The sequence below is a fragment of the Phallusia mammillata genome, chromosome 2 (assembly GCF_965637545.1).
Source record: "Phallusia mammillata chromosome 2, kaPhaMamm4.hap1.1, whole genome shotgun sequence".
NCBI lineage: Eukaryota > Metazoa > Chordata > Ascidiacea > Phlebobranchia > Ascidiidae > Phallusia > Phallusia mammillata.
In genome coordinates this window covers 25542248-25822391 of record NC_137253.1, presented here as the reverse complement: position 1 = coordinate 25822391, position 280144 = coordinate 25542248, and the positions used below count along the sequence as shown (strand labels likewise).

General features: G+C 38.2%; 25 protein-coding genes, 2 long non-coding RNA genes, 1 other non-coding gene and 1 pseudogene across 38 annotated transcripts in view; 16 read left to right on the top strand and 13 right to left on the bottom strand.

Annotated features, from left to right (window-relative positions):
• LOC145212659 (NEDD8 ultimate buster 1-like) overlaps window positions 1–655 on the bottom strand; it is a 4444-nt gene extending 3789 nt beyond the window's left edge. The window contains exon 1 of one of the 3 annotated variants that reach the window (XM_080080865.1): window positions 1–655. This exon is cut by the window's left edge and continues 177 nt beyond it. The gene's annotated coding sequence lies outside the window, so the exon portion shown is untranslated. The other 2 variants (XM_080080866.1, XM_080080868.1) reach the window with 2 other exon arrangements.
• A 2537-nt stretch (window positions 656–3192) lies between these two features.
• On the top strand, window positions 3193–6796 carry LOC145214945 (beta-1,3-glucan-binding protein-like). The gene is made up of 9 exons (XM_080083584.1): window positions 3193–3241; window positions 3351–3574; window positions 4312–4469; window positions 4675–4779; window positions 4856–4914; window positions 5484–5601; window positions 6023–6230; window positions 6337–6476; window positions 6628–6796. The coding sequence occupies exons 1-9, from the start codon at window positions 3202–3204 to the stop codon at window positions 6707–6709; spliced, it is 1134 nt and encodes a 377-aa protein (XP_079939710.1). The 5' UTR covers window positions 3193–3201; the 3' UTR covers window positions 6710–6796.
• A 367-nt stretch (window positions 6797–7163) lies between these two features.
• Window positions 7164–12255, top strand: LOC145215545 (uncharacterized). Its single transcript, XM_080084249.1, has 5 exons — window positions 7164–7499; window positions 8098–8245; window positions 8723–8907; window positions 9332–9424; window positions 10048–12255. The coding sequence occupies exons 1-5, from the start codon at window positions 7327–7329 to the stop codon at window positions 11498–11500; spliced, it is 2052 nt and encodes a 683-aa protein (XP_079940375.1). The 5' UTR covers window positions 7164–7326; the 3' UTR covers window positions 11501–12255.
• A 4045-nt stretch (window positions 12256–16300) lies between these two features.
• On the top strand, window positions 16301–42122 carry LOC145213203 (uncharacterized). The gene is made up of 23 exons (XM_080081433.1): window positions 16301–16382; window positions 16736–16891; window positions 16960–17082; window positions 17222–17374; window positions 18366–19070; window positions 19863–19973; window positions 20327–20482; window positions 20551–20673; window positions 20812–20964; window positions 21806–21895; window positions 22138–22145; window positions 28583–28709; window positions 29368–29550; window positions 30101–30283; window positions 31927–32109; window positions 33127–33315; window positions 34206–34397; window positions 35065–35247; window positions 35359–35541; window positions 36211–36393; window positions 36506–36688; window positions 40482–40658; window positions 41522–42122. The coding sequence occupies exons 1-23, from the start codon at window positions 16301–16303 to the stop codon at window positions 41530–41532; spliced, it is 3837 nt and encodes a 1278-aa protein (XP_079937559.1). The 3' UTR covers window positions 41533–42122.
• Window positions 42123–44656: 2534 nt separating this feature from the next.
• LOC145213932 (uncharacterized) lies at window positions 44657–45934 on the top strand. Its single transcript, XM_080082337.1, has one exon. The coding sequence runs from the start codon at window positions 44732–44734 to the stop codon at window positions 45932–45934; it is 1203 nt and encodes a 400-aa protein (XP_079938463.1). The 5' UTR covers window positions 44657–44731.
• Window positions 45935–52185: 6251 nt separating this feature from the next.
• LOC145214869 (uncharacterized) lies at window positions 52186–56213 on the top strand (annotated as a pseudogene). The gene is made up of 10 exons (XR_013857145.1): window positions 52186–52920; window positions 52984–53106; window positions 53166–53318; window positions 53507–53596; window positions 53666–53782; window positions 53846–54076; window positions 54148–54244; window positions 54417–54557; window positions 54620–54704; window positions 55304–56213. The product of XR_013857145.1 is annotated as an uncharacterized LOC145214869 (transcript).
• Window positions 56214–58764: 2551 nt separating this feature from the next.
• On the top strand, window positions 58765–63318 carry LOC145213910 (uncharacterized). The gene is made up of 12 exons (XM_080082317.1): window positions 58765–58908; window positions 59163–59318; window positions 59387–59509; window positions 59569–59721; window positions 59888–59977; window positions 60477–60620; window positions 60689–60831; window positions 60905–60963; window positions 61343–61448; window positions 61734–61889; window positions 62212–62342; window positions 62486–63318. Exons 1-12 carry the CDS (start codon window positions 58833–58835, stop codon window positions 62562–62564), a joined length of 1416 nt encoding a protein of 471 aa, XP_079938443.1. The 5' UTR covers window positions 58765–58832; the 3' UTR covers window positions 62565–63318.
• Window positions 63319–64471: 1153 nt separating this feature from the next.
• Window positions 64472–68854, top strand: LOC145214870 (uncharacterized). The gene is made up of 11 exons (XM_080083477.1): window positions 64472–64535; window positions 64870–65025; window positions 65148–65276; window positions 65855–66007; window positions 66177–66266; window positions 66794–66910; window positions 67012–67088; window positions 67160–67256; window positions 68143–68239; window positions 68396–68536; window positions 68597–68854. Exons 1-11 carry the CDS (start codon window positions 64490–64492, stop codon window positions 68733–68735), a joined length of 1242 nt encoding a protein of 413 aa, XP_079939603.1. The 5' UTR covers window positions 64472–64489; the 3' UTR covers window positions 68736–68854.
• A 2254-nt stretch (window positions 68855–71108) lies between these two features.
• On the top strand, window positions 71109–72446 carry LOC145214421 (uncharacterized). The gene is made up of 2 exons (XR_013857050.1): window positions 71109–71303; window positions 71974–72446. It is a non-coding gene; the product is annotated as an uncharacterized LOC145214421 (long non-coding RNA).
• A 1265-nt stretch (window positions 72447–73711) lies between these two features.
• On the top strand, window positions 73712–78014 carry LOC145213983 (uncharacterized). The gene is made up of 10 exons (XM_080082403.1): window positions 73712–74067; window positions 74128–74250; window positions 74311–74463; window positions 74616–74705; window positions 75428–75544; window positions 75799–75875; window positions 75930–76026; window positions 76373–76469; window positions 76760–76903; window positions 76963–78014. Exons 1-10 carry the CDS (start codon window positions 73899–73901, stop codon window positions 77096–77098), a joined length of 1203 nt encoding a protein of 400 aa, XP_079938529.1. The 5' UTR covers window positions 73712–73898; the 3' UTR covers window positions 77099–78014.
• A 19401-nt stretch (window positions 78015–97415) lies between these two features.
• LOC145215002 (uncharacterized) lies at window positions 97416–102722 on the bottom strand. 2 transcript variants are annotated; one of them, XR_013857174.1, is made up of 4 exons: window positions 102624–102722; window positions 99755–102125; window positions 99583–99682; window positions 97416–99435 (listed from the first exon to the last, which is right to left on the bottom strand). It is a non-coding gene; the product is annotated as an uncharacterized LOC145215002 (long non-coding RNA). The 2 variants fall into 2 exon arrangements; XR_013857175.1 differs by having other exon boundaries at window positions 99759–102125.
• A 4861-nt stretch (window positions 102723–107583) lies between these two features.
• Window positions 107584–144348, bottom strand: LOC145215544 (neurofibromin-like). 2 transcript variants are annotated; one of them, XM_080084247.1, is made up of 62 exons: window positions 144244–144348; window positions 143628–143768; window positions 143370–143453; window positions 142645–142707; window positions 142449–142567; window positions 141986–142092; window positions 141786–141853; window positions 141339–141461; window positions 140797–140946; window positions 140356–140406; window positions 140013–140192; window positions 139381–139572; window positions 139019–139144; window positions 138406–138540; window positions 137706–137905; window positions 137067–137250; window positions 136375–136481; window positions 135333–135495; window positions 134747–134884; window positions 134412–134491; window positions 133875–134111; window positions 133381–133480; window positions 132833–132972; window positions 132686–132758; window positions 132260–132390; window positions 131673–131789; window positions 131203–131378; window positions 130694–130908; window positions 130238–130321; window positions 129372–129536; window positions 128844–128950; window positions 128352–128553; window positions 127712–127809; window positions 127498–127647; window positions 127121–127201; window positions 126142–126271; window positions 124463–124635; window positions 123575–123730; window positions 122698–122817; window positions 122520–122592; window positions 121749–121904; window positions 120264–120390; window positions 119693–119902; window positions 118673–118782; window positions 116594–116764; window positions 115517–115683; window positions 114728–114906; window positions 114428–114556; window positions 113963–114093; window positions 113503–113679; window positions 113031–113111; window positions 112825–112965; window positions 112582–112708; window positions 112378–112509; window positions 111942–112220; window positions 111404–111483; window positions 110982–111131; window positions 110271–110392; window positions 109970–110115; window positions 109444–109490; window positions 109210–109369; window positions 107584–109003 (listed from the first exon to the last, which is right to left on the bottom strand). In XM_080084247.1, exons 1-62 carry the CDS (start codon window positions 144301–144303, stop codon window positions 108867–108869), a joined length of 8358 nt encoding a protein of 2785 aa, XP_079940373.1. In that variant the 5' UTR covers window positions 144304–144348; the 3' UTR covers window positions 107584–108866. The 2 variants fall into 2 exon arrangements, with proteins under 2 accessions (XP_079940373.1, XP_079940374.1); XM_080084248.1 differs by having other exon boundaries at window positions 138406–138537.
• Window positions 144349–144898: 550 nt separating this feature from the next.
• On the bottom strand, window positions 144899–150549 carry LOC145215236 (uncharacterized). The gene is made up of 13 exons (XM_080083918.1): window positions 150149–150549; window positions 149586–149785; window positions 148967–149425; window positions 148412–148647; window positions 148161–148352; window positions 147914–148012; window positions 146953–147738; window positions 146720–146766; window positions 146362–146506; window positions 146040–146122; window positions 145824–145965; window positions 145634–145686; window positions 144899–145269 (listed from the first exon to the last, which is right to left on the bottom strand). The coding sequence occupies exons 1-13, from the start codon at window positions 150173–150175 to the stop codon at window positions 145123–145125; spliced, it is 2616 nt and encodes an 871-aa protein (XP_079940044.1). The 5' UTR covers window positions 150176–150549; the 3' UTR covers window positions 144899–145122.
• Window positions 150550–151769: 1220 nt separating this feature from the next.
• Window positions 151770–158686, bottom strand: LOC145215240 (uncharacterized). 3 transcript variants are annotated; one of them, XM_080083921.1, is made up of 10 exons: window positions 158360–158686; window positions 157841–158040; window positions 156434–156892; window positions 155768–156003; window positions 155489–155680; window positions 155235–155333; window positions 154277–155053; window positions 154017–154063; window positions 153655–153802; window positions 151770–152552 (listed from the first exon to the last, which is right to left on the bottom strand). In XM_080083921.1, coding segments are annotated over exons 1-10 (2187 nt in total). In that variant the 5' UTR covers window positions 158387–158686; the 3' UTR covers window positions 151770–152550. The 3 variants fall into 3 exon arrangements, with proteins under 3 accessions (XP_079940047.1, XP_079940046.1, XP_079940048.1); XM_080083920.1 differs by having other exon boundaries at window positions 151770–153802; XM_080083922.1 differs by lacking the exons at window positions 151770–152552; window positions 154017–154063 and having other exon boundaries at window positions 153707–153802.
• A 1002-nt stretch (window positions 158687–159688) lies between these two features.
• Window positions 159689–175118, bottom strand: LOC145214398 (inter-alpha-trypsin inhibitor heavy chain H3-like). The gene is made up of 29 exons (XM_080082907.1): window positions 174556–175118; window positions 174207–174339; window positions 172960–173090; window positions 172466–172598; window positions 171957–172051; window positions 171638–171837; window positions 170928–171046; window positions 170555–170659; window positions 170230–170320; window positions 170044–170167; window positions 169788–169970; window positions 168864–169081; window positions 168436–168586; window positions 168156–168303; window positions 167703–167842; window positions 167305–167478; window positions 166694–166831; window positions 166277–166424; window positions 165599–165809; window positions 165208–165337; window positions 164822–164948; window positions 164182–164410; window positions 163506–163588; window positions 163311–163438; window positions 162906–163218; window positions 162304–162447; window positions 162028–162192; window positions 161380–161564; window positions 159689–161142 (listed from the first exon to the last, which is right to left on the bottom strand). Exons 1-29 carry the CDS (start codon window positions 175086–175088, stop codon window positions 160989–160991), a joined length of 4833 nt encoding a protein of 1610 aa, XP_079939033.1. The 5' UTR covers window positions 175089–175118; the 3' UTR covers window positions 159689–160988.
• Window positions 175119–180668: 5550 nt separating this feature from the next.
• On the top strand, window positions 180669–200121 carry LOC145213894 (uncharacterized). Of its 3 annotated transcripts, none has more exons than XM_080082305.1 (30): window positions 180669–180873; window positions 181605–181654; window positions 183700–184026; window positions 184353–184481; window positions 184939–184979; window positions 185394–185532; window positions 186460–186560; window positions 188047–188115; window positions 188682–188814; window positions 189723–189798; window positions 190035–190236; window positions 190912–191059; window positions 191414–191682; window positions 191996–192122; window positions 192536–192696; window positions 193147–193672; window positions 194636–195001; window positions 195274–195310; window positions 195493–195627; window positions 196030–196161; window positions 196409–196515; window positions 196592–196704; window positions 196847–196924; window positions 197070–197138; window positions 197198–197294; window positions 197659–197735; window positions 197812–197914; window positions 198680–198768; window positions 199140–199279; window positions 199633–200121. In XM_080082305.1, the coding sequence occupies exons 1-30, from the start codon at window positions 180749–180751 to the stop codon at window positions 199766–199768; spliced, it is 4302 nt and encodes a 1433-aa protein (XP_079938431.1). In that variant the 5' UTR covers window positions 180669–180748; the 3' UTR covers window positions 199769–200121. The 3 variants fall into 3 exon arrangements, with proteins under 3 accessions (XP_079938431.1, XP_079938432.1, XP_079938429.1); XM_080082306.1 differs by having other exon boundaries at window positions 190032–190236; window positions 194840–195001; XM_080082303.1 differs by having other exon boundaries at window positions 190032–190236.
• Window positions 200122–201392: 1271 nt separating this feature from the next.
• LOC145213895 (tyrosine-protein kinase SYK-like) lies at window positions 201393–203972 on the bottom strand. Its single transcript, XM_080082307.1, has 2 exons — window positions 203772–203972; window positions 201393–203362 (listed from the first exon to the last, which is right to left on the bottom strand). Exon 2 carries the CDS (start codon window positions 203327–203329, stop codon window positions 201500–201502), a length of 1830 nt encoding a protein of 609 aa, XP_079938433.1. The 5' UTR covers window positions 203330–203362; window positions 203772–203972; the 3' UTR covers window positions 201393–201499.
• A 695-nt stretch (window positions 203973–204667) lies between these two features.
• On the top strand, window positions 204668–206412 carry LOC145213202 (uncharacterized). The gene is made up of 5 exons (XM_080081432.1): window positions 204668–204722; window positions 204912–205036; window positions 205367–205453; window positions 205723–205834; window positions 206312–206412. The coding sequence occupies exons 1-5, from the start codon at window positions 204668–204670 to the stop codon at window positions 206410–206412; spliced, it is 480 nt and encodes a 159-aa protein (XP_079937558.1).
• A 5300-nt stretch (window positions 206413–211712) lies between these two features.
• On the bottom strand, window positions 211713–213940 carry LOC145214114 (tyrosine-protein kinase SYK-like). The gene has a single exon (XM_080082580.1). It carries the CDS (start codon window positions 213925–213927, stop codon window positions 212041–212043), a length of 1887 nt encoding a protein of 628 aa, XP_079938706.1. The 5' UTR covers window positions 213928–213940; the 3' UTR covers window positions 211713–212040.
• Window positions 213941–215764: 1824 nt separating this feature from the next.
• Window positions 215765–216983, top strand: LOC145213201 (transmembrane emp24 domain-containing protein 6-like). Its single transcript, XM_080081431.1, has 4 exons — window positions 215765–215876; window positions 216154–216305; window positions 216533–216651; window positions 216865–216983. The coding sequence occupies exons 1-4, from the start codon at window positions 215765–215767 to the stop codon at window positions 216977–216979; spliced, it is 498 nt and encodes a 165-aa protein (XP_079937557.1). The 3' UTR covers window positions 216980–216983.
• Window positions 216984–217403: 420 nt separating this feature from the next.
• LOC145214026 (WD repeat-containing protein 13-like) lies at window positions 217404–221318 on the top strand. 2 transcript variants are annotated; one of them, XM_080082450.1, is made up of 13 exons: window positions 217404–217562; window positions 217636–217688; window positions 217776–217858; window positions 217998–218052; window positions 218149–218237; window positions 218317–218402; window positions 218472–218609; window positions 218673–218911; window positions 219353–219436; window positions 219642–219820; window positions 220191–220309; window positions 220652–220800; window positions 220935–221318. In XM_080082450.1, the coding sequence occupies exons 1-13, from the start codon at window positions 217472–217474 to the stop codon at window positions 220965–220967; spliced, it is 1398 nt and encodes a 465-aa protein (XP_079938576.1). In that variant the 5' UTR covers window positions 217404–217471; the 3' UTR covers window positions 220968–221318. The 2 variants fall into 2 exon arrangements, with proteins under 2 accessions (XP_079938576.1, XP_079938575.1); XM_080082449.1 differs by having other exon boundaries at window positions 217995–218052.
• Window positions 221319–221378: 60 nt separating this feature from the next.
• On the top strand, window positions 221379–224551 carry LOC145214027 (uncharacterized). Its single transcript, XM_080082451.1, has 7 exons — window positions 221379–221638; window positions 221710–221836; window positions 221946–222110; window positions 222180–222360; window positions 222519–222685; window positions 222772–222860; window positions 223341–224551. Exons 1-7 carry the CDS (start codon window positions 221613–221615, stop codon window positions 223786–223788), a joined length of 1203 nt encoding a protein of 400 aa, XP_079938577.1. The 5' UTR covers window positions 221379–221612; the 3' UTR covers window positions 223789–224551.
• LOC145214028 (farnesyl pyrophosphate synthase-like) lies at window positions 223837–225674 on the bottom strand. Its single transcript, XM_080082452.1, has 2 exons — window positions 225594–225674; window positions 223837–225357 (listed from the first exon to the last, which is right to left on the bottom strand). The coding sequence occupies exon 2, from the start codon at window positions 225329–225331 to the stop codon at window positions 224291–224293; it is 1041 nt and encodes a 346-aa protein (XP_079938578.1). The 5' UTR covers window positions 225332–225357; window positions 225594–225674; the 3' UTR covers window positions 223837–224290.
• Window positions 225675–232685: 7011 nt separating this feature from the next.
• Window positions 232686–236492, top strand: LOC145212722 (WAP, Kazal, immunoglobulin, Kunitz and NTR domain-containing protein 1-like). The gene is made up of 5 exons (XM_080080956.1): window positions 232686–232985; window positions 233980–234538; window positions 234786–234985; window positions 235269–235391; window positions 235896–236492. The coding sequence occupies exons 1-5, from the start codon at window positions 232719–232721 to the stop codon at window positions 236490–236492; spliced, it is 1746 nt and encodes a 581-aa protein (XP_079937082.1). The 5' UTR covers window positions 232686–232718.
• On the bottom strand, window positions 235152–240877 carry LOC145212724 (centriolar satellite-associated tubulin polyglutamylase complex regulator 1-like). The gene is made up of 9 exons (XM_080080958.1): window positions 240818–240877; window positions 240582–240637; window positions 240406–240475; window positions 239309–239411; window positions 239116–239246; window positions 238136–238306; window positions 237859–237996; window positions 237548–237724; window positions 235152–237310 (listed from the first exon to the last, which is right to left on the bottom strand). Exons 3-9 carry the CDS (start codon window positions 240455–240457, stop codon window positions 237249–237251), a joined length of 834 nt encoding a protein of 277 aa, XP_079937084.1. The 5' UTR covers window positions 240458–240475; window positions 240582–240637; window positions 240818–240877; the 3' UTR covers window positions 235152–237248.
• A 122-nt stretch (window positions 240878–240999) lies between these two features.
• LOC145212721 (uncharacterized) lies at window positions 241000–250792 on the top strand. The gene is made up of 28 exons (XM_080080955.1): window positions 241000–241174; window positions 241267–241427; window positions 242124–242185; window positions 242245–242341; window positions 242453–242611; window positions 242737–242879; window positions 242944–243032; window positions 243091–243135; window positions 243422–243570; window positions 243637–243695; window positions 243979–244078; window positions 244422–244583; window positions 244813–244943; window positions 245115–245182; window positions 245246–245286; window positions 245747–245822; window positions 246054–246217; window positions 246294–246352; window positions 246535–246634; window positions 247123–247284; window positions 247737–247864; window positions 247929–247996; window positions 248138–248203; window positions 248287–248410; window positions 249144–249255; window positions 249772–249989; window positions 250242–250408; window positions 250656–250792. Exons 1-28 carry the CDS (start codon window positions 241090–241092, stop codon window positions 250667–250669), a joined length of 3009 nt encoding a protein of 1002 aa, XP_079937081.1. The 5' UTR covers window positions 241000–241089; the 3' UTR covers window positions 250670–250792.
• Trnaa-agc (transfer RNA alanine (anticodon AGC)) lies at window positions 244105–244177 on the bottom strand. Its single transcript has one exon. It is a non-coding gene; the product is annotated as a tRNA-Ala (tRNA).
• On the bottom strand, window positions 250736–253383 carry LOC145212723 (phosphoserine aminotransferase-like). The gene is made up of 10 exons (XM_080080957.1): window positions 253021–253383; window positions 252901–252961; window positions 252749–252818; window positions 252491–252641; window positions 252363–252417; window positions 252115–252287; window positions 251874–252043; window positions 251676–251804; window positions 251470–251607; window positions 250736–251245 (listed from the first exon to the last, which is right to left on the bottom strand). The coding sequence occupies exons 1-10, from the start codon at window positions 253165–253167 to the stop codon at window positions 251143–251145; spliced, it is 1197 nt and encodes a 398-aa protein (XP_079937083.1). The 5' UTR covers window positions 253168–253383; the 3' UTR covers window positions 250736–251142.
• Window positions 253384–255244: 1861 nt separating this feature from the next.
• On the bottom strand, window positions 255245–273060 carry LOC145214529 (uncharacterized). Its single transcript, XM_080083077.1, has 23 exons — window positions 269857–273060; window positions 269413–269489; window positions 265980–266027; window positions 265464–265587; window positions 264767–264952; window positions 264197–264342; window positions 263330–263523; window positions 262824–262908; window positions 262673–262733; window positions 262169–262245; window positions 259843–259989; window positions 259398–259578; window positions 258706–258986; window positions 258398–258492; window positions 258145–258322; window positions 257773–257857; window positions 257598–257695; window positions 257352–257471; window positions 256802–256980; window positions 256541–256682; window positions 256305–256457; window positions 256125–256179; window positions 255245–255985 (listed from the first exon to the last, which is right to left on the bottom strand). The coding sequence occupies exons 1-23, from the start codon at window positions 272855–272857 to the stop codon at window positions 255858–255860; spliced, it is 5841 nt and encodes a 1946-aa protein (XP_079939203.1). The 5' UTR covers window positions 272858–273060; the 3' UTR covers window positions 255245–255857.
• Window positions 273061–280144: the final 7084 nt, after the last annotated feature.

Genomic DNA, 280144 nt, shown 5'->3' with positions numbered 1-280144 from the left:
TTGCAGAAACATTAATCAGTACTTACGTGTATGTAAACAACAACTATAGACTTATGATTTCATAAGCAACATCCTAAATATTAATACAACATGGTTTCGAAGTTCTAAATCCTTTTTATCATATTTGCAGTTCTCGTTTTCTGAAATTTTGCAATCAATGACTTTAACTGCCAGAACTAAGTTATGAACTGACCATTTCCTGACCCCTTCTCCCTGTTTCCTGGAAAGCTGTTGTTACTTACATTATTAGCTTTTTGTATCCCGCTGTTGTTCTACATTCCAGTCGAGTTCGAAGCCTTTCTTTTTGTCGATTAAAAATAAAACCTTGCATATTACTTCACTTTACTTCTATTGGAAACAAGAGGGCTTCAAGTCTTGTGATTTGATCAAAATAATTGATACTAATCACCCAATCTAGAAATATCTCTCAGTTTTGCACTATCACTACACCGAAAATCGCATGCGTACGTCCGAAAAAATAGAACATGTTCTATTTGTTCGGATGGCCTTGCGTTAACGTCCGTTTCGGACAAAACGCATGGTTCGGATTCTGTGTATACACGTCGACGGAAGGCGACGGACCGAAATTTACGCGCGTATACGCATGACGGACGAAAACGGACCGAAACGGATCCTGTGTACAGCCACCTTAAGTCATTTTAGGTCACAAACAGTTTCCAGATGTTCACATGTTTTATTGCGTCTGATTTTTACAAACTGAAGAGCTTAAACGCGATTTTGATAGCTAACATTTTCATGTAAAATGTAAAAATTTGCATTCAGCGTGCATTATCACGCTCAAATGTTAGAACCACAAACTTTTTTTTTTAATTTGCCTAATCAAATTCCCGTAAAAGCCCACCAGTTTGTAAAAATCAGAAAATTTAGGATGTTTTTTTTTTTTTTCTTTACCCGCTTTATTTTGGACACAATTAAAACAAGCTTTGAAAGTGTCAAGAACACTACCTTGTACAATATTATTTGCTTTTTGGTTGCATCAAACTTTTAGATAGTGTGGCCTGTCACAGAAAAGCTGAATCGGTTTTGGCAATTCTAAATTCATATCAAAGGTGTTTTATAGCTAATAATACCCAACAAATGGCAAATATTTGTAAAATGTCTGCTGATTAGTCACGACTATTTTGAAACCAAAGCTTTTTGATGTATATGACCAAGCCCATATCACGACACAATTGGTGATTTAAAGCTGTGTAAGCTTATTAAACACTGCTTTGTGCAAGTGTCAGCACAACGTTTGCTCCGATTTTTCCTTAACTTGATGTGGTTTAGGCTATTATATAGCATTTGACACATATTTTACGGACTTTGCTCTTAAGGTAACCTTCATATTTGAAAATCGGTACTTTGCACTTTTGGTTTGAACATGTTTTGTGACATACATTTAAACATAGGACATATAGGCATACAATGTACAAGTTTTTATACTCTGTGGAAAATGCTCGTATCAGCAGACCAGTTAACATATAAAACAAGCCGACACGTTGCTAAAAACACGATTTTCCGACAATCTAACGCGTTTGTTACTTTAAAGCTAAGTAAGTTTAGCTTTTCAAAAGACCTATCGATGCGTCGTGATTTTTTACCAAAATATTAACTTGTTTGTCTTTTATTGGGTTTTTAATAGCCTATGTGAATTGTGTGCAAATCATATTCAGTAGTGCGAAAAGGTAAAAGAACCAACCAGATAGCGAAAATAAATAAAAACACGAATTGCAAAAACAGGTACGAAGAAAACATGGTAGCCTATATTATTTTTGATTCAAGGTACCTGAAGGTATATAGGCCCGGAAGGTAATAAGGCCCACTGCTAATATTTTTTTAAGTGCAAGAAAAAATGCTTCCATTTTGATGCAATTTTAAAATATATGTGTACTTAAAATGATCTACAAAGTTTTGGATCTGCAAGTTATATGTAATTGTTATCATGACCAATCCAAATTAAGAAGTGTTTATTTTCAACTTTTTATTATTTTTTGTTAAAATTGGTAACAAAAATGAAAAGGTTGTGTTGTCGAAATGAAAACTTATTAAGATATATTAGTAATGGGGCCATTTTAGTTTAATTGAAGCATTATCCGATCTGGAAAAAAGAATTACTTCAAATAAATTTTATTACGGTTTTGTTTGTCAGCCATTGCTTGCAATAAGGCCCAACAATTTTTTTGTCATTTTCTCAAGTGTCTTTTATAGTAAAGGCGACTGATATGCACAAAATTTGCTTTTTTGCTTTCTTAGGAAGATAAAAAGTCCGAATAACATGTTTGTGGAAGTAATATTTCATTTAGTATTTTTGGTTATCAAATGTCAAGGGGTCGTTTATTCTTTTTTTAGTACCTTCAGCTTAACAGTTATATGTCTTAGTTAACAGTATATGTGTAATATGAGTTAATAACGTTGCTTGTTTGAACTTTTATTTGAGCAGAGCAAAGTATAAATGAGTCTGATTGGTTTCTAGACTATTTTTAAAAACATGAAAATGTTGGGCTTTATTAACAGCATAGGTTTGTATTGAGGCCCAAGTTTTAATTTTTTTTAAACTGTTATCCTACAAAAACAAAACATGCAAACGTCCTCAAAATCTAATGGATGTTTAATATCAACCTCTGCAACAATCATGCCGAATTTGGCCTGGAACGGTTAAATGGTTTTTCAGTTATACGCAATAGTTTTTAAGGGGCCTTGTTAGCTGCAGGTACCTCAGTTGTTTTTGCAAAGAACGGCATGACATAGCCTATTTACGTTTGCCTATTAACAAAATACTGCCGTCATCAACATTTATTCTGGCACACCTTCGTTTGCACAGTGCAAATATATTGAATGTATGTTGACTTAAACCCCAACTGCTATTTAGAAGTCAAAATATAAATGTTAGCCCTTCTTTAGAGTCACACAGTTTGCGCGCACTCTTTATCAAAAGGTAGATCCCCATTGCTGTCAGACTTGCAATTTTCCGTCGCACCGGTCAAAAACGATCTATTAAGATTTGATATATTTTTTGGTTGGATCGTAGTATCTTATTTACAATTGTTCGAAATTGATTAACAAAAGTTTCATTTCATGATCAGTTTTATAGGCATGTTCTAATCAGATTGGTGTTAGCGGGTTTTGGTTGTTCTAGCACAGGGTATGTAATCTTCCTTTATGATTTAGGTCAATAATTCAAGAAAAATAGAGTTCAAGATGATTGGTTCATTGTTTTTCTTGATGCTGCTTCAATCTGGTAAAATACGTTTATGGTTTATTTAAATATTACCTTGAGGAAACGCCTCTAAAAATTACCTTGATATCCACGTTTGTTAGTGTGTTTGAAAAAGTTTGTCTTTTTTAAGACAAAGCCAAGTTGCTGTGCTCGTCATATCCATGCAGCGACTTTTGTGACAAGAACACGGCTCCATGCAACGGCCTGATATTTGAGGAGACTTGGGAGGACTTTAACTTGGATCGGTGGCAGCACGAGATCACGATGTCTGGAGGTGGAAACTGGGAATTCCAGATGTACACTAATAACAGGAGCAACAGCTATGTTAGAGACAACACCCTGTTTATAAAACCCGTAAGTTTTTGTTGTTGTTACCGCCATTGTTGTACCTTAAGTAATATGGCACGGCTGCTGATATTTTAAAATAAAGGGTTTCTAGTCCTATCCGATTCAAAAATTTACACGCATTCGGTTTGCAAGGTTTGCGACCTGTTCGATCTTTATAACTTTTTTTAATTGTTGTTGCGAATAATTTATATGTGGACTTTAACAGTAGCAACATAGGACTTGGTCTGGATTAAAAATGGGATCCTTTTGTACAAATGCTCATGAAATCAAATACCTATACATTGTTCGAACCCGTGTTATAAAATTGTGCAGAGACTTGCTGTTTGATTAGTTTGGGCAAAGTTGAAATGTGGGATGCCCTCCTACAAATGCAAATAGACTTACTTCATTGTTCGAAACTCCATTACGCGATAACGAATGATGCTAAACGCGCTGCAGTAACGGTGTAGCTGCAGCGCGTTTATCACCTTTCCACCAATTGTGCCTTCCTTTGTCGCGCTTTATAACGTCCCAACGTTGCGCAGCTATTTCCGGCTTGGTAAATATTTTAGACTCAACTCAGCTCAAAAACTCAAATCAGCTCAACTCAATGCAGAAAATATGCTAGTTGGACCTAAGCGTTTCTCAATTTTCATCGGCACTGATATTAAAACAGTTTTAGAATTACTAAATGTAAAGAAAATTGATTTTTAGCATCGCAAAGTTCTTTATAATAATGTAAAATAAAGCAAAGTACATAACAGACTCTTACTGCTGATCACTACGGTGAAGCACATCTCAGCAGTGGGACGGTGGATCTATGGGGTGGAGCACCCGCTGACCAGTGCACTGGAAACAACTTCTATGGCTGCACGCGGACTGGCAGTGCTGACAACTACCTTAACCCAATCAAGTCTGCAAGGTACCATGTCTTTTTTTCATTTTTGTATTTAGTGTCTGAAACAATGCCTGAATGCGCTCTGTCTATAGATCTAGAATATTCCCGCTTATTTGAGTTTTACTATCCGAAATAAATACCAAAAAATATATCACTTATATATCTTTTGATTTCACTTTCTTTTGGGTTGTAAACTTTTTTTTAAGTTTGTAAATTTTCTTCATTTCAGAATTCGGACTGTAAACTCGTTTAATTTCAAATATGGACGAGTCGAGGTTGAAGCCCAGATGCCGAAAGGAGACTGGTTGTGGCCTGCCATTTGGATGCTTCCCAAGTGAGTAAACTTTCTATTAAAGAACAACTACACAATTGTAGGATTCTAAACTTAAACAAATGTTTCACGTTAACAGAGTCAACCGTTATGGACAGTGGCCTGCTTCGGGAGAAATTGACATCATCGAATCACGAGGTATTTAGGGCCCTGCAAGTGTTCTTTTTTCCTAATGAGTGAACATCTCCTGTAATCGTTTGTTTCTTGCAGAGTTGTAAGTCCGCCTAACCATTTTGGGTCGGGTTCGGGCTTGAGTTAAACAAAATAGGTTTGACGTCTAACTCATTTTTTAGCATACGGTCGTCCAATTATTTGGTCAACGACTTTAAAATCTTACTGATTTAATCCTCGGGAAAGACATGTTTTTATATTGAAAGTTGCCACCTACTGAAAACGATTGATTAATTGTGTTTCGCATTATAATGACTGAACGAAAAAACGAGCTGGCGACGCTTGTGAATATTTGGGTACTTGCTCGACTATAGAACCATTTGTGACATAATTCTTGATTGCCTTTATTACCTAAACAAACAAAGAAAAAATACGCAATAAAATCCAAAAAGAACAATTTTGTAGGGATCACATTTTATTCCAGTAATTTGTAAGAGACACCATTTCTAAGTGTGTTTTTTTCAAACCGTTTAGGACTTTGCAAGGACTTTGTCAAACCAATACAAGGACTTTACAAATTTTGACTTACTTTACAGGAAATTTAAATTTGACCGATAGCGAAGGAGTTTCACACGGTAACGATGCAATGGGTTCGACTCTTCACTGGGGTCCGTACTGGCCGTTAAACGGTTACCCTAAAACAACAAAGGAAGTGTAAGTATAAGTTTGCTTAAACTATACCGCATGAAGGCTACTACCATTTAACTTTTTTAACTTTATATCATAACGGCCTCTTTGCATTTTCACGCTGTCCAAAATCTCAGCGAAACAATAACTTCAGTTGATTGTCTCCTTATGTTACATCGACATATGTGGAACAATTTCTTAACAGACCCCAGTTTAAGAACCGCTGCCACATTGCAATTAGTAAATCTTTGACACAAAAATGCACAACGAATAAAGAAAAAAAATAAACGACCGTCTATAGCCTAAGGACCGCGGCCTCCAGTTGAGTAGCCCTGCTATACGTGGAACCAGGCAAAAATTTCTCAAGCGGCAATCAAAATCATTTAATTGTCATAAGGACCATGCATTAAAAAGGTGGCACGATGACTTATTTCGACCTTGTACACAGCCACGGAGATTTTGCGGCTAGTTTCCACAAATACGTGGTGGACTGGAAGGAGGACAGTATCACGTTTTACGTTGATGGAGTTGAAACATTGAAAGTTGACCCTGGAAATGAGGGATTCTGGAATTTCGGGGAATTTGCAAACGACGCTCCGGGAATTGACAACCCATGGAAATACAGTAAAAACAAGATGACGCCATTTGATCAAGAGGTAATTAGGTCCTTTTTTGAGAACAATACAATGTTTGTTTAAATTTTTTAATGGAACTGTAATAAACTGATCGTATTTTCTGTCTTATTTTTACGTGCATTTCTAGTTTTATCTTATCATCAATTTGGCCGTTGGCGGTACGGTGGGTTACTTTAACGACAGTTGGACAAACGCAAACGGTGCAAAACCGTGGAAAAACACGTCACCAACTTCCGCGAAAGACTTCTGGCAGGCAAAAGATTTATGGTAAGAAAACCTTCCTTGACGTAGTTATACGCTTAAACTTTATTTTGTCATTCAATTAGATGTACGGCGAAATAGGCCCAAAGAATTTTTTCTTTAAAGAGTGTGTCAGTTTATATAGTCTACCTCCAAATTTTCAACTTTTTGAACGCAGGTATCCTACCTGGCAAGCTGATGTCAATAATGGAGAAAACGCAGCCTTGCAGATCAAGTCTATCCGCGTTTGGGCAAACTAATTAACATATAGAAGCAGTTATGAATTGATATTTTGGCGTAATCGCTGTGGATATAATTGCTAGTGTCAATAAATTTGTGTAATTGTGTTTTGATGTTGATTTCATGATTTAAACTACCAGCCGTTTATTCGTAATCATGGGTGAGGTTTCAGAAATAAAAATGTAAAAAAGGGCAGCAAATAGTTCATAAAGCATGTATGTGGCGTTGGAACGCTGCTGTGTTTTAAAACCAACCGATATTTGTTGGACGACAGAAAAAGCAGAAAATACACTAAGATGTCTATAGCTCAGCACATGGATGCTGGATGGTGTTGCAAAATAGTTATGCATCAATGCACATCATTAACTAAACCGCAGAACTAGGTGACATTTAGATTTACTGTATTTTTCCTTCTTTGTTAGTGTATAACTTGATGAGTTAAAAAAAAAAGTTGCAGCAACCAGATTTGTGGATGATAGAATTTACCAGTAACCGAGACTGAAAGTTAACTGTCAAAAAGTTGACAAAAAGTTAGGGACTGGAATGTGACAGTTTTTCAACTATTGCACTGTTTACCAATGTTTAGTAAGCATAGTTTAGCTGATATGGTTGTATATTGTACACTAAAAAGTTTGCTATGACATGCATTGGGGACTTTGATGCTGCTCTGGAGCATGCGAAGACGCCATATTCATCCCTTGAGGTTGTAAAAGACACAATACCCATTGCACTTGGATCTGCATACCTTGGAAAAATTAAGAATGCCATTGCTACTGTGTTGAATGCCAACCTGCAGATTCATTCGTCTCAGTAAGTTCATTGATAAAAGGTTTATAGCTGTCTTTAATTGAGCATTAAATAAGAAGGTTTAACTGTTTTTGTTACCATTATACAAATTATATATAGCTATTATTATTGGTGTTGCTGTTGAAAACACTGGTGTGTTGTGCAAGCAGGCAGTTAAATATGTAAGGAAAACTTGACTCCTAAAATACGCAATTTACACAATCTACTAAAACATATGCTTTAAAAATGTTGACAGTTTAGGGTTTTAGGGTTGAACTGAGGGTTTGTAAGGGGGTTTTCCTGTAACTTTATTATTTAATCTCAACAAACCTCTAGGCGAATGTTCGTACATGCTTGGGTGTGGTGCTAAACACTGTATTGTACCACATGTTAACGCTTGAAAGAATATTAGCCCTGAGCCATGATTTAGCCTGAATTGTTTCACATTGAACTGTAACTATAATCCCTCACCCCAAACCCTAAAAGCCCTAACCATCAGCGTTTTTATGCGTTTTATTTGTAAATCGTGTATTTTAGAACAGCCCATAAAAACCTTGTTTACATTGCTCAAACATGTGTGGTAAATACAGCATGTAATTAAGATTAACATTTTTCATTTCAGTTTGGAAGGAATACCAATTGCCTATGATCGCCAAAATGTAAAACTTTTATCTGGAAGTGGAGATATCTTATCAGACCAAGCATGTGTCCATTTCACTGTAAAGACAAGTTACATTGTTTTCAAGCCCAAAATTGGAGAGGTTATTAAGGTAAACTTTGCTTGTCTGAAAATTGTGTGGTATCTTTAATTTCATAAAACTTTATTCACATGGCTTAAACTGCTAAAGAGCAGGTACCAAATTTGTAGTTCTTTGATTAGCGTGTGCTGTCATTGCATTCTGTATAACATTTGTTTTGATGTTCAATAGGTCTCCATGTAAAATGGATGGATATATATTGTTTTTCTTTCTGTTCTGTAGGGTTGGGTAGTTGACTAGTCTAATTAAATCTACTTAATTGACCAGTCAAATATCCAATAAATTCTATACATACTGTTGAAATGCAATTTCAGTTTGTGATTGCTTTACAGGTCCTTATTTCACCACTGTATCTTTCATTTATAAATCACAATTATATATTAAATTTGTCTCATAATTTTCTATCTGTTTTACTACCCTACTTTGTTACATTGTGTTGCTTTTGTTATGCTTGTCTAACTTTCATAAACATTGCGCTTTAAATTGTAGGGTATGGTCAACAAGAAAGGATCTCACATGATTGGATGTTTAGTTCATGAGTTCTTCTACTGTTCTGTTAGTTGTACCAAGCAGCAAAGTGATTTATGCAATTTTGGTGATGATGTGCTCTTCAAAGTAGAAAAACTAGAAGAAGATGGTCATGGCATTTTGTCTGTTATTGGGTCATTTATTCGGTATGGCGATTTTCTTTATAGTTTATACACAGTAAAGCAATATGTTGTAATCAGGGGCGTATCCAGAAATTTTTAAATGGGGGGGTCCAACAATTTTTTTGAGGGGGAAATCCCTAATGACGTCACATGTCGTTCAAAACGACGCGTTATGCGGCAAAGCACTTTTTCCAAAATTGGCGGTTTCTCTACCAATGTAATTGACAGGAAGAACAGGTAATTTTAGCGAAAGCTTTGTAGTTTTCTGATTTCGCCGGTCCAGATCCCCCCCTTGGATACGCCACTGGTTGTAATCAAAAACCACACCTTTTTATGGTACAAATAATGCAGAAATCTAGGTGTATGATGCACAACCAGTTACTTCATAGTGCTTTCACTATAAACTTTTTGTGACATATCGTACATGTAACTTTTATTTATTTTTTAGACTCCTTTCATCTAGTGGTTGTTCTGCTCCAATGGAAACAGACAGTGGTATTGATGAAAGAGAATCTACTTTTAATCCTAAATCCCCAAGAAGGTCTGTGTTTGGCAAATTACTTTTCTTCCGGGGCCCTTTTTTACAAGGAAATGATGTTTCAAAATTGAAATTTTGACAACATTAATTGAAGTAGTTTTTACTGTTTTTAATTTTGAAGTATTTAGTGCTAACAATTTTTAAAGATACTCTTCTGTTCAAGCTGTGGGCAACCTGTCAGGTTTTATGGTCATTTCTGTTTCAATCCCGCCTGTTGCCAATGCAACAACTTCACTAATTCATTTCACTGTAAAAAGTTCTCTAATCATGTACAACTACTTTCACACAAAGAATGATCTTGTGATTGTTATACCACAAAGAAGTATATCAATTTTATTCATTGTGATAGGTCACACTTGTTTTGCGAAGAAAATCGTTATGTATTTCATTCAATATGTCAAAATTAACTTCGTTTTTCACTAATATGCTGTTTTTTGAAAATTAAATTGACTTAGTTAAAATGCAGTTGACTAGTTGAAACTAATTGATCGATCAATCAATATGTTGTCTTGGTGTTACTACAACTATAATCACCAGTATTTAATAAGATCTAACTCGTTTGTTAACTGTACACACACCGTGGCACAAATTTGTCATAAACATCTGCTATTATCTGTATCTTGCAGCGATGAGGAACAAAGAGGGAGATGTTTATCACAACAAGAGTCACAATCTGCTTGGGATTCAATGTTAGCAGTCCCAGAAAGTAAAGAGGAGGTGGATGGACAAAAAGTGAAAAAGAAAGTAAAAAAAGACAAAAAGAAGAAAAAAGAAAAAAAGAAGAAAAAAGAAAAAAAATTAAAATCGACATTAAATACACAGGAGGGCACATCCATCCACATGCCACCAGATGAAATGCTTGCTACAGAAGATGCAGAATCTGCGAACAGTACCACAGATATTTTGAAAAAGAAAAAGAAGAAAAAAGAGTCAAAAACACATAAAAAGCAACAAGAACCACAAATTCCACCACTGGATGCAAAAGACACAAAAACACAATTTGATAAAAAGGATGTGAATGACAAAAAGTCAACAAAAAATAAGGCGAAACATAAAAATGAGAGGAATGCACAAAATAATGATACGGAGCCTAAAGAACTGCACCAAATGTCCACTTCTAAAAACAGTGAGTGTGATTTTCATGTTGCTGAAAGAGGAAAAATAACAAAAAGCAGTGAAAAATCTACAAAACCATTTACACAGCAAATGGAAAGTATTTCATCTCCAAAAGCTTCATCATCACATGTGGATTCTATTATTGAGAGTGTTGTGAGACAAGCAACTGCAACTTCTGATGGTTTTAAGTCAGAAGACAAATCCCAACAGTTCAAGACAATGGAACAACCAAACTCAGAAATAACAAATAAAATAAGTGCTAAGATTGAAGCTTTGCCAGCTGAATTAACTTTACAAAATAAAACTGAAAATAACCCAAAATCTGTCAAGAAAAAGGCCGAACAAAAGAAGCCTGCTCAACCTAAGGTGAAATTTGAACCATTAAGCAGTCCAGTCAAACACTTTTCAACCACTGGTGTGGTGAGCGATACTGGTACATCTTCATCACTGGATCTTGTTATTGACAGTGTTGTTAGGCGATCTGCCATTGAGGGTGCCAAAGCTGAGAAAAACAAGATGTTAAGACCTGCAACTGATAAAAAGTCAGCTAAACAAGAAACAGAAATAAAACCAGAAACCTCTACATCCTTGCTGGAAACGCCAAACTTTGAAGAAAGCATCCCAAGCGATACAGGGTCATTGGACATGTTTCAATCAGAGACTGAAATTGACCACTCTAACCAAATTGTTACATTGCCAGTGTTAAAGCCAAAGAAAGCAAAAAAACGAAAACTGTTTAATGTGAGCAACCAGGCAATGACGAACAATAGCAAAGTGCCAAAAGTTGAACCAGACTTGCCTGCTCCAGTTGGAACAGCAAAAGCAGAAGATATGGCAAAGTACTACCTAGCTCAGATGGGCTTGACTTTAAATCCAGATGGAAGCACAACCAACATTAAAAGCGAGAAACCAAAAAAATCGAAAAAGAAGAAAAAAAGAAAATCAAAAAAGAAAATTGAATAGACTACACAAGCAAATTTGGATTTTAATTGACATTAGTGGCTTGTTAGCATCCTTGCTATTGATGACCTTGTCAAAAGAAACAGAATGTATGATTTCTTTGTTTTTCTTAACAAGAAGAATTATGAGGTGCATATGCCTAAACCACCTAATTGAAATGACCAGAATTGTTGTATGTTATTATTGTTTAAAATTACTGTTATGTGAACATGAACATTGACAGGGGACATCTTGTAAGTTGTAGGTTAACTGGGTTATTGCATAGCTTTCTGAGATTATCATATCTTTTCTAAGGGTGCAAAATGATGTTTGTATTTTTCCCCTCTTGTTGCCAAATGACCCCTCTGGTGTAAATTTACCCTTTTTGTTGAGTTAACATTAGGAATGTAATGACTACCACAAAAAAATCATAAGTTGGTTTAATTCTTTGTCTTTGAATAAGACAAGACGTGTTTTGCCATTATTTGTGTCAAATATGCGTTTTTAAATCTTTCCTTACAAACCTGTTTTGTTTTGTGTAGGGTCAAAACACTGCTATATTACCATAATTCCTCTGTTGCTGCATTTGTTTGTATTATTGGTAATGTGTGTATGCTTTTAAGAAATTGAATTAATACTGCTAGGGTACTACGTTTTTGCTGCACAGTTTTTCTTGGTTGTGCTTTAAACATTTGAAATAACATTTACTTTTTGCAGAACGCCCTTGCAATAAGTGTGTTGCATTACAAATGTTATCAAAATTCAAACGATGACCCTGCCATGAATGTGGAAATGTTCTAACAATGGTATTTTTTCCATTTGTTTATACAATGGTCCAGGGATTTGTACAATTGAAATCCAACAAAACTTTTTGGCTTAGTGGGGCCTGGTTTCTTGCCCATTTTTTAAGTTTTTGGCAAGATGTTGTTAAAAAATATTTTAATGCTAGTATAGCCGGTTTGGTCGGCTTCAGAGCATTTCAAAAGGTCTCGTACATATGTCTGCAAACCCTACAACGCATCATTTTTTATAGCACGCCAAATAATTTGCGAGTTCGTATTCATGTTTTAGGGGACCTAAACCTATTGACTGCCTGTTTTTAGTTTGTTATGATATAATAGTATCAAGACCCCTGCCTTTCATACAAATATTTTTGTTTTCTGTATGAAAGTTTTACACACAAACTTTGTTGACACGCGAAGCTATTATAAGTAAATTAGAACGCGGCGTTAAGAAGGTTGCCGACCCCAGGTTTAGTAGGAAAAGACTTGGAGTCGATACAACAACTCAAAATCCGGTTGAAAAGCGCAGATGTGCTACAACATGCATAATGTGATTTTTTTTCATATAGTCAACAACAAAAGTGTAGATTCTTTCAGTGCTGTGTTGTGACGTTTTCTTAATTACCTTACCACAGCAAAGGGGTAAACAGTTGAGCAATATATAACCATGACCATAACAAACAACTGATGACACATTGTTTGTGTTGGTGTTCTTTACAACAAAGAGTTCAACAGTTACGTATTGTAGACTCATTACAATAGAAAACATTCAATGACAAATTGTTCTTTAAAAGACCCGACGTTAGCGTTTCTATCCCGGGAATCCCGGACAGTTTTAGCAAAAAATTCTATCCCGGAATTTTCTCTTTTTTGATTGCTTTTTTTGTTGCACTCTTCAACCAGAGGTGCGACACCCACCGGGTTTCCGTGAATTAAAGGGTTCCCCGAGGTTTCTTGTAACAATTCAAAAGGAATGATAAATAGTTCTGTTGTGGCGAACAGTTTAAAACCCACGTTAAAGCCTAACTCTCCAGTTTGTTATAATTCGCGTTATAGCTCTCAGGTTGGTAAAAATCTGGCAATTTGAAAAATGCCAAGACGGCCGAGTGGTTATAGCTCCATCGACTTGTGTCACAAGGTTATGGGTTCTAATCCTATCTCTGCAGCTTTGTTTCCTGAGCAAGAAGCTTAAGCGGCATTGCCCCAACCCAGTGGAACCTGATGGGTGAACTAAATTAAACTCACCAACCGCCTAAATCAAAACCTGATTTCAATTTAAAAAAATACTTTTAATTTAAAAAAGATTTAACAAAACAGATCCAATTAACTTGGAATATAACAGATACCTCGACGGCGGCTTCGTGAACGTAGTGCATTTATGCTTTGCCGGCCCACTAAAAATAAAAATGAACAAACAAACAAATGTTATAAATTTAACAAAAATCGAATAAAATCCCGGGATTAAGGTTGTTCTTGTCCCGGAATCCCGGTAAGAATGCTGTTGTTGGAAATCCAGTTTTAGTTGATCGTTTTTAATTGAAACGTTATTTCTATAGAGGGGTCGGCAACCTTTTTTGCACTGCGGACCGGTTTTGAAACTAAAATTTTATCGCGGACCGGTCTTCAAAAAACTACAAATATATAGCTATAAAAACGCTTAAATTAGTTTATCATGCCCGGGATACATGGGCAAAGTGTTTTATAGCATTTAACCTGAAAAATTGTACGGCCCGGTAACGAACTCCTCGCGGACCGGTACCGGGCCGCGGACCGGCGGTTGCCGACCACTGCTATAGAGGATTTAATTGTGCAAGTGCCTATATGGAGGTGGCTGGTGGTACGGAGGATGTGCTAACGCATTCCCAAATCATTATCCCCGAGCCAAAATGGGGAAGTGATTTTTTGACACAATCGGAATGAGTATAAAGTGTGATTGACGAAGTTATTTCAGACTTTTGTTACTTGATTGTTGGAATCTTCCGCAACGAGATGTTCGAAATTTGCGTATTAAATAAACTGATTTTTTATCCCTAAGCAGCTTATGTTTTAACTTAAACTGCAGAAAAGTGAAAACGAAGGAACAGAAACACATCACAGCTGTCTACTTAGAGAGCAGTTTTTGTAAAAACCCTGGCAAAAATATGGTTTTAGGCTTATATGTTTCAAATAGCCAATGCTAAAAATATATCAGGTATACCACATTTGCTGGTCTGTACACATTTTTTTATCAGCTATTGAGGGCTTTGGGGCCACTATCAACATACAAGCGATAATCCTTCCGGCAGTTCGTTGGCGGCAATCGCCTTGATTTATACTATCGTGTTTATCTTTTTCGTTTGCCTCTTACCTTATCCCCCGCCCTCTGTGGTTGGTCTATATTTTCGGGCCAAAAATGAAACAATAAAAGGGACTACATTAATGTTTCAAAATAGGCCATATAGTGTATGTGAAATAACAATATGTGCTAAGTTGTGTATTTACTAAGTTTTTATCGCTCTGTTGTTAACCACGGAGTAAACCTTAAAATGCGTCATATCCTTTTCAATTGTTTATAGCAGGGGTGGGGAATCTGCGGCCCGCGGGCCGCATATGGCCCGCTTGCCTTTTTAATGTGGCCCCCGTCACAATTTTAGTATACAACATAATTTTAGTATACAACATATTTTAGTATAGGTACAGTATACAACATAGTATAAAAAAACAATAAAATTTTTATGTACAAATATGTCCTTGAAATGACTTCGACACTTCTGGTAATCTCCCCATCCACATTATGACGCCAAACTTCTAAAAATTGCTACACATTCAACCACTTGCTTTATTCGTGACGTAACAGTCACTCGATTGCCTCTCCTTGCAGTAATAAATCATTTGCCATGTGGTGTATTTGTTTAAATTGCGTTTAGAGCTGTTAGCGTGGATCCTTATATTGGTATTTTAAATATGTTCTTGGAAAAAAAGACAGATCGATATAATGGAGCTAGGGTATTCAAGAAAGAATGGACAAACTCTTATTTTAGTCGAAATAAGTGATAAACCTGTATTATAATATTATAACACGGAATTTAACAAAATGTTTGGCCCCCCCGAAAATGTTGTGCAATTCGTGCGGCCCGCAGTGCTAAGTAGGTTCCCCACCCCTGGTTTATAGGAACGTTCCTTCAAAACGACACGCAGCAGCGATGACTGATTTTGTTCTGGACCTGAACGTATAGTTGTTGGTGACTATTGAAGAAGGTGCTTCGGTTTCAAAATAGCTTAGAATCGCACGTTTTACGCGTTTGGATCAAAGCAGCTTTGATAAGGAGAATTTGCACAATGTGCAAAAACAAATCCACTTACATTTCAATGCAAAAAATTTGAATCAACAAAGCTTAATAACTGATATAAATTTGTTTCTGTTGTTTTCGGCTTTATGTACAAGTAATTATCGCAATTAAATTAGTAAGCAGTTACGCATTGGACACATATGACAACAGTAAACGCTGGATGACAACTTGTTTATAGCGTCACTCTCTAAATCATCAGCTTAGCAAATTGGTAAACAACATGCATGACAGTTTATTTGTCAGTTTTCAAGTTCCGTGTTTGGAGGTGAATGCTGAAAGATTTTTCGAAGTACAGTAAATTTCGCCGTTCCTCCTGTGCCAACTGAATGTTCCGTATCGTCGTAATAGGCACCCGTCATCAAAGACGATTTTAGTGCTTTTCATGCTTTTCAGATTCTTTTTAGAGGCGAGTTAAAAGTGAGAAAACATCTGTAAACCGCTACACTAGCTTACCTGTTTGCTGTGCGAATCATTATTTAATGATTCGTTAATTAGAATGCCGTGTTGTTAAAATGCACACCGCCGCGTTTATGAATAAGCGACCTCAGTCTCGGAAAACTATAATAGTGTCACATTCCTATGTTCAGCTACTGCTACTTAAGCTTGTTTTTGTAGTAAATATTCTAAACAGAACAATGCAGCAATTCAAAATCTTTTAATTTTGTATTTTAATTTCTATTATAGGCATTGTAATAGACAACAATAAAACGAATATGAATTCACTTCAAGTTATGGGCTTAGTCCTTTCATTCGTGTCTGGCCTTTTTGTGACTTCACCTTCTATGGGACAAGCAGGTAACTTTAGTTGAGAACTAATTAATATCCCCAACTGCAATTTATGGCACGTTTGTTCAAAACTATTGTTGGCGAGTTGGTAAACTATTTTGATTAATCAATGAAATATCTGAATCGATTGACACCAGTCACCTTATCAAGCCGGTAAAAGCTTTCCAAATTTTGGATGTTAAAGTTGCTAAAATATACAGTGCACAAATTGTAAATAGATGATATACGGGCTAAAGAAATTGAACTCGTGATTAACAGTTGACCTCGAGTAACAATTCCAGTTTTACTCATCAAGTTTAAATCAGTTTTTAAACACTTAATTGTCGCCAATTACTTTATATCCTAACTATGTTTATTCTCAGTAACGTGCAAGACTCGGTTTTCGGACTTGAAGCACTCGATCACAAGCGTGGTTTGCCCCGCCAACTGCTGGGAAGAAAATCCGTCGTTGTGTGGAAATGGGGTCTACGCAAGCGGCCCGATATGTCTTGCAGCAATGCACGACCAACGGATTGATAGTGAGTGAAACCAAATGAGTTTCAAAAACAAAATCCGGTTTTAAGACCAGATATTAAAACTGCTTTAGATTCTGGTGGACTTGTTCAGGTCTTTCGCAATCTAGACAAAGGATCTTTGTTGTCCGGACAAGAGAGAAACGGTGTTCGAACTCAAACCTGTTCTACAATTGAATACTCCTACACCTTTTCAAGTGAGTATATGATTTACTATTGTAATGTCAAGTTGAATAACATTTTTTTTAAAATGCAATGCTTGTAAATATGATATTTGGTCGTATGATTCCCAAATTATTGCACTTGGCATTGGTCTGAGTAGTGTAAAATTTTTAGTGACGTGTGCGACAACTGGCGACTGCGAATTACCGATCACCCATGTCTACTGTCCGCCAAAATGCACCGATGCTTCGTACACGTACACGAGTGGTAAATATTTCAGCAACAGCTCTGTCTGCGCTGCAGCGAAAAAGCAAGAAAAAATTCTAGGTGAGTGAAATGATTCGGTATGGCCTTCAAGGGCCTGGCGTACTGTGATGATGTGATAGGTCAGTGAAACTACAGTAAGAAACAGTTGCCACTTGGTAAAGCTGGAACTATTGGAAAATACGTTCTGACCATTAAGCCATATACTCCTGAATTATGCGTATTAGTCATCGCTCGTGCTTAGTTCTACGGTGGCCCAGAAGTGCAAAACACAAAACTCGTGACACACGCAAATCTAGTGACACACCCAACAGTCAGAACACAAAAACCAGGACACACACCAAAGTCAGAACACAAAAACCATGACACACACCAAAGTCAGAACACAAAAACCATGGCACGCACCCCAAAGTCAGAACACAAAAACCGTGACACACACCAAAGTCAGAACACAAAAACCATGACACGCACCCCAAAGTCAGAACACCAAAACCATGACACGCACCCCAAAGTCAGAACACCAAAACCATGACACGCACCCCAAAGTCAGAACACAAAAACCGTGACACGCACCCCAAAGTCAGAACACAAAAACCGTGACACACACCAAAGTCAGAACACAAAAACCATGACACGCACCCCAAAGTCAGAACACAAAAACCATGACACGCACCCCAAAGTCAGAACACAAAAACCGTGACACACACCAAAGTCAGAACACAAAAACCGTGACACACACCAAAGTCAGAACACAAAAACCATGACACGCACCCCAAAGTCAGAACACATGGACCGTGACTCACATCAAAGTCCGAAAGCATGGACGTGCTGTATATGCAATTATGCATCGAAGTCGAAGTACGTGTGGAGGAGTTTTCCGACAAATAGTTTTGAGTATATTTATATTGCTTGGCTCGAAAGAAAAAAGCATTTTATGTGTTCTTCTTTAGCATAATGTATTTTTATTTTATGCACTAACAGCAAGGTAGCAAAATGTTTTGCACATGTGGAATTTCTTTAAAAGATGATTACAAATTTTGCCCTAATTGTTCAGCCCCAGTTGCTACAAGCTCGCAAAATGATGAGTCTTTAATATCTTTTGAAAACTTCTTAAAAAGAAAATCTTGTGAACGCCAGTCTCAGTCCTACAGGGTCCTCAAAAAAGTGAGAAGTTCAAATGATGAAATTGTAAATATTAATATAGGGTTGATGGAAAAGAATGGAGAAAGTGTTTCTATAATTCGGGGCAAAATGTTAGGCCTTCGGGTTGTAAAAAGTGCTGCAGCTGAAAGCATTTTTGAATTAGCAATTAAGAAAAGGATAGACTATGATGCAAGCTTCAGAACCAGTCACAAACATTTTTTAGCCTACCCAGATGGCCGAACAGTAGCTAAAATGCCAGGTAGTGAAGAAGACTTTACCATTTCTAAATACAAAGAGGAAGTGGGAAAACCATACCAAAGGATTTGTTTGTATCTTTGCACAGATAAACGTAGCTTATCAAGTGAGGATATTGGGACAAGCCATAACAAAGATCAGGACATTACTAAATTTATTGAGAAGCCTTTTTGTTCAAATAGTGTTAAAATGGGAAGGTGTCCAGTTTGCAACATAAAGACGCCTCTAACAGAGATTGAACAGCATGTAGATAACTGCCTGAACAAAAAAGTGACACCATTTCAGGAAGCAAGTAGCCATGACTCACCTTCTGGCTCAGAAAATGAGTCAGCTGAGGAAGAACACCCCAAAATAGTTGTTGGTGACTATTGAAGAAGGTGCTTCGGTTTCAAAATAACTTAGAATCGCACGTTTTACGCGTTTGGATCAAAGCAGCTTTGATAAGGAGAATTTGCACAATGTGCAAAAACAAATCCACTTACATTTCAATGCAAAAAATTTGAATCAACAAAGCTTAATAACTGATATAAATTTGTTTCTGTTGTTTTCGGCTTTATGTACAAGTAATTATCGCAATTAAATTAGTAAGCAGTTACGCATTGGACACATATGACAACAGTAAACGCTGGATGACAACTTGTTTATAGCGTCACTCTCTAAATCATCAGCTTAGCAAATTGGTAAACAACATGCATGACAGTTTATTTGTCAGTTTTCAAGTTCCGTGTTTGGAGGTGAATGCTGAAAGATTTTTCGAAGTACAGTAAATTTCGCCGTTCCTCCTGTGCCAACTGAATGTTCCGTATCGTCGTAATAGGCACCCGTCATCAAAGACGATTTTAGTGCTTTTCATGCTTTTCAGATTCTTTTTAGAGGCGAGTTAAAAGTGAGAAAACATCTGTAAACCGCTACACTAGCTTACCTGTTTGCTGTGCGAATCATTATTTAATGATTCGTTAATTAGAATGCCGTGTTGTTAAAATGCACACCGCCGCGTTTATGAATAAGCGACCTCAGTCTCGGAAAACTATAATAGTGTCACATTCCTATGTTCAGCTACTGCTACTTAAGCTTGTTTTTGTAGTAAATATTCTAAACAGAACAATGCAGCAATTCAAAATCTTTTAATTTTGTATTTTAATTTCTATTATAGGCATTGTAATAGACAACAATAAAACGAATATGAATTCACTTCAAGTTATGGGCTTAGTCCTTTCATTCGTGTCTGGCCTTTTTGTGACTTCACCTTCTATGGGACAAGCAGGTAACTTTAGTTGAGAACTAATTAATATCCCCAACTGCAATTTATGGCACGTTTGTTCAAAACTATTGTTGGCGAGTTGGTAAACTATTTTGATTAATCAATGAAATATCTGAATCGATTGACACCAGTCACCTTATCAAGCCGGTAAAAGCTTTCCAAATTTTGGATGTTAAAGTTGCTAAAATATACAGTGCACAAATTGTAAATAGATGATATACGGGCTAAAGAAATTGAACTCGTGATTAACAGTTGACCTCGAGTAACAATTCCAGTTTTACTCATCAAGTTTAAATCAGTTTTTAAACTCTTAATTGTCGCCAATTACTTTATATCCTAACTATGTTTATTCTCAGTAACGTGCAAGACTCGGTTTTCGGACTTGAAGCACTCGATCACAAGCGTGGTTTGCCCCGCCAACTGCTGGGAAGAAAATCCGTCGTTGTGTGGAAATGGGGTCTACGCAAGCGGCCCGATATGTCTTGCAGCAATGCACGACCAACGGATTGATAGTGAGTGAAACCAAATGAGTTTCAAAAACAAAATCCGGTTTTAAGACCAGATATTAAAACTGCTTTAGATTCTGGTGGACTTGTTCAGGTCTTTCGCAATCTAGACAAAGGATCTTTGTTGTCCGGACAAGAGAGAAACGGTGTTCGAACTCAAACCTGTTCTACAATTGAATACTCCTACACCTTTTCAAGTGAGTATATGATTTAATATTGTAATGTCAAGTTGAATAACATTTTTTTTAAATGCAATGCTTGTAAATATGATATTTGGTCGTATGATTCCCAAATTATTGCACTTGGCATTGGTCTGAGTAGTGTAAAATTTTTAGTGACGTGTGCGACAACTGGCGACTGCGAATTACCGATTACCCATGTCTACTGTCCGGCAAAGTGCACCGGTGCTTCTTACACGTACACGAGTGGAAAATATTTCACCAACAGCTCAGTCTGCGCTGCAGCGAAAAAGCAAGGAAAAATTTCTGGTCAGTAAAACTACGTTAAAAACAGTTGCCACTTGATAAAGCTGGAACTATTGGAAAATACGATTCGACCATTAAGCCATATACTCCTGAATTATGCGTATTAGTCATCGCTCGTGCTTAGTTCTGCAATAGGCTACTCTGTTACAATATTTATAATGATACTCCGTTCGTCATCCTAACACGTCAGTCGCACATTTAGCTAACTTTTTGATAGGTGGCGCTAAGAGCGCAAATCCTATTGAAAACGGTATATCTCAACATATGCTGATGGTTGGTGCTATTAGGATTGAGGCTATTATCAATAAGAATTTTAGCTGTTATCATTAAAAATTCAATGAAACTAACTTTAGAAATTTAGTTCTTAATGCAGTTTTTTTCAAAAACTTACTTCCCAACCATACCCTCTTTAGCTGCTAAATAAATTATTCAGCTTATGCGCCACTTAGCGAAACTTAGCTAAATGTGCCATTGACGTGGGTTATAGCGTTAGTAGCTCTACCGAATTGTGTTGCGACTGATAATACATTGTCATGTTACGGCACTGACTAACATATGAATTCATATGACTTAAGTCATTGCGAGCAAGGTAATATAGACAAAGCGTTTTTTTTTATGCATTATGCAAATAGACAAACAAATCAAGGCCGGTATAAAACTCTAGAACAGGTCGTGGTTGGTTTAAAACTTACTGATGACCTGGTTCAGACTTTTCTCAAATTCGACGTAGCTGTGTAGGCCATATTATTTGTTTAATTCTACTGTGTTATGCCAATAACTTTCTTCTTCAAATCTGCTGCCTCAGAAAAAAATACATGCTTTTACGCGTACTTTATTTTAACAGACGCTGGTGGCAAGGTTGTCATCTACGCGATGGAGGCAAAAGCTTACAACGGCACAAACACGACCAACACCGACTGGTTTTCATTCGATGGTAAATATATCACCTAAAGCAGGGGCTGGCAACCTATGGTCTGTATTCGTGGCATGTGTCCGAATAGGTTGTGTGTGGGTAGCCTTAAGCCAGTGGTTCCCAACCGGGGAGGAGCCCCTTCCTATGAAGGAATTTTAAAACTTGAGGAGAAGCATTTACGTGTTTTAAAATAGACATTTTAGCTCTGGGAATAAGACCTGGAAAGTTGATACCCAATTTTAAATAATCTTTGTATCGTTTAGCTTACTATGTAGTCTATTAGGCCTAGAGCGGTGGTTCCCAAACTTTTTCATATTTTTTTCAAAACGGTCCCTTTGTCATTATTTCGAGAGCTCGCGGTCCTTAAGCCTAAATGTGTATTTCATAAAAACGAAAGTTGATTGCAGGATATTAGCCAGTTATGCTAAATTGCGCTTAACAATTATCTAAAGACAGCATGTGACATCACAAACAGGACAAAAACATTACAATTGTGCGCGAACAATTGCATTTTTGATAGTTGTCATTCAATAAAGGCCATTGTTTAGCAATGGAGACAATCGATTTTCAACTCTACTTTGATTTAAACTTATTTAGTGGCACAAACTGACGCCAAATAAGATTATAAAATTACTTCAACCGCTTCGCGGTCCCCCCAAAATTGTCCCCAAAAGGACCGCGGACCCCAGTTTGGGAACCGCTGGCCTAGAGGAAAATAATTTTCTGTCCTATACCACTGTCCTACAACCGCTTGGAATCCCTGTTAATTTACACTCGGCTGTGTTATATTACTCAAACATTTCTCCGAACTAAACTTAATTTAAAGCTTACCATTTTTGGTAATTCGATGTAATGAGAGACCCAAAATTCATTTTCAAAAAACAAAATGTTTGAGAAAAAAGCAGAAAAAATTAACTATGACCACTCGTTTGTCTTGCCGTAAAAATAACTGACTCTCCCAGACAACTGAAAACTGTAGGCGTAGCCTAATTTGTGCATCTTAGTTCTTATTACAGCTTTTGATGTTTGCTCCTTCGTGAACCTATGTGCAAATACCTGTACGTGCGTCAACTTACTCGCTGATTTTGCATGTTTGTGTCCGGAAAAAAACACTGAAAAGTCTTTAGAAACCGGTGAGTTGATTTGAAAGTTGTTTTATTCTGCCAACTAAAATACCCATCCTGGAAAATTTTGATTCTATGGTGTGTGAATTCAAAATGTCCATTTGAACAGGATAATAGGATTCGGTTTATACCACGTTGGTAAACGCCACGAAAAAACATACCGCTGGTTTTGTAAAAATGTTGTGTGCAAGTTAAATTATGCTAACACTAATTAGGCGGCAACTCCGCTGCCTGTCGCTGCGATGGAAGACGTGCAAACATCGTTGGTCGCATATGGCGTTTGCTTTTTATTTAGTTTCTGTTTTCGGGTATGACACAGAAACTAGTCAAACTTTCAGGAAAAAGCCTAAATAAATGAACGCTGTGTAAGCTATTTCACGTTTGCACAAGCTTTGCGAACATTTGCAAACCTATCCCTGTCGAAAAGACCTTAAAAATACAGCTTCTGTTGGTTGAGAAACAATATCATATAACAGGGATACTCAATTAGTTTTGTGAACGGTCCAGATAAAAAAAGGTAAAAATACAAAAGGTCCGGACACATATGTAAATAATGAAAATGCAACATGCCTATTTTGGTTACAGGCAGTGGCGACTCGTGCCTAAAATTTGTGAGGGTGCTGCTCAAAATTTTAGCCTTTATTGAACATATATAAGTTGGCAATATATAGAAAACCTACATTTATAGTTTTCTAGCCATTGTTTTGAGTAGAAAAACAAGTAATCCAAATCTTAATTAGCAACTCAATTGTGACGTAATTTTTGTTCCGCAATAATATACACGAGTGTAAACAGCAGACGATATCATTTGTGTATTTTGTTTACTTGCACAGCGACGGCCAAACACCATAACATGCAGTAATAATGTGGAACAAAAACACACGTGACACAGACTCGAAACTAAGCGGTTGTAAATACCGTAAAACACAACAAGAATATAGAAAAAAAAACAATCAGAAAAAAAGTAATGATTTGAAAAAGGTCAAAGTATTTCAGTTGGACAACATTAAAAAAAATGGTCATGTTTCATTTATGGTCACAGTCAGCTTTTTCAACATATTCTATGACACTTGACAGATTATAATTGTCACACAAAAAACTAGCCATACAGCTGTTTATTGGTATCATAACTGACAAATTTAACAACCACTTTACATTTGTGTCAGAACTTGTTTATTTTAACATCTTTTTTGAATTTTTGTGTACAGACTATTACTTGTCTTTCAGATTCTTAACTGCTATAATTGCTGCTTTATTTGCTGGCAAATAGCTTATAATTGCTTTTTTAAGTGCAAAACTCCTTCAAGCTTTAAAACTTACAACACTCTCACTTAAATTTAAACCATATTATTAAACATTGTGCTTCCTTTTTACAACCAAAATGAATCATAAAGTTATAGTTTGGGCATAATAATTGATAGCTTCTTCCTTGATTCCAAATGACAACTGAGAAACTGTTTTTCTATTTAGTAGTACTAGCACTGCAAGTGCAAGTCTTTGGGAAATAATGGTGTTCCTGACAAAGGTTTGCATCCTTTTCAGTGTTAAAAAGAACTGTTTTGCCTTTGAAGGACTCATGGAAACGGCAAAAAGGATTTTTCATCCTATTAATTTCACTTGTCAAAACATCATCTAGATTATTTTTCAAAGTAATCATGAACATTTTCATTTCAGTAACTAGCTTTTCTTTGTCAACAATAGGATGTGCTTGGTGGCCACTACTATCTTGTCTGTAGAATGTTCATTCTTAAGAAACACTTCCTGTGAAGCAATTTAGCAGCTACTGTTTAGACAAACAGTACATGTCCATTATATCAATACACATGATTGCACTTGGTTGCAAATACTGTCCACATGGTGTGTTAAGAAACCCAAACTTGAAATTGTCCTTACTCAGGTATTTCAAAAATCCTGTTGCTTTGTTCTGCATTTGATATTGCCTGAATTTCAGTAAGGCATTTAACTTCACAGTCACAATTTTTTTTTTCTTTGTTAGCATTAAGAACTAAAACTGACTAAAAGCAGAAAAATGGAAAAGCAGGGAAAGCAAGATATAAACACTAAAAGCAGAAAAGAAAGGAATAGCAAAAAAAGGGAAATTTGTGTTTTCTAAAAGAGGGAAAAAATAATTCCAGAAAAACAGGAAAAGAGTGAAATTTCTTGTTTCATAAGATTTCGAAATACAAAAAGCAGAAAACTGGAAATGTTACTTTATTTGTTTTTTATGCCTTTCTAACGGGCTACTCTAAAATACGTAATCTAGGGCTATTAGGGTCAAGGTGAGGGATTGTAATACAAATAACTTTATTATTTAATTTAGATACCTTTTAAACCTAATTTTCATGAGTACCACTCTAAACACACATGAGAATATTAAGTCTAAACTGGGAATCTAAAACTAAATTATAGTGTTATTTTTATTATAAACCTTTACCCAGACCCTAAACATTTTATAGATTGTGAATTTTGAAAGAGCCCCTTTCTAACTCGTAAAAGCGTTCTACATCGATTGTGTCGAATACTGTAAACAAGAAATGTTTTTTATTTGTTTTTTACCGTCTTTTCTGCATTTTGATACAATCAATATAGAACAGAACGCTATTAGAACACTTCGAATGGTTTTTACGAGCTAGAATGGCAAAAAGACAAGTAAAGAAACACTTCGCGTTTTTTCTGCTTTTCGTATTTTAAAATCCTATGAATCAAGTATTTCACTCATTTCTGTTTTTCTGGAATTATTTTTTCCCTCTTTTAGAAAACACAAATTTCCCTTTTTTTCTGCTTTTCCTTTCTTTTATGCTTTTAGTGTTAATTTCCTGCTTTTCTGCTTTTAGTGTTACCCCTTTTCCTGCATGGCATTGGAGTAGCAGATGTTTTATCCCATATTTTCTTAAAACTTTATAATTCAGCTATTTAATATAAAGGTTAATCGTGACTTTTCAAGGTGTTAGATGACCTGTTTTTCTTTTTCAAGGTGTTAGATACACTTATTTAATTCAGTCATAACTGCAAAAACTGAAACCCACTTACATTCATCTTAAAAAGTCACGACTAACCTTAAAACAACTAAATTATACGATGGCAAAATAATTATTTAACTGTACTCACTACCGAACTTAAGAATATAGTACACGGGTTTGGCTTTGGAGCTCACTGACGCGAAGCAGACAACACAACCAGCGCTACGTCACTGGAGGGGCTGCGCGAGCCACAACCCCCTCTCGCCTATTTTGCCTGGCATGTAGCTTTTCCAAGTGCGCATGCGCACAACTGCAAACGTCATGAATCGTCACGAAACTGGAGCTGCAGCTCCACCATAGATAACATATTAATGCCATAATTTTTTTTAAAAAAGGGGAAAAATGCCGACCAAGGTGGAATTTATACTTATTATATATTGCTAAAGAATAAAAAAATAGAATTTAATGAAAGTTATCTGTAATATTGTGATAGGAATATTAAGTAAAAATATCTAGGGGGTGCTGCAGCTCCGCAGCCCCCTCGCACGAGCCGCCCCTGGTTACAGGTAATAGAAAAATTGTGGTCCACGATCAACAAATTTGTTCAAGCCGAATGTTTCTGTCAACAAAACAAAAGCTGGAATTGGGCACTAAACGTCAATTTACTCCTCGCGAAAGTATTGGCACGAAACGACATACAAAAACAGTTTATCTAGTTTTGCAGGATTACTTCAAACTTCAGTTTATTACGTCATAGATACATTAGTGCGCAAACAATCGCCGTTTCGTTAATAGTGTAGTGAATAAATGGACCAGTTTACAGTTTGTCGTAGTGGCACAAATCTCAGATTTGGAAATACTTTGGGCTCCTTGTCGTTCTCCTAGAATCGCTATGCCCGTCGAGGTCCACATACAACGCCTCAATGGTCCGAATATGGACCGCAGTCGGCCATTTGAGTAGGCCTGTCATATAATGTTCGACTTATTATAAATACGTTCTATAAGGTGGTCGCTATGACTTTTAAGTCTTATCTTTTCCTTCGTGTTAAAACACGAATTAATTGTTTCGCTTGGCTGATTTATGTTTTACTTTAACCGTGACGTATTAACGTCAGATTTTATAAACTGGGTTTGTTGCTTGGTTTTGCAGAAGAGTTATTCGCATAAAATATCTTGGCCGATTTTGGCTGTATGTAATAAATTCTTCAGTGGCTGAATTTAAACCCAAACGTTACTTTTTATCAGGGGTCAACCAAACTTCGGCCCGTGGGCCCGGTCCGGCCCGCGAGGTCATTTCATTTGGCTCGCGACCGTATTTTTTGGTTTGCTTGCGTTTAGTTTATAAAAATTAATTTACTCCCGGCGAAAGTTTTCCTGCAACAACATGTGAAATTAATTTTATCTAGTTTCATAGGATTACAACGAACAAAAAAGATCCTATGACGGTGTGTTACATCATAGACAAGACTACAAGTTTTAATTGTTTGCCAACGATTGTCTTTGATCACTTGTGACGTAATATACAAATACTGCTTTGAAGATGGGGATAACATTGAAAATCAACAGTTGCATCACCACACTTTGAATGGTATTGTAGAAAGATCTCTTGGCGGGACGATAAAAAATCGCCTCGCGGGGGAGTTTTGAAAGACTACGTCAAGGCTTGTAAACTATGCAGCCCTCGCTAATCATCACTAAACTTGTCCGGCCCGCTGTGAAAAAAGTTTGGTGACCCCTGCTCTTTTGATCCCATCATTGATATGTTGTTCTGGTTGTTGGCATCATGGGTGTGGTGTACTTTTTTGACCAAACTCTACAACTTCTTTACCCTTTGACATAACCTAACGATATTCATAAATATAATGAACAACGTCAGAAGCTCAGAACCCGTATCGTCTCACACATAATGACGTCACCATAATGTCATCATAGAATTTTACAGGCCTTCAATAAAAACAGCATTATGCTTTGTACCAAATAAAACTACCAAAAGTTAAAGAATTTTGTTTACTTTGTGTCTTTGTCAGTGTTGCAATCTCCTATATAATCTTAACACATTGCTTTTAATATCTGTTTTATGCTAAACTACTTTTAGCTGTTGTGCTGTACCGAATTTTCAAATGTGAACCCAGTAATTTTACAGAGCTCTCTGTCTCATTAGGAAATATTTTTACAAAAAGCTTTTCAAAATTTCATTTTGCCCACTCCATATGTTTTTTTTGGGTTGATTTTTCTATTACCTGTAACTTTTACTTTAACCGTGACGTATTAACGTCAGATTTTATAAACTGGGTTTGTTGCTTGGTTTTGCAGAAGAGTTATTCGCATAAAATATCTTGGCCGATTTTGGCTGTATGTAATAAATTCTTCAGTGGCTGAATTTAAACCCAAACGTTACTTTTTATCAGGGGTCAACCAAACTTCGGCCCGTGGGCCCGGTCCGGCCCGCGAGGTCATTTCATTTGGCTCGCGACCGTATTTTTTGGTTTGCTTGCGTTTAATTTATAAAAATTAATTTACTCCCGGCGAAAGTTTTCCTGCAACAACATGTGAAATTAATTTTATCTGGTTTCATAGGATTACAACGTACAAAAAAGATCCTATGACGGTGTGTTACATCATAGACAAGACTACAAGTTTTAATTGTTTGCCAACGATTGTCTTTGATCACTTGTGACGTAATATACAAATACTGCTTTGAAGATGGGGATAACATTGAAAATCAACAGTTGCATCACCACACTTTGAATGGTATTGTAGAAAGATCTCTTGGCGGGACGATAAAAAATCGCCTCGCGGGGGAGTTTTGAAAGACTACGTCAAGGCTTGTAAACTATGCAGCCCTCGCTAATCATCACTAAACTTGTCCGGCCCGCTGTGAAAAAAGTTTGGTGACCCCTGCTCTTTTGATCCCATCATTGATATGTTGTTCTGGTTGTTGGCATCATGGGTCTGGTGTACTTTTTTGACCAAACTCTACAACTTCTTTACCCTTTGACATAACCTAACGATATTCATAAATATAATGAACAACGTCAGAAGCTCAGAACCCGTATCGTCTCACACATAATGACGTCACCATAATGTCATCATAGAATTTTACAGGCCTTCAATAAAAACAGCATTATGCTTTGTACCAAATAAAACTACCAAAAGTTAAAGAATTTTGTTTACTTTGTGTCTTTGTCAGTGTCGCAATCTCCTATATAATCTTAACACATTGCTTTTAATATCTGTTTTATGCTAAACTACTTTTAGCTGTTGTGCTGTACCGAATTTTCAAATGTGAACCCAGTAATTTTACAGAGCTCTCTGTCTCATTAGGAAATATTTTTACAAAAAGCTTTTCAAAATTTCATTTTGCCCACTCCATATGTTTTTTTTGGGTTGATTTTGAAATCTTTCTCAGAATGTGATGACCCTCCAACTATTACTGATGGAACTTTCATCCAAGGAACACCACCCTACACACCAACAGATACAATTACATATAGTTGCACTGATTCTGCTACACATACACTTGAGGGACCTCCTACAATTACATGTGGAGCAGATGGAAGATGGACTGCTGGTCCAGCTTGTGTTTTGATAGGTAATTTTGTTTGTAAATGTAGAAGAAACAAGATTGGTTCAGAATGTAGCAATGCAACAACATGTTTAACTCAATCATAATTTGATTTATCGTCACTTTATACTTCTTTTTCCATTCATTTGATTTTCATTTAAAAAAACACTCAATGGAAAATTGTTCAAATAAAATAATTAAACCAATGTTATGAAAGGTACTTTTTGGATTCATCTTTCTATTTTACTCTGGAATTTGTATTATTGACTTTTTTAAAAAATCAGGTTTCTGCAATTCTTCAAATGAAACAAGGCTTCCACAAGTAGAAAAAATGTTGTTTGCTTTGTTAGTGTGACATCTCCTTTCAGACGATAACCTATTGCTTTTACTAATTTTTTTATGCTAAACTAACTTTGTTGTTGTGCTGCACCAAATTTTTAAATGCCATCTGAAACTAATAGTTTTACAGAGCTCTCAATCTCATTAAAAGAATATTTCTAAGATGTGTTTTTTCAAAATTTTTTTTTTCCTAGTTCATGTTTGTTGTTTTTTAATTTGAAATCTGATTCTTTTACAGAGTGTGATGACCCTCCAACTATTGCTGATGGAACTTTCACCCCAGGAACACCACCCTACACACCAACAGATACAATTACATATAGTTGCACCGATCCTGCTACACATACACTTGAGGGACCTAATCCAATTACATGTGGAGCAGATGGAAGATGGACTGCTGGTCCAGCCTGTGTTTTGATAGGTAAATATGTTAGAAATGGAAAAGAAATAAAATTGGTTTAGAATGTAGCGATGCAATAACATGTTTAAATCAATCATGATATTTTGTCCTCAATTTATATTTCTTTTACCATACATTACCGACAACTAATCTGCTGAGAAACTTTTGCTTTCGATTTTTATTTGAAAAAAAAACACACTTAATAAATTATTCCTAAACGAATAACCCCTAAAACAATTGATTAAATAAGTAAATTAGGCCAATATTATGAAAGGCACTTTCTGGATTCATCTTTCCCTTTTACTCCCGATATTAGTATTATTAACATATAGTCAAGTAGGGTGAAAAAAAACAATTTTTTGAAACTTTGTTGCCAAACTTTTATTTTTGGCAACAAAAGGTCAGTTTTTATTCCCACCAAAGCTGATGGGACTACTTTTATAGTTATGTCACAAGTTTTTGATTTTTCCTAAAAAACTAATAAAATATTTGACAAAAACTGTTGTCTTTTTTAACCCGAAAAAGGTACAAAAAAAAACAATGTCGGGGTAAAAACAACAAGTGGACATCAGGACCATTTAAAAAAAAAATTAGGTGACAGTTGGAACTTCAATTTAAATATGTGAACTTAATGAACCATCTTAAAGTCGAAGATAAGACAGAAATTTCAATAATAACTTTGTTACAATGAATAAGCCAAAAAAACACAAGGCACATAAATTTCTTTATTTTCGAAATTTTGCAAACCAAACTTACAGCAGTTAGCAAACTGTTTGTAAACTAATTAAACACTTTTAAATTGGTGCTAAGACTTTCCATGGCTTTGTACCTTTATTGCACTACATTTATTGCCTTTGATTTGGCCTTTTTTTCATTTAGCAGCCTTTTGTTCGTATGCAACTAGCTTTAAATAGAGCTCACCCACTTGCTGACCGGTCATGTAACTTAAAACTTTATTGAACTAAAGTTTAATTTTCTACCCCAAACTGATTGAATTGCCACAAAATGAATTGATAACCTCTTTTTCCTTACTTCGTAGCATTTTTCTTTTGGCCTGGACCCTAATTTGTGCTTTGGGCCATGCAGGTATACTTTTTGGTAAAAACTTCCTCCAAAACTGCGCCCCCAAAGCAATTTCATACAGCTTTGGTTTAAGTACATGTTTTATGGGCTTACTTTTTTATTTTTCAAACTTCTAGGTGACAAATAAAAAATTTTGGGCCCAAAAAAATTTTTGGGTGTAAAAGATACATAGTTTTTTATTACCCCATTCCTATAGAACCGTTTGGGGTAAAAACGAACAACAAGATATCTGAAAAAATATAGAAGCCAGCCAAGGAAGACTTTTTAACATACGAATTTTACTGCTGTTCTTTTAACCTGCAGAACATTGCCTAGAATCAAAATCTGAGAATGGTTTATGGCTTATTGTTTAGGCACAGAATAAATACATCCTATGAAAAAAAAATCATTAAAAATAATTTTTGGTTTAGCTGTGAGGGTATTGTTTTTTTTACCCCAACTTCAGCAAAATGTTTTTTTTTACCCCATTTGACTATATTTTTTATTTACTAAAATAATGCTTTTAACTAAAGCTTTTCAAAATTTCATTTTTCCCACTTTAGGTATGCTCATTGTTTAATTTGAAGTCTGATTATTTACAGAATGTGATGACCCTCCAACTATTGCTGATGGAACTTTCACCCCAGGAACACCACCCTACACACCAACAGATACAATTACATATAGTTGCACTGATCCTGCTACACATGCACTTGAGGGACCTCCTACCATTACTTGTGAAGCAGATGGAAGGTGGACTGCTGGTCCAGCTTGTGTTGCAATAGGTATGCACGGTAAAGACACTTTGCCTAATTTTTTTGAGAGCTTGACAATCATTGGCATCCAGGTTTAATGGTGGCTTTAGTTGGATAGTGTAATAAAGGCAACAGAACATAAAGTACTTGTATTAAATGTCCTTTAGTTGCCAAGATTTGAAACATTGGCCAATTTGACTTTTGATTAAATTTTACCTGACTGTTGATTGGGTCATTGTGGTTTGATTTTTATACAGATGGGTGTAGAACCCCTTCAGTTACCCCTCTAGCCCTCTAAAATTAGTGAGTGTTTGAAACAATGTCAGTATTGGCTGAAAGTTGTATAGCTTGTAGAATGTGTCTTATATAGGTTTCAATTTTTGTGTTTTACCCTGTAGCCCCACCATATATTCCAATCTTGCCCTCCCACTAATTTGAATGTTTGCTTAAGTGTTTTTGCCGGTTTATGTTTGTTTGCTTTTGATATAGCTTCTCGCTAACACATAGCTTTCTTAATAATTCAGTCTAATGTTAGCTAAAACTGAATCATTCAAAAACACAACTTCAAAGCATAAAACATGACCTTTAAGCCTCATTGTGTGCAACAGCATTATTTAAACATAACAGTAACTAAAATTATATACCTGTAATGATTTAATCATTTTTCCACGCCACACAAAGATTAGTAACTAAGGCTTGCAGCAACAGCCAAGGCAGCTCGAACACCCAGAGAACTAGGGTTATAATGCGACATAGCTATCTTGTTGTATTAATACATGTGTTCTTTGGAAGAAAAACTTCTGTTTATAGGAAGGCATGTTTTTTTTCTGCCAATTATTTGAAGATACAAAAAACGTATGGTGCCTTACAGTTTTATTTTGGAGATTTGTCGTCTCATAAAATTATTTATAAGACAACTGCATTAGTAAATGTTGACTAAAACAGTATTGGATAACAGGAAAAGCATTTTAATTTCTTACAAAATGTTGAAAATGCCTACAAATATTGAACAGAAAGTGAAATTTATTTTTAAATGTGTTTTGATAGGATCTGTAGAATGCTATGACCCTCCAACTATTGCTGATGGAACTTTCACCCCAGCACCTCCCTACACACCAACAGATACAATCACATACAGTTGCACTGATTCTGCTACACATACACTTGAGGGGTCTCCTACAATTACATGTGAAGCAGATGGAAGATGGACTTCTGGTCCAGTGTGTGTTGCAATAGGTATGTTGTTACGAAAACAAATATCATGCTTGTTCAGTGTCGGCTAAACTATCCCCTGAATAAAACCCACCAGGTTGACTGAAAATGTAGTCAAAAGTTTAATGTTTTAAAATGTTTTTATTTTTCAGCTGTCCACATTTCAATGTTTTAACCAAAAGTTTTTTCATTTCAATGTTAAAACTTTCATTACAGTAAAGTTTTGCAACTATCAAACCAGTTTTAATCTTTAACCCATATGTTTACCTCTGGTGTTTAATCTCTTAGTTCATTTATTGTGTCACAAACAATTGTAGGTAATAGTGACTCCCTTTTACCATGTTGTTTTCAGGAGTTCAGCTAAATATGCAATAACACACGACATCATTAAGCAGTTATGATAGTTTGTTGTGTAGAACTTGGTCCATAATAACATGGAATTCATGATTAAGAGATTGCGATAAATTTGAATCCCTTCCACTGAAATTTGCTTAAAAAATGTGGCGACTTTAAAAAAGCACAGATTGTTTACTGTAAAATTAAGATGTTTTTTTTGCCCTTTTACAGGGGCAAAAATTTCAGTTTTCTAATGTGCATTAGTGCTTGTTGTTTCATTATCACATAACTGCTTTCGAATACAAAGCTTTCTTTGTTATTCAGTCCAGTTAGGATCACAGAAAAACTATATGATTAAATTCACATATTGACCCATCAGCTTGTCTTTAGCAGAAAAACAATTGCTTTAATTTTAGATTACACCTTTCTAAATTTCAAGATATTCTAAAGTTACAAGAAATAAATTGTTTTGGTAATAAATTATAAATTAATATGCGCACAGGCTTTAACACAATGTAAGATTTACTGATATGTCTAAAAAGTTCTGTATTTTTTTGCACCTTCACTTGTATTGTTAGGATCTGTAGAGTGCTATGATCCTCCAACTATTGCTGATGGAACTTTCACCCCAGGAACACCACCCTACACACCAACAGATACAATCACATACAGTTGCACTGATTCTGCTACACATATGCTTGAGGGACCTAATCCAATCACTTGTGAAGCAGATGGAAGATGGAGTTCTGGACCAGCCTGTGTTTTGATAGGTAAAAATTTAGGAAATATTTCTTCTATTTTTAGAATGGTTTGGCAGCCAATAGTGTGCATGTTGGTTGTTTCACTGACTTGGACATAAATAAAAGAAACTAGATTGATTTTTGATGTAGTATTGTAATAACATTTTTCACTCAATAATAATTGTATTTCTCTTCATTTACCTTTACTTCAAGTTTACATCCCTGGTAATTGCAATCCCAAGAAACACTTGTTTTTGTTTCAAATGAAACACCCAGTTAAATATTCCTGATAGATTTTCCACCTGGAAAATTGTTTAAAGACATATATTGAACCAATATAGTGAAAAGCACTTTCTAGATTCCCTTTTCTGTTTTTCCTGGATTTTATATTAATGACGTAATCAGGCTTCTGCAATTTTTTAACCAAACAAGACTTTCAAAAGTAGAAAGAATGTCGTTTAATTTGTTAGTGTTGCATCTCCTATGAGATCTCAATCTATTGATTTGAATATCTGTTTTATGCTAAACTATCTTTGTTGTTGTGCTGTACTGAGTTTTTAAATGTTAACTGAACTTAATAGTTTTACAGAGCTCTCTGTCTCATTAAGAAAATATTTCTGACAAAAGTTTTCCAAGATTTACCTTTTCCCCAGTTCACGTTTGTTGTTTGTTTGATTTAAAATCTGATTCTTTTTAGAATGTGATGACCCTCCAACTATTGCTGATGGAACATTCACCCCAGGAACGCCACCCTACACACCAACAGATACAATCACATACAGTTGCACTGATGGTACTACACATTCCCTTGAGGGACCTCCTACAATTACATGTGGAGCAGATGGAAGATGGAGTTCTGGACCAGCCTGTGTTTTGATAGGTGAAAATTTTAGAAATATTAAATTTTTAGAAAGACAAAGTTTTTTAAAATTTGCATTTTCCCCAGTTCGCGATTGCTGTTTGTTTATATTGAAATCTCATTCTTTCACAGAATGTGACGACCCTCCAACTATTGCTGATGGAACTTTCACCCCAGGAACACCACCCTACACACCAACAGATACAATCACATACAGTTGCACTGATGGCACTACACATACGCTTGAGGGACCTCCTACAATCACTTGTGAAGCAGATGGAAGATGGAGTTCTGGACAAGCCTGTGTTTTGATAGGTAAAAATTTAGGAAATATTTCTTCTATTTTTAGAATGGTTTGGCAGCCAATAGTATGCATGTTGGTTGTTTCACTTACTTGGACATAAATAAAAGAAACTAGATTGATTTTTGATGTAGTAATGTAATAACATTTTTCACTCAATAATAATTGTATTTCTCTTCATTTACCTTTACTTCAAGTTTACATCCCTGGTAATTGCAATCCCAAGAAACACTTGTTTTTGTTTCAAATGAAACACCCAGTTAAATATTCCTGATAGATTTTCCACCTGGAAAATTGTTTAAAGACATATATTGAACCAATATAGTGAAAAGCACTTTCTAGATTCCCTTTTCTGTTTTTCCCTGGATTTTATATTAATGACGTAATCAGGCTTCTGCAATTTTTTAAACCAAACAAGACTTTCAAAAGTAGAAAGAATGTCGTTTAATTTGTTAGTGTTGCATCTCCTATGAGATCTCAATCTATTGATTTGAATATCTGTTTTATGCTAAACTATCTTTGTTGTTGTGCTGTACTGAGTTTTTAAATGTTAACTGAACTTAATAGTTTTACAGAGCTCTCTGTCTCATTAAGAAAATATTTCTGACAAAAGTTTTCCAAAATTTACCTTTTCCCCAGTTCACGTTTGTTGTTTGTTTGATTTAAAATCTGATTCTTTTTAGAATGTGATGACCCTCCAACTATTGCTGATGGAACATTCACCCCAGGAACGCCACCCTACACACCAACAGATACAATCACATACAGTTGCACTGATGGTACTACACATTCCCTTGAGGGACCTCCTACAATTACATGTGGAGCAGATGGAAGATGGAGTTCTGGACCAGCCTGTGTTTTGATAGGTGAAAATTTTAGAAATATGAAATTTTTAGAAAGACAAAAGTTTTTCAAAATTTGCCTTTTCCCCAGTTTGCGATTGCTGTTTGTTTATATTGAAATCTCATTCTTTCACAGAATGTGATGACCCTCCAACTATTGCTGATGGAACTTTCACCCCAGGAACACCACCTTACACACCAACAGATACAATCACATACAGTTGCACTGATGGCACTACACATACACTTGAGGGACCTCCTACAATCACTTGTGAAGCAGATGGAAGATGGAGTTCTGGGCCAGCCTGCATTTTAAAAGGTTAACATTTTGAAAATGTTAAAGAAACAAGATTGGTTTACAACAGGAGTCACCAACCTGTGACTCGTTGGTCACTTATTTGATTTGTTTATTTGAACAATTTTCCTATGCAGCTCTTTCATCATTCTGATGCACACCAGTTTGTAGAAAACAAAACATTTCAAGCTACATAGGGAGATTAATTTAATTTCACTGCTGATCAAAGTGTTTTACCAGTGTACACAATATGCATTGACAAACCAGCTGATAACAAAAATTTGATTGTCATGAAACAAAAAAAAACGTTGCATTTCAAAATTCAAAACAGCTTTGTGACTCGCAGTATTTTTTTACCAAGCAAAACTGGTCCAAAAGGATCTTTGAATCGTAAAGTTTTGTGCTTCTGGTTTAGAATGTAGCAATGTGACAATATGTGTCACCTAATCATCGTTTTGTTTATCCTTACTTTATTTATTTATTCATATATTACCGACAATTTGCTGAAAAACATTTTCTTTTGATTTAAAAAAACACTTAATCACTCATTCCTGAAAGCCTTTCCTCAAGAAATTGTTAAAATAACCAAATTTAATCAATATTTTAAGCGACACTTTCTGGATTTGTTTTTTCTATTCTACTCTGCATTTCGTATTATTTATGTAATCAGGCTTCTGCAAGTCTTCAAACCAAACAAGACTTGAATGTTATTTACTTTGTTAGTTTGCATCTTCTGTATAATCTTAACCTATTGCCTTAAATATGTGTTTTTTGTTAAACTTATTTTGCTGTTTTGCTGTTCCGAATTTACATAGGTCAACTGAAACCTATAGTTCTTGGCCTCCGCATCCACCCCGATCACGTTTCGAATCAAGATTTTCGCCACTGGCATAATTAGAGACTCAGCAATTGTATGCGCCTTCATGTTTTGGGCAACCAGGAGGAAAACTTCAAATGAAGCTTTTACATTCCCAGAGCTCCTCTGGTACACGGTGCCTGTTTTATCAATGCGTTGCTGTTTAGCTTTTTCGCTGAAAGTAGCTAAGATCTTGGTCCTTTTTTGTAGGATGGTTTGTTTGAAGTTGCCGCTTGAGCAGACTTGGTTTCATGGCACTATTCAAGAGCGTCTTCATGTAAACCACGCACTGTGGGAGAACCTCGTCTCTGTGTTCAATTTCTACGAATCCCTATTTTAGATAACCAGTGTCATGCTTTCGCCTCTACATTTTTTGAAATCAAATTGGCAAAACGTTTGTAACGCACTTTCTACAGTAGACTACAACTCTCAAGCACACTAATTCAACTAAAGGCGCATTATCTCTACGCTTGTTATTGTTACTACGAAATAATTAGAACAAAGACATATTATTTTCAAACAATGCCTACCTTACTGGTGGCACCTTAAATGGGTTAATTGGAGCAAACATAGAAGTGACATGTAACCCGTTGGATTCAGTAACAGACATTTTGTTATCACTTGTGATTTGTGTGCAAAAATACGGAAATTGCAAAATACCAAAAGATGTTCACATACCACCTGGAGTGCCGTCGCATACCACTAGTGGTACGCGTACCACCGGTTGGGAAACACTGACTTAAGGGATCTGATCCAATCACATGTGAAGCATGGAAGATGGACTGCTTGTCCAGCCTGTGTTTATGTTGGTCTAAATTTTAGAAATAATGGTTTTAGAACCAATAGCATTTGTTGTTCCTTTGGTTTGGACATGAAACAAAGAAACAGTATTGATCCTTGGGTGTAGCAATTTTATAACCTGTTTTGCCAAATATGACGCTATTTATCCTTATTTTCCTTTACTTTATTCAATCTTGTTCAAAGACAATTAATATTATAAGAAGTATGAAACATGCTGTTTACTATGGGCCCCTTTTCTAAATGTGATATGTTTTGATTTTAATCAATTTGTTGTTTTTTCCTTTTCTTTTTTTTCACCCTCTTCTGCCGTAAACCTTAGATGGATTGAATGAAAATTTCACAGATGCTAGATGGTGTCATGTAGAAAGGCCATTTGTTTTGTGTGGCTTGATAGCCCCAACATTTACCCCTCTAGACTCCCAGTATAAAACATATTCTATACGTTGCAGAGAAAGTTCCTGTGGTGTCATAGTTATAGAGTAGAAAAGCATTTTTACATTTGCGTAATTTACCTGTATTGCATGGTTGCAGTTGTGGGTATAAGCAATACCAGTTGCTGCTCAAAACGCCTCTAGTGGTCTTTAAATCAATGCCATCAGGAAGATATTAGGACTGCTTGTTATGGGTCGCCTTCCCTGAAGGGGACACATCTTGATTTCACTCTGTTTTTTTCTTTTTTCTGCCGAAGCGTTTCCATGCACTTTTGGCATGAAATCTTTGGTGGATTTGGATGAAACTTTCACAGATGGTAGATACAGCTATGTAGATGTGCCATCCGCTTTGTTTGAGTTAATAACCCCAGTATTTACCCCGCTAGCCCCCAACATCTAAAACGTTTTTGTATGTTGCCGCGAACCACAAACGAAAAAAATCTGTGGAGTAACAGTATGATAAAGGTAGCAGAGAATATGCTACTTGTGTTTGTGCATTACTTTTTTTTTGCACATGCCGGTTAGAGGGGTGTTAACAGCTTTATGACGTCAGATGTGTCAACAAATGTTACTAAAAACACCACTAGTGACCAGAAATTTTAACATTGGTCGATTTGGATAAAAATTTACATATCTGTTGATTGGGTCATTGTAATTTCATATTTTTTACTTTTGGGTGTAAAACCCCATTAGTTGTGCCCCACTAACCCCCTAAAATGGGTGAGTTTTTTTAACAATGTCGGAATTAGATGAAATTTGGACAGCTTGTAGAATTTGTCATTTATAGGTGTCAATTCTTGTGTTTAACCCAGAAGCCCCAATATTACCTCTCTAGCATGTGTGGGCATTATTTACAATTTGCACCCATGAGTTTCTGCCTGCAGAAACAACCAAGGTTATAAAGACAGTAGATAATATGGGACCCATTATAAAATAAGTGTAAGAAATATAGTAATGTTTAAAGTAGGTTATAATGTATATGCAATGGCAATATGTGCTAAGCCACCCTTCTAGTTTAATTTACCATCTATAGGTGTCAGTTGTCATGGTTAGCCCTGTAGCCCCAACATTTACCTCACTAGCTACCTAAAATGGGTGATTGTTTAAACAATGTCAGAATTGAATTAAATTTAGAAAAATTGTTAAATTTGAGGATAAAAGTTGAAGATTTTTTTAACAATGTTTAAACTAATTTAAATTTATTAGGCTTGTGAAATTTACTATTTATAGGTGTTGATTGTTGTGTTTTACTCTATTTTCTGTCTATTTACACTTCCTTTGCTTTAAAGTAGAACATTGAATTGGACAAACTTCAAACAGAGTTTTAATTGAATCAGATTTGTATCTAATAGAATGATATTTTATGCCCAGTACTGGTCACTGTGTTTTAGCTTACAACACCAAACTTTATCGTGGTTATCTTTTTGAAATGGATAATTTTCAACTCTACTTATGGACCAATGAGTTTCTGTTGGCATAAACAATTAGGGTTATAAATCACTGCACCTATTATGGGACCTATTATAAAATGATAGTTTGGCTGTGCAATCAAAACCTTATTTTTAATTTAAAATGTAAAACAAAAGTTTCAAAGAAAAAACACTGGGACAAATTGTAGCTGTGAAGTGAATGTAAGTATTTTAGACGGGCTTATTTGCAGGCTATGCAAAAACATGCTGAACCACAGCTTTAATAAAAACACAAACTTTTTAACTATTGCATTATTTAGAATGTGGTGATCCTCCAACAGTTGCCGATGGAACTTTTACCCCAGCACCTCCCGACACACCAGGTGATACGGTCACATACACTTGCAGCGAAACACATGCACTAAATGGACCAAATCCAATAACATGTCTAAATGATGGAACATGGACTGCTAGTCCAGTTTGTTTTATTTTAGCAGGTATGCAGTAACAAACCTTTTTTGATCATCATATAGGATTAAAAAATGTGAGGTTTTAAATACAAAAGCATATCAAATTGTACTGGTTTACGATTAAGGCATGTTAGTGCAGATCGGGAGGACTCAGCTTGATGCCAAACAGACGTTTCACGTTTCGGTGATTAGAAATGTATTTGCCCACCAATGCCATGTCGTTTTATTAAGTTATCATGGCGTTTTCAGTTTTGGCGATGGTTTCACACCTAAGACCTGCTTCGGTTTCATTTTTGTCAAGCAAAACTTAACCCTTTGGACGCACTATGGAAAGTTTATAGTAAACACACACTTGGATAATATTTCCAATAGAGTTTGATGCATTTTTTGTTTTTCTTTACTACCTAAACATAGAACAAAATGTGTGGACAGCAATAGTCGCCTCAGAGATAGATTATTTTGGAAGTATTTTTTTCCTATATTTCACTTCTACTTTCGGGTGTATACCATTTTACTGATATTAAAAAATTACAGACAAAACGTTTTAAATTTTAGATTGATTTTTTCTACAGTTTCTTTTAGAATCTACATATATTCGCACCAATTATCTATTATTTAATCTCACAATGCACGTCTATGGGTACCCGTTTGTTTTTGCTTAACAAAACAACCATGTTGGTATGCCAAATGATGAAAATTTAAATCAACAAAGCAAATCAACAATACAGGAAAACCACCTTTCCAGTTTTTTACAGAATTTTATTATTTTTGAACACATTAATCTTATACTGATGAAATGAAATAAACTTTATTTCTTTCCAATTTTAAATAAGTATACATCTTAAAAAAATTACTGCCATACCGTTGAGATTTTTTACAAAACTTTTTAGTTCCAGGCTGACGCTTTGCAAGGAAAGTGACCTACTTCGGTCAAAGACGTCGTCGTTTTTCATGGAAACGGTCTATTCAACATTTCCAGTCATCTGTAGTTCAAAAAAGCTTTGAAATATATGCTCAAAACAAATTACATGACATTGTTTTATTAATCATTTATTTAATCCTTTGTACCTTAGTATTTGCTTGTTAAATCTGGGTTATGCTAACTGTTTGTCTCTCGCAAATCTAAGCACATATTCTTTCACTCGTTAAAAAAGCATACCGACTTATTTGCACCATTTAAAAAAACGCTGTGTTTATGTACACTTTACGATAGAAACAACGTGCGGATCGTTGTGTTTTTATTGTGATTTATTTTAAATACGGACCGACCTTAAATACGGATTGGCTGTTATGTGTAACTTATTAGTTAAAACTCAAACCAATGCAGCATGAATAGTTTTCACTAAGTTAAGTTTATTTCGCTTGGCGAAAGAACACATTGCGATTCAATTGCACTGAACAACGAAGTTGTAAGGTAAAGAGGGGCTAAAATCTGTTTTATGGTGGCCTTCTTAAGCTTATTAATTTTGTCTAAAAGAGAATTTTAATTTTGGCGGTAATTTTGAAATGGTATGATCAAAACGATTAAACAAAGTTTTTTTTTTTGAATAAAAATAACTTATTTTTTATTCAATCTCATCAATTATGTAACGTCCAGTGAACGCGCCCCGGCTAGAAGCATGGAACGTGGGGAGAATTAAAACGAACTTCCTGAAGGCCTCCAACAAGCAGTCCACACAGATGGGTGTTTTGCTGATCTTATTGAACACACGCATCAAATGCAGAACAAAGGAGACGATAGGAAACAGTTTCTACATAAAGAATAGTATAAAACACTGCGCTACAAATGTAGAAATAAAGCACAAATCCTACCAACTGTTGTGGTAACCGGAAGAAGTAAAAAGCACGGGTATTCAACTCGGCAACGATTGCTATATGACACACCTAAACATACAATAAGACATGTTAACACAATGCGCCTTTATGGAAGTCCATAATCCATGCCAAATCTTTGTTGGCGACAATACAAGTATGGGGCACGTTTCACATGGGGATAGAACAGGAACAAAAAAACAATGCAACTTTAGCATCTTGGCTAAATGTACAGGACAATTATTACAAAGCAGAATGACAAACTAGGTCATCGCAGTTAAATCAAGACCAATTAATTTTACCCGTTAAGTAATTGACATTTAGGAGAAGTAAACTCATATTTATACACTGGCTCACCAATAACAATGCTTTACCCGATGCACACATTTTCGTATACAACCGACGCAACACCGAGTCCCACGGAACGAAGTAAACCACGTTGCGTTATAACACTGGGCAAAATTTTATTACAATAGGCTATATATACAAAGGCCCAACTTTATCCGACTTATAGTGCAAAACGTACCCTTGGGAAAGATGTCCTATTGTACCAGTTTCCTCCTACTGCTCGTGCGGAAAAATAACTTAACCTGACTGTCTGCGGGCGTAACGTGGTGTTAACTCGTTCTCACCCTTTTCATCAGATTGAAATTGCACAAATGCTTTTAACTCTAGCCCACTTTTTCTCGTTGTTGACCAGAGTAGCTACATTGTCCATTATGTGTAGCCTAGTTTGTGTGGCGTTGTAAAAAAAAACAGAAACGTAACAGTCGGTTTAAATATGCTTTGTTCATACACAACATACCAGTTACCATTAAAGCAGGTGCTTTTAAACCAAGGACGCTCCCAAAAGCGAATTCCGTTCAAGGTCTTTTTATCCGTGTAGCCTATATGGGTCCGGCTCACCCGGAAGCATTCGGCCAAGTTTTCTGACTTGAAGTACTCGATCAAGAGCGTGATTTGCCCCGCCAACCGCTGGGTAGTAAATCTATTGTGTAGATATGGGGTCTACACAATTAAGCGACCCGATATGTCTTGCAACAATGCGCGACCAACGGATTGACAAAACGCTTGAGTTTGAAATTTTTAACTGCGAAAATGCGGGCCGGTTTATATTTGCTTTAAATCAGACTTGGACAATTAGATAATTCTAGTTGTCTAATTGGGCAAATTAGAGCAAAATGGCGGTAATTCTAATTCTAATCTAGTTTGGAAATATCGAGTAAGCTCTAGTTCTAATTCTAATCTAATTTACATTCTTCCAAAAATCGCTAGTTTGTCCAACGACATTTACAAGCATGCGTTTCTTGTCCAATCGCACAGAGACATGTTGCTAACAAAACCCATCCCTTATTGAAACATGTTTTCGTCACACTGGGCATTGTGACGAACAATACCTACCCCATGAGCTGTTGCAACACAATGTAGTCTGGTACCAAATAGAAACACAGTTTGTCTGCCAGTTGCATTATGCATTGAAGTTCAATTGCTTAAATTAGTTGTTATCTTCAGTCATGGAGATTTGCAGTTTAGGGAAAATTGAGTTTTAGCTGTGTTGTTAGTTCTTCTTTTAGAGCAGTGCAGGCCAAACTAGTATAGGTATTCTAGTCTTAAAATCCAAAACTATGTTTTTATTTTTTGCTTAGAGTAGTACTTATTTACAAAAAGGTTTGCACTAAGGTTGAAAATGAACATAGCTCCAGAAGAATCAAGTATCAAAACAAGTGTAGGTGAGAAACAGCTTCCAGCATCGCTTCGCCCATTTTTTGAATTATTAGATCCAGATCCAGAACATCCAATAGCGCAATGTTTGCTATGAGTGAAGAAAAAAAACAAAAAACTCCAAGTATAAGGGTTTCAAAAATTCCTTGTCCAACTGGGAAGCGCATTTGTCCTGTATGCACCCGAAGGAAAACCGAAAGTACCGGGATGCGAAAGCTGAGGAAGCCGCTAAAATAGCAAAGGGTCAACACGATGGCAATTGTTTTTGTCCGTCAAAGTCATAAAGTCAAGCCTCGCAAAAATCTCTAGTAAAAATAACAGACCATTTTCGCAAAGATGCTGCGAAAAAATATTCCAAACATCACCTGAAACAAAGGCAAATAACCCAGCTGTTGCTGAAAAGCATTGCTTGTGATTCATTGCCAATCTCAATTGTTGACGAACCAAGCTTTCGGGGACTTTTAGGCGAACTTAATGAGAGCTATGCGATACCTCATCGGCAAACGATTAAAGATACCCACCTTCCCTTTACAGAAAAGCTAGTCATAAACGGAATCAAAGCTGAAATGAAAAGTTTGACCAGCGTGTATGTCACTGTTGACATTTGGACTAACCGTCAAATGCGTTCTTTTATAGGATTTACTGTACATTTTGTGGACGACGAATTTAATCTTAAGTCTCGACTTCTATGTTGTGAACATTTCGCCGAGAGACACACAGCGGTCAATATAGCTAACAGATATGAAGATGTTGTCATGCGATATCAAATCGATGGCAAAGTTCGACGTGTCATAAGCGACAACGCTAGCTCAATGAAAAAAGCCTTTGACTTTTCGCTAATAGATATAAAGACGACTGAAATGAAAGTTGGAAACGACGAAGACATACAATTCAGCGACAAGGAAGATTTTCAAGACCCAAATGTAGACCTTGATACACTTTTAGCACTGCTGCCAAAGAGGGTATCTTGCTTTGCGCATACTATGCAACTGTGTGTCGTCCACGCACTAGAAAACATAAATACCAAGCTACCCAATGAAGTAGAAGATCATGTCTCTAAGCGAGTTGTGATTCACTCTACGATAACAAAAGTGGCGAAGGTAGCCCGGACACTACGAGCCAGTACAACGGCAAGCGAGTTTTTACACTTGTCTCGTATTCTAGTTGAACAAGTTAACATAAGGCTAAATCCTTATCTTGAACAAGAAGATTTTCGACTCGCTACATTTTTAGATCCAAGATTTAAAGCCGACTGGTTGCAAACCGAAGAAGAAAGAGATTTACTTAAACAACTTTCTGCGCAATTGACGAAGGAACTTCTGAAAAGAAAAGCGGCTATTGATGCCGAGAACCGTGACAGTCCTTTGGATAGTGCTGGATCCGACCACGACCAGACTAGTAGCTCGTCTGAAGAGAAAGAGAACGCTCACCGAGGCTTGTTTTCGTTCATGCGGTCAAGTATGTCCAAGAAAAAGAGAAAATTTGCGGGTCCGACGCAAGAAAAGATTCTGGAAGATGAAGTAGAAAAGTACTTTACCGGGGAATGTGAGAGTTTGGACTGTGATGTATTAGGGTACTGGAAAAACGAACAACGTTTTCCTCATCTTAAGATTGCTGCTCGGGAACTACTTGGAATGACAGCCACATCACCTCCGTCTGAACGTGTTTTCAGCCACGCCGGCGAATTATACCGTGCTAAACGTGCCAATCTTGGTGTTAAAATTTTCGCCATTCTTATGGTTATGAGAATAAATTCCGATTTGATATGAACTGAAGTTGCTTGGTTTAAATCTAATTCTAGTTGGAATTCTAGTTTAGTTTCCAGTTATTAAAATAGTGGTAATTCTAATTCTAATCTAATTTGAAAATAACCGAGATGCTCTAATTTTAATTCTAATCTAATTTAAAAAACCGAAAAAAGATCTAGTTGTCCAGGTCTGCTTTAAATAGCTAATAGACAGACTTACGAAATGCCCAGGCAAGTAGGGTACATAATATTGTCGGTTTGGTTTAAAACATTTCTTCCAATATATGCTACAGTATTACCAAAATGTTTAGTTGTAGGCTAACGATTGGAGTCACCTATTTGTGAATCTGTGTAACAGACGTTAGTACACATATAGGCTATATTTATCTGTTTAATGGCGCACAGGAAAATGTCTTTCGCTTTTGGTAAATAAATGATGTTGTCACGGTTTGCCTGCCTTGCATACACGTGAGAGTTCGGACACCTTGCTTCTTAACTTGTTCTGTTGTATTTAATATCAAGCCACACGCAGTTAAAACACGTGGTGCTTTCAACAACTCAATAATAGAATGAATAGTCCCGTATGTAAACAGCATCACATCACATATCGGCACAATCAGCTATGTGACGTAACAACGGTATGACGTACAACGAAGGGAAAAAGGCAGAACATTAGCCTACATTACTGACACCGTTGAATATGTGACATCACCCCCTCTTTTAGGACAAAATTTCAATTTTCGACAAACACAACAACACAATTCAACGACTTTGTCACATATACGATTAAACATCAGGCAATCTACTCAAAAAGTCAGCACCAACATTGTCGCGCCCTTTTATGCTTTCAAACACAATACGGTAGTTTTGCAAAAACATGGCCCACCGCATCACTCTGGAATTCAAAAATTTGGCAGAGTCAATATACACCAATGGTTGATGGTCGGTTTGTAACTTAAATTCAACACCATATAAGTACAATTCGAACTTGCGAATCGCCCACACAATCGCTAAACACTCGCGTTCAATAGTGGAGTACTTTCGTTCCGGTGCGCTCAATTTGCGACTGGCATAACGAACGGGGAACAACTTATCGCCGTGCTTCTGTAATAGGACGCATCCAATGCCGATGTCTGAAGCATCCGTACGCAAGACAAACTGCTTGTGCATGTCAGGCAGACGCAGAATCGGAGCTTTCGACAAACTCTCTTTGAGTGCTTTAAATGATTCCTCTTGAGCAGCACCCCAGCGAACGTTATTCTTTTCGCCCTTTTTCGTTAGCTCTGTCAATGGCGCTGCAATTGTGGCATAATTCTGAACGAAGTCGCGGTAATATCCGGTTAAGCCCAAGAAGGAACGCACCTCAGTCTTGTTGACTGGTCTCGGTGCTCTCTGTATCTTCACCATGTTATCGTCGCTCATTCCCAGCTCATTGAATTTAACGGAATGTCCCAAGAAACTCACTTCTGTCGAAGCGATCAAACACTTTGAAGGCTTTGCTGTTACCCCCGCATGACGGAACCTTTCCAAAACAGCTCGAAGTGTGGACAAATGCTCACCCCACGTCTTTGTGTGCACTATGACGTCATCAATATAGCTTTCCACCTGTTCCAACCCATGGAGCAATTTCCGCATAGCTCTCACGAATGTTGCGGACAAATTCATCATCCCGAAAGGCATCTTTGCAAACTCGTAGGTGCCCCCATGTGTCACAAACGCAGTCTTATAGACATCAGATGCAGCAACCGGTTCTTGCCAATATCTCTTAGTCAGATCAATAGTAGAGAAATACTTGTCTCCACTTAATTTCCCAAAAATCTCATCTGCAGTGGTCATCGGCTCTGGGTCGAATAACGTGATCTTGTTTAATTTTCTGTAATCGACACAGACCCGATTCGTGCCGTCCTTCTTGCGAACCACAACCACCGGTGAAGCGTACGTCGATTGTGATGGTCGAATGATACCGAGCGAATGCATATCCTCTAAATCACTGTTTAGCTCGTCACGCAACTTGTACGGTACTGGGTACGGCTTCGAACGCACAGGCTGGTTGCTTGTCAAATCTATCCTATGTTCCACCAAGTTTAAATTTCCTGGAACGTCACAAAACACTTCCTCGAACTCCTCAACCAAAGACTTCACTTCTTCTCTCTGGTATTTATCCAGTGATTCACCATATTTCACGTCCCCCACGGTTTCGTTGGCCGAAGTACAAACACACTCGATCAAACTGGATTCGTCCTCCAATCCCGAATCACCAACTTCTCCAACAGCACTCACGACCATGCCTTGGCCAAACTCCTTACTCCTGTCAAAATATTTCTTCAGCAGGTTAGCATGCAGCACCTTTTCTTTGTTTCCGATTTCAAGTTGGTAGTCGTTGACTCCACATTGTTTGAGAACCTTAAATGGCCCCTTCCACTGCATCAGTAATTTGTTACTGTCATTCGGCAACAGAACAATCACCAAGTCACCAGGGGAAAAAGTACGTCGCTTCGCTTTTCTGTCGAAGTACTTCTTATAACGGTTCTGTGACTTTTCCAATTCTTCCTTTACTATCATAAAAGCTTGCTCCATCCATTCACGAAGTTCAAAAACATATCTGTAGCTGGTCAACACATCTTCATCCGTATCTGGATTCGACCACATTTCGCGTAGCACGTGCATTGGTCCCCTTACAGTTCTCCCATACAATAATTCAAATGGGGCGAAGCCGGTTGATTCCTGAGGCACCTCGCGATATGCAAATAGCACAGCATCAATATAACGGTTCCACTGCGTTGGTTTGTCGCTGCACAGTCGTTTTAACATTTTCTTTAGTGTCCCATTAAATTTCTCCGTAAGTCCATTACATTGTGGATGGTAAGGTGTCGTGCTTAAGTGCTTTATTTTCAGCAGGCGCTCTATTTCTTTCATGCAGTCAGACACAAACTGTGTGCCGAGATCACTTAAAATTTCCTCAGGCATACCGATTCGGCTGTAAATGCTGACCAACGCTTCTGCAACAGCTTCAGTTGTAATCGATTTTAAGGGCACTGCCTCTGGGTATCTCGTAGCGTAGTCAACTAGCGTTAATATGTAGCTGTGACCAGATTCACTTGCAGGCTTTATCGGACCAACCAGATCAACCGCAACCGTTTAAAGGGGACGTCAATACCTGGCATGCTTTGTAAAGGCACTTTAGACACTGTACCTTTGCCTACTGTCCTTTGGCACACATTACAGGATCGGCAAAACCTTTTAACATCTTCTCTAAGTCCTGGCCAGAAAAAGTTGCTCATGATTTTGTCAGCAGTTTTGTTGACGCCCAAATGACCACCCATGATTGAGTCGTCAGCAATTTCCAACGTTTTCAATCGCAATTTAGTCGGCACGACCAGCTGTCGAATCCACTTTCCATTCTGCATTTTCGGGTGACTGAAAAATCTATACAATAAAAAGGTCTTCGTCGCTCACAAACTTCCGCTTGACAACAATTCCCGTGCAGCCAGTATCACGTAGGGTGTCAACCACGAATGAGCCTACATATCCTTTTTTCACCGGCAACCTTTTTGCCTCTGGTGTCTGGTCGCACTTATTACTCAATGTGGAACGTTGTCTTTTGATAGATGCCGCCGCTGCTGACTGACCCGAACCTTGAGACTTGGGCAACGTCACTCTTGCCCTGCAATCTTTCGCTAGATGCCCTGTCCGGTTACAGATGAAACATCTACAAACGTTATTTGGCGGCCCCTGCAGGCGACATTCTTTTGCCTGGTGGCCTGTCTTCTTACACTTAAAACACACGCCTTCTCGATTTTCTTCCTTGGCAGGTTTTTTTCTTTCTTCTAAAGTCGCCAAAGTCGCTTCATGTGCATTTAAGAATTGATCAGCAATTGCAGAAAGACCAGTGATGTCTTTGGGAGCATTTTCTTTTAAATGGACAGCCAGACTACTTGGGCAAGACTTTATAAATTGTTCCTTGACGAACAGATCCCGCACTCTATTCCAGGAAGTGCCACACCCTACCATATCAATCCAATTCCCCAGGTAATTCTGCAAGCGTACTATAAATTGCTCAGAGCTCTCTTCTGCTTGAGGGCGTGCTTCGCGAAACTTCAGGCGATACCCTTCTTCTGTTAGGTCGTATCTATTAAGCAAAGCTTGCTTCAACATATCATAATTTTTCGCTGATTTGTCGGACAATCGCGAATATACATCAAGGGCTCGACCAGTCAGCAACGCACTTAATGAAGTTGCCTAGTCGGCCTTATCCCATTTGCTCACAGCAGCAAATCGCTCAAACCGAAGCAGGTAGCTGTCTATTTCATCCTTGCCGTCAACAAACGTCGGCAACTTCGGTGACTTTGCTTGCACAACAGGGTTTGCCACACTCGCAGCAGAAATCTCTGCCAGATGAATCTCCATCTTCTTAAGCTCTAGCTGGTGCGCCCTTTCTGCTGCTTGGGCTTCCAGTTAGTGCGCCCTTTCTGCCGCTTGAGATTCCAGTTGTCTCGCTTTCTCATCTGCTTCGAGCTTTCTTTCCTCAGCTCTTCTAAGCCGCTCATCGCTTTCCAAACTCTGTTGTTCGTTTACGAATTCTTTCAGTTTTTCGCCTTCTAGGCCTAACTGCTGTCCAGCTGCAATTAATCGGTCAATGGAAGACATAGCCTGATATAAGCACTAACAAGTTCTGTTTGAAGTAAAAGATATTCCCGGACGAGCCCCCAGTTGTCACGGTTTGCCTGTCTTGCATACACGTGAGAGTTCGGACACCTTGCTTCTTAACTTGTTCTGTTGTATTTAATATCAAGCCACACGCAGTTAAAACACGTGGTGCTTTCAACAACTCAATAATAGAATGAATAGTCCCGTATGTAAACAGCATCACATCACATATCGGCACAATCAGCTATGTGACGTAACAACGGTATGACGTACAACGAAGGGAAAAAGGCAGAACATTACTGTAAGGCAGAACATTACATTACTGACACCGTTGAATATGTGACAGATGTTATTACCAAAAGAACGTGATTTAGCGTTAATCATGACATCGTGCATTAATCGCGTCTAATTTTTACACCTGACACTTTAATTGCACACTTCCTGTGACTTGCCATGATTTAAAATAGTCCATGATTTAAAATAGTGTCGGTTTAAGCCTAAAGCTAATTTGGTTTCAGTCGCGTAACTGAGTCTTGCATTTACGTTTTCACTTCAAATTCTTAATGCGATGTATTAGTTGCGTCAACAGAGAAGATTGATTCTGAAAACTTGAGTATCCAGTTTGGAATGTAGTGTATTTTAAATATTAATCAATGGAATCAAAAGTAGGCCTACTTTATAAAATATAATTATTACTTAACAGCACTTTGCTGTTTCGCAGAGCCCTGTTCAATGATTTCTGAATTTGAGTGCGCTCTTCGTTCAAAAGTTAGCAGAAAGGCATAGGCTATTATATACAAACGCGCTAAATGGGAAATTTGGTGACAATGTCACATGCCTACATTTGGTTGGATGTTTACAATTACCAGTGTGAAATAAGAGTTTATTGTACTAAAGTGTGTTTTTGTTTTCAACAATTTCACTCTAAAAAATGCGGCGAAATGTTTTGATTTGTTTTACATTACTCCAGAGACAGAAGCAATAGGTGATAGACTCCTGCAGGTGAAGGGCAATGATTTCTCTAAAAGTTAGTACCTTGATGCTGATATTCATGACTAACGTCATGGGGACTTTAATGGGACAGTCAGGTAACATAATGATATTTACCACGTAATGACCTAACTGTACTTTTCTATATTTACATTATATAATCTGTGGTGAGACAAACGTTAACGATCCTTCGTTCTGGTAAATAATTGCTGCTGATCCGACGTACCGCTAAGAGTCCCATCACAAAATTGTTATCATCTTTATAACGTTTCGTATTACATGGCCCTTACAAAGACATGTAAAGCAAAATTTAGCCTACATATTTACAACAAAGGCTTAAACCAGTTTACATTTTACAGTAACGTGCAAAACCCAGTTTTCTGACTTAAATCACTCGATAACGAGTGTGATTTGTCCAACCAACTGTTGGGAAGAAAATCCGGCGTTGTGTGGAAATGGGGTCTACACAAGCGGTCCGATATGTCTAGCTGCAATTGTGGCGAATTTTTAGCACTTTGTTTAACTCCTTTATTTTCACACAACTACGTGCACTTATAATCGCTTTGTTTGAAGCGTTGCCTACTGGGTATCCCGGCACTTAACTCTGTTATTGTTTGTTGTGTCTAATTGGTTTGTTTTGCCAATCATATTTTCACTACATCATATTTCCATGGCATATATCTTGTTTTACCACCTATTACTATTGTTGTGTTTAATCGGTTTGTTTTGCCAATCATATTTTCACTACATCATATTTCCACGGCATATATCTTGTTTTACCACACACTGTATATATCTTGTTTTACTACACACCGTTCACCTATTTGTTTTATATTGTAATAGTTGTCTTTTCTCCGTTTGTATGATCGCCCTTTCCCCGCCACTAATTACGCTTGATGGTTGTATCGTTACCCGGATGTGCCTTTGGTCGTCACGTGATTGTTTCTTCCACGTACGTGGCCGCGTCGCACGTGCGAGTAAAATAATGAAGGTCAGTCTTCCTCTGGGCGCCGTGCGAGTTACACCTGTTGGTTTCTGTTCTGTGTTGTACTGGCGTTTACTGATTATTGAGCGCAGCGTATTGAAGTTGGAAATACGTGTTGTTTTACGCCAGTGTATTTTATCGCTTTTACTTAAACAAGGCGCCCATTAGTGAAACCAGTTTGTGGTCTTTCTTTGGCTTAGTGGTGAGCCGTTATTGCAGGGTTCGGGCCGTTTCCGAATTAGGGAGGCAGTTTTGGTTTTAAAGGTACAGAATTAGGCCTAAGGGGTTGATTGGAATTTAATATCGCCACTTGAAAGATCTCTTAGCCGAATTCCCAAAGCTGCCGAAATAATTCCGTAACACAATGCACGATCAACGGATTGACAGTGAGAGAAACTATATGCATGTTTTTTGTTTGTCTTTTAAAACGAATTAAAACTGCCTTATAGATTCCGGTGGTCTGGTGCAGGTTTTTCGCAATCCGGGGCCAGGCGCTCAGTTGTACGGAGAAAATAGAAATGGCGTTCAAACTCAGACCTGCTCTGCGAGCAAATATTTCTACACCTTTTCAAGTTAGAATATGTTAAACTGACATGGTGTTATTATTATCTTTAAATAAACAATGTGTTAGTGACTTGCAAAACAACTGGCGATTGCGAATTACCGATCACCCATGTCTACTGTCCGGCAAAATGCACCGGTGCTACGTACACTTACACAAGTGGAAAATATTTTACCAACAGCTCTGTCTGCGCTGCTGCGAAAGAGCAAGGAACGATTTCAGGTATGTGAAATGACATCTAGAATTGGTATAATGTTGTGAAGACCGTTTTACACCCCAAAGTAAATATAAATTTGCTCTTGGTAGGTCTGTTTGTTTAGCTTTCTGTATGGCTCAATAACAAATGTTAGTTTTGTTTTTCACTTGCTAAAAGCATCAGTAGATTCTCACATAAAAATTTGTTTTCACAGACGCTGGTGGCAAGGTTGTAATATACGCAATGAAGGCGAAGGCGTACAACGGCACAAATACCAACGACGCCGACTGGTTTTCATTCGATGGTAAAGTTAAGTTTTGTTGATAGATATTAGTGTTACTTCCTCCAAGCCTATAATGTTTTCCTGTTTTAGATTTTGACGTTTGCTCCTACGTGAACCCGTGTACAAATAACGGCACATGCGTCGACTTGCTCGCTGATTATGGCTGCTTGTGTCCGGAAAAGTACACTGGAAGAAACTGTGGGACCGGTAAGTCGATTTTATGCAGTACAGGCTGTCGTAACATTCAGTATAAAATTGATATTTTGACAGAATTGCCTTGTTTTCCCGGAAGTCAAGAATCTGAACTTGCCGAAACACTGGAGAGTCTTTGTTCACAAGGATGGAGTTTTTTTTACCAGTTCACCCCACATTTCTAATTGCTTATATATAAACTGACAGTTGTTTCTTAGACGACTCGCTTCTACGGAAGTGTTAACTTTACAAGATCCTGGGAAGATTACAAAACTGGGTTTGGAAACCCATCTGGGGAGTTTTGGTTAGGTTTGTTTTTGCCTTTTGTCATGTTCATTATGTGTTTTAAATTTATAGAAAGTCTTCATCTGCGTCTGCAGGTTTGGAAAAAATTCACTTGATAACCCAATCAAATTCCTGCCGTGTTCGATTTGATTTGTGGAGTTCCGCACAGAATAAGAAATTTGCTGAATACAAGTAAACGGAAATAATAATTAACGCCCTAATATTTCTGGTTTGTAATTCTTTGCAAATATCATTGCATACATTGAATACTTAACTATAATGATAAAATATCTACAATCTCGAAATGTGTAAGAAAAATGTTAAAAAAATTAAAAGTTTACCTTCTAAAATTTAATCTGTGTAGTTTGTTTTCGGTCGGACCGGAAAGCGACAACTATAGATTGAGCATTTCCGGTTATACGACGTCATCAACTCTTGTTGATCGGATGGATTATCACAACGGGATGCAGTTTTCCACGTACGACAGGGACAACGACGTTGCTACGTAAGAATGCTGTTGTTTGCATTTAAATTTAAGCTAAATTTCTGTTTGTGTATTACTTGCAGTTACAGTTGTGCGGAGACTCAAGGTGGTGTTGGATGGTGGTACAACAGCTGCACTCATGGCAACTTGAATGGATTCCTCGAATAGGTTGGGACATAATTTATGACATGACCGCGGGATTAAGTGTAAAGTGTGATTGAAAAAATCTTTGATATGGCCTGTTAAGTTTTTTTTTTTTTGCCTTACACAACATTTTTTTTCGATTTTAACGTTCTCTTTGAAAACAGTGAATTTGAATGTTATATTTAACGCAATTAAAATACTTTTGGGCTCACATGTTTAGCAGCACAAGAAAAATGAAAAATGCCTTTGTCAGATACAAATGATATTTCACTTTTTCACATGCAAACGCGTATTATTTGTGCGTCTGTTAAGACTTTTTTATACAATTTGTATACCAACTAAATCGCAAAACTGTACTAAAAATCTTAAATTGAAAAGAAATCACTAATAGGCAAAATAGAAAGGATAATTAAATATGTCTTTTTAACACTTGTCTTTAACCTATGTGACATTTTATACAACAGGAGCTTGTGCACATGTTAACCATTTGTTGTTTACTCTCTAGGAAGCAAAAGATTAAAATCCATTACTCTAATTAAATTATGACAGTTTTGACACAAACTATTTTCTTTTTTTCTTTAGCACACCATCACTGTTTCAAGCTTATTTAATTTTTTTTATAGGTTTCCGCTTTAATGGATCAAATCTATTTTGTCTTATTCATGTACTTATAATATTTCATGTTTTTAAGGTTTGTTTCTTTATTTTCACGGTCGTATTTTCATTGATTTCCCACACTCTTTGTTCATATTTAACATTTTTTTAACTTAATAACATACATATTGTTGTTTTAGGCACACTTTATCTATATTTACCAATATATATGTGTGTATTTGCGTTACACCCCACTTTTGGAATGACAAGTTCTCACTTCTACATTTGCTTGCACCTAATCAATTACTGTGCTGTCACTAATGATTTGGACTTCGACGTGTCGCGCGTGATCAGTTGTAATGGCCGACAAGATCATGTGTTTTTTTGGCTGCCGTGCTCCTGGTGAGACTGAAGACAGTTATCGCTTGGGCCTAAAGTTAGCCACCTCGTTACATGTGTTTCTCTAACATTAGCCCAGCTGTACAGTGTTTCACCTTAGTTCCATGTATTTGGTTTTGATGTGGGTTTCCATGAGCGTGTTACAACTTTGAACATAAGTCAAACTGGGGGCAAATGTTGGATAATTTGGTTTGCCACCTATTGGGTTACAAAATAAAAGACTTGTAGAGACGAAATAAACCAAATTGTTATTACACGATTTGAATAGATAAAACTTAAACACTTTTGTTTTCAACCTTCATGTGATTACTGAACTGTAGTTAGACAACCTATAGGTTAACTATAGTTCAATCCTAAAGGCGTTTCTTCCCAAAATGACTCCGGTTTTTGATTTGAAGTTCACCGCACCATAGAACTAACATGTACCCTGTACACATTTCAGTTTATATTTGCTTTATTACTGTAGCGAGCAAATAAACTAGGCTCTCCCAAATATTACTTCTTGTACTAAAAAGGCAAAAGAGCGTTGAAAAAACAACAACAATTGCATTAAAGGGGTGTAAAGTGGGTATATATAAATTATGTATAATATTTTTAATATTATGTCGAATAAACGTGAGGTCCGTGCCGGATTTACGGTCTGCTGGGCTGTAGGCACATTTTATAAGTGGCCCGAAAATCAGGGTTGCCAACTAAAAAAGTAGAATTATCAGTGTTGCCAAATCATTGTCGCAAAGATCGTTGTTGTTAAGTGGCCTGGATTTTTGACTGGCCTGTAGGCACGTGCCTACTTTGCCTAATGGTTAATCCGGTACTGCGTGAGGTGTCGCTCCTGTACTCTGACGTCAGTTGTGTGGCGCGAAAACAACAACTCGCCGCTTTTTGAACGTGACAGTCATTACAGGCAAACCCTCAAAGTATTCTGCATCGATGAGTGTCAGAATTGATTTTCTAAGTAGTGAAGAATTCGTTCTAATTACAGTAAACCAATACAGAGAAGTTCTTACTAAAAAAACACCACAACAGGAAGTTCTTACTGCAGGAAAAGTCCCACAGAACTGTATATTGTTTCACAACTTTTGGATGCAATAGAAAGAATATAAAGTTGAACTATCAATGTTTCTCATATATTAGAGGAGCAAGGTCAAACCATTATACCCAAAGAATCATTTTTTAAGAGTGAAGAAATGCAATTGTATGTGGTGGTTAAATTACTTAAAGGCTGCTGTTGGTTTCATTTCATTTTCAGTGCAAACAAGCTAAACTGAACTAGCACCAGATGCAGTATGTAGTGTTTGTGAAAAGCAAACAACCGCAAAAGATTTGATGCTCTTGTTGCTAATTAATAAAAACCGTTGATTTTTGTGACGTTTTAAATCACTAATCTGAGATAGAATTATTATCGTATGAAATGTGATAAAGTTCTACAGGGAGTTTTGACAAAGCTATGAGATGTACATTACGAATGAAACAGTTAAACCACGCTTAATAAATGTTATTCAGTTTACCTTGGATGCTGTTTAACACAATCCCAGTGGCAATCAGTCAACGGTGCGTCGACTCTTCTGCGCGTTGCGACAATACGTTGGAGCGTGTTCTGCTTGAGGGAGGCAATGCAAATGTTGTGTAAGGAAGCACTTCGCTCGATATTGCAAGGCAACTATTTGACCGCAAGCGTAATTCTTGTGACGAGTTTTAGAATGAACAAAATGTCACCTTTGATGAATTAAGCAGTTAAAATATGCATTACAGATGAAGCAGTCAAGTTTTAAATCACAATATACTTCAGAGAGCTTTGCTTTGGATGTTGTTCAACTCAAACCACATGGCAATCAACCAACGGCGCCTCTGTTTGCAGATTCTGTGAGTTTGGATATGACATCAGAGCCTTACGTGCTTTGGGGATAATTATAGGGTTGTGGAAGGAAGCACTTCGATCGACGTTACAATCAACCGCATCCGGGGCGATGTGCAATCTAAGAGTGCTACTACTTTATCAAAAGGTTAGATCATCGATATATTTTGCGTTCTTGTAAATTTCTTAGAAAAACAATGTTGCTGAATAGCAACTAATATCAGGAAAATGCTTTGAAAACTCAAGGGGCGCCTAAACCAACTCTGACTCGTATTGGTTGTTATTGTGCAATCGTCAGCTTCTTTGTCGATTTTCAGTCACATCATATCAATTTCCACAAGCACAAGTGTTTGTTTTTTAAATTAGGACGCGAACGAAGCCGAATTCTGTCGTGTATATAAATGAGGTCTCCACAAACGGCCAGATATATCATACAGCAATGCACGACCAACGGATTGAAAGTGGGTTGGAGTTTGACGTTTTTGAACTGCCAATGTGCGGACCGATTTATGTTTGCTTCCATGGAAGGCAGATTTACAAAATTCCCAGACAATAGGGTGCATGTTTATGGCGATATCGATTAAAACATATCTTCCAATACACTAGCAACATGTCTAATTATGAATAAACTGTTGATGTCTAATTATGTGTAATAAAATATGAAGAAAAAATCTTTAGATAACTAATACATTTATATGCATTTTGAACTTGTAGCTGCCAATGCTCCCAATTCATGCTTAAAGGTTGGGCTGATTTAACAAATTCGAATTGTATGGCATGGGACGATGTTACTTGGTTGCTGGGCTATCAAAACACGACAACACCACAGGGAGGTGGTTAGCGTTAATCATGACATCGTGCTGTGAATCGCGTTCAATGTTTACATCTGACTCTTATACATCCGCTTTAACTGCGCATTTCCTTGTACATGTCATGCCGCGGTTTCGTATGTTACGGTAAGGCAGTGTACGGTACGGTAAAACACCAAAGCTAAGTTAGGTTCGGTCGCGTAACCGAGTCTCGCTTATGTGGTTTCTGCGACCCCCTTTCGCTTGCTCGAATTTCTGATGCGTTGGATGAGCCGTGTCAGCGAAAAAGATTGATTATAAAACTTGTAAATAGCCAGTTTTGAATGTAGGATGTTTTAAATATCAACTGATAGAAACAAAATATAGTCAATATAACAACCGCGCTAAAGAGAAATTTTAGTACTTAACATATGGCGTTCACACAGCCTTATTCTATGATTTCTGAACTTAAATGTGTTCCTTATTTAGCAGTCACTCCTGTGATAGTAAAAGGCAATGAATTTCCTGAAAGCTAATGTCTTAGTACTGATATTCGTATCTGGGTTAATTCGGACTTTAATGGGACAGTCAGGTAACCTAATGATATTTTTGGTAATTGATGATTTGTTCTATATTTACATTGTTAATAATTCAGTGAAAAAATTAGTGGAAATGGTTCGTCTTCCCGGTAAAACAGTTGCTTCTGGTTCGACGTAGCACAAAGAGTCTCATCGCAAAGCTGTTGTCATCTTGCAATTTCTCGTATTAAAGTCATTCGTGCCTATAAAATGACCTTTACAAAAAATACCCAAAGGTTTTGCTTGGCAATAAACATGTTGTTTACAGTTACGTGCAAGACACTGTTTTCTGACTTAAAGCACTCGATCACGAGCGTGATTTGCCCGGCCAATTGCTGGGAAGAAAATCCGTCGTTGTGTGGAAATGGGGTCTACACAAGCGGTCCGATATGCCTTGCAGCAATGCACGACCAACAGATTGATAGTGAGTGAAACTATATTCTTGTTTTTGTGTCTTTAAAACAAGTTGCGATGTAAAAAAGATTGGTTTAGATTCCGGTGGACTTGTTCAGGTTTTTCGCAATCCGGGCCGAGGGGCTCAATTGTACGGAAAAGAGAGAAATGGCGTTCAAACTCAAACCTGCTCTGCGAGCAAATATTCCTACACCTTTTCAAGTAAGAATGTGTTAAACTGGCATGGTGTTATTATTATCCTAAAATTAACAATGTGTTAGTGACTTGCAAAACAACTGGCGACTGCGAATTACCGATCACCCATGTCTACTGTCCGGCAAAGTGCTCCGGTGCTTCGTATATGTACACGAGTGGAAAATATTTTACCAACAGCTCTGTCTGCGCTGCTGCGAAAAAGCGAGGAACGATTTCAGGTCAGTGGAATAAAAGTTTAATTTGTTGGACATTTTTCACTGCAAAGCAATTAGGAGTGTTCACAAGCTTCTTTCATGTTGGTATTGTCGGTTCTTGTACTTGATACTTGCAAAAAGAGTTCATTAGGAGTATTCAGTTGCTTTCACGAAGTATTTGCTTTCACAGACGCTGGTGGCAAGGTTGTCATCTACGCGATGAAGGCAAAGGCGTACAATGGCACAAATACGACAAACACCGACTGGTTTTCGTTCGAAGGTAAAATATTTTGATACGTTTGTAAAAACCTGCAGACCACAGCAATCCCAAAGATTGTAAAAAAATGTTTTCATGGTGACTCATATTATCCAAGCATCAATTGGTATTTTATTACCAAGACTAGTCAATTGGTTTACCAATGGTTGGAATCAGGGGTAACCTTGATTACATGATGACCAAGTAAATTTACCGTGTAGAGTATTGCCATATGAGCCGAGCGCTTCTTTGACAAAAGTTACATCTATTATTCACACTAGTAAAATTCACAAGCGATTTTAGTTGTTTAGTTGGTTATGTCGCAGTAAAAAAGTTTGCTTTCGATCTATTTTGCAAAACCATATTCTGTTTACAAAGAAAAATGAATGTAATTGCTCACTAGCACTACGTTGAAAAGCCACTCTGTGTGATAAATTTAACTTTACGCTGACCTCAGATTTTATTCAAATGACCCCATTTGGATGGTGAGCCTGAGGTTAGATATCTGTGTTTAATGTTATAGATTTTGATGTTTGCTCCTACGTGAACCCGTGTGAAAATAACGGCACATGCGTCGACTTGCTTGCCGATTATGGCTGCTTGTGTCAGGAAACGTACACTGGAAGGAACTGTGAGACACACATGGTCAAAGATTTGCGTCAAGCAGGTGCAAAGTCGCGTTTAAACAGTTGTATTCTTTAATATATCAGCGCCAATAAAGCATTGTTTTAACAGGTCATTCATTCTCTACGACCTTATCCAGTTTAGCATCAGAAATCTTTCCGCGCTATTTGCAAAACTACTACAAATTTGAATACGACGGTGATGGTTACAGTATAAATGATGGTGGAAATGATATGTACGACATTGGAAATAAAGTACGATAGCATAATCGACATTGATAGTCTTAGACACGAGTAAAATATGGACATATTTTTTTGCTAATTGTAGCTAAACGTGCGGAGAAACCTTGGACCTAATGTGTCAGTCAAGTATAACTCGCAATACAAGTAAGTAGAAACTTATCACAATATATTCACAGTGTATCAGTCCACTCATTTTATCGCGAAGGATTTCATTGGTCGGCGCCCATGGACTCATCTATAATAATGAAACCAATATTTTAGACACGAACCCGATCTGAATAAAATAATCGTTTCAAGCTTTTGACATAGTGATCATTTGTTTCCCGTGGATCATTTAAATACTCTGTACGACTTTACATTTGATTGCAAAATGAAAACTTACAACCCAATTGGTGTAGATACTGTAGAGCATTAATTGGCAGCCGAATCGACATCGTTTTTTTTTAGCCGTAAATCCACAGAATACTCGGTATACAAGGGGTCGCTTGTAGAAACATTGGTGTTTAAATTTTTTCTTGTTTAGCGATCCAGGAGGTCATTTTTCGGTGGTATGCAACGCATCACACCCATTCGTGGTATCCATGTTGGTATTCCATTCTGATGGAAATTCTGAACAATATTTTATCAAGGTATTGAATCAGCATGAAAATATATTTCTCCAACCTGATTTTGCTACTAGCTGCGCAAGTTGAAATGGGCTGTATCCGATTCTATGTTGCATTTTACAAATTGTGCAATTTGCCGGCATTTTTTCGTATACCACATAAAACCTTTGTGGAGTAGCGTGGGTTGTAATTCTACCAACTTAAAAATACTTTTTGTTGCATTACGGTCCTCTTGAAATCACTCACAAATCCCAGGTTGGGAACCTCGGATTTGGGAAATATAAATTAATCTGTTGTATTTTCTATCAGGAAGAAAGTAATTTGGAGTCTGACGGCCAGGGGAGCTACAAATGGAATACAGGATCCTTAACAGTCAATTCCTACAATATACAATATGTTTTGTATCAAGTGTACAATGCCACCGACCCTACCATCATACAGATATATTTTACTGTATCAAGTCCGGTATGAAGTTGTCTACAGTATTGCTTTTCACATGCTTTTAAGGAATTGTTATAACATTGCAAAGGCATTTTTCTTATCGACACGAGAAAATGTGCATCCTACGTTTAAAACACCGCTACCTCATAAAAGTAAACGAGTTTGTCGTTTGACGAGCAATTTCTGAAATTCAATTCTGCTAGATTTGGTGATGTTCTAATTTATCTATTTTTAGATCCGGAAGTTAAATGAAAGGCTAAAAAACTTCGTTCACATAACAGTGGGCCCATATTATAGCCTATACAGCAACCACAAAACTAGCACATACAAACATTTGTCTGTTCAGAAATTTAACTCGTCAGGAGGCAGTTCACTACATTACATTGACTCACAGAACAACACTCATTTAAGCGATAACCAAGTCTACATGGAGGGATCTGCGCATAACGTCCTCTTCATTTACATCCTAACATCCATGTAAGAGGCTCGGTAGAAACTGTGTAACGTAAATAGCTGTTGCATGTTCTGACGTAGCCAGCAGGGGAACTGATGTGTACCCCCTAAAATGTGCAAGTTTTCAAGTATATTGTATCCTGAACAAAAACCCTTTTTTGTTTTAGATTTTCCCCATCAACTTACGTACAACCCAGTGTCATCGAACGCATTTTGAGCGAGATTTTTAAGAACTTTTTGGTATAACAGAACAGAAGAAAAAGTCACTTACATTCGCCCATTGGGATGATGTTGTACATTTATTTTGTGTTTTTGCTTTTTATGAAACGTATTGTCTTCCAACTCGGGATGGAGCATAAATGACAATATGTAAATTGAAAAGATACAGAAAGCTACTTTCTGTCTCTATATCAAGGTTTGAGGGTTATATTTATTTGTGCCTGTATATTAACAGTTCACTGCCTTATTGGAAAAATCGAGACCAAATTACAATAATTGTTTTCGCCAGTAGGGCTCAGTGAAGAGTAATTAAACAACATACGAATCTCGTAGGTGTCCACGATGTTGTTACTGGCTTGGATAATTATAATTTAAACTGCGATCAAACATATCTTAGATATTGGGTAATTGAATTTGCCGTCGCTTGTGATTTCAGCAATGAATAACAATGCTGTGAACTGACCCCTGGCCGAGAAATGCTTTCTGTATGAGATGTGGCTATGTTGTTATTTACTGGGAAGTTAGCTGTTTCTGCTACTTTTCGTGGCTGTATCGGTCGTCTGCAGTAGCGAGTAAGTACATTATTACGATGCTAAAAGCTTGGTGCATAAAGCCAACATGATCAAGATTAGAGCAATATTGTCCTTGTCGTTTATTACGGTTACGCAAAACGCATCAAATCTTGTTTATGTCAATGTTATTTAAATTTATTGTTTACTCAAAACAAGATCAACGATAAAAACATTGGCTTTTATGAACTGATACTTCTTTTTTGCGTTTACTTGGCTCGATAACCTACGTTTTTTCGGTGTTCTTGCTGTTTACATCCGTTCAACATTGGAACTGTGATGATGAAGTGACTATGCAAATAAAATTTGACTTGACTTGATCTTTGCGAACCTGTGTGCTTTAACCCAGTGGTTCTCAACCGCCGGTCCGCGTCAACATTCCCGCTGGTCCGCCAAATGTATTACAACTTTGCACCTCAATTTATTTTTTTTATATCTCAAAGAACCGCGTTTAACACGTATGATATCGAACAGACACCAGCAAACTTCACATGAAATTGAATTTTTCATACTACTTTTGAATTGCGTATCTTTGTCGTAATTGCATTTTGGGTAGATTTTGATAGTCCACCGGTCCGCAAAATTTGTTTAGAAAGTTTACCGGTCCCCAAACTTAAAAGGTTGAGAACCACTGCTTTAACCAATCATTAGTTTGTTTTAGAGACAAGCTTGCTAAAATACACAAAATATCTGCTACAATGACAAGTGTATCGAAATAATCGCAATGTTGTCATCTAGGTGAAATCAACCTTTTAGATTTCCGTAGATTGCCTTTTAAACCGCAGTTGTCCTAATGCCATGATGATTGAAAAAATGCACCTGGGAAAAAGGAGCAACCTCTTTCAGGCATCCATATCGTCATGAGTATGTGACAAAATGTTTGCATAACAGATGTGGCGTGTTATATGGAGGAGTGAATCAGGTTGCATTGAATTGCCGCTGTTAACCACACCGGAGTATAGAGTTTCCGATTGGTGAATGATGGTATTTGGTATAAATGTAAAATATGCAGGTTAGGGGGTGGCATTTCCAGAACTTACTGATTGTGGGAGGACAACCTATTATAACATGAGACAAATTACAAAAATTCTTTGATAAACATGTATTCAAGAGGAAGCAATAACACGAGGATATTTTCAGACGTTGCACGGCATTTAGTGAAAATTGTAGCCTAAGCTCAAGATTTTTCTTTGCAGGGTTTAGGGTTTTACTTTTTTCTTCTTTGTATTACTGTAATGCATCGCGGCAGCTTGCCAAAAACGTTTTGTTTGTTATCAAGGAAAACAAAGTATACTTTTCTGCTCCTGAACAAGATAATTGCTTTTATTTGTGACGATGCATCGTTTATCTTGCTTGAATGTGAACGCGGCTATTGTGTTTCTCATGACGGTTTTCTTCGACATGATCTCCACTGAATACAATCCAGCAAGTAAGACAAAAAAAATCAACCTTAAGCTATGTAAAAATATACAAGCGCGAAAAATTTTCATTCTCCACTCAATTTTGTCTCGTTTTTAAAATACAGAATGATAATTGGTAAACAAGCAAAAGTTTAAAGTTTTTTTTCACCTGTTCGTCTAAGACCGCGACGAAGCTAATCTTTAAAAAGTGACGAAACAAACAACACACAACCTGTAACAAACTCACGTATCACTTTTTGCCACAATCTGAAACAGCTAAAAAAATGATTAATCGCCTGTAAAAATACTTAAAACCTAAACTTGGCAGATACATTTTCTGACTTTTACGTATGTTCTGTACAGTTACGTGCAAGACTCGGTTTTCTGACTTGAAGCACTCGATTACGAGCGTGATTTGTCCTGCTAACTGCTGGGAAGAAAATCCGTCGTTGTGTGGAAATGGGGTCTACACAAGTGGCCCGATATGTCTTGCAGCAATGCACGACCAACAGATTGATAGTGAGTTGGAATTGGAAGTTTAAACATAAAATGTACACCCCATGTTTGCTTACAAACTTATACAGCTACCTAATATGTACAAAGGAAAGATTCATTTAACAGTACAACAATGTTTTTTTCAGATAATGGTGGAGTTGTGACGATTTATCGCAACCCATCAGGGAAGCGACAATCTCGTTACCGTGGAAAAGAGAGCCAAGGCGTGAAGAGTCAAACATGCTCTACAGGACAATACACGTACACGTTTACAAGTGAGAACTGTTTACATATTGATGAAACGTGCTTATTGACAAACTTTGATTGTGAAAAAATGTGGTATGTTTTATTAAATCTAAAAGTCCAGTTTATTGTGATTATTTTTCTGTCTATTGGACATAGCAGTTAGCAGATCGGCTGTTCAAGTTTATGATGTCGAGATTTATACTGTTACACTTTGTGTATGAATACTATGTTTAATTTTGCATTTATTTGCACACAATGAGCCTATTAAAAGACGGCTGTAAATGTACTTGGCCAGCGATATACAATAACAATTTCAGCGTTATTAAGTTATTACTTGTTGAAATAATGTGGTTTATAACATTCCTTTTACCAAACATGTCTACAGTTATAACGATCGGATTTAATGTATCAAATCCATAACCTTATGACACATGTTAAAACCTTATGTTCCGTTGGATACTATTATAATACTGCCGGAGTTCAAAAGGTTGGTATTCCGGCGTAAATTTGTCTCACTACTGTAGAAGTCGGATGGTACAATCTATTTCGGAGAAACGTTTGAGTTTAAAAGGTTAAACCAATTTTGTTTTCAATTTTCACTGCATAGTGACTTGCAAAACAACAGGCGACTGCGAATTACCGATTACCCATGTCTATTGTCCGGCAAAATGCACCGGTGCTTCGTACACGTACACGAGTGGAAAATATTTCACCAACAGCTCTGTCTGCGCTGCAGCGAAAAAGCGAGGAACGATTTCAGGTCAGTGGGAGGACAAGCAAAAGCAAATGGCTACATGCTTGATTGCTTTTTGTAGATTTGTTCGTCGCCCCTGTTATTTAGTACAATACAAATCTAGATTTAGAAATCACTTGCGTAAAACATGTTTCAGGAACAAAAAGGTTCTTTCAAAAAGTGTTGGTTTTCACAGACTCTGGTGGCAAGGTTGTCATCTACGCGATGAAGGCAAAGGCATACAACGGCACAAACACGACCAACACCGACTGGTTTTCGTTCGATGGTACCGATTTGAATTTTTTTAATGGTTATTATTCTTGGTGACTTTAAACTGAGTCCACATAGTAGGCTCTTTCTTAAACAATTGTTGTTGTAAATTTGTTAAAAATGAAGGATTATAGGTTGATATATAGAGAAAGTCCAAAATATTATTACAAAATAACTTCACCCAATAACGCAATGAATAAATCAGTTTTGTGAATACAGTTCTTTACGTTTTGTGAAAAGCTGGATATTATCGTGGTACAAAACTGTGTAAAAACATTTACAACAAATCATTGGCCTATTTTAATCAAGTCTTTCTACACCGAAAACGGTTAGTCAAAATTTAAAGTCAGGTATGTGTAACCTTTATTGCGTGGGGACTAAATACATTTACCCAGATAAGGGTTTCGTACTACACTCACATTCTAAAAAAACAAGTTAAGTGTGAAGCAAAAGAAAAAGATCGTGGCAGTACAACTAGTATTTGATCACTGCCAGTAAAATGAAGCAAGGTTACATACCCGGCTAAATGCTTTACTGTTTTAGATTTCGATGTTTGCTCCTACGTGAACCCGTGTGGAAACAACGGCACATGCGTCGACTTGCTCGCTGATTATGGCTGCTTGTGTCCGAAAAAGTACACCGGAAGGAACTGTGAGACCGGTAAGTCGATTTCTGTTAGTATACCTTACAGTCTGGTCGCGTCGATAGGTCAAAGGGCTGTCGTGACTTTCAGTACAATTGGAAATTATTCTTTTTGACAGAATTGCCTTGTTTCCCGGGAAGTCAAGAATCTGCACTTGCCGAAACACTGGAGAGTCTTTGTTCACAAGGATGGACTGTGAGTTTTTTTACCAGTCCACTTTACATTTCTAAGTAACTCATTTGTATATACTTACGGTTGTGTCTTAGACGGTTCAAACTCGCCTTGACGGAAGTGTTAACTTTACAAAACCCTGGGAAGACTACAAAACTGGGTTTGGAAACCCATCTGGGGAGTTTTGGCTAGGTTTGTTTTTGCCCTTTGTCATGTTCATGATGTGTTTTTAATTGGTAAAAAGTCTTTATCTAGGGCAGTGGTTCTTAATCTTTTTTATTGTTGAGGGCAAAAGGTAGTTTTTCAGATTTGCTGTACTGTAAACGTTTATAATTTTTTTTACAAAGGTAAATTTCGAAAAGTCATTTTTTAGGATTTTAGTTTTTATAGTAATAATATAATCTTTTGTGATTTTCTGAGGTCTGGTGAGGGCCACAAAATAAGTAGTTGTGAGCTGCATGCGGCCCTGAGAACCGCGGTTGAGAAAGATCTTGATCATGGCTCATGGCTTACTAGCAGGGTTGCCATCGACTTGAATCCAAAAATAAGGACAACCGAAAAATTAAATTTTAAAACGAAACGAAACCAACGTTTTTTAACAAATCTTTGCATTGATTCGTCCCCTGACATATAACTTAACATGCAATATTTTTGCCAGAAACAATCTGTTTCAGCAACTCCTTGCTGGTAGTAAACACCTTGCGCATCTCACGACCGCTAACGTCTAGTTTTACGTTTACTAGTAGCACGGTTTTGACTTGTAATTGTTGAAAATAAGACAAAAGAAGGACTCAAGTCAAAAATAAGGACATTTCTTAGAATTAAGGACATTGAACTTTTCTAAGACACTACCGTTCAAAAAAGGAAAAATCTCAGAAATGAGGACGGTATGGCAAACCTGCTTACTAGCCCTGACGCCACTTTACCTAACTTGGAACTCGTGAAGCAGTTTTGACGGAAAGGCTAAGCTTAAGTCACAATTATAGTTTGTGGATAACCACAATAGGATTTTTCTAAGTTTATATGAATTTGGGGCATCTTTAAACTCTCGTTTCAGTGCATAATTCTGCATCTGCAGGTTTGGAAAATATTCACTTGATGACCCAATCAAAATCCTGCCGAGTTCGATTTGATTTGTGGAGCTCCGCACAGAATAAGAAATTTGCCGAATACAAGTAAACGGAAATAATAATTAACGCCCTTATGGTTCTGGTCTGTAGTTTTTGGCAAATATTATTACATACATCAAATACTTGATTACCTATAATGATAAAATATCTACAATCTCGAAATTCGTGAGAAAAATTAAAAGTTTACCTTCTAAAATTTAGTTCGTTTTCGGTTGGACCGGAAAGCGACAACTATAGACTGACCATTTCCGGTTATACGACGTCATCAACTCTTATTGATCGGATGGCTTATCACAACGGGATGCAGTTTTCCACGTACGACAGGGACAACGACCTTCATTAGTAAGAATGCTGTTGTTTGCATTTAAATTTGAGCTAAATTTATGTTTGTGTTATTTGCAGTGATAGTTGTGCAAAGAGTCAAGGTGGTGGTGGATGGTGGTACAACGGCTGCACTCATGCCAACTTGAATCGGATTCCTCGAATAGGTTGGGCCATTTTTTATGAATTGACCGCGGGATTCAGTGTAAAGTGTGATTAAAACAATTTGAGGTGGCCTGTTAAGCCGAGCCCTATTTCCATCGTTTGCCAGGATAACGTTGGTTTTTTTTAACTGTAAAAAGATATCACACATGAATAAAGCATTATGACATCACAGCACATACGATTCACTCACTAGCAATATGTTAAACAAATCTTTGATATTAAACTGTTAAAATTTATTTTTGCTTTCACAATATTTCTTCGATTTTAACGTACTCGTTGAAAACGGTTAAATGTGAATGTTACAATTAACACAATTAAATTGTTTTTGAGGCTTACATGTCTAGCAGTAAAGAAAACACAAATGATATTTGACATTTTTATTTGCGAACGCGTATTATTTGTGCATCTGTTAAAGACTCCATACATAGCACATGCACACAAAACCAATCGCAAAACCGTACTGAAAATCGTAAAATAAAAACAAATCACAGCGTTTCCTCGTTACTCCGGTGGTGGAGACTAATTTTAAAAATCCGACCAAATTAACAAAATAAAAAGGATCATTGAATATGTCTTTTTAACACACTTTAGCTTGTCTTCAACCTGTGTGACATTTTATATGACAAGAACTTGCGCATATTACCCATTTGTTGTTCACAGTCAAGATAGCAAAATATTAAAATCAATTATTCTTTATTTTAAACAATTGATATTTCAATTATTTGCTGTAGGTGAAAGTAAATCAAATTACGACAGTTTTTGTTGAAACTCGTTTTTTGGTGTGTTTATGTTATTGTTTTGTTATAGGTTTCCGCTTTTTATGGAGCAAATTATATTTGTCTTATTGGTGTACGTATCATGTATTATGTTTTCTAACTTTTTTTACGTATTTCCATTGATTTCCAATTATTTAAAACTGTTTCAACTTTTTTTCACGAACCCAGGAACCTCCTGGGGACGAATCCCGATCAGATTGTTTACATGGGTCAGGCGCGCCAGGCCATTCGGCCAAGTTCCTGCCCAAAATTTTTCAACTTTATAATATTTTCTGTGTTACCATCTCACTCTTGGCTCTAGCGGCAATTAAAGCTGTCACTGGAGGGAGGAGTTGACGCCGCTATAATCGTGGATAGGTTGGGTAAGCTTACTTTATTTGGTAACCACCTCGCTATTCACAAAAATCCTGGGCCAAATTCAAGATCACCTGACTAATTTCGGTTGCACTTGTTTCAACCTACACTTGTCCAACTGTACACGATGTTTTACATGAGTTCAATGTATTTGCTTTTGAAGTAGCTGTCCATGATGGTGTTATGAGCTTCAATCATAATTTAAATTCGGATCAAATATATGCCAAATATTGGATAATTTGATTTGCAAGGTAAAAGACTTGTATGGGTTACAAGGTAAAAGACTTGTACAGACGAAATGGACCAAATTGTGATTACACGATTTCAATAGACTTAAAAGTAAACGCTTTTGTTTTCAACTGAAATATGATTACTGAACTGTAGTTAGACAACCTAGTTAAATCCTAAAGGCGTTTCACCCCAAAATCATTCAGGTTTTCTAATTGAGGTTCACTGCACCATAAAGCACTAGCATGCACCCTATACACATTTCAGTTTTTATTTGCTTTATTACTGCAGCGAGCAAATAAACTAGGCTCACCCGAATATTACTTCTTGTATTAAAAAGGCAAAAGAGCGTTAAAAACAACAACAATTGCATTAAGGGGGTGTAAAGTGGGCCGTAAAAAAAAAACAAAAAAACAAAAACAACAACAACTCGCCGCTTTTTTCATTAGACGCAAACGCTCAAGGTATTCTGTATTGATGAGTGTCAGAAGTGATTTTCTCAGTAGTGAAAGATTCGTTCTAATTACAAAAACCACTACAGAAAATTTCTTGCCTTACAAAAACTCTACAGGAAGTTCTTACTGCAGGAAAAGTCCCACAGAACTGTATATTGTTTCACAACTTTTGTATACAGTGGAAAGACTATAAAGTTGTAATATCAATGTTCCTCATATGTTAGAAGAGCAAGGTCAAATCATTACCTGCCCTAAAGATTCAAATCTTAAAGAGAGAAGAAATGCAATTGTGTATGGTTGTGAAATCATTTAATTTTAAAGGTTACTGTAGGTTTCATTTTATCTTCAGTGCAAAAAACTAAACTGAACTAACTAGCACCAGATGCAGCGATGCAGTGTTTGTGGAAAGCAAACAATTGTAAAAGATTTATTGTTGTTCTTACTAATTAATGAAAACTGTTAAATTCGGTTACTTTTTCGACTCAGTAATCTGAGATAGAGTTATTATTGGGTTAAAAGCGACAAAGTTGGACAAAGTTATGGTATGTATTTAAGAATAAAGTAGTTAAACCACACATAGTAAATGTTATTCAGTTTACCTTGGATGCTGCACAACACAAACCTACATTGGCAATCAATCAACGGTGCGACGACTTTTCTGCGCGTTGCGACAAGACGTTGGAGCGTGTTCTGCTTGAGAGAGCCAATGCAAATGTTGTGGAAGGAAGCACTTCGCTCGATGTTTCAAGGCGACTATTTGACCGCAAGCGTAACGTGATGAAGCCATGACATTCCTACGACGTGCAATCTGTAAGTATTACCAGTTTACTAAAAGTTTGGGCCAGTGATTTTCTTTTAAAACAGATGGTGGAGCCGAAAAAAAATCATAGATTGTTAGTTTGTTGCTTGAATACTAAAAAAACTGATTCTGGCTATTCGTTGCTGTTTAGATCAGTGGTCGGCAACCTTTTTAGTACTGGTGAACATTTTTGAAACTAAAATTTTAATGCGGACCGGCCAAAAAAACTAAAAATATTTAGCAATTAAAAAAAAGAAGTTTAATAGTAACTTAGCTTACTTTTAGTCTTATTTAATAGTTTTTGGACACAATAGGTAGATTAGTAACGTTCAAAAATAAAATGTTGTTCCATATGTTGGTATAGCAACGTTACCCCCCTCCCCATTTACTTTTAAACTTAAAAACGACAAGCAATTTATTTGAAAGTCTTTACATGTATATTATAGATAGTAATAAAAATAATCAGTTTTTCTGAAGTTTTCAAAGAAAAGGTGTTTTAACAAGAAACAGAAAAGCTAAAAAAATGTAAATTAAACGGCTTTTAAACATGTTTTGTCATTCACCAAAAAAACACATTCTTGTGACGAGTTTTAGAATGAACAATATTTCACCTTGGATGAATTAAACCAAAATAAGCATTACAGATGCAGCAGTTAAGTTTTAAATGACAATATATTTCAGAGAGCTTTGCTTAGGATGTTGTTCAACTCCACATCGCAATCAACCAACGGCGCCTCTGTTTGCAGATTCTGCGAGTTTGGATATGATGTCAGAGCCTTACGTGCTAAGGCAGTGGTTCTCAAAGTATGGGTCGCGACCCAAACATGAGTCGCGCAGGGTCAAAAAATGGGTCGCGCTATGGTGGTTCAATTCTGTCCAAACGAACTATTACTGCATTAAGTAAACACAAACGAATTTACTTAATGTTGCAGTAGTAAAGTCCCCTCACTCGACCACGTTGCACAGTGAAATGAACTAATCATTGCAACATACTGACAATAGCGTTCTGATTTTTGCTGTTACGCACATGGCGATTGTTACGTCATAGAACGGGAAATAAAAGTTAATCATGCAAAACTGAACGCGGAGATGTACCAGTTAGCGTTTGAGGATGAGTAAGTATTCGTACACAGAAACATTTTTAGATTTGGGGTTCACTTCTATCAATGATCATGGTGCTGCAAAGCCACAATATGTGTTGTGTTATGTAGTATTGTCGAATCGAACTCGTTAAACCTGCAGCCATTTTGAAATGGGCAGACTCATATGCGGCGACAAAGTGGCCTCGAAATTGTTACATTTTTTTATGTTTGAGGCTTGGGTCGTGAGATGTTCATAAAACTCAGATTTGGGTCGCGGTCAAAAAAGTTTGAGAACCACTGTGCTAAGGGGATAATTAAAGGGTTGTGAAAGGAAGCACTTCGCTCGACGTTACAAGGTGACTAATCAACCGAATACGGGGCGATGTGCAATCGATGAGTGCTACTAGTTCATCAAAGAATTAGATCATCGATTTGTTTTTGCAAAATGAGGTCTCCACAAACGGTCCGATATATTATGCAGCAATGCACGACCAACGGATTGAAAGTGGGTTGGAGTTTGACGTTTTTGAACTGCTAATGTGCGGACCAATTTATGTTTGCTTCCAATATTAGGCAGATTTACAAAAAAAACCAGGCAACATGTTTAAGGCGATATCGATTAAAACATATCTTTCAATACAATACCAACATGTCTAAAGAAATATGAACAAGTCTTTCGATAACTAATTCATTTTATATGTACTACTGTGTAATGTAAGTTTGTCACACACCTATTAATTATTTTGACAACAGGGTACTGATCTCGCGTTAATCATGACATCGTGCTGTGAATCGCGTTTAATCTTCACACCTGACCCTTATACATCCGCTTTAACTGCGCATTTCCTTGTGCATGCCATGCCGCCGTTTCGTATGTTATGGTAAGGCAGTGTACGGTACGGTAAAAGACCAAAGCTAAGTTAGGTTCGGTCGCGTATCTGAGTCTCTCGTTTATATGGTTTCTACGATTCCGTTTCGTTTGCCCGAATTTCTAAACCGTTGGATTAGCCACGTCAGCATAAAGATTGATTATGAAACTTGTAAATAGCCAGTTTGGAATGTAGGACGTTTTTAATATCAACCTATGGAAATAAAGTAGTCAATACAACAACAGCACAAAAGAATAATTTTAGTACTTTACAGTCCTTTGCTGTGCACACAGCTTTATTCCATGATTTCTGGATTTAAATGTTTGTTTTGTTTAGCAGTCAACTCTATGATAGTGAAGGGCAATGAATACTCCGAAAGCTAATGTCTTGGTACTGATATTCGTATCCGAGTTTATTGTGACTTTAGTGGGACAGTCAGGTAACCTAATGATGTTTACCAACTGATGACTGGTTCTATATTTACATTGTTTACAGTCAGTGGTGAATAAAATGAGAAGAAATCGTCGCCCCTGGTCTGAAAGACCTCTAAGAATTTCATCTGTTATCGTCTTTATAATTTCTTGAGACAAAGTCATTCGCGCCTGTATTATGAACTTTACAAACATGCAATAAACCTTAAAATAATGTCTTAAGCATGTTGTTTACAGTGACGTGCAAGGCTCAGTTTTCTGATTTGAAGCACTCGATCACGAGCGTGATTTGCCCGGCCAATTGCTGGGAGGAAAATCCGTCGTTGTGTGGAAATGGGGTCTACACAAGCGGCTCGATATGTCTTGCAGCAATGCACGACCAACAGATTGATAGTGAATGAAAGTGTATACTTGTTTTTATTAAACGAATCGCGACGTAAAAATCTGTTTTAGATTCCGGTGGGCTAGTTCAAGTTTTTCGCAATCCGGGTCAAGGAGCTCATTTGTACGGAAAAGAGAGAAATGGCGTTCGAACTCAAACCTGCTCTGCGAACAAATATTCCTACACCTTATCAAGTAAGAATATGTTAAATTGACAGGGCGTTATTATTATCTTAAAAATGAACAATGTGTTAGTGACTTGCAAGACAACTGGCGACTGCGAATTGCCAATAACCCATGTCTACTGCCCTGGTAAATGCACCGGCGCTTCCTACACGTACAAGAGTGGAAAATATTTCACCAACAGCTCTGTCTGCGCTGCTGCGAAAAAGCATGGAACAATTTCAGGTTGGTAAAATCATGGGCTTTATTCTTATTGGTAATCCTCTACGAATGTGTAGATACGAAAAAAAAGTTTTCACATTTTTAGATTTATAATTTATTTACGAAAAAGATTTTAGGAATATTACGTTGCTTTAACAAACAATTTGTTTTTACAGACGCTGGTGGCAAGGTTGTCATCTACGCGATGAAGGCAAAGGCTTACAACGGCACAAACACGACCAACACCGACTGGTTTTCGTTTGATGGTATCGGTTTGGGTCTTTTGTTGATGGTTGTAAGAGTTAATGACTCCAAGCTGAGTTCATCTATTAGGCACTGCTACGAGCAATCGTTGTTGCAAATTTACTGCGAAATTGCAGGACGTTGCTGCAAGGACAGACCAAAACAAACTTTACTCAGTAACGTAACACAAAAATCAGTTTTGTGAATAAAAAGTATTCACATTCTTTCATTAAGAAAAAAGTGTACAAAACATTTTTTACTCCTTGTAAAAATCTGCAGACGACAACAGTGTAAAAGAATTTAAAACCGCTCTACAGGTGACGCGTATGTTCCAAGCATTAATTGGCATGTATTAATTATCTCAAAAAGACTACTTCATCATGGGTAACCTTATTACTTGATGACCAAATAAATTACCCATGATAAAAATTTACCCCGTGAGCCGAACCTTACTCTAAACAAAAGTTTTGTTGTTTGTCAATTACACTCATATTCTCACAAACAGTTTACATTAAAATTGGAAACCGATTTTTGTGGTGTTGTTATGTCGCAAGAAAAAAGTTGACCTTCGGTTGATTTTGCAGGAAAATGTTCTGTTTACAAACAAAAATGATTGTCATTTTACTCTAGCTCTGCACTAAACCGCCATCCTTCGTTTTAAATTTATATCTCCCCGTTGACCACAGATTTCATTGAAATTACACCATTTGGCCGGTGAGCCTTAGGTTGCACTTTTCTGTTTTAGATTTTGATGTTTGCTCCTACGTGAACCCGTGTGGAAATAACGGCACATGCGTCGACTTGCTCGCTGATTATGGCTGCTTGTGTCCGAAAAAGTACACAGGAAGGAACTGTGAGACTGGTAAGTCAGTTTTTGACCCGGGTTTTCGGTTTTTAAAGTAAGGTCCTACACAGTATTCATGAAATATATATATATATAGCTATATAGCTATAGGACGAATGGAAAATGTCGTCGTAGTTTTACAGCTGAAAATGTACTGTACGGTGAATTGATTTGTGATCCACCGATAAGTTTTAGACCATAAGGGCATTTGTATTGGGTAGTCGAACTGCCTCACACCTATTCAGAAAGTAATTTAGTCTATTTTTTGCCAGAATTGCCTTGTTCCCCTGGAAGCCAAGCATCCCCACTTGCCGAAACTCTCAAGAATCTCTGTTCACAAGGATGGACTGTGAGTTATCATCATTCCACTTTGCATTTTCTTAAATTAACGGTTGTATTTTAGACGATTCAAACTCGCTTTGACGGAAGTGTTAGCTTTGTTAGACCGTGGCAAGATTACAAAATTGGGTTTGGAAACCCGTCTGGGGAATTTTGGCTTGGTTTGTTTTGAATTTTGTTGTATGTAATTCAGTTGTATTTAGCCTACTTGTTGAAAAAAAACTCATTTAAAGAAGTGCCACAAACCCAGACCGGTTGGTTTCAACAATAGAGGCGGTAATAGTTTACTAAAATTATCTTCAACCCGCGATTCTATGCTGTAATTCTATGAAACTGGATATTTTTAAATACATCCCAACGCTACCAGCAGTAAAGAGTATGAATTTTAATACATATCTGTTTGCCACAAACACAGCTTTGACAAGAACAAAACAAGAATTTTCTAAATTTCCGTGGAGTTTCGATTTCAGCAACCTCTCGTGTGAACACATGCTTTTGCATACGTAGGTTTGGAAAAAATTTACGCGTTGACCCAATCCAAATATTGTCGAGTTCGATTCGATTTGACAAACCACGGCGAGGAAGAGAAATTTGCCGAATACTGGTGAACAAACACACGTAACGACATATTATGGCATAACGATTTTGTTTTCTAGTTAATGTTAGTAAATATTGTAAACGCAGATACCTAAGATAAATTAAAGCGATAAAATAGCTAGAGTATTAAAATTTACGAAAAAAGTGCTAAAGGTTCAAAACGTACTAGCCAACTATTCAACAGGCGATAAACGCTCAAGTTTGACAAGGAATAATATATTTGCAGAGTAGAAATTTGTGAAGAAATCTTGTCAGAATTTTTAAAGCCTTCGGAATCAGAATTTCAACTTTTTACAGCTATTTCACAATCGGTTCGGAAAGCAACAACTACAGACTGTGCATTTCCGGTTATATGACGTCATCAACTCTTACTGATCTGATGTATTATCACAAAGGGATCCAGTTCTCCACGTATGATAGGTACAACGACCCTTTGACGAGGTAAGAATTCTGTTGTCTGCACATATCAACTACATGTCTTATTTGGATGTAATTTCCAGTATGAATAATGTTACTTACGGTGATGGTGGTGGATGGTGGTACCGCAACAGCTATGTCAACCTGAATCTACAGAATCCCCTGGCCAGTTGGGACACATATTATGACGTGACCGCAATGAGTGTAAAGTGCGATTGACACGGTTTAAATCTTTAATATTTGTCTGATTTCATTACTTTTGTTAGCTTTTAGCTTAACGCAACATTTCATCTTCTAACTAATTTAACAAAAAAAGTTGAAGCCTTAATGAACAAAACAAAACAAAATCATTACGGATGGCATCTCTTGCAAACAAACGCGAATTTAAAATGTCTTGTTTAAATACAAATGCCTTTCCACAATTGTATGTGTAAAGGGATAGTACTTGCGTGTCTGTTGATCAAAAAGCACTGATAAACAAAACTCTTACAAAATCGTACCGAAAAGGTAAAAACGCATTATTGCACACTGCCCAAAACAGCATACAGTAGAACGGGAATTTAATTTGGTTATACATGTATGATATGTGTTTTTTTCGGTTTGCAGCTAAAACTTGCATACTGAGTTAAAAGTGAACTTTTGCTTATTTTTGTTACATTACAATCAATCCAAATATAAAGTAAACTTTATCACATAACAAATTTAGTCTAGTCTAAATTGCCGCTAGAAAGTGTTTTGGCCGGTTGATGCGCTTTTACTCAATAAGTTTATATGTGTAAAAAGTGCTTAAGTAAAAATCTCGAAACAAATTGCACTTGCTGCATTTTTAGTGTGATCCAGATTTGGACAGCTGGCCAACCTTTTAGGCGCAATGTAGAAGAACCTATATTCAGGCTCATATCCGGCTCGTTTGTCATAAAACTTAATCGCAAATGTGACCTGAAAAGCCCGTCTCGATTTACAACTCTCGTGTAAACAACCATTTTGAGAAAAAAACACGTGTGGAATTTATTTTTGGCAATTTTGCCACAGAAATATTAATATTAATTTGACAAAAATATTGGTGAAAATTCGCTTGGTTGACCTTATGTACGTGTTAAACTCTGCTTTGCTTTGTTTCTGTTAATACATTATTATGTGGATTAAAGTCTTTCATGTAAAGAACATAAATTTATTGTTTCATTTTATTGTTGTGTTTATTAATTCTTGGAGTTTGATTAGGTTAGGTTAAGGTTTGATAAAACGCAGCCGAACATGAAGCATGAAACGTGATGTTGACGAAAGGGTAGGAATGGCAGAAAGCATGAAGTGTCAAATAGTAAAACGGGCATTGCGTGCCGAGGACTTTGATTTTTTTTCTTCTGGTTTTCGATTCCGGTTTAAACCGGTTTGGAGGTTCGGTAGGAGGCAGAAACCGGTCAAAACCAGTTTCAAACTGGAATATTCCGGTGAAAACCCACCCAAAACCGGAATTTTTCTTCAATTTTTTAAAGCCCCGAAAATCGAAAAAACGGAAATTTTTCTAAAATCGAGTCAAACCTTTATCTCACCGACTCCGGTTTAAATCGGTCTGGAGGTTCGGTAGGAGGCAGAAACCGGTCAAAACCAGTTTGATACTGGAATATTCCGGTGAAAACCCACCCAAAACCGGATTTTTCTTCAATTTTTTGACCCCCGAAATCGAAAATCGTAAATCGGAAAGGCCTTAGGGTATTTTCCAAAATCGAGTCAAAGTTTTGTCTCTCCGATTCCGGTTTAAACCGGTTTGGAGGTTCGGTAGGAGGCAGAAACCGGTCAAAACCAGTTTGAAACTGGAATATTCCGGTGAAAACCCACCCAAAGCCGAATTTTTCTTCAATTTTTTGACCCCCGAAAATCGATAAAACGGAAAGGCAATAGCCTTAGGGTTTTTTCAAAAATCGAGTCAAAATTTTGTCTCTCCGATTCCGGTTTAAACCGGTTTGGAGGTTCGGTAGGAGGCAGAAACCGGTCGAAACCAGTTTCAAACTGGAATATTCCGGTGAAAACCCACCCAAAACCGGATTTTTCTTCAATTTTTTGACCCCGAAAATCGAAAAAACGGAAAGGCTATAGCCTTAGGGTTTTTTCAAAAATCGAGTCAAAATTTTGTCTCTCCGATTCCGGTTTAAACCGGTTTGGAGGTTCGGTAGGAGGCAGAAACCGGTCGAAACCAGTTTGAAACTTGAATATTCCGGTAAAAACCCACCCAAAACCGGATTTTTCTTCAAATTTTTGCCACCCGAAAATCGAAAAAACGGAAAGGCTAAACCCAGGGTTTTTTCAAAAATCGAGTCAAAATTTTGTCTCTCCGATTCCGGTTTAAACCGGTTTGGAGGTTCGGTAGGAGGCAGAAACCGGTCGAAACCAGTTTGAAACAGGAATATTCCGGTGAAATACCATCCATAACCGGATTTTTCTTCAATTTTTTGACTCCGAAAATCGATTAAACGGAAAGGCTGTAGCCTTAGGGTTTTTTCAAAAATCGAGTCAAAATTTTGTCTCTCCGATTCCGGTTTAAACTGGTTTGGAGGTTCGGTAGGAGGCAGAAACCGGTCGAAACCAGTTTGAAACAGGAATATTCCGGTGAAATACCATCCAAAACCGGATTTTTCTTCAATTTTTTGACTCCGAAAATCGATTAAACGGAAAGGCTGTAGCCTTAGGGTTTTTTCAAAAATCGAGTCAAAATTTTGTCTCTCCCATTCCGGTTTAAACCGGTTTGGAGGTTCGGTAGGAGGCAGAAACCGGTCAAAACCAGTTTAAAACTGGAATATTCCGGTGAAATACCACCCAAAACCGGATTTTTCTTCAATTTTCGAGCCCGGAAATCGATGAAACGGAAAGGCTATAACCTTAGGGTTTTTTCAAAAATCGAGTCAAAATTTTGTCTCTCCGATTCCGGTTTAAACCGGTTTGGAGGTTCGGTAGGAGGCAGAAACCGGTCAAAACCAGTTTGAAACAGGAATATTCTGGTGAAATACCATCCAAAACCGGATTTTTCTTCAATTTTTTGACCCCGAAAATCGATTAAACGGAAAGGCTATAACCTTAGGGTTTTTTCAAAAATCGAGTCAAAATTTTGTCTCTCCGATTCCGGTTTAAACCGGTTTGGAGGTTCGGTAGGAGGCAGAAACCGGTCAAAACCAGTTTAAAACTGGAATATTCCGGTGAAAACCCACCCAAAACCGGATTTTTCTTCAATTTTTTGACCCCGAAAATCGATTAAACGGAAAGGCTGTAGCCTTAGGGTTTTTTCAAAAATCGAGTCAAAATTTTGTCTCTCCCATTCCGGTTTAAACCGGTTTGGAGGTTCGGTAGGATGCAGAAACCGGTCAAAACCAGTTTAAAACTGGAATATTCCGGTGAAAACCCACCCAAAACCGGATTTTTCTTCAATTTTCGAGCCCGGAAATCGATGAAACGGAAAGGCTATAGCCTTAGGGTTTTTTCAAAAATCGAGTCAAAATTTTGTCTCTCCGATTCCGGTTTAAACCGGTTTGGAGGTTCGGTAGGAGGCAGAAACCGGTCGAAACCAGTTTAAAACTGGAATATTCCGGTGAAATACCATCCAAAACCGGATTTTTCTTAAATTTTTTGACCCCCGAAAATCGAAAAAACGGAAAGGCTGTAGCCTTAGGGTTTTTTCTAAAATCGAGTCAAAATTTTGTCTCTCCGATTCCGGTTTAAACCGGTTTGGAGGTTCGGTAGGAGGCAGAAACCGGTCAAAACCAGTTTAAAACTGGAATATTCCGGTGAAATACCACCCAAAACCGGATTTTTCTTCAATAGCCTTAGGGTTTTTCCTAAAATCGAGTCAAAATTTTGTCTCTCCGATTCCGGTTTAAACCGGTTTGGAGGTTCGGTAGGAGGCAGAAACCGGTCAAAACCAGTTTAAAACTGGAATATTCCGGTGAAAGCCCACCCAAAACCGGATTTTTCTTCAATTTTTTGACCCCGAAAATCGAAAAAACGGAAAGGCTATAGCCTTAGGGTTTTTTCAAAAATCGGGTCAAAATTTTGTCTCTCCGATTCCGGTTTAAACCGGTTTGGAGGTTCGGTAGGAGGCAGAAACCGGTCAAAACCAGTTTAAAACTGGAATATTCTGGTGAAATACCATCCACATCCGGATTTTTCTTCAATTTTTTGACCCCGAAAATCGAAAAAACGGAAAGGCTATAACCTTAGGGTTTTTTCAAAAATCGAGTCAAAATTTTGTCTCTCCCATTCCGGTTTAAACCGGTTTGGAGGTTCGGTAGGAGGCAGAAACCGGTCAAAACCAGTTTAAAACTGGAATCTTCCGGTGAAATACCACCCAAAACCGGATTTTTCTTCAATTTTCGAGCCCGGAAATCGCTGAAACGGAAAGGCAATAATAGCCTTAGGGTTTTTTCAAAAATCGAGTCAAAATTTTGTCTCTCCGATTCCGGTTTAAACCGGTTTGGAGGTTCGGTAGGAGGCAGAAACCGGTCAAAACCAGTTTAAAACTGGAATATTCCGGTGAAAACCCACCCAAAACCGGATTTTTCTTCAATTTTTTGACCCCGAAAATCGATTAAACGGAAAGGCTGTAGCCTTAGGGTTTTTTCAAAAATCGAGTCAAAATTTTGTCTCTCCCATTCCGGTTTAAACCGGTTTGGAGGTTCGGTAGGAGGCAGAAACCGGTCAAAACCAGTTTAAAACTGGAATATTCCGGTGAAAACCCACCCAAAACCGGATTTTTCTTCAATTTTCGAGCCCGGAAATCGATGAAACGGAAAGGCTATAGCCATAGGGTTTTTTCAAAAATCGAGTCAAAATTTTGTCTCTCCGATTCCGGTTTAAACCGGTTTGGAGGTTCGGTAGGAGGAAAGGCTATAACCTTAGGGTTTTTTCAAAAATCGAGTCAAAATTTTGTCTCTCCGATTCCGGTTTAAACCGGTTTGGAGGTTCGGTAGGAGGCAGAAACCGGTCAAAACCAGTTTGAAACAGGAATATTCCGGTAAAAACCCACCCAAAACCGGATTTTTCTTCAAATTTTTGCCACCCGAAAATCGAAAAAACGGAAAGGCTATAGCCTTAGGGTTTTTTCTAAAATCGAGTCAAAATTTTGTCTCTCCGATTCCGGTTTAAACCGGTTTGGAGGTTCGGTAGGAGGCAGAAACCGGTCAAAACCAATTTAAAACAGGAATATTCTGGTGAAAGCCCACCCAAAACCGGATTTTTCTTCAATTTTTTGCCACCCGAAAATCGAAAAAACGGAAAGGCTATAGCCTTAGGTTTTTTTCAAAAATCGAGTCAAAATTTTGTCTCTCCGATTCCGGTTTAAACCGGTTTGGAGGTTCGGTAGGAGGCAGAAACCGGTCAAAACCAGTTTAAAACTGGAATATTCCGGTGAAATACCACCCAAAACCGGATTTTTCTTCAATTTTTTGACCCCCGAAAATCGAAAAAACGGAAAGGCTATAGCCTTAGGGTTTTTCCTAAAATCGAGTCAAAATTTTGTCTCTCCGATTCCGGTTTAAACCGGTTTGGAGGTTCGGTAGGAGGCAGAAACCGGTCAAAACCAGTTTAAAACTGGAATATTCCGGTGAAAGCCCACCCAAAACCGGATTTTTCTTCAATTTTTTGACCCCGAAAATCGAAAAAACGGAAAGGCTATAGCCTTAGGGTTTTTTCAAAAATCGGGTCAAAATTTTGTCTCTCCGATTCCGGTTTAAACCGGTTTGGAGGTTCGGTAGGAGGCAGAAACCGGTCAAAACCAGTTTAAAACTGGAATATTCTGGTGAAAGCCCACCCAAAACCGGATTTTTCTTCAATTTTTTGACCCCCGAAAATCGAAAAAACGGAAAGGCTAGGGCCTTAGGGTTTTTTCTAAAATCGAGTCAAAATTTTGTCTCTCCGATTCCGGTTTAAACCGGTTTGGAGGTTCGGTAGGAGGCAGAAACCGGTCAAAACCAGTTTAAAACTGGAATATTCTGGTGAAAGCCCACCCAAAACCGGATTTTTCTTCAATTTTTTGACCCCGAAAATCGAAAAAACGGAAAGGCTATAGCCTTAGGGTTTTTTCAAAAATCGGGTCAAAATTTTGTCTCTCCGATTCCGGTTTAAACCGGTTTGGAGGTTCGGTAGGAGGCAGAAACCGGTCAAAACCAGTTTAAAACTGGAATATTCCGGTGAAATACCACCCAAAACCGGATTTTTCTTCAAATTTTTGACCCCCGAAAATCGAAAAAACGGACAGGCCATAGCCTTGGGTTTTTTTCTAAAATCGAGTCAAAATTTTGTCTCTCCGATTCCGGTTTAAACCGGTTTGGAGGTTCGGTAGGAGGCAGAAACCGGTCAAAACCAGTTTGAAACTGGAATATTCCGGTAAAAACCCACCCAAAACCGGATTTTTCTTCAATTTTTTGACCCCGAAAATCGAAAAAACGGAAAGGCTATAGCCTTAGGGTTTTTTCAAAAATCGGGTCAAAATTTTGTCTCTCCGATTCCGGTTTAAACCGGTTTGGAGGTTCGGTAGGAGGCAGAAACCGGTCAAAACCAGTTTAAAACTGGAATATTCTGGTGAAATACCATCCAAAACCGGATTTTTCTTCAATTTTTTGACCCCGAAAATCGAAAAAACGGAAAGGCTATAACCTTAGGGTTTTTTCAAAAATCGAGTCAAAATTTTGTCTCTCCGATTCCGGTTTAAACCGGTTTGGAGGTTCGGTAGGAGGCAGAAACCGGTCAAAACCAGTTTGAAACTTGAATATTCCGGTGAAAGCCCACCCAAAACCGGAGTTTTCTTCAATTTTTTGACCCCGAAAATCGAAAAACGGTAAGGCTATAGCCTTAGGGTTTTTTCAAAAATCGAGTCAAAATTTTGTCTCTCCGATTCCGGTTTAAACCGGTTTGGAGGTTCGGTAGGAGGCAGAAACCGGTCAAAACCAATTTCAAACTGGAATATTCCGGTGAAAGCCCACCCAAAACCGGATTTTTCTTCAATTTTTTGACCCCGAAAATCGAAAAAACGGTAAGGCTATAGCCTTAGGGTTTTTTCAAAAATCGAGTCAAAATTTTGTCTCTCCGATTCCGGTTTAAACCGGTTTGGAGGTTCGGTAGGAGGCAGAAACCGGTCAAAACCAGTTTCAAACTGGAATATTCCGGTGAAAACCCACCCAAAACCGGATTTTTCTTCAATTTTTTGACCCCGAAAATCGAAAAAACGGAAAGGCTATAGCCTTAGGGTTTTTTCAAAAATCGGGTCAAAATTTTGTCTCTCCGATTCCGGTTTAAACCGGTTTGGAGGTTCGGTAGGAGGCAGAAACCGGTCAAAACCAGTTTAAAACTGGAATATTCTGGTGAAATACCATCCAAAACCGGATTTTTCTTCAATTTTTTGACCCCGAAAATCGAAAAAACGGTAAGGCTATAGCCTTAGGGTTTTTTCAAAAATCGAGTCAAAATTTTGTCTCACCGATTCCGGTTTAAACCGGTTTGGAGGTTCGGTAGGAGGCAGAAACCGGTCAAAACCAGTTTCAAACTGGAATATTCCGGTGAAAACCCACCCAAAACCGGATTTTTCTTCAAATTTTTGACACCCGAAAATCGAAAAAACGGAAAGGCCATAGCCTTGGGTTTTTTTCTAAAATCGAGTCAAAATTTTGTCTCTCCGATTCCGGTTTAAACCGGTTTGGAGGTTCGGTAGGAGGCAGAAACCGGTCAAAACCAGTTTGAAACTGGAATATTCCGGTGAAAACCCACCCAAAACCGGATTTTTCTTCAATTTTTTGACCCCGAAAATCGAAAAAACGGTAAGGCTATAGCCTTAGGGTTTTTTCAAAAATCGAGTCAAAATTTTGTCTCTCCGATTCCGGTTTAAACCGGTTTGGAGGTTCGGTAGGAGGCAGAAACCGGTCAAAACCAGTTTAAAACAGGAATATTCCGGTAAAAACCCACCCAAAACCGGATTTTTCTTCAAATTTTTGCCACCCGAAAATCGAAAAAACGGAAAGGCTATAGCCTTAGGGTTTTTTCAAAAATCGGGTCAAAATTTTGTCTCTCCGATTCCGGTTTAAACCGGTTTGGAGGTTCGGTAGGAGGCAGAAACCGGTCAAAACCAGTTTAAAACTGGAATATTCCGGTGAAATACCACCCAAAACCGGATTTTTCTTCAATTTTTTGACCCCCGAAAATCGAAAAAACGGAAAGGCTATAGCCTTAGGGTTTTTCCTAAAATCGAGTCAAAATTTTGTCTCTCCGATTCCGGTTTAAACCGGTTTGGAGGTTCGGTAGGAGGCAGAAACCGGTCAAAACCAGTTTAAAACTGGAATATTCCGGTGAAAGCCCACCCAAAACCGGATTTTTCTTCAATTTTTTGACCCCGAAAATCGAAAAAACGGAAAGGCTATAGCCTTAGGGTTTTTTCAAAAATCGGGTCAAAATTTTGTCTCTCCGATTCCGGTTTAAACCGGTTTGGAGGTTCGGTAGGAGGCAGAAACCGGTCAAAACCAGTTTAAAACTGGAATATTCTGGTGAAATACCATCCACATCCGGATTTTTCTTCAATTTTTTGACCCCGAAAATCGAAAAAACGGAAAGGCTATAACCTTAGGGTTTTTTCAAAAATCGAGTCAAAATTTTGTCTCTCCGATTCCGGTTTAAACCGGTTTGGAGGTTCGGTAGGAGGCAGAAACCGGTCAAAACCAGTTTCAAACTGGAATATTCCGGTGAAAACCCACCCAAAACCGGATTTTTCTTCAATTTTTTGACCCCGAAAATCGATTAAACGGAAAGGCTGTAGCCTTAGGGTTTTTTCAAAAATCGAGTCAAAATTTTGTCTCTCCCATTCCGGTTTAAACCGGTTTGGAGGTTCGGTAGGAGGCAGAAACCGGTCAAAACCAGTTTAAAACTGGAATATTCCGGTGAAATACCACCCAAAACCGGATTTTTCTTCAATTTTTTGACCCCCGAAAATCGAAAAAACGGAAAGGCTATAACCTTAGGGTTTTTTCAAAAATCGAGTCAAAATTTTGTCTCTCCGATTCCGGTTTAAACCGGTTTGGAGGTTCGGTAGGAGGCAGAAACCGGTCAAAACCAGTTTGAAACTGGAATATTCCGGTGAAATACCACCCAAAACCGGATTTTTCTTCAATTTTTTGACCCCGAAAATCGAAAAAACGGAAAGGCTATAGCCTTAGGGTTTTTTCAAAAATTGAGTCAAAATTTTGTCTCTCCGATTCCGGTTTAAACCGGTTTGGAGGTTCGGTAGGAGGCAGAAACCGGTCAAAACCAGTTTGAAACAGGAATATTCCGGTAAAAACCCACCCAAAACCGGATTTTTCTTCAAATTTTTGCCACCCGAAAATCGAAAAAACGGAAAGGCTATAGCCTTAGGGTTTTTTCAAAAATCGGGTCAAAATGTTGTCTCTCCGATTCCGGTTTAAACCGGTTTGGAGGTTCGGTAGGAGGCAGAAACCGGTCAAAACCAATTTAAAACTGGAATATTCCGGTGAAAGCCCACCCAAAACCGGATTTTTCTTCAATTTTTTGACCCCGAAAATCGAAAAAACGGAAAGGCTAAAGCCTTAGGGTTTTTTCAAAAATCGGGTCAAAATTTTGTCTCTCCGATTCCGGTTTAAACCGGTTTGGAGGTTCGGTAGGAGGCAGAAACCGGTCAAAACCAGTTTAAAACTGGAATATTCCGGTGAAATACCACCCAAAACCGGATTTTTCTTCAATTTTTTGACCCCCGAAAATCGAAAAAACGGAAAGGCTATAACCTTAGGGTTTTTTCAAAAATCGAGTCAAAATTTTGTCTCTCCGATTCCGGTTTAAACCGGTTTGGAGGTTCGGTAGGAGGCAGAAACCGGTCAAAACCAGTTTAAAACTGGAATATTCCGGTGAAATACCACCCAAAACCGGATTTTTCTTCAATATTTTGACCCCGAAAATCGAAAAATCGGAAAGGCTATAGCCTTAGGGTTTTTTCAAAAATCGAGTCAAAATTTTGTCTCTCCGATTCCGGTTTAAACCGGTTTGGAGGTTCGGTAGGAGGCAGAAACCGGTCAAAACCTGTTTGAAACTTGAATATTCCGGTGAAAACCCACCCAAAACCGGATTTTTCTTCAATATTTTGACGCCCGAAAATCGAAAAATCGGAAAGGCTATAGCCTTAGGGTTTTTCCTAAAATCGAGTCAAAATTTTGTCTCTCCGATTCCGGTTTAAACCGGTTTGGAGGTTCGGTAGGAGGCAGAAACCGGTCAAAACCAGTTTCAAACTGGAATATTCCGGTGAAAACCCACCCAAAACCGGATTTTTCTTCAAATTTTTGACCCCGAAAATCGAAAAAACGGTAAGGCTATAGCCTTAGGGTTTTTTCAAAAATCGAGTCAAAATTTTGTCTCTCCGATTCCGGTTTAAACCGGTTTGGAGGTTCGGTAGGAGGCAGAAACCGGTCAAAACCAATTTGAAACTGGAATATTCCGGTGAAAACCCACCCAAAACCGGATTTTTCTTCAATTTTTTGACCCCGAAAATCGAAAAAACGGAAAGGCTATAGCCTTAGGGTTTTTTTCAAAAATCGAGTCAAAATTTTGTCTCTCCGATTCCGGTTTAAACCGGTTTGGAGGTTCGGTAGGAGGCAGAAACCGGTCAAAACCAGTTTAAAACTGGAATATTCCGGTGAAATACCACCCAAAACCGGATTTTTCTTCAATTTTTTGACCCCCGAAAATCGAAAAAACGGAAAGGCTATAGCCTTAGGGTTTTTTCAAAACTCGGGTCAAAATGTTGTCTCTCCGATTCCGGTTTAAACCGGTTTGGAGGTTCGGTAGGAGGCAGAAACCGGTCAAAACCAGTTTAAAACTGGAATATTCTGGTGAAATACCATCCAAAACCGGATTTTTCTTCAATTTTTTGACCCCGAAAATCGAAAAAACGGAAAGGCTATAACCTTAGGGTTTTTCCTAAAATCGAGTCAAAATTTTGTCTCTCCCATTCCGGTTTAAACCGGTTTGGAGGTTCGGTAGGAGGCAGAAACCGGTCAAAACCAGTTTCAAACTGGAATATTCCGGTGAAAACCCACCCAAAACCGGATTTTTCTTCAAATTTTTGACCCCGAAAATCGAAAAAACGGTAAGGCTATAGCCTTAGGGTTTTTTCAAAAATCGAGTCAAAATTTTGTCTCTCCGATTCCGGTTTAAACCGGTTTGGAGGTTCGGTAGGAGGCAGAAACCGGTCAAAACCAATTTGAAACTGGAATATTCCGGTGAAAACCCACCCAAAACCGGATTTTTCTTCAATTTTTTGACCCCGAAAATCGAAAAAACGGAAAGGCTATAGCCTTAGGGTTTTTTTCAAAAATCGAGTCAAAATTTTGTCTCTCCGATTCCGGTTTAAACCGGTTTGGAGGTTCGGTAGGAGGCAGAAACCGGTCAAAACCAGTTTAAAACTGGAATATTCCGGTGAAATACCACCCAAAACCGGATTTTTCTTCAATTTTTTGACCCCCGAAAATCGAAAAAACGGAAAGGCTATAGCCTTAGGGTTTTTTCAAAACTCGGGTCAAAATGTTGTCTCTCCGATTCCGGTTTAAACCGGTTTGGAGGTTCGGTAGGAGGCAGAAACCGGTCAAAACCAGTTTAAAACTGGAATATTCTGGTGAAATACCATCCAAAACCGGATTTTTCTTCAATTTTTTGACCCCGAAAATCGAAAAAACGGAAAGGCTATAACCTTAGGGTTTTTTCAAAAATCGAGTCAAAATTTTGTCTCTCCGATTCCGGTTTAAACCGGTTTGGAGGTTCGGTAGGAGGCAGAAACCGGTCAAAACCAGTTTAAAACTGGAATATTCCGGTGAAAGCCCACCCAAAACCGGATTTTTCTTCAATTTTTTGACCCCGAAAATCGAAAAAACGGAAAGGCTATAGCCTTAGGGTTTTTTCAAAAATCGGGTCAAAATTTTGTCTCTCCGATTCCGGTTTAAACCGGTTTGGAGGTTCGGTAGGAGGCAGAAACCGGTCAAAACCAGTTTAAAACTGGAATATTCCGGTGAAATACCACCCAAAACCGGATTTTTCTTCAATTTTTTGACCCCGAAAATCGAAAAAACGGTAAGGCTATAGCCTTAGGGTTTTTTCAAAAATCGAGTCAAAATTTTGTCTCTCCGATTCCGGTTTAAACCGGTTTGGAGGTTCGGTAGGAGGCAGAAACCGGTCAAAACCAGTTTCAAACTGGAATATTCCGGTGAAATACCACCCAAAACCGGATTTTTCTTCAATTTTTTGACCCCCGAAAATCGAAAAAACGGAAAGGAAATATCCTAAGGGTTTTTTCAAAAATCGAGTCAAAATTTTGTCTCTCCGATTCCGGTTTAAACCGGTTTGGAGGTTCGGTAGGAGGCAGAAACCGGTCAAAACCAGTTTAAAACTAGAATATTCCGGTGAAAGCCCACCCAAAACCGGATTTTTCTTCAATTTTTTGACCCCGAAATTCGAAAAAACGGAAAGGCTATAGCCTTAGGGTTTTTTCCAAAATCGAGTCAAAATTTTGTCTCTCCGATTCCGGTTTAAACCGGTTTGGAGGTTCGGTAGGAGGCAGAAACCGGTCAAAACCAGTTTAAAACTAGAATATTCCGGTGAAAGCCCACCCAAAACCGGATTTTTCTTCAATTTTTTGACCCCGAAATTCGAAAAAACGGAAAGGCTATAGCCTTAGGGTTTTTTCCAAAATCGAGTCAAAATTTTGTCTCTCCGATTCCGGTTTAAACCGGTTTGGAGGTTCGGTAGGAGGCAGAAACCGGTCAAAACCAGTTTAAAACTGGAATATTCCGGTGAAATACCACCCAAAACCGGATTTTTCTTCAATTTTTTGACCCCCGAAAATCGAAAAAACGGAAAGGAAATATCCTAAGGGTTTTTTCAAAAATCGAGTCAAAATTTTGTCTCTCCGATTCCGGTTTAAACCGGTTTGGAGGTTCGGTAGGAGGCAGAAACCGGTCAAAACCAATTTAAAACTGGAATATTCCGGTGAAAGCCCACCCAAAACCGGATTTTTCTTCAATTTTCGAGCCCGAAAATCGAAAAAACGGAAAGGCTATAGCTTTAGGGTTTTTTCAAAAATCGAGTCAAAATTTTGTCTCTCCGATTCCGGTTTAAACCGGTTTGGAGGTTCGGTAGGAGGCAGAAACCGGTCAAAACCAGTTTAAAACTAGAATATTCCGGTGAAAGCCCACCCAAAACCGGATTTTTCTTCAATTTTTTGACCCCGAAATTCGAAAAAACGGAAAGGCTATAGCCTTAGGGTTTTTTCCAAAATCGAGTCAAAATTTTGTCTCTCCGATTCCGGTTTAAACCGGTTTGGAGGTTCGGTAGGAGGCAGAAACCGGTCAAAACCAGTTTAAAACTGGAATATTCCGGTGAAAGCCCACCCAAAACCGGATTTTTCTTCAATTTTTTGACCCCGAAAATCGAAAAAACGGAAAGGCTATAGCCTTAGGGTTTTTTCAAAAATCGGGTCAAAATTTTGTCTCTCCGATTCCGGTTTAAACCGGTTTGGAGGTTCGGTAGGAGGCAGAAACCGGTCAAAACCAGTTTAAAACTGGAATATTCCGGTGAAATACCACCCAAAACCGGATTTTTCTTCAATTTTTTGACCCCGAAAATCGAAAAAACGGAAAGGCTATAGCCTTAGGGTTTTTTCAAAAATCGGGTCAAAATTTTGTCTCTCCGATTCCGGTTTAAACCGGTTTGGAGGTTCGGTAGGAGGCAGAAACCGGTCAAAACCAGTTTAAAACTGGAATATTCCGGTGAAATACCACCCAAAACCGGATTTTTCTTCAATTTTTTGACCCCGAAAATCGAAAAAACGGAAAGGCTATAGCCTTAGGGTTTTTCCTAAAATCGAGTCAAAATTTTGTCTCTCCGATTCCGGTTTAAACCGGTTTGGAGGTTCGGTAGGAGGCAGAAACCGGTCAAAACCAGTTTAAAACTGGAATATTCCGGTGAAATACCACCCAAAACCGGATTTTTCTTCAATTTTTTGACCCCGAAAATCGAAAAAACGGAAAGGCTATAGCCTTAGGGTTTTTCCTAAAATCGAGTCAAAATTTTGTCTCTCCGATTCCGGTTTAAACCGGTTTGGAGGTTCGGTAGGAGGCAGAAACCGGTCAAAACCAGTTTAAAACTGGAATATTCCGGTGAAATACCACCCAAAACCGGATTTTTCTTCAATTTTTTGACCCCGAAAATCGAAAAAACGGAAAGGCTATAGCCTTAGGGTTTTTTCAAAAATCGGGTCAAAATTTTGTCTCTCCGATTCCGGTTTAAACCGGTTTGGAGGTTCGGTAGGAGGCAGAAACCGGTCAAAACCAGTTTCAAACTGGAATATTCTGTTGAAAACCCACCCAAAACCGGATTTTTCTTCAATTTTTTGACCCCCGAAAATCGAAAAATCGGAAAGGCTATAGCCTTAGGGTTTTTTCAAAAATCGAGTCAAAATTTTGTCTCTCCGATTCCGGTTTAAACCGGTTTGGAGGTTCGGTAGGAGGCAGAAACCGGTCAAAACCAGTTTCAAACTGGAATATTCTGTTGAAAACCCACCCAAAACCGGATTTTTCTTCAATTTTTTGACCCCCGAAAATCGAAAAATCGGAAAGGCTATAGCCTTAGGGTTTTTTCAAAAATCGAGTCAAAATTTTGTCTCTCCGATTCCTGTTTAAACCGGTTTGGAGGTTCGGTAGGAGGCAGAAACCGGTCAAAACCAGTTTAAAACTGGAATATTCTGGTGAAATACCATCCAAAACCGGATTTTTCTTCAATTTTTTGACCCCGAAAATCGAAAAAACGGAAAGGCTATAGCCTTAGGGTTTTTTCCAAAATCGAGTCAAAATTTTGTCTCTCCGATTCCGGTTTAAACCGGTTTGGAGGTTCGGTAGGAGGCAGAAACCGGTCAAAACCAATTTAAAACTGGAATATTCCGGTGAAAGCCCACCCAAAACCGGATTTTTCTTCAATTTTTTGACCCCGAAAATCGAAAAAACGGAAAGGCTATAGCCTTAGGGTTTTTTCAAAAATCGGGTCAAAATGTTGTCTCTCCGATTCCGGTTTAAACCGGTTTGGAGGTTCGGTAGGAGGCAGAAACCGGTCAAAACCAGTTTCAAACTGGAATATTCCGGTGAAAACCCACCCAAAACCGGATTTTTCTTCAAATTTTTGACCCCCGAAAATCGAAAAAACGGAAAGGCTATAGCCTTGGGTTTTTTTCTAAAATCGAGTCAAAATTTTGTCTCTCCGATTCCGGTTTAAACCGGTTTGGAGGTTCGGTAGGAGGCAGAAACCGGTCAAAACCAGTTTGAAACTGGAATATTCCGGTGAAATACCACCCAAAACCGGATTTTTCTTCAATTTTTTGACCCCGAAAATCGAAAAAACGGAAAGGCTATAGCCTTAGGGTTTTTTCAAAAATCGAGTCAAAATTTTGTCTCTCCGATTCCGGTTTAAACCGGTTTGGAGGTTCGGTAGGAGGCAGAAACCGGTCAAAACCAGTTTGAAACAGGAATATTCCGGTAAAAACCCACCCAAAACCGGATTTTTCTTCAAATTTTTGCCACCCGAAAATCGAAAAAACGGAAAGGCTATAGCCTTAGGGTTTTTTCAAAAATCGGGTCAAAATGTTGTCTCTCCGATTCCGGTTTAAACCGGTTTGGAGGTTCGGTAGGAGGCAGAAACCGGTCAAAACCAATTTAAAACTGGAATATTCCGGTGAAAGCCCACCCAAAACCGGATTTTTCTTCAATTTTTTGACCCCGAAAATCGAAAAAACGGAAAGGCTAAAGCCTTAGGGTTTTTTCAAAAATCGGGTCAAAATTTTGTCTCTCCGATTCCGGTTTAAACCGGTTTGGAGGTTCGGTAGGAGGCAGAAACCGGTCAAAACCAGTTTAAAACTGGAATATTCCGGTGAAATACCACCCAAAACCGGATTTTTCTTCAATTTTTTGACCCCCGAAAATCGAAAAAACGGAAAGGCTATAACCTTAGGGTTTTTTCAAAAATCGAGTCAAAATTTTGTCTCTCCGATTCCGGTTTAAACCGGTTTGGAGGTTCGGTAGGAGGCAGAAACCGGTCAAAACCAGTTTAAAACTGGAATATTCCGGTGAAATACCACCCAAAACCGGATTTTTCTTCAATATTTTGACCCCGAAAATCGAAAAATCGGAAAGGCTATATGCCTTAGGGTTTTTTCAAAAATCGAGTCAAAATTTTGTCTCTCCGATTCCGGTTTAAACCGGTTTGGAGGTTCGGTAGGAGGCAGAAACCGGTCAAAACCTGTTTGAAACTTGAATATTCCGGTGAAAACCCACCCAAAACCGGATTTTTCTTCAATATTTTGACCCCCGAAAATCGAAAAATCGGAAAGGCTATAGCCTTAGGGTTTTTCCTAAAATCGAGTCAAAATTTTGTCTCTCCGATTCCGGTTTAAACCGGTTTGGAGGTTCGGTAGGAGGCAGAAACCGGTCAAAACCAGTTTCAAACTGGAATATTCCGGTGAAAACCCACCCAAAACCGGATTTTTCTTCAAATTTTTGACCCCGAAAATCGAAAAAACGGTAAGGCTATAGCCTTAGGGTTTTTTCAAAAATCGAGTCAAAATTTTGTCTCTCCGATTCCGGTTTAAACCGGTTTGGAGGTTCGGTAGGAGGCAGAAACCGGTCAAAACCAATTTGAAACTGGAATATTCCGGTGAAAACCCACCCAAAACCGGATTTTTCTTCAATTTTTTGACCCCGAAAATCGAAAAAACGGAAAGGCTATAAGCCTTAGGGTTTTTTTCAAAAATCGAGTCAAAATTTTGTCTCTCCGATTCCGGTTTAAACCGGTTTGGAGGTTCGGTAGGAGGCAGAAACCGGTCAAAACCAGTTTAAAACTGGAATATTCCGGTGAAATACCACCCAAAACCGGATTTTTCTTCAATTTTTTGACCCCCGAAAATCGAAAAAACGGAAAGGCTATAGCCTTAGGGTTTTTTCAAAACTCGGGTCAAAATGTTGTCTCTCCGATTCCGGTTTAAACCGGTTTGGAGGTTCGGTAGGAGGCAGAAACCGGTCAAAACCAGTTTAAAACTGGAATATTCTGGTGAAATACCATCCAAAACCGGATTTTTCTTCAATTTTTTGACCCCGAAAATCGAAAAAACGGAAAGGCTATAACCTTAGGGTTTTTCCTAAAATCGAGTCAAAATTTTGTCTCTCCGATTCCGGTTTAAACCGGTTTGGAGGTTCGGTAGGAGGCAGAAACCGGTCAAAACCAGTTTCAAACTGGAATATTCCGGTGAAAACCCACCCAAAACCGGATTTTTCTTCAAATTTTTGACCCCGAAAATCGAAAAAACGGTAAGGCTATAGCCTTAGGGTTTTTTCAAAAATCGAGTCAAAATTTTGTCTCTCCGATTCCGGTTTAAACCGGTTTGGAGGTTCGGTAGGAGGCAGAAACCGGTCAAAACCAATTTGAAACTGGAATATTCCGGTGAAAACCCACCCAAAACCGGATTTTTCTTCAATTTTTTGACCCCGAAAATCGAAAAAACGGAAAGGCTATAGCCTTAGGGTTTTTTTCAAAAATCGAGTCAAAATTTTGTCTCTCCGATTCCGGTTTAAACCGGTTTGGAGGTTCGGTAGGAGGCAGAAACCGGTCAAAACCAGTTTAAAACTGGAATATTCCGGTGAAATACCACCCAAAACCGGATTTTTCTTCAATTTTTTGACCCCCGAAAATCGAAAAAACGGAAAGGCTATAGCCTTAGGGTTTTTTCAAAACTCGGGTCAAAATGTTGTCTCTCCGATTCCGGTTTAAACCGGTTTGGAGGTTCGGTAGGAGGCAGAAACCGGTCAAAACCAGTTTAAAACTGGAATATTCTGGTGAAATACCATCCAAAACCGGATTTTTCTTCAATTTTTTGACCCCGAAAATCGAAAAAACGGAAAGGCTATAACCTTAGGGTTTTTTCAAAAATCGAGTCAAAATTTTGTCTCTCCGATTCCGGTTTAAACCGGTTTGGAGGTTCGGTAGGAGGCAGAAACCGGTCAAAACCAGTTTAAAACTGGAATATTCCGGTGAAAGCCCACCCAAAACCGGATTTTTCTTCAATTTTTTGACCCCGAAAATCGAAAAAACGGAAAGGCTATAGCCTTAGGGTTTTTTCAAAAATCGGGTCAAAATTTTGTCTCTCCGATTCCGGTTTAAACCGGTTTGGAGGTTCGGTAGGAGGCAGAAACCGGTCAAAACCAGTTTAAAACTGGAATATTCCGGTGAAATACCACCCAAAACCGGATTTTTCTTCAATTTTTTGACCCCGAAAATCGAAAAAACGGTAAGGCTATAGCCTTAGGTTTTTTTCAAAAATCGAGTCAAAATTTTGTCTCTCCGATTCCGGTTTAAACCGGTTTGGAGGTTCGGTAGGAGGCAGAAACCGGTCAAAACCAGTTTAAAACTGGAATATTCCGGTGAAATACCACCCAAAACCGGATTTTTCTTCAATTTTTTGACCCCCGAAAATCGAAAAAACGGAAAGGAAATATCCTAAGGGTTTTTTCAAAAATCGAGTCAAAATTTTGTCTCTCCGATTCCGGTTTAAACCGGTTTGGAGGTTCGGTAGGAGGCAGAAACCGGTCAAAACCAGTTTAAAACTGGAATATTCCGGTGAAATACCACCCAAAACCGGATTTTTCTTCAATTTTTTGACCCCCGAAAATCGAAAAAACGGAAAGGAAATATCCTAAGGGTTTTTTCAAAAATCGAGTCAAAATTTTGTCTCTCCGATTCCGGTTTAAACCGGTTTGGAGGTTCGGTAGGAGGCAGAAACCGGTCAAAACCAGTTTAAAACTAGAATATTCCGGTGAAAGCCCACCCAAAACCGGATTTTTCTTCAATTTTTTGACCCCGAAATTCGAAAAAACGGAAAGGCTATAGCCTTAGGGTTTTTTCCAAAATCGAGTCAAAATTTTGTCTCTCCGATTCCGGTTTAAACCGGTTTGGAGGTTCGGTAGGAGGCAGAAACCGGTCAAAACCAGTTTAAAACTGGAATATTCCGGTGAAATACCACCCAAAACCGGATTTTTCTTCAATTTTTTGACCCCCGAAAATCGAAAAAACGGAAAGGAAATATCCTAAGGGTTTTTTCAAAAATCGAGTCAAAATTTTGTCTCTCCGATTCCGGTTTAAACCGGTTTGGAGGTTCGGTAGGAGGCAGAAACCGGTCAAAACCAATTTAAAACTGGAATATTCCGGTGAAAGCCCACCCAAAACCGGATTTTTCTTCAATTTTCGAGCCCGAAAATCGAAAAAACGGAAAGGCTATAGCTTTAGGGTTTTTTCAAAAATCGAGTCAAAATTTTGTCTCTCCGATTCCGGTTTAAACCGGTTTGGAGGTTCGGTAGGAGGCAGAAACCGGTCAAAACCAGTTTAAAACTAGAATATTCCGGTGAAAGCCCACCCAAAACCGGATTTTTCTTCAATTTTTTGACCCCGAAATTCGAAAAAACGGAAAGGCTATAGCCTTAGGGTTTTTTCCAAAATCGAGTCAAAATTTTGTCTCTCCGATTCCGGTTTAAACCGGTTTGGAGGTTCGGTAGGAGGCAGAAACCGGTCAAAACCAGTTTGAAACTGGAATATTCCGGTGAAAGCCCACCCAAAACCGGATTTTTCTTCAATTTTTTGACCCCCGAAAATCGAAAAAACGGAATTCGCTTGAGGTTTTTTTCAAAAATCGAGTCAAAATATTGTCTCTCCGATTCCGGTTTAAACGTGTTTGGAGGTTCGATAGGACGCAGAAACCGGTCAAAACCATTGAAGCGTCGTCAGCATTTTTTTCGTTTCAATAAGGTTCTAATAATTTGTTAATTATAGCATCAATTTGAAAAGGGCAGATTTCCTACATATACTGAAATGCATTAAAAACCATGGAAGTTTAGCGCCTGAGATAACAATACGTGATTCTGGATTACTTTTATGTTCTTACTTTTCCAATGCAAACAAATACACATTTTGTGAAAGGGAGCAAACGCACTTTCTGTGCCCTATGTTTTCTTCATATGTTGCCAGATGCAACAACTAAACCTATTTACTTTGCCTGCCTAAATGTTCCATTGTTTTTAACAGGATCCCGTGTTTTCTTTCCACCCAACCATGACTCGCCAAGACAAATGACCATTACCTAAACTAAGTTGTCACTTTCATTTAAAAGTTAATTTTATTGCTTATTTTTCACCACACTAGGCGAGTAGCTCAAAAACAGTTATTTCAAAGCTTGGAGTTGCAATCTGGTCCGAAAATAAAGTCTCGATTAGACCTGAAATTTGAGTTTAATACTGCAAAGTTACAACCCTCATATTGCCTAGTGTAAAGTTGCCCATCAAGCCAGTTTTATCAAAACTTTTGACCCGAAGACCAGCCAGAACTGAAAAAAAAGATCTGTCGGATTTATAAATTAGTCATGTTTCCGTCCATTGACATTTATCTACATCTGAACTTTGGTAAGCGGCCTCATTAAACCGAAATGTACCGTGTCGTTTTTTTGTATTCCTGTTCTCGCGATAAAAACCATACAACAAACATTAGACAAAGTTATCATGCGTATTTAGAATAGCAATTTGGCGCAACTAAAATCTCAAATTATTTTTTTCCACAACACTCTGACATTGATCGTAACTAAATCAGAATAAACATGTAATTTAGTAATTCATACACTGGCTATATACACAAACATATTTTTTTGAAATTGAAGTAATATGTTTTTCCCATGATACTGTTTTAATAGAAATTTCAATAGCATTTAGGAACAACAAGCTTTCAAGCAAAACAAAATTAGTATTTAATTACAATCACAAATAAACCGGCGCGCATAAAAAAGAATCGGCAGGATAAATTTAGGTTCAAAATCGTTATAACAGCTTGTATAGATGGGTCACTCGGTTTGCAATTCAAGGCATCATGCAAAACATGGTGAAGTCCGAAAAGTAACGAGCAATAGCAAGTTAAATCAAAACCGTACACGTACCAAAGAATGGATGCCAAAGCATATTACTAATTGTACGGAAAAATATATCTGCATTAAGATGTGTTTTCGTATAATACTATTTGCATGCAAATGTAAAAACAATAAGCTTTCGAGCAGCGAAACAAAACTAATAGTAAATAATTAAACATCACAAACAAACTGGCGAACATATTTTAGAGAACGACTGCATCAATTTCAGTTTAAAATTGTTACGTTGCAATGATCGTTGATAAAAGCTCTTATACAATAAACCAGAATGTGTTAAAAAGCACACCAGCTGGTTAGTTGGTCCACATGTTATGTAATGAAAAGCATCAAGCAAAACATGGTAAAATTAGAACAGTAATGAGCAGTCAAAGCAAATCAAAAACATGCAAGTACTCGAGCATCGATGCACAAGCATGTTAATAATACGAAAACAATGGTCTTGCGTAAAGAAAGCATGAATGTGGGCCAAATGACGTGTAGTGGATTCGGGTAAACAGGAAAGACAAACACGTCTGTCAGAAGAGTTGCATTATTTGCATATTATGTCTGGTAACAAAAGGTTTATTCAAATCTGTAAATTTACGACGTTACCAAGATAATTGACAGCGGATATTAAGAGTGAAATTTCCAAATGATAAAATTATTAATTCGTTGGTTTGCAAACCCAGATATTTTCTGTCCGTAAGGATTGCACAGGGTGTCAAGCGAACCAGAACTGATATATACAGAGAGAAAAACAAACAAAAACATGCTTTACATTTTAGGTGAGGATTGTCCACGCACAAAAACAAACCCTTTAAACCAAACATGAACTGGTTGCAAACTATTGGGGTAGATAAGAGTAAAATTGGATAATGACAAAAAAACATTCAACACATAACATACGAATAAATACCATCATAACTTGAAATGTAGAATGTTACGATAGAATTTCGCATAAAGAAAATCGCATAAAAATGAAACGTTTGTTATTGAGTATTTTGCATGTTTAAAATAGTAATTATTGAAAGCAACATTTCAACATGCATCTGGCGCAGATAAAAAAAACATCTTAAAAACACCGCGACACGTTACATAGGTATAGTTGTTGTTAAAACAAATATGTCCGCATTTAACAAGCTGCTGTGTTAATATTTGAGTTCTTGTGTTAACATGCGAAAGCCTCTTACTGTTCAGTCCAAAAATGTTCAGTTTTGCAACCACAGTTCTGCTATCGGTTGCAACTGTTAACGTGACGTCAGGAATCTACGTCACCGTGATGTAGGAGAAACAGACCTTCGCGTAACGTCTCCTGGGGCCTATGATCAGATGGAACTGTACCATGACGTCATGTTTATGCCGTCACAGTGACGTAAATGGTGAAAACGTGGAGATGAAATGCTCAACCGAAATGATGGTGACGTCACATGGTTTACGTCAGTATGACGTAGGATGTTGCGATGGCAGGAATGAACGACGGTGATCATGTCATGGGTGGGAAAGTCCCGTGATGAAGGTTGCTGTTCGTCGACGACGAGTGCGGCGTGAAAGACTTCTAAAAGTAACAGAATTTGTTTTAAACGATAAACACAAAAACCAAACAACTAGCGTAAGTAAAATACAACCTGAAGAATCTTGCAAAAAACAAACTAAAGGTCCTATATTGATAAGCTAAATATGCAAATTAGTACATTTTGGTTACCTTTTGCCTTCGTACTAAGATGATCGTCGTTGTCGTCGTCAACTTGCTCGACTTATGACGTTATCTTTGACTGTAGCGTCTGCTTTATTATAACGTCATCCTGAGAAAAAAACGTAATTTTTTTTTATCCTTCTTTTAAACGGGCATTTAGGTGAAAAAATATGGTACATACCTACGTTTGATTTTCTGTGCCAGTATTTCTCCATATTATTCTTTAGTTTCATTAGTCAAAATGACTAAGTGCAACCTGTAAAAACAGAATTTTTTTACAAACTAACAAAAGCCCTCGAAAGCTGAAAAACAAAAACAAATTTGGTAAACCCTGCAAAAAACGTTAGTGATTAACAATATTTACACGAATTCAGAAAACTGTTAATACACTTTACTAAGGTATTGGACAAAAATAATCCAATAATCTGCAAACAAAAACCTGGAAGTGTTTGAACATAAAGTGCTGGTTTAACAACCACAAGCAAAACAATAAAAAGTTTCCTAATATCTCTGAAAGAGAAAAAAACCGTTACTGAAACCTGAAAAACAAAACAAGTTATGAGTTCCTATTCCCATAAAGTCATTTTATGTTAAAGGTTTTAAAAAATCCTAAATCCTGAAAAACAAAACAGTAGTAGTTAAGAACAATTTGTTAATCCTGAAAAACAAAACAATTTGTTAATCCTGTGGAAAAATATGAAAACCTGAAAAACAAAACAGAACAAGTTTGAACCTGTAAAAGAAAACAGAAAGTTAATTGAATCACAAGTTTCAAAATACCTCATAAACCCTATATTGTATTCCATGGTTTTGCAAAGGATTGTGTTTTATATTTATTTCCATAATTTGTCAAAACAAAAACAATAAGCTTATTTGATTCCAACCCTGAAAAACAAAAATAAAATTGATGTTTTGAAATAGCAAGAAAAACAACAATGTACTTACAATTTAAGATAAGTCGACGGGGGAAAGGTACAACAGCAAAACCTGACAACTACACTTTTTTCTCGTTCTTACGCTTGATGATGGCGGTTCGCATGGTTGAAGCGAGCGACAGGCGATAAAAAATGCACAACAAAAACATGAAGAACCTGTCGGCTGATGTAAAAAGGCACAACACCCCCCAAGAACTGGTCTGCTTAAAAAGAAATAAGGATAGAAAAAGTGAACTCCGCACACAGTTTTGTTGATGAAAGAGGGAAAACGACAGAAAAATCCAATTGCACTTTTAGTTATTGGTGATCAAAAAATACTAAACTTCAAAATGAATTACAATGGAAACTGTAGAAATATCGTACACTAAGACAAGTTGTTCATCTGCTTCGTTTGATAAGTTTCTGAAAAAACGTTGGAACCGCCATCGTCCCTGCGCGCGCGACGAAAAAGTACACAATGCAAGCTTGCCTTAACTAACTGCCCTGCATACAACCGTCGCAAATTAGCCTAGAAAAATAGAAAGTGAGTCTGTCATGTTTTACAACCACCCAAACGGTCATTGCCCCATAATGACTGGATGGCTGGGTCAAGCAGGAAAACGAAACTGAAATCAGTGGTAATAAGTAGTCCTAAATCCACTCAAAAATGGGTTTGACCAGCAAAAGGGGAAATTTGGGGCTTTTAATCGGCGAATTTTTAAGTTAATGCAAAAACTGTCGCGCGAATAGTGGGAATTGTTACATCACATGCTTGATATCCAAATTCGCGGCTCCCTCTTATTGAAAAGACTATGAAAGGGATGTACAATCATGGATAATAAAAGCTGGTCATAACCCGATACAAAAATCCACAACGTCCCTAATTTTACAGTTAGCATAGGCGCAAAAGTTTGTTTGAAAGGGACGGTGACGGTTTAAGGCGTATAACTCAACAACATCGTGTCACTGCCCCTGACCCTTCGAGTCCCCCCACAAGGACCTAAACATTTTACGCAACGGCAGGGCTGGGAAATGTAACAACAGTTTGCGCCCTATGGGGTGGCTCACGGGACTTTTCGGGCAAAATGCTATGCCGGCCCTCTCCAGCTCACGAGCCTGAGCTGTCATTGGGAGTAGCGGTGTCCCTACTCTGGCCCCGCCTACACCGCGGCCAATGCAATGCGGTGGAGGCCGTACCCAGGCCGTGTTTCTATGCGCACCTTATTTTAGCTAAAGCCATTTAGCAACGCGCCACACCTAGCTAAAATTCGATCTAAACTAAGACCCTATACGTGGCGCGGGAATTCCAAACGTACCCCACCTATGTTATCTAACCTAACCCTAGTTAAGAGTGCTACTCTAGTTCTATCCCTAGCGCCAACTTGCTGACACAGTAACACTCCTACCGACTTGGACCTTTCTTTGACCGAAGAAGACTTCCTTTACGGGTCCTCCTCGGACAAAGAATAGGACACTCAACCCTAGCGCCAGTTAGCCTAAGTTAGGCCTAACAGTTCCGCAATCCCGGTTGACCCACGACAGACTCCTATGTTTACATACTAATTAATATTTGAAGTTGACGAATATTCATGGTGAACGAAAGGTTGACGAGATGATAGAATTAGAGATCTTTCGTTTCTGCAATAAAAGTAACACGTCAAGTACAATGTAGAATGTTACACCAAAATCTAGAAAACAATGGATGCCCAACCCCATAAGCATAAACACACCGTGCAGATTTGACAAAACGGCGCCGATTTCAAAAAAGTGCACCCGGGTTTGTGACGTCACAAGGCCTAAAGCGCGTTGCAACTGCCCAGTAAAGTGAACCGTTCTTTCAGGCGTTTGTAGTTACTAGTTGAGTTAGCTTTTATAACTTAAAAAGTTGTACTTCACAAATAAAGACTTTGTTGCTAATTAACTGAATAATAGACAGTAAATATGAAATATATTTTTTAATTAGGCAAAGCAACCAGTATTTACAATGTATTAACACGTAAGTAAAAATGCGTAACTGTACATGTTGATTTAAATATCCGCATGCTTTACAATATTGTTACAATACCCCTACTTCGGTTTTACAATCCTCCTACTTCGACATTTTTAAGTTATCAAGAACAAGAATAGAACTTTTACCTTGAAGCTTTTTCCACCTCCGCACGCCACGATACCACGAACCGAATGACTTTGCTGGGAATGACTTTGGCACGTTGAAAACGCAAAGATCGCTGATTGTTTATGCCTATTCATGCGTGTGAATTGTCGATGTGGCGCGAAAAAACAACAACATCAGGAAGCATAAATTTGTGGACAATTTGAAATAATGTCAGTGGTTTTGGGTTATATTGAAAGCTGCTTTTTATTTGGTGGTAGTTTAAGTATATCAGCCACAGTTGGCAACAAAAATTAATTTTGCTGCAATAATAAAATTATTACAACTTTAAATTCTGACCCCGAACGTTTTTGCAACTAATTTATGTTAAACACGTGAAGCATCACCTTTGGTCCGATTTGATATTCCAAACAATAAACGTTTAAATGCTTTCTCAACTAAATTCATATTTGTGTATGTTGCTTTCCGGTGAATAACATGAAAATGGAGCCGTGTTGAGTTGAGTTTATTTCGCCGCTAATACAAATCGTAGCAGCACAATTGCGCAAAAATATTCAGCAAGTCGGAAATAGCTGCGCAACGTTGGGACGTTATATAGCGCGACAAAGGTAAGGGCACAATTGGTGGAAAGATGATAAACGCGCTGCAGCTTCACCGCTACTATTAAGTGTTATGTGGCAGGGACTCACATTAGAGCAGGGGTTCTTAACTAGGGGTACACGCACCCTCAAGGGGTGCGAGAACTGTTCCTAGGGAGTGCGGGGATGCTGAATCATTAGGGTTGGTTAGGTCCATTCTATTTAAACAAAAAACGAGGGTGCGAAAATTGGTTGGAGATTTGAAAGGGGTGCAGCAAGGAAAAAAGGTTAAGAACCACTGCATTGGAGGGTGAGGTTGGCGCATCGGGACATCAAGACTGGGGGGCAACGTTGGTGGAACCAGTCAAGTTGAGACGTAAAAGCTAACCACCCGTGTTAGGGAAAGAGGGTGGGGTTCAACAGGAAAAGAAACCACCAAAAGAAACCCTGTTGGATAGTTTCCGGCGCCAATAGAAGGGGTGCAGCACAAACATAGTAACGCTATAACCCGGTAGTTGGACTACATAAACAAGAGGGGAAAAAACAGCACAGAAAAAGCAATTAAATAACAAAAAAACAGATAAAACGGTCAATAGGTTTGTGGGATGTAGGAGTAGGGGGAATACCATCAGCTCAGCTATTTCCATTCCATGACACTTTTATGTTTTACATAACACAACCAAAATTCACAAAAATACAAAACTAATTCACGTTCTGAAAAGCGCAAAGACACAATCTTGCATACCCTACTCTTTCAATAAATGCACCGTAAATAATTAGCAATAACTTTAATCAGTTAAACAGGATTATTTTGACGAATTGCAACAAAGCTGTTATTTTCGAAATCGAATCCCAATCTGTTTTCTCGGGTTTGGGGTTTCGTTAGAATGTAAAAGCTTCTAGTCTATGTTTCAAACTAAAATGTTCTGGTAAAATCCTCCCCAAGAGACCCTTTCTGAAACACTTCGATCAATTTGTAAAAAGCGGTTAACAGAAATACAGCTGTGATCCACCTTGAATGATTTTTATTTACGTCCGCAACGCCACCAACACCTTAAACTAGATAGCTTTGCGATGTAAGGTAGGATTTCGGCGTGTTACGAAACCTAGTTGACTTTGTCAAGCGCATCGGTGTTGGATTTTAGTGTTTGTGTTGTTTCTTTTATTCATTCCCTATTTCTTATTGTTCCCTTGTATTCCTTAAGCGTTTGAAGATTTGGAACAAATTTGAACAGCATTTTTTTCGAGTTTATTGAAGTCACTGTTGAGCCATGTCCAAGTCCAGTCGTCCCAGGAATCAAACCGTCATGTTATCCTTTATGTAATGTTTTTACCATGCGGGGCAGTATATGACAGAATAGGATTCATATTAGAACAAATTAATTAAAAATAGGTTTCAAATTCAAAAACTGTTTTCAGAAAAGAACATTAACGGACTTCACGTACTTTTGAACTAAAGCGTAATGGCAAATTTGTTGCTTATCTTTGTCTACGCCAGTGGTTCTTAACCTTTTTTCCTTGCTGCACCCCTTTCAAATCACCAACTAATTTTCGCACCCCCTTTCAAATCACTAACCAATTTTCGCCCCCCCTTCTGTAATTGCCTAAATAGAATAGACCTAACCAACCTTAATGATTCAGCATCCCCGCACCCCCTAGGAACAGTTCTCGCACCCCTTGGGGGTGCGTGCACCCCAGGTTAAGAACCCCTGGTCTACGCCATCTTGGCACAAAAGAAAATGTTAACTGGTTTAGACCGCTTCGTAAACACAAAGTGCTAGACTAATGACTAGCTGCGTTGAACAAAAAGGGAAAGGTAATTAGACTGCGACCTTTTTTCGTGGACTTTGATGGTAATTTGTGGCTCATTTTAGCAATAACAAAAAAACAAAATTGATCGGAATGTTTCAGAAAAGGTCTCTTTGGGAGGATTTTACCAGAACATTTTAGTTTGAAACACAGACTAGAAACTTTTACATTCTAACGAAACCCCAAAACCAAGAAAACAAATTGGGATTCGATTTCGAAAATAACAGAAGTTGTAGATTTTTCCCTTTTTTTGGCTTTAGGCTAATAATCGAAGAAAAATAGCTTTGTTGCAATTCGTCAAAATAATCCTGTTTAACTGATTAAAACTATTGCTAATTATTTACGCTGCATTTATTCAGAGAGTAGGGTATGCAAGATTGTGTCTTTGCGCTTTTCAGAACGTGAATTAGTTTTGTATTTTTGTGAATTTTGGTTGTGTGCTGTAAAACATACAAAGTGTCATGAATGGAAATAGCTGAGCTGATGGTATTCCCCCTACTCCTATATCCCACAAACCTATTGACCGTTTCATCTGCTTTTATTTATTTTTTATTTAATTGCTTTTTCTGTGCTGTTTTTTCCTCATTTTTCTGTAGTCCAACTACCGTGTTCAATCGTCACTATGTTTGTGCTGCACCCCTTCTATTGGTCCCGGAAACTATCCAACAGGGTTTCTTTTGGTGGTTTCTTTTCCTGTTGAACTCCACCCTCTTTCCCTAACACGGGTGGTTAGCTTTTGGGTCTCAAATTGACTGGTTCCACCAACGTTGCTCCCCAGTCTTGATGTCCCGATGCGCCAACCTCACCCTCCAATGCAGTGGTCTTAAACTTTTTTCCTTGTTGCACCCCTTTCAAATCACCAACCAATTTTCGCACCCTCTAGGTATTTTGTAGAAAGAGAATATACCTAACCAACCTTAATGATTTAGCATCCCCGCATCCCCTAGAAACAGTTCTCGCACCCCTTGGGGGTGCGTGTACCCCCGGTGAAGAATGCCTGCTCTAATGTGAGTCCCTGCCACATAACGCTTAATAGTAACGGTGAAGCTGCAGCGCGTTTATCATCTTTCCACCAATTGTGCCCTTACCTTTGTCGCGCTATATAAAGTCCCAACGTTGCGCAGCTATTTCCGACTTGCTGAATATTTTTGCGCAATTGTGCTGCTACGATTTGTATTACGGCGAAATAAACTCAACTCAACATTCGGCTAAATTTTTACGTTATTTACTTGAAAGCAACAAATACAAATATGAATTCAATTAAGAAAGCATGTAAACGTTTATTGTTTGGAATAGCAAATCGGACGAAAGGTGATGCTTCACGTGTTTGACAAAAAATAGTTGCAAAAACGTTCGGGGCCAGAATTTATCCGGCCCGCGACCAGCTTTTTTGGTTTGTCAAATCGTATTGATAACTTTGTAACTTTCAAAAATTAATCTACACCTCACGAAAGTTTTCCTGTGTGAATATGTAGAATAATATTACACAGTTTTATAGGAACACAACGCCCAGGATTGATCCAAAGCCGGTGTGTTACGTCACAGACAAGAATACAAGCGTCAATTGTGCGCAAACAATTGCCTTCTTTTGTTACTTGTAACGTAATATGCAAGTATTGCTTATGATGTGAGGCGACCTATACAATTTAACAGTCGCATCACCAGGTTTTAAATGGGATTGTAAAAGACCATATCTTGGCGCACCTAGAAATATCGCCTTGCGCTTGCAGCTAAGTTAAAGGAAAGACGGCGCTATTGGGACATGAAAACTACTTGGCCCGCGCGAATCATTTTCAAACTAATCCGGCCCGCAGCGAAAAAAGTTTGGTGACCCCCTGGTTTAAACGAAGTACTCGATTATCAGGAATATTCGATTAAACAGAGCACTCGATTATCCGGAATATTCGAATGTTCGATTTCCGAAATATTCGATTAAACGGAATATATGACTGTCCGGAATATTCAAATAAACGGAATGTTCGATTAAACAAAGTACTCGATTAAACGGAATATTCGAATGTTCGATTTCCGAAATATTTGATTAACCGGAATATTCGATTAAACGGAGTAGTTTACATGACCTAGCGCCGTTTTTTCCAAACTTACCCAATGAGGGGCGCTAAGATTTGGTCTTTATACAATCCCGTTAAAACCTGATGAAGCGACTGTTAAATTGTACAGTTAGTCTTATAATTAAATTATACCATGAACTTGACGTTTAGAAAATCAGGCCTATTGGTTAGTTTATTTGAGCTAACTCTGTATAATATGTTGTAATTTTTTATCTGACTCAAATTAGGAAAAGCAAAAAGCTACCAACTTAGAGTACCACTTAAAAATCGCGTACCACTAGTTGGAAACCACTGGTTTCAGAGCAGGAGAAACTTATGCGATAAGCGTTAACCCACAAATTGGGGTAAAATATTTTATGTGCGTTTGACCAAAATGTGTTCTAAAAAGGAAAGAAATACAATTTAATATGCATTTGACCAGAACTAAGGATGATTCGTTAAATAAGGTAAAATGATTTGTTGTGTGTTTGTTTGAAATTTGGGACCATTGTATCTGAAAGCTTATAAATTGGCAAGAGCGTGAATTCGTGTCGCATTCTAAATCATGTTTCGGCAAGTGTAAAACACCATGAAAATGAGGTGTTGTCACGACAAAACATAAACAAAGAAACAAAACGCCAAAAGGATGTAGATGAAAACAATAACATGCTGGATTTCGCAACCTTTCAAGTTGCTACCTAAATTTGGATCAAGAAGGCAAGTATATTGCGACCCGAAATGTACTGAAACGTATTGCACAGTCGGGCACCTATACTTTATGCAGTATAGTGCAAACGTTCAAATTATATGCTTACCTTAAATTAAGTTCAGAATGATCCCTACAATAAACTAGTAAGTTTTTTGCTCAGCGAACTGGAATGATTGTGAAACATGATCGGGTCAAGCACTAAAACAGGATAAAGTGATGTACCATAATAAAACGATTTGTGTATCATGAAACGAAACAGGATTGTGACCCGCGTGCCGCCTGTTGCACAGCCCTGCACTATCAACTTTATCTTTTAAGCGGGTGTAATTTTACTAAAAGACACGATTATCCAGAAAAGCGGTTTGCCGAGCAAAAGTAAGAAAACATATTTTTCAAGTGGTAAAAATGAGAGGTAAAAACATTTTTAGGAAGAGATTTGGCTGAAACGAATTTTTTAAGAAACGAAAGAGTAGCTCGATGGTACGTACTGCAAACGATAAAATAAGAAGTTCCCCTAAAATGTGACCAACGGCAGTTTGAAACAGAATTTGCCAAAAACGGAACTTGTACCACTTAGGAAACAAAAACCACCAAAACGCAACGTATGCAGCAGCAGAGATAAAATACAATCAAGTAATGCAGTTTTTTTTCTCCGTATAGAATAGGAGTGCTGATTGTAAAGAGATAGGCAAGATAATAGACATACAATAAAAACAAATTTATGTATTGTTCATAAATTGAAAAGGTATGTCACACATTTTAATGTGCAGAACGTCAATGGTGTCTTTAAAATGAAGAGGCAGGGCCTGGCAATATAGGGATACACCAGGGGTGTCCCCAGTGCGATTTGTTGTTTCAAATTATGTTGCGTATGGTCCACCATAGTTTGGATTAAGTATTTAGGCTGTGGCGACTTGCGCATTAACGCCAAAGCTTTCCATGGAACTTTATTTACTGGTAAAAAGAAGTACACATGATGCTGACGCAACAAAATCCCACAATTTCCAATAAAAGTTCGGACGCCCCTGGAGTACACTAACAGGCATTTTTACACAATGTAACACATACTGGCAGCAAGAATGGGCACGTATGAAGTCGACCACGTGGTATCGTAATCCCTTAGCTTGGCAGTTTAATGGTCAACTTTGGCCCCTTGTTACGAAAACTTCCCGGCTTCGGCGTGACACCTAGCGACCGTTCTCCGTCGGGCCCCGATTCCGACATAATGACGTCACCATCCTCATTCTCAAATGATTCTACGCAAACAAAGTCAGTTCCTGTATAGCTTAGAAGAATACTGCAAACAAACCTGATAAAAATGACGTCATAATATTATTTGTGACGTCATTAACATTTTAAAAGTACATTGCAAATAAACTTTACAAGTATTGTGCAAAAAACACACATACAGATGACGTCATATGTTATTGATGACGTCACTGATATTTTTAGTGTTACCAACCATCAGACTCTCGTATGTCGTCCATGGAGGCAGCAGAGAGGGCACTATTGAGAGACTGACGACTTGCAACCGGTGTCAGGTCCGGGACATCACTCAAATGTAGGTTGACGAGGTTGTCGAATAAATTCACAACTACTGATGCGTTTTCGAGACAGGCAACCTGCGCGTGGAGTGCGATAGTTGTCAAAATAGGACCGCAAAAAAAAGTAAAACTGAACCATGAAATGTTTTTACCTGTGCAAACGGACCTGCAAATCTCCAAATTCCTCCGAAGCCAATGTCTGTAAAAAGGGGACATTGAAAATAATTTACCGTAAAGTTAAAATAATGCGAGAAAATAAACCAAAGCAAACGTCTCATCACATAAACAAGCTACAAGCTTAAAACACACTTCTACAAACAAAAGCAAAAGTTCAAACGTAGAAAACAAAGAACCTAAATTCCAAAAAATTTTATTAAATGGCAAGAACCAAACGATTTTAATCAGATACGTCATATCGGATTGACGTCATCAATGTTGGATGGTAAAGCTACTGAAACAATATTTCACAGCAGACTTGCATTTAGTTAAATTTCGATAGGTGGCGCAAAAAGCTGTATTGTTAGTTTAGCATAAGCTAAAATGAGGTAGAGTTGGGAAGCAACTAAACCTTAACTAGTGGCATTTTAGGAGAAATACCGTTTTGAATAGGTAATTATGCTCTTTGCGCCACCTATCGAAATTTAGTCAAAATTTTGCGTAGTGGACAATGCCTGTTACCTTGCAGTAAAGTGATTTGTTTGTGAAGGACATCGTCGCCTCTGACTGAAGCAGCGTTATGTACGATTGTCTGAACATGTGTGAGAATAACCGTGTCTTCACACTGGTTCAAAATATTGTTGATTTTGTGATCCAACAAACTGTGTCTGCACGAGAAAGAATACTCTTGTTTGTCTGTTTTTTGTTGGTGACTTTATTTATACCAACTAAACGAAAAAACTGCTTCACTATTTAGGTGCACGAAACAATTATTGTCGACTCGAAAAGGCTTAAAAATAATATACGAAATATTTCTACTTACACGATAGGAAAAACAGTGGGAAAGATAATGCTCGCTTCAGCCAAATATTCGAACAAAACATGGACATCCGAATTTTTTGCTGAGTGTTTTACTTGGGTGGCGAGCATAGTTATAAGCAGAGCCTGTGAAACATAAAGCAAGTTTAAAATATTCTGAATTACCCAGCTATTCAGCGTTCTTTAACATTTTACGCATAATTGTAATTAAGGCAAAGCTTTTCGGGTTGGGTTCGGGGCTAAGTTAAACTGCATTGATTTGGGCCTGACTTCACACTCAGACTCATTTGGATGGTAATTTCGCCAACTTTCGGGCCTAAATCGTAAAAAAAAGATTCGAGGCTTGTAGGTTTAGGGTTTTACTTTTGGTTTCAAACTCCAGCCACTTCACAACATAAATAATTTTTACAAGTTCAACTAAGTAATAGTTTAACAAGACGTATTCGCTTTTCTCGCAAATTTTTTACAGTGTGGTAAGGAGGCATTCACTATCACCAGTAAAGAACACTTTGAAGAGAAATCAACCACTACAGACGCAGTTTTCCGATGATTCCTGTTCCCTACTGTTCAACATAATCTAAAACCCAGTACATAAGACCCTATGCCAAACAGAATCAACGGGTACACACACTATTTGCGCAGAACATATATTTCACCAAAGGTCAAAAATTGATAACAAACTATTTTCTGTTGTTGTAGTATTTTGCCGTCACACCTGTGCTTTTTGGTCCAACAAGTCTTCGCCAAACAATGCATTAGTGGTCGATTCGGCCGAATGCTTACGTCGCGATGACCTCATAGATGATGAGGTCACATGGGATGCGCTGCTTGCACTGCTGTCCGAGTCCAAAGAGGGTTCGCCGACCTACAAAGGACAAAATGTCGTCTTGCATAAGCGATATCTATACAGCTTAGAAGGGGGAAAAAACCTTAGGGTTTTTTCGAAAATCGGGTCAAAATTTCTGGTTTTCGATTCCTGGTTTAAACCGGTTTGGAGGTTCGGAAGGAGGCTAAAACCGGCCAGGACCGGTTTGAAACTGGAATATTCCGGCAAAAACCCACCGCAAACCGGATTTTTCTTCGATTTTTTTACCCCCAAAAATGTTAAAAAAGGGAAAGGCTAAACCAGAAACCGACCTTTCTCACTTTGGGAGGGGTTGTCCCGCACTCGCGACTGTCCGGACGTTTGTTCATCTTTGTCGTCGATGATTTCCGACCTTAAGTGATTAAAATTTTTGGGATATGTGCTTTGTAAGAAAAAAAATCTACATGCTACATCGAGATTGCAGTTTTTATATGTGGTTTTACGAATCTTTGTTAACCACCCAAACACACAGTAAACCTCAGTCAATCCGGATCCGCTTGGGCCAAAAAATGTCTGAATTAGCCGAAGATCCGGATTAACCGATGTCGAATAGTTCAAGCCGTACCACATTACAAATCATTTGCACCTTAAGTTTTGTCAGAATTTAGGGGAAATCCAAGTTAACTGAGTCCGGTTTACCCGAGGTTTGCTGTATTGTAAGCTTTTTACTTGTTATATTTTCACACGAAAGTTACAGTATGAAAAATGAATGATTAAAAGTAATACATTTAATCATCGTACCTACAACAAGCATCCTAGCAACAGCTTTGTAATACAGAAAAATTTGTTTCAAAATTTATTTTAACTTACTTTTTTGTGGTCTGACATCAGCTGTTACATAAACCCTTTGACCACTGGATGTCGCCACGCTCCCTTCAGGTATCGAATTATGGCGACTCCTAGATGAGTGACTGCCGCTAGATGGCGAGTCGGAGCAGTTCTCGCCTTCTTCTTGGCCGTTGGGTGTCGCCACAGCGCCCCGATGACCGTTGCTTAGCTTCGATGACGTCGTAGAATTGACTGTCGATGACTCAGCTTTTTTGCGGGGCACACAGTGACGTCGTGCTTCGTCACAGACGGGAAGTAATGCTAATGAGAGTGATTGATAAAAGTCATGAGCGTTCTTTTTTTCCGTAACGATTTAATGTATATGAAACAGCTGTCCCAAGTAAATACTATTTTAAATTATGATAAAAGCCCAAGGACTTTTTTGAAACTAACAAACAAATATTCAAAAATGACCCACCTGTTATATATGGCGCGCTTTCTGGATTAACCTCGTATTTATGACTTGACCTGTGACGTGAAATCAACTCAAGCGTAAAATCGAGAATTCGAATGAGACGAGCGATCACAATAGAATCGGAATGCCGGAAACCTGCAAGTCGGCACATAAGCATACAAAACTGTTAAAAACTTGATCAAGCTTACTGGATTTTGCCGAGCATACCTTTTAAAAGGTGGGTGGCAAAGGCAAAGTGGAAATTTGATGCGAAACTTAGCCCCACAGCGACATCAAGCGGTTGGAAATATTGCTCAAACGATGATCGAGATTTCATGAAAACCTTCGAGAGCGGCTGCGTGCATTTGATGCCAAGGTTAAGATGTGACAAGTTAATGTATACTGCATTTGCAACAGTTTATTTAACTTTGCACAAATAAAAAAGCCTAAAGTGACGTCACCAAGGCTCACCTGTGACGTAAGCAATCCGAGTTCGTCGATGTGATGCATGTTCTGTTCGAGTAACGATAGTCCAGCTGCGTATAATCGTTCTTCGTTCATTTGCATGGCACCCAGAGCGACCCAGAAGAATGTGCTTTTCAGTTCGGGGCTCTAAAACACATTTCATTAGAGAAATAGTTTCCCAGCGGGTAAATTGAGTAAGACAACCAACTTACCGCCCCGCTGAGAAGCTGCAGTCTTGTGAGGGCAAGTAGACTTGCTTCAAGCAGTATTGGATCGGCCTGGGACTCCAATGACTATCAAAGCAAAAGTAGGATATAAAAATATTCTACACTTAATTTTTCCTCAAACTTGTTTTGGAAAACCTTGTATGAATGGGTGTAACAAAGCTTTTTTTTAAGCTTGGTGCTCGACCACAATCAAATATATCATACAAAAAGCGTTCAACCTGAAAGGTACAGTTTTAAATTAGGGATGCAACTATCCGGAATTTGCGATAAAGTGGAATCGCCTGGTATCAACCGACAGTGGTGAGTTACAACGTGCTTCCTAAAAAATAGGTGATATGTAGACATTGTCAGGACATATACGGTTGTTACCCATTCCTAACTTGGCAGAACAAAAGGACAATTTAAAGGAGCAATAAATTATGATTGTTTCGAGGTATGACAAAAAGGGGTGGCCCACCTTTCCCATGATAGTCAGAATCTTCTTAATGTGGCGTAGCGATGGTTGTTTGTTGATGCACCCGAAAACAACCAGAGCCCTTGGTTGGAGAGAAGGATTGTATTGAAACGCAAACTTCTGACTCAGGTCACGCCACTCGCTCAGCCAATCACAGTCGGCCACGTCCTTCATGCACGCCTGAGAAAAACAAAAAACAGCGTAATATTTGTTTTAATATTAGGAGAAAGCTTTTTTCATTCCAAAATAGTCAAAGAGTCAGAGGTATTGTAACCGAACATGCTAATCAATTACAACAATTTTTCTTGTCAAAAAGGCACGATTTAAACATTTTTAGTCACTAAAAATTTCGATTAATCGTTCATTTATTTGTCAGGCTTTTTAACGTGAAAAACTCAAATCGTACTTCACTAACGATGGAATTTGGTATTCATTAAAACGGAATATGCGATTAACTGGGTACCTCCATCACTTCAAGCAGAGCATCCGATACAACATCCAAGAAACTCAGGTTGATGACGTCATCGTTTCCACGACAACCGTTGACGCTGGTGGCCGATCCGCGTTTCGGTACAAGTGATAATGACGTTTCTCCTACAAGACACGAAAATACAATAATATGTGAGACCAATGTGATTAAACCCAGAAACAAACTCGTGTTGATCACATAATGACCACGCTCTGATCACGAATCGATCAATAACCGTGCTTTAATCACAAAAAGATCATGTTAAAGCACGTCATGGCGCATTAATCACGTAAAGAACTTGGTCTGGTCACGTGATAACCGCGCTCTGATCACGTGGAACAACATGCATGATCGCGAAGTGATCACGCACTGATCACATGATAACGAACTGTGATCACGGGATGGCCACCTCATGTGAACACATAAAACAAGAATGAACCAAAACGTGTTGTAACAAACCTTTCTTCACGGGTTCTGATTGGAAAGCTGTGTCAGCCGCCGACTTTACATTGGAAATACCGAAGAACTGGTAGAACTTTGGCAAGCAGAATTCGGTGAGACTTAAACGCAGGATCTGACGTGTCTCTTCTGAACACACAACATATATGGATATGAAAGCGAGGCAATCGTTATATTGTCACACAAAGGGATTGTCAAACAAGCAAGAAGTGTGATTTCTTTTTTAGAATTATTTTTAGAATGCCTTTGTGCCCCAGTTTTCATAAAATATTGCCATAAAGTTAGTTTGCGGGTTCTGACCTTTGAACTCTGGTTGATTGCAGGTCAGCAGAGAGTGTATGATGTTTATGACGAGCCCGTGGATGGATGCGCGCAACGACAGAGGTCCGGTGGAGAGCAACAGCGACACCAGGTGGAATAGATTTGGGAGATGCGTGGCGACATCCAAGTTGTTGTTGAACGACAACATCAGTAAAAATCTGAAGTGGGGCAATATGAGCAAAAAAATGGCATAAAAGGTAAAAAACATAAAATCCATTTATGTTTGACAGTGCTGAACATCTGAAAAAGGGTATAAACTATGTTTTTAGTAAATGCTCCTGGCTTTAGTATTGACATAGCAACACTGAGTCGGCACCACCTTAGTTTCCAATCATTTGCCATTTGCAGATCCAGTTCCTTTGTAGTTTATGCCCAGCATTAAACAAATGGAAGTGCTATAATCTTTTTCAAGCGTATATTGTGGAATACGATACCCCCAAACTATTATAAAGGCGATTAAAATATACCGTATTAGGGTATTTTTTATTCTTGTTCAGTGATCGTAAATATAGTGCAAAGATCTTCCAGGTAGTACACAAGTTCGCTAACGTGACAAGAGTTAAAAAAAAAGTTTTTAAAGCTGTCAATATGTCACATTATTGTTGTTCGACTTGTGGCTAGTATTTGAACACCGCTTCAGTTTTTATATGATTTGAGATATTTTGGATAAAATTTAATATGCGAACATAAAGCTTAAGTTTGAAATAAAAGTTTGGAAAACTACTATCGGTAATAAATCTTCGATGTTTTAAATGTTTCAACATTCACCTGGCAAGAATTGCAATCTCGTCCCAGTGCTTGTGTTTTTCCAGCGTGGGAGTTGGACGGAGGGAGGTTTTATCAACGATCGTACACAGTAGGTTAATGAGTTTACTTGATACGATTTTCATGTTGTTCACTGCGAGTGAAACTGCCGTGTCAGCCATCACCTCCGCCTGTCAATGAAACGAAGAGTTAAAAGTACAGACTAGGACAGGGGTCGGCACGCGAGGTGGTTTTTCATGGCACGCAAACCGATTTGCGTGTTTATATTGAAGTGATAATTTAGCCTGTTACACTGCTTGTTTATAGTTTTTATCACGCCATTGTCTTAAAATCCGGCCTTACATGCACAGAACACTCTGTCGTCTCTTTATTATTGATATCTGCTGGCACGAAGTCACTATTATTTAGGAAATAGTTGGCACGCGAGGTCATTAACACATGAAAATAACAAGTAAATTGGCACGCGTCGCCTACAAGGTTGACGACCCTGGACCAGGATCCAGAACATTACAACATCTAGCCCATAGTTTATAATGACTACATTTTTTTTCAAATGTCGGTTACAAAAATGACAGTAAAAGCAAAGCAAAGTGCGTCAGGCCTATTGAAGGTGTTGTACCGAATCAGCCGGTCACTAAGCATTCATTCCCACGTGACAAGGCGTGTGCTAGAAAAAACTAGCCTGGGTGGGATTCGAACCCACGACAGGGCCGTTCCGGGACTTGCGCTCTACTAACTGAGCTACACAGGCAATAAAAAAGTTTATAAATCCTCAATTTTAAGCAGCCTATGAAATTTAAATACTATGAAATTTAAATAAAAAAATATTGTGCGCCATTAAATGTTTGCAAATTCACTTTACTTTCACAATGCACAATATAGGTAAGTTTAAATTTCTTTAAATAACTGGGTAAATTTCTATCAGTTTCTTAAGTAAAACATAGAAAAGCAACCGTTTCGGCAGAAACACGAAAAAACAAACGAAAACAATATGAGTGCACTTCACTGCTTCGCCTTTTTTTCAAGTAAAACCATTCCAATCAGTTTACTCCAGAAATATTTCAGATAGAATTTACTTACTTTGAGGGAACCAAGTCCACCCTGAGAACTTGTTTCAACAAATGATTCCAGTATAAGATCAGTGAGACCCGACATCTTTCCCAGGTTTCCCCAAACCTTGATCTGCACACTCGGATAAAACTCCTTTTCAGCAATCGTCAGTTCGATCAGTTTTTGTATCACCGACTTTACCTACAGAGGAAATTGTAGTAAAAGGGGCAGAGAATGGCCACGTAATAATAAGGTTAAAAACTGAAGTGCCGTTGGATGGCTACACTAGCCAATACAGCCGATCTCTCGTCACCAGCTGCACTGATGAGACCTTATAGGTCGAAACAGTGTGCACTGCACGCAGCTTATCATTTAATGGCTCGATGTTTTTACAAGGGTAAAAATCATTTGTGGAATAAATTGACTATGTCGTTGGATAATTCAATAACATTTATTAGGCAGTCCAGTAATTACAAATACCTTTTTAATGTGCACTTATGAAAGCATGTTACCCTTATCGTTACCATGTTAATGTTGCTGTGGAGCATTGCAGACGAGAATTCGGCACGATAAGAACTAGAATGGTGGCTTTCTGATATACTTCCATTTTATATATTCTATACGATATTTACCAATTTACTATACACATCGTTTGATCTACACATATGATTGTTTTTGTAAACAAAAACTAATGGGTCCCCACACGCGTGTTTGTGCGGATCTACGGTAAACAAATGTTGCGGTGATTTTTAAATTCTTAAGAACAAATTTTTAGAAAGCATTAACCCAACAATGAATAATTTTGTTGTATTTTTTGCACTATTGTTGTCGTATAATTACAAAAACATTAAAAAAGAACGAAACAAATACTTTCAATTTAATCTCTTGCTTTGACCCAGATATTGTCGTCCAATGTCGGGTTTCAAACAGAATTTTTTCTAGAAAGCTGTAACAGTTGTGTTACAGACAATTAAAAAGCGATTTGCTGCAAGTGTATACATAACTTTTCATTTAACTTTGTTTCGCAAAACGAGTTTTTCATTTAATTTTGTTTCGCAAAACGAGTGCCATTGACCTGTAGTAACCTTTAGGGTGCACACACCAAACGACTGTTTGACCTTTTGACACCGTTTTCAATAGCACGCCGTCCTCGGTGTTCAAAAACACCGTTTGACCTAATTTATACATGCCTTGAGTATTTGATTCAAAAAAAACAAAAACGCTACGTTATGGCGAATGAAAGTTCTGAACTGTGTTAGTAATACCTACTAATTGACCTTAAGTAACCCGTGGTCATGCAGCGGCCAACATGACAACGAACATTTAAAAAACTTTTATCTTGCAAAAAAGTCAAGTTTGTTTTTTCATATTTAGTTTGTGTAACAAAGTTTTGCTTGACATTATACGAAACCGAAGCACGCTTGTTAGGTTTAAATCGCGTCATATGTGTGAAACCTTTGCCAAAACTGAAAATGTGAGTGATAACTTAATAAAACGACTTAGCATTGCTGTGCAAAACAGCTCATTTCTAATCACCGAAACGACGTCTCGTAAAACGTCTGTCCGACGTCAAGCTGAGCCCTCCCGCTTTGCCCTATTATTCGTAAACATACTCTCTTGGGACTTCTGCCTACAGTGTCTTTCTTTACCAAACGAGCGTTAGACACATTTACGTTTCGGGGGCCTGTGGGTAAACCGCTGGGTAATTTGGGGTCAAACTTCAGGTGGAGCAAGTTCAGATTAATATCTAACATATGTCCAAATTTCAATAAATTTGAAGCACGCCTTCTTCACTAAACGAGCATTACAAACCAGCTTTAAAAATTTTATGTTTCGGGGGCCTGTGGGTGAACCGCTGGGTAATTTGGGGTCAAACTTCAGGTGGACCAAGTTTGGATTAATATCTAACATATGTCCAAATTTGAATAAATTTGAAGCACTCTTTCTTGACCAAACGAGCGTTACAAACCAGCGTTAGACAGAAAAAAGAAAAAAGAAAAAAGAAAAAAGAAAAAAAGAAAAAAAAAATACGGACAAAAACAATATGTGTCCCCTTCAGGGAAGGGGACCCATAATTAATTTGATATTTTCACTGTTTTCAAGTGTTACCTTGTTTCTTTTGATCTCTGTAGAACATGCAAAAGCTGGAAGATTGAAGAGCCACGGCTCCATGTATTCCAAACACAAGTTCTTTAGTGTGTCGCTCAAACATCGAAAACCTATACAACAGAATATGCACTGCTATCATTTCAGTAACAGAAGTAAAAAGTTAGATTTTTAATGGATCTATTTTCTACACAATAGTTGGTAGGGATGTGCCAAAACTGCAAATGTCTGTTTGGTCGAGCACCGAGCATCTCACTTTAATGCTCGGTGCTCGGCCGAGCACGCTCGGTGCATTATGACGTCACCAAAAAATCCCCTTTCTACGTTTTAGCTCTACAAGGTCTCTTACGTCACCGGCGGGGTTTATTAAGCTGTCATGCCCAAGTACGCGTTTTTCCACTATCTAATACATTTGTTCATAGACACCCTTTAGAACACTAGTTTCGTATGTTAGCAGGGCATGAATATGCAAATTTAACGCTCGGGTCAGTTTGTGCAACTGCTCGGCCGAGCAACGAGCATTAAAAACATCGATGCTCGGTACCGAGTACTCGGGTTCTGACTCGGCTCGGCCCATCCCTAATAATTGGGGTAAAGCGACAATAAAGGTAATAAGTATCATATTTTGCCAACAACATGGTTTGTCTTTCTTTATATTGTTTGTCTGGTTTTTGTGACATGTGACAGGAATGAACAATCCTGTATCTGTGTTTGACCGATCATCTTATGTCACTATTGGGTACACGATCAAAAATGATTGCCTATTATGACGTAACACATGCCTATGACGTAACAACCCTATCTTTCCAAAATAAAAAGTATACTTGATTTTAACTTAAACTTAAAAAAGTAGAACTTCTGTGACAACGATTGTTTTGCTATCAATTGCAAAGTTTTGGTCAAGCAGCATTAAAAACTATATTACTCGGTAGCAAGTACCCGAGCACTGTCTTTGGTACAGCATATCCATTACAATATAAGTACCTCAAGTTTTTGAGCGGTTTCCATTCGTAATGTATGTACCTGTTATGCATTCGTCAAGGAACTCCAGGGTAAGGTGACTTTCGTTCTTAGCGAGGGTCGTACTGATTGTGACGATGAACAGCGTGTTGTTGGCAGGAATACAAAGTCCCTCCGATTCACAAAGACGCCCGCCTAGCTGCAGGTTGAAGGATGTGGTAAGCACACACAACAGGTTGTAGGCGGAGAGACGGACTGTGGGCTCAGGCGAACCTGTGTGAAAATAAAGCTTGTTGAATTTGTTTCAAAGGGTGACTGTGTATTTTTTGTTTATGTAAAGAAAATTTTTAGCCTAGGTTTAGCAATAAAGCAACTGTGATTTCAATAAAATGGCAAAAGTGCAACTAACAACGAGTTAAAGATTTCTAATCAGTTAGCAATGCCTTGAACATTTTTAATTATCGGCATTATTTTTTGGTTTTAATCAAAGTAACGGGAACTTTACAAAAAATCATTGGAGTTTGAGTTTTTTACTTTTTGTAAATAATGAACTTTTTTAAGTTTTGGCAAATTACGAATTCGCATGTAAGATAATCTCTTCAATTTGACAATAGCAAAATAACTTTTTAGGCACCTAAGTTCAGTAAAGCCATATTGAGTAATGTCCCGGGTACATCCTTTGCACCTATCTTATGGTGGTGAGTGGAAATATCCTGCTTTGGTTGAGTCAACTCCCAACGTGCCCGGATGTGACGTAATCCCTGCATCATAACGATAAATGAGGTTAAAACTATTTTCAAATCAAATGACAAATTTTGATATTACAAAAAACAACTACAGTTATTAACGCCAAGCAGTGCCTAAATAAAAGGCATTGAAAAGGTGTTTGGAATTAAATGTTAGCGCATTTTGATTTTGAAACACGCCTTTATTGCTAGGGATGTGCCAAAATTGCAAATGTTCTGTTTGGTCGAGCACCGAGCATCTCACGTTAATGCTCGGTGCTCGGCCGAGCACGCTCGGTGCATTATGACGTCACAAAAAATCCCCTTTCTACTTTTTAGCTCTACAAGGCCTCTTACGTCACCAGCGGTGTATTAAGCTGTTACAGGCCTCAGAAGTAGACGTTTTTCCACAATCTAATACATTTGAAAAATCATTTGTTTTTGTTCATAGACACCCTTTCGAACACTAGTTACTTATGTTAGCAGGGCATGAATATGCAAATTTAATGCTCGGGTCAGTTTGTGCAACTGCTCGGCCGAGCACCGAGCATCAAAAACAGCGATGCTCGGTACCGAGTACTCGGGTTCTGGCTCGGCTCGGCGCATCCCTATTTATTGCTGTTAATTTTGCAACCGAAAAATTGTAAACACCGTACAGATCACAAAATCACTTAATAAGCAGTGGGTAATGAGTGTTTCTTGGCTATTCATGGCTCTGTAGGTAATTTTCGAGTTTGACTGATTCAAGTACAGTATGAAGTGCTTTATTTCCATTGTCTGTTTCAGTTTGTTATTATGTAACAGTACTAAAAACGCTGCCTGCAAATACGAAACTGCCTACTTTCTGAATACTTCTTAAATTAACTGAAAGAAGCCATATTGCAAAGAATATGTTGTCACGCCCAAAGTCATTATCATGATATACCAAGTAGGGGTGTGCCAAAACTGCAAATGTTCTGTTTGGTCGAGCACCGAGCATCTCACGTTAATGCTCGGTGCTCGGCCGAGCACGCTCGGTGCATTATGACGTCACAAAAAATCCCCTTTCTACGTTCTAGCTCTACAAGGTCTCTTACGTCACCAGCGGTGTATTATAAGCTGTACATGCCCATGAAGTATGCGTTTTTCCACCATGTAATACATTTGAAAAATCATTCGTTTTTGTTCATAGATACCCTTTCGAACACTAGTTACGTATGTTAGCAGGGCATGAATATGCAAATTTAATGCTCGGGTCAGTTTGTGCAACTGCTCGGCCGAGCACCGAGCACCAAAAACAGCGATGCTCGGTACCGAGTACTCGGGTTCTGGCTCGGCTTGGCCCATCCCTAATACCAAGTAAATTGGTACGCATCGTAAAAAAGTTGCCAGCCACTAAGTTGGAATAAACGTACATTAGCAATTTTTCTGGCATCTGGGTGGGAGAAAAGCATGACTGCATTGTTCGATGCGACCTTGAGACCGAAAGCACTGCTCTCGTCCATAGACTGGATGGATTCGATCTCATTCGCATAGTAAATGTCGTTCAGTACAATCTCGCCTTCCAGCAACTGTGAAAAACAACATTGCCAATTTTGTTGTTTTATTCGGCTCGAATATCTAGTGAAAGATGTCAATGATGTGACAATAAGTTAGTAGACGTTCTATTTAATCTGCAAATTAATAGGTTAAATATATTAAACCATAAATTTTTCCACAATGCTACGTGAAAAAATAATGCAAAGTTTTGTGACATTCTGTTCAGACTTTGTTAGTTTTTATGTGACATTGTGTGCATTTATTACAGGGGTCGTCTACTTTGGAACCTTAAAGAGTTACATATTATTGAATCATGAACTAGTGTTACTGTCGGAGCCTCCATACAAAAAATGTTATCTTTAGACTTAAATACTTTAAGTTGAACAATTTATTGTTTTTGAATAGTTGTATTTTGTTCGGCAATGGAACCTTTGAGATAGCCACTGAGCTTCCGACCCCACATTTAGGAAAACAGTCCATTAAAAATTGGTATTAAGTCCTCAGGATACGGCTTTTTTCTCGATTAGCCACACAAAATAGCAGAGCAACTTTACAGCGAGTGGCAATTTCGCAAGTACAGTATATCTTGCGCAAATGCAGACTTTTAATCAGCTCATGTTGGCGACTGAATAATGCAAATTAGTTACCTTATATTTCTCCACAGTTGTGAACTGGACAGCTCTGCTTCCAACTTTGATGTCAACTTTTGTGTGACCGGATCTAAACAAAAAAAACTTTTATCGCAATGAAGCTCAATTATAAAAGAATCCTAAAAAATAACTTTAAAAAATCAAGCAAAAAACGATTTTTTAAGTATCAAATAACCTGTACACGTTGTGGTACACGCGAATATCTTCATCAAGACTTTTGGTTGCAGATGGAATTTTCTGATGATCCAGTTCCACGTAACGTTGTAATTCAGCCAAGTTCTCCAAAAAACGAATTCTGGACATAAAGATGTCATATGCAGTAACATATCATGCCCTAGTTTCATCTCAAGCAACATTGCCAGGATGGCGCTTTTTGCACCCAATTGGGCTCTTTTCTAACAACGAATTGCGGGTTGTTTTAATGAGTTGCTGGTTGCGTATTTTGGGCGGGCTGTCGAAAGACCATTTTTTACATGCAGCAATCGATTTTTGAGTAAAATTGCACTTGTTTTTAAATTACTTTGTAGTTGCGCTTTTCGGGCTAGTTTTGACGAGTATGGTTGCGGTTTTAGAGAATTCGACCTATCAACAATACTTTCAAATTTTTTTGTGTGGTGAAAGTAAGGTCCCTAGAAATCTAACGACTACAACCGGCAAAGGGGGCAACAAAGACTGGTAGGTTACAACATGGAAAAGGTATTGGGTATTCCAGAAAATAAATTAATTTTCGAAGCTAGTCTGCCGCAGTATTACAGCAATAAAGTGATCAAAACTCCAAAACACGGTCATAGCAGTGAAACTCATGGACTTGAAACAATACCCTTACATTATCACGTAAAAAATAAAACAATGTCAATGCCACTGGTGAAGTCCTTTTATATGTGTTCTAGACCTTGGGAAACGACTGTGTTTCAGTTGTGAGCTATTTTCTAACTTGTTGCATTATTTTAATCACTTTTTTCAGGTCATTGCATAAAATCTAGTTTGTCAATAGACTTGCATTATGAAATCATTTTCTGATGTGGCCATTTTCTCATGTCGTTACCACTTACCTTTGTCGGTTTTTCACTTTAGCAAATGTCTCCTCATTATATTTAATGTAGTCTCGCACCCAAGTGTTGGGATTGTACACGTAAATAGCGTTGAGGTTCTTGTATATGGCAGGAGTGTACACCGCCAACCATTTGGGAAGGTACTGACCACGAAACCTGAAATAATCCAGTTCAGGTTGTAGAAAAGTTACAACGCAAACTTAATGTACCTCAGGTTTCAAAACAAATCTATACCGCACTATTTATGAGTTTAAAATTTTACAAATCGCAAACAAATATTGCAGCTACTAAACAACAAAAAATACTAATATTTTTGCGTGCAAATGTGCAGTATACACGGTTGAAATATTCTGAATTGGAAAAAAATATTTCTGCTTAAAATAAGAAATTAGTAGATACGTTCGGCAGTTATTTTAATTGGCAGCAAATATTTGAGCAAATTATCACTATTAAATAGAAAATGATCTTAGACATGTTTTTATTTTTACTTTTGTTAAACAGCTAACTATTAGATTTTTGCTTAAATGAATTGAGGTGAATAACATTTCCATCAATTGCACGATTAACCTTAATTTTAACTTGACATAATTAATACTCTGATACTTAAATGTACAATACATTAATGTTTTTGTCCAACATTGTTTGGAATTGGTCTATAAGGTTTAAAACACATGTTGTAATGCTTTTTTCAATTTTTATGTCACAAAAAGGCACTAATATGTACAATTACATTGATTTTGCACATACATCAATGTGTACTGCATAGGAACCGAGTACGGTACCAAAAATATATATTTCAAACCATCAAAAAGCATCAAAAACGGCGATGCTCGGTACCGAGTACTCGGGTTCTGGCTCGGCTCGGCCCATCCCTATTTCAAACCATACCCGTTTTTCGATTCAACATGCGTGAGGTCAATGATGACGTCAAACTTGCGAGCGGAGTAGGGTTTTAGGGCTTGTAGGATGTAAAACATGAGAATGTCTTCACGTATTTCGGACATAACGTAACGTTTCGCTATGTAGTAGAACACAGGGTATCCCATCTTCGAACGACCGAACTGAAAATAAATATTTTTTGGTAAACTTGAACTATATGTGACAATGTGACGAATTCGACAAAACAAAAACGTTGCGAAAAGTATATTTTACGAATATTTCCATAAGTGCATTTCCTGTACTTGTTATAACACAGGATAGCCCATATTCGAACGACTGAACTGGAAATAAATATTTTTATTATTAACACTTGATTTTAAGGATTTGAACTACATGTAGCAACGTGAGCATAGGCGCCGACATTGAATTTTTTCCGGGTATGCCGTATTATATGACGTCACAAAATAACGTCATATAATGCCAAATATATTTTCTGCGGATGCATATGGTAAGAATGCATTAAAGTTGCAGTATATAAGCTTTACATAACGTAATTCCACCGCCAGGCCCTTTTGCTACTGTTGCAATTTAACGACCTATTTGCCGAAATTACGGGTAGGCAAAACAATAAAGATAGAAAGGATTTAGTTCGACTGTCACCTAACATACTTTGCCGTGCGTCGCAAATTAATTTAATGTTTAACATTGTAATAACTATAACAAAAATGCTTAGATTTCACTCAACAAAGCGCACACACTTCTGGCCTAGCAATCACAATGATCCTTTTTGTTCGTTTTAGCGTCGCTTGTTTCGTTTACATTACAACGTGTCGCATATTTAACGCAGTGAGTTGTATGTGACGCATAATTAATTTTAAAGTTCAGTGTACTTTGTTTCAACGATGTTCTGACCTGCCTGAAACTTTCGACAACGTTAATTTTTGTAGCCTATGTACCAACCTTACGTTTATGACGTAACATTGGGTGTTAATTGTGTTTTTTTCGGTTGAAACTAGCCAGTCGTTGTTCTTGTGGTGTAGGCAGTTACAACAAAGGTTGGGCTGTATTTTTATAATTTAGTTCACAAACGGTAAACTTTTTTATCACGTGGTTGTTGACAAAATACCCGGGGCAGCGGCGTTTCTACCATAGGACAGCGCCAGTACTTTTGTTGTGCTATTTACAACTTTTTAATGTTTAAATTCCTATGCTTCTCGAATACGTTTCACAACTGTAATGAATGCGAACAATTTAATGGTTGTGAGACAATAATCTAGATTGAAATCATTTGCGTATGTTACGTATTAGTCGAAATAATTTTACAAAGCAACAACGCATGACTAACGTTGGTCCGATTCTCGGGTATGCGGCATACCCGAGTTTTTCGTCCAGGTATGCCACGCATACCCGACATACCCGTGTTCGACGCCTATGAACGTGAGGCATTCCCAAAATGAAAAAAACGTTATGAAAAGTTTATTTTACATGTATTTCCATAAATACATTTCCTGTACTTATTATAACAGAAGGTTAGCCCATATTCGAACGACCGAACTGGAAATAAATGTTTTTAATAAAACTTATTTATCATGTTCTTAAAGTATATAGGTGACAATGTGACGAATTCGACATATTAAAAAAGCTGAAGATTTTCTACGAGTTTAAATGAAGGTATCATGATAACCGACCTGATAGAAGATATTCAGGCCTTTCACCATCTTGTATTCCTCCGAATCCGCAACTTTTCGTTTTGTCATCAACTCTTCAAACTTGCATGGTGTTATGCTTTGGCCTGTTGTGCGCGTCTCCAATACAGGTCTGCATGCGATTGAGGAAAACAATGAATTACAAAAACAATCTCTATCTTCCAATTGTGATTTTCGCATTTAAAGCTTCTCCTATTTTAGAGTTAGTACTAAATACAGCATTTAGCGCATGATACCGCAAGGTATAACGCGTGATGTGAAAATATAAAACGTAAAAAAGGTAAATAAGACCATATTGTAGTGTTACTTCAATTGAAACCCTCACCCCCGACCCGAATAGCTTAAAGGTCAGCACTTTTAATCGTCCGAAAAGTTATAATTTTTGCAACAACTATCTAAGTGTCCAATAAAGCTGTTTACTGTGTGATACCAGGCGATAATAGGCGGTAAATGCATTTAGTACCACCGCTATTTTAGGTGAGTAGAGGGATATCTGTTGGGGCAATAGGTAGATGTTGGGCTACAGATGTCACTACAGGATGGGGTATTCATTACAGTATACTCTTCTAGAATATAGTTACATCTAATGCAATTCGGTTTTGGCAACAGCATATCGAGTCTTTTCTCACGAAATATGCTTAGAAAGTGATCATGTTTGCAATCCCGTTATAACTAACAAATTTGACGTGTTTTATGGGACCATTGTGTAAGGAACCAACTTCACACAAATGTTTGGTCTGCAGGGACAGGTTTTTTTTTAAGGTTTGGTTTGGGTGACCGCTAAGTAGTTTTAAGAGACCGCAAGTGTTTCATTTAAATACCAAAAAATAGCCATATTTAATTTTGGGAAACCGCTGGAGAAATTTCGGTCCCCCAAAACACCTTAAAAAAACACTGTGCAGGGACATAAGATTAACAAAAAAATGAAAATATAAGCAATATTAAGCAATGTTTTACGTACCTTGTATATTCTGGTGGTCCGAGGTAAGCAAGAAGTGTCACCATTTTGTCGAAAGGACGCCGACCAACCGCTTTAGCATTCCTACAAAACATATTTTATCATAGGCTTTTTACAGGGCTTACAAAAAACTTCAACAAAAGGTGTAAAGGCATATTACAGAAAGTGTGTTATAATTTAGACAAGAAGTTGGACCCGGCTTTTCGAGTCAGGTTCAGGCTTAAGTTTGAGTAAAAGGGTTTAATTCAGGCCGTATTCGCCACATTTGTGTCGCAATTTCACTTTAGTACGACTAACTTTTAGGGCAATACGAAAAACAAAAGGCTTCAGATCAACTTTCAGGGTTGTAATATTGGTTTGCAGCTCTGACACAGACTTACCTGCTTTTTGCGAGATACTGTCCAATCTTTTCCTGATCATTCCACAAGAGGCGATGCAGAGCTTGGACGTTTGTGTCGTTCATGAATGACGTACAATGGCCCACGCTATCCACGCTCGAACACTCAGGAGTGGAGATTTGACGAAAGAAACTGAAAAAACAAACACTCTTGTCTATACATGTGCATCTTATAAAGTGCCTACGGTCTAACTTACTGTTGACAGACGTCAAATCTGGCTCTGACGAATTCGTTGAAATGCTTCATGTGTTCTTCTTTGGTGAAAAGCACGTGATTAGCGATGTTCTGCATCAGCTGTACAAGGTGTGTTTTAGATTGTTAGCAAGTTTTTAATGTACAAACATTGGTAACAGTGCGGAGATACAATAACGACATCGGTGGATACTGCAGCCTATTAAAAGAATAGCGGCTGTCACCTAAACACCATTACCCATATTTGAACGGGTATTGATTCACTATACTTTACAAAAGGCCCAAAACGTACACAAAATTTGCATGACATAAATAATTCTGCAAAAACGAGTCCTGCACTTGCAAAGTTGTTTAAAGGGTGTTTTACTTAACTTCAAAGATGAGCAATTTATAGTGATGCGAATATGTAGCCAAAAAGCGTTAGTTGTTTTTATTTGTTTAAAGAAACATATTCGGCCTAGCACGTTAAGCTCCTAATCAACAGTGAATAAGAAACAAAAGCCAGTTGTGTATATTAACATCTTGGTCCTAAAGTTTTGACCACATGTTTATTCCATAAGTGCAAGAAAAAAAATCCCAAGCAAAAACAACCCTGTATAGACAACTACTATAGGCAGACAACACAGATATGTGAAAACACAAACCTTGCACATAAACTTGAATGCGTGGGCAAGATTGGGTGGAATAGGTTTTTCCGATAAACCACATTCATATGGTGTAGCGATTGCAGGGTTAAGAAAACGAAGGAAGATGGCGCTTGCCACAGCTCCCGTACCGCTCTCGTGAAAACGTTGAGACACGACTTGGTAGAGACAGTGACATACACTCTTCAATTGAGGTGGAAATCTGTGTAGTTGGGACATTTTAGATTCAATGTTTGATGTTTAGTTTGAATTTTTTACATTATATACAAGTAAAACTTTTGTTACTAAAAAAGCAGCAATTTTTAATCTACCCAATTTCCTAAACTGTCAATTGTTAAACCATTTTAAACCTACTGGGCGTTTAGGCAATACGTTTTCTACGTCATATATGCGTGACGTAATGATACGAGCATAAAGTGATAGATGTATGACAATCTTTGTACTTCTGGTAAAATTTGTGGCAACGTTTTTTTGGTTCCTTTAAACACTCACTTGTCTGTTGAAGTCATAATTCTCGAGAAGAATCTCTCAGTAAGACGTTGTAGGTTGTTTCTGCACTGATGGATGTCAACCCCAGGCGGAATTCTCTTCTGGTCGACCTGCAAGGAAATAAAGTGATAAGACACAAACACACAACACCAAATAACAGAAAAATAGGAGACTGGGTAAAAAACAGAAAAAATGGTATGGCTTCATTTAGGAAAACAACTCTTTTATCGTCAACAAATGATATAGCTTAACGTGCTTACAGTTTTGTTTGTTTTTGTTGATAGTCACCCTTTAGAACACTAGTTACATATGTTAGCAAGGCATGAATATGCAAATTTAACGCTCGGGTCAGTTCGTGCAACTACTCGGCCGAGCACCGAGCATCAAAAACAGCGATGCTCGGTACCGAGTACTCGGGTTCTGGCTCGGCTCGGCCCATCCCTAAAATCCTTTATTTATTTTTTCACACTTTTTCTAATACCAAAATGACAACAACACGAAGGATAAACTGATGTTAGAATACGAACATACGTCGAATTGTAGGGCTGAGATTTCGGGCGTAAGACTCCATGCTACCAGCGGTTCGACCAGGTTGTGCAAATAACTTGCCCCGTAAACTTTGAAGCAAAACCTCATGATCTTGCTTGCTAGGGAATTTCCCCGAAACAGAGTCTGCACGCTGTCTGCTTCTTCCACCTGGTGGCGTAAAAGAGTTAGCTTCAGTTTTTTGCTCTGGGATTTTATCGGCCACTTTAATACAGCAAAAGCCCCTTAATTTAAAGCACAGTATAAAGCAGTGATTCTCCATAGCGGCTCTCAGGGTCGCATGCGGCTCCCAACTACTTATTTTGCGGCGCCCACCAAACCTCAGAAAACCACCGAAGGTTGCTATTTTAGGTTTCAAAGTAATAATATTTAGTAATTTTCTCTAAGGTTTCGTTTTTTGCGGCTCCCTACACACTTAAAAAACTACCATTTGGCCCCGACAATAAAAAAATGTGAGAACCACTGATATAAACGGCAAGAGCTTACCAGGGATTTTAGGATAATAAGAGTTCATTGAAAATACTTTTAGTGGAATAAGAGTTCGTTGAAAATACTTTTAGTGGAATAAGAGTTCGTTGAAAATACTAGTAAGTGTTGCAAAAATCGTTGGTGATTTTAATAGGTCATAATCAAACAGGATAAAAAATAAAGTCCAAAACTGGTAACCTAATCGTGACAAACCCACTATAAGCTGCAGCTGTGTCATACAACAAAATTACTTTGGTGGTCGTACAGTGTGTACAATGTACATAAAGAACCGGTATATTGATACATCATGATTTAAAGACCAGAGGGTAGCGGGTCTAACATGATACCTCAAACTACTGGCCGATCCCTACATTGTACATCACCTCTTTGGTAAACATGTTCCACAGGAGTTGATATAAAAGATGTTTTGCGTCGAATAAGGTCACAAAAACCCGAGCCAGCTCATCCTGCAAATAAAATGCGTTAATACTTTTGAAACTTCATTGCTACATTTGTTTTCCACTTAAAATGGGAATTTTTTGACAATCCCCTCAGTACAATAAGCGGGTGTATGTATGAATCCTCAGCCCATTAAAGCTATTTTGTGACGGAGACAACACACCATATAAACTGCATGCAAATTTTTTTTATAGGCTCTTGCTTTTGCTTTTAGACGCCTATGTTTAGTGGTACTTTATTTAAACTATTGCCCCAGCAGATCTTGGTAATAAGAGTTAATGCATCGACCATGCTTATACGTTCCACATTGTCCCACAACTCACACGCCCCCAAAAATCCACAAAAATCAGTTTTAACCTCGGCAGTTCATAATTTCTTACCATATAACTGGTGTGCACTACGTTGGCAAGCGCATTTGCAATGGGAAGTTCCCCGTTATCGCCCATCATTGTGACGAGCTCCACCAAGCGTTCAAAACGTTCAGCCGATACGCTGTCGCCCAGAGTGTCGAAACCAGCTGTGCCTTGCTGCAGAATCTTTATCAAGACTTCGAGGAACGCTGCTCTGGTTTGAATGTCAGGGTGGTAGGCTAAGCCTGTGAAACAAAGTAAATTGGAAATGCATTGCTTAGGTTTGGAATTCATGAGGTATGAAAAAAGTGTACCATAACGTTTGTTCGTTGTTGGCAAAAACATAGCTTCACATATTTTTTTGTCAAAATTCTTTCATGTTGAATTGATGAACATTAAAGTACAAATAGGACATGCAACAAAATGAAATTTTGGATTTTTTAAGTTTTCGAAGGACCAGTAACTTTCAAATAAAATGGGCACATATATTATTTTCAAAAATCACTTATGGTAAGAGGCGTGTATTATTTAGTAATCACCCATCGCATGAACGAGTCCGTATTCAATGTTGGCGCTTAGGAGATTTGACATGGCGACCACGAGCGAGCGTCGCAAAGACGGTGGGTCAGCGATCGTTACGTCATCAGCCATGACGTCAGTGTCGTCGCACTCGTCCGCGCATTCGCCGAGAAGACGCATGAACAAAGTGAAATACCTGAGTACAGCGTTTGACGTTTTTTAGGTTTATGAGATAACAAAAAACAGAAATTTGTGTAGTGTTACAAATAAATACGCAGTAAACCTAATATGGGCCCGATTGGACCAACAATTTTTTTCGGATTGGGCGAAGATCCGAATTTACCGAATCCGGTTTAAAGCGACGTTTACTGTAATGAATGTGTATTTTGACAGTTCTTTCTCACAAAAAATGCTTAAACATTTATTTAAAAAAAACAAGTTGATTAATTGTTTTGGCATTTTTCCGCAAATTTTTTGGTGGCTTACTCACGTAAAAAACAGTTGTGATTTCGCTTTAGGGACATCGCCGCCATCCCCCTCATCAGGATGTAGAGGAAGGCCGTTCAGTAAAGCTCCAATTGCTACAACCGCCGATACGTCCAGTGTTCTGAAATCACACGTCAAAATTTTAAACAAATTGTTCACTAAAAATAGCCCAGACTTATTTTAACTACTTCACTGTTGGTGATTGTAAGTCATGGCAATCTAGTAAATATGAACATAAATTCAATACCAGGATCAGCCCTGACGCGTTTACTCAGACCAGCGATCACGGAACTTTTATTTTTGGAATAAAATTTATGTTCATCTAGATTTTTCTAGGCTCTTTTCATCTAGATTGTTCTAATCTAGAATGCCTAGTGACCGCCTTCAAATAGGCCTGGCGTACTATGATAAATGACAATGCGTTAATTTATGAACGAGACACGATTACCCACAACCTATAGAGCTTAAACCGGATGCTTTAACCACTGACTGGCGACAAATGAAAAAAAATCATGTTAGAGAAAGTACCAAAAAAGTTACGGAAGCTACACTACTGAAACAAAAACTGATTTAAAAAAAAAACTGTCCAACCTCAGCAAATCATTGTCGACGTCGAGAATCTGATTAGATGACGCCATCACCCAGTCAGCAAGATGTTCCACCAACTTGTTGCGAAACTTGATCTCAGACAGGAAAAAGAAATCGCTTTTCCTGTTCATCATCTGCAACAAATCACACAAATGAACCACGAATCACTATCCCCATAAAACATCATATGATCCTAACATACTGTCAGAATGTTCAACGCTTTAAAAACTTTTTTTGCAATATTTAGTGAAAAACATATTTATGAGGAAAAAGAGCGTACTTGCACGTCATAAAGAAGTGACGTCACATCAGTTCGTAACACAAGATGCAGTTAGTTCTACCATCGTCCAAGTCATAATATTGTGCAGTATAAAGTTTAATATGTACACAATGTGTGCGTAAGTATAGAGCGAAAATTGGTGATCATACCTCAGAGACCATTTTGCAGAACATGATACGAAGACCCAGTGCCGGATTGCGCATTCCCATTTGTCGAATGTATCTAAAAAGCAAAATAAAATGTGAGATAGGCAAGACGGCGTCGTCTGTTAAGCCTACGAATAGTGTTTTTTTTACCTGACTATGTACAGGACGACTGTTTCTATGCTCTCCTCTCCCAGATAATCGCCATCTCGCTCCGAACACGTTTGAAAGATGTTGTGAAGTACAAAGATCACACTGTCCACAAACTGATCGGCTCCAGGGCTTGATTCAATCTAAGCAAGGATACAAAAATTAGGCTTCAATGAGAAGCGGGTAAAATCAACAAGAGTTACATAATGCTTTTTAATACTTGACATTTGACAAGGCATCTAACAGTAACATACAGAACACCTGAGCCATGTACTTGTGGCGATTTTAGTCATGTACTTGTGCCGAAAAATGCCGAATTTAGAATAAACGGTTTTAGGGGCCTATGTGTAAACTGCTGGGTCAACTTGGGTAAAAAAGCACAACAAACTCGCGTTGGATGGTTAAAAAATTAAACAAGAATTAAGAAATAAAAAAACATACCAAAACAATAAGTGACCCCTGAAAGAAAGACAACATCACAAAAGTTGAAAAAATGTGGAAACATAAAAGGTAAGTTTACATAGGGTGCAAAAAGGAAAACCTAAACTCACTCTTCCTGCTGGATTAAAAAGGTTGGTCTTCAGGAACAAATTGATTTGTTGAAAGAGGGTCGGATACAGAGCAGGGTGAAGATCGGTTGCTAGAAGGTACCTTTGAAATATAAATCATTATTTTATCCAACCCGCCAACACTTTTCTACAGCAAAAAAATACGGTTTGATAATTTCTACTGTTTGTCAAAAGAAATGCCGATATTGATTTTAAGCTTGTTCCGAAAAATTGTTTTCGACTGTCTTAGCTTCAAGACAAGCGCTTTAAACCTAAAATTGGTCGAGGCGTAAAGATTTTGATTAATACAAGTGACAAACTACTTTTGGATTTTACAAAAAATACCCGTTATATTAATCACATATTACTACAACTTATATGAAGTTAACTGGGAATTGTAAAGCAGAATCTTCCACAAAAATGTATTTTGGGAGCCATAGTGACTTGGCATTTTGTTTCGGCCAAAACCTTTTGCCACAGGTGTCATCAGTCCCTACCTCACGTCGTGCATCACGTCAAAGATTCGCGCGTTTCCATTGGCCAAAAAGTTGATCAGGTGACCCACAAATCGACTGGCGTGACCGGCTGAAAGAAGATTCTTTCCAGCACCTGGACCACCGGGACCTGCTCTGGCGTTGTTATCAGCTGCCGGAGTAGAAGGTGTGGCACTGGATGAAGCCACCGAACTACTGCTGGTGCGGCGATCCCAAGCCAGACTCGATAAACTGCTTGAGCTAAAAAGGACAAGTGTTGCATTCTGATTGGTGAATTGAACATTTAAACCAAAGCTTGTAGCTTATATACAGTATACCTCGGTTAATCAGGACCCGTTAACCGATGTCGATTATGTTAAAGCCTTACTACATTACAGATAATTTGTACCTCAAGTTTTGTCGTAATGAGGCAGAGATCCAAATCGGTTTACCGAGGTTTGCTGTATTTAAAAGTCTATCTCTTTTTTGTCAATTTAGGGATGAAACAAGTTCGGTAAAAGTTTTGCAAAGGGAATTTAATAAACCTGTAAAAAAACTTACACAGCTTCAACGGATTTGGCACACACGCCACCTAGCGAGCAGAGAAATCCGGACAGGTTCGTCCAATCTTGAATATCTTGCTGCAGAAGAAACAAAGGAAAAAGGTCAAACTAGAATCTCAAACACATTATGTAACACAGGAAAAAAAGTAATTTTCTAAAATTTACACATCAACTGCTTACCTTGTTCGGCATCTGACAATCCTTAGTAAGCATAAATAAGTATTACATTTTTTGAGGGTTGCTTACTACATAATACCTTTTCCCAAAGCCTTATATAATGCACTATTATCAACAACGTAGATATTTTACATTCAAAACATATAATCTACGTACCTTCGTAGCGACAGCCTTCTTTGCCGATTTGGCGCTGGAGGGACTTTCCCCTGAAGCAGTGACGAAATCATCTTTGATCTGTCTGTATGTGAGTGTGTGAGTTTTGGCTTCCCACTTCGTCAATGTGTCTTCCCATGCCTAACAAACAACCAACCAACCATCAAACGCCTAAAGCTGGTTCTGAATTTAACCAGAAGATAGTGTACGTTTGTAATGCGTTTGATTTGCCAAGAAGGCAAAACTACGCCCAGTCAGGCTACTGCATGTCTAGTGCAATTTCACGGAAAACTTTTAGGGTATTATGACGTCATACATTTATGACGTAATATTAGATTACTCGCCATACTGTCTTTTCGACTTTTTTTGATCGAATTGTTTGGAATTAAACGCTGTTATACAAATTTTGCTAGTTGCATGCGATACAATTTCCCTAAATGCCCCGGAATGTCCCAAAGATTAATAAAAGGTAACTAACGTTCATGAATAAAAGGATAGAAAAAATCGTGCATGTCCGAAAATTTTTTGACACAACAATGATTTGACAAAAATGCATCACTTGTGCCAGCACCAGAAAAAGTACACTTACCTCTAAACAAGCTGGTGGAAACTTGGCAAGGCGTCGAAACACTGCTCTCACTTTTTCCTGGATTACCTCGTCTTCTGCCAACAAGGAAGCCGCAGAAAGTTCCCTATAAGCTTCATGCCTTTCAGTGCCGAGCCGGCCACCCATGTAGTCGTCAAATGACCACCTATATATCCGTAACTTATTGGAGCGAGGCCTAGTAGTTTGATTTCCAGACACATAATAATCAGTTACCACAGGGTGGTCCGAGATTAAAAAAATTAAGGGCTGCGGTAGGATTTGGCTAATATTAGGCAGGACCGCACAGAAAAACTCTTGTATCGAGACTGAAAAAGGACTGAATTTACTGATTGAGACCAAAATATTATTACCACATTTGCTACTTACAATGTTCCTGCAAGTGCCGATGTTTACAACGAAGAGAATCAACGCATTAATGTTGCCACAAAGAACGAAAACGCCCTTTATACCTCACAATAGATACATTTCTACCTGCTATTTAATAATGAGCGTATTGTTAAGGGCTATGGATACTGTATTCGTTTCGATGATATGTATGCAGAAAGTGTTCGCGGGTCGCACAAAAGCTAGCGACTGGCTGCATTCGGACTGCGTCCCGGGGTATGGATCATCCTGAGTTAGCACGCATGTTTGCGAATTGGACATTGTTTTAAATGAAGTTACTTTAACATAATTGTATTACATTCTTTTGTTGAATAAATAACACTCTAAAATCTAATTTTCTGGAGTGCATGGTTGGATAATCTGTATAAGTTTAATGCAAGAGATTCTGAATTATACACTCCACAGTCGCCCTCCTTTCGGCCTTATTTTTTAACTCCGTCTCTATCTCTAAAAACGTAATACTCCGCCTATCGCCTGCATCAATTGTCTGCTTGAAGCAGGTGGCAGTGGTTATAGTATAAAATCCATACCTAGTACGCGATCAGTAACTGTTCAAGAACCATTGGTTTAATGCGTCTGGGGTTATTACAAGCTGAAAAGCAATGACCCAACGTTAATGGGTAAGCCGGTGATTTCGTACCTGAGTTCCGTTTCTTCATACAATCCCTGAAAGCAGGAGAGAACCACGGCAACCACTTCATCATCGGAATGCCATAAATGCTCCAATAAAGTCATTTCAAGCTTGAACTGAAAAATTATGCTGTATTGTTATATAAACACCAATACGGTATGTATGTTACATATCAGTATTTTCAATGCACCCGGCTTATTGCCATAAACAGCAACAACAGTTATTTGTTTTTTTGCGTTTCATATAAAAGCGGGAGAAAAAGCTGTTTAAGGACACAAGCGCTCTGAATTATAAGTATTTCACGCAATAGTTTTAAACCAATTTATGATTAATTCCATGCTCTACAACAAATTATTGTCAATTCTTCCACATGGTCGACCAACGACACTAAATTAGACATACATCATCAAAGATAGGGCCTTACGTTTCGTCCCTAGCAAAACCTTATTCAAGGACCCTACTACAAAGACTAAATACGTTATAGGCTACATAACAAAACCCCTAAAGTTTTAAAATTCCTCACTGAGCAGGAATTTCTCCCTATTTAAAAACTACCAATTTAGTGAATGTTAGGTATGGAGACTCAATGGGTTCAGTTAATCTAGCAGAGTATTGTACGATTTTTCGTCAAGGTAAATGTATGCAAATTTACGACATAAGAAATTACAAGGGTAAGGAAAGTATTGATCACAGACACAAACCTTTGTCTTTTTTACAGTGTCTGTGCTGTTCACAGCGCCAGCACGATGGTGGTTGTGAAGCAAAAACTCGATCCGACATCCCAACACTTGTTGCAGCCATTTGACCGATTGCAACGTCACTTCGCGTGACGTCACCATCTGGTTGGTCAGCAGTTTGTCGCAAACCGATGACATCACGTACGAACTGTTGGAGAAAAAAAATAATTTATGCCGTACAGAAAACGCAATGTACCTTAATAACTGTTTACAAAAATGCCGATGTTCTAAAAACCGAACATTTTCTAAAAAAATGTCTCAATTATTGCACCAGTTTTTTTTTATTGAAAATAATTAAAGCCAACTTGCCAGTGTAGTTTTTTATTCCTTTTATTTTTCTCCATCGGAATGTTTTAATTGAAAATAATCAAATGTTGTATTTTAATTAGAAAATCCTACTTCATCAAAACACGTAAAAAAGTAAAAATAAACTAGATTACAACACCGAAAAAACAACGTGTGTCCTTCTTCACTTCACAATTAAAGCATGAGTTCGACGGAGAAAAATGAAAAGCATCAAAAACTATACGAGCAAGTTGGACAAACTTATATTAAGGAATAAACAACTTGTAACTAAAACTCATGTTGAGAACACATGCTGACCTGATTTCCCAGAAGGTTGTCATCGGTGACTCCGGATTCCAGAGGAGGATGTTGCGAGGATCGTGGAGGTGGAGGAGTGCTCCTAAACTCTCCATGGACAGCTGGAGGTTGGAATTGCTCCTCACCGAGAAGAGAGTGAGGAGATGTGAAAAGAAATCGAAAACTTCGCTGTGGATCTGTTGACTAGTAGTGCCCAGATTCTGCATAATTTATCATGTATACTTCACTCTCATAAAACAACGGCACATTCAAACGCACTTTTGTAACTGGGAAGCTACAATTTTTATTTTGTCACTTTATGGAGCACCATGGGAAAATGTGGTTTGTTCGTTCATACTGCTGAAATTATGCATTTATTCAAATGCAAGTTTTAAAGCCCTTTGTCTTGGAAAAAAAATGTATGAATTGGAACTATTGGGCTTTCTACGTTGGGCCTAAATGCAACTGCACCCCGAAACGCACACTAAAGGTCAAATTTTTAGTCGCAGAGTTGCAAGGTACATGTTTTATTCTACCTAACCTGACAATAGGGGGGAAATTAACAGGGTGCCTTTTTCCGCTCGGCTCTGATAATTTTTAACCTTACAGCACAGCACTTGATGAATAGCATACAACACTGTATGTGTATTTCCTATTTTAACTACTTTTTTACATCAAACCTCTATAGTAACAATTTTAGCAACACAGAATGGAGACCTACGTGCAAGAAGACCGTTGGATTCCCTTGCACCAGTTGCAGAATGACACGCAGCAAATCTCTGTAAGTTAGCGAGTCGTCTTGAGAGGATCGCTTCAAGCCAACGTTCATTCTTTCCATCTTTTCCCGCAGCGACTGCTTTCCAACCAAAACCAGAACACAACGTTAAATGTAGACAAAACACTGGGGACTTCTGTTTTGGCCGTGCTAGACACGCATGAGATATGGTGGCATATTAAGTAACAAAGGTTGATTCGTCCAATGTTTCGTTTTTCGTATTTTGGTTGACGGTTTAAGTCAGTGGTTCTTAACTGGTTGTCCATGATAACTTTTTGGGTGGTCCACGGGACGTTAATTATTATATTTGGCAATGAACGAATAGGGAAATAGTTGCATATAGGTTATTGAATATCCAGGGCGAAAAAGAATTTTTCCAAGTTATTGGCAATCTTTTGTTAGCTGATACGTAATATTTTATATCATGTAATATATCGCTTACTAGTAACAGATTAAAAAGGGGGTGTCCAGTCTGATCTATTGGACATGCTAATACATATCTTTTGGAGGGTAATATTATTGAAACCATCACCTTCGCTTAAAATTCATTGTTTTTTACCTGTGTGCTTCTAGGCGATGTATGAACTTGAGCTTGAAGTTTCATCACACAATCGCAGAAGATTTTGCGGATGTCTGATCCATAGCAGTACAGAACATCAATTTTTGGCCACCAGGGCAACGACGGCTGTAATATTAATTGTACTATTAGGTGTATGTATATATCGTTTTAAAACAGGTAAATGGCAAAATTCTAACGTGACAACCATGATACAAGAAGGCAAAACATTTGTAAAAAAAGGAAAAATCAAACCAACAAATTTTGTCTTTTTAGTAGCACTGTTTAAAGAAACCAATGCTAATAAAACAACTACAAAAGATGTCTGTAAAAACAGTGTTTCTATTCGACAAGCAAGTGTTTACCTGCACTGATATACAATACATGGCCTGCACTAAAACCATTTTGTGGTTGACGGAGGATGAACTTGATGCACATTGACGCGGCAAAGCGTCTTGGTCAGGATCAAGACGAAATGATGAAACAAAACATTCAATGAGCGAGTCTTGGTCGCTTGTCTTCAAAAAGTACTTGGAACCATTCTCGAAAAGAAAAGTCTAAAAATATTGTTATGTAACAATAAGGCCTGTTTATGTGGTTTTAAATCGTTTTTTTTTTATCACAATTTATAAATGTGAACATAGGTGACTTATGGCTTCAATGTGCCAAACAAAATCATTTAGCTTTACATTGATACTGTGACACTGAGCCGCCATCACTTTGGTTCTCAAGCAGTTGCTTGGCCATTGTGAGCCAGTTTCTACTGTGGTTAATGCCCAGTTGTGGCATCGAATATGATAGGTGGCATTGAGTTTGAAGGCCATTTACTCCCAACAAAATGGATTGCAGTTGGATGGCTACACTAGGCAATAGGGTCCATCTCTTGTCACCCAGATGCATTGATAAGATTTTTACACGTTAAAACAATACGCACTGTCTGCAGCTTAAAATCATTTTTACTGAATGAAACCGATTTGTAAATTCATCCACAACTCACCAATAAGTCTGGCAGGAAAGAATCCACCAGTTTGTGGATGCAGCATTTTTCATCTGAGCGATTCGGAGCCACACAAGTGCCAACTTTCATCACACAAACAAAAGCATCAACACAATTTTCCTGAACTTGCCGATTGCTGGAACTGCTTAGCAACTTTTTCATGTTCATAAAAATATCTGTCTAAAATGAAAAAAAGCGATCTTTAACTTGGGTGTGTTTTTGATTGTACTGGCTAAGGCTGAACATGTATGTACATTTGACAGTGAAAATGTAATTTTCTTTAAATTTTCTATTTTCTTGCATAAACCTATATATTATGTTTGTGGTGACTAAGTCATCTTACCTTTGACGTTTTCTGAAGTTGCTGGGGTGTCATGTTTTGATTTATGATGTCCTAAAATTAAACAAAGCTCCAATAGAATATATAAACACTTTATAAGTTAGAGAATAATGGCTAAGCTATTGGCTAAAGTAATAACCATTTTGAAATACTGTACATACTACTTCACATGCAAATTGTAAACAGTTTTTTTCCATAATAAAGGTATACACGCACTGTACAGAACAAGTTAGAAATGTACAATAACGGATCTTGTTATAAGTTTTATGGTGAAAATAACTGCCCAAATAGATGTAAAAAGTGGCATTCTTTATATTTCCACCGTTTCGGCAAATGCTCATGCTTTTTCTGTCTATTTGGGCTGTTATTTTCACCATTACACTTATGAACAGATTTGTACATAGTGTTTCAGAGTTAGAAATTTTTGTAGCAATAAAAACTTACTGGGCATAAAACTAGCAGTAAAGCTTGTAGAGGCCAACACAATGACGCTTTCTTTTTTGAACCATCGTGTGCTGCATCAATCAAATCGAACAACTTTTCTGCAGCATTTGATAAAAGTCTGTTACGAGATATGAGTTCCTCATAAGAAATCTAAATAAAAAATTAAAAATGATTTCAAATTTTCTGGGTCATTAAAACTGGATTTAGATTATAGTTGCATGTATAAATGTATAAATTTTAGTTTGAAAGTTGGTGTAATGCATGGTATTAATGAGGCCAGGTTGTTTGATTAAATCTAAGCTGATAAAGAGTATACAAATCATGTTCCTAATACTTTTGAGGATTGTTGTGTAAGCTTAATACACATTTTGCATCATGGCCATTATAAATTTCGAAGAAATACTATAGCAACAAAAACAAATCAATATCACAATCACCATGTACAATAACAGGATGCACTAATGAGCAAGACCATTCTCATTACAATGTGATCAGGTCGCAGCTAGTTAATCCTACACAGCAGGTAATTATCAACAGTTTACCTGTATCTGAACTTGTGTTACATCACTGCTCGCTACAGGATCATTCTGGTTTTCACTGCCTTGATCCGGTTTGTAGAGCAGATTTAGCTCTGTCGGATATGAACACACCCATCTCCACACAGCCTGATACAAAAAACATGAAAAATGATAAACAGTACTGAAATAATCCCTAAAGACGCAAGTTTGTTGAGGTTTTAGGAACACAAATAAAACAGAAATTCAAAATATACTCACAATAAAAACAACACTGTCATTTTAAAATACTGTTAAAAAAGGAATTTATAATTTGTTTACTTTATTCAACTGTGTTTAAGGAAACTTCTAATTGCGTAATTTTTTCAGCAACCCTTAATTGCCACAAATCAGATTTGACTAATCTATTAATTCAAGCCATTTAATTGCCGGTTTTCCTTTAAAAAACGTGTGCCAATCCAATAACCATCTTACTATGTGAAGGTTTGACAGGACAGCCACTTGGACATTTTTCTTCAAGCTGCGAAACTTAAGAACAATTTCTGCAACAACAAAAATGTTTCAGTGTAAATTGTACAAGTAGCTTTTTCACACTGAAGCCTACCTTCATGTGAAGAAACAGAATTTTTAAGTATACATTACAGTTGGTTAGGGAAAAAAACAGTTTAAAATACCTTCAATGAGTCTTGTAAGTCTGGATACATCAATGTGTACATGTTTGATTAAATCCAAATCGCATAAGTCATACACATCATCAGGATTTTTCGAAAGGTCATTCAACCTAGATTCAATGTAAGGAAAAACCTGTGACATTTCTACACTTATTTACATATTCTATTCCAAGCGAAGCTGCTGCTATGACAGATCATATAAGCAACAGCCTAACAATAAGACATTTGATGCAGAGTAACAGGTCTGCAAACTAAAAAAAATTGGACTGATTGTTGAAGCTGATGCACACCTGTTTCTTTTGTTTAAAGACTGATTTTTTTAGGTTCATTAAAACCTGCATATGGCAAAACAGGTTGGATTAGTTTTGTGCTATATTCAGTTATACATTGAAAGTTGTTTTTCGTCACCAAAAACAAACGAACCACCAACCATCCATTTTATTTCTATCACCAGAAATCAATTTACCTTGTTGCGATTCTGTTGAAAACAATATTGAAGTTGTTTTGACTGATGCAGTACAAAACCTGAATGGCTGAAGTTCGAAGTTGAGTCAAAATTACTTCATTGGATTGTTGATGTAAAAACTGAAGATATTTAAAAATTCAGGATATATAACATATGATATAAATTTATTGTTTAGCAAAAAAGCATAGTTATATACCTGACATATTTCAGGCAGAAGCTGCTTCATAAGAATAGAATCCTCAGGCAAGGCAGAATCTTTCTGCAACAAAATAACCTTTTTTAGTATTGATTTGTTATGACTGAGGTCACCACAAACACTAAATTTTTACAAAATACCAAAAACCCAAGTTAAGAAAATCAGTTACGATTTTGCATGCAGGAGTCTTATACCCTTCAGTCACTTATACTGACAGTGGAGGTAGACAACTTGCTAGAGCAAAGTATTGGCAAGAATCTGAGGCAATGCAGTTTATGTTTGCATTGGATTCGTTCCCTTGCCTACATTACCTTACAAATGTAAGTATATATTTAGTGTTTTACAGAAACTGTATGGATTATCTTTGCATCATTCAACCAGTATTTGCCATTTAAAGAGAAAACAGTTTTACAGAATCTTGCCTAAAATCTCCCTGATACTGAAATCTTGCCTAAACTAACAAATATTTTCTTCCAATTTTCAAGGTTTTGTTTGGTGTAAAAATTGGATATCTGACATATTTTTTGTTGCCAGGTTGATCCATGAAGGACAGTGTAACATTTTCACAAACCTGCCTATAATACTATCTTACCATCAAAACTTAACCAGGATTAGTCAATGTCACATTTTTCATAAAGTTTTTACAAACATTTTGAAAAGCATTTTGAAAAGCGTTTTAAAAAGCGTTTTAAAAAGCAAAACAGGTTATGTACAAAAAAACTTACAGCAGTTATGCATTTTTCCAGCAGGTTTAAAACAACAATTTGGCAAGTGTAAAGGTTGTATTCCTGAAGATCACCATAAATTCTCTGAAACAAAGCAATGCAAGTTGAAGTTTTATATAACATTCAACATAAGAGCATAATAGTAAGTTGGGCCTGTTTAAATTTCATTCAAATGCATCTAAATGAAAAGAATACAAATTATATTGTAGTATTTCATTCAGTATCATATGGAGGTCTTCAAAAACGGTACTTTCTTACAATGTTGGAAAGCTTTTTAAGACTGCTGGTGAGGCCACTGATGACTGTGGGACATTTGCTTTCACTAATGTTCATCAAACAATCTTTGTGGCTTTCTAGTTGACTTGAAAGTGGAACATTCTTCGTCACCGACAATGCAAGCTGAAATGCACATATAATACTGTAGTTATAATTTGCCAATCATCTGTTTGTTTTTCTGATGTTTTGTAGAGTTTCAGTTTGACACTTTGATGTGCACAAATTATAATTCATGCATATTAGATATCAAATCTGTCATTTACAGTGTGTAGTATATTATACAATCACAAGTTACCAAAGACACAGTCTGAGGGATGGAGACAACAGTGATGTATTTTAACACACTGAAAACTTCAATAAATTTTGAGGTCATACGCCGTTCATATATTTTATGTAAGTAATAGGCATCTCAGTATCTTATATAAATAGAATTACTTCTGGTTGTTTATCACAACACCAAACAACTGGTTTGAGTGTCATAGGTACTCACAAATAAACATATATTATTAATTTCAAAACTAAATGCTTCTTCACTTACAATTCATTTTATTAATTTACTTATTAACTAACACAAAAAAACTATATAAACAAAACTTACTAATTTGTCAAACTTGGCCAATACAGCTGCAATCCATTCTTTTGGGCGATGAACAGACATTACTCAAGAATAAAATTACACTACATAAAACCTAAAACCTGGGCAAAAAAATGTTTGAAATTTGTCTGTTACATTACATCTTACATCGTTACATGCACAAAATATGCAAAAATCCTTGATCAGTTTGTGAGTGAAATACCGATATTTCAAACGCATGTGACATGCCTATAATCGAAACAGACAGACGCCAATAAAACAACTGCTGAACATGTAGCAGATATCAAAAAATCAATAAAACACGAATGCTGTCTGACTTACATCCGCTCAGCATTTTTTATTCGAAATGGCAGGCCATTTTTGCCGAGACACTTGTGCCGTAAATATCAGTGATTTCTTTCAACCTTCGTCAAGCTTTTAAGCCGGTTAGATAAGTTTGTGAATGAACCAGTGAACAACAAACGCGTTTGTTTACTTCAGCGCAATAGCCATGCTAAACTTTTAATCCCGTGCAATGTGGAATTTTGACCATTTTTGGAATTTGGGAGAAATTCCCTTTCACTGTCTGCTCACATGAAACCAGAATGCTCAAGAAAATTACTCTGTCGCTTTGGATAAAGTCAAACATAGTAATTTCACATTTCAAAAAAAATGATTGCAAAGTACTTTTTTATTGCGAACCATCAAGGAGAGTCGACTAAACGAGAAACCAATATAAATCAATATAAAAGTAAACCATAAAATACTAAAACAGCGCTGTTCGACTATCCAAACCCAAAACTGAAAATTTTGTACATTTACAAGTACGTCCAAATGTTGGAAAATGGGTAGTTAATAAACGTTTTTTGACGCATTTATTTTCAACAACCAATTGCAATGTGCTCAAGGAGATGTGACAGCTCCACTCGGATGCGGAGAAGGTCGTTCGGATGGTTTTGAAATTTTCAGGCCGTCAGGTGGCGCCACGATTTGATTAAGTAAATCGTCGATGACCTCCTTCACCACGTGTAACCTGGCATCATCGGAATCCTAAAATATAACTAAAATGTGCTTTTGGTCATCAAAACTAATTATATGTAGACTTTTAATACGTTTTAGACCCATAGGCAGAAACCTTTTCTTTGGCACCCTATTATAGCCTAGTTGACGAGCTTTTGTCAGTTAAAATTTCATGCCAAGCCACTAATAATGCCCCAGTTGCTAGTTGCAGACCTGTTTTCTTCAGTTAAATATAACTTTTTTGTACAGGTACGAGAGTTGTACGGTTGTGTTTGTCCACTTAAAATTCTGATTTAGCTGTCGGAATCTCATAAATGCATCGTTTCAGTTTGTTTGCTTAAAAGGCTTTTGTGTAAACGCTCGCTTAGCCGTTATTTATCTTAACCCAACCTACCTGCTGTGTTTCCTCAAAGCGGTTTTCAGAAACGTTGACAAACTGTTTAGCTTCTGCACAAAACAAATTGGGTCAAGGTGTCAAATCTTATAGCACATATTAGCCTACACTTGTTTATCGTACACAAACTTTACCTTGTTAAGTCCTTATGATTAAAACAACAATTTTACAACAATGTTGATCAGTTTACCTTCGGATTTGTCTTTTGGTTCAGTTAATGGAAATATAGGAGCACATACATCTGCAGGGTTAATCTCAGGCTGGTGGAGTTTTAAAGATTCCTCGATTGCTCGTCTCAACTGTTCCTCCTCCGACAAAGCAGAGATATCTTCCTAAAAGTTCAAAAACAGCAGTAGTTTATAAGTAAGGAACCGATGCATAATAACACGATATCGGGTAAACTCACAAGAATTGGATCAGGCCGAGTTGTCGGATCTGCTGGAATATCTCGTACAACCTCCTCCGGCTGGAGTTCAACTTCCTCAAAAACTAAAGCAGAGTTTTAAACATAGTTTTACCATTTGGCGTTTATACGTGTCATTTAGGCTCGGTTAAATGACTGAAGATCCCAGTTCATTTTTTTCTTAAAATAAAAAGACGTTAGCAGTAAAAGCAAATGTTAGTGACACAATTTTAACCGCTAATTCTGAAAGTCCTGAACACAAATGTGTAGTCAAATTGTATCAAATGTAGGCAAATTCGACAGTTTGACATAAAATAAATCTTACATTTAAGTAAACGCTGCTCTTCAGTAGGCGTTTTGCCTTTTTCGATAGCAGGGTCCCGATAAAGCTGCTCGGTTTGCGAGTATTGTAAAGATGCCTGGATCGCCGCCGCCATTTGCATGTCTTCGCTTAAGTTAGGAATCGTGTACTGAAAAAATAAGACCAAAATTAGGTAAAATTGCAGTTGTTAAATTGGAAACGATTGCATGGATATAGCCACACTCAAGAAAGTAAAATGTTTCAGCACGTTGTTTCACTCCACACCATAATAAGGTTACTGCATGCATCTTGTTATAAATGTTGTCTAATAATAAATTTGAAGCACTTTATCCAATGTTTCTTAGAGTTGTATAATTTATACCTTGCTTTGTTTTGGCGCTGGAGCCTTCAGTTTTTTAGCTGTTTCTTCTATAACAAAACAAATTGTAATGTGTCACTCTACATGCTATCGATTCAAAAGTTCATGACCAGCGTGTTGTCATGTTATAAAAACGATTATTTTAAGTGTTTAGTTTAAATTTCTTGACACAAAAGAAACACAACAGCCAGAACACTTTTTAAGTACAAGTCAGATACAAAACTTTAAATTCCAACCTCTTTGTAGAATTTTAGCGATTTGTTCTACTTCAGGATCCGTTACACCGTCTGTTGCATTTGATTTGTCTTCAAACAAATTCTGAAGCATTGCTCGAATTATGACAACGATTTCGGCGTTCCTCGTCGGCCCAGCAGCGATTTCGTAACTTTCCATGGCGTCGAGAAAAAACTGACGTGCATGAAACTTGGTAAGCTTTTCTTCAATTTTACCGAGCAGATTATTTAGCAGCGTCTGCTTTTTTAGCCTCTCCCCTTCCATGTAGGCTTCCACCAATACATCAAACGTGACGTTGGCTCCGGTAGTAGCGATGTCAGTTTCTCCATATTTAAGCCCCATTGCCATGCATCGGACCCAGCAATGGACTTTGGCAAGCATCATATCGTCGAGGTCGGCATACCTGATATCTTCAAAGTTAGAGCACACATCTTGAGTGAGAGGCAAAACCCGTTCCCGCGTATACTCTTCTTTGAGATACTTCATGCCCGATTTGGCCATAAAGTAGCACACCCGGAAGGCTTCCATGCAAAACTCAATTCTTGCTTCGCCGTTTTGCGGAAGACCATCGAACATTTCCATTGCGTATTCAATGAACTCGCAAGCTTGCTCGTAGTAGAGCTTGACAGCGAGCATCCCAGCGACTTCCAAACATCTTGGCGCAATAGTATCGCGCGACTTTATAGGGATGTGGTTTTTCAGACGCAAGTTCACAGCTTCACTCAGCTTCAGCAGACGCTCGGAGTCCTCGTCGTTTTCGAATTCACCAAGACAAATGCTGATGGTTTCTGCAACGTATTTCGCATTTTCAGAGTTAAAAAATACACATACAAACTGTGATGACAGTAATTCTATTTTTTATATGCATTTGGTTACCCAAGAAACAGTCTATGTGTTTTTTAAGTATATTTGTGAGGTAACTTTTGTTCACATATAATGGTTTGCTGCCTTCCACATGTGTACCTGCATATTTATCTTCCTCTTTCGAGTTCTTAGGGACTGAAATTGATGAAAGTTTTTCCTTTATCTCTTTGGAGATTTTTTTGGTTGACACAACAGAGTCTGTAAAGTCGAAGATTTCGTAAAAGAAAAAGTAAAAATCTACAATAGTAAAAACATTCGAAAAACATAATTGTCAAATGGAAACGATTAACGACTAAGTTATCTGACTAAACATACCTCTAAGCAGAAAACTTATACGTTCGCTTACTTGTACTGGCTGTTCCGACGGATCGAAAGGGGTAGGAAAACTCCTGCAAACAAACATCCACCTGACTTTCTTCTTCTTTGCCAGCGTTTGTAAGATCCCTCAGACGTTGCACTTCTTTCCATAACTTTTTTCTTTCCAGGAACATTTTGGATCCGTCGCATTTTCTGAGGACCTGGCGCATCTCATACAACACTGCGGAATTTATACAAATTTTATTAGGTCGTCACTTGCCAATTGTAAATCTATCTTACATTCTCCACTCGTTGCTCGCTTTTCCGGGTCCTTGTCCCAGCACTTCACCATGTTGTTTCGAAAAAAGTCGAAAATTTCAGTGTCAACCAAGGTTGTAGGTTTCTTGACGTCCAAGTGTTTGACTTCAGGGCGCCCGTATCCGCATTGGATGGCGTTAATGATGATGTAATACGGTGCGTTGGCTTCTTCGTACACGTGATTTCTTGCCGCAACCTCATACATGATCATTGCCAAACTGCAAACAATATTCGGATCAAAGTTGTAAGCGGGCCTGAAATTCGAGCATGAACCCTATCTACTAAGCTAGGTATTGTTATTTTTTTTATTTACGCACACAGAACACAAAGTCAGGCCCGAATTATGCCCATTTGCTGTAAAAAAAACTAAGCTCGAATCCGACCTACAAACCCTGGCTTGACTTACAACTTTAATTCGGATGGATGATGGTCCAGTTATACGTGGGCTAGGCAAATAACTTTCAGCACAGACCACAAGACGTAAGTTTGCTTAAAAACGATTTTGAAATGCTGATATACATTGTGTTGGAAACAAACCTGTACATATCCATAGCTGGAGTTCTTTTGCGGGTCACATCTGTCAGTAGCTCAGGTGCCGCGTACCACTGCGTGTGTTGTGTAGTTGGTGCCAGCTCAAAGGAAGCCGCCGTGGCTCCTGTTGCCTTGACGATGTTGGCAGAACCAAAATCAGCGACTTTGGCTGAGAGGTCAGAGGTCAGCAGGACGTTGTCCGTCTTTAAATCGCCGTGACAGACAAACTTTTGCGGACCATAGTTGTGCAAAAGCTCCAACGCGGAAGTGATATGCTGAACGATACGAAGTCGAACTGCCCAGTCGATGTGGGGAATTTCCTTGTTAAAGATGAAGTCGCTTAGAGTTCCGCCGTCAACGTACTCCATCACTATACCAATACAATTAGCCCATCTTGTGATACCGAGCAATTGGACAATGTGGTCGTGGTGCAAAGTGGATAAGATGTTCGCTTCTCTCGAGACACTGTACAAGGTATCAATTACTCTTGTGCAAACATAAAATTTACTGACAAATAAGAACCGGTTTGCGCCCCCAAATTAAGCACTTAATATCTAAGGTATATATAACATAAATAAAAAACCAAACCGGTTTTAAGCTTCAACATGGAACTGTGCTTACTAACCCTTTTAATACTTTTTCCTGATTCTCTTTTGTTCCCGTCAAATGAAAGCATTTTATCACTATCGTCCCAAAATCACCATGACAACAACGACGAACAGCTCCGAACGTGCCACAGCCCAGATAGTCCTTTACACCATTTTTCGTCCGAAACTTAGCGATGTCGAACTCCGAAACCAGTGAGGAGAAATTGTAGTTGCTATTCTGTAGACAAGTAATTGAAATTTGTGCTTAGGTGCAGCAATGCGGATTAAGAAGCAATGTATCAAAAATTTATTTCGAAGATATGATATGCCGCTAAATTTTGTGTGGATCTAGTACAGTGAAAACGTTAAACAACCTTCCAATCAAACATATATATTGCCACATCTCACACGCCAGCAAAAAAATGTTGGTTTAGGACTGTCATCGCTACAAAAAAACACTGTTTTTCTGTTCAAAAACGTGCATTCTGATTCCAAACTTAAAGAGCCAGAGGCATTTTATGAGCTAAGCTTTACTTTTTACACAACTGAACTAAACAGATAGCCATGTGAGCAGGCCAGTTTAATTGCTGTAAGGGCTTACCTGTTTTGAACTGCTTGACTCGCCCATTTAGGCTGTGGCTGCAAAAGTTCCACTGCCGACTGGCACCGCACACTGCAGTCAATAGCAGGCCAAAATTAGGTTTATGAGAGTCAGCGGCCTCCGTCGTTTACTCAAAACTGCGGTTAATGTTTTACTTAAGGCAAAGAAAACACATCGAGAGTCGAGACACGCATAAGGCTCGGTATGAGAATGTGTTGGTTTGGCGTCAGTCGTTAAAGTTTGGACAAGACTGTGCTTAGCCTACAAAGCCATTATACTTTCTGCGTATGTTGATCCACTTTTAATACTATCCTTTGCTTGTCTAAATTGCCCTAATATGAAGTAATTGATTAACAAATGTCATATTTTCTCCCGGTTCACTTTCGACTGTCTGCCATGCTGACGAGTGACGATCAATTAAAAGCATAACTGCGCTGGAGCGTGACGCCTTGTAAACGTCTTTTCTCTTGTTGCTGTCGCGTCGTGCTGCTCAAGACACCATGTCCCCAGTCAGCCGTAGCGCTTGATTAATCTCCGTAACTGAAGCCCTGTATGGCGTCGTTAGAGTTGTCCGGGCTGACTGTGAATCTAGAAATCTAGTGCGTAAAACTTTGACATGGACGGAAAGCACATTTTGCTGTTAGATTTATGTTCTTCTCACAGTCACTGCCACATTGCATTTAATATTGACTATATCCATTGTGTGTACACTGTATAGTTTGGCCTGAAAAAGCCTAAACAACTTGTGTATTGGGTTATCAACAAGTCTTGTGTAGTTGATTTTAATACTTTTCATCAATAGTATCAATTATTAAGTCTAGCGTGTTCGAATACGATACAAACGGAAAACAAAGCTATGTTGAAGCTAAACTGAAACTAACACAATCCCGCCGGGCGCTGAGGGTTAAACCGCCCATGTTGTTTCGAAATAGTATGACCCCATTTCGCCACTTGTCCAGGGGCTTTGTGGTAATCACCAAAACCTACAAGAGTAGGTACAAAATAACCATGCGTTATCGATTGGTGACAAAAAAATATTTTTCATATTCATATCGTAGAGTCCATGCTTTTTATCTGATCTTTCGACTAATAGTAGGCAGGACATTTTAAAATTGATACACTCCGTTTCAATTGTATCTAATTAAAATTATAGGCATCCAAAACATTTGGATCAGTCAAGCAAAAACACAAACATCGCAAAAGCACAGAATCGATCATCTCGTGTCGTAAACACCGAACTCTTTAACTTTTACCGACTGTTGACTGAACAAACATATGCAACATCAGCAAAATGTTTACTTTAGCTATAAATTGTATGTGACAAGCAAATGACAAATAATTGTTGCAAAGAACGGATTATGTTTCAAATACGACCTGTGGCGTTTGTCGAGTTATGCTTTGGTTAGCCATGAATGGTTGCATATATTTATATTGAGGTAAATTGTAACAATACTATTAACTCTACCAAATATGTTCAGTGAGAAACGAAACAAGAATCAGTGCCAATGCTGAATTCGAGTGGGTGTGTTACTCGAAAGGCATCTGAGATAATATAGCCTACATGTAGATTATGCTGCCGCTTAGGATAAAAAAAAAATTTCTAAATCCTTGGAGATTACTTATTTTTCTTGTTTATTGCAAACAATTAAGAACTATCTATTTAACTGAAGAAGAAAGCAAAACAGATAAAAATAGTGCTGTTCGACTACCCAAACTAGAATGATGGTACATTGACAAACATATCCATACGTCTCGTGAACGCGCCCCGGTTAAGCGCTTCACGTGAGGACACAGCACAGGTACACTGAGTACACAAGTTACAGCTTAAGCAGCTTGGCTAAATTTACAGGACAAAATTTTAAAGCAGAATGATAAATTAGGTCATCGCAGTTACATCCACATCAAATATGTTTTACTCTTAAAGTAATTGGCATTTTGGAGTCATAAAAACATATTTATAAATTGACTCACCAATAACAATTATTTACATTGCATGATTCAACACAACCGACGCAGCACTGCGCTCCACGGATGTCAGTAACGAAAGGAACTGAACCACGTTGCGTTATCACACAAAACTGCCAGTCGATTACTACGTCACACAAAGCAATAGATTGCAACACAAGTTGTAGTGAGGAAAAACGAAAATCAATATAAATCAGCAATTACTGACAAATAAGATGTAGCACATATGCTTAAAACGGTTGGTTTATGAACATTTTTTTTGCATTTATTTTTAATTGCAGTTGCAACGCTTTCAAGAAGATGTGAAAGCTCCACTGGGATGGAGGGAACGTCGATCGGTTGGTTCAGGAATTGTCAGGCCGTCAGGTGGCGCCACGATTCGATTGAGTAAATCGTCAATCACCTCCTTCACCACATCAAGCCTGGTTTCGTCGGAATCCTGAAATACCACTCAAATATATTTTTGCTACCGGCAGTGTATAATCAAACTCATCTTAAAGGTCGCTAAATACGTTTTAATTCCACAGACAGAAACCTTTTCTTTAGCACCCTATTATATTGGACGAGCGTTTGTCATTAATATTCCCGTTGCTAGTTGTTGGCCCGTTTTATCCCAGGCGGAAAATTATTCCCGAGTCATACCTGTAATATATAAGTTATTGAAACTATTATTGAAATTGATACTATCTCACCGCACAACTTTCATATAACGCAACAAGTGGTCTTATTTATAAAATTCCAACAAACTTTGATATAAGGTGACATGTGATCTCATTTTTTTTTAAATTCAACCGGTCACTATATTAAAACAGTATACATAACAAATTGCTTTTCACTTAACTTTGTTTCGCAAAACGAATACCATTGACCTGCAGTAACCTCTCACGGTAAAGACACCAAACGACCGTTTAATTACCTTTTGACACCGTTTTGCCTGATTTATACAAGACTTGAGTATTGATTTTTGAATTGAAAATAAAGAAGCTATGTTATGACGAAAAATCGTTCTCAACTGTGTTTGTATACCTACAAGTTGACCTACAGAGCCCCGTGGTCATGTCGCGATTTAAGGGGTGAAAAATGGGTGAATTCTATTAAAAGTTAGAATTTTTTTAGAATACCTGACATTGCACCAACCAACAAAGCATGAAACTCCCAGATTATGTACTTTAGTCAGTGTAGTCATTTTATAAAATTTACGTTTTGGGGGCCTGTGGGTGAACCGCTGGGTTATTTCAAGTCAAACTTCAGAAAGATTAAATTTGGATTATTAACCAACATCTGTCCAAATTTGAAGAAATTAGAATCACTCTTTCTTGACCAAACACGTGTAACAAATCAGTGCTAGACAAAAAAAAAGAAAAAAAGAAAAAAAATACGGACAAAAACAATATGGGTACCCATAATTAGACAAAGCGAATGTTAGCAGTGACAGTCCCACAACTTGACAAACTGAGTTGGAATGTTAATTGCATACTCAGGTATTTCAAGTCCCTCGAAACATAAAACGGAATAATCGGTCGTTTGCCGAAAAAACGTACACTTAAGTATACGCTGCTCAGTAGGCGTTTTTCTTTTTTCTCCAGGGTCTCGGTAAAGCTGTTCGGTTTTGTGAGCATTGTAATGTAGTAGTGAAGCCTGCACCGCCGCCGCCATCTGCATGTCTTCACCTAAGTTGGGAACCGTGTACTGAAAAACATAACCCCACATGTAGTCAGAAATTGCAGCCTACAGTCATAATATTGGAAACGATTGCATGGACAACCACACATAAGCAACTAAAATGGTTCGGCAAGCTTTTTAAAATAGGCATCTTTTAAGTTTTACGGAAAATTGACCAATATTAATAAAGAACCGTATCCAATGCTTTTTACAGATAGTGGTTATATATTTTATTGGTTACCGTATTTTGTTTTGGCGCCGAAGCCTTTATGTTTTTGGCACCGTGCTCTGTCAAAAAACAACAAAAAAACAAAACAAATTCTAGATCATATGTTAGTATTATTTACTTAACGGTTAAAGGTTATATTACGGTTATATTGAGTCAGTGCTTTAGTTTAACAAACACGTCAACGTAAACGTCTCAACACTACCCCAACTTACGAGCACAGCGGCTAAATCACTTTCTAAATACAAGTTAAATAAAAAAGTCTACATTCCAACCTCCTTGTAGAATCTGAGCGTCCTGGTCAACTTCAGGATCCGCCACTTCGACAGTTGCATTTGATTTGTCTTCAAACAAATTCTCAAGCATTGCTCGAATGTAAACAACGTTCCTCGTCGATTTAGCAGCGATTTCGTAACTTGTCATGGCGTCGAGAAAAAACTGACGTGCATCAAATTTAGTAAGCTTTTTTTTAAGATCACTGACCAGATCATTAAGCAACGTCTGGTCTTCCAGGCTCCCCCCTTCCATGTAGGCTTCCACCAATGCTTCGAACGTTTGGTTGGCTGCGGTAACGGCGATGGTAGTGTTTCCGAATTTGAGTCCCATTGCCATGCATCGAACCCAGCAATGCACTTTGGCCGACATTATGTCGTCGAGATCGGCATACCTGATGTTTTCTAAGTGAGAGCAGACCTCGTGAGTGAGCGGCAAAACCCGTTCCCGCGTGTACTCTTCTTTGAGATACTTCGTGTCCGATTTGGCCATTAAGTAGCACACCTGGAAGGCCAACATGTAAAACTCCATTCTTGCTTCGCCGTTTTGCGGAACACCATCGAACATTTCCAATGCGTATTTAATAAATTTGCAAGCTTGCTCGTAGTGGAGCTTGACAGCGAGCAACCCAGCGACTTCTAAACATTTCATCGCAATAGTGTCGCGCGACTTTACAGGGATGTGATTTTTCAGACGCAAGAGCACATCTTCACTCTGCTTCAGAAGACTGCCCGAGTCTTCGTCGTATTTGAATTCATCAAGACAAACGCTGATGGTTTCTGCAACGTATTTCTTATTTTTAGCATTCGCAAACACACAAAAAAACTTTAACGGCAGTAATCCTATTTTAGGACTACATCTGCATTTGAATACCCTAAAAACACCCTATGTATATTTAGGTAAATTTGTAAGGCAGTTTTTGTTCACATATAATGATTGTGTTGCTTTCCACATGTGTACCTGCATATTTATCTTCCTCCTTCGAATTCTTAGCCACGGAAATTGTTGTTGTTTTTTTCTTCATCTCTTTGGAGATGTTTTTGGTTGACACCAGTGTGTCTGTGTGAAGTAAAAGATTTCGTAGAAGAAAAGGTGAAAAAACTTCTATAGAAGAAACATTCGAACAAAATGGCAGTCTGCTCGAAAGCGTGTAATGCCATTGTATTTAAGGTAGCTAACTAAAGAGATAGCAAAGCAGGATTAAGTTTGCTTACTTGTACTGGCTGTTCCTACGGATCGAAAGGGATAGGAAAAATCCTGCAAACAAACATCCACCTGACTTTCTTCTTCTTTGCCAGTGATTGTAAGATCCCTCAGACGTTGCATCTCCTTCGACAACTTATTTCTTTCCAGATGCATTTTGGATTCGTCGCATTTTGTAACGATCTGGCGCATCTCATACAATACTGCGGATTTTGTACAAATCGCAATGAGTGAGTTATCCTGCGGGGCGTTTATTAAGTTGTCAATCGTCAATAGTGAATTTATCTTACCTTCTCCACTTGTTGCTCGTTTTTTCGGGTCCTTGTCCCAACTCTTTATCATACTGTTTCGAAAAAACTCGAAAATCTCAGTGTCGACCGAAGTTGTGGGTTTCTCGACGTCCAATTGCATAAGGTCAGGACGCGCGTGTCCGCATTGGATGAGGGTAATGATGATGTTGACAGGTGCTTTGGCTCCTTTGTACACGCGTTGTCTTGCCGCAACCTCATACATGATCATTGCCAAACTGCAAACAATAATTGGATCAAATTTGTAAGCGGGCTCGAATCGTTTTTGAGAAGTCCGTTTAGGCCCGAAAGTTTAATTGACATTCTGTACATAAAACCAATAATATAGTACAGACTATTATAAAGAAGACATATACAACGGACAAAATTGCACAATGGCTTAAACAAGATGTTTGAGGGTTGTTGGACATTAGGTTAAGCCCAGCAACTAACTACTTAGCTAGGTATTTTTTTAATTACGAACACGGAATGTAAAGACAGGCCTGAATTACGCTCGTATTTTTGAAAACAAAACTCTGATTCGGATGGATGCCTAGACTAATAACGGTCCGTATTTTCCGCGGATTGTCAATAACCTAATACGAAACAAAACGTATTTTTGTCTGAAAAGAAGGTTTAAAAATGCTCTGAAATACTTGGGAAACAAACCTGTACATATCCATAGCTGGAGTTCTTTTACGAGTCACATCTATCAGTAGCTCAGGTGCCGCGTACCACTGTGTGTGTTGTGTAGTTGGTGCCAGCTCAAAAGAAGCCGCCGTGGCCCCTGTTGCCTTGACGATGTTGGCAGAACCAAAATCAGCGACTTTGACTGAGAGGTCAGAGGTCAGCAAGACGTTGTCTGTTTTCAAATCGCCATGGCAGATAAACTTTCGCGGATCATAGTTGTGCAAAAGCTCCAACACGCAAGTAATTTGCTGGACGATACGAAGTCGAACCGCCCAGTCGATATGATTAATTTTCTCGTTAAAGACGAAGTCGCTTAGAGTTCCGCCGTCAATGTACTCCATTACTATACCAATACAGTTAGCCCATCTTGTGATACCGAGCAATTGGACAATGTTGTCGTGGTGCAAAGTGGATAAGATGTTCGCTTCTCTTGAGACACTGTAGAAGGTATTAATTGCATTTGTACAAACAGAAAATACATCAATAAATAAAAAATGGTATGTATCCCTTAAATTGAGCACTTAAAGCCTACGATAGGGTTACCAGACGACCGGAATTACCCGGACATGTCTGGAATTTTGGCGTAAAACCGTGTCTGAGATTAATGTTCAAAAAGACTCCTAACGGCCAGTCACTGCATGTTATTCATCTCTTTTGTTTTTGTTTCACCTTTAGTTTTGTTTTACTTAGGTTCCCAACCTAAGCTACTTTCTGTTTATTAGTTTCTTATAACAGTCTTTTGTTGTCAACTGATTTCAACCTGGATATAAAGATTTCCCAAACTTGTGAGTCTTTTGTTTTATTGTTTTTCATTTTTAGAATTCCAGCGCGTTGCTCTAATTATACACACCTTCGGGACATTTGTCAATTAACCCTTCAAGTAACTCGTGTTTCTCCCCTATAGTGGCTCCCTAACGTGAGGGCGAAGCAATTGTGATCCGGCAGACTTGTCTGGTCGGTGATTAGATACGTTCATTTCTTGTGTATACTTTCGGTGCCGATTGGTCTCGTTTTTATTATTTTATTAAGTGCGACTTTAGCCCAAGTTTGTTGTAAGTTGACCTGCGTATTTCAGCTCGCTTTTATGACAAGTGCAAAAGACAGATTTGCTTATGCGCATTTGTGTTTGCGAAAGCATTAAGAGTAGCGTGTGGTCCATTTACTGGTTTCACCGGCTAGCCGCTAGAGCAACCTTAGGCGCGGAAACAAAAGCGCTACAGTAACATGTAACGACACGGTATTTTAAGCATTATACCGCATATTTGGTGTCGCCTAAGATACTTAAAAATACAGACATGGTTACCCTAGTCTAAGGTAAAACAAAACAAAAGACACAATCACTATTGATGTGGTTCTTAGCTTTAACATCAAACCATGCTTACTAACCCTTTTAATACTTTTTCGTGATTCTCATTTGTTCCCGTCAAATGAAAGCATTTTACCACCAACGTCCCAAAATCACCATAACAACAACGACGAACAGCTCCGAACGAGCCACAGCCCAAATAATCCTTTACACCATTTTTCGTCCAAAACTTAGCAATGTCGTACTCGGAAACCAGGGAGGAGAATTTGTATTTGGTATCCTGTAGATAAGTATTATAACATGTTCTAAGATGGAATGCAAATTGAGAAGCAGTGTATCAAAAATAGTTTCTTTTGGTAGGCCTAGGCATTATATTATAGCCTATAGTACAGTAAAACGCGAAAACGCTTGACAAGGTTCGAAACAGACATCTATAAAGTCACATCTGTCGGTTTAGGACTGTTATCGCTACAAAAACACTGTTTTAAACAAACGGGCCTGGCATAACTGCATGGCGTAAGGACCAGAGGCACCGCGTGCAGTGGTCAGTGTCAGCACCAAACATGTTTAGAGACTACTTAATTACTGTAAGGTCTTACCTGTTTTGAACTATTTGACTCACCCATTTGGGCCGCTGCTACTGCTAACTGGCACTACACACTGTATTGAATAGCAGGCCAAAACCGATAACATAGGTCCATGGTATTTGCCGTTTACTTTAAAGCGAAGTTAATGGTTTACTATGAGCAGGGAAAACACGTCTAGACACGAATGAGGTCTGCTGGTTTCTTTAGCCTTTACGTTTAAACTAGACTGTGCTGAAAGCCGTCTATCATTCCTGAGTTTACATTTCAACCACCTTTAATACATGTTTCTAACTTTTGCTTGTCTAAATTGCCTAAATACATTGTAACTTTTATACCAGTTAACTTTCGACGGTCTGCTACGCTGACGATCATTATTAAAGGCACAACCGCGGTGGATGGTGACGCCTAATAATTTGTCGTTACAAAACTGTCGCTGCTGTCACTTCGTTCTGCTCTAGACGAACCCAGTCAGCAGTAGCGTTTGATTAATCTCCATAGAACTCCGATTTTGAGTCCCTGGGGTTGTCTGGACTTGGCTGTCATTTAAACAGTCTAATGTAAAAGTATGTATTTTTCGCCGTTGGAGTTACATGCTGGTGACAGTAATCACTGCCACACTGCATTCAATATTGGTTGTATCCATTGTGTTTACACTGTATTGTTTGCCAAACGTTTAAATGCAGTTTAGCTTGTATTTGATTTACACCGGGTAAGGGTTTAATATCAAGCTTTGTGTAGTTGATTTAAATACGTATTAATTTATGGTATTATTTCTAATGTAAGTGTGACTTGTCCGAATACGATTTAACCATTCGGACTCAGAGCTGTGATGAAACTAACGCAAGCCTGCGGAGTAAAAACAGACAAACGTACTTTTGAGGGCAATCAGCGCAACAGTTCGCAACCTGTCAAGGACCTAGGAACAATAAATTGTGATTTTGGGTCCGTGATTCCCAACCTATCCGTGGTCGCGTACCTCTGTGAGGTAACGCAGCGTCACCGCGTACCATGGGCGTCCGCAGCGGGGGGCAAGAGGGGGCACAAAATTGTGTTTATTGTATTATTTTGCTACTTTGGGATTGGCAAGAATGAGTAGCACAGTCAGATGATTTTTGTTCTGAAATACCGTTTATCGAACGGCGATGTGACGATAGTTTTGCCCTCCCCTGTATTTTTTCCTGCGGACGCCCATGCCGCGTACCAACCATGCTTAAAAGTATTTTCAATCAGATAACTGTTACACACAGAACAAAACAATGTAGTAGGCTACAAAGAAAAGCTCAGTATACACTGATGCGCAACCTGCATAGGGCCTGTGCTTGCTTTCCATTAGGCTATTAATACAAGGCGAAACTTTATGTGACACAAAAATACAGAATAAATAAAATACCGAAAGGTGTTCGCATACCACCAGAAATGTCGTCGCGTCCCGCTACCACCGGTTGGGAACCAGTAGTTTAGGTCAGGGCTTCCCAAACTTTTTTGATCGCGACCCCTTTTAATCTCTTTAAATTTTTCGCGACCCTTCAAGGATAATATGATAAACAGTGCGAAAAAACGTTTGTTGTATTTATTGAAACGCCTAATTGGAGCGAAAACTAAAAACAACCTACCGGTACTCGGAGTCGACTACTTTACACGTTCAAACACCGATAACTTTTACGTGCTTTAGCCTTAGTTTCTGAAAGATTGTTTTGCAAATGGGCACTTGTCACAATTTCTTCGTGTGGTTTGAACGTTTGCTGTGCGTCGAGAACATACGCACGTTCGTAAAGGACGATTTACCGAGTCGGCAAGTTTCACAACGATTTAGGTTTTAAGTAATTTGTTAGGGCGGAAAATAAAGTAATAGCAATTCAAGTTTCAAATCATGTATTGTTGACGCATAAACTGAGCTCACCTTGGACCAAGTTTAGGCCGTTGCAGTGCTTTGCAAACGGATATTAAACACTGCTTAGAACTCGTAAATTTATTGCCTATTTTTTATTAGAGAAAGTTATTGCGCCAAAGAATGCTTAAACGTTTGTAACTCTATATATCATGTTTATGCTGCATTAAAATGCCTGTGTATTTCAAAACAATTGCAATTGTTGCGTTTCAACCGACGTCCGTTCGATCAATGGCGTTTTAAAACCGACGTAACTTGAACAAAGATGCGATTTTGACGTTATACAAAGATAAAGGCCGGGGGTGTGCGGCACCATCACATCCCCGTACTCTGCGCCAGTGTATTGAGTACTTTTTGCACAAATTGGTACAGCTCTCTGCGACCCCTCAAGTTTGTTAAGCGACCCCTTCCGGGGTCGCGACCCCCAGTTTGGGAAGCCCTGGTTTAGGTGATTGCCACAAACGGAACGTAGAGTTTTTAAATATAATTCTTTTTTAGGATCTGTCCCTCTAATATTAGGATGTTAGTGTCAACGATCACCCAGTGCCTTTTAGGTGAAATACATACCTTGTTTTTACGACTTGCGTGTCAACTGATTTCAAGTGAGCTTATTTTTTATCACAGTTTGATATCTTACAATATATTAAAATTGTTACACTCCGTTACAATTGTACGTAAATAAAATTTATAGGCATCCAAAACATTTGGATCGGTCAAGCAAAAACATAAACATTACAAAAAACACAATATCGATCATCTTGCTGAAGAAGTAAAGATGTCCGGGATTTCGTAATCTTCCTGTTTTTCATTTAACAAATTGAGAAAGTTGTTCAGAAGCCAACATTTGACCCGTCGTTTCGCGTACGTGTCGTAAACACCAAACTCCTTAACTTTCACCGACTGTTGACTGGATAAAAAGGTACAACATAAATGAAATGTAAAATGTAAAAATGTTATTAGGGAAATCAAATAAAAAATACTTATCATAGCGCTTGGTAGATGTAAATAGTTCCATTTTTTAAATGTAATTATAACAAAACTGTAAAATTGCAGATAGAAATGCAAAATAATCAATTGTGGCAAAGGAACAAGGTATCAGTCAAGGCTTTTGAGATTACATAACCTTTTTGATTTATCCGCTTACCGGAAACGCAAGGTAGCGACTTCGGAATTGAATGTGGTGATAACTTCCGCCGACTTGGTTGCATTTGGACTCACAAACTGTCCAAGCAAACCATCAGTCGAACCCGTAAAACCGAAAGTTTTTGCAACCGAAAGATCAAGGTGCTTCGTCTTGGCGAGGTCGGTAAAGTCAAAATGCGCTTTTACCTGACAAACAAGTCATTAAATACCAAGCATATCTGATGTAGAGTTGAAAGTTGGGCTTTTCGGGCAGGGTTCAGGCTTAGGTTTCTTAAAAAAAACGGGCCTGACTTTACACTCTGTGTCAGTATTTTTTTGAATAAATTTAACTTGCTGAGTAGCTAGTTGCTGGATCTGACCTAATGTCAAACAGCGCTAAAACGCCTTGTTCAGGACCAATTTGTCTATTATTGTCTATTGTGTTTGTTGTCTTCGTCTTTACTGGTGCTTCAATGTATACGTCTGTCAATCAAACTTTCGGGCTTAAATGGGCTTCTCAAAAACGAATCGGGTTCGGGCCGGGTTCGGGCTCCAATTTCAGGCCCGTTTACAACTCTGATCTGATGTGCTTTTTTAAAAAAAGAATATGTTGCAAGGATATGACACAGTAGAATAAGCGCTTGTGTATATTTTAAAAATCTAGTGTTACCATAAATTCCAAATTGTCCTCCAACGAGACAGAAATCCTTGATGAAATTTCAGATAGGTTGACAATGTTTATAGAAATCCCAGAAAACGTTTGCCTTGTAGATACTTCCGTGGACAAGTTAAGGTTTCCTGCGGGCAATTTCACCGACACTAACAAAGGCTCAATCTAAACCAAATAATGATCAATGTAGATTTTATTTGTTTGGGGGAATTAAATAAAAGCTTGATCAGAAAAACCTATTAGTAGCTGAACTAATCAATTTAGACTTTCACTTACTTTTATTGAAATATTGAGTTTTCGGAGCACTATTCCTATTTCACCGACAAAGCATGGACGTTGGTAGATAAAATTGCCTGGAACTCCAATTAGCTTTGCATTAACGTTTACTCCACTTTCGTTGTTGCGAAGAATATTATAATACTGAAAAATAGACACAGATTTGTAACCACAATTTCTCGAACTCTTGATTTTGTGTCTGTTGGAAACCAGGCTTTAAAGTTGTAAACTTTGTCAACATACCTGAGTCCTTTGAAGTTTGCAAAACTTGTGATAACGTCTCACCACGAAAAAATGAGAAGTGTAATTTACATTTAGCGCAAAAGTAAATTCTAGGATTTGGTTAGATTTTGTGTGGATGTTGCAAAAAGCAGAGAAAAAAAGAAATAAGAAAAAGTTATTTTTAAAAAAAAAAGTCAAACTAACATGTACTTTCTACAAATATCCATACATAGCTTTTATGTTTTGCAGCTTTTTGTACCTCCAGCTTTTATAGTTGGTACCCTTAGCCTTAAGAGTGTACATACACCCCTGGTTAAGAACCCTAAATCTAAAACTTTAGTGGCAGAAACTTTTGTTTATTGGTTTCAACATAACTCTACCTTATTGTCTTGTCCCAGCCAATTAAAACAGACTCTTGTGTTTTGGTTTATATCGATCACAACGTGAGGATCGCCTATAACTTCCATCCTGACATTGTTCGCAGGTTTTCCAAATAATGACGGGTCAATGCCAGGTAGTTTTGCAAACTTGAAAACTCGCGTATCCCCTGGTGCGGCTGATAAAGCTTCTGGCTCAACCTCGGTGGTTCGAGCTCGATTCGCTTCTTCCGCGGTGATAACTTTCTCAATTTGGCGCAGATCTCCGGGTTTCACGACGATCATAGATGTTATGCCGGGAGTAACGAAGCCATACCTGTTGAAAATTTTGCCGTTAGTTTTAAAGAAAATTTGAGGGGAAGTAATTTTTTTTTAAAAATTCATGCATCTATAACAATACTGTCTTACCTTAATGAATGTTTTAGGGCTGAACTCCTCAAAATTTCTTCCTTTGTCTTGTTTTCCGCTGCAGCGATTTCACGTAACAAACTCTTTAACTTCATGAAGACTTGTAGTCGTTCAGAAAAGCTTTGGATCTGAAAACGAACAGCCCTAACTTGTCTCGTACAATACTTCACTAAGTAAATAAAATTCGAGTCATACCTTCACGTTGTCTGTCTGACAACTACCGAATGCCCGGGGAGTCACTTCTTCCGTTAGCGTTACTTGCCCAGTTCTCGTCAATCCTATAGAATAAAAGTCATCCGTAATTTTCCCATTAGTTCGGACGTTTCATTTTGTTAACATAATGAACGTGTTGTTATTATTACAACGTAAATTAATGTGATTATTATCAAACATACATAAAAATAGAGCAGAGGTCGGAAACCACAGATGGGCTTTTAGAGAAGTCTTAGTTTGCATTTGATAACACAATAAGTGTTGTATGTTTTTTCCTGTATTGGATCTTTTGTTCTTCAACAAAATTTAAACAGATAATATATTACCTAAAATTGATTACCTTTGATTTACTAAAATCACATTATTGAAAATAAAACTTTTTGTGTGGGAACGGAAATACATTCTTAAATGTGTATCTCTTGTGACGTGAGTTTAATTCTAATTGAAAGTACTGTTAGGTGTTCCAAACTATTGTACAACAAAAAGGTAGGAATGCATGATTGAAATGAAGTACAGACATGTTCCTATCGGAGTGATAATGCCACTTTGTAAGGTAGAACAGCCTCCCAAACTTTCTCATTCAGAGTCACTTCGTGTATTTACTTCAACGTTAATACATCATCACAAGTAAGCAATAAGTTAAAAGTTGTATATTTACCGGTGATTGTGACTGGGAACTGGGTAGCCCGTTTCCGTCGCCTGAAAACTCTTGCAGGGTCATTTAGTGCAGTTGGTCGTGACTGTAGTTGCCCTGTAATTACAAGTTCATCGCCCGCGTGGAAAGATGGGTATTCCGCGTTGTTTACAGATGCCACTCGCTTTTGGGGGTAGTCCACCATTACCTGGTCCATCACAGGGCGCGAAATCGCATCAAAGAAACTTGCAATCTACAAATTTCAGTGTTTGGTTTGTCATCACTTTTTCCCAAGTTAAATGCATAAAAGCAAAAATTACTTGTTCCTAAATTACCGCGCTTTTGCGATTTAAACAATAAAGCCTTAATTAGTTAGCACATCAAGTTTATGACAATTTTGGGAGTTGATTTTGAAGTACTTACTTTAAATCGGCAACATTTATCATGAAAATGTCCCGATTTTCCAGTTTAAACAAAATGCAACATGCTGATCCCAGCTATTCATTTATGTCTTAACTGGCAACAGGTATTTGTTGGAACGCTATATACATGGTTCTAGTAAGCGAGTATTCAGATTCAGTGGCTATCAATTTTTCCCTACAAAATCCTAACCTTTCACAAATCTGAATTACGTTGACATGGCAACAAAACCAATCACATTTACCTGCACGTGAGCGTCGATATCTGCAAACACTTGAGTCGAAGTACCCCGGTTCTGTGACGCAATCTTTCGTAATGACGTCATATCGACCAGGGTTCCAAGTCCGATTGTGTGAATTGCGAATGTTTTGCTATATAATAACAAATTGATATGAGGGGGGTCTTAGTTCTAAGATAACAGCTAGTCCAATATGGACAGGTCACTGGTAGTTAGAATAAGTTTTGTAAATCTTTTTACAAATTATGTAATACAGATACGGCAGCCCCACGGTCAAACTTTTTTATGTATATTTCAAACATACCAACTTTAGGGGAACCGATAATACAGCGATTTCATTCATTGACAAAAAACCTCATTTGACTTTTAAATTGTTTAAAGTTTAAACTTACTTGTTGTAGCGGTGAACACTGAACTGAATAGTTTCCCAGTCAGTGATGCCTATAGTCGGTTGTCCATCAGTAAGCAAGACGACAAAGTCAGTTGTGGGCAAAACTTGTGACGCTCCACCTAGTGGCGAATCTTAAAACAAGAAAAGAAACAAACGTTTTACATTTGACATGCTGGAAAAGATGATAAAATGCCAATTTTAAAATTTATTTCCATTGCTGCGTACGTTGTGCAGAAGAATTTTTGTTACCACAAATCTGAAACATATTTACAAAAAAGGACAACTTGGAGCCTTGAACAATGAGAACGTTGAAATCCTACTTCTTAATAATAATTTTCTGCCAAACTGACAAATGAATTCGTGTAGAAAATCAACAGAAAATTATTGCTTACCTTCGGATCCCGCTTCTGCAGCATCGCGAAGCTGCTTGACGGATTCAAATATGACTTTCAGCAAGTTGGTGCCACCCTGGGGCTCAACACCGTTTAGGAACGCCTTTGCTGCGCGTTTGTTTTCTGCTGATGCCGGCACCAGAGACAAGTTGTATCCCACCGGTGTCCATTTATCGACTGTGCCGTTAAAGGTTGTAATAGCGAACTCATCCTAGTAAATGCATTGTAAGTAAGTTTGTTTCTATTTAATGTGATCTCTGTTGCAAAAAAACAAAACTTAACCTAACGTGCCACCACAAACCACGCATCTGTGTCAAGAGAAAAATCTAGCCTGCGGTGGGATTCGAACCCACCAAAGAAGCTTTTCCTGTGACTCGCGCTTAAGTGGAAATACTTGGTGACCGACTGACTACGCATAATGCCTTCAATAGCCCTGGCGTAATATGATTTCTATAGGGCTATGGCGTGATTGCTGCTCTGCAATGTACGCTGCAGGGCTGATGCAAGTTGTAAATGTGTGTTTATTTTAACTGATTCTCAAAATGAGTAAAGTTTGATATCGCACATGGATTCAATGACCACATGTAATATGTTTTTCAGTAAACGGTTGCGATACAGTGTATGCGATTCGAAACCGTTTGATGTCGAAATGTTATTCATGGAGGTAATTAGACTTACATCTGGAGCTAAACTGTCCAAGATGGTCGACATCGCGCTTCTCACTTGTGACATCTTTTGGCCGTACATCGATGCTGACACGTCGAGAGCAAACACAACACGTTTCGGCATTGGTGCACCGGCAGGAGCAAGAAAGTTAACGAAGTAACTACAAAAACAGTCAAGTTGTTATAGAAGTACCTAACCAAAATAACAAGATTTTGTGTTAAAAAGCAGATGCGTCGGATAAAGTTTATTTACCCAACAGAAACTACTAACATTTTTCTTAAGGATAAAAATCGGCTTGTTTTTTAAAGTAGTTGAGGTTACACAAGATTAAACTTTGTCGAACAAGTTCAATGATACCTGAACCTTATCAAACAACCCAGATGGCCATAAACTTCCTGCGTGTAAAGTTGCGTTCAAATTGACTCCTACCTTCCGGAAATCATGAAATCGCCTTTTCCCACCACTCTTGACAATTCGTATTGTATCGCAAATTTGCCGTGAATTCCAAACGGAGAGATGGTAGCTTGCTGGGAAAGCGTTGGTTGGTAAATAACGTTCGCGGTACGCCTGTGATAAAGAATTGTTGAATTTTTTTATGCGCATTTATTACACAGTTATAAAATGAAAAAAAATACGCGCCATCATACACAGCATAAAGTGAAAGAGTTATTTACAGAGTTTAACTGAAAACTTTAACGTCTTAACAGGTGCGTTAAACATTTTTTGCATGTTTACATTTCTTACATTGCTTGACAATGTCAAAAAATGCTGCTTGTGATAATCGAGGGCGCTTTACAAACGAGTAAATACGATATCTCCTCAAACAATCAAACATAGTTAAACGTTTTTAAATAATCAGCCATTTTTCGCTAAAAAATTGGATGTTAATAAAGTACAGCCATTATATCAGCTTTAGCAATCACATCGTCATTAAAAATATCCTTTTAGTTTTATTTACAGGGATGGGCGATAAAGAATCTAGCTGCAAAGAGGCCGGTGCAGTTGAATGGTGATAAAACATTGTTTTATTTTGTATTTACCCTCTATTGAACACAATGGCGCCTTCTATTGGCTGTGGACCAATAAGAGTGGTCTGTTCCGTGTCATATCCGAGCACCTTAACATTCTCGACGTTGTTCGTCTCGCAAACCGACACAAAAAGTGAAAATTTGGCAACGGGCTGTAACATCCTTACTGCAACCTCATACGTATATCTGAAAATTGCTGGATGTTACACGAAATTCAATGCAGTTTTATAAGAAACCCGTTTGTTTTGCTTTTAAATGCCTTATGGCCACACAGACAAATCCCAAATAAGAACATACATTTATATTAAGGATGTTTTTCAACCAATATATTACTCGATATTTGTTTGTTAAACAAAATAAAACGAGAAAAATATTTTTAGCCAAACTTAAAATTGTAAAAGTTTTTTTACTTTCCGCTTTTTCTCCGTAGGAGTTCCTGGTAAGTGAGTTCAAAGGTTCCTCGCATCCCGGGTTCCAAGTTGACCGAAGTTCGAAATATTGACGTTGACCTGTCCCTTGATGTCACGTGACCGGCGGTGAGTTGCCTTTGCTGTGAATTTGCGAAATATATTCCTAGTTATGAAATGATCCAGAAAACCTTGAGTCTACTTAACATTTTGAGCACTGGACTAAACAAGATATTTGAATAACTCTGTCAAGGCTACTCAAATAGTTTTGTCAAAGGTCCAGATACAAATGAAAAAAATTTACGAGGGCCGAATCCGAACACTATTGTCAGTAATGCAAATGCACCATGCTTTAGGCAATTGAGGTTATAGGTTAGGGGGAGAATTGCGGTCATATCAATGTTTATGCTACTCAAAGTGTTTTTTAATTTTAACTATGTGATTGGTTTATATTACCTTTGCAAGTTCATACACTTTCGCTGCCTTTCCCTTTTCCTCGATCCTTCCACGGTACGTTTCGTTTCCAATTTTTATCCGAAAGTCTGTTACAAAGGCTTCACTTGGCAAGAGGACAAAAAATTCTGCCTCTCTGGCCACAGCTGCACTGGTAAAAAAATTCAATGTCAGTTTCACGTTTCATAGCACACGTAGTTTTATACTCTTTAACCCCAAAAGGTCCAAATATTAAAATATGACATTTTTTATGTTGTTTCAAGTTGATATACCTAACACTTACTCGTTATGCACAACACTTGTAAAAAGTGTTTCTGCGATGCGTGAGTTAATTTTGGTTGTGACGTAGAATTCCTCCACACGAGGGCGAGCTCTTTGACCGACGGTTAGGTAGCAGGTTTTGTACAGTAGTGTGTCGGATGAAGAACTTTTTGCTAAAATAATTAAAATGACACCAGTATTACAACAGTAATCACCATTAATTAAACATAGCATATAAGTTGGTATCGATAAAAAAACAATTCAAGCCCATTAAAGGCGTTTTGTACCGAATCAGCCGGTCATCAAGCATTCTTATGTGGTAAAGCATAGGCTAGAAAAATGTTGTTTGCGGTGGGATTCGAACCCCTGACAAGAGTCTTTCCGGAACTCACGCATAAATTTTTGTTCATCTTAACTTTTTGCTTAAATATTTAAAATTTGTACACCGACCTGTTATTGTTATTGTTGTCGAAGTTCCAACTGTTGCGGTTTTCGATGCAGTAAGAGAGACAGTTACGGTAGCAACACCTGGTCTCGCTGCCAATGTAACGCGACCCGGTTTTACACCGTCCACAAACTGCTGATTGTCTGTTGCGTCCAGTTGGAACGACTGCTGCCTTGTCCCAAAGTTTTGAATCCTTACACTGACATTTGCAGTATCGCCCGGTCTATAAAAAAATGTTTTTTTTGTTTTGTTTTTAACACGAAAACTGGTAAGCCATATGGGTATAGCCTTATGTGTATACACATAGGACTAAACAGTTCACATAAAATGTAGTAATTAAAGTTGTAAAGAATGTTAAGTAAAATTAAGTGTATCGTAGGCCTACCATAATTGCATCCCCAAAAAGGAGGACACATTGTTGAAAAAAAACATTGAAAAATACTTTAAGGGCCCTCAAAAAATAAAAGCCTCAGAAATTAGACGGTATAGAATAGTTTGGATAAAGTTTAACATTTATCACATCACAACAATAAAATAAGATTGTGTTCAAAATATGTAATATTTACGTGCATTCTGCGAAAATTAGCTGAATATGCATATTTGGTTGTTTTCAAGGGGATAATTGTCACATATGTATTTGGTAAGTCAGAAATTCTTGAAAAAGGAGGACATTTGGGCACTTTTTCTTGTCCTCGGAGGACAACTTGGTTTTTGTTAAAAAGGAGGACATGTCCTCCAAAAAGAGGACGTATGGTAGGCCTAATGTATCGTAGTTTGTCTAAAATTAAATTAACAAAAACATTACGCCAATGTTCTTGATTTAAACTGTCAAAGTAATAGGAACAAAAGCATGAAACTAAATCCACCAGTACACTATAAATATGATAGAACTAAGTTGTTATTCCATAAAGTAGGCTATTTTGTTTTACCTAAACGTTACGTTGTGGATTGCAACGCACTCTATCTGCACATGAACGTATTCAATCGCCGTCCTCATTATTCTTGTAAACGGAAAACCATTGGAATCAACACCCTCAATAGACACCAAGAATGCTTGATTATGTCGATTCAAAGGTTCGATCTTGAAATGGTTACTCCCATTATTTGCCATCCTTAAAGCAAAAGTAATGCATTCACACCAAGTGGTATATAAAATGACAAATGTGGTTTTTTATTCGTTCATACCTAAACGTATCGAGCACTGCTGATCTTGCCTTGGAGATAAATTTGACAGATCCAACTTTGTCACCAGACTCTTTACGGTAGGTGTCCAACAGGACCACGATGTTATCCGTTATTAAAGGCTGACCTAAAATACAAATCACAATTTTAAAATCTAGATGCACTTCTCGTTTGAAATCCAATTCCTACCTTCGAATTTTTCAGTAACGTTCAAGCCAGCGTTATTGAGGGACTTTCTGCCAAGGGTTTGTATGAAACCTTTTGTGGTGCGAGCTTCGATCTGGTATACAGAAAAAGTTTAACGTACATTTACCTGCACATACTGAGATTTGTAAAAAATCTCAATAAAACAATACAATCACCATAAAAATATTTATCAAGAAACTTTTTAAAAAAAATACAGTTAAAACGCTTTACCCAGAAAAAATATAAATCAATAACGTCTCGCATACACGAAATCGTAAAATACGTTCCGAAAAAACGACTATTATCCTTGTAACATATAAGCTTTTACCTTTATTGAACATCCTAGCCAGCCCGTGACCTTTACATTCCAGACACCAAAGTTTTGCTTTACCGGGATTCGACCTTCCATAAAAGTTCCTATTGTCACAAGATCCTGAAAACAAACTTGATTTAAAAGCAGTTCGAATTTTATTCGATGTTGGTAGAAGATGTATAAGTTGTTACGTTGTCACAAGCGACAGGTGGTCTTTAAAAAAGTGGGTTACAACAAAAAAACGTTTTTTTCCAAATTCTAATACTAAACATTTAACTTATAATGTTACAACTAAGTAAGTTTGAATCATACATCGTTAAAAGGAAAACAAAGTCACAAATGTGCTTAAGTGTATTGTTTTTCAAAAACAAGCACACTTATGACTCACCTCAATTAAAAAGATCCTACGTTGAAAAGAGATAGTGATGTCGCGACAATCTCCTTCAAACTCAACAAATATTTCAGTTATAGAACTGTCGATATTAAGAGGGTAAGAAGTTCTTCCACCTGCGTCAGAATGCTCTGGTTAAAACTTAATTAAAATGTTTTTGCCGCAAATAAATGTATTTCTCATATATGAGTGTGTTAAAACAACGCTTATAGCAAATTGCATTGGGAATACAGAAGTGGTTCCACTGGTTGGGATGTTTCCAGTTTGTAGAAAGCAGGATTGGGAGACACTAATCTCTGTAGCAGGTCAATCGTAAACATTTTGAAACTATCTAATGCACAAAACAAATTTCCTTCAATATCGAATACCTCGTGTAAGAACACTTAGATATCATAAAATAGTGCGTGGCTCGGAAAAAAAGTATCTTTGTGAGGCTCGAAAATATGTTTTGTTTTAGATTTCAGAAAATGCGCGTTCTTGCGACTTTTTTAAAAGAAAAGTAAACTTTCAAAGTGCAATTTTTGGCAATTAAAACACCGCATTTTATGACGCAGTAAATAAAAAAAAGTGCTCTTTAAACCAAATATGCAAAGGAATGTGACCTTATGACGCAAACATTAACCCGAAACAAAATAAATCTGTGTGCAAAATTCACTAACACTGTGCCATACGGGCAAGAAGCTGGGTCACCCTAATTAAAGTCTAACCTGTGATATACTTTCGGGATATAACCGCGATTCCCTGTTTCACCGATGTATCGACAATTTCAGTCGCTTTTAGGATGTCACCTTCCTTTACCACCAAAGTTTTTCCACTCGTGCTATCAGCGATGTATTTGTACAGTTCTAAGCCGTGCTTAAACGAAGCAGTAAGGCACCGTCGCTTTAGCAAGTCGGAGCTATCTTTGCTGTTTCAAAACATAATAATTGTTTGAGTACAGTCGACACGTTTTGTAGATAAAATGCAACACTTCGTCAGTATTTCAAACTTGTTTTGACATTTTGGCCGAGTTTAACTGTAGCATACCTTGGCTGAGTTTTGCAAACATTGTTAACGATCGTATTGGTGAGCAGAAAAGTAACCTTGATGCTTTTCTGTTTAGCCTGAGCCACCACAAGATCCTGAAATGCAAACAAAACAAGTTAATTTTCACAAATTAAATCGCAAGCATATGCAATTAAGGCAGTGGTTTACAACCTGGGGGCAAGGACTCTTCAATGGGTCTTTGGCAGGGTTTCAGAAAGTCCATATAATCAAACGTTTTCGTTCTTAATTTACTTTTAAGAAACTTTTATTATAAACTTACTACATTCGATTTCAACCCAAATTATCCTAAAGCAAAATATATTTATTTCTGATTTTGCCCTCTTTTATAACACCCATTTTAACTGCGATAAAATGTACAATTTAATTTGTCAAATTTATTTGTTTTTTACTTATTGATGTATATTAAAAAAATGTGGTTTTATACTGTGTCGTAATTTTCATGTGACGAAACATATAATGACTAACAGTTTTTTAAACACAATAATAACCTGTAGTTCAACATCTTTAGCGTCAACGTCAGTGATAACAAACACAGTGGAACCAACTCTACAGTTTTCTATGGCAAGAAGAATCCCTTTGAGCGCCAACTCCGGGTCGTCACCGCCGCCATTGGCAGTCAAACTGTCAACAAAGATAGCATATAAAATCTGATTCTTCGACACAAATTTTGATTCACATGTCTTGCTAACCTGAAAAATTACCAGCTACTTAACAGCAACTGCTATTGAAAACACTACATATATGATTTACCACATGTTTATTTTGTTTCAACCATTACTAGGTATTCGTAACGTTTGTAAAGAAATGTACTTTGCCGTTTACAAGTTGTTTGCAGTATTTTAAATTTTTAAATGAATATTTTATTTTGCCCCCACCAAATTAACACAATGTTTAAGTTTGTCTGCGCATGCGACCGGCCTTGGACGAAACCTTTGGTTTTCAAGGAGCTTCATAACAATGATGTGATGGGAAGATATCTCACCTGTCAATGGCTTGGATAAATCGGTCAGCATCGTTAGTTGCAGTGAGCGGACCCACTACGGGGTCATTAAAAGGCACCAAAACGAAATCTTGCGGCTGATCAAGCGAGCCTTGTCTTTGTTGCAGAATCCGCTAAAAGTCAAAAATAAGTGATCAATAAATATAGAATAAGACCACAAACAAGAAACCAGACTTCTGAAATAATTTACAATTTGAGAAAAGCTTTCCGTACCGCGAAACTGAAGTCAGTTGCTATTTTAACTAAGCTATTCTGCCGTTTTGGGCAAGTTCCTAACCGCAGTTACATACAAAGTATGCACACGCCACTTCTTAGAACGAACAAACAACTGCCTCTGTGAGCATTGTGACGCCATATCGGCACAAGGCCTCAAACAAACGCACAAAATCAACCGCAGGTCGTCTGCGGGTGGTTATCAGGTGAAACACTTGTCAACATAGCAATTAACAATAAAGCGGACTCCGAAATTGTGCCACCGACTTGACACAAATCTACTTTTAGCCCTTTAACTGTTATTTTGGGAACTCATGCACATAATTAGCAAGATCATCATACTGTGGGACATGGATTATATTTTTGCCATTCTTTTCAATAGGTTTTTTTTTCAATATGACTACGAAATGGAATTAATTCTGTTTCAGGACTAGCCTTTTAAAATGAGTTTTACAAACACCAAGCCTTGTGTTAAAGGCATCTTTAGGCTAAATAGTTCGTTGGTTATTGTTGAAAACAAAACAAGGGCGAGTTCAAAAAACTGCACATGAATTTGTTGATAGTTTTTTGAGAAAAGTACAAGGAATTTCAGCCTTTACATTTCACCAAATAGAGGTTTAACGCTGATGTAAAAGCACGACGCAAGCAGGGTTTTCTATGTAACGAAACCAAAGGAAAGGCTGGGGTTTTTGGTCATTTGCTTTTTGACTCATTTTTGGTGACTCAACATAGTAATAATTGCTGACCATATTTGTCTAGTCTTAAATGCAATAAATGGCCGACGTCAATAACGGATAATATGAAAACTACGTTAATAACATATAACAAAATACTATCGCTTACATTTTCCAGTGATATTTAAGTTAAATAAGTTCATTGTTTAAATAAATTCAAGTATCCAATACAAAGATAAAATTCAGAAAATAGTCAAAATCTAATTAGTTGAAGATAGACAATTTGTTGAGTTTTTTTTATTATTTCAGTCATCATGGAAAAGCAATGCACGATTTAATTACCTTTGCTCTTTTTTTAGCTGCCTCAATTTCCTCAGTCATGCTGCCAGTGTCGTCAATTACGAATGCTAAGGTTGTGCCAACTCCCAACTCCAATAAGCGACCAAACCTGAAATCGCCGATCTCATTTCGAACCCTGCAAAACCGATTTACAATTAATTAGACAATTTGAAAACTTTCCTAAACGAACAATAATTTTTGTTTTTATACAAGCAAATCTTTCATATATTGTTGTTTTACATAAATACCATTACAATCATGCTTTTAAATGTTCTTAACAAAGAGTATTTAACATAAATATATCTTTTAAATTCAACCAAATTTTAAGTCAAAAATCGTACGTAAAACGAACCTTTCAAACTCCGAAAACACGATCGTCTCGGTGATTGTGACGTAAAAATACCTCACACAGCGTGATTCTCTCCAAGGGCGGGAATAACGTGTTCGGTCTGCAATGCCCAAGTACAGTAGGTTCCCTAACTTTTCCCTTGCTAGTTTGTAGCTTGAAGCCTTAGCGTACTTGTATATTGACTCTCGCAGGTAAATACGATTTAAGTCATACTTGTTTAATGCAAATAGGTCAGGTTCTGAGTAGTATATGTCCAGAATAGCTTGCTTGAATTGTTCAGCAGTAGCCTGTTCACCGTAGAAGGTTCTGAAAAGCTGGTCTGGAGTCAAAGGTGAGATTTGATTTGGATTTATTGCACTTTGATTTGCCCGTGGGTTGTCTGCAAAGTAGGAGGCTGATATTTTGACGATTGTCTTTGTGAGTAGATCTCGAAGTGGTTCGCAGTTGGTTGCTGCAGTTTCAACTGGTATGAGAGAACGTACAATATGCACTTGATGGGTAAACAACAGCAACAGTAAAACGCTTTTGCAATACATTTTAAAACCTAGAATATAAAAAAATCGTATTCAGTGCTCATCTAATCGTTTTTCCTTAATACAGACATAGTTGTAAATGTGCCAAAACAAGAGCTTCTTGATTCAATCATAAGACTAAAAACTCGGCTTAAAACTAATGAAGTACGAAACACCTGCGAAATAAAGGTAATCTACCTGCAGCACTACGCTAACTAACCTCTTAAATGCCAATAATCCCAAATTATTTACAGTGAAAAACACCTTTAAGCCTTCAGGCCGAATGATTGACACTCGCGTGTAGTTTTACGCGCTACAAGTTGTTCGCACGTGTGCAGCACGTAATAGGATTTTACGTTTATCCGACGTTTACATGTCAATAGCCATTAAGATAATTACAGGCCTTGCACCAGCGTCGATATCTAGAATTATGTCGCGCTTTCTGGGCTTATATCTGTGGAGGTCGTGACGCAGTTAATTTCCAAAGCCTAATTTTCGAAGTATTTCGAAAAACTCTCTGCGTCGAAGTGGTGAAATCAGGTCGAAATATGGATGTAAAAAATTAAGTGACGACTGTCATCATTAATAGATTAAGTTTCGAAGATTTTAAAAATAATTTGCATGCATGGCAAATGTTTCTTCGTGAGAAAGGATTGAGTTTTTATCGTTTCCGTGATAACAGATTTAGGAATATAGCCATGATCTTTAAAACTCCAGATATTTTTATGTCGACACACAAAACGAATTGTGCCCTAAAAGCCGTCAAAGTTCGTAGCTTTCCATATTTGCATCGTCTACTATCTTTCGCAAATTTCCTGTTAATAATTTCCTCTTTAGTCGAACCATCAAGTTTCGCATACTCAAGTTTCCGTTGTGGTGTATCGAATTTCATTGACATATTACTGTCAGTTATTTATCTACAAAAGTATTTAAACTGGTGTTTTGCCGCCGTAACGTACAAATCTGTTTCGCAACATTCTGGTTGAAAACACAGCCGCTTGCTTTTACCATAAACAATGTGTATGCAATGCTGTCTGGTTGTATACAGCTGTACGGCGAATAACTTGTGGCACAAAACAGTGGATTACTGCAAACGCTTTGTATTGACTTTTTCTACTTTTTCGAAATCCGAAAAGCTTTTCATTTGGCGCATTAGACGCTAAACAAACTAAAACCATTCCAACATGTTAGGCACGTTTGTGGCCACAGCTGACCTTTATTCCTTTGGTCGGTGAAATTGCCTAAAACTGCTTCTTTTACATTTTAAACGTGAATCTATTATAGTTTACATTTGCAAGATAAATTCAATTCGAATACAATAATGACCAAATAGGTGAGCAACTTGAGAAGCTCAAAAAGCTCTACAATCTGATGCATGTCCTTATTAACCGCTGACTGTGGCAGAATACTTATCGACAAAAATGGCAAACTTCAAATACCAAAATCAAATACTTTCGTCTCGAAATCAAATACTGAATTATATTTAAGATACCAAAACTGCTCATCAACGTATTTTGATCAAAAACGTTGCTTCCACGATTTAGATTGAGCGATTATGGCGACGGTAATATGAAGAAGTGATAGCAGACAATCGCCCTGGGCAAAAGTCTGGCCGAGTGACGTCGGATTGTTACTTTTGTAAAAGTAGACCAAAACCTATGGAGTCAGTGCGTACAACCATATTAGATGTATGTGTCATAATTTCGATCACTTATTCTTACAAAACTTATACAACTGTACGTAATTGGAGTGCTCCGTTTTAAGTAATTCTTGTGACTCTCGACTTTTCTACACAATTATTATTTGACACAGTTTTGTTAGAATTTACCTACACGAAAAATAGGTTTAACAAATCTTTTATGTTTCATCGGTATCAATGCCTTTGCTAAGCTGCGTTGTTTAAAACTGGTTTTTACATAACTTCTTAAAGGACCGCCCAGTCTTTCCACACGGTGGCGCCGTTGCTTTATGCTTCGTTAAAAATTCATCAATTCTTCAAATCTTAATGATTTTGACATTTTTATGCGTCAACTACTAAACGTTTTGGTCATGTAACTTAAGTACGGCCCCTAGTTTCTAATGTTTGTTGTTACGGTTTAGTGATTAAATTATCTACAACATTTTTTCCAAGTTGTTTTTGTAGTTTGCAATCCAATTCTTTTTTAGTCTCACACTATAAAACTGTGTGGGTGGTGTAACTGTTTTACAACTGTTAAACTGAAAAATAAACATAGTTTCACTCCTTTAAAATGCGTTTTTAGTGGCATAATTAGTCTTTGTACCGGGACCTTGTAACAGTATTGGCAAATTCCGAAGTCAAACGGTAAACTCTTTATTATACTCGGATTTAAATCTGTTGTAAGGCTTCTCGTGTCCCCCATATTTAATCCATATCGATAGTTTTCAAGTCCCCGATAGTTTAAGGCCAAACTGTAAACAGTAAAAAATGAAACAAAACAAAAAAACAGCAAAGAGACGTTTGCTGTAATTTCATTTACTTAGTGTTTCGCTCTTTTGGAACTGAATTCACATACAAAGTTGACTCGATCCGCATTGATAAATGCAGAAGTGATGCACGAGCCATTATGTCCTTATTTGGAACCGAAACAAACCTGAAGATTTAATTCAGACTGCACCTTGCAAAGCGTTCGCTCCTATTCATTCAAACGCCAGACAGGATACAGAGAATGACGTCGTGTGGTTTAAAAGTCTTTTAACTTCAGCTCACCCATTGACTTGCAATAGTATAGAAGTTTTCATACAGACTGATTTGAAGAAGTGGTTCAAGCACGAAGTATATTTATGACGCTTAGGTCTAGTTTAGACGTTTGGGAGTTATAAACTGGATCACATTTAATTTGGCCACTCTATTTAAAGATTGTAGAAGTTGAAGTGCTACTTTATTTATAATCACGACTAAACGCACTGAGTCTCTGGTGACTGGTGATTACATAAAAAATACTACACACAGTATACACGACTAAACGTTTACGTAATCGTCAGCTTCACGAGGGGTTATGGTAAGGCAACCGTTGATAGTACTTTTTCGGTTTCTGTGTCTGATATGACGGTATTCGATAACTCATGAAGTCCCGATGTGTTGTGTTGTGTGTATGATCAATTTCCTTTTTACTGTTTTCGCAGTCAAAGAACTACTTTTAGTCCACTTTTAAGGTTGATGTTACAATCAGGGTATGTTTGAAAATGATTTTGTTTGTTAAACTTGTCCTTGCTCTTGTGCAACGATGTCGGACTTGGATTAGGCAAAAACGTGCACGTCTAATGCCCTGGTTACGAGTACGAGCACCATTCCAAATCCGTATTTCTTGGGACAAGCAATATGTTTTCCGTCAGATAAGACGTTCAGGTATAGACGTTTATTCAGCAAGTGGGGGGTGGGTAAAAAGGAGCGAGTCGAACCGGAACTGAACTCGAGCCCGCCAATCGGTTGAAGCGGTTAAATTCATAAAACCCGAACCGTAAACTATCATTTCCTTAAGACCCGAATAGGCGTTGAACCTTATATCTTGTTTGGTTTTGAACCCGAACCGGAACCGAACCAGTAAAATGCAGCCTGTATTACTTTTTGTGACTTGTTTTTCGACATACTGAACAATGCGTGAGATAATAGCTATGAGGCATGTCCAAATAGCAAACTGTAAGGTGCCGCGCATTGTACACTTAAAATTATTTCGGAGTTTGATAAGGCCGTTTAGATGAGAAAATACAAAATTTAAACTAAACGAAAGTGGATTTAAACTGGTTTAAAAACCGCAAACCGGATCGAACCGGATAATTTGCCCGAACCGAAACAAACCCGAACCAGACAATAGACATTTTTTAAACCTGAACCGAACCAAGCGGTTTGACTCCTTTTCAGTGTGACATGGTTTTTTTTGTAGCGGATCTCGCAATTTTGATGACAAAAAATCCGACACTATTTATGTGCTTCGAAAACACGACGTCAAAAAGTTGTTTACCGTCTTTCGGGCGATCAGCGCTGCAGAAAGCATTAGAGTCATGACATGGCGTCGAGTTGCACAAAGCATGTAACGCAAAAATAGGATGTGACGTAGCGGCGTCAACAAGAAAATGACGCCGCTAACGTTGTTCAGAGCGGGGACAAATTCGTTAGCTCGTGAGTTGTGATATAGTATTATGACGGTAGTCAAGCAGCAACGCGTAACTGTAGTCGTCGCTAAAAGTCAAGGCCTGATCTAATATCTTGCTTATTACGAGTATTGTCAGTTTAAGTGATATGATATAGGGTCTTCTTTTAGCACACTGTCTTCAGTAGGTTTTTGTTGTGTTAATGTGAAATTAGACGCTAGAACAATCTGAGGAAAAATTAGACCACAGAAATTGTAGCCGTTTTATATAACTGTAAATTTTCCAACCAATAATATGCAAATGTTGAACTTGCTTGTTGAGAGTCCTTAGACTACAACTTGTCTATTTTTATGTTAGTTTTTAATCCTGGTCTGACAAAAAAATCGCAATTTTATTGTTGAGTTTGTAAGGTTACTCTTTTTTATGTTTCGTGTACTCAGTGCAGTTAAAGCTCAAAATCTGTCAATTTCCTGTCTTCTTCTTCAATCGTTGGGGTGTGTAGACATAAACAGGATGAAAATAGCCACCGAATCCGCTGTAGTATTTATCAACTACAAACAGGGAAAAGCGCAGTGCCACTAGGTTTGAATCAAGGTGTTGCTTACAAACTGAATTCAAACATATCCACGCCACATATATACTTCGCACCACACCATGTGCACGAGTCTCAACAGGACGCCAAAACAAATGCTTGCGAACGGCCAGTGAAACATAACTTAACAAATAATCATCGACCAATAGCTAAACAGTCAATATGTGAATGATGAATTAATGTACAGTTTAGAGAATTTTATATCATGCTAATTTCGCCAGTTTTACTAACCAAATGAACCTTACAGTATTCACATAAAACTCGAGTACGCAAATTATATTTTTGTTGTTGAAATCTCGTGGTACTGTGTTGGTTTATATCAGGGGTTGACAACCTGCGTCCCATCGGCCTAATGCGGCCCTTGATTGAAGATGGTGCTGCCCGCAGAGACCTGGCAAATTTGTGGCTAGAATCTAATGCAAATTTTACTTGTAGTTAAGCATATTTGGTAAGCAACAAAGAAACACCTTGTGTTATGCACAGGTGCGGGTGCGACCCTCGATCTAATTTTGACAGTTGTATTTGACCCCACTCTAACAAAGGTTGCCCACCCCTGGTATATATACTGGTTTTGCATTTCGAAATGTAAAATCAACGTTAAAGAATTATTTTGGGTAGCACCATTCAGGTGTTTTGTGGCTTTGTGCCGCCGGTTTGGTCTGTTTACTATGGCGTGCGGTGTTTTCGAGATGCGGAACAACACACTACGTAACCAGCACCCGCTGTCATGCGCCGGAAATGACGTAGCGGCTAGTTGAAAAAGGGAAAACAGAGAGAAAAGGAAAGAAAGACAACTTTAAAGTCCTTGCCATGCTTTTCCTTACTCACGAAGGCCTATGTATAGTGGTCCTAGCAGCAAAAGCGGAAGGCGTTCTATTCACTTATAACTTTTTTTCAGTTTTGCTTGCTAGGAAAGTTAGCTTGAACTGCTGTCTCGTTCTAACGCTGTCACCTACGAGAGAAAGGAGTGTTGTATTTCGGCATGTCGGTCCTCTGCGACTGGGATTACGTTTGTGATATCGTCGACAACTTTGTGTCCGATGACCAAGCCTCCGCACCGAGTCAGTTTTGGAAGCAAGTTCACGCACACAGCGAAGCACAGCAAATGTAAGTTAACGTTTTGCAATTTACAACTATTTCTTATTGCATTCTGTTTTTTGTTTCTGTCCAACAAAAAGTTGCGTTGAAGTGACATATCCGACCTGGTAACGTTCAATGTGTAAAGAGTTTTAGTCGTTTAAAAATAGTTGTTTCAACCTGAAAATCATTTGTTTAAACCTGAATTCGTTTTGCATGCTTTGCCTGGCAATGCGCCCTGTAAACATCAGCCTTTGAGTTCCCAAACGCAAAGACGTCTTCCTTTATTGTTTTGCTAATTTGTCTTCCTTAAATATTATGGCATGTCATGCTAGGAAGGAGAAAAACGGCTCATGTGTTGTCTGTTATTGTGCTTTTAGCTGCTGTTGCTCACTCTGTTCCTGTTGTTGTTTTTCATTGTTGTTGTGACCTAAGATAAACGAAAGCGTGAATCATACTCAATAACGAAAGTGATTAGGCTTGGGGAAGTGTCTGATGATGGTCCGATAATTTTATAACCAATCCCATCACTGGATTATGCAATAACTAACCATCTAGTCTCGATTTAGGTTCTAAATCAATTTTCGTGGTATGAGTATCGTTAGTCGTTGCGAAACATTTTCTTGCGATTACAAACTACTCGGCGCGGTTTATTTATGCATGGTCTCAATGATGCCTCAAAAAGTAACGTTTTGAACCAAAATATATTTGTTTGCGGAAGTTGCTACTATTTTCAACTAATGCTTGCGTTTACATTACAGATACGTGCAATGCCTGGTATTCAAATACATCTCCTACACCCTTGGGTTTGGTAAGTCATAAGAATCAGACTTAAATTTACATTTTATACCCTATATTCATTTTACTAATCAGTTTCCCGCTGGTTTTAAAGCTTTTAAAACAAAATCAATGAAGCAAGACAAATATAGAGGATGTGGGCATTAAATTGTGTACTAGTTGGCCAAGGTGTTGCTTGATGCCAGCAATTTTTGCATAAGAGATACGTTTTTTGTTTTTATTAAAGCACATAACCTTGTGGTACAATAGAGTAAATACCCTGCCATGTCTAATAACATTTACCGTTACTGTATAACGTGATAAACTGTCACCTTGAATTGACCTCTGCCGCGAGTTTGCTGCTGTAGAAGCGCTTTGCACAGCCGGTTTGCAATTTGCACTCAATTTAAGTTTAAACGTTCGTGAAATGTTCCCAGATCATTCATACAACGCATGTGGCCGTTATCGGCTAAGGGCCAAAAATATGGATTTACATTTACGCTCAAAGTCCGAATGAATGTACAATCCCCGATGTTTGATTGATTGCTGTGTTTTGCGACACAGAATCTCCGCCTAGTCGTCACGAGCAGTAGTGATAGTTTGTCATTCATGTCGTGTGACAGTCGTGATTCGTGTTTTATGAATCGGTTTTCATCGCATTTACTTGAGTTGAACAGGTGACTCTAAGTCACTTTTAGTATACGATTGCCGTAAATAGTAATATGTACATGTATATACTTACGCTTCTGTTAGGCCAAAACATTAAGACCGAATATGCTCTTTTGGTGATATTTTGGTATTATATTCAAATATAAGTTAAATATATAATTACAGCATTTTGGAGTTTCATTAATAAGTTTATTTGCATTTGCAACAAAGGATTCGTTTAGAAACACCTATTGGGACGATTCCTTTGGGCTCAGCTTGGTTTAAAGCAGGGGTCTTCAACCTTTTTGGCTTAATCGCCCCCTTATTAAGGCACTGTCTCCAAATCACCCCCCTATGAGATTGTTATTTGTATAAAAGTTCTGCTTTTTGAGCAGACGTGGGCGGTTAGATTCAGCCAGCAACACGAAAGCTTCAGTTAACAGCTAACACCTAATTTAATTGCTACTACAACACGCAAGGTCCATTTCACGCACTTCTTTTAAGTAACGCATCTAAGATTTGTTAAAATTTATTACATCATAGACAAAACAATATTACGATTATGCGCCAATAATCGCCTTCTTTTGTTGAAAACAATGGGGTAGTACTCTGTGGAGCAGAAGTCCAAATGATACAAATACTTCGCAGTTTGGGAAGTGTGAAAGCGTAACAAGTTTGAGGTAAAGCTCATTACCGTTGTATCAAAAAAGTATGGCCCGTCACCATACATAGCCGCAATAAAGTGTCCCCTGTGGCAAATTAAATGCCCAACCTTGCTCACGAGATCACAAAAAGTACAAAAATTCACCAGTAAACACAATGTATTCAAATAGCAACATGTTTAAGCTGATGCGTCCCTTATCCCTGGTGTTTGTTAGCAACACGAAATATATCTGCTTGTAAGATAAAGTTAGCTGAGTCTCACAGTTCTTGTACATATTAAAACAATCAGTAATGTTGAAATCGCCCCCCTTTGAAGTAAAATCGCCCCCCAACTTCCAAAATTGTCACCATCGCCCCCTCGGTAGACGAAATCGCCCCCGTTGAATAACCCTGGTTTAAAGCCTCAATCACTTGACCTGTTGGCCAACTATTCTTTTTTTTCTTTTTTCAATGCAATTCGCTTAAAATGTGCTACGTTATTAAAAATATGTTTCTCCGTAAAACTAATTTTGGAAATGATATTCTATATTTTGTTGAACATTCAACGCCTTTGCTGGTATTCTTTTCAGTAACCGTTTTTTGGAACTCTAAAATCCTATTAATAGATAGTATACTCTAAGGCTGAGTTTTACCTTTAGAAGCACCTGCGCATTCGGTCTTCTTTTTAAGAGGGTAGAATCTACTTTTCAAAATACCCGAAATAGAAACACAAATGCTTCCTATTTTTCAACTTTGTTAGTGTTGTTTGATGCATTGCGTTTTCAACAGGTCACAAGCCGCTGCGCGAGGCAATTCGTATGATCAAGAACGTCTCCACCTTCCCTGGTCAAAACGCAACTCGCCAGTCAGTTGATATTACGGCGCAGGGTTCAAGTCCCGGGAAGGCCACAGTGCCACGCCATGCTTCTCTCATGCTGGGAGTTTCACCGCCCAAGCGCTCCAGGTCGAATACGGTGCCGAACCGGAGGCCCAGTATTGAGTCCAAGGCGTCCGCGGCTGCTGGCCGGTCTTCTGCTGACCACGGATCCCACGAACGAATTAAACGCAAACCTAGCGACGTTGTGGACAGCATGTCAAGATCTTTGCTAGAATCAGGTAAGTTATTTTGAAGACGGCGTTAATTAATCAACTAAAGCGAATTTCACTTAGTGAACAAACTGTAACGTTTGTTAAAACTAAAATTTTATATATTACTTGCTTTCTGCATATAAACGTGCACTGTGTAGCACACTTTTAGGTGCAGATAAAATTTAAGGATGACGAAGAGCAGAAATCATGTAACGAATCTTAGTTTAAAATAAAACTTCCAGAATTTTCACCGAAAATGTTTTGTAGATAAATTATTCTTTTCAGTGAACAAAACTGCCCCAAAATACCGAATTTATTTTTGTGCTTTGATTGTCTCTTGCAACCATTTGCAGACGAGGATCGTGTAGTGATAAAGAAGTTGAGGGATATTATGTATACCCTGTCTTTCGTGCTGGAGACTACTGACGTGCGCTCATGGGATTTTAGCAACCTTCGAGAAGTCTTTCTCATTTGGAACAAAGGTGAATTTTTGAAGCAAATATTATGTTCTAAAGTATACTACGTCCCCTTTGCATTGTAATTGTACTGAAATAAAAATCCTACTTACTAACAGTTGTAAATTAAAGAATTCACGCGTGTCGCATTTCAACTAAACTTGGAATTTCATCATTTTAATTTTATTTTTTGCGTGAAATGCATGTAATACTATTTGGCAGTGATAAATCATATCAGCTTGTAACAAAAATGCCCTGTTCTAGCTGTAATCAAATGTCTAAAGTCAAAAAATGTGGGTCGTGAATTAAAAATACAAAAAGAAAAATTTCTTGAAACTACAAATTACAGTGCACATGACCAGGGTTGTGTTCCACCCCCAGTTACTTAAAATAGAAGTGAAAATTTGCATTCTGTTTCGAAAGTTTCATGCCTAGTGAGGTGACTCACATTAAATTTAACGCGCTGGGCGTTTTTATTTTGCAGCACGCGGTTGGGAACAAAATCCCACCAGTTTTGAATCGACGGTGAGTCGTTATATCCGAAGTTTACTTTTTCTTATATTGCTGCACGTTTACATTAGTTTTTTCCCTGAAAGAGTGTTAGAATAATTGTTGATGTAAAATAACAAGGACATGTTGCTTGATTGCTAGTTTTGTCCAACAAACACAACGTACTGACCCCACCTTTTTTTTAAAAAAAACAAAACAATAGACTATGTTCGACATCTTGGCTATAGCATAAGAAATTTGAAGTCTATTTTTTTACTTATCGTGGCAATCTTATCATTTATGGTAATTAAACTGAAAATTAAACATCAAACAAACAAACGTTAAACCGTTATTTCTGTTCAGTAGCAAAAAAATATGATATTTTGATCACTCAAGTTATAATTTTTAGACACACATTTTTAAGCAACGTTTGCAAATTATTAAAACTAGGTCATGAAACGTTTGTCGAAACCTCCGGACGAATCAACTGACAAAGAAAAGTGGAAACGAACGTTTTCCGATATTCTTTCGATTTACCTCAACTCAACTGGTCAGCAAACAAACGGCAAAACACTCGATGATAAGAAAGGTACAAAAACTTACTTTTTATCGATTTATTCCAGTTCGATGTATTTCCACACAACACAATTTGATTTTGTGGACACTTTATCTTTTTGAAATGTGATTTTTAAAAAAACATGCCAATTTGATTTTTATGTAGTTCTGACTGTATTCCATTGCAACGAAATAACATTAAAATGACAAAAAAAACATTTTGTACGACTTTTTTCCCACAAAAAGTTTTTAAAAAAGGATCGTCAAAATTAAAGTATTATTCTAATGAGATAAGTAAATCCAGAAATCTCGTTCTTGCATGTAGTACAGCGATACTCTTGTTTTAATTAATATATTGGGGTCAGAGTCCACTCGCTTATAAATACCCATCATCCTTTACTTTTCAAACTCCCCTAGTAACTTACGTCGCCGTATTACGCGCAACCTCTTTACAGCAACAAAACCTGTCATGGCGTCTCAATCTCACAACAACTCACGTCCTATGACGTCACAATCGGCTTTACAAGGGCTACGAGCCAATATACGACGGATGTAGGGCCTTTAGTCGTGCAGGTCGTGTGCAGTTGTTTTGCTGCTTACGCAATCGCGTGTTTCCTTGCGCGTTTAACCAGGTTGCGGGGCGTGGTTAAAATCTAAACTTTTTCCCGAAAACCGAGTGTGATGTAATATCTGCACACGGCACTTGGTTCTTACGCAAGGTGAAACTTCTGGAACGCTTTTTAAAAAGGGACTTTTTCACATCTTAGACCTTTACATTAGACTTGTACACACATACTGATACCGTTAACCAACAGTTATTTTTTCCATGTTCTTTCTGACAGTCATGTAAATAAATCTTTCCTTATCGCATGTTGGCAACGTTCTTGAAACTATATGAAATACCTTTTGTTGGATGGCAAGAAGGCATCATTTAATAACCAACATTTTTGTGCATTTGCAGTGGGCGACAGCACGAAATATTGGGCGCTGTATCACGAAATTGACCACAACCATAGGAACGTGGAACTTATCATGGACGCGTTGAGCGAAGCTGCTGACAAGGTACGTGGCCAATTCACGATTTAATTAATTTGACACAAAACTTTATCAGTTTATTCATAAGTTTTTTGTAAGCATCCATAGATTCTATAGTAAATTCAATATGACGGCAGGTGGAAAAGATCTGACGTTTTAGACAAGAATACGGCGATAGCTCGAAAAAAACATGAAAAACGTAAAAAAGTGTAATTAATGAGCCTCTCATAATCAAATTTTAGGACGCAACAGCGCATTGGCGCAAGTATAACTTATTTGTCTGTCCCGCTCGCCGTGTCTGTGCAGCCGCTTAATTAGGATTAAAAAACTTCCAATACGATTTGATTAATCGATTTCTAATCACCTCTACGGGAAGGAAACTTCTGGCATGGTTTCATATAGTTTCGCTACTTCTGTAGTAAACAACAGATCGTTTAAGTCACCTCCCGTATAGCACTAAAATATGTTTCTTTGCAAAGCGTCATTGTAACGTAAACTGTCTGCAAAGTGAACATAAGACATATATATATATTTTTTTTGCTTCAGTTCGGGCTAAAAGGTAGGAATTGTACAGATATGCAAATTCCAAAACGTTGGTTTAATTTTTTGGTTTCTTTGTGTATTGTTGTGCAAGAACGCATGTATTGGTATTTTGCGTTTTCGCATAAAACCACAGTTCGTGTGGCAACACTAGATCGTGTGAAGTAACTTCCCGTCAAACAAAACAGAGTTTCTTTACTGGTTGTATATCCTTTTTGTGAATCACTGTCTGTCGCCGCCGTTATGTTGACAGGCAACACGATCAGGACGACCTAGAATTAGTTCCGTTCATTTTTTTACTCACAACAAGCCACATCAGAGTTGCAAGTCGGGCCGGGCTTTTCGGGCCGGGTTCGGGTTCGGGCCGGGTTCGGGCCGGGTTCGGGCTTAGGTATTTGTGAGAAAACGGGCTTAAAACGGGCCTGACTTTACGTTCCGTGTCCGCCATTTTTTTAAATAAAATCACTCAGCTAAGTAACAAGTCTCTGGCTTTGACCTAATGCCCACCCTACTCTAAAAAATATTGTTTACGCCATTGTCTACTATTGTTCATTGTGTTTGTCTTTCTCTTTTTTCTTTCTCATACTTTGTTGCGAGGCTTTCGTGGATAGGCCTGTTAATCAAAATTTCGGGCCTAAACGGGCTTCTCAAAAACGTTTCGGGTTCGGGCCGGGCTTCGGGCTTATACTTTCGGGTTCGGGCCGGGTTCGGGCTCAGATTTTGGGCCCGCTTGCAACTCTGAGCCACATTGCTACACGCAACGCAAAAACGGAAGCTATAGCCTTCAATGTACACACATAACGAGATGCAATTATGTCATTATTTAAATTCGGTTTAAAGGCTGGCCTATCTATTTACATGTGTCAATTCAATGCGTTGAACCAAAACTATAGGTAGTTGTACCTTTCAGACTATTTATTTATCTAATTTGTATAGCTTTGCAATTAAACACCGCTAATTGTGCGTTTTCCAGGTGTATGAACTTGCTGAGGAACAGAAGGTTTTGCCTCTACTTCACATCATTTGCGACACAATCATAACGGTGAGACTTCAGGCAGCTATATATATTTTCCTTATCTCTTAAAACCACAGTTGTTTGGACCGGGCGTTTCTGGCAAGTTCGGGGTTGGGTTTTAATGTAACGGTTTAATTCGGTCATGACTTTACACTTGGCCTTGCTTATTTCGCAATTTCATCAACTTATGGGTCAAGCTTTGTTTATTTAAACGGGTTCGGCCGGGGTCTTTTCAAGCTAACTTACAACTAGTTTGTGTTCAAACTACACAATTTTTTTTCCTGTATCCAAATCAGCACATCTTGTAAAAACAACTATCAACGACCTGCTACGGCCAGCAATCTGCAATTAAACGTCTGATCCTTACAATGCCAATTAAAACGTTTGCCAAAAAGTTGAAAAGGCAGGTCATATCAGTTTGTCGAAAACAAACAACATTAATTCAACCGGATTTGACCCATTCAATTGCAGTTTGTCAGCTGTGCCCTCACTTGACTTCATTTAAGTATAAATCAGAACTACAGAGACAAACAGTTTTGATTTTTTCCTGTTTTAGTTGGTTTTGAAATGAACTGTCTTTTATTCTTTCGCAGGTTCCATTCGTTCCGCTTGAGTGCCTCGAGAAAGTTTACGCATCACTGCAGATGTTTTATCTTTGGGCCAAACCGGTTTCATCAGCTGTGAAAGAAGTTCTCGACTTAATACAAACAGAAATGAAATCGCCAGGTAAAGACTTGCCATTTTTGCCCATACCTAAGCGTTCACCACTACATAAGTTTGATCACAGCTAACAGCTCATATTGGTAAAAAATGTCTTTGTGGTCATCAGTGCAAAATAATAAAATGTTAGAACGTACGAAATGTGTAGGTTTGTTTATATGTTTATAAGCCCAAGTGGTTGTCAAGCTATATTTTCTACCCCATGTATGGCATTACATTTACACTTTTGCATTATACAACTAACACCACTGTTATCGCACAGAAAGAACTTACACTATTTTGGCTAAAACAATTTGCCCTTAAATAACTTGCACTTTAATTTGATGCTGAATCAACGACAGTGTTTAATGGCCAGGCTAATGGGGAAAAGGTCGTCCCAATCTAACAAATTAGTCGCAAATGACAAAACTGTTTGGCAGCCAATTTCTTCCTAACGCGATTATCCTGCTCATTAAACCGCCTCGCTGGAATAACGGCCAAAACATCGTTCAACAACACTGTTAAACGGTTGTCTGTTACACCAAGCCTAAATGCATGCACCCGACGTTCATAAGGCCTGTCCTTCCGGGTGAGAGTAAGTAACACGAATTGTTTTGCTGGCTCAACGGCTTGGCAAAATCCGTAAGCGAACGTGCTGCAGCACCAAATTAGGCCTGATACATTACACACCGACCGTGCTTGAATTCAGTTACCACCGCTTTAGCACACGTAAGGTGTTTTTTTGGGTGTGAGTTGACATTACTTTACACACATGACTGTCTATTTTAAACTTACTTAAAATGTAACAATACGTGAATCATTTTTCATGTTTGTACACATTGCAGCAGTGGATCTTAATAGTTGTATTATGAATACAGAGGTGCTACGTGATCGCGTTTCCAGTTTTTCAACTTTTATTATGTGTACATTCGCAGGTTACTTCAGTCGCATGATCTATTGCCAGGAGCAAGATATCCACGATGTGTCACGTGACTCAGACGTCTACACTCCGTAAGTTTATTGGTAAAAACTGACATTTGTAAAAATGTAAAACCGGAAAAAAATCCTAGTTTAAAAAATACAAAAAATTGCTAAACAGGCTGTAAACAAATTTAGTTTAGGCATTTTCTGATATTTAGTTGAAGAACCAAAACGTATACCCTAGACCGAAAAATGGGCTCAATAAGTTAAACCTGTGGTGGGATATGATCTACCACTTTGTTAACAGTATATTTTTTCTCCAGAAGCAGTGCTGTGAATATCCTTATTGACCCTGAATTGGAGCAGACTGACCAACTGACTTCTGTATTTGAACGAATCTCGTCTCACTATCAGAGGCATTCGAGAAAGCGGAGTTCGAAATATCACCGCGTGTTAATTGAGCACATGTTCCACTCTGTGTTTGGGCCCGAAAGTTGCGATCTCAAAGCTCTGCAGGCTGCCTTAAAGGTATGTGTGTCCAATACTGTATAAAAGCACGTGATACGATTTGAATACGGCAACATTAATAATATGGAAGTCCTATCGTGGCAGAAAAACACAGTTAACGTGCTGCAACAAAAAATAAATAAGGAATGTGGATGAACAATATTGTATTGCATTGTGGTTAAGGTATGCGCTTCTGTTGTTTAACGTTCTGTGCGTCTGTTTTTATCTCTTACTCTGTAGATATGTTTGTTTGCTTTTTGCTGTGCAAATGCCTATATGATGTAGCATCTTTGTTTGTTATTATTGCCCTGTGGTATAGTTTACTAGAAAAACATTTAAATAACTTTTAGCGCTCCTTAACGTAACAATTTGCGGTGCCGCTAGTCTCCCCCTCAAATCCGGCGTTTCCTTTTGGCCACGTGACCGGTGCGTCACAGTGCGCATGTTGTCTGTCCCGGTCGGTTGGGCATTTTGCAATACGAGGAAACGGCAGCAGTCGCTGTTTTTTGCGTTCACATGGCGTGCGAGTGAAAATGCCAATTCATGTTGTTTATCGACAAAAGGCGCTTTACTGCGAAAATCTGTAAATTGGAGTAAAGGCGAATTTCGTTTCTTGGCGTGAACCACGTCTCTGGGCCAATGCGTAAACGGGCCAGATAATTGAACATTGTACCATGACACTGATTGATGTTTCAGGCGTGCCCAGCAGCCAATCTTAGCACAGTGTGTACCGAAGCGCTGAATGTCATGGAGCAGTCGATCACCATGGAAACGCACATCTCGGCACAGGAGTTCCTACGTCAGCAGCTGGAAGCTTTGTCCAACAAACTCGTGGAAGAAGCAGGTGAGTCTCAAAGCCTTACACCCGAGATAAAGTTTTGAAAGCCGATTTTGCATTGACTTTTAGTGAAACCGTTAACAATGCAAAATTCAATTTATTTTTTTAGTAAAACATAGGGAAAAACGCATATGTTGTCCGACGTTAACAAACAGGAGAGAACGAGAATTAATTTGGCCAATTTGTTAGAACCCAAAAGTTTTTTCAATTTGGCCGAGCAAATTTGCGTTAAATCTCAATATACCGGTAGTGTTATTTGGCTTTATCGCGCAACAATGAGTTGGCCGACTTGTGTTTTATGTAGGCTTTGATAATATTTACAAGCAAGACAACACTTAATTAGATTCGAATTGTTTTAAGACCCAAAAACGTTTGAAACAAACAACACACAACAAGGTGAAGATGACAGCCGACCTTCGAGTATAGTTCTTGATCAGACGATTCGTTCATCCCAATCCACTGGCTCACTGCAAGGTTACCAGGGAGGTGCTGTAGTCAACCCTCCCCGTAACCGGTCCTATCTGAGCCGGACCACTTCTTGTACGTCCATAAGAAGCGCCGTGGCCCGCTGCGAGTCTGTCGCGCCAAGCTATGAGCGACACGCGGCGAGCGAAATGCGACACGCTCCAGTAAGACGTTGCAACCAAAAACATTTTTTCCTTGCAGTCAATTTGTTTTCAATGACATTTCAAGAAACGGTTTTCGACACCAAACTAAATTTGATATGCGTTAGTTTACCTTTAAAGCAAAATTATGTGTACCAAAAAATACTAACATAACACTTTAAGAAAAAAAGATTCCGAGCTTTAATGAGAAATTTCGGCAATTATATTTACTGTACTTAGTTTTAATAGCAAATTTTCGGTTTAAATCCATCGAAACTCGCCTTCTAGCAAAACAATACAAGGACAATTTTGCAACAGAACCCTTTTGTTTCTACAGACCACTGTAAAGGCGTATGAGAACAAACAATTGCCGGAATTTTTGTACCAAATTGTCCGAACCACTGCCAAAGACTTCCTAGTCGAGAAAAGAAGAAGCGGTAGTTTCACATCGGCCAGAAAGAATTGTAAGTTCGCGGAAATTTACAACTATATTTAGGCGAATTCAGTCCGTAGTTTCGGTCCATGAGTCTTTACAAAACCTAAGCAACAAGCTATTTTTAGCATTGCCTTATCGAGGACCAACATCTATGTTTAATCAATATTAATAGTCGGCCTACCTTGTCAAGAATTCTCTGTGGTATTTCAATAGTGGATACAAATCTTTTTTTACTTCTAAGGCTATAAATGCAGATCCCACAGTAAACGAAGCTTGCGATAATACTTTTTTTTTCTTAATGCCAAAAAAACTTTATTTTTGTGTCCAAATATCATATTTCGCTAACCAATTTCACCTTATGATGCAAAATTCTGTGGTTCGCAAACATGTTTTACTTTTTGTACCGATTTGTGAACTAAACGAATATTTTTCTTCGGGCAGATTTGCAGCGTCAGAAACACAGAGTGAGCGATCCACGTGACAGCGGGCTGATCGAAGACTACTCGGAGCCGACCGATAATCACGTGAGCAAAAGTCAGCGCACGTCACAGATTCTAGCCAATCACGAAGCTTCTCTGAGCGAGACGCAGGGAAACACAAGTGTAAGTCTGTTCACTCAGTGCTTTTAGCAACAAACAGTTTAATTAGGGATAAACAACAGCTACGAAGAATAGTTTGTTTCAGTGGTCATATTTAAGTTATGTAAGTTGGTGTAAACCTTTACCGTTCCCCTACAAAGCCCACATGGAGCAATAAGTTTCAAAAATTTCGGGAACACATTTCGACTAAGACAATTGGACAAGATTTTGGTTCAAAGTACTTTCTTAATTCGCAGTCATTTTTAAAGCTCCTTGAAGGTACGACATGCTCAACATTAGAATTAAGGCACATAATATTTAGGAGTAACACACGGCGGTCAACACTTTTTATCTATAGTTGGGATCTGTATTTCATAATGGCACAAAAACTCTAGCCTTGACAAGAATTTACAAATGTGTGTTTCACTATAGCGAAGCCAGGGTAATTGTATAAAATGTTTGTGTGAATTACAGAACGACGGGGGCTCGGATTCGCACGTCGAGAGCGAAACATTCTGGAAGGAATTCCTTGAGCGTGGATTCGAAAGCGACATCGACAATCTCATCAACGATATGACCAGCCTGGACATTCCCACGCAGGAGAAACCCCCTCTCGAGTTCCTTCCCTCGGTAACAGAACCCCCACCCGGAAAACCGGCCCTGGACAACGACGTAACTGAGGCTCTAGAGACATTGGACATAAGTTTAGAGGACCTCGACACCATTAGCACAACAAACGAGCATGAGGCGCCACCTAGGGAGAGTTCGCCGAAACGAAGAAAACGCGACGGTCACAAAAAGTCAAAGAGTCGATTCAAGACGATGCGCATAAAAGGGAAGAAGATAATGCGAGGAGCAGTTAAGAGGTCTTCATCAACACGAGTGCTGCCAGGATCCGAAGAGGCTGCCGAGAGAGAATCGCTGAACGGTTCCAACGCTTTGGATGTTTCTGACTCGAAGAGTCCGGATCCAGATGCCAAGAGTGAACAGCTGTCGATGAGTAAGTGAATTTTTGAAAGTGGAGTGGTTTTTGCATGGTTTGATTTGTGATGTGAAATGTTGATTTTGGTAGAATCCGTAAAACTCGTTTTGTAGAATACCATGATAGACATGGGAATGCTTGGAAAACCAGCTAATCCGGTACAACGCCTGTAATAGGCCTGGCGTACTGTGATGATAGATAGTAGATAAAACATAACGTAAACCTATGTTAACCATGACCCGTTCAGGCTAAACATGATAGGTGCAACTTTTAGAACGCCGATTGCAGTGTTACTATATAACTGTAATGACTGTCCTCGTTTAAGTTTTTGCCAGAAGTGGGGGTTGATAGTCAGAAAGTTGGTCAAACAACTGAAAGTGTCTTATGCATGAAAAAGACTGTTCCGGTGGCATGTACTTCATGGCTTGCGTTGGCGTCGTGATGAGGCTGTTTTGTTGAGTGGAACGAAAACATTTCTCGAAACTCTTTTGCTTTTCACTTTAAGTTTCTTCTTTTCTTGTTTTGTTACAAAATGCTCCATTCGCTTTAAGGCCATCAACATATACTCACTAATTAGTTTTGTAAGCATGTGGTGTTGTTTCCATTTTTCAGCATGACAAATCATTTCATTTTAGTTGAAACTGTTAGTTTTAGCACAAAGATAGATAAAAAAAAAAACAGTATTTGAGTTTACGTCATTTGGGTCGACCTGTATACAGCAAGCAAAAAACCTTGGTTTGAAAAAGTTGAAAGTCAGTCTTGGTCTGTAAAAACTTATGATAACATATTTCCGATAAACCATGTTCTTTAAAGCTAATAATAGTCCCATAATCCCAATAAAAAATACGATTTACCGAAGAAAACTTGTGAATCATAAAGTTTAAAACAATTACTGCCCGTTGTAGTGGCACAAAAAACATAAAAGAGCTTCAAAACCAATTACACATTCTCAATCTTTTCCTATTTCATTCTACCCTTCAGCGTCGAGCAGTTCTTCATCGACTCCGCCCAACGCCGCCGCGGCCTTTTTCGACGCCGTTTCCCTGCCGCGCTGGCGAACGGTTTCCGATCCCCTGCGCGACCGCAAGAAAAGTCGCCGTAGCTCGAAGTACATCCACTTGAGCAGTCTCTTTCATAGCACGGGCACTGTAGACCGTAGCGTATCTCAATCCAACCTCTCCTCAGTCAATCATCATCCAGAGCACGACAGCGCCGCTAGTGACGGAAGTATGAACGTCACTGTTCCAAAACACTTTGTTTTCGGCGCCGGATCTTTGTCGAATTCGAACGACGCTTTGTCCGAGTCATCACCGAACCACAAAGGCCAGTTGGCGAGTTTGGCTGAAGGTATTAGACGTTTTTAATGTTAAATCGTGTTTATGTACATCCGTGTTAATTAAAGGGTCAAACAATATCTTACTTTATGGTAACGGACGGCAATGTTTTATAGTAAAATTGTCAAGTAAAATCGTATACTCACAATTTTTACTTCGTAGAAATAAATGCACGTAATTTTTCGTTTATGAGCAGAGTAAACGCATTTTGCCCAAAAATGAATGCTATTGTTGTCATTTTCTTGTGATAACTTTTGTTCTTCTACTTATCTTTGAATTTTGTAGATTCAAAATCGATTACAGACGAAGAAGCAAGAATTAGGTAAGGATAAAAAAAAAGTTAAAAAAATCATTTTTAATGCAAGTCCCATACCAACACCATTAAGACTGGAAAATTGAACTTAATAAACTTTACAATCACTTTCAACTTGTAAAAACTTTGGTTGTACAGTTTATCTATTGTAAGTTAAGAGTATTTTGACTAAAACACTGCCGTATTCGCAGAATGGATTCAGGCGTTGTACTCGACAAACCATCCGAGCGACCTCGATATCGTCGAGTACCTTCTGTTCCTCAGGGCACAGATTGGGAAGGGAGCGGAGTGGCCGGAGTTAAAATATCTCGAAAACTCGCAGTGAGGTGAGTTTAATTACTCGTGCGAGTTTCGTAATGGAACTGTAACTTAGTACGCTCTTGTGGTTCACATTGTTTCACCATTTTTCAACGGTTTTTCCATCAGTGTTAGATATCAAGCGAGAAAAAAACGCAATTTATTTCTTGGGATTTCAATTGAGTAAATTCCCGGATATAAAGGGATTATGGGATTGGGATTTCTCCCCATAGTTAGCAACAACAATTCGCTATTAAGTCTTAAACATGCAATCAAAAACGTGATTATAATACTAATGCAAAAACGAAATTCATTTCAACACAACTTTTAGGTTTTGATACGAAAAACAAACTCGAAAACATGTTGACAACAGTTGTCAGTCAAACTCATAGGCAAATCAGCAAGGTCAACTGTGTTCTATTGACTTGCAGGAAAAACAGGAAGAGCAGAAGTTCAATGAGTTACCTTCCCGAGAGGTCAATTCGCAGGAAAGTTCTCAAGATCATGTTCGTGGGCAACGACAAAACTGTCAGCAACCTGGCAAGAGCTTACTACGAACTTCGGTACTTACTAACATTTTGTCATTGTTATAGTGGTTTTATCGATTGATGAAGACTTGTAAGATGACTGGTCTGAAATGCAAATACATACAGTTAGTGTTGTATTTAAAAGCATAATGTTGAATATCGTAAAAGGCACGAATCAGTTGAAAACGAGTAACGTCCAATTTATATTTGCATAGTGTATGGAATTTTGCACTCATAGTTTGTTTTACTTCTCACGCTAATACATGCCTGTTTTACATCATAGACGTCGTCAAATGACCAGAGCCCCTCTGCTTAATCACGTGGATCTGAGAATGTTTTACGTCCCAGTTGGGGAAACGCCGTTCGAAGACGAAAGAATCGATTACCCTGGTAACTATGACACTATACGCGAATTCAATTATTCAACCCAAAGCGAAATTCCAACTCAAATTTCCCGTGTTTTTAGCCGAACCAACCAGCTTTGACCTTCAGATCGGCGAGATGCTCGGGTCCGTTGACCCTTGGTACCAGTCGTCCGTAACGATGACCTTCAATAACCTGTTGCGCGTCTGTCCAAAGGTCAGTGTACCACAGCCTTTCAAAACCTGTTTCGCGTTTCGAACCTTGCACCCGCGTCAGTCAGCAGATTTTGAAATTATTATCAAGTCGAAATCAAATGTCTGCTCAGACGCTGACGTCATAGATTTCCTTTTTTGCGCAGAACATCGATGGTGACGTCGAACACGATGGAAAAGCCAAAGAGGATCCCAAGTCCAGATCTATTGTTACACCCGAAAAAGTAAGGCTACAACACTATATATACAAAAAATATTTTATAGGTCTAAATCTAATGCGTTTTGTGACTACAACATAAATATATCAAAGGCCCAATATTTTGATAACAGTCAATGTAGCAACCAGATAAACACTTTACGATTTTTCAGATAATTGCCAACAGCTTGGCAGAATATTCCCGATTTGCCGTCACAACGTACAACGTTCCTTTGTTCAAGGTAAGTTGACTAAATCATACGCATAGGACCAAAATCTCACATACAACAATTCCATGCAGGCCAACATGCGTAGCAGCACGAACGAATCGATAACAGTTGTTTTCTGCACTGGTGTGGAGATTGGAAGTGTTGCTTACAAACAGGCTATCAAGCAAGGTACTGCGTCTAATTTTGCAAATTTTTATTTAGCCTATTCACAAACATATTTCACAATTATTTTAATCTAATGTTGGTTTCGGTTATCGAACGGTGCTTTTTCGCCAAGTATATGGTGCATAACTGAAAAATCATTTCGTTGATTTTGCGGTTACGACACAAAAAATATTTTTAACCTCATATTTTTTCACTACGGTATTTCACACTTTACTCGGGCTGTTAATGAGTATGTCGAAGCAAAAATTGTCCGAACACAGCAAAAAGTTGTAAAACACCACTGTTGTAACAGCTTATAACACAGAAAGATCGATGTTTTGATATGGTTTTGTGGTAAATCTTAACTAATTGGAAATTATGATTGTAGGTCGGTTTGGAAAGCTTGTTGATCTTTCCAACGACAGCGGACCCCCGGAAGCCTTTACATCATTTGAATATGCAAAAGTAAGTTTGGATTAACCATTGTAAAGAATTTAAATATTCAATAAATAACCTCGGGTTTATGTAAATTTTCTGACAGTTTGGAATAAATGGAACGTTTAAATCAAGCACAAGGATTGATGCCAAGTTTTATCGATCCGTGTCTATTGTTCCAGTGGCTCTTACTAACGACAATAAGAAAGGTAAGATGATGCAATAGAACAGGGTGGTCCAAACCCTTGAACTTTAAAACAGTTGTAACCAAGTGCTAGCAGATGTGCTTTGTGGATAAAGTATTTATGTCTCAAACATAAAGTCGATTAAAGCTGCAAAGTTGCTCCTTTGATACAAAAGAGTTTATCCATTGCGGCCCCCGAATATTTACGCTCTAATTAGGCACTTAATTCACACATTGTATTGGACCAATTTGCTATAGAATATCCCTAAATTTCGACTTACTAATAAAAATCTTGTATTTGCCATAAAGTGGCAAGTAAACCCAACCTAGTTTAGTTATTTCAAAACAATTTATACCAGATAAATGTACAAATAAATACAGAAATGCGTTTTATTTCACGGGGTTCGAACCCAGGAAACTACCGGGGACGAATCCCTATCAGGGTTTTTTATGTCTGTATGTGGGTCATGGGCTTTTTTTCACGGGGTTCGAACCCAGGACACTCCCGAGGACGTATCCGATCAGGTTTTTTATGTCTGTATATGGGTCAGGCGCGCCGGACCATTTGGGCTTTTTGACTGATTTTAATCGACAACTAGTCGGTTTGCGCCATCTAGCGGTTAATTAAGTAAAGTTATGTAATGTCTGTGGCTTTGATTGCCCTTTGTGATATTTACAGTAAAGCATTATTTGACCTTGATGAGTTAGTTGCTTCAACCACCACAAACCATACAGAGAAACCAAAGTGCGATGGTTGCATCACGTAACTGTGTTGTGTATGTTTGTGCAGAGCAAATGTTGTACGCCGGTGCTGATAGCATGCACGTCACCATGGTGGAGAACGAAAAGTATGTGAAATCAATCAAGAAACTGAAAAGGGTGAGTTGTTTCAAAGCTTGACAGTTTGATGTCGACCAGCAATGGTTTTAAAATATCAAGCCGTGTAAGGCACCACCTCCCAAACAGAACATTGCTTGTTGTTGTTCGAAGTTTATCGAGTTCTGTGGTTTCAATGCATTGTGTAGACTAATGTAATAACCAACTAGACAGCTTTTGGGGCATTCGAATAAAAATAACGGTTTTACCGAACTCTTGGGTTTTGTGGATTCAGGGAAAATAAGTTTTATTTTTACGTTTCTTGACATGTTGAATTCTTAGGATCAAATAATAGGCTACCAATCCCGCATAAGCGGCGATCTGCCACCAAAGTACAGTTTTCCTCACATAGCAATTAAATCTTTTTTCAACAGGGTCAATCAGAAGAGGAAGGCGTGGAATCAGTTGGAAGCAAGCTTTACATTAGCGCCGCTAAGATGGAAGTCGAACGACCAACCCAAGGAACCTTCGCCGTGTGGATCGATCAGACCCTGATGTACACGAACATCAAAAGGTAATAGCTAACTGATCAAATAATACCCAGCGCGATTGCTCAACTGACAACAATCAGTGTTTTTTATGATTTTTTTAGAATAGTAGTAAGGTACACTAAAATAGGTGAAAGTTTTCAAACATCGAGGTACAATTTATGTAGGCCTATATTTCTTTTTATAATCAGAAAGTGGAAAAACTGTAAAAACTCAACTTTTAGAAATCACATTCAAAAACTAATTTTTTTTTACATTAAGTAGAATTCGCTTTCGTACAAACAAAATTACGTTGAACAGCTATTTTGGTTTGGTAATATTGGTGTCTGTGGGATAAAAACAAAAAACAAATTTTTTCATCGCATATTTTTGTCCGCAGCATCGAAGTCAGTCGGTGTGTGGCGCCGGAGTATGAACGAAGTCACGCACCGAAGCGAAAGCACGCCCGAGGTCCCCCGAAGTTCGTTTCCCTGCCTTTGAAAACGTTTTGGCCACTGAACAATCCTTCAGCATAGCAACAACAACAACAACAAAATTCTCCAACTCTGTTAACACTTTTCCACTCGCTGAAAAAAAACTTATAGGACACAAATACTGTCGGCCCAATGGGATTCAAACCCACAACCAACAGGAGTGAGAACTGATGTAACAGTTGTTGACAAGAACACTGAAGTGCCATATTTGATTCCTGCAAAACGTAAAGTCAAAATTGATCAAGGTGAATGTCATTCGTGAAACTTTTACAATGCACAGCCTCTTTTCATCATTGGAGTGTAGATTGGATTCGTGTTGCACTTATAATTTGTATTCTGCTTTTTATTTGTTTGTATACCTGTGTTTTTTAACTGAATACATTCGTCCCAGCAAATACGTGCGTCGTGAATCCCTGATTGACTGACGCAATTGCTTAAGTAGCAGCAGTCATGCGTATCGTCACATGCTTATGAAAAGATAATACCAAGCGCTTACACCAAAAAATTTAACGATTTAAGTGCACTTTTCAGTAGAATTTAATAATTGTTTAAAAAATAGAAAAGAAAACCAATTTTACATGGGTAGTTTCACCGTAGGGGCCATAAACCACCTGCGTCTCTGCGGTAAAAAGCATCGGCGAAATGGTAACCTAGCAATTTGTAACATTTCGGTTTCTCCGCAATATAGACCAGTGTAGCCATGAATCCAAGGTCAGCAAGAGACTGTCATTTTCGTTGGTTTGTTTTTTAGTAATATAGTAAAAAGGTTGGATATACAAAGTTAAAAGCATACAGGTGGCTTTTATTTAACAACGTAACATAATAATCATTTCAAGAGAATCCACATGAAATCATTTTATATGGCACAGAGGCTTTACAGCACATATCCACTATGATTGCTATTCACACATAAATCATGGAACATAGAAGTAAACTTTATATTTCATAAAAGTGTTAAGTGTAGATCAATAACTAAACAGAAACTAGTAGGGTGGCTTAGTACATTTTGCCATTGCACATACACTATAGTTGTAAATAATAATGCATTTCAGGGTTTATTAATATGGATTTTGACATTGTAATAAGTTTGCGTAAAAAGACAGTTACAGGGTGAATCACAACAATTGACACCAACAAATGGCAAACTCTTCGAGTTATCCAAATTTCATTAAATTTGGATGTTGTTTAAAAATTCACCCATTTTAGGGGGCTAACAGGGTAAATAGTGGGGCTAATGAATCAAACAAAACAAATGGCACATCTACATTGACCATATCTACCATCTGTGAAAGTTTCATCCAAATGCATCAAAGATTTCACGCCAAAAGTGCATGGACAAACTTCAATGGAGAAAAAAAAATACAGAAAATAAAAACTACAGAGTGAAATCAATATGCTTTCTGTACAGTAAATAGATGCCATGTAGTAAAATAGTAACTTCAGACAGTGGTTTTAATCTCAATTACACAACAAGCATCTTTAAAAACTTTAGCACCTTATAAAGATTGAAGAAACTTATTGAAAGAATGCACATTAACTTGCCACAAAACCATTGCATACAGGTAACTGAAGAAGATTGCAAGCAATACTAAAACATACTATTTTGCATACAATAAAATAAGTGCTACAAACCTATGTTATATGAACTGCAGGAAAATTGAACAAATTGCAACTTTAGGAAACATGTACAAAAGGCACTGAAATGTCCAAAAAATGATAAAAGACCAACTACAGTACACACAACATCAGTTAAATTATAGCCTAATCACTAAACTATTTATTTAACAAATGTTGCAGTTGAGGCAAAAGTTCAGTGAAAGTAGGTCGTTGGTCACCCTCATGGGCCCAACATTGCAACATTAAGGTATAAGCACCTGGTGAACAACCACATGGACACTCTAGTCGATGACCAGCTTCCAGCATGTTGAGAATTTCTTGGCCTTTCATATTTTGGTAAGGTTTGTTGCCATAAGAAAACACCTCCCAGAGTGTGACACCAAAACTCCATACATCTCCCTTTGTTGTAAACTTATAATACAACAAAGATTCCGGGGCATACCATCGGACTGGCCAAGCACCAGGTTTGGCAGCCTTGTAGTAGTTTTCTGAATCATGCAAAATCCTGGACATTCCGAAATCTGAAATCTTGACAAAATGCTCACTGACCATTAAAACATTACGGGCAGCTAAATCTCGATGGACAACATTTTGACTTGATAAGTATGCCATGCCATCACATACTTGTATCACGAAAGTAAGCAACTGCTCTTCTGGGAGGGATGTTCGAATATGACGCTTTAAAAATGATTTTAGATCCCCCAAAGGTGCAAGCTCAAGGACAATCTTTAACTCATTTCCACACCTTGAGCTATCACACACAGCCAACACTCTAACAATATATGGATGGTCAAGCTTCTGCATTATTGATACTTCACGAAGAAGCTCGTTTTTGTTTGCCTGAACATCATTTCCACTCATGGACTTAACAGCACATGGTGTGAATTGCCCATGAATCTCACACTCCCCAAGATTAACACTTCCAAAGTGACCACGACCAATTTCTCGTCCAACTGTAACTTTATCATTTGTAATGTAAAGATCAGGGGCCACTATTTCACCTTGTTCACTGTTAGCAAGATTCCTGTATGGACTCTGAAATCCAATTGAATCTCTAGGCATGGATTTTCTGTTAAATCGTGACAACACATTCTGCTTACTCATATCCATGTCTTGAGATTTAGGACGAGGGGATGACTGCTGATTTTCTTCCTTGGAGTCATCCCAGCTGACTTCCAGGCTGTTTTTTGGCATTATTTTTTCCAAACGTTTTGCTAGGGCAGCAACTATGTTTGTTTTTACTTTTGGCTGATTTGGAAACGGACATGCAGGGCGATTCGAGTTCCGGGTACATGCAACCTCAAGAGCACATAATAAACCATCTGGCCGGTACTGTCTATAAAAATCCACAAGAGAAGCTAAAGAATCAAAGCACTTTTGTTTGCCAACAATTTTGTACACTCTTGCAGTTGTATCAAAGCAAATTTTGTATCTGTGAACCTTTGCACAATGTACAAGACTTAAAGCAAAAAAGTTGTTCTCTTTTTCACGAACAAGAAAAATTCCATCCCGTCTTAGCCTCCGGTAGTCACAAGATAAACGATATGCATCTTCTTCCCGTGTGATATTTCCATGAAACCATTCATTTGATTCATAACTCGAATCAGGATTGGACAAAGTTAGTGACCTGACTGAATGAGCGATGGAAGAAGTTCTAATTAGGCCAATTGGATACATTAGTTTGACCCGAAGGCCACCTTTATCCTGACTATAATGCTCACAGAGCTCAACAGGTGTCTTAAATCCAGCACCCTGATCAATCCTATACAAGTTTGCATCTGGAGATAACTGAATACTGTAGTTAAGTACATTACCTTCATGTGCTACTGATAACGCAAAGGCATTTGGTTTGTTGAGGCTTTTTCGAAGAAGAAATGAACCATTTGCTTTACCAGTTAAGATGTCTTTTGCTTTAAATCTTGTTATCTCCCCATGATAATATGGAGCATTGGAAAAATCCATTTCAATTGAATCATTCCTAGCCATTTTGGTGATTATCACATCCAGTCATTGACAAACCTGCAATGAATAAAAAAACTATACTTCAATAACTAGTATTGAACAAATACAAATCCAGCTTTAAAAAGGTTTTTAGGCAAAACCAAGTGCCTTAGAATGTCGGTTTGATACACCACTTGATTTAACAAAAACATGTTAACACTTTGCTGATGATTATGAGTAAAACTATCAGTATTATGACTTTGTGCTGTAAGTAACGCGCTAATATAAGTTTCATCATTTTTTTATTGCAATTGCAAAATTTTCGGTATTTTTGTTTTTTTAAATGAATTAAAAACGTGTTGTCAAAAATTATTCTTTACAAACGTAACATGTCAAATCTTAAAATAGATAAATAATCATAATCGTACAGGGTATGTAAAGACTACGCTTTAACTACGGTTTTAAATTTAAAAAGACAACAACTTACCAGGTGTGGGCGCATGAATGGCATTGAAAATTAAAAGGAAAGTAAAACAGCTGCAAATGAACTCTATTCAGCGGTTCAGCCACAAAACAAACATCGCAAAAAAGAGTCCCTTGCTTGCTTGCGCGCAGCAGCAGTTTCGGCAACCATTCGTGACACACAGTTTATCGACAACTGTTTGCATCCATGTCGGTGCAGGTATTGTAGGAGTTTCGATACTGGACATAAAAACGTAACAAAATAGCACAAAAAAACTACAGAAGTGCCACCGAATCAGGAAATGGCTGCAAAAGCCTCACGGTTAAAAAACACGTTAAATTAAGATTTTGTTAAAAATACTCTTTGCATTAACAAAACAGTTGAACCGAAAATGGAAGGTGGGTAATGTTGTATTTGGCGATTTTCGCTTGATAGCGTTTGAAAGTACGCTACGTCCATCAGAAAGCAACTGAATTTGATTGACCTTACACTGGCACGTATAGGCTATATTAACTTTAAGCCATGTAGGCTAGTTAATTGCAAACCTGCAGGAAAAACGTTACTTGGTCATTTAAAGTTTCTTCGACGAAAAAGTTGTAAAATATATGACAACGAAAAAACAAAAATTATCGAACTAAATTAAAATTCACTTTCGTTGATCCCTGCACTTTCGATGGATAAACGTGGCCAGACGTTGGGTCAAATTATTATTGGTGACGATGGGAAACCACCGTGAAGAAAACCTGAGTATTGGCTCACATGTAGCCCCGATCCTAGGAAGAGCATTGTTTTCCGCGACTTGGTGTTTGCAATTAACTGCTGTTTCTTCGTGCAACACATGATCAATCGTGCCATGATTTCAGTGTTTCTGGTAAGAATAATATTAATTAGCCCAGGTCTTTGCTAGAAATGACAGAAGCATGCACGGAAAAAAGGTTTCGCTTCATGCAAAACTTATTACCAGTGGCGTTTTAGGTAAGCAAAAGTCAGAAAGAAAAACTACTTTGTGAAACAGTTTAGCGAAGTAGAGAGTCCGAAATGAGATATTTTCTTTTGTTTGTTTTGTTTTTACCATTCGTTAAGTGCGCATCGATGCAAAAATGTGAGTTTTTTTATCTAACACTGAATTCAGTTGATTTTGCAACATTTTTGTCTCATTTTAAGGCAAAACCATCGACATCGAACTTCACAACGGGACAGGGGAAAGAACAATCGGGTACAAAGGACAAATGGGAAGAGATAGTAAACCAGGCTGCATGAAGATTAACTTTAAAACTCCACCCGGACTGGTAACGTTGTGGTTGATTTAAAATTTTGTGTACTATTATCCAATAACTAAAAATGACAACGCTATAGCGAATATTTGAGGTGAAAGTGGCATGTCGACAAATTTTAGCGTTTTTATTTTTAGTGCGCAATTTTGACATTTTTTCTTGGTAAAAAAGCTATGACCACGAGCTGGTTACATCGAATAGTTAAAAGGCGCAAAACAGCAATTTTAGACTTAGGTCTGGTCGACAGTATACCGTCAACGAATACGAAAAAAACATCTAAACAAACGCACTAATTATGTTTGCCTTTACCTTGTGGCATAACAATAATTCAACCCATGATTTTAGGAACTAAAGCATTTCACCATAAAAACCAGCAGAGGAGTCGTGCGCTGTAGTAGTACGGGAGGAAAAAACGCTGAATGTTCTATTGATGTGAGTTGAGCTACACTTTTAGTAAAAGTCTTCATTAAAAAAATTAAAAACGTGTCTTTTTTCGTTCGTCATGCTGCAATTGTTCACAATGATCAGTTTTTGAGTGGGAAAATTTAGTTCTAGGAGATCAATTACATATTGTACACAGGCTGAGGCATTAAAAATATTTATTTATTTATTTATTTATTTTAGTGCTTTTGTTTGATAGTTACTTATACTTAGATAGTTAACAAGGTTCTATTATTGTTTTTGTGTTTTCGTTGTTACAGACCGATAAAAAGGGAAGAGCCATACCAGCTGCGATTGTGGGTGCAGTCAAGTTTGTTACGATGGTAATTACTGGAATAAGCGAAGGACTTGCCATCATTGACTGGTTTGCTGGTAACTAACGTTTTTAACACCATAAGCCTAATTAAGAGAAATTCAGAGTACGCCAGCAGGCCCATTAAAGGCGTATACCGAATCAGCCGGTCACTCAAGCATTCATATATATGGCGAGGCACAGGCTAGAAAAATCTAGCTTGCAGTGAGATTCGAACCCAAGTCAGGAGTCTTTCCGGGACATAGAAATTCGAACCCAAGACAGGAGGAGTCTTTCTGGGACATAAGATAAATTTAACACTTGGTTTTGGGTCTATTTAGTTTCATAAATATATCTAGCTTGGACAGGAACTATAGGTGCTCAAAGAAATCGCAAAGAGACCGTTATAACAAAAAGAAATTGAGAACCATTGGTTTACTAAAACAGCAAGAACAACAAAAAGAACATTAGTTATCGCGTAACGCGTGTTGTTTGAGTGATCCCTAAATGGTACTGGATATGCAATAATGCAACTAACGTAAGTTACATTGTTTTAGATTCGGATTCAGGAGCAGGAAGCCTTCATGAAGGCAAATTTATTCCTTTCTATGTGCTCTTGTCTTTACTGGCGATGTATGTTACCAAGAATCTGGGATAAAAGCTTGTATACAACATTGAAAACTGCTTGTACATGACGACAAAATAATAACAAAAGAGAAAAAAGTTTTACACAGGGGCACAATGCTTGTTAAGTTTTTTTTTTTTTTTTGGTCCTATCAATGGCTGTAAATAGTCCCTGTAGAGATAGCCCATTTTATTGATTCGACTGTGGCGTCTGTGACGATATGTACAGAAAATATAATGCTGGTGGGCAAAAAAGAAAATAAAGTACAACTGTTACAGAAAATAAAGCACTACTGTTTTACATCATAATACAAATATATTTTTGTCTTAACCAAATCGTGCGAAGCTCAATGGTTTTGACGTGTAAACAACTAAATAAAGTTAAAAAGAAAAAGCCAAAACAGAATAATAAGTTTGTGCTGGCAAGTGCAAGTAAACAATTGATGAACACACAAAAAAAACACACACTTGAGTATCAATGCTGACATGGCAGGACGAAATTTACATTTACATTTAACAAGGTCAGCTCAGGACATTTTTATCCGAGCTTCTTTATGATGAACATTGTCAAAAGTGCCAGCATAATATACACAGGCAAGAATGGAGTAGAATGGAGACTTCCGGCGTCGGAGAACAAATCTGTCAGTAAAATAAGTTTTAAGGCAAAAACTGTCGACCATCGTGTAATAGTCTCAACCAGAGATACTCGACGGGTTTTATTATGATTAATCACTGAGGGCAACCAGCCAGTGCATATGAATTTGTGTGATACATTTCATCACATTTACCTGTAAACCATTCCACAATGACCGTTCCCTCTCTGAAGCCAGTAATAATCAAAGATATAACCGTTACCACACCAACCACAGTTTCCAAGACGATCTTTTCCTCACTGTCACTGTCAGTCTGCAATAAAGCGCACAAAAACTTGATTTCTGTTTTTTTTTACTTTGTCTTTCGTCATTGTCGATCTTTAAACAAATTCAATTACAAAATCAGCATTTATTGTCTTAATTTGTATTGTAACTACATTTAAGGAACACCGAAGTTATGAGATGACTTTGGATATTGTAACGAAGTCTTACGTCGAGAATGCATTCTTGTATTTCCCCGTCTGTTTGCTGGCAGCGAATTGTTCCGCCTTCAGTTTTGATGATGAGATTTGTCGGTTCCTAATATCATTGCAAATGACAAAATGGCTTATTTTCAAATACACAGAATTTATCAACACAAAAACCGCTTTAACAATTCAAAGCAGTTTCAAGCAGCATGCCTAATGTCGAAAACTCGTTTCATTATACGTGATTGTACCTTTCCTGGCGAAGGTTGAATGAGCAGTTCTATGCAGTCTTTTACAGTTCCATTTTTGTTTTCATTGTGTGAAATCTGTATTTTCCCTCAGAACCATCAAGTTTCAAACGTTCACTACCTAAAGCACACAACAAAAAGTTAAAACAAATAGGTTGTGACAAGTTTTAAAACACCTACATTTTTGTTGGTTTGCATAGGCAACGACGAGTAGACCAAACAAAATAAAGAGAAATTTCATTTCGTACTTCTATTGGTTTACAAAATAACGCCCAAGACGGAGAGTATAAAAAAAACGGCTACCTGGTCGTTTATATACCCTCTGTGTTCCTGGGATGCCTAGTGTTTCCCCGGATGCTTCTTGGAAATTAGCTTAGGTATAACACCTAGTTGTAATTCTGTGAAACCTGTACGCAATCTACAATATGATATATCAAACCGACTGGCCTTTTCAACATCGCGCAATGTGTGTTATGATTTTAACATATAGTTTCTTGTTGTTGTAGTTACTTAGTCCCGTAAAACAAAGCGATAAGAACAAACAAAATGGACTATTTCATAATTAACGTCAAAAAGTTGTTCTTCTCAAAACGACGAGAGAAAATTGAAACAGGGCCGCTATAGAAAAAGTTTGGGATCCCATAAGCTCTCTTATAGTTTAGTCCAAAAAAAGGAAGAGCTGTGCAAATTTACGCATAGATTGGACGTAATGTGCAGTTATTGTAAACGAATTTGGATAAAATGGCCAAGAGCAAACAAAAAGTTACTTGCCTGTGAAGTTACGTCAGCTTTCTGAGAAAGGACTGCTCCGTCAACCCCCTAAATATAGAAATGATTGGATAGGATAACAATACCATACAAGCGACGACTCAACTTTACACATGGCGTGGCCATAACCCAGCAACAGAGGTACAGTTACGTCAACAAGGACCGCTACAAACAGAGGTGTCGCACAGACTATGCTTTTTTTTTTTTTTTTTTTCACGGGGTTCGAACCCAGGACACTCCCGCGGCCGAATCCCGATCAAGTTTTTTTTTTATGTCTGTATATGTGGGTCAGGCGCGCCGGACCATTCGGCTATGCTTTTTGCAACAAATTGTCATTGCCACCATAGTAATCAGCGCTACATGTGGTGTAACTGTAAATCGCAACTGACCGCATAACTAATCGGACGGGGTACAACTGGTTGCATCAAACGGTATAGTGAAAAAAAAACAAAACAATGGCAGAAACACTGGTTGAAACGGCAGCGTAAATTGCGTAAGAGAATAAAAAGAATCGTGTCCTATTTTTATGTGGTTGCTGTTTTATTTAATAATACGACCAAGGGGAATCAGAAAGCTTTGTGGAAATATACAACACTACGTATGACGCTTTTGCAGTGAAGAATGAAATCATCTTTCGTTTCGTCACACTAGTAATCGCATTCCTATGACATGACATAATGGTTTTAATCCGTGGTTCTCAACCACACATGGATCGCTTTACACCTGACTTTTCTATCGCTGCGTACCACGTAAAGCCTAAACCTAAGAAACAAGCTAGTATATTTTCCAGCAAGGTTAGCAATTTCAAAGAATATATAAAACTCGAGTTTTTTTCGTATTGTTTACACACAATACTTGTGCAAAACGTCGGACGCGTATGGCTGCTGGAGTGGAAATGGATGCATCTTTCCACCTTACAAAATCTATTTAGGGCTGTCTTTTAAGACAAATGTTTAGCAAAGAGTTTCATCCAAGTCACGTGTGCACATGTTTAATGCACATGTACCGCATAAAGGCCGCTTTATTTTTATATGTGGCGTGATAAGTATGTACGGGCGCAGGTTGTGCACCACTCGTGTAAGATTACCGCGCACTTCACAATGATGCAATAAAAGCCAACAAACAGTTATGTGGCGTAACCGTCACTTAAAAACAAGACAATTGTAACATAAAAAGAAGTTGTCTCACATACCGTGACATCAATGTCAAAATTTTCAATCTGTTGGTATTTAACATACATTAATAGTTGAACCCTGTACAGTTCCGAGCTGCTGATTCTGCATTAAATGCCTTGAAATGCTCGAAAAAGAATGAATAAAACGTTATCTGTTTGCATAGGTTTTGAAATGGGGCCAGGCAACTGAGAACCTTACCCTCAAGTAGAATGCAAGATATAGGTGGCGTTTTTGTGTTAAGGGCTTAATCACCTTTCTCTCAAGTAGAATGCAAGATATAAGTGGCGTTTTTGTGTCAAGGGCTGAACTGGAAACGAAAAAATCTTTATTGCAACAAGCACGCGCTTGTGAAAAAAACACACAACCAGGAAATCGAATTTTGAAAAAGAGATTTAAATAGCAAAGCGATGCTAAAACTTGCGGTAATACCCCAAGTCTCGTGTTCAATGAACCAAAAATGGTTTCGGCTGCGGCAAATTCGGCGGCGAACCATGCAACTCAGGAGGTATAGGGTTTGAATAGAGGAATCTGTTCAACAAAGGTACGCGCTGAACAGAATTTACAATAAAGGTCACCCGTTGATAGGTTCTTTGGCCTGTCCTTTGAAATGTATCTCTTATTAAGTAGTTTTTATTTTTGCCAAGCATTTACACCAGGGGCGGGCAACATACGGCCCGGATCCGGCCCGCGACGAGATTTTGAGCGGCCCGCAGACAGTTTCTGGTCTTACATGATAATGTGGCCCGCGGCCACAGTCTGCCGCAATCCCCCACTACTTGCTTACTACGTCAAATTATAGTTGTAACGGACAGGAACGCTCCCCAATAGCAAAAAACTTTCCCGCCGTTGTTACCATTGCACCATACATCTATTGTTACGACATAACCGCCAACTTTGCGTGTGGCCTGCTTTCTCGGTTTCCTTTGTTTCCACACGTGTAGCCTAGTTCAGGGCTTCCCAAACTTTTTTGATCGCGACCCCTCTTAATCTCTTTAAATTTCCCGCGACCCTGCACGGATAACATGATAAACAATGCAAAAAATACATTTGTTGTTTTTATTGAAACGACTAATTCGAGCGAAAACGAAAAACAACCAAACGGTACTCAGAGTCTACTACTTTACACGTCCAAACACCGATACTTTGTACGTGCTTTAGCCTTTAGTTTCTGTCACATTGTTTTGCAAATAGGCACTACTTATAACCTTGCACCAAGTTTAGGCCGTTGCAGTGCTTTGCAAACGGACATTAAACACTGCTTAGAAATCGTAAATTTATTACCTATTTTTATTAGAGAACGTTATTGCGCCACACAATACTTAAACGTTAGTCTACAACTCTATATGTCATCTTTATGTTGCATTAAAATGCCTGTGTATTTCAAACCAATTGCAAGTGTTGCGTTTCAACCGACGTTTGTTCGATCAATGGCGTCACTACAACCGCGTTTGCTGTTAGCTGAAAACGTTTTAAAACTGACGTAACTTGAACAAAAATGACATTGTGACGTTATACAAAGGTCAAGGCCGGGGGTATGCGGCATCCCCGTACTTTACGTCAGTGTATGGAGTACTTTCTTCAAAATTGGTACAGCTCTTTGCGACCCCTCAAGTTTGTTAAGCGACCCCTTCCGGGGTCGCGACCCCCAGTTTGGGAAGCCCTGGCCTAGTTAGTGTTTCAGCAGTATCTAAGTCTGTGGTGTATGCATTAAATTTGCTGTCGTAAATAATTTTATGTTATATCAGTTAGATTGTTTGGACTGTTTTGTAATTGTGACGTTCTTGATTGTATTTGGTTTAGGTGGTCAAAAATCCGTTTTAAATCACTGGATAAATACGCGATTAATGCATCGATTGTGGGATCCGGCCCGCCAAGTACCTCATTTTTCCATATCAGGCCCGCCGACTGGAGAAGTTGCCCGCCCCTGATTTACACTAATAATGTCGTATAGGCTATAACAACAGCATAACGGCAAATACAATATTTGGAAGCAGGCAATTCGATATTTAGGCAATTAAAAACAAGCGGAATCACAAACACATGTTTTTACACATAAATGGATAATTGGAATAAATGGAATCAATTGTTTATTTGTTTCAGCGCCCAAGCATAATCATAGGTCAGATGACATGTAGGTAAACGTGTCAAATAAGGGTGGAAACAAAAAGGGTGCAGCAGGAACCACAATTGGCTGGAATAAATGGAGTCACAAAAACAACAAAATTATGAAATAATAAAGTAAAAAAGCAATATCTTTTGAAAAAAATTAAATTTAAACACAAAAAAGGTTTTTTATCTTTAACAGCAGTTTACAATGGTCTCTGTGCATTGCAGATTTTGATTTACGTTTTCTTCAATCTGTTTTACAGTCAAAGGTTACTGTGCAAAAACAAAACAAACAAAAAACAATTTCAAGATAATTTTTGCATCATTGGAAGTAACTCAGCAAATCCTGGTCGGCTCTCTGGTTTTTCCGACCAACACTTCATCATCACTTGGTAAACGTCTTTTCGGCAACCGATAGGGGACGCAAGTCTCTTTCCAGTATGTATCATCATAAGCACATCGCAGCCTCGCATGTTGTCGTATGGTTTCTTGCCGTAGGAAAACACTTCCCACATGGACACCCCAAAGCCCCACACGTCCCCTTTGCTGGAGAACTTGTAGTCACTGAAGACCTCAGGTGGGTACCAGCGTATAGGCCACAAACCAGGGTGAGCTGCTTGGTAATAGTTCTTAGATTCGTGAAGAATACGCGACATTCCAAAATCTGATATCTTCGCAAAGTTTTCGCTTACCAGGAGAATGTTTCTTGCAGCAAGGTCCCGGTGAACGACGTTCTTGCTTGCGAGGTAAGCCATGCCGTCACAGATTTGGGTCATGAGAGTAATGAGTCGATCGCAAGGAAATGAGTTTAGATCGTGGGTGCGCACAAAGCTGAGCATATCCCCGAGAGGGGCAAACTCGAGCACGATCATTAAGTCATTGGAAACCACAGAATTGTCGCAAACACCCAGCAGTCTTACAATGTAGGGATGATCAAGCTTTTGCATCACCGCTGCCTCATGCAGGATCTCGCCTTTGTTTTTCAAGACGTCGGAACCCGTCAATGTCTTAATGGCGCAAGGGGTTGCTGAGCCAAGAATCTTACACACGCCGAGATTTACGGTACCGAAATGCCCGTGTCCGATTTGCCGGCCTATCTTTATTTCCTTGCGCTTAACATACATGTCCGGGGCAATACCGTCATTGTTGCTTACTGTTATGTTTCTGTATGGACTTAGGTATCCGATACACTCTTTAGCAAGGGACGTTGGACGGTAGCGTGATAAAACAGAACGTATGATCGGCTCAGAATCCTGGTACTTCGATGATGCCAAGACGTTTATGGATGTCGGTTTTGCTGCGTCATCCTGACAATCCGACCACGTCATGTCCAGGATATTCTTGGGCATAAGCGTCTTCAATGGTGTTGCAAGAGATACACAAAAATTGCTAAAACCTATTGAAAGCGATCGCACCGTTTTCTGAATTGGACTTTTCTCCTGCTGTTGGTTAACGGTCGGGGATGAGCCCATACGAGGCAAAGGTTTCGTTGCACCCTTGCGATCGCAAGGAGTCACCAATCTGCACACTAGACCGTCCGGATTCGGATTCCTGTAGTAGTTAACGAGTTTTTCGATACTTTCGAAGTTCTTGCTCCGACCGACTATGAAATATCTTTGCTTGTCTCTATCATATGTAATCTTATGGCGCCGTGGCTGGCCTTCAAACACCACGCAAAGAACAAAAGTGCTGGCATCTTTTTGCCTCACTAAATAGATTCCATCCTGTCGACATTCATTGTAAGCTGCAGCGAGTCTAGCGGCATCTTCTTCTCTTGTTATATTGCCATGAAACCACTCCTGCTGCTCATGGGAACGGCTTTGGCTAATCAAATAATTTGCCTGAGGAAATTCCTGTCCACTGCCGCTGCTGCCTGATCCACTTTCATCAAAAGGAATTGGGTGGAGAAGTTTGGTTTTCAAGGAGCCCTGTTCTTTCATGTAGTACTCGCATACTTCAGAAGGCGAGGGAAATGTAGATTGCTGGTCCAGCGAATAGTAGTCGCTTCCTTCGCAGTATTGTATGCTGTAGTGAAGTACCCGGCCATCACATATTACCGAAATGGCGTAGGCGTCGTTTGTGGTAAGGCTCTTACGCAGGAGAAATGATCCGTTTTTCTTGTTTGCCAGCGCGTCAAGGGCCTCCTGTCTTGATATCGAACCGTGGTAGTAAGGAACGTTTGCGTAATTCATTTTAACGTTAATTTAAAACACATTTTAGCCAACCAAATTTGTCTTAAACCAAAGGCATAAAGATTAATATCATACACAAACTTTTCTTAGGTTTCAGGGGGCATGAAGTCATTCTGTTAATAGCTTTTGTATTTACAAATCATTTTAAACTACAAGCAAACATATCTTTTATGGGCTTTCAACCTATCTGCAACTTGTAATAACCTAATTCCATTTAGACTACTATAAAACTACTGCAGAAAGCACTACATGAACAACCTTACTTCAAAATATTGAAATCTTGCAAGCTTTAAAAATCATTACAATTGTGTCTTTCTACAATTGTCAGTCCAACTGTGTAGCACCTAAAACAGGCAATGTACACTGTCAAACAGTTCCGCTGTGTTGCAACGAAAATGCCAACCAGTTCGCTGTATGCACTGTTGCTCAAGCATGGCGTTTTGCCTCCCGACGATTCGGTTAAATTTTCTATTTCGCTGGGATTTCCCCGACGATACGCGAGTGACGTTAAAACAACGTGACCTGGAAACAATGCAGACACAAAAGACGGTCATGGAAGGCGGCAGAAAAATTTGCAAGAGGGGGCAAGTTTCGACACTTACGTAGGCATAAATTGTATACAGCACAATTGCGTCGCCTTATACCTGCTTCACTCTACTCACTCTACGTGAAAAAACACCATATATGTCTTGTATATACCATTTTGTTTGTTCCAAATACAGTAAAACGGCAGATATAATGGAAACAACATTAGATATTTAAGCAAGGCAGATATCATCACGCTTCTTTGTTTAGACATTCAGGGAGTTTCTCTCCATCACTTCTTTGAGCATGATACATTCATCAAGTTTGTCGACAAAACAAGTTATATTTGCATTAGGTACACCTACATTGAAATACATTGAAGAGGGTAGCAAGTTACGTACCGGCGCCCATAAAGAACGTTAACATGTATAATTTAAATTTCGGATAGTTTTGAACCAAAAACCTTCAAAAAATGCTAGCGTATAACGCTGGCTATAAAAAACTAACTATAGGTGTGGATCTAACTATAGGTGGATAAAAAAAAGTGATATTGATGGCAATGATATTGATGTTTGCATCATCGTGTATAATGTAGAGATCGTTTAAGGATTTACTTTTTAAAAGGCGACATAATCTAAAAAATAGCATTAGAGTGAATTTTGGGGGATTTTTTTCAAAACAAGACGTCCCTACTCAAGAGCCACACAGCGTTTGTTGTCGCAGTGACGTTGCGCCGACAACATCTGCGCTTCACTGTATTTTCTCATGGAACATGGCATATGCTTTTTTACGTGTTATGAAGGCGCTAGGACTCACAACAGATTACAAGTCTTCTGATGTATTAAACCCAAAATGTCAGCGCAACTTAGTTTTGTTTTGTCGGTTTTGTTTATTTTTGTGCTGTATCTGTCGCAATCCGTCGATTCGCAGGCAACTTTCACAAAGATCGGTCTGGACAAGCAAGAAAATGGACTAGAGTTCATATTTATTCTGGCCGCGAGACAGAGGGAATGCTTTTATCAGTACTTGCAACAAGGAGCAAAATTCAAATTGTCTTACAGGGTTTGTCACAAGTTACCGCTTTTTTGCTACAAAATGGTAAAAAGATCTGCGACAATGCTTACCAAACTTTAAGAGCATGTTTTATTGCCTGCTCTGGTGGCCATTTGTCTGCTCTGAAAAAATAGCCTAGCAGGCAGAATATGTTTTACGTTAAAAACTTGTTTGATTTTTTAGTAATTTTGGTTCTGGTAAATTTGTTGATTAAAGATGCCAATCGATTTTGGTTTAGGTTCTTACTCCCAAAACAGCAATGGCCGACAACACTATTTCTATGGATGTACGTGGCCCTTCACACAACTATCTCATATCATCGTATTTGACTGAGTCCTTCGAAAGTCCGTTTAGCGAAGTTACCGATGAAGGTAAAAGCATTTGTTTGAAAAATTTAAAACTCGAAATTATACAGATAAATCCATGTCAAATCTACTAACAATGACCTGTTTATATATACATTTCCAATTTGGTAATTAGCCTATATTCGTTGCTAATTGGTAATGACAAATTACCACGATTCACAAAGCAACGTTTTCGGTTGATCTGGCTTTTTGATTGTCAAAATATAATACGGGTCATAATGTGGAGTTTTACTTGTTTATTTCAACACAAAACTGCATTCATACGATTTTATCATTAAACCAGGCGATTATGCCATTTGCTTCAATAACTATGCCGGCCGTTTCACTGAAAAAAAGACACAAGTGTTCCTTGGTGTCATCGTCCCTTACGTTGACGAGGGGTTGGAAAACGAAGTAGAATTGAATGGAACAGCTCGATTTTACCAGGACATGGCGGTAATAAAATAATAAAATAAACTTTACATCTTGAAACAAACAAAAGCTTTATTCTTTTAAATATTAATTCGATTTTGGCCAGAAAAGCCCGACCTAAATTATAACGTATCCCACTGTACTTTTCATTATTGTTTTAGATCCAAGTTTGTTTTTTGGGGTCAGAGAGGTTTATGTAGTGGCAGTTTTTTTTTCTGATGCCGGGTAACATACGAAGTTTGTTTATTTAGGAACGCGTGCATGTTATGTTCGGCAGTGTCTTCCACGTGGAGTTCTTTCTACGCTTCGCTCGTGTTTTGGAAAAAGGCGACCTGGCTGCCATGGAATACAACAAAGTCTACATCGACAGGTACTGAAATGCTTTTCCTCATCGGTAGCCTACTGTATAGCAGGCAAGAACGAGTAGCCGAAAAACTTATTGCATAAATAAATGTGCAAAAATTGATTAGCTTTTTGTACCAGTAGTATCATTGTTTTGATTGCGGAATTTTTCCATGATATGATCCGACTTAAACCTAATTCTTGTATTGACATGTTTAAAATATCATTTTCTTATTTGCAGAATATCGATGGGTATGATTGTGTTGATATGTGCCGTGGCATACCTACAGACATACATGCTGAAAAGGTTGTTTCGGGTAAAGAACACAACGCCAACACACAAGCCAAGAGCCTGATCAATTCAGCAAAAGTTCAACGTTATTTTTCTGTGAACCAAATTCGATTTGTTGAAATCAAACGATCTTTCCGTGATAATAAACCAAACTTACGTGTTGTCGGAAACTTAGCTGCACAAATACAGACTGGAAGAATTTTGAAACAAACAAATGCCACTAACATGCACAGAACGAAGTCATTTTACTAATCTGACGTTTCGACAAAAACAAACAAACTTGTTTGAGGCTATTTCCGGCTTGGTGAATATTTTAGCGCAATTGTGCTGCTACAATTTGTATCACCGGCGAAATAAACTCAACTCAACTCCACTGAGGAAATGATTGTACGATATCGTTAAAATTAAAGGCGACACGCAGGAAGCGATATGCGACATACTTGTGATTAACTTTACGCTTCAGTGGTTTTATTTGATATTTTGGTAATTTCCCCTTGTTTTGTTTTGTTGTATTTGACAAGAAACTGTAAGTGTGAATCACGAAAAACTCTGAAATATGACGTCGCCGTCGCCAAATGTTTGGCAGCAGGTTATTGCCCTAGATGCTCGGTACAACGCTTACAGGACTCCCAACAATTCTCAATTTCGTAAGTGTTGCTGTCTTGCTGATCATTTTTGTTGAAAATCCCAATATAAGTTCACTTTTATTCTCTTTACCAGGAACACAATACATCAGAAGAAGAAGTCAGCTGCTTAGAGAAAATGCCAAAAAGGTAACTGGGAAATTGAAGATGCAAAAAAAGAATGAATTGGGGCTAAAATATAACTTTATTTATCAGCAAATGTTTTCCATTTTTCAGACAGATCCTTCCATTCGAAAGCAATACTTACGAATCAGAAGTCAACTTCTAGCACAGAGATATGGACCAGTGTCAGAAGTTAGGTAAACTATGTGCATCATTCTGAAGTGTTCTTGCCAAAATTAAGTTGCCTTGTACATGGTTTGCCTAAATTTTATTGATTATGTATGTCATGCCAACAAAGTATGTTTGAATGCTATTTCTATATTTTATTAACAGCAGTATCAGAAGTACAAGTATAAGAGGGAGTGCTCTGCATTTGGATAAAACTGATAGTGTAAGTACAGTTTTCACCTCTATTAAGTATATGTCAATATTTCACAATGTAGTTTTTTTTATAATTGCACATTTGTGAAAATAACTTGTTTTTCAGTCATCTGATACAAAAAATGAATTTTTATCACGGCGAAGCAGCCTTGGGCCAAGTCAAGTTGTCCCAACCTATCAAGCTGAAGCAAGCAGGTAAATTCCTAGTTGTAGGAATGTAATAAAGAAGCCATATATGGATGAAAAACCTAAAGTATGTTGTATTTTGTATCAGGGCAATGGCTGGTGGAAAAAGTGTCAGTGAAAACTATGCATTTGCAGGAATGCATCACATATTTGATGACAACATTGGATTTGCTGGTACTGAGTTGAACCACTATTTTGTTTTTTAATCAGTTTTAACTGTAATCACACATACATTTTCAACAGCAACTTCAGTGAAATTTGCTAATGACGAGCGAAGCTTGCTTGCGTATTCTTCTATGAGTGGTGTTATCAGTATTTGTGAACTACAACCAGAACCTGTTGTCAAGGTTACTCTTAGGGGTCACCTGGATGGAGTCACAGGTAAGTAATGCTAAATCTATCTACCAGCTATGTTGGTCACATTCTTCAAATGCATATTTTTAGACTTTTCCTGGTCACTTTCAAATGACCTAATAGTCAGTGTGTCCCTGGACTCCACACTAAAACTATGGGAAACAACAAGTGGAAAATGTTTACGACATATTCCTAGTTCTCTAGTGGGAATGGAAAATTGTGCAATACACTGTTGTCTGTTTCAACCGGTCAATAACAACATGGTTGTGTTGGGCAACAATTCTGGACAGATAACTGTGATAAATATTTCTACTGGTAAAAGCAGAAAGGTGGGATAACTCTTTTTGTTTGATCTGTTCAAGTGCTTTAGCTGGTATTGGGTCATGTAAATTTGTGGTATTGGATCATGTAAAAAAAAGTCAGAGTTAGAGTCACAATCATGATGTCTTTTGGAGACTGGTCTTTAGGTCGGTACTTTTATTATCAGTAATAAATTACGCAAGGACAACATAAAGGCTTGTCTTCATAGTTTAGCCAGTTAAAAAAATATTTTTATTTAATTCACTTTTTTATGAGACATTAAAGCTGAATGCAAATAAGGCAATACCACTTTAGCCTGAAATTGTCAGTTGTTTCTGGTCAGTGTCAGTTTACTTGGGGTTTGAAAAATTTTAACTGACCACAACCCTGTCAGCAACACAACATAAAATTTGCTGGGTTTGCAGCCTCTTTGGTGAATGCATTGTTAAAGTGTACTTTGATGTTTTTAGGGTGCAAGTGGAAAGCTATCTAGTGCTGTGCTGAGCATGGCATTTGATTCATCTGGAAAAATTCTTTGGGTCGGCAGTGAAAAGGTAAGCTACAACAAACATACAAAGTGGTTGATCATTTACCCTAGTAACAATGCTACTAAACCAGTTTGTTCTGTGTGGTCGATATTGACACTGAATTGCACCACTGGGGAATTTACAATGTAGCCAAATAGTGAATCAAGCAGCTTAACAATATGTTACCATGTGGGACAAAACAGCAGATGAAACTCTATTTTGGTTTTTTTAGGGAACAGTTACATCCTTCACGTTTGACCTAGCCACCGGACAGCTACGCAAAGGTCACCAAATGGTGATCAGCGCTGGAAATCCTCTTACGTGCATTCAGGCTCGGTCATGGATGAGTAGAGAGGCACGTGACCCATCGGTGCTGGTTAACGTCACAGCCAACATGTTGTGTCTATACAGGTAATATGTTATCAAGTAAAAAAAACATACTATGCAAAACCTAGAACAGTTTGCATATGCATGCTGTCTACAGCAAACCTAATCACAACATGTTCAATAGTCAGAAAATGCGTATCCTTGTTGAACCTAGACGACGTTTTAAATAATTAAGGTTCATACTTATTACTACAGGTTGGCTCTAAAATTCTTACATTCAGTTCGTTTTTAAACCTATCATGTAAAAAATCAATCGGTAGTATTTGTGTTCCATATAATACAGTACAAACAGTGCCAGGGGATCAAGTTCGGCCTGGTCACGAATTGATTTTTCGCCTTGCCGAATTCAATCTGCTAAGTAGCTGATCAGCTCTATCGTTTTGGCTTTTTACAGGGTCATTGACGACCGGGGCATGTTACAACATAAACGAAGTTTTCCGATCAAACACAGCAAACATTTAGTGCGAAGCATGTTTTGCCCGCTTATGTCATTTAGACAGGGCGCTTGCGTCGGTAAGTAGACGGAATGTTTCAAAAAACAAATTTACTTTCATGTATTTTTACTACTCTATTGGTAAGTCAAAACTGAATTTGTTTTAACGTTATTTTGTTTTAAAACTACAACTAAATACTATTTTGATTGTGTAGATTTTTTACGTACACTTTTAAGTTGTAACTTGTAAGCGGGCTAAAAATTTATAAACCCAAATCTGGTCCGAAAGATGGCAAAAATGATGGTAATGCAAATTCGGGCCAGAATCAAGCCCGTTTTATCAGGAACCTGACCCGACTTACAGCTCTAGATGAGCATGTCGTATAAGCCGAGGGTAAGTCATTATTTCTGTTTATTTTCAGTGTCTGGCAGCGAAGATATGTGCGTGTGCTTCTTCGACATTGAGCGAAACCACAAGCCTTGTGTGAACAAACTTCAAGGTCACTCCTCGCCCGTTATCGACGTATCGTTTAACTATGACGAAAGCATGCTTGCGTCATGCGATACTGAGGTAAGAAACTGAGGCCAAATCGTGACAATATAAAGTAATCGATATATCGGCTATAATAAAGTTGCTTGATAAATTAATTACGGTTTAATGTAGTTTTGCTGTTAACTCGAGTAAAAAAATCCATTTTTTTGCAGGGAATGGTCATAGTGTGGAAACGTGAGCAATAGGAAAGTACACTGTAAAAATTTACTGTCACCATCTGTGAGGTCTGCACGGCACTTAGTAGGGCTGAGTATGTATTACCATCTCAGTCCTTTTCATTTGTATCACTGTGTGTTTACTCTTCACATAACTACTGATCATATAAACCTCTTGTAGTGTAGGTTTATAGCTTTTGTGGTAAACTTGCGTGAAATTGCAAAGACCAAGCTTTTATGACTTTTTTGCACATTCCTTTTTGGTTCAAAGCTTAAATTTGTGGCGCTTGGAAAATCGTATCGTACGTCTCTGTGCAATATTCTTATCTTTTGTGAATTTGAAATGTGTGTTATTGACCAAATACATGCATTTTCTCCGAAGTATTCGCCTTTCCCAAACATATATTTAGAAAACAGGCCAACTCCACGGGTACGATTTGAATAAAACAAAATTCCATGAATTTGATACTGATAACAAGAAATGTGACATACTAAACTTAATTAAAAAATGCCACCGTTGTCGAAATTGAATGCAAGGCGGGGCATTCAGCGCTGGATGTTGCTTACAGAAAGGTATAAATAATGTATTGGCTGTACAGCGCTAAGTGTAATTCGACAGCACTCGTATGCTATACATTGCAAGATTCACCTTAACAATGAGCCTGGAAGTTTAGAATGGACAGACACGATTCCATGCGAAGGTAAGAGGTTTTTAAGTAAGTGTCACAGAATTGTCTGACAAATCTGTGGACATAGTATTTTGATTTTATAGGATTGTTGATCAGAGCGATTATGACGACACAAAAAGTGTTCCAAACTCTTCAGTTGTGCAAAGAAGACCGTCAAAAGTGCGTGCGTGTTTGCTTGGTTTTTCTGTCACATTTGGAGCTCTTCAGCTAGTAAGTTTACTTTAATCCTAAAGTTTTTGTGTCAATAGACAACATGCTTATCTAACTTTGAAAGAATAATTCCTATGATTTGTATATTATTTCCAAAATTAATGTTTAGGCTTGTGGAATTGTTCTGGGAACAGTTGAAGCAATATTGACGTTCATCCCAAAAAGCGTCAGTCAGCATTTACAGTTTCCCCTGCCGGTCTACGTTTGTGCTATTATGGCGTTGCTGTCGGGCTTAAGCTGCATTGTTGGTGTGAAGGTGGCCAATTCATATTTGGTTAGAGATTTCACCAATATTAAACAAAAGTAGAAATTAGCTTGTACTCAAACTTCTATATTACTGTAGCTGCTTGGAGGTATCTTCACGAGCATGAGTGCCTGTATTGTGTCCCTAGCCAATATGCTGTCGGTTGTCATGACAACGTTGCCCCTCTTCTCATCGTTTCGTCACTACCGGTACATCCCTGAAGAGGAATCTTGTGTAGCATGCAACGAACGAGATGTACAGATGAACGGAGAATGTTCAGGCAAGCGAAATATTATATTGTAGGGCTGTAGGCCTTTTGTCATTTTCAGTTGTGGTAATATAGCTTTCCGTGTAAAAATAATGGTTTAATATACAGTCAAAAGCTGTAGTACAAGTCCACGCTTTCGATTATTTAAATTTTCAATTTAAACGATGTAGGTTCAGTTTTCGATGGGGTGTCCAGTTGTGCCACAATCGAATTTACAATGCCCCCAGTAACGGTTTTGCTGCTAATCGTGTACGCTGCTGCCTGTCTAGTGTCTTTTCTTTCCACGGGGCTACATTCGATTGCCCTCTGCTCCAAACAAAAGCAGAAAAATGACAAGGTATTTTCAAATGTATCGAGATATTTACGGGACATTAGTTTAAAATCGACGTAAGTTATAAGCAAGAGGTTTTATGTTTCTTTCAGTTTGCCTACCAAAATGAAAGAGAACGAACCCACGATGAAATTCGTTACGACGCAAACTCTCGTAACTTTCACAGCTCAAGATTTGAAAGGTCAGTGCACGTGGTGTATGACTGTATGGGTATATATTTGTGCGTAGGGACTTTATTTAGGCGTTTTTGTCTTTACCGTAAACACACGAAAACTTGGGTCGTTGGAAAGATCCTGTGTAATTACGCAATCTGCACGCAATTGGTCATGTATTCGTATAGCAATCTAAACTAATGGTCATGTATTCGTATAGCAATCTAAACCAATGGTCATGTATTCGTATAGCAATCTAAACCAATGGTCATGTATTCGTATAGCAATCTAAACTAATGGTCATGTATTCGTATAGCAATCTAAACCAATGGTCATGTATTCGTATAGCAATCTAAACCAATTGGTCATATATTCGTATAGCAATCTAAACCAATGGTCATGTATTCGTATAGCAATCTAAACTAATGGTCATGTATTCGTATAGCAATCTAAACCAATGGTCATGTATTCGTATAGCAATCTAAACCAATGGTCATATATTCGCATAGCAATCTGGCCTCATTCGACGAGTCGCCACATAACAGTCACATGCACGGGAGTCCAGCAGTATCGTGGACACATCTGCCAACACACCGTCCAATTTCATGTGGGTTCGTAGATCAAAATCCTGGACCTACTTACAAGCTACCAAGAGCCGCGACACTAAGCGGCCTTACGATGTATGACAAAAACCATGCCACCAGACGTCAAAGCCGATATAGCCTCCATGATAACAAAGAATGCATATCAGGGCCCAGTTCTGCTCGAAAGCACGACGCGAGAGGCAGCGATTGTAGCCAAGATTGGGTGAACCTTGGTAGACTCCCTTTGGCTCGTTCACCTTCGGCGCAAGTATACAATGGGCGAAATGGCGTTTCAAAACCGCCGCCCTATTCAATATTGCAATTTGCGGGCACTGAAGCAGATTTCAATGAGGAAGAAGAAACTAGTTTTTAAATGAAAGTTTCAGACTTTTGTTCCATAAAATGGATAACATTGGCAACATCGATTGTCAGAAATTAGTATTTTGATACAAAATGTCACCAACAACGTGAAAACAAAACAGTGAATTACCATTTGCCCTTGCTAAATACAAGCTTGCAAAAGAAAATAAATTGATTGTTATATGGTACCCAGGTCGAGCAGCCATGGCTTACAGGGCCAAATGTTCTATGTGGCAGTGGTTTGTAAGGCATATTTAACTGATACACATGTATTCTCTTTAAAGACACAATCGAATTGGAAAATTTTCCTTGAAACATAATTTAGTTATCATTAGAATGAAAAATCACAAACAGAACATGTAATCAAAAATATTTGCAATAAGTTGAGTTGTTTTGGGATAGAGACAGTGCAAAACAAACTGCATTTTCACAATTATCGTGACTAAATGTGACAAATCTAAAATATAATGCTTACAAAAATTCGTTTGATTTTTCGATATCAGTTTGAGGAGTATTTATTTTTGTCGCTTATAAATTTTCTTCAAAAGGTTCAAATAAATTTCTTTTGGTATGCTGGAGTTGGCAATTCCTTCAACTTCTGAACAAATGTCATTGTAGGTCACTTCTTCAAACTGTTTAAAAGCTGCCTCGAGTTCAAGATTTCTATACAAGTCTTTCACTCCTTGCACTTTTTCCGGATCTTTTTGGCCATAACATGTCTCTAATACTTTGCACTGTTCATCTGTTACTCTTTTAAGTGCTTCAATAACCAACCAGGAACATTTAGACTCTTCAATATCAGTTCCAATTTTGCCAGTTACAGCAGGATCACCGTAAAGGTCTAAATAATCATCCTGTATTTGGAAAAGGGACCCAATTTTACACAAAATGCTACAGCTCTGCTCATGAGATTCAGCATCTGAAATGCCTGCCATGTACATTGCCACAGCCACTGGTAAATAAAATGAGTAGTAAGCAGTTTTGTACTTGATCATGGCAGCATATCTATCAGGAGTAAATTCTTTCAAGTCCAAAGTTGGTTGCTCTGATGTTAGCATGTCTAGACTTTGCCCCATTTCAGTGTTCAGTATAACTTGATGAAATAAGTCCACTAAATCAGCATAGAATGATTTTTTGCGACAAAATAGTCTCAGGATAGAAAATACACATGACTCAAGAATCATACTGTCATTAATGGCCTGTAGTCCAATTCCAGGTTTGCGAAACCAGCACAGTTGTCCTCTTCGTGTTTGAGATTGGTCCATCACATCGTCAGCCACCAAAAATGATGCCTGCAATATTTCAACAGCCCAGCCCACACTCAAAGCAATTTCTAGTTCTTCTTGTGAACAGTTGCCCATTAGCAATTTAAATGAAGAAACAACAGTCAAACCACGGGTTCTTTTACCAAAAGGAACATTGTATTCCAAAACCTCCTTAATTCTCTCATAACTCCATGTAATGCCATTCCCAGCATGTTTGCCATCAGGAGATGACAGAGCTTGTACAACTTTTGGAAAATGATCTTCAAATGTTTTCCACAGTTCTGATGTCATCACGTTTTCGCTATTCTATAATTAGCCTGAAAAGAATTGTTCAACATTTTAACAACTTTAATATCAAATATAAGATAACGCTTGATATATGAAACCAAGTATTCCAGTAATGGGACATGTCACCGTCAGAACTCAGAAATGTATGTTTTTCTGTTTTAGTTTTATTTTACCAAGTGTGCTGCAAGTGCAGAATGCAGAGGTATGTCAACAGCTGCACGCTTTAGTAATTATCCAGTTTAAAATTTTTGTTTACAAAACTTACCTCTTGTATTCAGAAGACAAAACTATAAACTATTATGAAGTACTTTAACTAGATAGCACAGCACGGAAAAAATGTGCAATATCCATGCATGGATTTTTTTATTTTCACACAGGTTCGTATTTTTCCGAAGCGATTGTTTAGCATGATTTCTATACTCGACTATGACAAAATAATTTGTGGTATACCTATTTCAAAATTGAAATGTAATAATAATTTGAAATAAATTATGTTGTTATCCTGTAGACTAAAAACATTTCAAACAGATCCATGAAAGTATTAGTTCCATTTTTAGATTTGATTTTTTCTCCAGCGGCGAAGCCAAAACCAAACTACACACTCATTCGACAAACTCAACTATATTTTGTACTTGCAGATTCTTCAGACTTTAAAGTCAGGAAGTGTATTGAGCAATGAGGCGCATGTAAGCTTTTTACATGTTTACTGACAAATTTTTCCGACGAAACAATTTTTTGAAAATCATGCTAAGTGATTTTTCTAATGAAAAGCCATTTGTCACTACTTTTAAAAGTAGTAGCAAACAACAAACGAAAACGTAATAAGTTATTTATGACGACCTAAAAAATAAGTCAGAAAAGCTGTTGTTATTACTTTGTAGTGTGTCTCATCAACTGCACAGGCTATACGCCTTTTAATAAATCAATCATTTAATTCCAGGGTCGGCAACCTTTTTTGCACTGCGGACCGTTTTCAAAAAAGCGAAAGTTTATCGCGGACCAGTCTTCAAAAAACTACAAATATTTCGCAATGAAAACGCTTAATTTAGTTTAGCATCCTCGGAATACATGGGCAAATTGTTTCATAGCATTTAACCTGACAAATTATACGGCCCGTTAACGAACTCCTCGCGGACCAGCGGTTGCCGTCCACTGATTTAATTGATAGCGTATATTTATGGTTTAAATGTCCTTGGAGTGATGACAAGCATATATGACTAATGCGCCAGTCCCAAACATCGTCGTCTCGCCAGGTGGAAGTGTTTGCAAAATCAACAGTATCGCTTGTGACATGCACACAATCAACTCGAAAAGCCTACATCACATGAGTAATGTGTGCGTCTAGTCCAACTAAACCAAACGATCAACTAGGCCATTAATCAGGAAGTAAATTTATGATACACTGGTCTACAGACCATACCACAGGCGTTGACTTGTGACTGTAACTGCGTATGATGTAGTTTTACGTGAACTAAAATACGTCAAACTGCTGAGTTTAGTGGGATTGTGGCAAATAGATTGAGACGAGCGCCTGCTTCACTGGGTGATGATCACCGATGTCGAATCCGATAAGCTACCACATAAACGGAGGCAGCAGTGGTTATTGATTTTAATCTTTACCGGTTAGCATGGCCGGTGGCAAAAACGATGCGTGCGTTTTTGTAGCGTAAAGCCTTGTTGGTCAAGGTTGTTTGTTCCAAAAGTGCGGATAGAACCAGACGGCGGAACGCCAACAAAAGCGCAAAAATAAAAAAAATAGTTGGTTATGTTTTAAGAACAAGCTAATTGTACACTAGTCTTACAAAGCCCTTTGACAGTGTGTTTTTTTTTGACAAAAATAGGCTATTTTTTCGAAAGATCATTCGATGGGCCAAATTCCGAGAGCCAGCGATAAATATTTTGCCCAAAAGTCTGACAAAAAAGTCTTGAAGCCACAATGACGCGACTTTTGGGAAAAAAATCTGTCTGCTCGACGGAAGCTAATTTTCACATTACAAAAATAATGTAACTTGACCGACGTAAAAAATATGGTAAAAATACCTTTAAAGGCTACGTTTAAAGTCGTAAAAACGTCAAAAAAAATTTTTTTTTAGTAAAAGGACAAGACTCTAATAAAACAAAAATCACATCATAGTAAAAGGACAAGACTCTAATAAAACAAAAATCACATCATAATGATTTACAACACAGTATTTGGAGTTAAACAGGGTAAGGACAACAAACATGGGGTCGGTAATAAAATGAGATGACAACTGACTTATTCTAACTTAAGCCACTTGCATTTATGCCAACCCTTCAAATTTTATTATTGAAACGTAAAAGTTGTATTTTTGTGAATTTGCCAGCCAACAAGCATATTTAGGCCTTAAAAATGCTTCGGGGCAGACGTTACGTTATTATTGCAACATCCAGTAGCAGACGGACAAAATCTTCCGATTTGATCCTAACGATTTGTCGGGCGTAATAAAACAGCCTAATTAAGATTCATTGAAGCTATAGACGAGCAAAACGGGAAATTGGTCTCCATTTGCAACGTCCAGACGTAATTAGTTGCGCTAGAAACCGCTGGAATGCCGTTTTCTGCATCTACATTGCCCAACTTTTGGGAAAATGGCGGCCGACGTTCGTGACGTAGTATGCAAATTTTTGACTGGCCATCCTAATGTGTCTTAGATTTTATTGCAAAAGTACGGCATTCCTATGATACTATGTTTGCATTCCATCAGACAATTGATTACGTTAAGTGTCAATTAATGCAAAATTCTGTCTTAACGTTTGACGAATTTGTCTGTTTCATTTCCTGTGCCATATCGGAATTACATTTCCGGCGAACAAATGTTATAGACAAAACTAATGTGTCATGTTAGTGTTGTGTCACTTTTAGTGTTGCAGATAAACGATGTATAACAGCCAAAAGTTGTAACATACAAATTTCTTAATGCTACACCGTTTTACAAATAACAATCATAATGCTGATTGCATTGAAAGTTAAATACAAATGATCATGACTCGATTCACAGCTCCATGCGAAGGCAAAAAAAAGTTAATGTAATTTTCTGTTTTTGTTAAATTTAATCTGTCTTTCTAGGGCAAAGTAAGCGGCTATTTGTGTGACCAAATCTTGTTGCTTAATTCCAATGTTTCTTTGACAGAAATAGCGTGTCATGTTGTCATAACATGACGTAACAGGGTGGTCCAAGACTAAGAGAATGAAGGGCCATTTAAAAGAAACATTTGCCAGGCCGCAAAGAAAATGCCCTTTTGTATCAAAAGACTAGATTTGCTGATTTGTTCGACTTCACGTTTCGAGGGCTAGAACTAATGCAATCGATTCGTTCATTGTGTGTACAAAAAATGTTCGGGCCGCACAAAAGGTATACCGCCGGGCAGCAAGCGACCTGCGTGCCGGGCTTTGGACCACCCTGTTCTAGGGTATTCCTTTTGAAATAGAACCCTGCATTTAATATCTCAATTCTCGAAACAAATCTTGGAAATAAACTGAGACAAAATTGCCGAATATAAGCTGGAGGAGTGATCGATGTTTGTTATTGAATCGCGTTATACTGCCTAGATTTATTCAGCAGCTCATAAGCAAAATAGTGAACCTTCGTCCTTACTCTTCTTCCAAAAATAACAGTAATGTCTCAAAACCAGTTCCAGCAAGTTACCTCTTATTTTGAGAATTCATTGGGGGCACAAAACGGCCGGTTGCAAGTTGCAAAATGGCCAGGCATTTATCTTTCCCTGGAAATTGTTGAGGTTTTTCACCCGAATAGCGCAATATTTTCGTTGGAGCTAAAGGAATCCGATTGGGCGTATGTTTTGACAGCAATTACCGGCTTGCTAATTTGCTTGCCAAAATCTTTTAGATTATTTTTTCAACAGCCCAAAACGACCCTCATCATAAGTGGATTACGTACGCACCGTCGCAACGAGTTTATTTACTTTCTTCGGGTTTAAACCGTTCTTATTTCCTTACGTCATCTTAAGCATGCATATAAGTTGATACAGCTATATGAAATGGAGCTTGCAGAAAATAATGGGTGCTGATTGGTATAAACAGAGATAGCAATGGAAAGGGGTTTTCAGCAATTTAAGGCGAGTGATGTGTTTTGCGCCGGTCGTGGAGCAGATAATTTATGTGAAACTGAGCTATTGGATTTGGTATGGAAATGTTTAGCGCATTGTTGCGTGCAAATTCATCTTGAAACGAAATTTGAAACTTAAATGATGTCTAATGACCGTTCTACCTATATGTATATTTATATATATCAACACAATAGTACATTGTAACTCATTAAGATCACCAACAAAACATATAGGTGATAATTTTTTTCATTTTCGAAACATGTGGGAAAGAGGTAATGTTTGGAACAATGTTTAGGTCAACAAAAAATACTAAGTCTTGTTTTAAAAAATTCTCCCGGTGAAATAAAAGTTATCACATTTGAGACAATTCGAAATTTTTCTGTCATGCATTAACAAAACCAAAATGGCGGGTGCAACAATTAAATAAGAGTTTAACATCCTAGCACTACCAAGCATAGAAATATTCATAGTATGCAGTGTGTACTATACCCCCTCTTATGTCAAAGTCAATGTATTTTTTGGTCCGATAATGACAGTGGTTCCAAACCCAAAGGCTTTGAATTGCAATGGGTTTTTGGTCCTTGGGTTAGTACTAGGAGTCAGTGAATGCATTTAAGTTCTACAAAACAACTTAACTCCTCCCAGAGCTTTACAAGGTAAAACAAACCAGACGAATTCATAAAATCCATACGATGCTACAAAAAGGTCACGACTGCAAGATTAAATGCAAATGCCGATCTGGTATTTCTGTAGTCAATTCACATACGTGAGAAGTATATTCTGGGTGGCCATTACCTCACGTTTTTGTTGCAGGGAGAAACATGACGGTGCATTTTAATGACACCACAATCGCCAGCTTCGGCGTAATGACATCAGCTATCGTCACATCAACGATATCGCTATGTCGCTCCATCCTTTGTTGCATTGTCATAAAATGCCAGGCTCATTTGCATCAACTAGATACAAAACATGATATTCTCGGCTTACATTGATGATCAAAGGCACCTGCCATTATTGGTGTAGTTTTTGCAGTCGTTTACGAACGCAGTGGTTGGTAATAGATTTATAGTGCATGGTGCAATGGAGTACATTTGATATGGAGACTCGATAGTACATTTTTTCTCACATTAAAACACTTTGTAACATTTACATTAAAGTTTTTGGCAATAATTTTCCAGATGTAGCCCCTACGTGACCAAGGTATTTTGGGCTTCTACTTTTGCTTTTCTATTTTGCTGTCTAAATACCGATGCTAGATTCACGTCGAAACCTCGATTGTAATTTTGGATAACGTGCAAAGACAATTGAGATTGCGTGCCGGTCCCTCAAGTGTGAATAATTTGCAGATTTTTCCTTAAGCCAGAGGCATCAATCTAGTGTGAAGTCGCTCGGTCCGTCACATGCGAACGTACACCTTGACACTCTGGATTTAACTGAAAACGGTGCATTTCGTGAACCTCCTGGGAGGGCGCACGCGTAAACAAGGATCAAAAGAGCGAGAAGTCTAGACGCCCGATAACCTTTAGGTGGAATGTTCAAATCCCCTATCATAGCACTTGCATTTGCTTGTTAAAAAGGAAGCCGAAAGCGAGAGACTGTGACATTGCGATCAACTGCAGCCGAAGTGTGGCCACCCTTACACCAGTAAGTTCGGTCAGCACGATCGTTCGGCCACCGCCAGACGCCTGTTGGAACGTGACGAAGAAAAGCGTGTCCCCTCAGCGATCTTGTCTGGACTCAGGCCCTCATCGCCATGATGGATGGCCCGCGCGAATGGAAAAAGATTTGTTTGTGTTTAAATGCAGATGTCGCCCGTCTGGAGTTTGATAAAAATAGCAGCGCGGACAGTTTTAGCCATTTGCAATTAGTTTCGTTTGCCGGACATGTCTTTGCGTTCTTTTATCCGCGTTAGAGATGCAGAAGCAGGAGGACTTTACTTTTAGAGTAATTTATTCCTGCAAAAGTAATTCGAAAACTTGTTTTTGTGGGCATTTTTTATAGGAAACTCATTTTAAATTGTAGCGTTTGAAATGCATTAAATCGTTGCTGCATAAAGCGTTCAAACTTTTAAGTTCCGAGAAACTAAAAGTCCAATACCCAACCCTTTATGTCGTGTGTGAGGCACGTATCGGGGCACGGCGTCGATCGTAGACCCTCTGACTGGGAGCCAGACACGCGGTTTAACTTCGTGTCGTCCTGTTTACGGCAAGTTTTACTCGAGACGCTTTCAATCGCACTTGTTAAGTTTGTCAAGCAGCAATTCCCACCGATTTAAATAAAAACTTTCTCACCCTCGCTAAGGGTCAAGCAGTCGGATGTTTTCGTTTGCGTGTTTTCTCGCGCGATCCGCTTTCCTAACGGCCTCTGGCGCACTACTTCTCGAGTGGATAACTTTGTAGTCGCGAAGTCCTGACCTACAGACAGATCAAAGCTCCCTCTAGGGTGATTAACGACTGCAGTTGAGTCCCGAGGTGTCAACGAGGCTTTCAGGCGTCGCACTCAGCTCAGAATTAATGATTGTTTTTCGTCTTGTTGCTCGTGTAGTAGTGAATAAAGCGATAACTGCGTGCCGGTGGTGAACTCAAGCTGCTTCGGTTTGCGTCGCGAGTTCTCACGTAGGTCCCGTCTAAACCTTCCACTCCAAATTCTGTGGCGGTCTCATTCATTAGACTGCTTAGTGACAAGGCTCGATAGTGATTATCTGCCGCTTAGATCAAAACAAGACTTAACTCTCTTTACATGTGGTGAGTCCAATCGGAAGCCGAGTATTTCCCGCACTACGGCTGTACTCCGGAACGTTCCCAAAATACTGCTCTCCATCGTAGTGTCTCATTGACGGCGCGGCCCTTTAAAGCGAGTTTTCGCGCCTTTCGGCCACTTATTATCGGCGATCGGGGCACAAGATAAGAACATGAAAGTTAGTTGGTCGATAAAATCACGGCACAAGGCGAGACAGGGACAGCGGCATGTTGTGTTGTAAACTTGAGGAACATATTTTTGTGAGTTTTCATTGGATTTTTTTTGTAATTTGAAGTTTATAGGCAGAGAGTATTTAATTATATGTTGGAAAAACTATTTTATTTTTGGTTATTTTTTTTGTCTGAAAGAGTTATTTTTATAGATTTTTAAACAAAATATATTTTTCAAAAGTCTTTTTTTAAAAAGGTCAGTTGTTTTGTTGAACCAGTTTTAGTTTTCGTTTTGTGCAAAACACACAAGCAAAAATACTTAGATCCAATGTTGAAAAAAAGTTTTTTTTTTCAGATCTGCCAAAAAATTAACAATCAATATTAATTCAAAAATGTTAAAACTTGTAATAAGTCTAATCTGTCTTGTAATTCGAACAACAACAGCTACACCGATTCATACCTATTCAAGGATTTGGAGACTTGGGGTAGGTAACCAACGTCCCCCGTGGGTGCTTACCCCACCGCAGTGCCCCACACCCAGGGGCAGAGATGCTTTAGGGGCGTGTCCTGATATATGTCAATCACGCTTTCAGTGCGGTGTCAATGAACTTTGTTGTGCAAATTTGTGTGGAACTATGAGCTGTACAGAAATTGAAGAGGTGGGTTCTATAATGATTAATTTTTTTGTACAAGGGCTTTGGACAAAATTATTCAATCTAAGCAGAATGAATGAAGACAAGCTCCATTAAGAAAACCGTAAAACAATTGGCTAACGCGATTACAAGGCTGCTAATGCAAAAAACAACAACAACCTGAACTGCTTAAAGTTTGGATTTCAAATCCATTTATATAAATAGTCATGGATATGGACACGAATACGGCAATGTGAAAATATATTTTTTCCAAATCTTTTCTTTAACATGCTTAAGATAAAGCGCCCAAAATACATGCGTTTACTCGACAAACACGCAATATGTTTTGTTTACAGGCCTACCTCGGGGATTGAAAACCATTTTAACAAACATAATAATAATAATCTGTCAGGTTTAGTTCATTTTCCTTATACAACTACTCAAAATATACATATCTACCAGTCAGCATTGTCAATTGAAAATTTCTCATTCATCATCCTATGTCAGTTATGATAGTCCGGTGTATACTGACTACAAACATGACCGTTTCTCTATCCCAGTGTGTGGTACGAATTGAACTATATCCGACCGATAAAGCCGATTCTCTATCAAACGAATTGACCGCCAGGTGCTTTTGCCGATTACAGCGCGGTGAACGTTTACGTGTTTGGCGCATTTTTTGTTTGTTGGAATTTGCATAATCACCAAGACTATACGTCAAAGTACACTCGCGTTGAAAATACATTACCAGTTTAACCACTTTATGTGGATGAAAATAATACTGATAAAGACTTTTACACATAAAGAGTCATTTTGCAATAAAATGCAGACTAATTGTAAAATTACCGCGCTTTGTTAGACCTAGCAGGCAATTGGCAGCGCACCAAAACAGGTTTGCAGTAAACTACCTAAGGACACCATCAGAGTGATGCATTTTTAACACGAGTTTATTGCTTGCAACGTATTTTGCGGGTGTAGCGAAAAATATTTCCACAATTTTCACTTCTTATTATGAACGCAGAATCCAATCACCTGTCACGACATTGACTGCTCAGGCCAAGGACTGGTTTGCGTGACACGAGGCAATAAGGCCAAATGCGAATGCGCCGAAGACTGTCCAAATCCCACCAACACATCGTTCATCTGCGCCTCCGATTCGTTAACCTATATGTCACGCTGCCAGATGGACAAAGAGGCCTGTCGATCCGGTATCAGCCTTTCTCAGATCCGTTGCCCGAGAACAATTGTCACAACGCCGCGGAACAACCCTATCTCCTCCGAGGTATTTTCCAAGCCCATCGCCTACGCGTCGCACAAACCCGTGGTGGCGCGAGAGGGCGATAACGTCACGATGTGGTGTCACGTGGACGCCAACCCACGTCCGAGGTACTTCTGGCAGGCCAAAGGTCACCGGGGCTACATACATCGAGGGCAAACGCACCATAGGGTGTCGGTTCCTCGGGAAATGGGAGATACGATGCATATCCGGCACGTACGACACAGCGACGCCGGAACCTACACATGTGAATCGGTCAACATAATGGGATATGTCACTGTGACGTTTAGGCTTATAGTTCGAGGTTGGTGAATTACATATTTGTTGTTTATCAAAATAGAATTCGACGTCGCTATAATTGACTTCGACACATACTTGTGACAGATGTGTCTTGCTAAAACAGAATAGTTTGGTAAAATTAAGCTTCGATAAAATAATTTTAAGAATGTCATATTAAACCCTACCAAGTGTCTGTATACTAACGTTACCTCAAGTTTGAAGATAAGTTTGTTTACAATTTTTTGTAATGTATATTTCTGTCGTCTTAACAGTTCACCCGGAAGCTAACAATCGTCCCACCGAATCCGAATTGACATTCGAGGAGAAATGTCTCCAACATCCAGAGACTCAGAATGAAAACTGCAACGAATCGCCTGCAGCTCTTGTGTATAGCAGAATTTGGTTTTACAATAGAGAAACAGAAGCCTGCGATACGCGAACCTTCCGTGACTGCAGCTCTTTAACCAACAAGGTGAGAAAGATATTAGCTTGTTTTAAAATGCGGTTTTTACATATCAACTAAATAAGCTAATTTGCCGAACATTTTTTCAATCTATGATTAGTCCGCTAAATAATAACAACAAACAACATCACAGTACGCCAGGCCTATGAAAGGCGTTGTACCGAATCAGATCGTCTTATATTTTAACTCATTAATATTCATCTTCACAAACAACATCATTAATAATTTGCAGCTAGAAAATTTGAAATACTGTACGATCACCCAACAATCCTACTTTTTCTTTAATTTTCAGTATCAAACACGACAGGAATGTGAAAGGACATGCCGCAACCGTTGTGTTTTACCACCCCAAGTTGGACACTGCAGAAATTTCAGCCAGCGAATTTTCTACAATAAAGTTACCGGAAATTGCGAGGTTCGTGCATGGTAATTTTTCGTTTTCAAATAAAATATTGCACCCAGAGTACTGTTGTAAACGGGCCTGAAATTGGAGCCCAAAACCTGATAGTGTAAGCCCGAAACCCGGCCCGAACCCGAATCGTTTTCGAGAAGCCCGTTTAGGCTCGATAGTTTGATTGACAGGCTATATATTAAATAAAGCCTCAGGAAAGACCAAGACAATAAACACAACAGACAATTGTCTTGAATAAGGGGCTGTTTGACATAAGGTCAGGTCCAGCAACTAGCTAGGCTACTTAAATTTATTCAAAAAAAAATCTGACACAGAGTGTAAAGTCAGATCCGAATCAGGCCCGTTTTTCAAAGAAACGTAAGCCCGAACCCGGCCCGACTTACAACTCTGATAGCACCACACCACTGTCATTTTAATAATGTCCGATTATACTTGACTTGACAGTGGTTACAAACTTTTTGCCCATTTTTATGAACCCAAATTTACTTTGCTTCTTTACACATGCAGCATTTCGTGTACAATGGTTGCGGTGGAAACCAAAACAACTTTCGCAGCGTGGAGGAGTGTAGAAAGTCGTGTCCTGTACCACTGGCTCCCAGTCTGCCACAAGTCGAGTGTCCGTTGTGCAGCAAAAATATAGTGAGGGGATTTTGTCGCGCCGATTTCGTACTTATAGCCCAGATCTTAGAAATTTTCCAACCCATCAACGGTGACCAGCTGGCCAGACTACATATTACTCGGGTCGTCAGGGACAATGGGTCTGGAATGCAATACTTAAACCTCTCCGACCCTGAGCAAGCAATCCGGGACTTTGCCCTTACCACAAACCGGAGCTGCCCGTGTCCCAATCTACACTCGTTGATGCACAGACCAACGACAAACGGCGAAACAACGACGGCTTCCTGCGGAGGACACAGTCGAAGGTCAAACAGCGCGTGTCCGAATGTTATAATAACTGGACAGAGGGTGAACGGATCACCCACAATAACCGATGAGAGTTTGGGCGTGGCCGCACAACCAAAAAATATCATTAGACTGCAAAAGGCCGAGACTACAACCGGCGTATGTCAGTTCCTAGACCTTCTTGTAGAGACGGACGCTTGAGGAAAGATCAATAACGACGCAAAATTTACATCTGCGCCTGCTGCCGAAGGACAACGTTACTTATTTATTCATTTATTGCAACGACCAGAATAGAATCAGCAATGCTGTGCTGCGCACAAACTTTTATGCTTCAATCACCCTGCTGCTTTCTTTCAATCCAAACATTTTTTGCCCACAAACCGGTTTAGGCGTTTCGCTCCAAACAGCTTTTTGAAGTGGCAAGCAACCGGTTTTGAGTGCGCCTGCCAAAATTTCAAACAGTCTTGATGCGGAAGAGCGTTTATCACAGAACGAATCGGTCCGCATCGTTTAAGTGATGACATTGTTTAGCAGCTTTGCTGATATCTCATCTAGAAAGCCAATCGAGAAACGGTGTGTGGTTCTTGTTTTCTGGTATTGTCTAGCCGCACTTAAGTGCAAAAAACGACTGTAACGTAGCCTAACGTGTGATGTTCCATGCGATAGGCATCTATTACACATACTATTTATTGCGCTATTATACAGCTCTCGCGAGAAAGATTTTGTTTGCTGTAAATAAATTTTGCTCGCCCTTTTGACAAAAGCTTGTTGAATTGTGTGATGTCTGTACGTGGAGATGTATAGGAATGACATTCTTACCAGCGTGTACACCACTGATATTTCACAGTTCCAGCGATGCAAATGCAAATCTTTTATACCAATGGTTTTCCTCTGACGTTTCGATGCCATGTAGAATTGCAAAATCCCAAACTAGTACATTTGGATACAGCCTTAACATCATTTAAGTATAATGTCTACATCTGAACCATCCAACATGCAATCATGGCAAGGTAGAGAACCTTGAAAAATTAAAGTACATTTTTTTAATTTTCAAATTAGGCTTTAGGGATGTATGCCTCCACCACCATTCCTTGTTGCAGTTGAATACAGCAATGTTATCAGGGTATTGTGAAAAAATACATACAGGCCACGTAAAATATAAATTTACAGTTTGATAATGTTCTGATTGAAAATGTAAAATACAACAAAATCCACACATGAGTAAATCTGTTTATGTCTTAAAACAGAGTACTTACCTATTTCAGCATTAATGTCATCATTTTTGCTCAATGCTGTCAACAGACCATAAAATGTAACTTTGGGCAGTTTGCTCAGTTCACTGTGGATGTGTTGAAGAGATGGACGCTTGGTAAACTGACTAAGTTTCCCACAAGTTTTTTCCATAACATCAAAGAAAGTCTGACTATTAACACCTTGAATAAAAAGATATTTGATTTAACATACATATAATTGTAGTATTAACAGCCTTCTATTTTCCTCACAAAAATGTTGAAATTAAATTAAACCTTGTTTACAAACACAATTGCTGGCATCCAATCAAACACACCTTCATTTAGCCTTGCAACATTTTCAGTTTCTGTTGTAGAAGCCTTTGTTTGGGTCCAACTCTCTGTTGATGGCACAACAACAGTGGGACTGGCCATTAAAAGATGATCATATGCTTCTTTACATGCATTAACAAATTCTGCAAAACAGTGGTTTTAATACAACTCAGCAAAATGCTTTTATTTGTACACTTAACCAAACCATAGTTGTTTTTACAATTATCTACACTAAGCACCTAAAGACTTCAGTTTAATTTAGTATTACTTTAACGTTCTTACCTTCATAGTAAAACTGTATTTGAAAGGCATACAAAAAATCAACAAATGACATTAAACAATCAAGAGCATCATCCATTAGCACAATCCTTGCTGTTCGCTGGACAACATCCAATGGAAAGTCATTGCAAAGCAAACACAAGAGAGAATGGTATTCCTTTACACTCAATAGCTCTAAAGTACACCAATTGCATTCACATTAACTTTTATTTGTTAATATATTGTAGCTGTTAATTACATACTATAACCTAGCAAAAAAAACATAAAACAGAAATATTCACATTTTTGTATGAGATACTCTTTCAAATAAAAATAGAAAAATAGAAAAAAACATGCAAAAAAAATCAAAAAACTGCAGAAAAAAGTTCAAAAACTCGTAAACTTTTTCAAACTTTTTTAACCTTATTTACAGACTTGGACAACTAGATAATTCTAGTTGTCTAATTGGGTAAATTAGAGCAAAATGGCGGTAATTCTAGTTCTAATCTAATTTAGAATTATCGAGTCAGCTCTAATTCTAATTCTAATCTAATTCACAGTTTTCCCAAAATCGCTAGTTTGTCCAACGGCACTTTTAGGTATGTGATCTGAGCATGCATTTTGTTACAAAAGCGCACAAAACCATGCAATTAACAAGACCAAACTACATCACTGAAACACGTTTTTCAGTGAAATTTGGCACTCAGCTCCGTTCAAACACGTTTTAGATGCACCGAATCGTATTGTTTTAAACGTGCAAATCTACAAGTTCAAATTTGAAACAAACTAAAGTTGGTTTGCTTAAATCTAATTCTAGTTTGAATTCTAGTTTAATTTCTAGATTTTGAGAAAATTCTAATTCTAATTCTAATCTAATTTTCAAAAAAGGAGATGCTCTAATTTTAATTCTAATCTAATTTGAAATGCCGAAAAAAAATCTAGTTGTCCAAGTCTGCTTATTTATTTTTCAACAATTGTTACATTTTTAAGTAATCCACTCTTACCTCCATGGCTAGCAATGTGTCTGAAACAACTCCAGACAGATTTAATAAAGCAGGATCTATTGTGTGGTGTAGCTCGTACATATTCAAACTCACGAAACATGGTATGGGTGCCTTTGTGAACACTTCTAAAACTTCAATGAATCAAAAAAGTTAATTTCATAGATGTTTCATTGATAAGTTACATGAGTCTTACTAATCAGCCAAAAACTTTCCATGAATAATTTTGGCGTTTTCATCTTTATATTCAAGCAGCTGACTGATTGCATCTTCAACATACAACAAAACGTTGTGTCTTGCTAAAAAATTAGTTGTCAAAAAAAGCATTGTTTTACAAAATTAGAAATGAAGAACAATTTACCATAAGCTAAGTCAAATTTAATGTAAGTTGCAATACCTCATGTTAGCAATTAATAGGTTATATTTTTAAAGCATTGAACACAATAATACCAAAATTTTACATTTTTGTTGTGTGATTTTGCATTAGACTGCAATGCCACTAATATCCTAAAGTAGTGGTTCTCAACCTTTTAAGTTTGCGGACCGGTAAACTTTCAAAACAAATTTTGCGGACCGGTGGGCTTTCAAAATCAACCCAAAAGGAAATCAGGACAAAAATACGCAATTCAAAAGAAGTATGAGAAATTCAATTTAATGAGAAGTTTGCTGCTGTCTGTTTGATATCATATGTTTTAAACGTGGTTGTAATGAGGTTTTTGCAGGAAGAAGAGGGTTGACTTCCACACAATTTCTCTACGTTTAACATCTTGCATTATGCAATTGAGATCTAATATTGTAATATATTTGGCGGACCGGCAGGAAAGTTGACGGGGACCGGCACCGGTCCGCGGACCAGCGGTTGAGAACCACTGTCCTAAAGCATTTTGAATATTTTTTGCAAAGAAAAATACATAAATAGGTAGACAAAAAATGGAAAACACACAATTAAAAAACAAAGAACAAAAGAGATGTTTAACTTTACCTGTAGATAAAGGCAAAAAATGACCTTAGCCATATATTTTCCATGTTTGAGTATACATAAATATTATAACAAGAGTCGGTTTCTGTTCTACTGTGTCTTGTGTGAGTGGCTATATTTGAATATTTCAGCGAATACAACACTTAACATAATCTAATTAAGCCCTGCTACTTTTTAATGAACTTGTGGTAATCGTTTTCACAAGAAAAGGGTCGCTGAAAAACGCTAAATTAGCTCAACTGTTTCTGTGCGACTGTGCCTGTGGCAGTTGGGCTTCAAACGAAACACCCAAGTAATGAACACAAAAAACGTACCCAAATAATCAGTTGATGACATTTCATCACCGCTTGGACTTGAGCCCGCCATTTGTAAGTTTGTTATTTACTGTTAAACGAAAAGAATTGTATTTGTAATTTGTACTTTTTTGTACATTTAATTTCAAATATAGGTTGCTAACAACGCAGATATTGTAACTTTTACGCATACCTACCGGCGGACAAATGACAATTTCCCTGATAACTACAACTGGCGATGAGAAATGCGATTCTGAACATAAAAACAATTACAAAGTAGTACCCTGCAAAACACTACAGTAGACACACATAATCAACAAGTATTTAGTGACAAATTTTTGCGGGATGAAAAATAAAAAAATAGTTGTTTCTATTTTGCTCATTTTCAACAACAAAAAACATGAGGTTGCATCTAGCAATCGTATTTTATCACCTGTTTCGACAAAGGCACCAGAATATAAGTGGAATAGGCTATACAAGTTTTGATCTACACGCTATTGTTGTCCACCATGATTAAAACGCCGTGGTATTATCAGGATTTAATTGGTAAATTAGTGCTCGACTCTGCTCGGGGCTAGAAACGACGTAAAATCGCTGTGTATACCAGCCTATAGGAAAAAAGATACAGCAGGTAGGCTACATTTAGTTCATTTGAAGATTGATCAGTTATTAGTTATCTGTACAAGCGCATTTTAATGTTACAAAATGAGTTTTAGGAAGCCAAACACACCATTTTATTTGGTAGTTGGGCTACTTATTTCTGCTGCAGATTCAACTACTGGACAATTGGGTAAGTTTAATCCTATTAGGCTACATTCCGTAACTTTGTTTGCACGAGTCAGTGTTTAAAGTTTTTCTGCGACAAATGATTCTTAATTTTAGGTGGGGAAATAATAGCAAGAGCTTTGGAAGACATCAACGCGCATTCGTCGAATATAACGACCAATGTAGCAAACTTTCATCAATATGATTTTGATGATTTTGTTGAACCAGTCACCACAATCCAAAACGGCCGATTTGATATGTACACCGAAGGCAACCAGGTATAGCCTACAGACGTAGAAAACTTGTCGTTGGACGTTTTCCTCAGCACTATAGCTGCTGGCTATGGTAAAAAAATAGTAAAAACCAGGGAGTCGAACCGCTTGTCATATGGATTCAGGTTCGGTTCGGGTTCACTTGGTTTTGTTTTTAAGGGTTCGGGTTTGGTTCAGGTTTTTAAAAATTTATATTTTCGGGTTCGGGTTTTGTTCCGGTTTGGGCAAATTATCCGGTCCGAACCGGTTTGCGGTTTTTAAACCGGTTCAAATTTTTATTTATTGTGATTTAATTCTACCCATCATCTCCCTTGCCTTATCAAACTCCAAAATAGTTTTGCCCGTGCACTGTTATTTTTGACACGCCTTATAAGTGTTATCTAGCGTATTCTTCAGTGCGCTGTTTTGAAAAATCACAAAATATAAAACAGACTGCATTTTTTACTGGTTCGATTCCGGTTCTTGTCCAACGCCAAACAAAATATGGGGTTAAATTCCGTTCCGGTTTTTAGAAAATCGTAACTTAATTAGCGGCTCGGTTTCGGTTCGGGTTTATTGAAATTAACCGTTCAAACCGGTTCGACTCCCTGGTAAAAACGTGCAGTGAAAAAAATGTTAAACCACAACAAAATCATAAACAAATTTCCTTTTTTAGTTTAAAGGAATTTTTACAATCGTAATGCGTTTTGTTTTTTTACTCAGATAAAATTTTGGGACGATGACCCCAGCCAGACAACAGTTGTGGAATACGGCGAAACTTACAGGTTGGTTTTGCTTGTTAGTACTTTGTAACGAAAACAATTTAACGACATAAAATTTCCAGGGCACAAAATTACATTCTCTCCAGTGTTATTACATACCCCTTCACTGCCCTCTGGTGGATAGACGAACAGCCAATTAACAAAGAAAGCAACATTGAAGTATGGAAACCCGTTTTGTAGAAAATAGTTTACAGTTTAATTATAATTTTGGCCTTAAAAAGATCAAATGTCACCAAATGCACCTTTCTCACAAATTGTTTCTATAATCAGGTGTTTTCCTTGGTCGCAAGCAGCATCGATGCCAGTTTCAGCAGCGTTAACGGTTCAGTGGAGCATGACGGTTACACGCTTGAGTACACAACTTCGCAGATGTTTGGTTCATACAGTCCTTCCATCTGTCAAGTGTTTTATATCATTGAAAACCCTGTGGTAAGAGCATCAAAAGATGAATATCGTTGTTATCTTTAATTTTTGCTGTGGCGCATTCCTAGGGTTCAGTTTGATTTGGTAAAATGTGTCAAGCAAAATGTTTGTGAAATAAATATTTTGCAAAGAAATGGAACTCTACCGTACCTCAAGAGGTAATGCTTGACACGCCTGGAAGACCGGAGTATAGCTTCGCAAACACTTTTTACGCGATAGGTGATTATGGGAAGATTATTCTCGGATACTCTCTGCTCTCTAAGTTCGAATCTGGGTAAGTTGGTCAGTCCAAGTATCTCGACCATAAAATTGCTTCTATAATGTGGTAACCTTCTTAGTGGCAATGGAACTGAAGTCACAGCGCAGGAAGTGGAGAGTGCTATGTCTGAAATGATCAGGATTATTGCAATCAGCGATTCACCTAATAGTATGTAAAACTGTAATTTTGTGTACTCGATTTGTATTATATGATCTTTTGTTTTTAGGGCCAGAGCCTCCACCACCGCAAGAGCCATATCGCCCTGAACAAGGTTTGTAGTATAAAAAACTTTCATATTTTTCTGGTTAACCTGCTGCAAATCGTTTTTCTAAAGCACAGCATGCACTATTCGTGATTTCTAACCTAAACACTTTTTAAATGGTGTCTTGTTTTTAAACTTAAATAGGCCCACCATGCTTCGAACTGGAGGCGCAGTAGTTTGAGATTTTTTAATGGTGACCTGTTGATAAAAATAGAGGCAGTTTTATGGTCAAACTGCTTAACAACTAAACTGCTTTCAAACAGAATAACTTAATAGGTTTGTTTTGCGTTTACAGAACTAATGGTTGAAATGCTTATGGAGGACATTGAGAACATAGCTGACAATATTACAGCAGGGGTTCCGCTGTGGTTTCCGTACAAGTACGACACCAATGACAGCGTTATCGAGGATGGAGGAAGCGATATCTTTGACTTTGGAAACCGAGTAAGTGAACCTAATAGTAGTTTACACCATCGTCTTAATTATGCACATTTTTGACACTTTCCTCAGATTCGATTTAAAAATAACACAGACCTCTTCCAACGAGCAAAATACGATCAAGTTTATTAGTAAGTGATAGAATCAAACTTATCCTGTTTTGTGAGTGCCGATTGCAAGAACTGTGATTTTCCCGAATTGAACAACAGTCAATAGCTTAGTTTTTAGTGTTTTTAAAAAGTATATGCTTTCTCTTCAAATGTTACATTTAGTAGGCGTTTTTCAACTAAATTATCATCACATGAGACGGAGAGCCCTTATGATCTAGTAGCAATTACCCTTGAACGCTTCGACAGTGCATGAAATTAGACATGTTAACGATATAGTAAATAATAATTGACTTTGAAAATACAGTTACGAAGACTATCAATTCTACACTAGAGCAATTCATCCATTCGTTGCGTTAATGTGGATCGAAAACCAAAACGCTTCTGAGGCAACGTTTACGTTACAGGCGAGTAAAATAAAAATAATAAACAGTGGAGATGCCGGGCATCGATCCCGGTACCTCGCGCATGCTAAGCGCGCGCTCTACCATCTGAGCTACATCCCCGTGTCTGTTGTGTGTGCGAAAAAGCCTGTGCGATTTTAAGCATCTGGATTACTTCCAACAATTCGCTAGTCTATCTCATTAGTAATCAAGTAGTTCTAAGAATAAAAACGGACAAATTGACGTGCGATCGGCCACTAATGGTGTCCAAAAACCGCGTTTTGAATAACTTTGTTACTTGTTTCTGGCTGTGCACAACAAAACCAAATTTCAAAAGTAAAATTTTAAACACGTAACCAACATACAGGTTGATGGAAATGTTGGGGCTGACCAAGAAGGCGGAATTTTGCGGTATAGCTCTAAAAATCTGACTTCTGGGCCGTTTCAAGTCGCTTATGAGGTTTACCACATTCACTCAGCTGACGACCCAAGTGTCGTGGAAGTTTATTTCACCGTCGGATCGACTCAGGTTTTTCGTGTCAAGTTATGTTTTCGCAAAATAAATAACAGTCTATGAACAAAAAAGGTGGATTACAATAAGTTTGTTAATTTTGTGCGTCTGTATGATTTTTACATATACTTTAATCAAATTTTTATACAATTTTAATATATAGCAGTTACTAATGTTTGTGCAACAACCTGTACCGAAAAGGGGACCGAGTGCATTTAACAATCGTTGCAAACAAAGCTGTTTTTAGGTCTGGAATTCAATAGATTCGGACAGTTTGGAAGTTATTTCCTTCACAGATGAAACAGACGAAATCGTAAATAGTGTAAGAGTGATAGGTCGGCCTCAACGTTTCCTGCTTGGTTATATGCTGCTATCGAGGTAAGTGTTTTCAACATATTTCCATACCCATTATGTATACAGCTCGTTTTGGGTTTGCAGTTGTGACTATTGCAAAACACAGGCCTGGATGATTAAACGCTTTTTGTCGTCAGCCCCTAATAGCTAAAGTTGCTTTTGGAGGAATCCTAGAATTTGTGTTAATGTTTTTAGGGAAGGAGGTAGAATAATAACAGAGCTGCAAGTACGAAGTGCGTTGACCACTCTGACACGAGGATTGGGTAGGCTAGGCATAGTTTGTTGTCGAATCTGGACCTACAATAGCATATTTTTTCTCTCCACAGGGCAATTTGACAGTGTTGTAGTGGACAAAGAACCGGAAAACGTAAGAGAATATTCTGCCATATAATCAGGGTTGCCATACCGTCCTTATTTCTAAGATTTGTCCTTATTTTGAAGGGCTATGTCTTAGAAAAGTTCATTGTCCTTATTTCTAAGAAATGTCCTTATTTTTGACTTGAGTCCTTCTTTTGTCTTATTTTCAACAATTACTGGTCAAATCCCTGCTACAAGTAAAAGTAAACCTAGACCTGAGTTGTTGTGTAATGCGTGAAGTATTTTCGACGAACAAGGAGTGTCTGGAACAGATTGTTTCGGCCAAAATATTGCATATGATATGTCATGGCTCGTATAAATGCAAAGATTTATTCAAAAACGTTTGTTTTGTTTCGTATAAAAATTAAATTTTTCGGTTGTCCTTATTTTTGGTTTCAAGTCGATGGCAACCCTGCATATAATGGTATAACTATAGGCAGTGGTTTTACAGTTTTAAGTGACGTTTATAGGGAGAAAACGAGCCTGTTGACCCAGTAAACCCAGTGAACCCATTGGACCCAGTGGATTTAACGAATGGTGATATAGGTAATCCATAACAACCAACGGTATAACTTTTGGTAAAACTCCATTTCCAATACGTCGTATACATCACATACATCAAGTTGCGTAATTATGTATTTAGTAGACAAGTCTGCTTCCAATAACTTTTTGATTCGGATTTTACGTGATAACAGTTGAAAGCAAATATGTAGCTTTGTAAAAACATGCAAGATAGCCTTGACAAAAACAAACCTGCTTTGCGATATATCGCCGCAGATGACACTCCGTTAATTCGATTTATGAACGCACTCGCCACTACGTCTGATGTCATCACGCAACGTCACGTGTACGAATGGTACGAGTACATTTATGACGACACACAAGCTCCTGTAGATTCGATTATCAACGGTGGTCGTGATATGTTCGATGTCGGAAATCAGGTAAAACTGAACAAACAACATCTGTATTTACATGACAATTTACAGCTTTTCTAATGGGTGACATTGATTTTTGCAGATTTCGTTTATCGATGACCAGGACTTTGTAGGTCTTGCCGAATATGATAAATATTACAGGTATAAAAACAACTTATTTAGTACTTGTCTCGAGACAAAATGTAAAGGGTTGGTTAGCGAACCAATAATTTCGGCGTAAAAAATGAGCTGCAATTATTGGCCTGATGTGTTGAGGCTACTGGCCTGCTTCGTGACGTTGTATGGCATTTTTATTTAATTGGATAAAAATGTTGGTGTATTAGAATGCAAAACTTTGAAGCACTAACAAGGACTACACAACCGTTCTTCGGACTCATGTGGATTCGAAATCCTTCCGCTCAAAACGGGTCGTATGAAATCACGGTAAGCGAGACAAGACAGATTATGTTTATTTATATTTAATTTATATTTAGTTTAATAAAACTTTCGTTTCAAATTTTAAACAAGTTTTGTGCATTCTATACCAAATGAAATAACAAAGAGCAAAAACATGACTGAAATATATGAATGAAGGTTAAATTGGTTTTGGGTGTGGATTACGTAAAGCTATGCATGTGCATTTCGAATGAGGTTTATTCCTAGTTTGAAATGTTAGTGAAGAACGCTTTCGACTGATTTAAATAACTGTGAAAAGGGGTGGAAAAGAAAAATGACTGAGTTCTTTAAAAGTAGGGAAAAAGAAATATAAATAGTTTAACTGCTTTGAATTAAAACAGGATAAACACTAAACAAACAAAAACAACTATATACTTGATAATTAAAACAGCCACTGTTTAAAGAAAATGTCGAAAAAATCTTCAGCTCCATGGCAGTGCAAAACTTAGCAGGGCATTTACGTTTTTTTAATAAAGGTGGAGAGCACCCTCGGAGGAAACCTAAGCGGGATGACGAGCTTATATGAAGGTAAAGTTCGCCAGAATGGATTTGGATGCGACTACAAAACTTTCCAAGTGTTCAACGCCCAACCAAGACCGAGCTTTTGTGAAGTTTTCTTTGTAATTGAAAGCAGAAGGGTAATGTCGTATTTTTTTTTTCTTTTTTTGTGCTGAGAATGTATTACAATTTGCAAGTTTTTGCTGATATCTCGACTGGATCACACGAAAAAAAGCCAACCCCAAAACTTTAACGGACTTAACAACCTATCAGACAAAAACGTTTCACATTACCATTTCCTAGGTGGCGACAAAGATACCATATTTATTGTATTCATGCAGTGGCAGCGATTGTGAATAATTTATCAGCGCATAAAATCTAATCGGTTTAACTAGACGCTTGTCTCTACGCCTACACATCGATTTTTTTATTTAGTCACTAAAGTATGGTGTTACAAGGTAACAGTCCTATACACACTAATTTTAACCTTAAAAAAACGTGGGCCTGATGTGCAAAGTGACATAGAATATACCATGAAAAAATCACCCCTTGAACAACATAGCTAAGTGTTTTACGTTTTACCTGTATCTAGCACTGGAATTCGGTGGTCGGCGACACGATCGAAGGAATTTTTGATTTTCCTGACGGATTCGTCCTGAACACATTACGTTACACCGGCTCTCCGCAACGCGTTTTAATGGGCTGCATGCTGTTGTCCAGGTATTATTAATAGCTTTCCCTACTTTATAAAATTACAACACATTAAATTGTTTACCTGTTGCAGAATGGATGGTTTGCCAATTTTGGAATCAAGAATCAAATATTCTTTGAGAAGTATTTTATCTGCATTAGGTGAGTTTAGTACTGGTGCATTTGTATTGCAGATGCACTACTTTTAATTAGTCAAGTATATGTTTATGTTAACCAGTTTTAAGTAGTCAACGGAAAGATATGTTCTACAATTTTAACACCGTTGACCGATTGTGTTTTCAGAACCTCCAAAAACAACCAACATTGATCGTCAAAACGTTGTAATTTCAGCACCAAATTCTTCCCTAGGTATTAATTTTGTTCTGTACCAATATTGGAACTTGTGCACAACATAATTTGTTTGCTCGATCTTTAACTCCACATTGTTACAGTTGAAGTAAAAGATGACGAAGCGTTTTTGCCCAATTGCACCGTAAAGGAGGTTACGCAATCGCTGTGGAAATGCGAAGTCATCTTTAGGCAACCAGTCCCCTACTCCGGACCTCAAAGTTGCGTGTACGTCACTGTGTTTACATGTCGGCTTGTTTTACCGGCTCCAGGCTATATTTATCTACGAGTTAGCAAATAAACCTAACGTGCCACGTGCTCCCAACTTGGCAAATATTGCGTAACACTTCCATTTGACCTACATTTCGAGAACGCGACCTCAATGTCTTGCCTTGCGAAATTATTTTTTAATCTGAACGAAATAATGTTGTCATAATTATTCATCTGAAAATGTAAAATAGTTTACCAATTAGTCAATGAATTTACATGGAATATATATACATATATGTCACAAAACTGGCATTTTAGGAAATTAGTTATTTATTGTCATACACGGTGATCGTCAATGACCATGAGGGTCTGATATTGTTCAGTATAATCACTTTCGGTTCCATAAGTATTTATAAGTGACTTTTGTTCCGATTTAAAAAGGAAACCACGGTTACAATTTGCAGGTAGCAAAGCACATTTGCAGCGATTGCAACATTTTTTACACAATGATGCGCAAATATCGAGCTATTGTCAGTAAGTGTTTGTCGCGTCAGCAAAAACACGCATCTCTTTCCGGAGATGCGCACATTCGAATCGTGCAACGCAACCGTGTGAGCAATTTTAACGCGTTCTGTCACCAACGCAATTTATCCCACGTAATATTATTATTTCTGATATTCTATGTTACCTCTTTTTTGGATAAGAAAGCCAAATTGCATTTTAACCATCAAGCCAACAATTCATTTTACAGGTCCAAGGTTACTGAGTTCATAGATTGCGCAATCCAGCAGCTTGGCACTTGTGAGGTCGGTGACAAAGCAAACATACTCGATTCGTTTGCTTTTCCAAGCTTCAACTTTAAGGTATGGTCGTGGCAAGCATCATTGACGCTCTTGTGAGCGACCGCCGGCTATTAACCGGCAGTTCATCGCTAAGCACACACTAAAAATGTTCACGCTTGCGACGCGTGGTATGCCTGTGATAAAATGTGGGTCAAAGTATCGTCACCGTCAATAGTAAACTATTCTGTGCAAATGTGCACTTTGTCCCAGCAGGAATGAAGTAGTAATTTTTTAACCTTTTTTGCTTGTCGACCACCTTATGAATTCCCAACTAGTATGCCTTAAAGGTAATTAAAAAATTATAACTCCCGATTGTGGTAAAAAAGCGTGTCGAAAATATTCTGTTCGGGCACCAAATTTTGTTTAGAGTCCCCCTGTTTTAGCAGCAAATGTTGTGCAAGAATTCTGTTAATTTCCTAAAAGAATTTCAAAATGTAATTAATTATCTATGAGGATTATGAATCCCGTAAGAACAGATCTCTCGCAATGCGAATGATGTATTTGCAATGCATTACAACCGTGTTCATTTGATTGCAGTTTTTAACGGACAGTCTTCGGAATTTGACCAAGTCCTTGGCCGGAGGAAGTGAACCAGTTACGGCATTCTGTTTTCACGCACCACTGCGTCTGCCCTACCCTCACACAGTTGCCGACATACCTATGTGCAACACCGGTGTCCCAAATCAATTGCTTTCTAAGTTGACCGACTTCCTTTATGAGTTTGTCTGGGCAAGGGATGAGAACGACATTTGCAGGTGATTAAGCATTTCTGCAGAAAATATGGGACAGCTATTTGCCTCAGGTGTGAAGTTTAAACATTTAAACAAAAACATGGAAACAACTTGCAAATACAAACTAACTGTTCGAATTTACATTCAAGTATTCCCTTATACCCACAAAGTCACGTATCAGACGTTATAATGATAACCTTTAAAGGTCACGCAACAATTACAAAGTCATGACTTCGTCTCAACAGTTACCACGAAACCACCGATTTGTTTTTGCAGAGCTATGCAGTCGTTACAGCACTGGTTTTTGCAAACTGCTCGTGAACGTTGTGACCTTCGCCTGTTTTCTGGATTGCAGCTCAGTGAAACAGGGCGTAAATATTTAGGGACAGTGTTCGCCATTGCTTTGCGAGAAATCGAGCAATTTCCACTGTCGGCGTGTGGAGGTAAAGTATGCACTTCCAACCGTTTTGTAAGTCAGGTCACTCTCAGTGTACATGTTAACAGCAACCCAAACACTTTCGTGAAAAACATTTACTGTGCGTGCCTGTTTAGGGAACAGCTTTGTTATTTCTAAATAAGTCATGTAGAAGTGTAAGTGGAATTTAAACTTGTATGGTTTTAACTGTTCTACAAATTAAAAACCTTAAGTGCCGAGCGGTCGTATAATATCAACACAACTTCTTTTTGCAGATCAGTTGAACTGACGAACCTTGTGGACAAACCAAGCGCGAGATTCACCTAAAAGAATTTAAAACCCGAATTGGAGAGACTTTGTTTTCTGTTTTCAATGTATTTTTGGCGTCGAATAAAAAATCGCCCTCTGAAAAGTTTGTGGATAAGGCAACGAAGAATAGAAATAGGAAATCTTTGTGGTTGCCAGCTAAGCAGTTGCCCTCACCACACCAGGTATATATTTACATTTGAGCAACGACCAGTGGAACGTATGAAGGCAAAGCACTGCCTAAAAATTTGCCCAAATCTTCGAAAATTTTGATGCACAAAGACCGGCCGTAGGTGGAAAAGGGTCGAAACGGTTCATGTTTCGTTTTTTTAATGTGTTTTTGCTGGAAGGGTAGGGAGGGGGTGACATTGAAATAGAAAATGGAAAGAAAAAAGCGTGTAAGAACTGAAGGCTAAAACAATTCGCAATAAACTGTGATAAAAAATATAAAATCATCTATTGTCTGGCTTGACGAAACGATTCCATCAAACGAACTAAAGATTGAACTTCTTCCACAGTGACAGCGTTGTAAAGCGACACACGAATGCCACCGACAGATCTGTAATAAAAACATATTTTATAATAGCTGCAAAAAGTAAAAGTCATAGAACGCCATTCTATCTTGCAAAATGATATTCTTTGTTGGTCAAGTTTACATATCATATCGGACTTTTTAGAATTTTAGTTTTTTCTCTTCGCTATCTAAGGTTCAGAATGCCGTGTTGGGTAATGCCTCTTGTATCGGGCTATGCTAACCGATTAACACTCGTACTGTTTGGTTACCTGTGTCCCTTGATACCAAGCATATTAGCCTTCTTCGCTTCTTCAACGAACTCCTTTTCAAGGGCTTCGTCGCCACCAGGACCGCCAATCCTAAACGTCACGTTCATTCGGCTTCGGGCACCGCTTTCAACAAGACAACTAAATACACGGAATTGGATAATTGGTGTTGCATTAAAAAGCCTGTTTTTAGTACAAAATGTGATTACCTATAGAAGCCATCGGACTCCGCTATGGTTGTGTATATAAGTTGTGATTTTTGAACACATTTTTTGGCCATACCCATAACTCCACCATTCTGTTGTATCCAGTCAAGCACCAAACCCATAAGGTAAATGCTGTAAAGCAAAATCTATTTTAGGCCAATTACTTTTATATCCAACATTGAAAATGGTAAAGAAGTATACCTGTAGGAAGGTGGTGTGTTGTAAAGGGAATTCATGCCAATTTGAGTTTTGTAGTCCAATACTACAGGACACTCTTTCATGCTGTACCCAATAAGGTCTTCACGAATTATGACCAAAGTCACTCCAGCACAGCCAATGTTCTTTTGGGCTCCAGCAATAATGGCACCAAACTAAAATCAAAAATAAACATTTATTTTTAAAATAAGACATACATAAAATTAATGTAGTCAATAAATCTTACCTTAGTGATATCAAATGGCCGTGAGAGAATATTGGAAGACATATCAGCAATCAAAGGCACATTTCCTGTTTCAGGAACAAACGGAAATTCTACACCATTGGCAGTTTCATTATCACAGTAGTAGACATAAGCCGCTTCAGGATCCAAATTCCATTCTGTTTCGTCAGGTATTCCTGAAAAAACATTTTGATATTTTAATTCCACATATCCACCAATGATCATTTCAGACAGCCATCTAATGTACTTACTTGAGTATTTCTTAAGTTTTGGGTGGACAACATTGATGTTTCCATACTTTTCTGCCTGTTAAATCAAATTTGATCATAACTTTTATCCAGTAAAACAGTAGTGTGTATATCTAAAGAAATAGTCTTACTTCTTTGACAGCTTTTGCTGACCAAGTTCCAGTCACAATGTAATCTGCAGAGGAATTAGGTGATCTTCGGATCAAGTTCAGGGGCAGAGCACTAAATTGGCCTGTTGCTCCACCTTGTAAAAACATGATCTTGTAGTTGTCAGGGATGTTTCTGTGAATAAAGACTAAAGTTTTAAATTTATAACTAAATAAATTTAGGAGTTCTAATTATAACAAAGTATTTTTGACAGGAGTTAGAATCTCTTTAAGTCAACTTACAGAAGTCGAATTAGGGTGTTCTTGGTTTCACTCATAATGTTCATGAACTCTGTAGAACGATGGCTCATTTCTAAATACAAAATTTAGACTTGACTACAAGTACACAAATGCTTTTTCTTGTTAAAAGTAAAAACAGGTCAAGTTTTACTCACCCATAACACTGATTCCTAATCCATCATAGTTCAAAAACTCTGCTTGTGCTTGTCTCATAACCTGTATATAATATAACCTTGTCAAACGGCTGTTTAACCGTAGGGAAAACAATCTCTTACCGATTCAGGAAGTTTTGCAGGCCCAGGATTAAAATTGACGACTCGTTTGGTGTCATGATTTTGAACCGCTGACTTTTGCATGGCTTTCATTTTCATTCCATTGGCGACATGGCCGTTGGTGTATCCGTTGGCGTTGACTATATCCATTTTGATAAATTAAGCTAAGTTTAATTGCCTATTCACTCAGGGCTATCAGCTGACGATTGCAAAAGACTAAGTAGGCCCGGTCAGCTGTGCGCACGACCTTATATAGCTGCCGTGACGTCACACCTAGCGTGGTGGAAATGTTTACAGTCAGCACGCGTCTCCCGGCGCCCCATCACCCAGCTGATCGAACTGTAAATTTACTTTTCAGTTCATTGATGAAGCACTCTTTAAATGCTACATTAGTTAAAAACCGAAACTGATTTGTAATGTTGGTACGCTCATCAAAATACTATTTCAGTTGAAATTTTTTTTGTTTTTTGGAAAAAAATGTCTGCATATATTATACGTGGGTATTTAGTGGCTTTACATCACAGCTAAGTGTCACTTACCGTTAAAATAGGGTGTTGTTTTTCGCACGTATTGCGCATTGTTGCTGAGCAAAAATTTCGTCACGCAGCTTCGGTTGTCTTGTAAAATTTTCCATGTGCGCCGGGCGGCAGGACATGCGTTGAGTGCGTGATCGCCTCGTGACCAAAGCCTGACTCTCTTTTCCTCTTCAGCCGGCGTTACATCAGCCGTACGAAACCCGCATAAAAACGGAGAGCGTGGAAAAGTTTCAAAAACGTTCCTGAATCGAATGGTGATTATGCAACTATTCCGATCGGCCAGTCGAAGCATTGCCGCAGCTCAAGTCTTGCAAATTCACTTGGTTCCCAATTGCAGCGTAACTGATACATACGACCGAAGTCAAATCCACTGAATTTTCGAAAATTATAGGCTACTTTTTGTCTAACCTGTACCTTTTTCTGGTCACATTTTTTGCGTTTTTTGTTGCTTCGTCATTAATTTTTTTTTTTTGAGAAACGGATGCCGCTGACGTAAACGGTTTTGTTGTTGTTTTAATCAACTACTGTTTAGCCTACTGCAGAACAAGTCAATGTAAAATCCAAAATAACCAACATGCACCAGTCTTTGCAGTAGTTTTTTGTGCATCACTTCTTGGTGGAAGTGATTTAAATTTAGGTTGCCATAACCACTTGGTTGATGCTAAAGTCGTTAATGCAGACTTTTTTGGGTATCAATTGTTTTGCACGTGTAGGCTAGTTCTTTTGCCTTGGTAACGTTGGCATACATCACTTTGAATGCCTTTACCAGTCTTATATTAGCCTAACTTTATGAACCATTATAGCAGCCAGACACAGTAGTTTATAGCTACAAAAACACTTTAATGTTGATGTTATGTGTAGCCTATTCCACGCAGCGAAGTGTTGTCTTATAACAGTAGATGCGAACCACTCTTAAACCGCGAAGCAGTGGAACTAACAAATGCAAAATATGAGCAAAACCATGTCGTGTCGGTTCTATCGGGCCCCTAGTCTAGTGCTTAACAACCGGTTTGCCGTGAGATGATGCTAGTTGTACCGCCATGTATTTAAAATCGGGTAAATATTTCAAAATTGAACTTAACAATGTACGGATAATTATGTGGTCTTTGAAACAAACACAATTATTCCATGACAATAGCGTGAATCACAGTTTTTATGCGTAACAATGTTACTAACATTTAACATTAGAGTGATGTTGGTAAAGACCGTTGCACAAGCCATGCGTTGCCGTCGGTGCCAAATGACAATATCATACTCCCAAGGCAAATTATAAACGTTACTCGACAGCGCCCACTCCTGGATACGATTTGAGAATACAATCGGTCACTAATACAAAAACTTGAAACAACCTTTTTTTATGTCTTTTAACAAAAAAGCCCGATTTTGACTCCGCAAAAACAGCAAAAAAACAATAGAAGTATAAATCCTTATTAAGGCTTCGTTTTCGTTCTTCTCAATATTAAAAATGAGTTTAAAACGAAAAATAGTGTGCTAAATTTGCTTAATTTCTTTCACAGCGTCTAAACACACTTTGTCCCACATTTGAAAGGAAATAAAATCGTTGTAGGTCTATAGTTGTTATGTGATGTGTGATCGAACTGGCCTCTCTGCCATCCCCTTTGGGAACTACATGGCTCCAAAAAACGTGTTTGGTTTCTCGTTTTCTCGCAGCAACAAGACGACAAATTAAGTTGAACGGAATGCGATTTATGAGAAAACACTGGCAAGATAATGCAGATAAACTCTTGAATAAAACGAAAAACAAATCGTTAGTTTATCCCGAAAAAATAAAAACATGCACACACGGGGTACGGTGACACACAGGGTTATGGAACAGCGCAAAAAATATTACAAAAGTAAAAACAAAGATACTTGGGTACAAAATTAAAGAATATGAATAAACCAGAAACAAGATTTTTCGTAGAGCTCAAATAAGCCACCTTAACTTAAAAATAAAACCAGCAATAATTAGAGAGTCATTTAAATAGGCAACCCAAACGCACTCCACCGAAACGGTGACCAATCATTATTGACACCACGCAAGTATACATATGTATACCTATATATATTTATATCTATATATATGTCTATGAACTTTTGAACAAAACAAAACTTACAAAGCAGAAGAAACAGTTTAAATATATAACTCAACGTGTGCGCGTACAGTCGACGTAAAAGTTTACAAATATTGCACTTGACAAATGTAGTACCGCTTTGTAACAGAAATTGATCCATAGCGGCACCAAAAGCCTTCGAAAATAGCAGATTTGGAACACATTTGAGGGCACCAGCAATCAACGAATATCAGCGCTTGGGCTCCAGCTTATTGGACATCTCGTTAAGTAGTTTTTGATCAGTTATAACTTGTAGTTGACGGACGTAATTTCTTGATTCCTCAGCAGTTTTTGTGCTCTCAAGGATGTGATCTTCGTCTATAGAAAACATAAGGGTAGAATTGTTAATAAAACATTCATTTTCTTCGGGAGAAATGTTGGCTTAAATAAATTTAACTGCCAAAAAATAAAAATTATTAGTTTGCTCTAAATAGTAATGAAACTGCATTAAACTTACCAATTCGGTTTGCACACCCTTGAATAACAGTCCGAATGCTATTGCTGATCATGTGCTGTAATACAAAAAGTATTTGATTAAAAACTGCCAACAAAAACCTATCTTAATCCAAAGCATTACATTGCCAAGTACATACTTATCACAACATATATTTTTTTATATATAAATGTATATACTTACCATTTTTTCAAAGTTTATGAGACCACTTTTAACGCTATCATTGCCTTCGTGTTGAAAAGTCATGTCTTTCAACAGCAGGGGCAAGTAGAGTATTACTGGGGACTGTAACGTAGCAACGTGGAGTCTGTATGAACGGTGATTACGAGAGGGATCCTGTAAACGATTAAAGACGTTTTAGAATGTAATATATTGTAAAAGGACAGATTTGTTGAGTGCTGGTTGGAAAATATACTTACGAGAATGGATTCGTATTCCTGAACCAGCTTCCTGTACTTTGCAGGCAATTTTTCCCAAGTGTTGTATAAGCGACTTACGGCCTGGTTTCCAATTCCAATCATCATCGCCATGAAACCGTTCATGTTTTGGTACATTTTCAAACTATAGACAAAATACCGTGAAATTAGCAACTCGTCAAAGATAACTCGGTATTCGAGAATAGAAAGTCAGAACAAATTTGAAAAGGGCGTTGTTTTAAGCTTTAACTAACGTTTACTTACTGTTGTGCGATTTTGATGAACTTCCTTAGAAGCTGTACACGCTTGTTAAGGTTCTGACAGCTGCAGATTTCGGTGGGAGCCCAGTAGGCGAGTTGGTTGAATCTCCGCGTGAAGATATCGAGATTGGAGGTGACACCGTTAAACTTGTGAGCGCCGAATACCTTGTACACGAACTCCATCTAAATCAAAGCAACATAGTGTTACAGTCAATAGCAGTTTTTGTGATTCATTTAAGTCCAATTATAAGAGTTTCACAAGGAAGTAAAAACGAAACCGGTGGCTATAAGTCTAGATGGGGAGTTTATTGATTTGTTTGGTACCAGAACCAAAATCCTTATAAGTGCAAGAGACCGAAACTAGTTATATTTGCGAAAACAGAAGAAAAAGATTATAATTTAATCCAGAAACTAAAAATACGTGTTGGCTAAAAATAGAAGTCAAACGGTTTTTTTATTTTTTTTTTCAATAGTAAAAGATTAGATACATTTTAATACTCCAAGCGAAAATTACTCAAGGCCATGTCCAGTGACCAAATGTAGAAATTACTTACCACATGAACGTTGTTCAGAAGCTCCCAATCGTACTGCGTCACGTGATATGCGATTTCCAATGAGCTGACGACCTCCAAATGACACGAAGACGAAGGTTGTGGACTCCACTTTAAAGCACCCTTTAAAATACATGACAAAGTTTAGACACAGTCTATATCATAAGACTCATCCAATGATTTGCAAAACAACAACTTTAAACGGAAAAGGCCAAGCAACGTGACATAACATACGTATTGTTGACTTACCAATGCGGCCCTTTCCTCTTGAGTGCATATATACAGGCGACTGTTGATCTTTAGTGATGTGGCAATAGAGGTCTGTTTCCGCGACACTTCCATCACGTCTGTGCGGTAAATCGTCCGGTTTAGATCACGTGATATTTTGTGCTGGTAAACGCACTTTAAGGTGAACGACACTTACCTCCGTCTTCTTGCACCTCGAACAGCTTTAAATCCCTGCTTGGCCTGCTCATTTTTTCGGCGACGGCGCTGATAATTTCGTCGACCTATAAATAAGGCAATGTGTAACATTACGCAATCTAAAGTAAAGATGTAGTAAAAGGGTATAGCTTCGGTCTCTTGGTTAGTAAGTTGTAATGTACAATCAACAATACGCGAAGTAGCTACTCTTTAACTACATGCACATTCAACTATAGAAAGCCACCAATGTATACAAGCCACTGACATTTCAATACCAAACACAGGCCTTTACATTTTACAAATGCCTATTTGACTAACAGTAAACCTACATACATTATTTATACAACAGGGTTTTTCCTGCTTTTCAACTTACGTTTGAGGAAATTGAGATTCTCACAGTGGTGTAGGTCTTGTGCATATTGTGGACTTTCAACAAGACTTGGTCAGTTGATCTAACGGGCCTAGCTTTGCCCTCCTCGGTTTGGATTCTATGGACAGACTCCCCAACGGAAATAAGCGACTGTTTTGGAGTAGCGTTGTTGCAGATGTCCCTGTATAAAATAGTGACATAAGTTTTTATCTCATACGGTCTTAGTACGGTAGCAAGTGGTATCTTGTATACTTACGTCTCAGTGTTGGTGAAAACACTGTTCAAATCGTCTCTGAGAAGGCTGTATGAGGAGTTGTCGAGAATATCAAGCTGAACGTCCTCTTGTAAATCCTGCATGGAATATACAGTGTTAGACGTTTGTTAAGCGTTACTGCATTCAAACTGCTCGAACTTTATAAATATTAAAGCATTTAATCTATAGACACATCAACAATAATTGAAACCGGAATTTAAAAAGTCGTATGTTATCCCAATGCGATTTGTGGCAATGAACGTTACTTGCTCTATGTTTAGGCACAAACTTAACACACTTAAGTCACTTACTTTGAGAAAGGACTCAATCGTTGAATCGGACTTGAAGAGATATGATGAGATGTGGCTCCACCTAACTGTGAAATAAACTACTTTGCGCTTGAGAGATCTCGAACATTCTACGTTGTCGGCTTTCTCGGAGCGGTAATGTTTCAGTAGAAGGTTGCATAAATGATCCGTTGTCATGAAGACGGGATACATGATAATAAAGTCCTCCATAGCTTCCTCACGACGCCCGATGTTCCAAGGCTGCAGATACTCCAACAGGTGTTCTAGGATCTTGTCAGCGGTACCTGTGAGCAAATTTAAACATTTTGCCTACTGTGAGGGGTAGCTGACATTACCCTGATGAAGACGCCCCGTATAGGACGTCGAAACGTCGGACGACTTGTTTATATTCAACGGAAAAACAAAGAACAGTCTATGAAATATGACTATATAAACCGCGTATTTATTGATCAGATAAATGCTTTTAAGGAGACAGGACAGATTGTTCAGTAATGTTCCTTGACTGATAATGGCTAAAGCGATTGTTTAAACGTCTACAATGTGATGCAAAAAAACATATTTTCATTTTGAATACAACTTATTTAATTAAAAACATATATGCCAGAGAGCGTGTGTGCATAGAATACATCTTAATGCAGACGTTTCAAGAACCGCTGTTGTCATCATTAGTGCAGGTTATCAAAACTGCAAATTACCTGCTGAAATCGAGTATTTGTGCGATTGGCGAGTTGGAGTGGCAGCAACTGGAATTTGAGGGGAAGTGCCGTTTTCGAAAGCGTTGCGGGAGTTCGGAATGCTGGATCGTGCAAGGATCTTTTGCAGGATTAGAACGTCCTTGTCGTGTTCCTTTAGTCGCACGGTATTGGCTTCGACGTCCTGTAGATAAATTGTTTAATCGTTTGAAAAACTCGAACAAGTACTCAATTCGCAGTTTTAAATGGTATTTATACGAAAATGCAGGTTAATCAAGTTTTCCATGGGAAATAAGTAACTTTATGTCGCTTTTTGATGCATTTGTTATGATGAAAATGACCTGCAATTACCAATTCGGCATTTTAGCATACAAATTTTAGAAATGTGCAAAATATAGGCCATAGACAGATCGCAAATTTTCTGGCCAAAATATACACCAATGGGTACCTTCAAAATCCTGACAAAGTCAAACTTGTCCACGCGCAAAAACTGACAATTCTTCTCAGCAAGCACGATACTAGCGGCCCTCGGTGCATCGTTAATGATCGCTAAGTTGCCGAAGTCGTCTCCGTCGTGCAACCTGCATACCACGCCCTGCAAATCAACACATCAAAGTTCAATTCACACGATTGTATCAACTAACGGTTCACAAAGTAAATGTTAGGGAGAAATCTAAGAAGGCAAAAAATGTAAATACGGCCAAAACAGAATTTGTCCGGTCAGGGGATCTAAAATTCGGCCAACTTTTTCAATACTGGCCCGTAATTGCCCAACACGGCAACCTAATAGATTTGGAAGACAATGGATGAAATAGTCTACTGGTACAAAGCGGGAATGAGGCGATAACGACAGGAAGAGATCGCTGCAGCAGGGCATGGCGCTTCGATGGGGGTGCAATAATCGTAATCCACCATGTAATTACGTGCCGACTCCCCACGTTGCGTCGCCGCCCGTACTCTCTTTGATCTCGAAATCTCAGGGTTTTTGTTTCAAAACTCGACGTTTTTGTTTTTATTTGTTAAAATAATTTTGTCTAATCTAACCAACAGAAAATTTGCTAGCTGAAGTTGACTTTCAAAACACCACCATTCGTCGAGGAAGATCTCAAAAACTACAAGTTGTACTATAAACAATAAAAATGCCTATCGAAATAGATCAGAACGGTTGAAATGCTTAAAATATCCTTTTGAAAAAAAACAGCTGACAAACGTAGCCATGAGAATATAAAAAAAACCTTGGTGTTGGGCTTTTACCTTGACTTGCTGCAAACGTTTTGGATGAATTTCATTCACTACACTAATACGTCGTCTACTATTCCTCGGTAATGACCTACTTCTACGCAGTGATGACGCTGTCGATGACGTAACGTGTGATTCCGGTGCGATCAACATATCCAAACTTGGCTTGGAAGCCACGATATTTTGCGAAATTACAGTTGAAACAACCATCTCGTATTGAACTGCAGTTAACGACTGAGACACGCTTGCAGAACGAGAGGAATTATACTAGACTGGTAGCGCAGTAAAAAAGGTGCAGGGTCTTTCATCCCCCGTTGCTTATCAATGTGATAACGGCCGTTTGGAAGTTTCGGCTTCGCACCTGGCAGTTTCACTAGGCGGACAGCGAAACGGGTTAGTATGAAGATAACAGATTAAAGTTTTAAACTTGACTCGTGCCCTTGTAATGTTAGAAGGCGAACTATGTATAGATTGTGCGTTAGCCAACAAACAAAGCCGAAATTTCAAAGATGTGTGACAGCAAGTCAGAAGCGTCGGGCAAATAAAGTTAATGAGTACAAATCCCATCCCAAAAAAAGTAACACATATAAACCAATAAATATGATAAACGTTTTGTTTTGACCAATATGATTTGTTTATTATTTTCTTTTTAAAATGATTTTTGTATTATATGAATACCATATCTACTTCATATTTTCATGAGAAAGGGAATGCACTTTTTCGGTGCTTGTGCATCAGAAACGATTTGAGCAGAGAGCAAACCTTAATTATGGGTACATTTCAAGTCAGGAATATCAAAGTCAAGATCAATGCCGCATCAGCAAAGTTGGTATAAAACAAATATTTTTAAACAACCAATCAAGAAACGTAATATCACGTCATAGTGATGTCAGAACCGCATGTTTGGTCACGTGCTGGATTTTTGTCACAGTCACGGGACACCCATATAACCCAAGAGCGACAAAAAATATCAAAATCAAATTATTGTCGTATTTTCTTCCGAAGATATATTTAGATCGCATTTTATGGTAATGTTCAAGAATAGTTAAGGATCAGTATTCGCTCGGGGCCGGAGTAACATCAAATACTGATTACTTTTGATTATCTTTCGAACGAAGGGGTGAAAGGTCAAAGATTGGCGGGAACCAGAAGTAGAATGCCGCCACAACAAACACGAGCCGTTGGACTTCTAATTCCAAAATACGCGCGCCATCACGCTTATCTCGAAATTATTTGCACATCCCTAAGGTGACAGTGGCAAAACAAGTGATTCACCGAAAGATATATTCTTGGTGTTTGTTTGTAGTTCCAATACACAAACATCTACAAATTTTTTTGTTGATTCATATTTTACATTTTTTTTTACTTTTCACTTCAGCTTGGTGTGCCTTTTCCAAAGTATTATATTTGTCAAAACAAGGTTTAGGCCGTTCCACTATGTAATGTGTGAAAGTGACATTTGCGGACGGGCTCTTTGCTATAGTACAATGGCCCAACTAAAGTCGTAACCTTTTCATAGGGATTGTAGAACTAACCTTTCTGTGTATGGCGACATCGACAGAACCCCGTAGAATGATATACCACGACGTGCCTTCGTCTCCTTGGTTAAACACTATAAAAATGTTACAAAGGGATTGACTTCTTATTAGAAACGGTTCTAAGAAATATAGCAAGCCTAAAGGTTTTGAAATATTTTGTCAAAAAAACAATTTTCATGACACTTTTTTACAATATAGTGTTATAACAAATACAACGAAAAAGTTAATTGTTTTCTAAAACTATTCTATAGACTTGACTTGCACATTGCTGGGCTAAATCAAGTGACACTTAACACGACAAAATATAGAAGGTTTAAGAAAAAACAGTTTGTTTGTGACAAATGCCACTTAAACTGTTTAGACAAACTTCAAAATTGGCACAATACGAATTAGAAAGTCTCTGACTCAAACAGGTTTTCCCATTAAACTGTGAAGGTGACTCAATCCACAATGGGTTTATTACGAAGCTATAATACGCGGTCGCGCTATTAATAAACTTACATGTTATTCCGGATTCGTGGTGATGTTCGAACTGTAGTACGCCAGCGAGCTCTCGCTTGATCTGTAAATAAAACCACATTGCGGTTACTCTCATGGGATTGGTCGTTAATGGCAACCGGTTACAAACTTCGTGCGGCTAAAATCGACTTACCGAGTCAGAAAGGTGCGCTAATGCTTTGATATGTAAGATTTCTTCGTATATCATCATTAACTCGTCCGAACTTCTTTCCTCAGGACTGTGAATGATAAATGAACGTATATGTTTTGTGATGTTGTATAATTGCTTAAAGATTGGGTCGCGATTTTAGCGTTTTTTCAATGAATAAGATAAACAAACGTTAATTCAAAAAAAGTGCCACTTAATGGTTTTGTTTACTTTTTTGGTTTAACTAATACAGAACCGTGCCAAACTTTAATGGTTAAAAAGCTGATCCCAAAAATTTACAAATATGCTTGACGATGCTTCATGCTTGGCACAGTAATGTGCTGTATGATTGGCGATTTTTTTGATTGGTAAGAGTATACGGTGAGAGCTCATTTTTAAAAGTAGAGCGGCTTTTTTCAAATTGTCCTACAGTGAAAGGTAATGCAGTTTTATATTCATTAACTTTATGTGGATTACATATCTGTGCCAATTAACCCTAATTTTGAACTTACAGTTTGCGTAGAGCGAGGCGGAATAAAGCATCAGGGGCGTTCTGTTGTAGATGTGTTATGGCATCTTCACTCAGTTCAGTGTCGTTCATCATCATAAGTGACATTTCACTCGAGATTAAACGTGTGGTTGATGCGATTGACGAAGACCGCGAGACGCTGCCTGGAAAATCGTCCCCTACATTTTCACCATTGCTCTACAAAAATAATTTGTTGGAGAAATTTTCGGTAAACGTTTTTTAAAGGTACTGTCATATCAAAAATGATTTGTTTGCTTTGGGCCTGATTTGTATCCTGATGTTTACTTTTATTGGACAACAGGAAAAACGTAAACGGCGTGTTTACTAGACTAAGACGCGGATAAAAAAAAGGGAATTAAACACATATGGTGCAATAGGATAAGCGTCAGAAACACAAATTTACTTTGGTTGATAAAAATTCTTGCAAGATAATAATCAGTTTTAAATGCACTGCTTTAGGTGTGTTTAGCGATAAGACTGCTAAATTTGTCAATATTATCGAACACATGCCTTACTTAATTCAAAACCGAATCTAGCGAAACGAGATTCTATTGTAATAAGTACTGATAGAGACACGTTTTCATAAATAAAAGTAAAATATATATCAGAACATGTACATTTATTGAACAAACAAATACAGTAATTCCAATTTTATAGAAGCTTACAGTATATCAACTCTATCGTATATATTATCTAGTTTACAGTGTATAAACTCTAGGCAAAGTGTTATGTCCGCATTAAGCGCATTTTTACTTGTCAACAGCGACATGACAAATTGGCTAAACGACAGCATCATGTCTTCTCTAAACTTTACGTGACCGCGGCTAAATCAGCTAGGTTTGTCACTTACGTGGCCGAACCCCGAGTCAACGCTGCTTCTTGTGCTGCTCGAATCATCGATAGGCAACTCGTCATGGATGCTTTCTACGTAATTGGTGACATCTTTATGGAATTGGTACAGGTAGTTCGAGTCCTCGAAGTAATGCTCCCGACGAACTGTCACAAACATAAAGGAGTTGGAATTATTTTTTCTTGAAAATGTTTTCTCAAGCAGTGTTATATGTTAGAGATTATTTCATGTGATATTTATAGCTCACTACCCAAAACGGGTTAAAAATATGTTAATTTAACGAAACACTATTTTGTAATTACGCATTCAAACTACGCAATGGAGTTCCCATTACGTTGCCTTGCTATATTACGTCAAAGATCTGTCATTATTTCTTGGCAGTTTCGCCTTTGCAATATTTCATACATATTCATTACGCTTTTTTCAGTCTTGCTACAAATAAACCGTCAACCCATTTGCAGTATTTTAGTTGTCAATAGCGCATTATAAGGGTGATCTACTTTTTCTTTCGGCCACGCGGTCGCCAACCCCTGATAAGAAATTGTCGCCGATCAAACGACGCGGACTTACCATGTGTGATAAGGCCTTCCTCTTGCAGCACCTGCCACATGCCACCGACGTTCCAACGAGACCTTGATGATGTCACAGAGGACGTGACGTCACGGTCCTCAACCATAAGCTGTTTGGGTTGTGTACGGGCCTGTAACCACGTGACAAGTTCGTGACCGAAGGCGCTTTGTTCATACACGTCAGCATCTGTGACAAATTTTACGTCGATTTAGCACAGCATTTTTAACTTGGCGTTTTTGATCAATGTAAAACAACACGCAACACGATTTTTTCGAGTCCTAATGCAGTGGTGTGATGACTGCATGTGTGGTAGCGTACTTGTTTGTGCAGTACGAAAATGAACATGCAAAAAGTACATGACAGAAACATATGCACATGTTAATGGTTTGATTTGCGAGTTTAAATTGAACAACGCCATTAAAAATTGATCTATCAACCCATGGTGCAGATAAAACGCGAAACGGAATACTGAACAGGAAAAGTACCCTTATTATCCACAGAAACTACTTTAATGTTTCTGCAATTAACTCAGTAAGACATATATGTTACCATTTTACCGTATAGTAACATCACTGATGAACATTAAGCATTTATTCACGGAGTATGACGCATCCACCACTAGCGTATATACGATTGCGTGCGTACATACGAGTGATTGGCAGCAGATGATGATAATTAGCACTTCCCCGTTACGAACCTGTGTAGAATGACTCCGCAACATTCTCTTCGTCTGCTTTGTGTTTTCGCAGCAGGTCCGGTTGCGTTTGCAAGATGAGCCGGTACAGAAGTCGGGCGGTCGCCAGCAAACGCGGACTTGGTTCCTTAGAATATAAAACACAAAATTTAGCATGGAACGTCGAAACGTCGGGCATTTATAATAAAGCCTGTTGAAAGAGCTCGTTTTTTTCAACAATTTGGGTATTGTCGCTAGAAGCATCTTAAGAAATTGAGAAGCTTCTTTATGTGGCCAAATTAAAATCACGTATGAATGCAAATACTGGTTTCTAAACAATTGTTTATCTTTGCATATAGGAAAGGTCACGTCATGCAACAAAACTTTCAGTTTTCATAGCTTGCTTACGTCATCGCAACAAATATATAGTGAAACAATAGCACATATGGTCACCATTTGCCTAAAAAATCACCCTGACTACAATTAGTAACAAAGCAAGTAACTTCTAATTATTTTATATAACTTATAATAATGTCTTACCGGGTACAGAGGATGGACTTTCTGTCTCGGCCTCGTCCGGAGCGGAGCCTAAAACAACAATAAAAGTGATGACAAAATATATTCACAGCTAAATAAAGATTTGAAAACAACAAAGAAAAATTCCCCGTAGTGATCTGTGTTGTTTAAAATCTTTCTCTCTTTTTTAACCTTACCAATGTTTTCGATCCTCGCCTTGGCAAAGTGTGCCATGTTTCTGGTATTAGGCTCCCCGCTCTGTTTTTACGGGACAGCACTGGGCTTGTCCACATTCTAATTCTTCCCAACGACATATTGTCGAGCGTATAACAACTTGTTTATTTTGCCCTAACGCCCCTCTTGGCCGTAACTTCAACCTTTGACCGCAAAGTTCAAATTCTCAGACGAAAATAACCTCAACAGTCTGTTACTCAGATCTTAATTTTTTGCTTTTAGTTACGTTGTACACACTGGCAAATGTCATGGTAGTGGATGCCTAGGGTTAAACTCGCTTTTTTCGCCTGCGACATCCGGTCGTGATTGGATCTCTGACGTCAGGAAGCAATTTGTATCTGTCTCTACAATTCGCGTTTTCAACATCTTGGCAGAAGTGAAATATGAAAGTCCCGTTTTGTTTGGATTTTTTGTGGAATGTTGTGCACGTTCGTTTTTAAGGCATAATAACCCAACGTTAGTCTTAAGGTTACGAGGTCAACAACCAAAAATTAAGTACGGGTATAAAACACGTCTACTCGTAAGTTAATATAGTTTTGGGCGTAAAGTGTGTTACAAAGTCATACTGTTTTGTCTTTTCATAACGGGCAATTGATAAGGGCTATAGATGCATTTTACGTGAAATACACTTAAATTAAATTTTCACAATTATTTCGCCCAAAATATTTTATAATATAAATTAACAGAATAAAATTACTCATGATGAAATTAGTACTCAGCGAAACGTCAGAATAACAAAATATTCGCGTTTAGTTACCACCTGAGCCAGCACGTGGGGTTTAATAATTCACTTAGCCAAACTGGTTACATCAGCAAACCAATTTAACAGCCTGAAAAGAACAAAACCCTTTTGTAAAGTTGTTTATTTCAATGACACGATCACGTACCCATTTGAGAATTTTCACTTGATCATCGCCGTCGTAACCCGGAAGGGTCTCGCGATTACTGCTCAAACGCTCACTTAGCAATCGAATTATCCGAGTTAGCACCATTATACACTTTTCAATGACAAGTGGCACACGGAACTTAACGAGTGGTCAAGGTAACGTAAGATAACAACTGAAACTTGCCACAAAGTGGCGCATGGCTGTAAAAAAACTACTTCTGCAAAAACAAACAATAATTCGTTGGGTGTTCACTGAAAAACAGTTCATAAGCGTCTGTAAACACATGTTCACAAGTTTCGACATGCTGAAACGTTGCAATACGGTTTAACAAACAAAACCTTCTGGTCGCACGAATACAAGACTGTGCCTGATGTTGCTAATGCAACAGTGATATGGCATAGACGTCGTGCCTGCATGGCACAATCTCAGCGAAAGCCGCAATTACCAAACAAACCCTGGCCACGAAGCAATATACAGGCGACCCGAGGCGAAGCAGTTGTTTGTCGGGACATGATAAAGTCGGATATTACATTTTCGTGTTTAAACCCCCTAAATTTGGGAGTGTAGTGGCGAAGCCTAATCGTTTTGTATCCCACTGTCCTAAAATGCTTTTTTATTTAGAGTTCTGCTTAAACCAGAGGAGCTATCGCACGTGTCTTGGAGACAGTAAGATACAATATTCCAGCTAGAAAATGGTAACGAATTGAATGTGTCACATCAATCATCCTACAAACAATGTCTGTATGGCATCAGTAAACCCTTTTAACACTGCTATAGTGACAGCGTAACATTACCTCCAATCATATATACCTCGGACATTTAGTGAAAGTTTACGTCATGCGTTGTTATGTTACACTCCGTGTAGAGAACAACTACAACAATATGTGACATTTCAAAGGTCGACAGTGGCGCTCTAGCAACGACCTGCTTCTAACTACCGATATTGTGACGTAACATGTCGTCATAATGCTTCTGAAATGACCGTAAGTGACCTCAGTATGCACGTAGTTAATACAAATCGTGACAACAAATCAGCGCCTGTTGTATCTTTCACCCCTTATATCCGCAATCTATCGTAGGGAAGCTAGGACAGCACTAAAACACTAAAGACAGTATTTAGGCTGAAACATATTGCCTGTTTTGCTGATTGTGAAGCCTATCCCGAGGCAAATCAGCGAAAACAGATTGTAACTGTCTGCAGGACTGTAGGCCAAGTTGTAATTTGGCGACATCAAATCAAAGCCGCGGTCTTGCAACAAATATAGTGATTAGCATCGGCCGCCAGCTAAACCGGATCGCATTACCGGGAAATTGTCTCAACTGACGACCTTACAATCGTAAACTGACATTGCGTGGATTCCTAACGCACCTGCACTTGGCAACTAAATTTCCTACGTTGAAAACATTTCCCGCTATACTTGTGCTGAAACGCATAAACTTTACGACATTAAACTTCGTTCATTTTACAGCCCATCGGTAAGGACACGACCACTGTTGGCAAACAAGCGCCGACAATCTTTACGGTTTTATAACTTTCCACACGGCCTGATTTCTAGCATCAGCTATTTGCTGTTGGGATAATGTTCTCTGGCCAACATCGTCCGATGGGTTTGTACACTTGCTTGCCGAAGAGAAAATAAATATTTACTATGACGCTACTGCGCCTACATCACAAATCAGTTGTTTGCGGGGCTTGACGAACACCAACCAAGATTGTACGCAATTACGGCCGAAACCAGCCTCAATTCGCCCTTGGACTGAGGCGAATAATAAGAGAAAATCTAACCACCGACGATCAGCGTTTTCGCCTTACTGACTATGACACCAACACCAATAACCTGTTGTTAGCCCTCACCTGTGGAAAACACGCATCCCATGCACGAACAAAGGAAACTTCAAAACAGGGAACTTAGGTCTACCGAACAGGCCAAATGTGAAGGACGTTTCCTTTCTTGTCCTATAATGATTAGTGAAACACTGGACTCGCGTGCCTACGAAATTGAACACGGGATTGAAAGCGCAATGGATAGTTTTAAGGCAAGCCTCGAAATTTACGCACGTCAAGGGATAACCGATATTTCCGATGACGCTTTTTCATCAGACTGCAACTTGAAGCGAAACGTGTGAATGACGTCAATGTTTACGGTCGGTGATTTTGCTTAGGGCGTTGCGTTTCCCAAAATAACTTTCACACGAAAACGCGAACATCCTAATTATATTATCTCTAAGGGAAATTCGTAATGTTTTGTCTTGTTTCTAAAACCGTGTTACTAAACTGATTGTGCAAATGTCCCATTGGCGTAATAAAAAGCAAAATAAAAATTTTAGGACTTCACCTTTTGTGCTTCGACTTCTTGCCTAAGTACGTAGTCGTTGGCCTCATCCGTTTCTCCGATGGCGAAATTCTTCAAAGCTGCAAAAAGAAATAGGCGGTAAAAATCAAAATAGGTTTTTCTGTGAGATGAAAATATGCGCTAGAGTTAGGGCAGCTGGTAGAATATAAATAACGCAAGGATACAAAAAATGCTGGGATTTAACTTAATTTAAAAAAGGACTGAAGTCACTTACAATGAAGTGTTTAAAGCCGAAGGTTTCTGTTGCAAGACATATAAGAGGATACAATACTTCAACATGCCTTAATCTTGGTTGTATATATATATCACCCAAGAAGTTAAAAACTAAATCCAACTTGGCAGTTATAGAAACTAGGGTTCTTAATGCAACACAAAGTCATGGCAACGAAAAAAATTAACAAGAAGCATTATGTCGCCGAAAACAACCTGATGATTTAGTGTTCCTTGCTAAGGAGTTACTAAGGCCGCGCAGACTTGCTCTGGTGCGCTTCGAGCGGCGAGAGTCGTCTTCAGTACTTGTTTCGATCTGTTTTCCAGTCTGTTCGGCACTTAAGTGTCGACTCAGCTTTTTCGGGCTGCTTTGTTGCTGTGCGGAATAGATTCCAGTGATTGTGGCGTATTTGTTAAAGTGGGCTGGCTTTTTTGACCCAGACTTGCTCCTTTGTAAAAATGCAATATCAATTCCCTCGCTGCTATCGGGGCCGTCGTGCTTCATCACTAAACCCTTGGAGATGTTGCACAGCTTGAAGTAGCGCTGAGACGGAGTAAGGTCGACTTCCACAGGTCCTGATCGTTCTAGCGTCCCACTTTTTCCATCGCTGTCGTAACTGTCACTGCATTCCGGACTGAAAACTCTGCTTCCAGAATCCGTTACATCAAGGCCTTTGCGTTCCTTTACGCGCTTGCTGAACAAACGACCCAGAGTCCCTGATTTCGACATAGTGGACTTGCCCATGCTCTTCAGGTTGCTTTCCCAGCTAATATCCGTGACAGTAAGCTCTTTGTTGTCCGTGCTGTTAAAATTGGTAGATGAGGAAAGATTGGATGGGAACATGCCTCGTTCTAACGTTCGCGTCTTGTTCCAGCTATCCTTGTAGTCGTGTTTTTTCTCGGATCGCTTCAAAGAGTTTGAAGAGGATGCAGCTCTCTCCCGGCTCAAACCTTTCTTCCCGTGGTTGGGAGACAAACCTAACGGAGGCTTCAAGCTTGGCATTCCCTGTGGACCGCTGTTTAGTTCTTCCTGTGTGGGGGATCGAAGGCTATCTTGTTTTGCTTGATGATTGAGCTCAGGGGTTGACATGGTCAGTTTCTTTTTACTCCCAAATCTAAAACTTTTGCGTAGGCTTCTGTCCTTATGCTTTTTACCTTCTTTTTGCTTTTTGTCAGCTTTCTTATCTGACTTTTTTGCTTTCTTATCTTTTTTGTGAAAATCTTCATAAAACGCTTGTGCCAGGTCCGAAAATTCGGCGTTCTCAGCAGGAGGCAGAGGTTTCAAAGTCATTGACCGTTTTATTTCTGCGATTTCCTGCTTCACGCTTTCAGGATCCTTCGACTTCACCCGCTCGAGAGATTCAAAGGATTGTTTTTGCATTTGCGAATGTTGTTCAGCAAAGCTAGCCAACGACATGCTGGGAGCTTTATCCGGGGATTTCAATTTGGCAGCAGCCTGGTGGTTGTAGCCGCCCTGGATGACTTTTGTAAACTTTTCAAAGGCCTCGTCGTCTTCCACAGCCTCATAATCGTCATCGGAGCTGACTGGTGACTTTAGGTCTTTTGTGCTGTTCGCTTTACTACGTGGTTTTCTCGAAGACGTAGACGAAGTCCTTGAAGCGTATGGCGAGGTCTTTGCGAGCCATTCCAAGTATTTTTTATCCAGGGACCGTGTTCGCCCGTCGTTAGCCAACAGTTTCATCAACAACGAGCCGTCAAGCTGCTGTTTCCCAGCCATGGCCCCATCAGGAAGCAATATATTCCCGTCTTCATCCGTAATGTCCAAGTCAAACGGAGCTTGTTCCGCCAAAGTCTTACTCTTCCTTCTCTCAAACTCGCCCAGAGAAGGCTTACTCAAGCAGCTGGTGGTGCGCTGGAGCTTTGTCCCTCGCGCAGGAACATCCGGGACATCTTCCAGATCAGAGTCGGAATCGTCGTAGTCGCGTAGATTTTTGGCGGAATTGTTTTGCCGCACTTTGGTGATTCGCGAGACAACCCCGCCTTGTTTTCCAGCTCTCGACGATGAACGAGCAAGCCCGAACGAAGAGTGTCTTTTAACCGGAGAAAGCATAGTGTCACCGTGCTGCAAATACTTTCTAGCCGCTTTTCCAGCATCGGTTGGTGATTGCTGTTTGTCTTTGTTGTTCTGTTGTGGTCTTACAACCGAGTTTGGGTTTTCGTTAAACGCGTTTAGGGACTTGCTGCGATAATTGAGATTCGAGTTTCCTTTTTTTCTTTTCTCTTCTTCACCGGACGTTTCATCTTCGCTCGAGTCGGAAAACCCGAAACGCTTAGACGGAATGGCGGAAGCAACATTAGACAACGACATGGACTGAAAGAGTTTAGTCGGTGTCGCTGGCCTAACTTCCACACAAGGCAGATGCTGCGGTATGGGTGGACGCTGAGCATTGTGCACTGGCGTCGGTGACATTTCAGTGTAATCGCCAAAATCATCTTCGTAATCATCATCATCGTCCTTGTGGAAGCTTCCTTCTTTAATCAAACCTTTCGGAATCCTCGGAGAAGTTATACGTGAGTTATCTGGCTCAGAAACCTGTTTGAAATCAAACTGTCCATTTACAGTGGTTCGCGGTGAGCCATCAGTTGACCGTCGTGGTGGCATTCTGAAACTACCGCTTTTCACAACACGCGGACGCATGCTGGAGTTGACCGGACTGCTACGGTGAGAAATCATGGGACTATTGTTGCCGCTACTGGCGCCTGTCATATCTGCGTAGTCTTCCTCATCGCTGTTTAGGCGTTGACGAGGCGTTATGTACGATGGAACGTAGTCAGCACCTTTAGCATGCCTCTCATCGATGCGGCTAATTTCGCCACGATGAGTTGGTCCAGGACTACTTCGCGGTGACGGCATATAACGCGATGACGATGATACCGTGTTAGAGCGTTGCGGAGTTGATCTTGATTGCTTAACGGTCATATCGACGTATATTTCTTCGTCGTCGCCAGCGTTCGCCCTCGCCTGGCTCAAAGCGAGATCGTTTACATGTGGAGGTCGGATGTTTGACATTGTGTGATGTCGTTCGCTCAACCGACTCCGAGCTATTGCGGGACTTGAAGGTTGGCTAGTTGAGGTGATGCGGGAAGCCGTTGTCGCTCTCCTTGTCAGCTCATGAGCGCCCTGGCTCTTTGAAGCATATCCTGGTGATCGACTCTTGGTCGCTCCTGGTCTATAGTAACTCTGGTCTTCTATCATTCTTCAGTCGAGGTAGGCAGGTATATCCAATAAATATCACTTTACAGCGTAAAAGCGCTCTAAGAATCAGCACCGATCACGTTGCTGTGAACAACGTTATACAACAATGATGTTTTAGGTAAAACCTCATAAGGTCGCATGTAGTTTCATAATAACACATTGTGTGGGCCTAAAAATCCAATCAATAGGAGTTTAGTTTCGTTACAAAAAAGCCACTTACTTCCGTATTTTAAATTGTTCGGTATGCCAAGACCACACACATAAAGCTGACAAACAACTTTTCCACATAAAAAAAAAAACTGTCTCATTTTTACATAGCTAACTGTCCTTAATTTACTTGCACATACGAACATCATCCAAAACACAGCATATAGCCAGGCGTATCACATACGCCAACTCAAACACCTGCTAACACGTCATATCCGTCCTGGCCTGATAGTCATTGCGTATACGCAACGCGCCCATAAGAGAACCAAACAATAAACGGGCCAACTTTGCCAACTGCACGCAAATCAATTAAAGCATGAACTCGCTGGGTCTATCAACAATAGGAAGTGAGGTCAGGGCGCCCACATCCACGCCGTAGCTCGCTCGTTACGTTACCTACGTCACTATGACGTAATTGGCAAAGTGTGTATTATTTTCCACCCAACACCCTTCGCTAGTATCAAAAAAATAAACTCAAGAGTTCCATGTTACAGTAACTAAATTGAAAACTTCTCTGTTTTCAAGAAGACATTTTAACTGGCTGAAAACCAACAATTCACTTCGGTTATAATTAAAAAAAAACATGTTAGCTTATGTGCTGATGTTATCAGGACTGTATTCTAGACAGCTGAGTGATTCGATAATGTTTTTCTGGCACGAGGTTGTGCGTTTCCGTTGCTAATGTTTCACCAAATATAATGATGCGATCAGCCGGAATGCTGGGCAGCCACAACACGATTAAACAAAGCAATTATTCAACTCAAATCTTTCTCTAGCCACCTCAAGCTGTCTCCTGTCCAGTATTCACAACTTAACTGAAGCAGTCTATACTAGATTATATAAAGACACGGGGTTTTTCTCGGTTTTGCCATGACATCACCCTCACGCCATAGCTCATCTTGTGAGGGGTTTCGCCCACCGTGCATAACATGGGCGGAAGTGTCTTAATGCGTTGAAAGTCCACTTTGATAAGTTATGTTTGGGTTACCTACATCTAGCTCGTCTGTTATGGCCTGTAGCCGTAATTAACGGGTCTTGCATGTGTAAATAATAAAATTTGAACTCTTTGAACATCCGCAAGTGTCCCTGTGTGTGATCAATAACAGAAAGGTGACTATGGGTAAACTCAAAACAATGCAGCCTGAATGCCTTCGTCTGTTTCTTAGTTGATGCTCGAAAATCACAACACAAGATTGAGTTACTAACAGAACACTCTCAATTTGGGGTGTTTTCTTTCAACATAACTAAGCACATTTATCACCTGAAACCTTTCAATTTTTGAACTATACCTTATAACTGCCAACTTACTCATGTGCATCATTGTACTTACTCATTTTTCCACTACAGTCTCAACTAACTGTCCTACATAGACGCAAGGCGACACTGTTTCTTGCCATACTTTTTATCTAATACCTGCAGTGTTAATAGCTTGAGACAACCGGAAGAAACGTCACCTGTTCGATGAGCGTGTGTTATGCGGAGCAACATAGTCGACAAACAAAGGCAACAGGTTGCTGTGATAATAGTTGTGACGTTTTGATGCTGTCCACTGTGAATCACAATCAGTTTATAAGTTTGTACTCGAAATTAGCGCTGGTTACAAACGTGCATGTTTGTGTGTGTGTGTGCTGCGCGAGCGTGCTTGTATTTTTCACGCCTTGCACCTCGTCTTCTTGGCATGAGGAAATTGCTGCTGATTCTTGCAAGAAACTGTAGTTTCTCATGCGTCGTGGGCAGCACTTATCGTCGATGTTTGATAACGGTTTAAAGTGTGTGAACGACCAACTGATGTGTTTTCCAATTTTCACCGCAAAATCTACGTAAGGCAACCTATACAGCTGAAGCCAAAACGGGTTGGAATGTGGAATGGTTATGAGATTAGTTTAAAAACGGTGTACTTGGGGTAAGCGTGTAAGGTGATGGTATGGTTTTTCACATTACCTGCAGTAAGTAGCAACCCATACCGTCAGTGTGGCCAGAAATCTCGGTTCTGCCAACCACATAAGACCTCAAAAACTTTGCTGTGTTAAACAAAACATTTCGAGGTCTGTGGCTAAAATGGGAAACATTTTCAAGGGCTAGTGCTGAAATGGGAAGGGGAATGTACACTACATCATACGGTGCTAAGTTTCCTTTTAATCGTGACATCAAAACATGACGTGACCGAAGAACTTGGCGGCAAGGAGCTGCTACGAGACGTGACGTAGCGGATATGTGGCCTGCCACCGGAAGCTGTATATATTGAAAAATTGTCAGCCAAATGTAACGTCACTTCAAACCAGCCTTATGTATAAATTACGTCCGTAAAAATCGAAAACAGAGAGACTTGAAACGGAAAACAAAAAACATTCTAACACAACATGCAAAAACGGCTAGCATGTCAAAATTGAAGAACGGCAAAGCACTTTCAACAGTTTACCAACATCTGGGAGTGTAAAATCATTTAGACGTTTGGCAGGTTTAGGCGAAGCTATTGATTTGGTTTTAGTCTCGCTGAAATATATATAAATTCCTTGCTTGAAATATATATAAATTCCAAGTAAAATGCTTGCTTTCCAACAGTTGCAGTTAGTTTTAGTACCGTTTTAGCACTGTACCTAAATGGCACAACTTAAAAAAACAAACACTTTACAAAACTAATATCTGACATAATGTTTGTTTTCCTGGCCTGTTATTTTTCAAAATTGCTATTTTTTAATGTTAATGGGGTTGAGTCTCCGAAAACTCTGCGACCACGCCCCAGATCCACCCCTAATACGTTTTTAATGTAATGTAAAACTCTAGTCTAGAAGTTATGACACAATGAATTTTTACATGCAAAACAAAGACATTATCGATAAAAATGCCGCTAAACCATGCCTATGAATAGTGATTGGTAATTAGAGCTCAATCACCTGTAGACTAGGGTTGCCATACGTCAGGAATTTCCCTGACATATCAGGGAATTTAGTGTTTAAATCTGCGTCAGGGAGAAATGTTAAAATGTACTTAAAAGTCAGGAATTTAAGAATATATACACTACGAAATTAATCTACCAACGGAGAAAGTTTCTAGTATTTTGCTACAACCGCGTCTACCATGGAACGTAAAGAGGTAAACTGGCGGCGCGCAAGTTAACGTACAAGGTTACTGTTTCGTTTTGCAGTGTGTTTGCGCGCGTAACAATACCTGTTTGTTACTGTAACAATACCTGTAAGGTCTTTGTGGCTCCCTCTGTTTTTGTTTTTTTATGTGTGAAATTAGTCTGAATGTTTTTTAGAGTGGTAAAGGTTGGCGACCCCTGATATATGTGCTTATTGTTTCAAAGATAGTAAGAGTAGTGACCTTGGCCTAATAAACTTAACTAAACTGAAGCATACACAGAAAGTTAGTTGTCAAGGATCAGAGTACCATATCTAACGTTTTCTCGTGTCGCCGTCCGTGTGACTTCCGAATATTCTAAATTTATTCCGGAATAGAAGTGTTTAGATCGCAAAAAATGGTTAACGCAGCGGTTCTCAAACTGGGGTCCGCGGTCCTTTAGGGCATTTTGCGGGGACCACGAAAAGGCGGAAGTAATTCTATATCAAAGTGAAAGTGAGAATCGACCGTCTCCATTGCTAAACAATAGGCTTTATTGCATGACAACCAACAAAAATGCAATTGTTCGCGCACAATTGTATTACTTTTTATCTTGTCTGTGATGTCAGATTTGGATTATTGTTATGCACAATTTTGCATAACTGGCTAAAATCCTCAACCAACTTTCGCTTTTCCGAAATACACATTCAGGCTTACTGACCGCGAGCCCTCGAAATAATACAAAGGGACCGAAAATGTCTGAGAAAAACTGGGTTAACGCAACCAAGATAAATTTTGTCAGGGATTGTGCATCATAAATATGGCAACCCTACTGTAGACAGTCAATAGCTTGAAACAGGGCACATTAACTATCTATTTGTCCACAGTTTGTGTTTAGCTAATCGACTAACAGCTTTTTATATTTTGGTCAAGGAAGTAAGAATATGTTTTGTTGTAAAAAAACATTTTTATCTTATCAATCACTGCTTCTGTTCTGCAATCAATAAGAGTTTGATGTTGGTGCGACAATCGATATCCGACAAAACATTAACGTCCATTATCCAGATTTACGCCACGTGCTTACGAAAGCGTCATAATTCGATTGTACTAAATCGTTATGGAGTACAATGACCTCTATTTGCAGAGAAACTGCAACTTGCTGAATATCAGCAATGATTTGTGAGGAATTACAAAACACTTCATGAATGACAAAAACGATTTACAATTGATATGTTTTTCGCATTTTTTAAAACACAACTGTCTCAAATGTCTTTTCGAATCCATTGCGTTCTAGACTTTTATCTGTCCCAAAACAGTCAAATTTTTTAAACTCGTACTATTTAATCACATACTTAAAATATGAAAAAATGCACGAAATTAACACAAATGGCACAAAAGCAAAACTTAAAGGTAATAGCTTATACAGGGTGCTTGAAACATTGAATAAAAGAGAAAAGCAACTTTTTTATTTCTTATTAGATGATATCAAAGATAACATACCATCTTCCATTGGTGGTGTAACGTTCAACATTATTCCAACAGTCGTTTTCATCACATTTTGCACCAACGAAGGCCGAGTTGTTTTTCCCTGGGTTAGTGATTTCCTCATGTTGAACTTCTATAAACCGGATTTTCCTCACAGTTGCACTAAGCGGTGTTTGCTTTCGCACATTAAGGAGCATTTATTCAGCACTAAATCAACGACAGCCCTATTAATACCTCAGAATCTGTGAATCAACAATAGCGCGTGTTTATACATAATAGTCTGGACAAACGCCTCGTCTCAAAGGCTGCATCAACGGCAATTGGGCGGTGTTGTCTATTCCCTTGGGGTTAGGTATTTGTACTCATCTATTATACATAGGATTTATCTTCTAGCGCTACGTTGCGCAACAAACGGAGTGCGCATTAACGCGCATTGTCCTGTAGCAGCTGGGTTTCGCATTCAGGACATTGTTTGCAGCGACTTGGGTTGTAAGTACGTTTGCTTAAGCCCAAGCGAACGTGATTGCAGAGGGCGTTTATGACAACCAGTTTCGCTAGTCCCAAGAGCAGTCAACTTTAACATGTTGTACTTCAGCTGCCATCGCCACAATCTAATCTTAGTCCATTGCTGTGTTTTTTACCTTCCAACACTGTGCTGTCTCTTTTTGAACTGTCGGGACGGTAAAGTACCGTTGATAAACCGCGTTGTAATCTTACGACCAAGTCCTTTGGTTTGATTGCACCGGAGGCACTGATTACGCTACCGGAATGCAATGCAGTCATGACGAGTTTCTGCCTTTCAAGTCCCGGGAGGTGGAAAGGCTTTACTTGACAGCAAAAATCTATGCGGATTGTTGGCAGCATATCCTCATTCATATCGATTGAATCGATCAGCGTCCACCCATGATTAAAACGTGGGTCATGTCTGTCTGAACGGTAACGATTCCTAAGCTGACCAATTTCCTGCTATTTTACTGAAACACCGCACCTGCCCAGCGCAACTCGCGTAGACCAAATCTAAGTGCCATGGCAAAGCGTTGCCTACTGTAATAATACCTGAGGCGTCTACAGACAAACATACTTGTTTTCTTTAGTCCAGTACACACGTTATGGCGAATTCCGTCGCAGACTAAGCTTACTCTAGCGATCTACATTAATACAAACTGCAGGAAGCACCATTCAATGTCTCTGGGGCAATTCAACATCCAGGTCAATAAAGACTCTGCTTTAAACGACTTGTAGCGCGAACTGTCATGTATTTAGATGAATATCTCGCGGACGATTGCTGCCATAAAACCAAACTTAACAATCGCTGTTGAAGTGAATCACTCTCACCTACGTAAAACACTAAATCTTGGACAGAATGGTTAAGAGTTTATGTGTATATGACTGTGTTTTATGAGATAAAAGTTGCGATTTGGTAAAAAACACCCTCGGGCTTGTAAGTTCTTCATAAGATTACGCTATAATGTTTGATGTTAGCAGGTGGTAGCCAACACATGAACGGTCGTTAAGGCAAACGTGTTACTACGTTTCGTTTTATTTGCCGATAATCATAAAAAATAACTAGGCCTGTTTCCATTTAATTTTCCCAAAAAGATTTTTCTCAGATATAGTGTGTTACTATTTTGCCTAGCCTACCATATAGACTACACTTTTTTGAAGGACAAGCTTGTCCTCCTCATGCAAACTTTTATTTAATCTCTTCAATTATTATACATGACGACATGAAATAGTTAAATGCACCACCCGTTTACCAGATTTATTTCAAAGCTAAAGTGTGGGGCACTTATTTACGCACAAATCTGAATGACTAATGACCACAAATAATTAAAAATAGTACCGAAATTTCTGACGATTCATTGTCACAGTTGAGTCGCAGTTTCAAATTGTTTGTTGTTTATGACAGGGTTGCCAGGTAGTGACGATTAGATTCGGACAATATTTGTCTGAAAATCGGACATTTTAGGACAAAAAAAAACTAGAGCGTATAATTGCAAACAAGGTATCATCAATATCGAGGTGCCAACAGCCATTTTTGTGCGCTTACGTTTCCTACACTCATAAGCGCGAGTTTTAGAAAAATGCAAAGGGGTTGACGTAAAACATGACAAACTTCCCATGTTTGACAAAAAAACGACATGTTTAAAATAATATTTAGTCGGCAATTGCAAACACGTTGCTGTAGCGTTTATCATTGGTTTTAGCAACGTTAAAAAATGTTTCGTCAAGTTGCTGCTTCATATCACCAGAGATAACCGTTTATTACAACACATTTGCGTTGTACACAACAATGGCCAGACATTCACTGGTAGGCAATTATGTGTTTAACGTCATAAACAAGGCACTAACCAAAACAAGTTGCAGTTTTAAGCCACGTTTTGTCGTTAAAAAGGTTTGCAACCTTCAAAAAATAGGATTTTCGGACATATAACAAAATTCGGACATATTAGGACAAAAAACTAAATGTCCTAATGATTTTTAGGCGTCGGACACAGCATGTGAAATTAGGCCAATTTATCGTTTTTTGTCCGA

Excerpts from the sequence above, each read along its gene's own strand:
- LOC145215545 (XM_080084249.1), top strand. The coding sequence starts at position 7,327 with ATGACATGCATTGGGGACTTTGATGCTGCTCTGGAGCATGCGAAGACG. Across the intron at positions 8,246-8,722 it reads AAATTGGAGAGGTTATTAAG|GGTATGGTCAACAAGAAAGG; the intron begins GTAAACTTTGCT and ends TTTAAATTGTAG. Across the intron at positions 8,908-9,331 it reads GTTATTGGGTCATTTATTCG|ACTCCTTTCATCTAGTGGTT; the intron begins GTATGGCGATTT and ends TTTATTTTTTAG.
- LOC145214945 (XM_080083584.1), top strand. The coding sequence starts at position 3,202 with ATGATTGGTTCATTGTTTTTCTTGATGCTGCTTCAATCTG. Across the intron at positions 4,470-4,674 it reads AACCCAATCAAGTCTGCAAG|AATTCGGACTGTAAACTCGT; the intron begins GTACCATGTCTT and ends TCTTCATTTCAG. Across the intron at positions 4,915-5,483 it reads TGACATCATCGAATCACGAG|GAAATTTAAATTTGACCGAT; the intron begins GTATTTAGGGCC and ends CTTACTTTACAG.
- LOC145215240 (XM_080083920.1), bottom strand. The coding sequence starts at position 158,386 with ATGGGTGAGTCAAATAGTTCAAAACAG. Across the intron at positions 156,004-156,433 it reads CCAGCTATGGATATGTACAG|TTTGGCAATGATCATGTATG; the intron begins GTTTGTTTCCCA and ends TATTGTTTGCAG. Across the intron at positions 153,803-154,016 it reads CGGCGCCAAAACAAAATACG|TACACGGTTCCCAACTTAGG; the intron begins GTAACCAATAAA and ends TATGTTTTTCAG.
- LOC145214870 (XM_080083477.1), top strand. The coding sequence starts at position 64,490 with ATGACGGTTTTCTTCGACATGATCTCCACTGAATACAATCCAGCAA. Across the intron at positions 66,911-67,011 it reads CGGAAGGAACTGTGAGACCG|AATTGCCTTGTTTCCCGGGA; the intron begins GTAAGTCGATTT and ends TCTTTTTGACAG. Across the intron at positions 68,240-68,395 it reads AAGAAATTTGCCGAATACAA|TTCGTTTTCGGTTGGACCGG; the intron begins GTAAACGGAAAT and ends TCTAAAATTTAG.
- LOC145214026 (XM_080082449.1), top strand. The coding sequence starts at position 217,472 with ATGACGTCGCCGTCGCCAAATGTTTGGCAGCAGGTTATTGCCCTAGAT. Across the intron at positions 218,403-218,471 it reads TGACAACATTGGATTTGCTG|CAACTTCAGTGAAATTTGCT; the intron begins GTACTGAGTTGA and ends CATTTTCAACAG. Across the intron at positions 220,310-220,651 it reads TAGACAGGGCGCTTGCGTCG|TGTCTGGCAGCGAAGATATG; the intron begins GTAAGTAGACGG and ends GTTTATTTTCAG.
- LOC145213932 (XM_080082337.1), top strand. The coding sequence starts at position 44,732 with ATGAAAAGTTTGACCAGCGTGTATGTCACTGTTGACATTTGGACTAAC.
- LOC145214529 (XM_080083077.1), bottom strand. The coding sequence starts at position 272,857 with ATGATAGAAGACCAGAGTTACTATAGACCAGGAGCGACCAAGAGTCGA. Across the intron at positions 263,524-264,196 it reads TTGACTCGGGGTTCGGCCAC|AGCAATGGTGAAAATGTAGG; the intron begins GTAAGTGACAAA and ends TTATTTTTGTAG. Across the intron at positions 262,734-262,823 it reads TAGCGCACCTTTCTGACTCG|ATCAAGCGAGAGCTCGCTGG; the intron begins GTAAGTCGATTT and ends TTTTATTTACAG.
- LOC145214114 (XM_080082580.1), bottom strand. The coding sequence starts at position 213,927 with ATGAATTACGCAAACGTTCCTTACTACCACGGTTCGATATCAAGACAG.
- LOC145214027 (XM_080082451.1), top strand. The coding sequence starts at position 221,613 with ATGGACAGACACGATTCCATGCGAAG. Across the intron at positions 222,361-222,518 it reads GATGAACGGAGAATGTTCAG|GTTCAGTTTTCGATGGGGTG; the intron begins GCAAGCGAAATA and ends TAAACGATGTAG. Across the intron at positions 222,861-223,340 it reads CACAGCTCAAGATTTGAAAG|CAATCTGGCCTCATTCGACG; the intron begins GTCAGTGCACGT and ends ATATTCGCATAG.
- LOC145215544 (XM_080084247.1), bottom strand. The coding sequence starts at position 144,303 with ATGTCTGTTCATCGCCCAAAAGAATGGATTGCAGCTGTATTGGCCAAG. Across the intron at positions 127,810-128,351 it reads CATTCAAGTTTATGTGCAAG|CTGATGCAGAACATCGCTAA; the intron begins GTTTGTGTTTTC and ends CACCTTGTACAG. Across the intron at positions 120,391-121,748 it reads ATGCCAGAAAAATTGCTAAT|GGATTACGTCACATCCGGGC; the intron begins GTACGTTTATTC and ends GTTATGATGCAG.
- LOC145213201 (XM_080081431.1), top strand. The coding sequence starts at position 215,765 with ATGGCCGACAACACTATTTCTATGGATGTACGTGGCCCTTCACACAAC. Across the intron at positions 215,877-216,153 it reads TAGCGAAGTTACCGATGAAG|GCGATTATGCCATTTGCTTC; the intron begins GTAAAAGCATTT and ends TCATTAAACCAG. Across the intron at positions 216,306-216,532 it reads GATTTTACCAGGACATGGCG|GAACGCGTGCATGTTATGTT; the intron begins GTAATAAAATAA and ends TTGTTTATTTAG.
- LOC145212722 (XM_080080956.1), top strand. The coding sequence starts at position 232,719 with ATGTTAAAACTTGTAATAAGTCTAATCTGTCTTGTAATTCGAACAACA. Across the intron at positions 232,986-233,979 it reads GCTGTACAGAAATTGAAGAG|AATCCAATCACCTGTCACGA; the intron begins GTGGGTTCTATA and ends TTATGAACGCAG. Across the intron at positions 234,539-234,785 it reads GTTTAGGCTTATAGTTCGAG|TTCACCCGGAAGCTAACAAT; the intron begins GTTGGTGAATTA and ends TCGTCTTAACAG.
- LOC145213894 (XM_080082303.1), top strand. The coding sequence starts at position 180,749 with ATGTCGGTCCTCTGCGACTGGGATTACGTTTGTGATATCGTCGACAAC. Across the intron at positions 192,123-192,535 it reads CACATCGGCCAGAAAGAATT|ATTTGCAGCGTCAGAAACAC; the intron begins GTAAGTTCGCGG and ends TTCTTCGGGCAG. Across the intron at positions 195,311-195,492 it reads GACGAAGAAGCAAGAATTAG|AATGGATTCAGGCGTTGTAC; the intron begins GTAAGGATAAAA and ends CCGTATTCGCAG.
- LOC145214028 (XM_080082452.1), bottom strand. The coding sequence starts at position 225,331 with ATGACATCAGAACTGTGGAAAACATTTGAAGATCATTTTCCAAAAGTT.
- LOC145212724 (XM_080080958.1), bottom strand. The coding sequence starts at position 240,457 with ATGGCGGGCTCAAGTCCAAGCGGTGATGAAATGTCATCAACTGATTAT. Across the intron at positions 237,997-238,135 it reads AATACAGTTTTACTATGAAG|AATTTGTTAATGCATGTAAA; the intron begins GTAAGAACGTTA and ends ACTGTTTTGCAG. Across the intron at positions 237,311-237,547 it reads TGACATTAATGCTGAAATAG|GTTCTCTACCTTGCCATGAT; the intron begins GTAAGTACTCTG and ends TAATTTTTCAAG.
- LOC145215236 (XM_080083918.1), bottom strand. The coding sequence starts at position 150,175 with ATGGGCGAGTCAAGCAGTTCAAAACAG. Across the intron at positions 149,786-150,148 it reads AGTCAAGCAGTTCAAAACAG|AATAGCAACTACAATTTCTC; the intron begins GTAAGCCCTTAC and ends ACTTGTCTACAG. Across the intron at positions 147,739-147,913 it reads AGAGGAAGATAAATATGCAG|AAACCATCAGCATTTGTCTT; the intron begins GTACACATGTGG and ends AATACGTTGCAG.
- LOC145212723 (XM_080080957.1), bottom strand. The coding sequence starts at position 253,167 with ATGGATATAGTCAACGCCAACGGATACACCAACGGCCATGTCGCCAAT. Across the intron at positions 252,288-252,362 it reads AAAACTTAAGAAATACTCAA|GAATACCTGACGAAACAGAA; the intron begins GTAAGTACATTA and ends ATGTTTTTTCAG. Across the intron at positions 252,044-252,114 it reads GGCCATTTGATATCACTAAG|TTTGGTGCCATTATTGCTGG; the intron begins GTAAGATTTATT and ends TTTTGATTTTAG.
- LOC145212721 (XM_080080955.1), top strand. The coding sequence starts at position 241,090 with ATGAGTTTTAGGAAGCCAAACACACCATTTTATTTGGTAGTTGGGCTA. Across the intron at positions 243,696-243,978 it reads AAATACGATCAAGTTTATTA|TTACGAAGACTATCAATTCT; the intron begins GTAAGTGATAGA and ends TTGAAAATACAG. Across the intron at positions 247,285-247,736 it reads TTGTAATTGAAAGCAGAAGG|CACTGGAATTCGGTGGTCGG; the intron begins GTAATGTCGTAT and ends ACCTGTATCTAG.
- LOC145214398 (XM_080082907.1), bottom strand. The coding sequence starts at position 175,088 with ATGTATTGCAAAAGCGTTTTACTGTTGCTGTTGTTTACCCATCAAGTG. Across the intron at positions 164,411-164,821 it reads ATATCGACGCTCACGTGCAG|ATTGCAAGTTTCTTTGATGC; the intron begins GTAAATGTGATT and ends TGAAATTTGTAG. Across the intron at positions 162,193-162,303 it reads AACTCAATATTTCAATAAAA|ATTGAGCCTTTGTTAGTGTC; the intron begins GTAAGTGAAAGT and ends TATTTGGTTTAG.
- LOC145213202 (XM_080081432.1), top strand. The coding sequence starts at position 204,668 with ATGCACGGAAAAAAGGTTTCGCTTCATGCAAAACTTATTACCAGTGGC. Across the intron at positions 205,037-205,366 it reads TTAAAACTCCACCCGGACTG|GAACTAAAGCATTTCACCAT; the intron begins GTAACGTTGTGG and ends CCATGATTTTAG. Across the intron at positions 205,835-206,311 it reads CATCATTGACTGGTTTGCTG|ATTCGGATTCAGGAGCAGGA; the intron begins GTAACTAACGTT and ends ACATTGTTTTAG.
- LOC145213895 (XM_080082307.1), bottom strand. The coding sequence starts at position 203,329 with ATGGCTAGGAATGATTCAATTGAAATGGATTTTTCCAATGCTCCATAT.
- LOC145213203 (XM_080081433.1), top strand. The coding sequence starts at position 16,301 with ATGAATTCACTTCAAGTTATGGGCTTAGTCCTTTCATTCGTGTCTGGC. Across the intron at positions 16,892-16,959 it reads GCACGACCAACGGATTGATA|ATTCTGGTGGACTTGTTCAG; the intron begins GTGAGTGAAACC and ends AAACTGCTTTAG. Across the intron at positions 19,974-20,326 it reads ACCTTCTATGGGACAAGCAG|TAACGTGCAAGACTCGGTTT; the intron begins GTAACTTTAGTT and ends GTTTATTCTCAG.
- LOC145213983 (XM_080082403.1), top strand. The coding sequence starts at position 73,899 with ATGTTGTTTACAGTGACGTGCAAGGCTCAGTTTTCTGATTTGAAGCAC. Across the intron at positions 74,706-75,427 it reads CGACTGGTTTTCGTTTGATG|ATTTTGATGTTTGCTCCTAC; the intron begins GTATCGGTTTGG and ends TTTCTGTTTTAG. Across the intron at positions 75,876-75,929 it reads TCTGTTCACAAGGATGGACT|ACGATTCAAACTCGCTTTGA; the intron begins GTGAGTTATCAT and ends GTTGTATTTTAG.
- LOC145213910 (XM_080082317.1), top strand. The coding sequence starts at position 58,833 with ATGAATTTCCTGAAAGCTAATGTCTTAGTACTGATATTCGTATCTGGG. Across the intron at positions 60,964-61,342 it reads AAGTATAACTCGCAATACAA|CGATCCAGGAGGTCATTTTT; the intron begins GTAAGTAGAAAC and ends TTTCTTGTTTAG. Across the intron at positions 61,449-61,733 it reads CTGAACAATATTTTATCAAG|GAAGAAAGTAATTTGGAGTC; the intron begins GTATTGAATCAG and ends ATTTTCTATCAG.